The sequence below is a fragment of the Psittacula echo genome (genome assembly GCF_963264785.1).
Source record: "Psittacula echo genome assembly, chromosome: 8".
Classification (NCBI taxonomy): domain Eukaryota; kingdom Metazoa; phylum Chordata; class Aves; order Psittaciformes; family Psittacidae; genus Psittacula; species Psittacula echo.
Window position 1 is genome coordinate 14,515,781 of NC_137744.1, and position 209,339 is coordinate 14,725,119.

At 44.3% G+C, this 209,339-nt stretch overlaps 14 protein-coding genes across 36 annotated transcripts; 7 read left to right on the forward strand and 7 right to left on the reverse strand.

The window, feature by feature from the left end:
• Positions 1–7,464: 7,464 nt before the first annotated feature.
• KIAA1210 lies at positions 7,465–48,525 on the reverse strand (the record flags this gene model as incomplete). Its single annotated transcript, XM_080624478.1, has 12 exons — positions 48,409–48,525; positions 32,405–32,481; positions 27,799–27,967; positions 24,572–24,701; positions 21,942–22,100; positions 20,801–20,866; positions 17,393–17,605; positions 16,163–16,265; positions 13,476–15,086; positions 12,568–12,719; positions 11,733–11,835; positions 7,465–7,637 (listed from the first exon to the last, which is right to left on the reverse strand). Exons 1-12 carry the CDS (start codon positions 48,441–48,443, stop codon positions 7,465–7,467), a joined length of 2,991 nt encoding a protein of 996 aa, XP_080480604.1. The 5' UTR covers positions 48,444–48,525.
• An 18,707-nt stretch (positions 48,526–67,232) lies between these two features.
• On the forward strand, positions 67,233–73,566 carry PGRMC1 (progesterone receptor membrane component 1). The gene is made up of 3 exons (XM_080624847.1): positions 67,233–67,590; positions 69,502–69,657; positions 71,715–73,566. Exons 1-3 carry the CDS (start codon positions 67,269–67,271, stop codon positions 71,813–71,815), a joined length of 579 nt encoding a protein of 192 aa, XP_080480973.1. The 5' UTR covers positions 67,233–67,268; the 3' UTR covers positions 71,816–73,566.
• A 3,689-nt stretch (positions 73,567–77,255) lies between these two features.
• Positions 77,256–82,416, reverse strand: LOC308224499 (uncharacterized protein; the record flags this gene model as incomplete). The annotated part of the gene is given in 6 exon segments (XM_080624479.1): positions 77,256–77,392; positions 77,946–78,110; positions 78,477–79,452; positions 80,283–80,489; positions 80,495–80,519; positions 82,280–82,416. Coding segments are annotated over 6 exon segments (1,647 nt in total).
• A 9,959-nt stretch (positions 82,417–92,375) lies between these two features.
• Positions 92,376–109,696, forward strand: SLC25A43 (solute carrier family 25 member 43; the record flags this gene model as incomplete). Its single annotated transcript, XM_080624910.1, has 5 exons — positions 92,376–92,647; positions 95,560–95,801; positions 96,772–96,944; positions 108,332–108,466; positions 109,493–109,696. 5 exons carry the CDS (start codon positions 92,376–92,378, stop codon positions 109,694–109,696), a joined length of 1,026 nt encoding a protein of 341 aa, XP_080481036.1.
• Positions 109,697–112,436: 2,740 nt separating this feature from the next.
• SLC25A5 (solute carrier family 25 member 5) lies at positions 112,437–113,126 on the forward strand (the record flags this gene model as incomplete). Its single annotated transcript, XM_080624480.1, is given in 4 exon segments — positions 112,437–112,547; positions 112,638–112,676; positions 112,680–112,937; positions 112,941–113,126. Coding segments are annotated over 4 exon segments (594 nt in total).
• A 2,356-nt stretch (positions 113,127–115,482) lies between these two features.
• On the reverse strand, positions 115,483–119,956 carry STEEP1 (STING1 ER exit protein 1). 3 transcript variants are annotated; one of them, XM_080624668.1, is made up of 7 exons: positions 119,432–119,956; positions 119,215–119,352; positions 119,033–119,074; positions 118,285–118,423; positions 117,685–117,774; positions 117,444–117,536; positions 115,483–116,681 (listed from the first exon to the last, which is right to left on the reverse strand). In XM_080624668.1, exons 1-7 carry the CDS (start codon positions 119,569–119,571, stop codon positions 116,619–116,621), a joined length of 705 nt encoding a protein of 234 aa, XP_080480794.1. In that variant the 5' UTR covers positions 119,572–119,956; the 3' UTR covers positions 115,483–116,618. The 3 variants fall into 3 exon arrangements, with proteins under 3 accessions (XP_080480794.1, XP_080480793.1, XP_080480792.1); XM_080624667.1 differs by having other exon boundaries at positions 119,215–119,329; positions 119,432–119,950; XM_080624666.1 differs by having other exon boundaries at positions 119,215–119,329; positions 119,448–119,949.
• A 591-nt stretch (positions 119,957–120,547) lies between these two features.
• Positions 120,548–130,743, forward strand: UBE2A (ubiquitin conjugating enzyme E2 A). The gene is made up of 6 exons (XM_080624669.1): positions 120,548–121,021; positions 121,306–121,386; positions 121,506–121,531; positions 127,170–127,259; positions 128,240–128,328; positions 128,750–130,743. Exons 1-6 carry the CDS (start codon positions 120,978–120,980, stop codon positions 128,876–128,878), a joined length of 459 nt encoding a protein of 152 aa, XP_080480795.1. The 5' UTR covers positions 120,548–120,977; the 3' UTR covers positions 128,879–130,743.
• Positions 129,817–141,358, reverse strand: NKRF (NFKB repressing factor). 4 transcript variants are annotated; one of them, XM_080624662.1, is made up of 5 exons: positions 140,911–141,231; positions 137,482–137,603; positions 133,052–135,375; positions 131,950–132,727; positions 129,817–129,924 (listed from the first exon to the last, which is right to left on the reverse strand). In XM_080624662.1, exons 1-3 carry the CDS (start codon positions 141,102–141,104, stop codon positions 133,388–133,390), a joined length of 2,304 nt encoding a protein of 767 aa, XP_080480788.1. In that variant the 5' UTR covers positions 141,105–141,231; the 3' UTR covers positions 129,817–129,924; positions 131,950–132,727; positions 133,052–133,387. The 4 variants fall into 4 exon arrangements, with proteins under 4 accessions (XP_080480788.1, XP_080480787.1, XP_080480790.1 ...); XM_080624661.1 differs by having other exon boundaries at positions 131,950–132,060; positions 132,576–135,375; XM_080624664.1 differs by having other exon boundaries at positions 131,950–135,375; positions 140,911–141,358.
• An 839-nt stretch (positions 141,359–142,197) lies between these two features.
• On the reverse strand, positions 142,198–168,970 carry SEPTIN6 (septin 6). Of its 8 annotated transcripts, XM_080624543.1 has the most exons (12): positions 168,841–168,855; positions 168,190–168,305; positions 162,238–162,352; positions 154,891–155,086; positions 153,833–154,019; positions 153,449–153,610; positions 151,279–151,375; positions 150,848–151,016; positions 150,221–150,353; positions 149,373–149,563; positions 147,515–147,558; positions 142,198–145,243 (listed from the first exon to the last, which is right to left on the reverse strand). In XM_080624543.1, exons 2-11 carry the CDS (start codon positions 168,301–168,303, stop codon positions 147,555–147,557), a joined length of 1,368 nt encoding a protein of 455 aa, XP_080480669.1. In that variant the 5' UTR covers positions 168,304–168,305; positions 168,841–168,855; the 3' UTR covers positions 142,198–145,243; positions 147,515–147,554. The 8 variants fall into 8 exon arrangements, with proteins under 8 accessions (XP_080480669.1, XP_080480666.1, XP_080480665.1 ...); XM_080624540.1 differs by lacking the exon at positions 147,515–147,558 and having other exon boundaries at positions 142,198–144,141; XM_080624539.1 differs by lacking the exon at positions 147,515–147,558 and having other exon boundaries at positions 142,198–144,361.
• A 1,917-nt stretch (positions 168,971–170,887) lies between these two features.
• Positions 170,888–171,936, forward strand: SOWAHD (sosondowah ankyrin repeat domain family member D; the record flags this gene model as incomplete). Its single annotated transcript, XM_080624573.1, has 1 exon — positions 170,888–171,936. Exon 1 carries the CDS (start codon positions 170,920–170,922, stop codon positions 171,934–171,936), a length of 1,017 nt encoding a protein of 338 aa, XP_080480699.1. The 5' UTR covers positions 170,888–170,919.
• A 4,806-nt stretch (positions 171,937–176,742) lies between these two features.
• On the reverse strand, positions 176,743–187,797 carry LOC308224840 (large ribosomal subunit protein eL39). Of its 7 annotated transcripts, none has more exons than XM_080625121.1 (10): positions 187,490–187,795; positions 187,207–187,313; positions 186,996–187,102; positions 185,353–185,451; positions 184,353–184,463; positions 183,680–183,723; positions 182,903–183,034; positions 182,204–182,355; positions 181,186–181,498; positions 180,006–180,347 (listed from the first exon to the last, which is right to left on the reverse strand). In XM_080625121.1, exons 1-10 carry the CDS (start codon positions 187,667–187,669, stop codon positions 180,201–180,203), a joined length of 1,392 nt encoding a protein of 463 aa, XP_080481247.1. In that variant the 5' UTR covers positions 187,670–187,795; the 3' UTR covers positions 180,006–180,200. The 7 variants fall into 7 exon arrangements, with proteins under 7 accessions (XP_080481250.1, XP_080481252.1, XP_080481247.1 ...); XM_080625120.1 differs by having other exon boundaries at positions 182,846–183,034; positions 187,490–187,791; XM_080625124.1 differs by lacking the exons at positions 180,006–180,347; positions 181,186–181,498; positions 182,204–182,355 and adding exons at positions 176,743–177,087; positions 178,752–178,855 and having other exon boundaries at positions 182,846–183,034; positions 187,490–187,788.
• A 5-nt stretch (positions 187,798–187,802) lies between these two features.
• Positions 187,803–188,650, forward strand: NDUFA1 (NADH:ubiquinone oxidoreductase subunit A1). The gene is made up of 3 exons (XM_080625128.1): positions 187,803–188,011; positions 188,210–188,299; positions 188,549–188,650. Exons 1-3 carry the CDS (start codon positions 187,910–187,912, stop codon positions 188,567–188,569), a joined length of 213 nt encoding a protein of 70 aa, XP_080481254.1. The 5' UTR covers positions 187,803–187,909; the 3' UTR covers positions 188,570–188,650.
• Positions 188,651–188,835: 185 nt separating this feature from the next.
• Positions 188,836–194,632, reverse strand: NKAP (NFKB activating protein). The gene is made up of 9 exons (XM_080625127.1): positions 194,354–194,632; positions 193,737–193,817; positions 193,245–193,318; positions 192,907–193,023; positions 192,134–192,179; positions 191,611–191,726; positions 191,389–191,464; positions 190,811–190,960; positions 188,836–190,114 (listed from the first exon to the last, which is right to left on the reverse strand). The coding sequence occupies exons 1-9, from the start codon at positions 194,599–194,601 to the stop codon at positions 189,940–189,942; spliced, it is 1,083 nt and encodes a 360-aa protein (XP_080481253.1). The 5' UTR covers positions 194,602–194,632; the 3' UTR covers positions 188,836–189,939.
• Positions 194,633–194,660: 28 nt separating this feature from the next.
• Positions 194,661–206,521, forward strand: ZBTB33 (zinc finger and BTB domain containing 33). 5 transcript variants are annotated; one of them, XM_080625117.1, is made up of 2 exons: positions 194,661–195,261; positions 201,599–206,521. In XM_080625117.1, exon 2 carries the CDS (start codon positions 201,601–201,603, stop codon positions 203,632–203,634), a length of 2,034 nt encoding a protein of 677 aa, XP_080481243.1. In that variant the 5' UTR covers positions 194,661–195,261; positions 201,599–201,600; the 3' UTR covers positions 203,635–206,521. The 5 variants fall into 5 exon arrangements, with proteins under 5 accessions (XP_080481243.1, XP_080481241.1, XP_080481245.1 ...); XM_080625115.1 differs by having other exon boundaries at positions 194,661–194,763; XM_080625119.1 differs by lacking the exon at positions 194,661–195,261 and adding an exon at positions 200,472–200,540.
• Positions 206,522–209,339: the final 2,818 nt, after the last annotated feature.

A 209,339-nucleotide genomic window follows, 5' to 3' on the forward strand; every position in this document is an offset into this window, starting at 1 on the left:
AAGAAATGAGATGTTCCAGCAGCTGTGGGTCTGGACACCATCAGTATTGCTGGCTCAACTTCTTTCACATGGTAAAAGAAGCTACAAGAAGTTCATTTTGAAGACCAGGTTATTATGCAATGGCCTTGGTTACATCAGCACAGCAAGGGAGATACTGGGGGAGAGTAAATAAATGTCAAGGGTCTGTGTTTGCGAGACAGCAGCTGCCTGCATAGTGCTTACAGGAAGCCAGCTGTGGATTACTGCCACGGACTGCACGAGTGGCACCCGGCCAGCACAAGCACTGCCACCCTCCTGCAGCAGCAGAGCTCAGACCATGAGAATCTGGTACCCTCAGCAGCCCTCAGCACTGTGGATACAGGGCTGGGGCTGGACGTGCCAACCCCCTGGTTCACCCCACTGCACCCAAGCCAGGTTTTGCAGCACTGCTGGCCAGGGCAGAGAAGGTGAAGCAGGGGAACAGGCTCTGGCACACCTAAAGTCTCCACAGAGGGGTCCAGGCATTCCACTGCTCCATCCCAACTCTCTCTGCTAAGCCATTAGCTTCCCAAAGATACAAACTCTCTAAAGGAGTGGCATGCTTTAAAAATGACTTGGCCGTGGCTGTACATTTGTATCGCCTCATTTTTGAACCACTGCCTTCAAAGGAGAAATCTGTAAGAAAAAGGATGGAATGAGATATAAGCCAGCAAACTATAAAGCCAGGTTGGATGTGGCTTTGAGCAACCAAGTCTAGTGGAGCGTGTCCCTACCCACGGCAGGGGGTTGGAACTGGATGCTTGTTAGGGTCTCTTTCAACCCAAACCATTCTATGATGCTATGATTGCATGATATATGCTAGAGTACTTTGCAGAATTTAGACTTTAGTAGCAAGTCATGCTCTTAAATAGTAAGCAAAAAGTGTTGTTGATTCTTCCAGCATTATACATCTAATGTACTTATTCCCAATTATTATTCTACCATAACATGTAGTACTTCTCACAGCCAAAGCTTTTATTTTATAAACAGTATGAAGTAAGAAGCCAGTTATTTTTATAAGGGATCATAACATTAAGAATGCCTATGTAATAAATTGTCCTGTCAAAGTGGGAAAAAAAACCCCTGAGGCTCTGTTCTGATTTCCTTTCACACAAGTACAGATCAGGTCACTCATATCTGGGCAGAATTCTCTTTACCAATGAAATGCTCTACCAAAACAGATATATATCTCTCTTCTTTGAAATATGCATGACTCAGGATCCAAGCTGAGTAAATGCCTCTTGTGTTTAAAACACAGCTCTAGGTTACCGTAGGTCTAGAGTAATTTGTACTGTGACAGAAAAGTCACTTTATTTCCTCCTGCATGAATAAAACACACTTCCACAGCTCGTGAAATCTAGTGAAGTTCTTTCATCCCACATGCACAAGTGGCAAAATGCCCTCTGGGGGGCACATCACCCCTCTGCTGCTTCTCAGCTGTCCCTTTGCTCCCTTTGCCCATGTCAGCAGCCACGTATTTGGCACAGCAGGAACACACATCACGAGGAGCCAGGCAGTGACATCTCCTCCTGCTTCCTTAGCTCTCCATGGTGCCCATGACATCATTAGGGAAGGCTGCTGCATGCAATTCTGCATGCAATTTACACTCTATGGCAACACAACACAGCCCCAGGGCTTTGACCCTTTCCCATACATTGCTACAGTTGCTACAGTGAACTTGTGTAACTTGGAAAAAGTTACCTCAATGCCAGAGAAACATATTCCTGAGCAATGTGGAAAACTTCTCATTTTAAAGCAGTCAACCTCACCCTTCTGTGTTGGAAAAACACCTGTAAATCAAACCTAATTTGGAGGCAGAATTGTGTAACAGGGAAAATGTAATGAAGTGTCAGCTTAGCGAAGTAGGTTAGGTGAACTTTGAAAAAGGCAGTGTGCCAGCATTCATTGGTGTGAGGTCTTGGATTTGACAGCTTTTCTTTGGGTTTCTGTAAAATATGGCTGACTACAAACCAGGTTAAGTAAAAACTGAGTTTGAACCCATAAATGAAAGGTAAGAATGCTTAGAAAGAGAAGCTGTAGGGTTTTTTTAACAGAACTGTTCTGAGGCAGATAGAAAAAAGGATGGAATGAGAGTTTCGGGTACCAAACAACCTTGTCTGTTTACATGATTTATGTCAATCAATCCTTTCTTGCTTCCATTTCATTTCTACATCATCCAAAATTATATCAATGAAATACTCTACACCTCAGCCATTTTCATACCTGTTTCTTGTTTAATGACTAACTTGATTTTATAGATCAGTCTAAGAATTGAGAGTTTAATCCTGTTTAGATAATCTGCCTCTAGATTCTTCTTCTTTTACTTGCCTCTACAAAAATAATCAGCTATTAAAATAGCTTATTTTTAAGTCTCTCCTAGCACAATAACAATAATGATAGCATCTCACATTTTCAATAATTAATAATCTGCCCCTCAAGTCCAGGGAAGCTGCTAAACTTTGGCTTAGCTCACTTTTGAGAAGCTGCATTTTTAACTCACAGATCATACAGCTGTTCCATTTAAATTGCTGGGCTGCTGTGGATGTGACCAGCAGGTCAGAACAGGCTTTGATTTGCAGTGCAGTCAAAGTACTCACCTGCTCAATACAGTCCAGAATAAGGAACAAGTTCTGGTACCAGAATTACCTCTCCTGGACCATATAAAGTGGGCATGTACAGACTGCATCAAATGAAAAAATAAAATAAAGCTGCAGATGGCAGTGGGCATTTCTGATGTATTTCCATTCATTTTACAAGAACACCCAAAATTCTGCTTCCTCATGTGCAGAGAGAAGATGCGTAAAAAGCTTCACTACTTAAATGCCCCTTTCAACACCTTTCCATGTCCCTAGACATATCGCATTATGGAAGAGTAATTTGAATTGTAGCTTCCCACACTAAGCCTTTTGTTTCTCAACCTGAACTGCCATTCTCTCCCAGTCATTCATCTTCATCCAACCATGCCCTTTCACCCAGCCAGCTGGAAATACCTGAGCAACCATTTTGTTCTGGGCAGATGCATGGTTTTGTGTGCCAGGTTCAGAATTTACAGTTTATTTCACCTGCCTACTTCCATAAAAGACATTTAAAAACATTTTCAATGAAAACCAGAGGTTTCAGTCAACCTCTGCACCTAGAACTAATCCAAACTGTAACAACAGGCTGTGACAAATATTGATGCTTTTGGTGCAATGCTTCCTGACAACACAGAAGAGAGAGAAAGCAACAGCTACCGCAAGCAAGAAATCAGAGTCAGAATCCTAAACAGATGCTTAGATTTCCCAAATATGAGAGGTTCCACATGGTCATTACTAACATTCTGGTGATGGTTGATCAAGTTTGTCAAATTTTCTATCCAGGATGAATCTTTAACAAAACTGTAGGTAGAATAACACACACTAGAGTAAAAGACAGAGAGATCTTTGCCTTATTTATTAGGCTGCTCATTACTGGTATCCTTCAGATGTATCACCTTCCAGTAGCAGTTCTAAAGGGCAAAATATCATCATAGGCTAATATCTTTCCTGTATTGATCTCAAAAGCACTTAACAGAGCAGGTGGCACAAAGTCACGAATTACAGCTTTTATAAGCTGAGAACATCTATTGTAATACTTCAAAACAAATTGCATTTAATATTTTAGACTACAGCACTTAAAAAGACATAATGTAATACTAGTTGGGGGGGCCTTCTCTATCTAAACTTTCTAACAGGAAAAGGGCTAGTGTTTAGGGTTTTCAATATGGTCAGTCTTTCCTCAGTATTCTAAGACTTTCCTTCTAGGTATAGTAATTTAAAATGAGTATTAGCTCCTCAGTTATCTGAACTCTAGAGTTTATTCTTTGTGTCTGTTTATGGAGATGCATACACAAGATTCTCATAATAAAAGTGTTGTCAGAGTTGTGCTAGAGCAAAATTGTGCAGCTTTGAAAATTCTGGAGTCTTTTTGCCTCATTTAAACTGGCTTGTTCCCTCTTGTCCACAAACCCACTTAAGCAAAAGCAGATTCCTAGCTGGATGATAACAAAACAGTCTCTTCTTGTCCAGGTCTTTACAGCAAACTGTTACAGCAAAAGGAATCTCCGTAATCTACAGCTAGGTGCACACCTACTTCTTGTTTGTTTCTCTAATCTCTTCTGTAATGTCATCAGCTTCTACACCTGGCTGGAAAGAAGATCAGCCTCTAGTCAGGCTGCAGTTGTTCTAAGCAGCAGAGTTAAAACGCCAAATTGCAGCGCTCTTTTTGGACACGTTCACATATCCTCCCATACGGCCCCACTGCAGGACTGAATTCACCACATAACCTACCTTTCCCCGTCATTGTCACCAGTTCTCAGGGACTTGTTGTCACAAGGTAAAGGCTTTTTTTCCACAATTTATAGCTCAAAACCTCCATCAGATCACACATAGAAATACACCTCTCTTTCAGAACGCTCTGCATTCAGACCTCTCTGCATTAATGGAATAATGCATCATTCTCTGCATTAATGAAAGCCTCCAGTCTCCTTACTGTAATAACACACATCAAATGCACACTGAAATCTGATTTCCAGAGAAGCCCTCCGTGCTCCTCAGGGATGGCAGCAGCACCCTCTGCTGTCACACAGCAGCACCAAAGCCAGCTGAAGCCCAAGCTGCTGCGCTGTGCCCGGGGAATTTCAGGGACAGCTTTCTACATCCTCCACTAAAGATCCTGATCCATTAAACCTCACAGTGACATTCTGCAATGAGCTCTGCACTTCAAGACACCTTGATTTCAAAGACAGTGACTGTGTCTAGATATAATCACCCAAAATGAGCTTCCTAAAATAGTTACTTGCACTCATTGAACACCTAAAAACTGCACTAGGATGAGAGGAAATCAAAGCCATGCTAATAGAGCTAGCAACTGCTACAAATGCATCAATAAGTCACTGATACTTCAACAATTACCTTAAAATACCATTGTCTAAACTCTTGCAATTATATGAGACTTAGGTTTGATTTTTTTCTGTGCTTTTTGTTCTTAGCTGCAGTGAGAAACTTGAGAACATTAATTTCAGCAATCCAGAAGGCAAACCAATTTCAAATGTAACATCACATGATTCTCGTGTGGTTTTCTTCTTTTTTAAAGCAACCCCAAAATGTCTTACAGCAGCTGGCCAGCAATACCAAAACAGAGTCATTGACAAGGCTTCCCGCAACCACAAGTGCTAGCCTTCAAGCCAACCCTGTACTGAAGGACCAGTAACACCAAACCGAGAGCCATCAACTCTCTGGTGATGTTTTAAACTTTTAAACAGATTTAGAAACGTTCGTTAGCCTGGCCAGCTGCGTTGACCAGTCCTAGGCCACACAAAATCATCTCAGAACAACCTCTATGCAGTGTATCCATGTTTAGAGTCCATATTGACCAAAGACCTCTTTTTATTTTTTTCCTTAATGAATGAAGGCCATCTATCAGTCTTTCCAGCAATTATTTCATCACTGGCAACAGCATTTAATTGTAAACCAAATACGGGAATGGAATACAAAACGGGTTCCTTTGAGCCAAGGATTACAAAAACATATATACATACCAAACATAAAAGACAGAGACAATATTAAGATCAAAAGCAAACACAGCGAAAGAGAGATTATAGTGTCATTTGCAGCACTTTGAGTGAAGGACCTCAATCCACACTAATAAAAAGAGAAGAGAGTTTGCTGAATATAGAAATGCAAGTATCTTACGCAGGGTCAGTAAGGTTGTGATTTGATGGCAGCTGTACAAAACCTCAGGAATCAAAGCTGAGTACGTTCATTCTCATTGCTCAAACGTTTCAGAGAAATACAAATGTTTCAGTTCTTTGTAAGTGAAGATATGCTTCCTGACATAGAGAAAACCAAGTAGTAAAATAGGTGTGGATTACCAAGCCAGTGTGAAACTCCTTCTGGTGTTAGTACAAGATAAACATTATCTATACCTTCAGTGAGCCCACCTGGGTAAGTTTGCACCTATATAATAATAAAAGAAAAAAAAAGAACAAAATCAAATCACAGTCAAGCTCCTAATTAATACTGTTTTCCAATTGCAAGAGCTACATATTAAATTCAGACCAAGACTGGAAGATTAAAGCCTTGCTTGAGCTGATCCAAAACCTCATTTTTTGTTTTACAATTAATCCTACCAAGAGACAATATTTACCTCAAAAATTCCTGCCAACTTTCCAGCTAAAAACTGTCCATCAGCCAAGTCAGCCTTCAAATTTTGCACTGACTGTAAATAAAAACTACGTAAATATGCAATGCTGTAAAACCTGACAAGGACCAGTAAGTGCCACTGCCACTCAAGCCACTAATACTGTTTTACAAAGCTTCTTTTTCAAACGTCTGCTTCCTTCAAAGTCAATAGCAAAACTTTTGCCAACTTGAGTGACTGCAAGGCCAGGCCCTGAGAGAATAATCCTTTCCCAGCTGCACATTTTGAGACTGACGTTGAGTTACTGGTTAAAGACGGATGAGGCAAGGAGGAAAGCAGATGCCCCTTTTATCACTAGCATTAAACACAACTGACTGAACACATATCCACATGAAAATGGAGAGTAAGCTGGCATTTGGTGAAAACAAGATGCCACCTTCTAGGTAGCAAATAGTTGCCATCCCCAACGCACTCTTCAAGAGTGACAATTGGCTGAGGAATCTCACAAAGAATAAATCACTATTTGCTAAAATGAAAGAAAAGACATTTGGGGTTTTTTTGGTAGAATGCCTAAATTAGTCCAGATTTCCAAAGGTGTAACCAAAAGCACAGCATATGTTAGTGTTTTGGTTTTCCAGTGCATTGGAGAGAACACATGTGTGGCTCTGGGCCATTCCAGAGGACACCAATCAGCAAAGAACAAGACCCACAGCGCTCAGACTTCAAACCACCTAAAAGCCAGAACTCTCAATGCTGTTTAGTTCTTACAGCTATCACGTAACAGATCCATTAACAATCAGAAGCAAAGTCAGACTGCCCACCCCAGAGCATTAGAGAAAGAAGTGTGATGATCTCAATGTCCATGAGTCACTATGCATCAGTCCCCAGCATTATATCTGCTTTATAGCGTACATTAAATTCTTAGCCAAAGCCACGTTGCACAAAATACTGTATGGTCTGCAGAAACTTTAAAAACATATTTTTCAAGGGAAAGGTTTCAAAAGCCTGAAGCATATCTTCTTAGAACATCACTGTCAGATGTGTAAGGATGTAATAAATTGATCAAGTTTTCCTAGTATTTGGTAGTAGGAAATGCTCAGCTTCCTAATACTTCAAATTAAGCCTGCAATGGCATTTCTTCATTGTGTATATACATACAAAGTCTGATCAAGAGTTTTAAGGCTTTTTTTAAGGTTTTTTTCTCAAAGAAATGGTCACAGTAAAGAAGGGATTAAGTGGAGTTAACACAGCTATTGGCAATACAAAGAGGGATGTTCATGTCATTTGCTATTGTACAATCTGAGGCATTTCACTCCATGCTTTGGCTTTCTTCTTGGCCAGGGATAGCCACAGTGGTTCAGCAGGGCTGCACGGTGTCATTGGCAGGTTAGAGGAATGTCTTGCTTCCTTCTCAACAGCAGGAATCACAGATGCTTCCTGAGCAATAGGTCCAACTTTACCTGCCAACAACAAGATATTCATCAAGCATCAGAAGGCTAGAGTTAAAAACTCAATTTCTGCCAATAATATTTCCTTCTCTCCAAAGTAACTGTTTGCACAGCCCAGAATGTTTGTAATTCATGAATAAGTCAGACTCATTGTTAATCTGGGTATCACTAGCACTACCTGGTGCAAGGCAGGTATGATGGCAAGGACTAGCTATTGCAATGGAAAAATTGATACTAAGCTGTCAGTGAATAATCTGCCCATAAAAGAATCTTCTCCTCAGTCTCAACAGCAAGTGTCTAAGCCCTGATAAATGAAGGAGTTCTTCAAAACTCTTCAAGGACGTGGAGACTATAGTCCCAGGTATTTTTTCTAAATTTATGTTCTTGGCTATCTAGTTTCTTAACCTTTTCAGACTCTTAATTTCCATGACAGTGCATAGCAGAGTTCCACAGGCTTATTCTGCTCTGTCAGTGCAAGAAAATCTAGGAATAAGACTCACCAGTGTGTAGGAAAATGGAAACAAAATATCTGCGGAGGAAGGATCACCCCAGGATTGCTGCAGGGTTAAAAGTAACTGGTATGTTTTTCAACACTGGAAAGAACTAAAGATGTTTTTTCCATCTTCACTGCTGGCACAAATATTGCTCCAGCAATATTATTAAATAGTAGGTAGGGATCAAATCAGTGCTTTATGTTCTTGGACTTTTAAGCCAAGAAGGTGGGATTCTGCTGGGGCTACGTCTTCTCTTCATGCAGCCTAACACAAGCCTGTCACCCTCACAAAGGACAGAGGAATACAAATAACACTCCTTGTATCCTCATATGGCTTTGAGTTACTATTTGAAAAGGCCTCCTCCATCCATCTTGTTTAGAAAATTTTCAAGATTAATGTCTGCAGGCAGAGAGCCTGGAATGGGGCCTAAAAGAATGCAGCTCTGAACAGATGCAGCTCTCATTTCTCGAGACATGGTTTGCAAGTCTCTCAGCATCACGCTCCCTCCATCCATTTCAGCCCAGGCAATACTTCATTTCTGTGTGTAAGTCCAACTGAAGAAAAGTCAAACTTTGTCTCATAGCTGATTAGTCTGTGTGTGGCATGTGGCAGGCAGAATGAGGCTGCTGTGCTCCAGCACAAGAACAGAGGCCACATGGGGACTTAAGCAGTGTTAAGTACAAGAAGCTTGATCTTGCTTGCACTGAAATCAATTGAAAATGTCCGTTAGCTCCATCAGCCACACTCCGGAGCAGAGCCAAAGAAGTTCCCTAACTCCACTCAGGAAGTCTCTGGTCTTTTAAAAATCCTAGCTCGTTGGTAGTTCTTGCAGCAGGCAAGCTATACTTAGGAATACTGGAGAAAGTATACTATCCATTAACATAGGCTGCAGCTCGATATACACAGCACATTTTTGAGAAGTATTAAAGGTGATGTAGGAATTTTACTGCAGCTTTGATTTTGGAAATTTATTTTCACCTTTTGGGAGACTTCATAATAAGCAAAAGTGATTCTAAAGTCCTTTGCATGTCCTGACAGCACAAGGTAAAACAAAACCCAAAAATGGCTGTTCATGACTATTCGAGGAAAGACAGGTTTTGGGACAAACCTCATCATGCTTAGGATGAAGTGGGAGAGAGAAGAAGCAAGCTAAGTAATCTTCCCTTGGTTATGACATGGGCTGCCACACAGCAGTTACAAAACAGTCACACTCAGTAGAATAAGGATCTGATTTCTTGGAATTCTCTTCCAAACTTAGCTGACCTTGAGCTGCCCCAGCTCTTGCTGTTATGTGAAGGATGCATGCATTGCACAGAAAACCTCAACTATCTATCAAGAAAACTGCTAACAGCTAACATAACCCAAAAAGCATGATCCAAATTAATAACTCCTCTGGATTTTAAATCCGCATCCTTTCCACCACTGGCACCTTCAACTTTTCAAATTGCTAGCTGTGCTAATGGGAACCAAATCAGAGCAGAGTTTACATTTGGAATTCCCAATTTCCTAGGCATGTGCTGACAGTGCTGAACACTTCCTAAATGATAGGCATGGTTTTCTGAGCAGTGGAGAAGTAGCGTTTTCCTTGAACATCAGCATTGATCAGAGCTCTCTGTGATATTCAAGGAGTGGGCTAGAATAAGCCTATAAATGCTATCCCTAGAGGGGAGGCAAGTCATTGGATGTCTCCCTGACTGGATAGCCCCTAAGCCAGTTCTTGGGAAGAGGTGATGCAGAAAATCTTGTAATTCTGCTGCAAGGACCACAAGTGGTGGAAGTTCTAGCAAACGAGTAGCAGTGGAGTTCTGTGGAGGTCTGAATTGCAACTGAAAGCTGCTGGGATTCCAAGTTTAGATGATTCAACACATAGAAATCCAGTTTGTGCCAGCTTTTCAAAGGAAGATCTTCTAATATGAGCAAAAATCTTGGCCTGTTTACATTTCATCTTTCACTTTGCACCTACAACCATAAAATGAAACTGTCCTGTAACAGAACCCTTTTCTAAAACTATTTTCTTTTAATCACACACACAGAGTTAGGTGGCAACTGACATCAAAGCCTGTGTTGGTGCCCATTCATAGCTGATCAGCTACCTGCAGTAAGGGAGAAAGTTTATTTTGTAGGACTCGTAGATTCAAAACCAGATAACAGCTCTATAAACAACTACTACACGGAGCAGGCATAGGGGTACCCCTTTATATCTCTAATACAACAATTCTGGATGCTGGTGGATTATAAGGTGTAAGCAGGCAGGTGCATGCACTCTCCCTGCACAGCATCTCTTACTGCAGTGTCAGCAAGAGGAACCTGGAACAGAAAAGCCACTGCTCTGACACAGTGGGGCATTTCTTATCTTCTTAGGCAGAATCTGAAATCAATAGCTTTCAGCTAGCACAATATGCTTTTACAGCTGAAGAACTGGCTTATCTATATCTAACTGGAGCATGCCTCTGAGGTTTGGCACCACACTGAGTAAGCAGGGAGGGATAAGCTGCAGCCCAGCAGTAGCCTTGGAAGAGGTACGTGAGTCATGATGTCTGAGTCACTCTTCCCCTGCATTTTTCTCACAGGCAATCATGGCTAACAGGGCAGGAGAGGGGCCATCAAGCCTCTGTGTTCACCTGAGGGTGGAACTGACTCTACCTAAGTTATTTTTGTCTATTTAGTAAACACATCCATCAATGGAAGCTGCACACTCTCTATAAGCAACCTACACTATTCTGCACTTCACCACTCATATTGTTAGAAAATATTTCCTAATGTCTAAGCTAAACCTCCCCTGCTACATTTTAAGCTCATACAGGACATAAAGACAAATCTTGTCCTCTGCACCAAATTAAGCTGTCTTCTCTAGACTAAACAACACCACTCCCATCAGTATTTCCTGGCTGACTGGTCTAGAAGACCTGACCTTTTTTGCTGTTCCCTTCTGGACACACTCCAGCTCAACTGCTATTCTTCAGTACTGACCTTTGCCAGTAATAAATCACCATATTGTTTATATGCCACTCCATGAACTGGCAGTGGAGACAGAAGTTCCTCACTTGCTTTCTCTGCCAAGTGAGCAAGCCAATACTTTGACTTATATGAAAACTATAGTCTGAACAGGCCTTATATAAACTGTGCTCATTACCAAAAAGGCTTCCCCTTATCACCTGCCAGCCTCACCACTTACTGGTGTAAACTGTAGCCACCATATAAAGATAGGCTGAGAAAGTTGGGGCTGTTCAGCCTGGAGAAGAGAAGGCTGCGTTGAGACCTCCTAGCAGCCTTCCAGTATCTGAAGGGGGCCTACAAGGATGCTGGGGATGGGCTATTCATCAGGGACTGGAGTGACAGGACAAGGGGTAATGGGTTCAAACTTAAACAGGGGAAGTTTAGATTGGATATAAGGAAGAAATTCTTTACTGTAAGAGTGGTGAGGCACTGGAATGGGTTGCCCAGGGAGGCTGTGAATGCTCCATCCCTGGTGGTGTTCAAGGCCAGGTTGGATGAGGCCTTGGGTGGCATGGTTTAGTGTGAGGTGTCCCTGCCCACGGCAGGGGGGTTGGATGATCTTAAGGTCCTTTCCAACCCTAACTATTCTATGATTCTATGTAAGGAAGGAGAATACCTGCTGCAGCACACACACTGGTCTTCATTTGTGTTTTCTTGTCCTGAGAACTCAAGGAAGGCATATTCTTCTGCAGCATGTTCTCACTAGCACACATCCTTTGCTACAAAAGGAAAGAAGAAAAGAATGCAACTAAGAAACTTGGCTAGTCACTGGCACTCACAAAGTTCACCCTGTCAACATCTCTAAACCTGACTGTGGAAATGAAGCAAATGCCAGACAAGGATGGTTGCGGACATCCTGTGGGAGGGGAGATTGAAGGCAAGAAGGAAGACAGCTGCTACAAATACAGGATTAGTTCACCTGCAGGCATGTTAACTTGATAGCTTGAATAGCTCATGATAACTTGAAGGCAAGTTATTCTCTCTGTCTTACAGATGGGGAATTGAAGACCTTGCCCAAGCTGTACAAGAAACTTGTGCAAGAGTCAGTGGAAAAGTCAGACTTCCAGTATGCAATCTACAGAGCAGAGCAGTGAATGCAGTCTGCAGGTCACTAACAGTGAGGAAGCTAGTGTAACTCAAAGCAGCTCTTGGGCTACAAAATACATTTGGGGCAATAGGCAAGCTCTGAAAAGCTTCAGGTTTGAGCAGTGCAAAGGAACATATAGGAGGATATAGCTTTGAAACTAATCACTGTGACAGTATAGTCACACGTGTTTGCTCACTTGCATCAGTTGTCTGTCTCAACCCATATTAGAGGCCAACCCTGAAAATCTCTCTTTGAGTAGCACTCACAACACACCTCCCATGAAGACGATACTGAACAGTTTGCAAAAGCACCCAGGCAATCTGGCGCAGAATTCATACCCATGCAACATTACTTGGTACTCTACCTCCTCTTGATCTGCTTTGGTCAAAGCTTTGTCTTCAGCTTTATGTTCTTTGGCAAGAGGGTGGTCCTGGAAACCCTTTTGTTTTAGTTTTGCCATGAAGACCCAAGCTGGTTCAGAGGGAGCAGATTCCAAATGTGGAGAGAAGACCTTTTCTACAAAAGAAGCATTTTGAAGTAAAGAAGGGATTTAGGTCAAGTCAGTCTAAAGCTTGTGTTTTGTGTTTTAAATCCTTCAGCATCTGTAATACCCTTTCAACATTGTGGGGATAAAATTACCTTCCCTGATGATTTTGTCCTTGGTGATAACTGATTTTCTGTTTATTCTGGAGCTTTTGACCTGACTCTGCTTCCGTTTAAGTCAATGGCAGAGCTCCCACTGAGATCATTGTGAACCGGATTTTGCTTTTCAAATAACATCCTCACACTGCAGATTAAACGAGTATGATAACCACTATTATTTCATGTAGGCAGTAAAATACAGGCTGCCTTTTCACTTTTTAAATATTTTAAATGAAGTGATTGTAGGAAAAAAAAAATAATCACACCCAATGCAGCTCTCAGTCAAGGTTTGAGCTGCTGCAGTCTGGAAAATTAACTACAAAACAGCAGTAAGGGTTAAAAAACTCTGTTAAAATTCCAACTATATGTACAAGTCAGTTGTACCAGGAATGTTTCAGAGGCCCTTCAGCTATTAGTCTGTTGTTATTCTTGCTGGAACACATCCTTCATTAAGATAAGCCAAGAATTCTGCATCCTAGCCAAAGCAACAAGCCAATTAAATTATGGTGCTGACGAACTCAAGGCTGAATTTGGTCTTCATCAAGAGGATTTTTATCTTCTGTTCACCACTCTGCCAATGTTCTTGGCCGTTGTTTTCTACAATGTTTGGATAAAATACAGTATAAATACCTGAAGGTTTATGCCCATTTTGCTTCTTTTCCACTTCTTCTGATCTTGTCTTGGGAGGATTTTTGTCTTCTAGCAGATCTGGTTTTTTAATAACTGATTTTGTGCTAACAGGAAGGCCTGGAGATGTTTTCCCTGTGCCCACTGATTTCTGATCCTCTTTGACTGAAGCAGAAGGAGCAGTGGGAACAGCTGAAGGGATCAGCTTTGGAGACTCAGCACGGCTTTCATTCTGGTATTTTAGTAAAGAAGATGTTCTCCTTAGTCTGACCCCAAACGGGTTTTCAACACTTTGTGCTTCATGGTCAGCCCACTCCATAGAAGAATTCAAATGGGAATCACTGTCCCTACAACCTCGATCAAATCTATCAGAGTTGGATTTTGCTGCTTCCTGGATGATGGCATCAAAACATGTGTGTTCTTTTGTCACTCCTTCAAACAACTCTGGTCTTACAGGAGACGTAGGGGAACTTCTGGTATAGGAATCTTCCTTTGAACTTGAACCTCCTGAGAGAGATCTTTGCCATGCTGGTGCAATGGTGAATCTGACTGGTTTAGCAGAAGCACTCTTCAGTGGAGTTTTCACATTTTCATCTGAAGATCGTCTGTCTTCCACTGCTTTTCCATGAGAAGGTGTACTGCTTGTCTGCTGGTTTTTACTGTCATCATCAGAAGAGATGCTACTCTTCAAGCCAGCCAAACTTGAAGAGGCAAGACATCCAATGGACAGATTTTCAGAAACGTATGTTGTTTGCCTGTCACTGTTGGCCTGTTCACTGCCTTGGTCACCTTTTGAAACAGAAACAGTTTCTGCTTTAAAACATACTTCCAGTTTACTGTGAGGTAGCAGGCAACCTGCTTCTGAGACAGATGCAGCAGTGTCTGGGTTTTTTTCTGCATTGCCTTTGGATGACTGAAATTCCATTATTTCACAAGTTTCTGTGTCATTTCCTGTTATTGAACTGTTCTCAGGCTTCAAAACAGCCACTGTCCTGATGTCAGAAGAGGACGCTGAATTGGCTACCGCAAACTGTGAAGTGCTTGGTACAATATCTGAGACAGCGTGGTTGGAATGATTCTCACTAGAACCCAAGCAGCCTTCTATTTTGCCAATAAACACTGGATTCCCCTTTTCTTGGTATTTGATGTTTGGGTCCACAGAATTTACTGAGGACCTTTGTGCAACATGTGCCGATATATCTATGCCCTCTGTTTCCACACCACTGCTAAGCAAGTCAGCTGCTAGTGTGTTTGGAAAAACAACAGCTTCTTCTTGAATTTGCTGCCATTCTGGAAGTGCAGACGCTCCAGTACTGGTGTTTTGCTGGTGTAATTTCAATTCATCAGCAAACTCATCTGAACAGTACAACACTGTTGCACTGTGGTCTTCCTCCAGGTTCACTGGAGAAGCCTCAGGTCTTAGGAGGGATGCAGCTGCCTTACAGTGATGGTCCATGTCTGTGAGGTACGCATGCTCTTCCAGCAAAGTACAGGAGTCTTCTGCTACAAATGTGGAATCACGAGAGTCACAGGCAGCATCAGTGGGACTTTTTACACCTGACGTCTCCTTAGAACTGCCTCCCTTTGCACAATATTCCACCTGGGCTGGTAATCCTATATTAAACAGAGGAGAAGAGTGTGCACTTAAAGGTTAAAATTCAAGCATCATTTGTACCAGTAATTCATTCCAGATAGTGCAGTCATTCAGCATGAGTTGCCCAAGTCTGGGCACTGCTGTCTGATAAATCAGGCTGTTCAAAGCATGTACAGAAATGGGCTGTTCAAGTTAGGATACTGATAAAGCTTTCAGTTTGAACACACCTAATCCCAGGAATGACTGAAAGCTGTTGTCTGATTAAGGTATACAAAATCAGTCGCTGTTTAGCTCTTTTCTGTGCATACCCTTAGTTGTAAGACTACTAGCCAGATTTCTCTAGACATTTCTTCACGGGTATGCCTAGAAAGGCTGTTTAGAATGATCTGGAGGATTTTCTGTATTTAAGCAGAACATCTCAGCATCAGGTAACTGTGCCTCTTCTTTGTGTTCTTCTTCATGTTCTGCAAAGCTACAGAACATCTGGATAGCTTAGATGTGTCTGCACACACAGCAACTCTGATGTGTGACAGCATCAGGACCTGAGTCTGCCCTGATAACAAAGTGTCAACATGGCCACTACACTATAGCATTATCATCAGCCAGTGCGTTTGTAACATGGTGCTAAAAAGAAAAATCTCTGGTACTGTTTTGGAGAAATTTCATTTGTAATTACAATTGTGTTACCACTGGCAATTAGCAATTTTTCAAATGGTAAGGAGGGAAGTAGCAAATGAAGATCTAGTAAACACAAACCAATTAGTCACATACACATAACGGATATAACACTGAGGTTAAGGTGTTTCTGAATGTCAAGCACTCAGATCTCTAGCCAATGAGATCTAGCACAGGTACTGATCATGGTACTTTCCCTTCATATATTTTTAATGTGGCTCTCAAAGTTCATCATTTCAGCATCACTGTGCTGAGTGGTGTACATGACTTTTTCCATCATAACACTTTAGCAGCCAGAATTGGTTTATGACATAAAACAAAAAATGCCTAGTTTGAAAGGACTTACAATTCAAATAGGTTCTCTCAGACTTATGTAGTAGAGTTCAAGCACTCAAACTAGCAATACATACATCTTCATTACCTTCACAATCACTTTTATGCTGGCCACTCGCAAGTAGTTCTGTTGAATTTCCCTTCTTTTCTAGAGTTACAGGAAGACATGCCTCATTTTCCAGGTGTTCTACCTAATGAGGTGCAGGAAGATCTTTTAATTAAAGAATAATGAACAAAAATAGTATTTTATACACACACACATTAATGAATACTCAAAACATAGACACAACCCCCCCATCCTATAATTTACCAACACTGTGGGTAATGTACTACCCCAGTGAAGAACTGAGAAATCATTCATGTTTAAAATGTCAAGGCAGCACATTGATCTCTCTTGAATGTGTCACATTTTGGGATTGACATATTCTGAGTCAACAAGTATGTTTTTAAGACACCACCCAAGCTACCTGGTGGCATGGAACAGGCCAGGCCAGAGACATTAACATCACTTGTGTTATCTCTGACTGACAACCCACAATTAGCTTTTCTCCTTCAGCACTGTAGTTGTACCAGCTGCAGTACAAAGAATATCCAGCAAAGATGCTGCAGGACCCAAGTTTCCAGGAAAACCTCATTCTGTGTTACACTCATCCTGAATTTCCTCCATCCCTTCTCAGGGCAGGGCACTTCTAACTACAGGACAGATTTCTGTGCATGATTCTCTGATAGAACAGGGGAATCCAGGACATATTTTCACGTATGATTTTCTGATGGAGAGGGGAACATGCAATATAGAAGCATTACTCCTTATTTCTGTTACACTCCAATTCAACAACCTTTTCTATCTGGTGAAATTCACCTCCACAATGTGCTGCCTAGGAGCCAGGATGAGAAGCATCTCAACCTAATTTACCACATGCACAGCCATATTCCTTCTCAAAGACCTTCAGTCTTTCCTTTGACATACAAAGAATTAAGTTAAAGCTAATCTGAAATTGTTTGTAGAAACAGACTTATTCTTCCTTAAAACTGAGAACTGGCTTTTCAAACAACAGGAATGTTTTTACAAATGAAGTGTAACCTGCAACTTTCTTGGCTAAATAATGAAAAAACAAAGTTGGACTTCGGCTCCCATGATATTGAAGTTTTCTGAGGTTTTTTTTGCTTAGTTGGTGAAAGATAGGTGGTTTTCCTTCTTCCAATGAAGAATAACAACAACAAAAGTGAAGGAATACAGAAAAAAAGAAAAAAAAAGTAACAGTTACAAATTCACATCCGTTTCCTTCTGCCCACTGATTGTTTTCTGCAAAAAACTTACCTGGGGGTGTTGCTGATTCTTGTTTGTAAAGCCTTTCTGTTTCCGGGGGTTTATGGCAATCCTGTGCCTGGCTGCTGAGGTGTCAAGGCAGCCGAGGGGACTGGCAGGGATGTTGAAGTCAATGGCAAGGAAGCTGCTGCCTCGTGAGCCAGGGGCCCCCAGAGTGGCAGAGGATGAAGGACTGATGGGCCTGGAGGAAGCTCCAGAAGGTACCTGTAAAACACAGAACACATTGCTATACATTTTGCTTGGCTTCCCTGCATCTCTGATACAAGTCTTTGCTAGCTCATTCCATTCCAGAAACCTGAAATGGCTGGATATTTGGACATGAACACTCATGCCTAATGTCATCTCTGCACAGAGATTACTCAATTCTCTGTGCCCAGATGTCGGTTAAACAAAAGTGAGAAAGAGAGTCTCTCCCACAGCAAGAGGCTCAGCTTGTCCCCATCCCAGTATTTATCTGAAAACCATTTGCAATATATATATGCACCAGCAGGAGACACTCGTGCAGTTTTCATAGCTGCCTTTTCATCTCAGTACTGCGACGCATCGCAGGAATATGTTATTAATAAGACACAAAAGTAGCATGGATGCTTGCTCCTCATTACCTCTATCTCTAAGAAAGTTACCATAGCCACTTTGCGCTTTTCACATCCACTCTCCAGCAAAATCAAATACTTGTCTCCAGCAAGTACCCCAGAACCATTTTCCAGACATGATGCGGATCTCACCCTCACAGCAATGCTACTCCGGGAAACTAGACAGCAGTAACCTTAGATTATGCTATCAAAGTGAAGGGTTTACAGAAGGGCTTGTAGAGAACCCCCTAAACACAGAGCTTGATTGGTTTTGTTACTGTTTTGAAATGAAGACCAGACTTTCGAGAACATTTGCAGAATTTCACAGACATGCCAAACAAACTTCATCCAGTACAACATACCTGCTATTTTGGCTTTGGCCATAAAGCCAGGTGAAGCAGAGCTATTTAAGTGTGCTTGGCATTCAGATGTTTGGGGGGTTTTAAGTTTAGGATATAACACAGCATTTAAAACATGTATGCTAATGGAGTTTTAAGGTAATGAAAACATCTTCCCACCTGATCTACAAAAACTGCCTAAGTACATTGCTTTATGTTTAAGGTAGCTAAAATTAATGTCCTTATTCCCCATTGATTTTGCTTAGCTCCTAGAGCTTAAGTCAACCACAATAGAATGCATTATGACAGATGCAGACTTTTCTCACAACAAATTTACACATTGTGGAAGAAAGAAAGTAAATAAGATAACTATTGTTATAATTCCACAAGATTAATGACAGATCAGTAAGGATCACTGCACTTACAAAAGCAGTAACACTCTCACTCATTTTTACATACAAGTTCTTCTGCCTTTCAATTATAAAATTACAGTTGTGTTTATTTAATATAAAAATATCTGAAGTCATTATCTGAGCTACTGCTGTACATAAATGGCAAACTCCCTACTCTGCTGAGGATTTGGGATATTTTTGACTCTGAGCACTGGCAGTTGGCATCTTCTTTCAAAGACAATGGAGCAGACATATGAATTCTACATCAGTGTTTATGTGTAAGATAAATTTGGTGTTTGTTGGTTATTGGGCAGAGGAGGGGCCTGCACAAAGAGAGAGTGCTGCAGTTAGGAGGCCCATTTCCTAAAGAGCGTTTGTGCCAAAACACTGCTCAGCCTCACAAGCTGAGGCCCTGTTTTGCTTTTAATCAGTTTGGGATAGAAATGCCAACAAGGAAGTTAGATTTCTGTAAAGGCTATCTGGCAAAGGCAAGATAATGCTGGCTAATGTCTCGGGGAAGTCACTTGCTGCTTACTTTGAGTGAACACCTCACATTTAGCTTTAGATTAGTCAAAGAGTGGGTCTTTATAAACGTGGAAGGCACTCAGAAGTTATATGGGTGACATATCAGGGTTCCACACAGAGGTGACAGCAGCATGAGGCTCTTGGAAATCCCAGTGAAGCAGCACAGGGCAAAGAAATGAGGTGACTATCATCTGCAACAAGATCAATACAATAGCAAAATGTAACCCACTGCACTGTATACAACTTCAGACTGCTTAGGCTCAAATCCTCTTTTTCCTTTACTAAATATACAGCACCGTTAAATGGAATAACTGGTGTAGATTCCTTGATGCTTTTCACAACTGTCCCCATCTTTGGAATGAGGTTATTCAGTTTAACAACTTGTGTTTTGCTAACTCAAATCCTGGTATTACATAAATAGTTTCAAAAGCTACTGAAAAAAAATTATTACTTAGGAAAAGCAGGTTTATTTTAGATAAACACATTGGCAAGATTTCTGCTATGCCAAACTGCTGACTAAGAAAAATATTTGGGTAAAGGAACATATATGGTTCTGTAAAAAACCTAGAAGGTTCCTAGTGAGTTGGGGGGAAAAAGGAAGAGCTTGAAGTGGGGAATTCTAGGCAATATATAAGGGAAAAATATTTTTCCTGTCCCTGTCTCTCATAAGAGATGAGGTTGTAAGACTGAAAGAGCTCAAAGACTCCAGAACCGGACAGAAAAGGGCTTTTTGCATTGTAAGATAAAAACAGTGTGAAGGCTTACAAAATGGAGCATTTTAGTTAAAATCTAAAATGGGAGATGAGTTAATAAAATGTACATTGAAGTAAAGACAAACGATATACAAGAAGTTATTTAAAATAATGACAATACAAGTCACCTTGGGCCTTTAAAATTGTGTGACTAGTAGTCTAGTACGTGGGGGAGACATTGCTTTATCTATTCCTAAAAGCAAAAGATGTAGGAATGACTGAGAAGGGCAGTGTCTGATCTCAAACATGGAAGGGAAAGTTGAGCTGGTTTTGCCCACAGGTTACTTTCTCCCTTCTCAAAGGCCCCCTCGTCCTCCACGGAAGGAATGCCTTTTGGTAATACTTGTGTCCTCGGCTACACCAAGTATTTTGACTCAGAAAGTTAAGCTTGTGATTGCAATCATACTGTTAGTGCTATACAGCTGTTTTGCAGGCAATGCATTTATCACCAGCAATCCAAAAGAACAGTATACATTGCACATGAATAAACCATATTATTTGTGAACCCAACTGGCTCTTTCGAGTCTGACCAGGCTAATAAACAGGTTAATAAATTGTTTGTGCAGCCACTGTGGGGCCTGTACTTAGTCATGTTGCTGTAGTTGTAGCTATGTTACATACTTATGTTGTTAATGGTTGGACTTGATGATCTTAAAGGTCTTTTCCTACCTAGTTGATTCTATGATTCTATGGTTTTGCCTGTAGTTTACATTGTTGGTTTTTTGCAACACACACTGTACTCAGAATAAATATATAAAAAAAATGTATTGTACTTGCTCCATAGAGACATCACACATTATCAGGAAAAGCAGCTATTTACCTGTTCATCTTCACTGTCTGTCCCGCCTAAACTCAAAGAGCTATGACGCTGAACAGGGTTGGAGGACTGTGGGATAAAATAAGGAAGAGGGTAAGTCAAGGGAAGTATCACACTGAAATATCTGGGACTGGGTATCCAGTGCTAATTGTGAGAAAACCCAAGAGGAAAGATAAAGGGTCACTGAGTCCCTGTCTTACAGGGTAGGTTTCGTTTGTTCACTGGGGATCAGACAAAGTAGAGAAGCTTTATCCTGCTATGAGAGACACTATGAAGGTTGACCACATGAGACAAAACTATAAGCTGAAATAATGTCTTAAAATGTATCAAGATCTTCAAATTTACAAATGTTCACATGTTCACTCAAGTTAAAAATCATGCATCTGCTGTGAGAAGCAATTCCTAACAAAGAAGATAACCAAACCCTCACTGAGTCCCATCAGGACCTCTTCTCCTCAGACTCATAGGATTGTCACTTTCCTGACAATTCAACTAATATTGCCCTAGAGTATTTTTTTTTTTCAATTCCAAAGCCAGTAACTGTTTAAGGTTCTCTTGCAGTCTCTTAAGTAACTGGTTAAGAATTCCTTGCAACGATTTTTGTTTTCCTCACTAGCCTTAAACCACCCCAACATTCTTCCCCTTTCACAGGTGCAGGAAGCTGCCAATTTCTCCAGGTCTTTGAAGCTGGAAGACATAGAAAGTTCATTTGTGCAGCATAAGTACCTTGGCTTGTTCTTGGACTGGAAGTGGAAGAGTCCCAGTCACACAACACTCACTCATGAATAACTGACTTTCTGTGCTTTCTGCCATACAGACCTGCCAGGACAGACTGTGTTGCCCAAAGACACCAAGAGGTGTCCTATCAACTGAATTTCTCTCCTCTTTCCCTAATGATAAAGGTCATAACTGCCCCAGCACTGGTCTACAGAAAAGCATGGAAAATTGTACTCAGAAGGGTTTTTGTAAGGCCACTTCTTAGTATCTGTCAGTGACAAGTCTACAATCCACCAAGGGAATTTTAGTTCTGACTGATCTGTACCATCAGATTTTACCACAAGCAAGCAACAAGGTTCTTCACTGTCTCCAAGCAGATTTTATCTTTTCCATACAGGTGGTCACTGAAGTAACATGACAATTGTACCTTGCTTGGTGAATTTGTCAGAACATCATGAAGGGTTGAAATTTCAGGAGGGCTTCTAGGTAAACCATCATCTTCAGAAACAGCACCTGCATCTTCCAATTTCTTTCCGGTTATAACAAGAGGAGGTGACCCAAGTCTGATGTTCTGCTGCAACTGAAGCTGCGGTTGAAAATAAATTTAGAATAAAGACTTTAAATGGCACTATTTATAGTGGACATTTTGGACACTTTTACCCCCGTTGCTCCCATGAGGGATGCAAAATTTCTTAGTTAACAGAAATACTTGAGGAAACAGACCATTTACAGAAAATAGCCATTAACAGAATTTTTAGTTAGTTACATTCATCAGGGACCCATCATTAGAACTGGCTTTGGTACAAAATTAAAACCAGTTTTATTCACTGAGTTACCAAAGACAAAAAATTCACCATTCCCAAAAACTTACAGCAATTTAACTCATTTTAAGTTTAAAAGGTCTAGATTTAAGTATTCTTTAAATAATTACATGCATCCAGATGTCTCAAATAGTCACACAAAGCATTGTCATTCAGCAGCTCCCATCCCCAGGTTTATGTGGTCAGCTTTCCTTTCACAAAGCTCTTCCAAATATTGAGAGCTTGTCACCACCCTCTCCCGCACAAGTAGGTGAGTCTCACTTTTTATAGAAAGCAAATTTTATTCTGGTCTACCCTAATGAATTTCTTGTTAATTTTCCCCAGCATCATATCCTAGTCCTGTCTATAGCAAGAATGATAACAGCAGTCAGGAACAACTTTGTTTGTAATGGAGTATTGGGATTCTTTTCCAAGACTGCACAAAAAGAATGCTCTGGCAGGCTCTGACCCTAGAAAAATAAAACGAAGTCTGCAACCTCACAAGCAGCCAGATGTTCCCTCAAAGTAAAAACATTCGGATCTCAGGAAACACCATTACTAAAATTCTTGGCTTAAGTCTGTTATTATGTCAAAGCTGGAAAAGAAACAAAGTCTAAACAGAAATTTTGTCCTTCAACTAAAACCACCTCAACTGAGTATTACCCAGATAAAAATGCAGACCCGTTTTTTTGTTTCTGTGCTTATTAAACCAGATTGGGAAATTCTAGGCCTAATTCTGTGCTCCTCTGCAAGCTATGCATTCATTCATAGCTCTAAAATAGATCTAATCAGCTGCCATTCTTATTCAGTAAGATTAATTTGCAATATAATTCCTACAGATCTAACAGCCACACAGGGTAGCACAATGTCACCTTCTACTCCACCAGTCCCTCAGTTCAAACAGCTTTCTTGCCCTCTTAACAACAACAACCAAAGGAGTATTCACCCATATGATCTGCAAAAGGAGGACTGATGACAAACTGCACAGAGATTGCAATGTATCAAGACATATAACATACCTGCACACTTTATGGGAGGAAAATACAGAGTCAGTTTTGCTTTTCTCTCTTTTCACAACTGCCCATCTTTTATTTATTATATTTATTACATGCAGACAGCAAAATATTCTGGGACAAACTGAATTTACAGTCTGTCATCTACTGGCAGAAGTTAATTTACATTGCTAAGAAAATAACAGCTTTTATTAGTGCTTGGCTTTTATTCTGACATGAGTCAAGCTCACAGAAAAAGACTGTCTCTTATGGCTATAAAAATAGCGCTGGCAGTATTACATTACCATGCAGGATGGATGAAGAGACAGCACAGTGGACTGGAGACAGCATGAAAAGAGGTTTTTTTTCCCCAGCAAAGTTCTATCATATATAAACATTATTTCTCCTGCTACCCCTATTGTTATACAAAAAAATACCCTGAATTGAAGCTCAGTTTATTTTGCAGTTGTATGAAAGAACAAGTCCCTCTGTGCATCTTCTATTACTAAACATGTGATGCAATTGTGTTTTGCAACACGAAACTCACACTGTGCAAAGGAAGAATTTCAATAGCCTTTGGCTGCTTTATCAGCCATTTGTTTTCAGTCTCTGGAAAAAACCTTAAACTTTTATCTCAGTGCTTTGAGCGAGGCAGTCATTTAAACACAATTAATATAACCAACAGTTGATAAGGGAGCTGTCAAGGAGGGTTCAGTATGTGCCTTGGAAGAAGGAAATGACCTAGCAGAATACAGTATCCTTTGTTGGCAGAGATCAGAAGAATAATGATATAAATAAAGCTGTCACTGAGAGTGCCCTGACACATCCATCATCCCACACACTTACGCAGCTGCTGGTGCTAGCATGTACAGTGAAAACATCATAGCCAGAACTGCCCAAAAGAGTAACAGTATAAGGGACACACTACATAATAAATAAATGGCCTTAATTTAAAAACAGTAGCTATGAAGTGAAGAATAGAAATCCCATTGGAAGAGGACATGCTCATTAAGGAAAGTTGCCAAGAGCCTGTGAACTGGATTCATGTCACTCAAACTCTATGAGACCTGGGAAAGGCTGGAAGCACCAGGACTGCTCAAAGATGAAGTTTCCAAGAGGCAGAATAGATCCAAAAGCAGTAAATCTCATTTGGACACTACAGTCAACAAAATCTTAAGGCCCACAGCAGAGGAATCAAGCCACAGGGTTTCCTAGGAGATAGCTAATACAAAGCAGCACCATGAATGAGAGGATGATGTTCTCACCTGCAAAGTTTTCACTCTTCCAGGTATGTTTTCCTGAGACAACAGATCATCTGCCACATTTCCTGGTGCAGACTCAAAAATGAAGACGCTGTCATGGGACAAGGCTTTGTTTCCCATGCTTCCTTTGGTCCTGGGAAGGAAGGCAAGAAGAGTGGTCAGTGCACTGGATACATCCCTCCAACACTTCCCTGTGCTACTTCACCAGGGCAGAAGGATCACAAAGAGGCCAGAGTAGGATGCATCTCACTTAACTTCAGATTTGTGCATATCAGCTGTCTTAGTGTAGTCACTGCTAGTTCCTTTTATACTCAGAAGGAAGAAGTACATACGGTACAAGTGACCATGGCCACAGTTACATATTTGGCCACGGCCAAGTTGAAGTACCCAGGTAAGATATTCCTGCTCTGCTCCTGTGCTCACTGGGTGTTCAGCCCAGTGAAGCATTGATGAGTTCCCACAGTTGACTGGCTTGTAATTAACTGAGATTGATTGGGGTTGTACTATTAAGTTGTGCAGGGCAAATTCTGCACTTGGGTGGCACAACTAGAAAGGCTCCAAATCTTTTATCCACCAAGTTCCATCAGCATAGGCAGGCAGTGTCTGTGTGTCACTTTGTTCAAAAGACCACAAGGATAGCCTCTACCAGGATTTTATTCTAGTGTTTGACCGGAAAACAACAGAGAATACTCTAATGTTGTTGGCTTGTTCATATCCCACAAGTTACAAGGATTCCTTGGCTCAGCTTCCCTGCAGGCAATGCTCTTGCTTCTGAAAGTTGGACTCTGGGTAACACGGGATGATTAGGAACAGAACTCTGACAAGGGAAATCCAGTAAGTCTAACACTCTTCTGCAAGGAAATCAAACAGAAGAGGTCTCTGCTATTTGTCTAACCCCACATTCTCTATTTAGAAGAAAGCCCTGAAAGACTGAACTTTCGTAAATACTCCATGTAAAAAAATCCCAAATAAATTACTTTTTCCTCCTGCAACTCCCTTCTTTATATCTCCAGAGACACCATCCCCTTTGTCTGTTTGACTAACCCTCCTATGGCTCTAATGGTGTAGGCAATCTATGCATTCAATCTGCAAGCAATGCATTCATTTGTATCTCTGTAAAATGGATCACGTAAGCTGCCATTATTCAGCAAGATTCATTTGCAATGTAATTCCTACAGCTCTAACAGCCACACAGGGGTTAGTCTCTCGTTAGGATTCAGAAAAGTTCAATTTTTAAACCATTACATGGTGTATGGGGTTTCATGGCAAGGTTTGGTAGTGAGAAGACTCCAGGGGTGGTTTCTGTGAGAAGGTGCCAGAAGCTCCCCCCACATCTGATAGAGATGTATTTTTTCTCTCTGTCCAGCTGAGGAGGAGACTGATGGAGCAGCTTTGGTGGCACCTGGCACCCAGCTGGGGTCAACACACCACGCATGGTTTAAAAAAGAAAAAAAGGAGGAAGAAAAGAAACTAGTGCTTCTGCCTCAAGAACAAACAGCAGCATTATTCTAGGATCAGTTCTGATACTCTGCATGCCAGAAATTGCAAAGTGCAGGGTCCTGCTATAAACCCTTCACAAGCTGTATTTCCATTGGCTTTCAGGATCAGGTTTTCCAAAGGATTATGTAGCTCAGTCTCTCTATGTACTTACAAAGCATGCTTATGCTGTGCAGGGTCTGGACATGATAAAAGTTTTCAAGTAGCACAAACATATCCTTTAATTCTTTTGGATAGTCCACCTAATCTTACCTCTAAGGGAAAAAACCAGAAGAGTTTTACTCACTTCCTGATCTCTGATCTTGCAAAACAGTTCATAATCACTGGAGGACAGTGCTGGAGTAAACAGCAACTGGACTTGAAGTACTTGGTTAAGGGCAAGAGAAGGAGTTCGCACCCACACTGCCCCTGGAGCAGGTAGCTGATTTTAAGCCAGATCCCTCCTATGGGCCAGTGGGTAAACTTGGCTGTTCCTAAGCTTTTTGGACTGGGTTAGCTGAGTCACTCTAATTCCCCTTAGCCCAGGGGACTGCTTATGTGGTCACTTACTTTGTTGCTGTTATGCTAACAAACAAAATACAGAGATTGTTGTTTTCATTCCCATATCATTTCCATGATGCAATTGCATAAACACAACAGACAGAGTGGGGAAAGGTGGGGCAAGGAGGAATCAGCACCCATCAGAAGAAACACAGCGTCCAGCTCCACCAAATGCCTTGTATGACCATACAAAGCATTTGGCAGCAATGCTGATTTCAGCATGTCTCACTCTGGTCACCTATTCATGCCCTCTGCCAGTGTTCCCTCCAACAAACCACTGCAAATCATAGGATGTGTCCGGTGTTTTGTCACACATTACTAGTCTGCAGCTCTACAACTCAAGGCCTAGGGTAATACAAAGAGAAGCCTGGCAGAGTAGCTAACAATGGATTATGAGGAGGGTGGGAAGTTGGAAAACAGCCAGATACTGATGCATGACACCCCTGGTGAGAGAGAGAACCATGTTCAGAGCATTGTCCCACCCCAGATTCAGTCACAGATGTGCAATGGAAGTGCTGTGTAGCTTGATGGTTTAACGTTATGAGTGAAGCAGTGTTAGCAGGGCAAGCTAATAGCTTGTATTACACTAATTGAAGAATGGGCAAGTTTTTGAAATAACATCATTCAGGAATCTGAGAATTGCTCTGCAATTTGCTTAAGGACTTGCAAACCTCACTCACATGGACAGCCCTCCACAGGTAGCTGACAAAACTAGAGGTCTTCAGCAGTACCCAAACAGCTACATAAGAAAGTTAAAGCAGCAAGCTTGCACTGATAATATACCAAAAATACTTCTGTTCCTTTACCCTAGCCATGACGTAGGGCACTACTGATGCTAAAAACCAGCAACTTGACTTCACATGTATTCTCTCTACTAGCACTACTCAGTTGTCATCCCCTTGTAAAGTTGCTCCTGATCAGACCCTTCCAGATTTCAAACACTAAACCCAATCAAAACAATCTGGGCTGTCTGCAGTTTTAGCCTAAGAGGTTGGGTCACCCCTGCCCCTGGCTGCCCCCCACCCCCCTCCAGGCTGGCTTTTGAAGCACTAGCAAAGAAGGAGGAAATTCCTGGAATTCCTTCATCAGCATTAGGGCTTGTTTTGCACAAACTTGGACAGAGGTTGCTCCTTAGGGGCCAACTCATGTTTTCATCCTGCTGCTGCAAGAGGTCCACTTCCCCAGCAGCTTACCCAGCCTCCTCCGGTGAATGAAGTGCAGTCGTGTCGAGCACCGAGATGCTGACATCGCTGCTGGACTGGCAAGGTTTTAAATTACTCTCTCCCCTGGGAGGTGGAGGTTCTTTCCTTTTCTTCTTGGCAAAGAAGTTCTTGAAAGTCTGAAACTTGGATTTTTTCTTTCCTGAAACATGAGAGAAATGGAAATTTATGGAGGTTGGAGGGGTTGCTTAGTCTGGAGAATGTTATCTTGTAACTTCTGGAGGAAGTCTCAAAGCTACAGCAGCCCATTCAGTTCTAGTTCCTTTGTAAATAATTCAGTGCTGGAGTCCAGTGAAAGGTGAAGCTGCACTTCTTACATTTGCTGTCTATAAAGCAATACTGGCATTGAGCTGACAACAGTGGTGCCTACTTAGGTTCCAGGTTTTGAAAAATACACCTTAAGTAGAGAATGTATCTACCCACAAGTGAACAGTGATCATGCCAATCATACTTGAGATATTTTCACTTTAAAAAGTTATGTCAGTGTCTTCAACTCTTATTGTTCTTTACTTAGCTTGGCTTAGTTCTTCTCTCTCTTTACTCAGTAAGGAGAAACACCTGGAGGATATTCAACATTTGACAAAAAGACTGAAACTGGCAAAACGATTTATAAACTCTAAAAACCTCTAAACTCTAAAACATAAATATCCGTTTCCACATTAAAACACTGCCCCAAAATAAAAATCAGCAACTCCTCCAAGGACAATGGAGCAAACTTAGATTAAGACAGTGCCCTGCAGGACATGAAACCCCCAAACATAGCAGCCCTAAGAACACAATTGGAAAACTATTAATCTGATTTAATTGCCATTGATTTTCCATTGTCCAAATGAAAACACAAAAAGAACAAAATAAACCATATGAAACATCACTGACTTATTTGATTTTTAATAACCTAAGATACTTTAACATTCTCATTTATATTTTCCTTCAGCACACAAATGCTGCATTTTGTCACCGAAGCTTACACGGGGGGGTCAGTTTGGAGTGGTTTGGGCCAAACTATTGTACTAAGACCCCTGTAATTTCTGAAATGCATATGCAGAGCAATAACATCACTGCATATCTGAGCCAAATTCATTGTTCAATTAATACTTTACAAGAGTTGGCATAATAAATGCCCACAGCTGGAGGGTTCCTCCATAAGCAATGCATTATTTCAACACAATTATTGTCTTCTCCCAGCAATGATTTAGTCGGCGATGCTCTGTTTCAACATGTGCCCTGTACGTGTAGGGATCTCTGCCAATGGGCCTTATCTGGGCTGAAACTGTGCCACCACACAGCTGCATCAGACAGTAGCCACTTTGAGAAATAAACAATGATACTGAGACATACTCACCCTGTCTCCTCCCTGCTCTCAAGCCCAGTGCCAGCACCATGTGTCAGGACATACAAGGACACTGCTACACTGTCCGGCACAGATTGATGAGATGGTTACCTCTCTGCAGAGCAGTATCAGCCACAGAAGACCTACACATTGCTTTTCAAGTGACTTAGGCTGCCACGGACACCAAATTATCTTCCAAACCATGCAAAGCAAAACTATCAGTGGAGTTCCACTCATCTGAATAATAATGGATGTGGTGCTCCTTGGAGGGTTTATTGGCGGAAGACCTTTGCAATCAGCCACAATGCCTCTCAGATAAAACATGTTGAGTGTCCTTTAGAGAGCCTTTAGAAACGCTTCTCTTTCATTAGTGTCATTCATATCAGCAATTAGACAATCTATATGGTATTCTCCCAGGAAGCTTGTCAAAGCTGAGATGGTTTATTTTAGATGAGCAAAACAAAGGATTAAAATGTTTCATGAAAGCAGTGCCCCAAAATTATCAGTTCAGCAATGTCTGCTAACACAGGCCAATGACCCAAACAGCACCATGGCAGACTTTGCTAGACACAGACAGCTCTGCAACTTAAAGGCAGTCTAAACGAAAAACAACGACATTCTCATGTACACTGGTCAGCTGACAGTGCTATGGACAGACAGCAAGCCTGATTCTAGTGCAATTACTACTGATGAGCTTAAGTAGATGCTGGTATTTCTAGAGAACCAACACCACAACAGAAAAAGAAGTCATCCTAAGAGCACTTAAGGGAAACAGACATAAGCACTACCACAAAGGATAATACTGCCAGGGTTCTACTCCAAATGCTTGTTTGGATCAGAAGTGGTGCTAGCTTTAGAATGGATCCCATGGAGAGGACTTGCAAACACTGTCAGTGACTGAAATTCAGCTGGCATGGGACAACACTTGGGTATCACTGTGCAACAGAGAGTCCTCTGGTGCAGACACATCAGTTACTTCAGTGCCTTCTCCAGCCTCTAAATTATTACTGGTGCGCAGTAAACTGTTCACACCCTGAACAGTTGTGCTCTAGTTTCACACACTGTTAAAAGGATGCCACATTTAATTTAAAAGTGCCTACATTCCAACACACTGTGAAGCAGCCCAATATATCACTGAATTGGAAGAGTACTCTGTGATATTAGAACTGATAACATACAACAGAATCTTATTACTCAAAATGAAAAAAAAAAAATCATTGTCTAACAAAAATCCAGTCAAAGCAAGGAGAGAATACCCAAGCTCAGACAACTATGCCTATTTCCCCTTCACCCACTGAAGAATAATGACTCATGATTTTTGAATTCTTATGGTTCTCAATCTTCAATTTTATGGTGTTAAAAATAAAAAACTAAATTCAAAGGCTACTGCCCTAAAAAAGCAAAAGCCTTCCAAAAAACTAGTTGCTTGTGCTGTTATTTAGCCCACTATAACAGAAGGAGCAGGAGTAAACATTTTTCTTTCTCTGTAAAGTTTGTTTATTCTGTATTTTTATTGTTTGTGTACTGCCTATTTCATTGTTTCTCCTGTGCACAGAGAGAATTAACACACATCTTTCTGCTCTTTGCACGTTTCTTCTCTATAACATGAGAAAAAGATGCTTTTCCCAGTGCAAAATTCAGACTGCAAAAAGCAGACGGGACATCTGATTTGGGAGCTCCATAATCATATTTAAATTAAACAGTTAATTTGGGGATCTTCTGTGTTCTCTGAGTTCCTAAGGTGCATCCAGAACACATTTTCCATTTTCTCAAATTCAAGGACTAGATACTTCAACAATAAACGCACATGATTAAAAAAAAAAGAAAAAAACAAACCCACAGACAACATTCTCAGAAAAGACCATGATTGTAGCTTCATAAAAAGTACCTGATGCTGCCAGCCAGGTAATAAAATCATGGAATTCAGTAAGGCTAACATTAGGTGTTGACAGTTTTTGGACAGTGACTTGGTTACTGCCATCAAGAAGGACTAGATGCACTGGAAGCCCTCTACTACTAGTCAGACAATGAAGTAAACCTCAGGAAGACAATTTAATTGACTAGATGGTGGAGGCTGGGGATTTTAGCCTTCTGGAGCCTTCACATCACAAGTTAAAGCTGTGAAAAGGAAGAGGTGAGGCAATCCTAAATTACATGGAAAGTAAGCAAGAGAACCAAGAGTGGCTTTATCCAGGTCCATCAAGTGTCCCTTGAATATTTCAGCAACAGTGCAGCAGCTTTTAACTTAGAAAAGTTTTGATTCAGTTACAGCTAGAAATATTCCCACTGGTTTTAGAGCCAACACTTACACCAGGAAGCCATCTCCTGCCTTCCCTATGACCCAGCTTACGATCTGATCCATTTTGTGAATCTTCCAGTGAATCTGAGTACAAAATTTGCATGTGTGGGTCTCATACAGGTTCACCAATGTGCCATGGATACCACTGGAACATCTTGATAAACTAGATCACAAATTTAAGGTTTCAGCCACTGCCGACCATCCACCATTACACTTTCTTCACCCCATCTATCTGCCATGCAGAGTTGGACTATCAGTCACTTTGCCATTTGCTTCTCTTTTCTACCAATACTTTGAAAGTGACAAATGTATTTCTAAAGGACAAAGCAAGATGACCTTTGAAACACAAACATTTAAGATGACTGAGAGACATTAGCCAAAGAAAAGAAAACTAATCAAGTGATAAGACAGCCACTTTTTGAAACACCTCAGCCTTCATATTCACCTATCTCCTCAAGAATAGTCTGAACACTGGAAAAGAGGGTTTCCTTTAATTAAGACAATTTGTTGGCATAAGTAAGATATTTTCCTTTCTTGTCTATTACTAGATTAAAGAGTAAGTGGCTGTCTATGGCCAGAAGCAGCAAATGAGGCTGCAGGGGGGGTGCTGGTACAGCACCCACAGACAGAGGCTGGCTAAAGGCTCAGCTCCCACCTCTGCAGGATCCAACAAAGCCTGCACCACACTCAGTCCTTCAAGCTCTAATGTTCTATTTTTTAAAAACCAAGCCAGAATCAAAAAGAATATCCTCCATCAGGTGATGACCCTACAGTACTGCACATTCAAAGACTCTTCCCATAGTACTGCCAGCTGACAAAGCCACACAGATTTTTTTTACACTACGAAACCCAAAACAACACTGCAAACCAAGTCACTACAGACGCCTGACCATGAAGAAAATAAATCCTGACTTCCAAATCAGCTATACATTCACAAACTACCTGCTTACCTGCACACTCTTCAAGTGTGTCTCCTGTTTCAGGTGACTGTGTGACCTCTGTTAGTCCCGTAGCCATGATGTAGTCACTGAAATAGAGATCAAAGCATCAGTTATATTTTCTCTTACCTTCCTAGCAGAATACGGTCCCACCCAGCATGAAAAAAAAGAACATGGTGGGATCTTTTCTGAAAGAGCATACCCAAATGCTGATCACAGACACAGCTCACACATTGTTTTGCACTTCGGCCACAGAACTTTTACTCATTTTTCAGTAACATTTATACCTCCAGCCAAAACTAACAAACCAGTTTAACTTCCTACCAGTACCTTTGTCTTTTTAGGAAACCAGGATCAAAGTTTGTATTAATGAAAGATGTCATTAAACTTGCTCAGCAAAGACCGTGATGCTTCCCAGTCTCAGAATAACGAGCCTTTATGACTGCTCTTCACTAGAGCATGACAGCTCCATGCTACTGCAAAACACATTCACAAATAAGTGCTCTGCTGCCAAGGGTTCATGTGTTCCAGTGTCCTCACAGCACGCACCAAGCTAGTCTGTCAGCATTATTAAAATTAGTTAAGCATCAGCACTGAAGCATCATCCTGAGCTATGCTACATCAGTGGAAACCGATAGATCAAATTTATTTTGGATCCAGTGCAATCAGCTTTTAGCCACAAGCTTTGAAACCTTATCGCAAGCAGGGCTATTGATCAACCAAATTAGCCGATGGCATCATCTTCCTGCTCGATGAAAACAAAAGTGCAGCCTAGTTCTAAGATCATTCAATGTTAACTGGCTCCACTTTGTATTTTCCAAGACTCCTAAATGAGTGTCTGCCAGAGACAAAAGAATTAAGCTTCAGACTGTGAGAGTTAAAGTACAAATGTCAAGCAACAATGGAAATGTGACAGTTTAGCAGGGCAGCTCATAAATACCGGCCTTTGTTATAGGAGATATCTACGTGATACATTTAGTTAGCAGTTCCAACATACTTTCTCAGGACCTAAAGAGTAAGAAATCTTTACAAACAAATGAAAATACCCAACAACCAATCCTGCTCCCTTTTCTGCACAGACCTCATCTAACATTTTCCACCTCAAAGCGGCATAAGAATACTGCCAAGATAAGCATCTCAACAGCAAGCAAGATTATGAGTCTATATGAATTTATCCATCAGTAAACTATTCTATTACGTCTCTACCACCCACACACTCTATAACCTGTCATGCCCAAAAGCACTGGGACTTCCCTGTGAGCCCACATCTTCAGATAACCTTAAAAGATAAGGTGCAGAGGCACAGGTGATGGGACTGTCACCAAAAAAAAAGGGAGCAGACCATGGAGATAAGAGGCAGAGTTCTTGCAAAACCAGATCACAGAGTAAGCTTTCCCTATACCAGCCACCCAAATACACAGGCTGCCATGCTGCTGAATGTAGGAAGAAATGGAGGAGATAGACTGCAGTGGTTCTCTGTTTTAAAACTGATCATCTGTGAGCAGTGAACACAGGAATGCATTAACATACTGTAGTTCCAAATAAACTCATTCAACTTACTAAAATCAATGAAAAAGTCATTGCAGCAATCAGAACTAGTTACACCTTTTCAAAATAAGACACACTGAGGAAGTTCTTGAAACAATTGTGTTAGACATACCGAGAAGCAACAAAAACAAAGACTTTTAAGATTTTTTTCCCTTTTGGATTATCATAAACATTCAACTCTTCTCCCCTTTTTCCCCTCACATCTCATCAATTATCCATGAAAATGCGCACATTTTGATTAAAGTGTTCATCAGCAGACTTTCTCATAGACTATTTCTCCATATTATAATGAAATTCAGCTCAAATTTTCCCCCTCAACTTCACACCATGCACACTGGTGGGGAAGGACTCTTCATCAGGGACTGCAGTGACAGGACAAGGGGTAACGGGTTAAAACTTAAAGAGGGGAAGTTTAGACTGGATAAAAGGAAGATGTTCTTTACTGTTAGGGTGGTGAGGCACTGGAATGGGTTGCCCAGGGAGGTTGTGAATGCTCCATCCCTGGCAGTGTTCAAGGCCAGGTTGGACGAAGCCCTGGGTGGCATGGTTTAGTGTGAGGTGTCCCTGCCCATGGCAGGGCGGGTTGGAACTAGATGATCTTAAGGGCCTTTCCAACCCTAACTATTCTATGATTCTATAATGGATAATGCTAGATTTTTCTTCAGGGAAAGGGAAGTGCATCTGAAGTAAAATATCAAGAAAGCACTCAACAAACTTACAAGGACAAACTGGCAAGTCCCTTCCTCTGCTTTACCCACCTGCAATAAAATCAAAACAAGAGAAAATGCTGCTTTCAGATCAACCTTTGTTATCACCAGCTCTACATTTATTTGAATTACTCGATCATCTCAGCTGATCACTCAGAATCCCTCCAGCCTTTAGAAATATTTTGACAGCTACATTTATTATAACTGCAAGCATTTACTTCCAATTGGTTTATCTTTTATACAAGTAGAACTGTAATTGTAAAGCAGTTCAGCTCTGAGGCAGTCTCTTCACAGTCAAGTCAGCTACAGCATTAACTTGATTTTATAGCTGAGTTCTCTGGGGCATGTGGAGATCAAGTGTCAATTGCAAGGGTGCACTGGTTGTTGTCAAATGTGCCCCATTTAGGACCTAATGGTTTGGTGCCTCATCACAGTATCATCTTTTTCCAATGAACTGAACATCACAGATTTCTCCAAGCTTTAAGTTAGCAATGACCAGAAAAAGATACACATTTACAGCAAAGTGTAAGTTCCATCATTAAAAGCTTGATGACATACCTGAAGGAATGTTGGCAATTAGACAACACTTAAACTTCAAATTCTGGTGGCAGTGAGCTGTACTTTACAGAAAAGAGCTAGCAAATGTTCTGAGCAACAAACCCTAACCTGGATCAATGTAATGGAGTAAAAGAGGACAAAACCCCATCAATACAAATACATGTGAGTGCACAGGCATTAGCTTATTGAACCTTCAGACATTCACCACTTCCAGGCCTTAATGACAGCTGACAGATGCAGTGTCAGGATGTGTCAATACCATGTACATTCAGTTCAGTCAGCTGCACAAACCATGTGCACCCTGAGAGCTTTCCCAGAGCATTATACCATTAGAGACAAAGTTTTAAACAAATGTTGTAGGCATATGGATTTTCAGTGATAAAAATATCAGGTTAAACAAATGTCTTTTTAGAGCAGTGCTTCTGATATTCTTCAGGCTAGGAGATGCTAGAGGATAGCATCCCTCACACAGCAATGAAGGAGACTGTCTCCTCAGTGGGCGAGCCATCAGGGCAGAGCAGTGATAGATGATAGCTATGGCCAGCCAAGGTAGCAGAGTTGTCAAGTCACAGGTACTATTTGCTTCCTACTAGAAGTGGAACAGTGGGCACATTTCCTTAGTCTACAACTTTCTAGTCATGCTCTTAGTCCTCTATCAAACACCATTTGCAATCACTGCATACACCCAGGCCTCCTGCAGCAGAGGTACAGTACAAACAAGATGCTCAGTCTCTGCTAGACACCTTAAAAACCAGGCCTGGTCCTGCCTCCCTGCACCAGTTCCCATGTAAGGCCATGGAAAAGACTGAAAGCTACTGAGAGCAGCAAGGATTGACTACAAGGTGTTCACCTCTCCTTGCACAGGGTGACGGGCTGGATTATTATACCTACGAATTAATGAATTATTTGCAAGTAGTCAAGTGGCTTCCTATATAGATGCAATCACAACAATAAACCTGACATTACTAGACCCTATTTGCATAGCAAAGGTGTATTTTAAAGCAGTAAAACAAAGTTGGACAACTTACTTTACTTTCAAAGCAGGACACGGGACATAGCAATCACCACTCAAGTGGTTTCATGGTTCAGATCTAGGCTCCCTGCTATCCCATACAAGACTTCCATTAATAACCCTACTGTGTTGCATTCACTTGGAGCTCTTCAACTCATTAAAGGAACTAATGAGTCTTAAGATTAAAAACAAAAAAAAGAAATCTCCAGGAAGAGGAGAAATATCCTTGTTTCCCTTTTAGGAGCTTGGGCAACTGCAGATATTTGCAGTGCTCTATGGGAAGGCAGTGATTGGGTAAAAGAAATAAAGTCCCAGTGTGGTGTTCTGACCATTCCCTTTTTGTCACTGAGTACATTACTGAATTTGTACTTCATGGAGGGTGGAGGAGAATACTAAAAGAAGAAAAGACAATTCCCTTTCAGTGCTTGGTTTGTGTATTTAAGGACTCCTGGGAAGTTAACGCTGTACAGGACTCATGTTTCCTGCATTTAACAAAGGCCCAAGACAAACAGAAACACTTTCTGCTCAGCCTCAGAAAAGGGACAGAGCCTCCTTGCTGTCTCTCCAGTGGAGAAGACTTGGAGACTGCCCAGCAAGCAAGTTCCTACCCCAACTTTACTGCTTCTTCAGCTTCAGTCCCATGCTTCTGTATAAGCATTCCGGAAGATCTTATGACAGAGTGATCAAAGAAGATGCTGAACCCTAAACAGCCCCTTTCCTATCAACTAAATGCTTGAGGAAATAAAGACTAAAGAATACGAGGCACTGCATTCAGTTAGCATCTTCATAGCCTACAGGAGACAGACAATGGCAAGCAGCCAAGAGGAAGAGAAGAAATTTTTGCCTGGAGCTTTTAAAGATCAATTTCTTTCATGCTACAAAAATTATGTGAAATCAAGCTTATGCTCCAGATTTCAGGACACACATTTTGCACAGCAAGATGGATCAGCATAGGGAAATGCACAGCCCTCATCTGGTCCTCTAGGCCACCACCCTGCAGCCAGTCCCCCCAGAACACGTTCCAAAGCTACTGCAGCCCCTTTATTTCTCCTGAACACCAAGTTTCAAAGAAACACAGAATGCAAGACGGTTTAGTATTCAGAATACGTTCTGTAGCAAAAGGTGACTGACAGTTAAATTTGTACTGTATCTTATTAAAGCACATGAGAGGACTTTGTTCTGACAAAATGTGGTTAATTGCTTCCCTCCCTGGGAACCCCGCAAGGAACTATCAATGAACTCGCTAATTCAACAACAATTAAACGAAGTTCACCCTCTGCAACTCTACAGAACAGGATTTCAGAGTCAACCATAAAGCAACAGCAGAGCCAGCAAGATTTCTATTCAATTTTCACACCCCTTGAGCATATCAGAAACCCAACAAACAAAGCTTCCTTTGCTCTCCATGCAATGAGCTGAGCAAACTGCACTTCAAGGTTCACATTCAGGGAACATGCTGAATAGTGTGGGATCCCACAGAAACTTTGCTGAAACAGAGTACAACCCAACAGGACGGAAGGAACTGGGATCTGACCTTGCACTGATTGCTGATTCCATTGTACTCTATTCTAGACTATATGTTTCTAGGATGAAATTCCCAGGGGGTTTTGCCAGCCCTTAGCTGGTATATCCTAGTCAGACCATGACTGTTTCAGGTAGGTGTAAGAGAGCAGCACAATCAGCAGTTTATATTACGATACTTGCCACTGCCTCCGCTATCAGTGACAGAAGGAGTTCACAAAGTTAATGAATATTGCTCCTGTAATTTTCACCAAAGGAGGGAGGGTTTAAGGACGTTTAAGGTCCTTTTCCAAGGATCAGAGATAATACAGCAATAGTAGCCACAAGGAAGTGTGGATAAGCAACTAGGTAATATTTAATATCAATAAAATACTCTCCCAGGATCAAGTAGGGGGTCATAATTCCCCATAGCAACAGACAACATTCAGCTCTGACCCCTGATGAGATATCCAGAGCAAACAACCATCAACATAAAGAGATCTATTCACAGCTTTCACACTTCGCATTCAAACACCCCCTCACCACCCTCTGTCCCCACACCTTGGCTTCTCTGAGAAAGCTTGTCAGAAGACAGGTCCCAGTGTGCTGAACTCTTTTTACCTACATTCTGCTTTGAGAAGCCTCTGCCTGACAGCGATTCTGAAGGATTTCTGCAATTCAGCAGTGCCTGAAGCATTATGTGCTGCCCTCCCAGCGCGCGTGTGTGTAACACTAATGGAAAGCAGCTGGTGGGCTGAAACTGCCTTCAGAAAAAAAAAGTAACAGGAGGAAATGCCTTTCATACAGTCACACAGGCTTAGTCTGTAATTGTGAGAGAAGCCAAAAGGATAAGAAGGGGGAAGGGCAAATGAGAGAAAAACATTCAAAAGCTACTACAGAAAGCAATGGAAATGAACTCTGCTACCAGTGCAGGAACTGAGAGAGTAAATGCCTCTGTCCCATGCCTGTCCCCGCAGAATCATGCCCTCTCAGCAGCCATGCCATTTGCTAAACCACTGCAGAAGGGTCTCCCTGCAGTGGAGACATGACTGCAGTGTACATACACAGACCTGTGGTACCTTAAACCTGAGGCAGTGACCAGTAGTAGAGCAGCTGTTAGCTTGTACTCGGCTTGAGAGGCTAAACTGAAGTCCAAGCTACCACAGCTTTGTGACACTTGGCACCCACGCCAGAGAGATTATCCTGGTTTGGACATATTACTTCAGGCTGCCCTCATACAGCTAATTACTCTGCAGTGCTTATTAGCATGACCTAGCGTAGGTGCTGTCAGCGCAAAGATCTCCGCTGCGAGTCGGTATCTCCTCAGACAGTAGAGCAGATACCTACCTCTTTGCCAAAAGATAAGTCAAATGTTTCTGAATAGCCCATCCTGATAAATTTATCATTGTTTTTCCAGTGCATTTTCTGGTCTGCACCAATCAGGAGAAATATGACAGAACTTCGCTCAAATCAAGACCAGCACTAACCTAGTCACAATCTAAGCGCACCTAAGAGCTCAGGCAACATTTTGGGCCCAGACTGACTCCGTTTTAAAAGAACATACACTAAATGACTCAGTTGAATTGCACCATTTGGCATTAGCATAGGAATAAGTTGGTGCTATTCCCATGTAGTAATTCCTTTTCTTCACACTACCACACTGGGGAAATTGCAGGAAACAGCTGGAATGAGGATCTTCTTCTACTCTTCCTAAAAAGAAGTAAAAGCAGCAGCAGAGTCATCCAGCAACTGTGCTAAGGAGCTAGTACATTCCCAGCAGCAACAGGCACTCTCAGATCTACTTGACATGGATATACTGGGAGTAGTTGGGAAGGAAGGGGAACATGCATTTAAAAATCAAGAAGGATGTAACCAAAGGCTGCCTTGGCCAGTTCAGGAGCTATACCCAGTGAGCATTACTGCCTTTGGAAATGGTTTCAAGAGCGAAGCAACAGGAAATGTCAAGCCACAATCACTAAATAGCAGACATGCCTCATGGTAATGGGAGTCAAGATGTCAGTGTCAAGTAAAGCTTATTGCCTCTGCCTCCCCGTGTGACAAATGCAGCAAATATGCATCATCTTCCATCCCAGACCTGGTGCTGGGCATATCTGCCCACTGTTTTCTACCTTCTGTGTGCTTTTTACTCCCTCTCCAAGCTTCTGATTGACTTTGTTCCATCTGCGGCCTCCCAGCATAAAGATAGATGACTGATACCTGACCTGTGGTGAGCAAAGCCCTGGGAGTCCACAGGCTACTTCGCAGGGATCACCAAAAGGTAGCTAAGGAAAGGAGTTTACCATCAGCTGGCTTCAACATGAGCTGCAGAAGCTTGAAAAACTGTGTTGTCTGAGAAAACTCCATGGGAATTGCCAATATCTGCAAACTGTGAAGGTGACAATTATTAGTTTAGACAGCAAAATCTTTGAGACAGAGCTCATCTTTTAAACATATGCTTGCAGATGGAGACTACTGAGCTGAGACTTGGTAGAACTGGCTGATTTTCCTGGCTCTATCACTGGATAACAGGGCAAATTACCAGATTGCTGATGGTAGCAGAGCTATTTATTGCTCAGCCTTGAGTTTCTTTACCTGTGGAATCGAGATGGTCACACTGAACGCCTGGAAAGCTTAATGATCCCTGTGGATAGCTAAGCACTATCTGCACTATAGGAGACCAGCATGCCAGAATCAAACCAATTGACAATGCTATCAAGTGCTACCACTATACAAAAGATAAATAACAAAACCCATAAAATTTTCCAAGAGCTGCCTGCATACCTGCCATACCCCTCACTTGAGTCTCACACTGATTTACAAGATCTTATTCTAACAAAATTAGAACAATCATTACATCCTGTGCCTGAAAATGAGAGTCTGGAGACATTTTTACCCAATTAAGCTGTTTGAATATTGCAGGGAAATGAGGCTGGAACAATAGCAAACAAAACGCCAGAACTGAAACATGGCACTTTAGGCTATGTCTAAAGCTTTCCTTTTTTTTTTTTTTTTTTTTTTTTTCCCCAAAACAGACACCACTCAATTTGGTTAAAGAGCAGCTTGAGGATGGGAAAAAATAATTAAAAAGATACCTTCAGATAGCTCAAACTTCCCAGGACACATTTCTTTCAAGAGGAGACAAAACAGATATTTAATGCCCAAGAATTCAAAGTGCACTGGAAAAAAAGAGAGGCTATAACAGAAATTTCTAGGGTGAACTGTGCTACAAATTTTCACTTTGAAGATCAAAGTGCCACAGAAACAGTCAGCCATCTTTTGGCTATAAAAAAGCAAATAAAACACAGGCTTTGTGGTCTCAGATGCTGCCTTTGGCAGGAAACTCAGGAAATCTCTCTTCATATGAAGATCCAAAACCTAGCTAGAGCAACGTCTACTGCCTGCACACACATACAAATAAAAGCAAGGCCAGCTCCTTCCTATGTTGAAAGATACTGGCTGGGTAACTAAACCCCCTGCATTCCCACTGCCCCTGGGTATTTCTGGAATTCAGACCCCGCTTTGGCTTCTGATGAAGGAAAGCCTGTGGTGGCTTCCATGCTTTGCAGAAGGAGCTCTTCTGTAGTTGTGTCTCCCTTCTTTTGCTCTACAGGAAACCTCCTGCTGTCCCTGCTCTTCTCTCCTGGTTGCTTCTCTATATAGAGCCTCAAGTTCGCCAGCTTCTGAAGTACACTTGGTCTGGAAGCACATGGAGAACTGTCAGAGCCAAGGGAGATCATGCATGTGCTAAAGCAGTCCCTGAGCCATTTCTGTCTCAAGGGCATCTACTGACTTTTCTCTTTAGTATGAGCAACCACTAAAAAGGGACCCTAATTCTCCAGTACTGCAGACACAAATACCTCTCTAAAATAAAATAATCTAAATTAAGACTATCTGAGCTAATGCTGTTTTGCACCAATGGAATACCAAGCTATATTCAACAGTGTTTCAAAAGAGGTATGATAAAATCAGGGAGCAAAGAGGGTAGATGACAGAAAAACCCAGGATGATGACATCAAAGACAAGGGCTGCAAGAGGGTACTGACAACTGGGAGGGAATCAGGTGTGGACAGACATTCTGCAAGATCTTCACATGCCAAGTCTGCAAGAAAGGAAGCAATAAGACAATTTGCATTGTTCGAAGGAAAGCAATGAAACTTCCACTTCTTGAACATTCTTTTCACTAAACTGAGATGATGGAAAGCAGTTTGACTGCTGGAGTGAACCAACAAACAATTCCTCTGCACCTCCATCAGATCTGTATTTTCCCACCTTCACAGTTAGCTTGACAATGAACATGATGTCTGCATCATAAGTCTGGCCTAGAGCATTCAAATACATCTCATTTGCATCTGAGCTACTATAGGGATCAGAACTGCGTAGTTAGAGGAGTGATACTTACAAGCCCTGGCAAAAGTGTAGTGTTACATATTTTTGAGAATGAATAAGCATAAATGCATTAATCATGAATAAAAGTCAAACATTTATTTCACTAATTAGCACCAGATCCCTGAAACTCAGAAGCCAAAAGAAACAACCACCACAAAAAACAAGCTGGAATGCTGCCTTAGCTCTGCCTAGATGGGTAAAAGCAAAATCAGGCAGTTTTGTCTGCAGAGCTAAGTTACCCTGCTCTGGCTGACAGTGCTGCAGTCCCTTCTAACAGTGTGCTGGTTTGGGCTGGGGTAGAGTTAATTTTCTCCACAGGAGCTGGCATGGGGCGATGGTTTGGATCTGTGCTGAGAACAGTGCTGGTAACACAGAGATGTTCCATTACTGCTGAGCAGCACTTACACAGAGTCAAATGAGGAGGCTGGGGGTGCACCAGGACCTGGGAGGGGAGACACAGTGGGACAGCTGACCCTGACTGACCCCACGGATATCCCAGACCATGTGGCATCATGCACGGCATGGGAAACTGTGGTAGAAAGAGGAAGGGGGGACATTGGCACTGGTGGTGCTTGTCTTCCCAAGTCAGTGCTGTGTGTGATGAAGCCCTGCTGTCCTGGGGATGGCTGAACACCTGCCTGACCATGGGAAGTGAATGAATTCCTTGTCTGGCTTTGCTTGAATGCAGCTTTTGCTGTACCCTTTATCTCAAGCAGGAGTTTTCTCACTTTTGCTTTTCTGATTCTCTCCCTGTGCTGCTGTGGGGGAGTGAGCGTCTGTATGGGGCTGAGCTGCTGCTGGGGTTAAACCACAGCAGTCACAAAGATACCAAGGTGCTGTAACACGGTGAACAGATCGCAGAACACCCTGGCATCTGTACACCCATACGAATGCAGCAGCACATACCAGTATAACCATACAGTTAAAAAATGAATAATTTTGTGTGCAGCCCAGATCTTGGCTTTTTCATGTATGTGGTGCTGGGAATGTTGAGCTGTTAGCACAACCCTGGCTGTTAATGCAGGGATGAACAGAGACAGCTCAGCATCTGCAAGCAAAATCAGACAGGATATCAACCGACTGACTTTTTTGTTTGTTTAAGCAGTGACTCCCACAATGGAGCCTTGCAGAGCCACCTGCTTGATACAAATAATTATGAATAATATAACAAGATTAAAAAAAATACTACTACAACAGATTTAATGCAGAACTATATAAGCTTGGATCATGCTCTAGTAGAGCACCTTGTGCTGAACTGTTTTATTACTCTTAGGAGAAATTGGCAGGGGTGGAGGGAACATCAACCTTGGAATAACTTTGGGTTTTCTTCCTGTTTTCCCACAGACAGACCTATCTGAGATTTTCCCAAGTTTGGCTGGTGATCAGCTCTAGCTGTTCTACACCAGCTCAGGTAGGTTATCTACTGGAAGCACACCTTGGACCTACTACAGTTTTGTCTCACATTCAGCTTCTAAAGCCAATTCTAGGGTTCATTCACAGCCATTAAACTCTCCAGACCTCTGTAAAAGGAGAAAATGACAAACTGATCTCTCCAGCTGGCTGTGAGGGTACAAAGCTACACACTTTGAGCAGCAGAAGTTTCTGTATAAGAAGAGAACACAAGGAAAAATTATGACAAGATGTTTTCACGGCTCAGTCTGGCAAAACAATGACAGTCAAACGGTGTAGGAGAGTGAGAACCACATTCTGCAGATTGTCCCAAACCAAGAAGCTTCTACTTCTACTTCTTCAGTGCAAGAGAAGTTGAACAGGCAGCATTAGAGGTGTACAACTGTCAAATATTCAGCACCTTAGTGATAGACTGTTCAACTGAAACCACACAAACAGGCATGACTGCTTGTAATTCCTCTGCCTAACAGCCAGCAAACGCACCACATCACTGTGGCTGCTGAAAAAAACACTATCCAGAGAGAAACATGAACAGAATGAGGGGGACCAGGAGACGTGGAGTGACTCATTGGTGTATTAAGCCAGAACTGAACTTCTTGCACAGAGATGAGTCAAATGGAATGAATCAACAAAGAGAGATAGTTGATCTTTTTGTTAATAATACAGCACCATTGTACTAACTGTGCTCAAGTGTCTGCAGTGCCATGGCTCTGTCACCTCCTGACTGCTTTTGTTCACCCTTTCTACTATTCCTGAGTAAGAAAAGAGGACTTAAGCCTCCACACATTTAATACCAGGCATAGCACTGAACAATCCCTGTGAGCTGAAGACAAAATCCTCACAAATGTCCAAATGCTCTGTATAATTGCCATGCACAGGAACACGCTCATAGGTTGTGTATTACAAGATTTCCCTGAGAGACTCAACAATGCCTGGGGAATCCTTTAACCTCAGCTCACCCTCCCTGACTTGTTCCAGCTGGGACAGCTCTCCACCTTCTCATTCAATGCTTTGCCTCTTGCACATTCCATAAGCTGTTTCTTAAAACCCAGTATTGCAACTCCTGTGTGGATCCAGGGGCTGTCTCTGCACTGGTGGACTTGCATTGCTGGGCAGGAACCACCTCTCATCCTCCGATGTTTTCCTCTCAAAAAAGCACCACTGAAAAGCGGTTAATGAGTGATTCTTGCCCTTGTTGGGACATCCTGTGTGTACAATAAATAACATGGTACACAATAAAGGTAAACAAACATATAACAATCCAAAGTGTTCATAGGAAGCATTTCACTTCACCAAAATTCACTGACTACACAGACAGACCCCCAGATCACCACAGGACCATGGCACCAGCTCTGCCACAGCTCCCAAGCAGCACACACCAACTCCAAAGCTGCATGGCCTCCTGACAGCCCCACTGACCCCACAGACCACTGTCGAGCTAAGCACAGGTATGCGGGGGGATGCCACAAGCAAGATGTCCAGAGGACTCAGTGTCTCACTCTAAATAACCTGAGAGACCTGGAGAGATGTTCCATGTCTAAAACTGTGCCAAATGGCAAAGCATCATGTGTTGTGGACAGTCAGTACACACAGCTACTTCGACCCTGCAGTGATTACATGCCTTCAGAAAGTGAGAGGGGCCACAGGAAGCGAATGAGCTGTTGACAGAAAAGAACCAACAGTTCTAAACTGCTCCGTTCCCCACACTGCCGAGTTGCCACTTCAGTAGCAGTTGGTGGAGCTTTAAACCATTTCCAATTCACTTGCTAGTGTCAAAGCTAAAACAACAGCTGCTTGCTGTGGATGGGGAACCAAGGGCTGTAAGGACCCCGCACACATATAAAAGCTGTAAAAGTGGATTATGCACCAAAAATGAAGGGACTTCTGGCACTCCTGCCACTGTTCCCTGTGAGCCTCTCCAACAAGAGGGCTTGAGGCAAAGGTGCGGGAGGCAGTGAACAGACAGCTCAGCTGGTTATCCATCTAAACCATCTTTGCAACAGTCTCAGTAAACACCGAAAGCTCTTCCCAAGACTCATCTGGACAGGCAATAATGCGAGCTACAGCACCAGAGCAACAGCACCTAATCGAGAAAACACATTTTACTTGATTTCGTGGTCATAACATCATTTCATATTTACAATGACTTTCATCTCAAACGATTTAAAAATATATTAAAAATTATACTGATGCACCCATTGATGAACTTGCTTTGCCCAAATGCTGAACTTCTTTGCAGGATAAGAGTGCACGTCAGCATTTCTTGACAATTTTGGGCTAAAAGAAAATAATACAATACCCTACTGGAATTGCAGAGCTTGGCATAGCAGAGGACATTCAAACTGAAATATGTCCATAATTCTGCTATTGCTCATGAAAGGCACCATGAAATCCTGAGTGACCACATTAAGTACCAACCAGTTACATACATTTGCTTATAGTCTGCTATAGAAACCAGTTCTGAGCTGGCATGCAAAGCCTTCAGCCAAATATTTAATATAACTTCTAACATACTATATTTGTCTTTGGAAATTGGCAGTTTGCGTTGACCACCAGTGAACCTTAGCATTCCAGCAACCACACTTTCTGCTCATAACTATGTATTTGGCTAGTACCAAAAACTGAGAGATATATGAAAAGATTCCTCCACAGGCTTTAGAAAAATTCATTCTATGTGTCCAGGTCTAATATCTTTCTGACACCATACCAGAACCAAACACAACAAAACTCCGCAGCAAGGATGATGAGCTATAAACTGACTGGAAGAACAATTTAAGATTCTTAAGGTTGCAGATGCTGTTTAAAGAGAAATATAAAAGCAATCTAAAACCTTTATTTCAGTGGAATAGCAGCCAAGATGGGGGCTGTGATGAATAATTACCTGAATTAGGCTTTGGGCTTTTTATTTTTTATGAGATATCTCATAAAAGAACATTAACAAAGCACAGGGACACGGCTCTCTGTACAGAGATCATATTCAGACATATATTATTGCAGTGTGTCAAGGCAGAGCATTTGCTCCCCTTGAAAAATGTGAGTGAAGGTAAATGTGACAGCAGCACAGGAGAGCACTACCCAGAACAGCTCTTCAAACAGCTCAGGTGCTTTCCCAGTGTCAGTGCAGGTTCCATGGCCTGCTCTGTGCTCCGTGCTCTTTGGCCAAATCCCTACTCATACCCAAGCCAACTGCTTAAAACATAAAAGTCTTTTCATTCCAAAATATTTTAAATCAGAAAGCAAATTTCTCCTACAGGTCAAATGACCAGGTGAGGATTTGGAGAAGCTGTTCCAATGACCCAATGGTCCAGAAAGACAAATACTTCATGTCAAACTCCAAACAAATTTCTTCCAAAATTAATCACAGGCTAAAAGCATCACTGTTACTGCAGTTGGTGCCTCAGACTCATTTTAACATCAATAATCACAGCCAAAGCAGTACATGAAATTTGTAACGACTGCAAGGTACTAATAGTTGCATTTGGGAACACATCACAGGGCTGAAATAACAGGTTGAGGAATACAGTCTGTCTAGATATCAAGTGTAACTTGATAAGAGTAACAAGAAACAAGAATGTGTTGAAGAAAAAACCCTGTTTCTCATAATCAAGAGGGGATCTACCAGGATCATACACCACAAGAAAGAAGCTTCATCTGCCCAGCCTTTCTAGCCTCTCTCAGACTTCCAGTTTTCTTTTAACTGCATTAGATGCTGGAGGATTCTGGGGGGAAAAAACAATTCAAGCGCCAATCCTCCTAACTTCATCAGGACTCATCCCTTTTGTTAGTTCTCACTGCATCCTCCCCCTTTATCTAAGGCAGACTTATTTTCCAAACATTAACTCCCACTCATAGACACTGTTACAAATTTCAAAGCATGAAAAGAGTCAATATAGGATGGAAATGCTAACTGAAATCTAATAGGAATTGTGTGCCTTTGACAATGCACATTTCTACAAGAGTAATGTGAGACAGACTGTTGTTACGAGGGCACAACCTTTAGAAGAGGGCAAAGGAGAAACAGTGACTTGCCAGCTTCACTTTTGAACTGTCTTTTCGCCCCTCTGCTAAGCAGGACCTACCCATACATTTAACTATCAGCATTCACATCGTAAGCCTCAAGATACAACTTCGCTTGCCTTTCACTGTGCACTTCCACCTTCTGCAATCCCGCACTCTATGCAAGAAAAGAGCCCTCTACAGTCTGCTGATGCAAAACATTAACGAAACCCACTGCTCAGTTTGTGCAGCAGAAATTTTTGTTCCATTGCCTAGCAGGGAGAACGTCAAAGGAAAAACAGAACATATCTTTAGGGTGGTTTAAAGCACAAAGACCAACATGCATTGTCCCATTCTATTCTCCTTTTATAGTCTGCTCCAACAGAATATGTCGGTGAAGCAATAAAAATATTTATTTTAAATACAACCAAATCTGTCAACAGGGAGCAATTACAGAAACAAACCTCAGGTTGCTTATACAAAAACTGAGCACATCAAGTTCTCAAGAGCATTCACTGCCACATTTCTGACTATTTTTTAAAAGCCAGTGTGCATTTCTGTATTTATTTTTATACGTTAATATATGAACAACATAGCTAATAAGGAAGAGGACATTTTTCCCTCTTGCTATAATTAGACAGGAAAAGGTTCTTAATTCCTTTTTCAATATTTCATGTTTATACCTCCAAGGGAAAAAACATGACCAATTTTCACCGATGCGGTATTTCAGCCAGGACTGATTTTTTGCACTTTTGCACTCAGAATGGTACCTCATCCTCAAAGCATAAGCACTTTGCTCAGTGCTGCTGCTGAAATACAACAAAGACAGCATTTCAAAGTACATCCCAGACTCAGCTCACTTGGGAAAGGTGGAGGGGAGGGCTCAGCATGGCACTTACTTTTTACTTTTCAGGCAACCGTAGAATCCAGCCATGGTCCTTCCTGGGAGATGTGTGCACACTTAATTCATCCTGGTGTGTGGATCCTGCAGCTTCGTATCCTGCTCACCAAATGCCCATACACGCACACAAGAAAGCCAGCATGCCGATGCAATTACCAGCCAGATAAAGTTCCTGATCTGAGGCCCACAGACTCTGCTGAACTGGGTCCAAGGAGGGCTGTGCCTGTTCCATAAATGGTTATGAATTGTTAACTCCCCCTTTTCCTGTCTCCTTCCAGTTACTGGTAAGCACAGCATCCTAAGTGTAAAATACCATATGGCGTTTGATTCAGTCTCCCTGTGGGACTAATGAGAGGCTTGGTTGTAATTAGGATGTGGAGAAGCCCTGAGGAGATTAATTGTTATTGTTAGTTTTCAGACAGAGAAAGGCTACAGAAAATACTTGCAACATCTTTGAAATAACCACTAAAAACTGTAGTCATTCTCCAGCACAAAGAGGGTGCAGGGGACCTTCCAGAACAGGTATTACCCCATCTTTCTGTAAATCACAGTCTATTGTAACAAGCTACTCTGCACATTAACAGGAAAAAAATAAATCCCTGCAATATTGCAATGTCAGGCAAAAAGCTCTGGAATTTAAAGCAGCCAGTACACACACCATGTGAGACAAACACTGCCTGGTGATGCCCTCCATATCAGTGAGTAACCGTAGTTACCCACTACAACAACTAAGGAGGTCTTCACTGGGTGTGGAAGCAGGAAAATGCCTACGGTTTAATGCTGGAGAACAGAAACCTCAAGCAGCTTCATTCACAGGGGTGACTCAAGCTTCACACATTTCTGACACTGCATTAAATTCATATGAAAATGTATCACAGCTGTTAATGACCTCTGTTGAGGTAAAAGCAGAGAGGTGAGGCAAGACATTGCTTGTGCTGCCTGCACACAACCAGGGAGAATCAGCAGCCAGTAACAGTGTTAGCCTGCTCCCGGAGGCACGTGTCTTGGTGAGAGTATCAGCTATTGATTAAAAAACAAGCATGCATACTTAAGTGTACTAAGTTCATAACTATCATAATTGCAAAGGAAAGACTTACACTTCTTCCTAAAATATCAGAAGAAAATCCCATTTATTTGTATTTCTCAGCTACTACATAACACTTCAATATTTGGGTCTGGAAGCCAGTAAGAGGGAGTATTATATGAGTATTTCTATACAAGTTCGTTTAAAGGCATTGAGAAGCAAGCCCAGACCTAAGTGGAACAGTTCTTTTGAAATACTAAGTAAAAAATATGATAACACCTTCCCCATAAGAGACGCATGAAGTTTGAGAAACACACTCTGGTGAGGAGCCCCATAACTGACTCTGCTAGTTTTGCAACAGTGCAGAACTTTGAAATCTATGAACAGACAACACCATTTGGCTACGTTCTACAAAGCCCCTTACACAAAGAAAAGCCATGGCACACATAATACACAGCAGCAAGCGCAAGGGCCATCACAAACTGGAACCAAATCATATTCCACTCTATTTTCCTGCATAACAGGGAAGAGAAAACCTCTACAAGCAGCCAACTGCAGTGCCATGCACACAAGAGCTACAAATCAAATCCGAACTTAAGCTGCTACACTTTCTCCTGGGAAAAGACCAAGAAGCAAAAACACAGTAACACCAGTTGAAGCTTTACCCAGTGAGTTTCTCTGTTGTCCTCAATGATTGCATTTGTCATGATGACTTCATGCTGAACTCTTAATCCCAACAGAAAAGGCCAACTAGAGAGAATTAGGCTTCAGCCATTAGAAAAAGCCTGCAGAAAAAGAGCCAAAATCAAGGCTCCAGTTTTGGGTATCAACTGCCAAGAAGGAATTCCTGGAGATTACCGGAGAAACCTTCTGACTGGCTTAATGTACAAAACCTTGGATTTAGGATTGCATCTGAAATCTGTTTGGCATTTAGTCCAGAAAATGCTGCCAACAGAAACATTACTAGTAAGAAATGAAGGAGACCTTATGAGAAATTCACATTTGTGCTCAAAAGCAAGAAAGATCTAATTGCCTGCCAGTGGGAAGACCCAATCCCTAAAGCCAGTAGAAGGGTGTAATCCTGACGGCTTTGGAAGAATTTCATCACTTTAACTGGTATAATAACTGAGCTTCAAAAGCTCAGATCTTTTGCAAACATGAAGCAGATTCCCTGTCTCCTAACCTCCTCACATAGTTTGCCTTCAGAATACATCTCCTTTCACTATTCTTTTTTCACTATTCTTTTTTCTTTCATGTATTTTTGTCTTGAAACAACTTAGTTGAACATGCAAACCTTCATCTGTTGGGTTCCATTTAGGTCAAACAGACCTGTTCCCAGGAACTGGCAGTTCAGCAACAGACATTGCACCATCTACAAACCCCCTCACTATCCAAAAAACACAAACTAGTAAACAGTCATTAAAAATAATTACCCCACCTCAGGATTCGATAGTTTTTGATTCCCTATCTTCATATCAGCCTCCAAGCCACTTCATGGTACCATTTTATTATTCACTGCTCTGCCTTTCTATCACTAGCACAGCTCCAAATCGCTACACACTGAGCTTTTTGGGTACAGATCTGAATCTCAGATGCTGATAAACATCATGGCTCTATGTCCACAGGTAAATCAGTGCAAGTAAGAGTGTGTCCCAGGTCTGACAGCCAAACAGTCACTATGCTGACATTAGCTCTTCACTTGCAAAGTGATACAGCAAATAGGCTGCTCTACTGCCAGTTAATTAAAGCTGTTTTCAGCTTGGAAAGTAGATGAACAACAAATAATCACAAATACAGACTTTGGCAAAGTAAAGATGGTTCATCAAATATAAGGAAGACAGCAAGTTTAAACACCTGGAAACTGAATCAGAACTGGATTTCCTCTAAAGTTTGTGGCTTGGCTTGATCAAAATAGCCCAGTCTGGGCCCGCTTTCCTTTGAAAATTACCGTCTTCCCCATTGACTTCTTCAAACTCACTGTCAGTGCTTCCCCTCAACAGCCCACACCCCTGTGATCACTGCACATCCAAATCCACCTCAGTTCATCTTCTGAGTCTGCAGACAGAAGCAGCGCAGGTGGCAAGCTGCCCTCCCACAGTGGTACTGGCAGTGATGGAGAGCTAACAGCAGAGCTTCCCGCACCTGATAAACTTCTCAACAAGTTTCTTCATTTTTCCAAAGGGAATGAGGGATGCAAGTCTGAGCAAGGCCCGGAAACCCAATCCCTGAGAAACGCCTGCACCAAAATATAGCTCCTAGAATCAGCAAGGTAGCTGTTCCACAGGCATTTTTACCTGTGTCATCGCAGGAAAGGCCTCTTCAACATAAGTAACCAACACAATTAGTAATCCAATGAGGGAAACTCAAAGTGAGTTAAAAAACACTGGCATGTTTCCACAGTCACTTCCTACACATACATACGTACACAAGGTACACGCCACCAGCCTGACAGTAGGAGTGTTAGGAGCTACACATACAACCAGCAACTCAAAATATGTTTCATGTCCGACAGACTCACTCCTTTTCTTACAGCTTCTTGCAAGATCTCTGAGGGCTCACAACGTCCTTACCTCCCCAGCTCTCAGGTAGTCAACACTTCACACTTTGCAAAATGTCCATTTAGAGCTGGCATGCATGCAATCATCACACAGGAAATCCCATGATTCACAAACATGGATGTTTGATTTATACAGTTTTTCTAATTTACTTTCAGAAAAGAATGAAACTTTCATGTAAATTTTTGACCAAACAAATGTAGAGGTAGGAACTGAAATCCTGCCATTTCAGATTCCCTGTATATTTTGGTGTATCTGAACTGAATTCTTGATAACAAGGCAGACTTTAGTCTCTCATTTCCAGCCTTTAGCCTCAACCAAAATCCAGGCTACTTCCGCCTTTCCTACTCACTATAACAAAATCACACTTGACTGTGTTCCTCTGGTAGGTTTTGCTGCTGCAAAAAACACAGTATCTATCAGGTGAGAATTCACTAAAGGAGGTTTACAACCCCTCCTATCACCACTGCAATGCACTGAGCTATCATATAGTGATCTATGTGCACCTAGATTTTATATAATGAAGATCCTGTGTATTTCTTATGTGTGTTGCATTTGTACCCCTAGCAATATTTTGCAATTTTCAGTTACTTTACCTGTCTCCACCTTTCCCAGCTACTGTCAGCCCCAGCACCACATGCCCTCCTGCACCCCATGATGCTCTGCAGCTGCACAGACCCTTCCCTCCTTTCAGGGCAGGGCTGTGTACCCCCAAACAACTGACATTTTCTGTTCATTTGTGTCACTCTGAAAAAGTGACCCTGTCAGTGTGTCAACACCAAATGAGGGAGGCAGGGCAAATTCAACAGTCTAGCTTCCAGTTCTCATGTCTTCATCACTGAGCAATGAAGCCTGGGTTGACTGAGAACTTTTAGGCTATTTCTTTATGCTGCATTTGATATTGCCCAAGTATTTATAAAAATGTGCCATTCCAGATGAACTGCATGTAAAGCACTCCTTTCACTGCGCCGTGGAATAAACCCTGCACAGAAATCTAACCAATAACATTGCAAGTCACTCTTTCCATACCTCTGCATTGAGCATGTTGATTGTTTACCTGTGTGCTAATACAAATGTGACTCTCAGGAAATAATTATCTGAAGCAGAAATTGATTTAGCTTTCTTACAAGTGATATTGCCAGGCTGGCAAATAGGCCTGGCTTGGAAATTTTCAGTGAAAGCCTTTCAGTGCTAAAGAAACAACTAAATATGTATCACTGATGAAAGCTGCATCAGAGCTCTAAACAAACAGGGTTGGAATCAAACACAGTACTGTGCAGAAAACAAAGAAGTGAAGAGATAAGAGGATTTCTGCCTTGCAGAGTTTATACATCCATCTGTGATTAATATTAGGAGGAAAATGAGGGTCAAAGCCTGTTTCTGAAACTGAAAGTCAGGGGCCTCTAACTATGCCCCATATCAGCTTTGTATTCATGCATATAAGCCTGAAGAATTTGCCATACTTAGCCTGGAGTGTAATTAGTCTATGTTGCTCTAATTATGTCTATTTTTACACTTTGTGTACCACGTGTGGGATTGGGGGGATTTCAGTTGTTGTTATTCCCTGTTAGAGGACTTCCCACAAGCTCCTTTGATAAAAAGAATATTGCAAAGAAAGCAGCAATACATACGAGCTCTTTGATTCCAGTGTTTGGTAATTCTGAGGCTGAATCACTTCTTGCAGTTTACCACAAACACACTGTCTTCACCTCTGAGGAAGGAGTGAAAGAAAACTGTGGTGTGCGGTATTCAGTGAGTTACTGAGCTCTAAATATGGCCATAAAGATACTGGTTTGCTAAATCTGTCCTTTGTGTCCCCACAGTCACATGTGAACTCTTCCTGGATTATCTGGAGATGAAGGTCAGGCCATGTGTCATTTTGAAAGGTAATTTCCCCTAGATTTGCAACAGGATCACAGATGTAAACTCAGGCTTCAGAGTCAGAAAACACCGACTGCCAAACAAGTGATAGAGATAGAAGTGTTTGACATTTTACAAATCTAGAAGGATTGATTTGCATATAAATATGTCACTTATTTATAGAGAAGTAACAGCATCCCTGTATACACACACAATATAGCCAGGATGTGCTGCCTCTCACATATCTTTTCTCATCGAAGATCATAAATCTAAAAATCAAAGATTTTAATGAGTCTGAATGAAAAGCAGATTATTTTTGACACAGTGGAAGAGCTTGGTATTTCCTGTGAAAATAGGAGCATGGTCAATATTTAATATACTGGGAAACTATGGTTCTTTTGTCTAAGGGTGAGGAGTGCAGAAGCTGAACAAAGGAGCTCTATTTCTACACATTCTGACTTAAGAAAATACCATGTTAAAAATATTAAGTTCCAACAACACAACTTTTCCTTCTCAGTGTTCAGGCAGGCACCAATACAGAAGACCATCTGGAAAGAAATGTGAGAAGGCAGTATGTAGCTACAGGCACATGGACCAGTGCCTAGTCTAGATGTTGAACATCAGAGCTAACAGTGAGTCTAAACAAATATCCTGAGACGATGTGAATAATGAATTGAGTTTTCCACACCCCATTCTTCCCAAATTCCTCTCTAGGGATAGATCCAGTCAATGTCCTTGCAATACTCTTGCCAAGCTCCTTTGGAGACAGATCAGACCAGTATTGCCACTAATGTTTGTGCTGTGAACAACAATCAAGTTTAATGACTTCCCATGTATATTAGTTTTGCCCTAAAATGTAGGCCCACCTCTTCAGAATTACTCCTGATTTGTTTGTACAGGTATAAACAAGAGGAGAACCAGAGGCTCACACATCTGGAATAATATTCCTAAAGCCATCAACATCCTGAATTTCAACTGTGACTGAAACAAAAATTCAAAAGCGAAGGTCATCTCTGATACTATCTCACTGCTGTCAGCTGGAGTCATAATACCGGAAATCACGGAAGCACAGCTCTGGGGAAAAGGCTGTCTGACTCCAGTGCCTGCAAACACAAGGCTAAAGATAAAGTGACCATTAACCTCCAGAGAAGGGCAGTGGGGTCCCAGAATGTCCTGCCTGCAGCTTTTATTGCTCCAAGGGGAAAGGAACAGAAAAATAAAAGTCAAAACTGCATAATCTTGACATTTAACTCAAATTAGCAGGCAATGGCAACATTGCACTTTCTTTGTTAGCTTTCCTCTGTATAAAGGCACAAGTACAGCACTTGGCTCATTCCACAAACTGCAAAATAAGTAGAAAGAATTAAGTAATAAATTTACTCCTACCACTTGATATCTGCAAGATTAATCACAAACACCAGACCTGTGTCCCTCTGCACAGAATATATTACTCCATACTGCAGATACAGCTGGGAGGACTGAGGCAGAGTAATTCAGTGACTGTTCTAGAACCCATAAACTGCAATTGAACCCAAAGTTCCTGGTTGAGCTCCCTTGCTCAATAAGGAGAGCCAGAAAGACCCTACAAGAATAGGCACTCTATAAATATCCAAGATAACTTTAAGTTCACTAGCCAGCCTTCAGCCGTGGGAACTCTTACAGGATCACTGGCATCAAAACGCTGAGTTAAATTTGAAATCAATGACTGCACTACATGATTTGGCCCAGCCTGTCCAGAGTTTTAAAATCATCACATAATAAAAAATACGTCATCCTGAGCCAATTTCACCAGAACAGACCCACAGCTCAGCAGAGTCCTTGCACAGCAGCCTAATGCATTACTCAAATTCAAGTTCTGGGAACTTTCAAATATCAGTGTGCTCCCGATTGTCTCTTAAATATGCTAGAGCTGTTCCCATCATAATGGGAAGGGAAAATATCTAATAAATACCCAGAGGCAGGAAATAAGCTAATTGCAGAAGAATTTTTCCTAAAACTGTTGAATAAGCTATAGTTCAGTGTCACTAACTCATAACCACATGCTTCAACTGGATTTCTGCTTGGTCTTTCCCATTTCAAATAGTTTAACCACAGATCTGTACATACATTTAAGTAATATGCAGAGCTGATGGGTCTGTCATTCCAGGATCACCAGTATCTGAAAAAGCTGCAGTTTAGAGTCATTGCAAACTTAGGACCGTGCTTTAGTATCTTTCTGCTTTACCACAGAGATTAGGGGATACCTACAGCTTTCCTGGGATAAATGTCACTCCCAGCCTCACCCCTCCAACCTCTATTGCTAGCCTTTAAACAGCCTCTTTATTTGAGATCCTCTGGCACTGACTGCAGGTATAGAATCCTTACTATTAAGCAGTTCCTTCCATCCAGGTAGTTTCCGTACAGTGAAACACCAGCTGATGCTGCAGGTGCAAACAGGAGGAGAAGCAGTTGTCACCATACACCACATGGCTGAAAAGACACCGACCCCTCCTGCAGGCTACATCAGCACCTACATAGGAATACAAACTGATCCTCTCAGGAAACAGCTCCTTTGGATATAACATAGATGCTGATATAACTGATACTGTCTGGCATGGTATTAATTGAGTCCTCAAGGGACTCAATATATTGCCCAGAGATAAGCTAGTATGAAGTTAGCCATGCTTGTTCTGCACTCAGAGAGCTCCCTTTGGTCATGAAAATACTAAGCAATCCCTGCAACTACAGAGGACTACTTATACGTAATGTGTATAAAAGTAGCTAGTATTTAAAAGCAACCAAAGGTTGATGAGCTAAGTTACAGGACAGATCGGCACCACTTTCCTAGTTACACAATGCCTATATTGTAATATTTTCTCAGTGCAGACAAGATTCAATATTTCACAAATGCAACTGCAACCAACTACAAACACAAAACACCAGTAAAATTTCTGGATTTTATTCCTAGTTTGTACAGTTTTCTCACCATCCCATGTAATGGGATGTTAGTAAAAAACATGCAAAGGAAATGCCATTTAATGTTGCAGAACAACCACTGGTCATCTGTAAAAATAGTATTAGTAATGATATGAACAAGTTGTTATTTTTATCAGAATCAGTTACAAAAACATCATCTCTGAAGAATCCCATACACACTACAAATGTAACACCCCTTCCTCCGAAATGAAAAATCTTAGGTATATTTCCTTTGGAGGAATGAGGGCACATGACTTTGCTGTATAGTAGAATAACAACCTCAGTCACACCCTGTGACTGTTTTTATCCCTCTTGTCACTGCAGAATCAAGAGCAGCAGCAATGGCTGTGGTTTGAGGGCCAGCAGAGCAGAAGAAATGTGATCACCAGAATCAGAGCACATCAATTGCTTCTATTCCCTTTTTCTTCTAATCCAAACCACAAAAGTTGTGGTATTGTTTATAACATAGTTTCTTCAGACTCATCACAACAGTAATGACTGGTTTATCTCTTTTCTCCTCTTTCCTCTATTAAACATCATTTTCCACTGCTTCACATTAAAAAGATAATATAAACCCTTACTCACAGCTTCGAAGCTTGACAAATCAACTAAAGCAAGAACTTCTGAGATAAACGAGTCTTTCCTTGACTCAGATTTCTTGCTTTAAGCTCATTTATTGTAAGAATGTTAAAAAAGTACATGCTGGTAGTTAACAGCAGGTGTATGAACAATCTAATGTTTTTCTGCTCACTCTTGAACTCTTAAGAGCACGCAAACATGGTGCATTGTGGGCTTGAAATTCACTCTGACACTGAATAGCTGCATGCTGTAACACCTTCAAAGACCAAAATGTTTAAGCACTTAAAGCTTTATACATCTGCAAATAAGGTCTTTCTTAATATAGCTAAAAAAAAAAAAAAAAAAAAAAAAAGGAACAAAGGAATTTGGAAAAAACTTTCATTAGTGTTGAACACAAGGCATCTCCAGCAGAGTTTACTCTCCCAATGCACAGGAGGTTTTCTATGCCTCATTCTCCATAATATTGTGGTGACATTTCCCTTTTTTTTTTTAACTAAGATTTGAAGAGACAATAATATAAATCCGCACACTCCCTACAAGTGTTGAATCATTTGCTGGCAGACTCAAATACAACATATAGATTGAAAAGCCAACAAAATCAGGCAAACACTGTTCATACACACTCCCTGCTTGCAGCATATTCCTGGGTTATTATGTTATGGGTCTATAGTTTATAGAGAAACTTTTGGACCATTTCTCATATGAGAAGTAAAGTAAACCACACAGCCTACCTACACTGCTTGCTTTCCCTCACTCTTTCACTTCCTCCTACTGAGATAATGATATGTATCATATATATATAAAAAAAAAGAAAAACAGAGTAAATTCAGGAGAACTCAGAAATCCTTTCACTGTTTGAAAGAAAACAGGATGAGAGAATGCATCATCTCTAAACCTTTCCCCTCCTGTCTATACCAGTGCTTAGGAATATACAAATAGTTCCTTGAACCATACACATAAAATTTATCCTGACACTGCAATGAAGAGCCTTATTCTCTTGTTATCTGGCTGCAGCCCCGTACAGCAAGCCAGCAACAGGACTGGGAAAGGTGCAGGTTTGCCAGACACCATGATTCAGGGCAAGACAAACATCCCCAGGTTGCATGGCAAAGGCTGTAGCTTCAGCTCTCCTAAGCTAGGAATATTTATATACATATATAAAATTCTTGGCACTCAAAAGAGCAAAGACTGGCAAAGAACCAGCCAAACTACAGCAGCATTAACCCTTATCTGCTGGCAGGTATCCTTTCCCTCATAAACTAGTACAAAACAGAAATGGTCTCGTAAAGTGTAAACTGGGAGAAAGGAAAGAACACCCTTGACTGCAAACTACTGTAACACTTCCTGGCAAATTATAGCAGTAATATTGAATAGACGTCTGTGAATGACGGCAAACTCTTGCTACTAGTAAATATCAGTTAAATTCAAGAAATGCATGTTCAGCAGAAAGAAGAAAGGGCTGGAACAGCAGATGAAAAGCCAAAGAACAGCAGTGAAAGCAGGATCAGCCATATAACTCCTTCACGTACCATTTTGCTAAGGTTAGCTCCAGAGAGGGCGTCAAAGTTGTAAGCAAAATAATGAACTAACCTCCATTTCCCCCACAGGCTTTTAAGCAGCAATTTAAAAAGAAACTGTGAAATAAGACACTCATTACTTCCTACAGTTTTAAGAGCTTTAAGCACTGCAGCCACTCAAATTCAGCATTCCTGAGTCAGAAAAAACTACATGACAGCTTCAACAAGCAGGTATTGGAAATAATAATAGATGCTTTTTTCATTTTCAGTTTCTGAATCTTTAATGATCGTGCATTCAAGCTGAGCATGCATTTTGGCAGTTTTGCCTGGTTTTGTTTGGTCAGAAGAATGTTCATAGTCTTGCATATGATAACTTGGCTGTGCAAGCTATGACCTGATGAGATCTCATGAGATTTATAGGGGAAATGCAATTGTCAGCAGGGGAGAGGGAGGAACAGTAGTTAAAACGATCCTTTTAATAACATCAGCTGCAAATCCCAGTGTCTGCTGCTCAAAGAGGTAATTTCAAGTTCTAACTTGTAGCACTCCTTCGATTGCACATGTAAGCTGTCAACCAAAGATATGGAGATAAACCTCTTCAGATAGAGAGAAATCTATTTAGCTTTATGCTTAAACTATGCAATAGATTGACCTTAAACAGACAGAAGAATTGGCATAAAAACTCATCTGGGGGGATGACGAAGGGATAGGACTGCATTTTCACTGAAACCTATTGCATGAGATTTTGTTACTTGACATGTGTTTGAATTCATTTAGAAGAAACTGATGAAATTCAAACAGCATCTATGCTTGTGGCATTGGCATTCCTTCTAAAAGCTATTTTAAACTTGAAGAGGATGTATCTGTATCTGTGTATGCATGACTCAACATGATGCTGGTGGCATTCCAATAAAGTCAAGAGTTTGGGCCATATCCAGAGCCCATTAAAATCAGTGACAGCTTTTCCACTGAATTCAGCTCTTCCTATCATAACCTGGGCTTGCAGTTTGATGTACAGCAGGGACTAGAGTCATGCTGCTTTGTCCCGTTTGACTCACTGCACAGCATGATGCTTATGTTACATAAGTGAAGATATTGAGACCAACCACACCACATACACAATCCACAGCACAAACACAAGGATTACTGAAAATCCTCAGGAGAAAAAAGAGACATAAAAAAATTAGCTCCCCAGCTTGCTAAACCAATGTGTACTTTCTTTTCATTTACAGAGAGAGCTCATATAAATAAATATGAATGAATCTCTAACACACTTCAACAGTATCAGATACAGTAAGCATTCTGGTCAAAGTTGTAGTGGATTTTAGCAGAGATTAAAGACTGGAGTAATGATTAAAGATGTGTTTGTTGGTATTAAACATATTAGATCCTCTCCCATGTACACAAAGCATTGTTCACTGAGTGCCCACTTTCACAGCTCTTCAAAACTGAGTAATATCTCAGACCTTCTTTCAAAGTTACGCAGGATCCCAGTATTTGCACTTGCAGCTAGTGCTTTCTTATGAAATATTCTAAATAACCACTGATGTCTAAATAAACTTATTTAATTTAGAATCTAAATAGAATGGGCCTGTATTAAGCTGGTCTTCAGACCAAGCACAATTTCTTGTTTCTCACTTGATTGTCGTGCATCTTCTGCTAAAAGAAAACACAGCTCTGCATTTGTCTGCAGCAAATTCTCTGACTGGTAGATATGACACATTTCAAGTGGAGACAAGTATTAACTTTGAAATGGAAGCCAACGCCAGTAAAACTTCTTAAGTTGTAAAAGTTAACTTTTGCTGGTTAAGTCTGCACTTAATGGCTCCTAGGAAGACTAAAAACAAGCCTAAAAGGGAATCTACTTCCCAAATGTCTGAATACAGCCAAAAGCCTGCGGTGTGGGTTCCAAAGGATTAAGAGTTTTGACTCATCAAATCTGCACTGGGCATATCTCCATCTTTGTGGTTACATGAATCTATGACATTTCATTTTCAGAATAGTTCCATCACATCTTTGATGGAAACAGAAGCAAACAGCATAAGTGGAAAAGTCTTCCAACTCACAATGATCTAAAAAAAAATGCAGGAGTTTACTTTTGGTTCATGTAACATCCAAGCAACTTGGGTTTGCTTAGTAGAAAAAGCATTCTATACATACATAATCACATAAATCAATATAGATACTTAACTTGAGTCACTCATATAGTCCATATAGTGGAACTGAGCCAATTTTGAATTCTGTGGATATGGACCCAAATTCTCTCTTGGGCTGGACAGTTCTGGAATCCCTGCAGACCTCACACCCCACTTGTGCAATAAGGCTGCATTTTTTTATGATTATGTAGGAGCTCAGCCTGGAGAAGTATAACTGATCTTGTGATAAGTCATCTACTCACATTCTTTAGAAACAGATGAGCTATTTCACTAAGTCAACATAACTTTTTAGGTGCAATATTCTTCAGGAATTGGCCTGAAGCCCTAGTAATGTACTGGTCCATAGATTAGAGACAGCAAGAAGACCAGACTATAAACAACTGATCAGCCACAGAATGTGAAAAGTGATTCCATGAAATCACTGGATTAATTTTTTATTGTATTTGTTTTATAACAGCAAGATAAGTATATATTTGCATTTCTCATCTTATAATGTACCTGCAAAGGTACTGGAGTCCTAATTATAATTTATTATTTTGTGTGACAGAAAAAGAAATTGAGAACTCGCATTCATGAAGCTGTAAAAGATAATGCCTCCTAACTTACCTTTCCATTTTGAAGGTTCCTAACAGTATACTTCAAGTTACCTGTAACCTCCTCCAGTTTCCTCCAAATATTAGAAGGACAACACAAAGTATAAAAGATTTACAGCAACATTCTGTAGGATATTCTGTGCTCATACCCTGCCTGCAGCTTTTTACCTTGATGAAAGGACTTGCCCTCACATGAGCCACTCCTACTTGCACAAAGGATAATTACAACAGGAAATTCATCAAAGTCGTTACATGCTTAAGGCTTTACCCCTGCATACAGTTGTTTGTAAAATCAAGCTCTTAAACAATGGAGTTTATAAGAAAATAATCGTGAAAGCAACGACACAGTGGGTGTCTTCATTCCACTACAGGTTATGGATCAGATCTGCTTCCTTTACAAGACCCTGCTACTTCTCTCACGTCTCTACTGCATACGTGCTCTGAGATCTCATGGACTCTCCAGACCCCAACGCCAGGCTGTTGCAGCCTTAAGACTCTGCACCTGGGACACAGCCAGCAACTTCACTAACGATGCAAGAGACAAAACAAAGTCCAGCTCGTATTAATAACCGCGACTACTCCAGCTAACCAACATCGGTTAAAACATTGTTCCAGGGCACACACTGCAGAGATCTGTCACTGAAAGACCGCAAGGCTGTCAGTTAAGGATGCCCGACAGATCCCACACTCGCGGGAGCAGTAAGGAGACCTCGGCCACCGGCCAGCGAGTAGAGCACGTGAATAAAGGGCGCATCACTGAAAGCTCACGCCGCTCGCGTACGCCACGAAACGCCCGTCAGCGTTATCCCACGGCCGCCAAACCCCAGCTCTCGTCGCCGCGGCCCCGCTCCGAGGGGCAGGGCAGGAGCAGCGGGCGGGAGCCCTCCCGCCGCCGCCGCAGGCGGGTACGGAGCCGCACCCCGTCACCGTGCCCGTCATTCCCCGACCCCGCCACTCACCGGCCGCCGCCCGAGCGCTCCGCGCTGCTCCGCACCCGCCGCCCCGGGGCGGCCCCGCCCACAGCGCGCTCCGGGCACCGGGTCTCGCGCACCAGGTAGCAGGCCCCACCTCCCTCGCACCGGGGATGGGGGGAGCTTCCCTCCTGGGAGCGGGCGAATGGGGCCGCACGGACACCGCCGGGGAAGGGGGTGTAAGTAAAAGCTGGTCCTTGTGAAGCACACAGGTACGTGCAATGGACACCATTTCCCTATCGGACATCAACGGAGCAGAGATCACATCTCCTACTCCCTCTAACAGGGCTACTGAGTTGGCTCAATCTGTGAATGAACCAAGTTTCCTTCGTGTCATCAGTTATTTTTGGTACATAAACCCCTCCTGGCTCATCAGACCTGTAAGCAAATCCAAGTTGTTATTTTCAGGAAGCCAGGGATTTTACTTACTCTTCCAGTGTCAACCAGCATGCTTTCCAGGGATACTGATGCTGTCACATTGCAAGAACCACAGGAAGACTTATGTTTTCTTTTTTCCTTGCCTCTTCCAGAAGTATCTACAGCTTGTCCAGACTGGTTCTGGCATCTGCTGCCTTTCAAAACCAGAGCCCATACTGAGAATTTACACCCAGATTTTCATCTGTAGTTAAAAGACATCTCCAAAACTTCCTAGTGTAGCTGCTGCACACACTGGCCAAGCAAGCTTTGTCACAGCGACTGTCAGTCCTTTTTGGCATCACTGGATCGAAACCCACAGTCCTGGCAGCCTAGAAGACAAATAAGCAAAGGGGAAGATGAGGATGGGGGGAAGATTTTAGTTGCAAATTCACATCAGTATGTTTCTGAGAAAAGCAATTCTCCAGCATGAGCAGCCTATGCCTTTCCAACCCCTGCACTAACACACTTTCTAAAACTTGGTAAAAATTCCCATCTGGAGCTGTTTTATGCTGCAGATGTTTACACATTTATCTCCAGGAATGACAGGATCTTGATTGCCTTTGGCCCAGTATCATCTTCACATTTGCAAAGTTCTTTCTTCTCACACTTAGCACAGCTAGAAAGTCAAAAGATGCAATTGAAAAATAAACAGAAATGTGATGGAGATGGAAATAAAAACTAAAGAAGGGGTCCAGCAGAAAGATGGTCTATGCTTTTGATCTGAGGACTAGATGTAATTCAGGGCAATCCTAGGTTGGATGCCTGCTGCTCACCTGGACTAGACCCATTCTAACTTAACAGAATGCCTGCTGCCAGCTTTAAGAGTACATTTGACCTACTGCGGCTTGGGGAGGGGTTCTGTTTTCTTGACACAGGTAGGCACTTAACAGTAAAAGAAGAGTGAGATTACAACATCTCATCATTCCTTTCTTTTTCCTTGTAACTTAATTTATTGGGGGAAGGGGAGGAAGGGGGAAGAGGAGAAGTAACACCCATATTAGACCAGCTGTGAGAAACAGGCAGGTATGACAGAGCTTGCCTGCATACATGTATTGGATGGTCTCACATAGGACTTTGTCTCTCTCTAGAAGGCTTGAATTCCTTGTATCCTTGTAAAGCACATCTAGCTTTCCTTTTTAGTTTCTTTAGAGAAGTTTACAGATTCCAAAAGGCCATTGGACCACAAGGCAAAACCTGCTCTCTACAGCTGCTGCTTAATGTTACAAGCTGTTTGTAATGCAATCCTATGATACATTACTGAAGTCTCTCAAATTCTCAGGTGGGAGTTACAAGTCAGACTTTAGGCTGGGCAGCAAAGACCTAATTTGCCAGGGGTATTATTTGTCCCCAGTTCTCAGTAAGGCCAAAGACTAGAATACCTCTTCTCTACTTCAGAAACCCTGGGTTCTTGCATGTTGAATGAAAGCCAGCAGTAGTTTCAGGTGACCAGCAGCTCTGGGAATCTGCTCACAAGTTATGCAAGTTAGGCATCGTTATCTTTGCAAACTTCTGAAGACTTTCTTGACAATTTTAATTCAAACTATGATTGCAATCAGGTAAGTTAAAGAAAAGAATTTCTGTGGAGGTCTTCCAAAGGAACAATGAAAGAATGCAAGGACCAAACTGACTTGGCAACAATGCAGTCCCTATGCATGCAGCCAAGGTCATGGGGAATGTAGGCAAAGCACACTTTGTTTAAAAGCATTGAATATGCTCTAAAAGATTCATTAAAACTACCAGACAAGTTCCAAAGTGGAAATAAAGCAGTAAGAACAATGCTGAGGTGTAGTAGAGCTAATTTTGCTCCATCTCCTAACAGATGCTGTTTATCAAAACACAAGGAGGAATATTTTAAAACTTAACCACTTTTATTTGCAAGGATATGAAAGTTCTCCGAGCTCAAATGCTTTCTTCAACTAATAAGAAGAGAGCATAATATTGAAACTGCCTTATCAACTCATTTTATAGATGTTGTTAACAGAATGGTTTCAAAGAGGAAACTATTGTTGTCTACAGAATGGAAACGAAAACCTGTCTGGGATCATAGTTAATGCCTGTGGTATTTAACCAGAGTTGGAGCCAACTCTATTATGAGTAGAACCTCAGTTCTCTTGGAAGGAATTGCCAAGTAAACTCGCTAGCAAGAAATGTATAACATAGGGTTCATGAATTTAGATGATTCAGACTGATTTATCATAATTTTATTTATCCCCATTTATTTATAAATATCTGGTTTTATTTTCTCTTAAGAAAGATGCATCCTGAGGTGTATGAATATTTTTTGATATGATGTAAGGTAAAAAAAAAAAAGAGATTGAAGTTGGGCAACTGTAACTTGCAGTACCAGTGCTCGTGGGGCAGATAACTGGAGATTCCATTAATCTTGGCAATATTTCCTGGCCCTTCCTTATCTAAGAATGAACTGTTCTTGGATGACCTCTCTAGGATACTAGGCATAAACAGAGCTGCTTTTACCCCCCCTTTGGGGTCTGGTTCATGGTCACATTCAGGGTTGGGGTTGTTCTGGAGTCTGCTGGGTTTTTTTCTTTTTCTCTCTTGAACAAAATGCATTATAAAAAAAGAAAGAAAACATTCAAATTTCTGTTTTTTTCTATACCTATTCCTCTAACATGTAATATCAACACAACGAAGTGTAACAGTGTCATGTCTACACTGAGCAGAATTAACTGTCATGCAGGTAATAAATCTCCTAGATTGAGTACTTCTAAAGTTTCAGAGATTTATCTAGTATCCTAAATAGGACCAAAACACGGACCTACTCTATTACAAGATACATATCTTAGTCACCAGGGCAACAAAACAATAAAGATTTCCAAGTTACATAGCAGGTAGAAGCAAAAGTCAGTGTATAGCATGGAAGGACAGATCAAAGTCCAAGTGCAGATCAGTAAGACAACGAGCTTATCAAATCAGACAGCAGGTGGATCCGAACACCCTATCTTGCAAGAGCCAACATGTTTAAGTACTTCAGTACTGAAAAGTCTTGAGTGTATCCCAAAAGGCAAAACTTCTAATCAGTAGCCCCAGTGGTTCATGGAGTTAAAAGCTTCCTAACACTGAGAATTATAAATTAAATTAAACTCACTTACTTTGATTTTATTTAACTAAATGTCCCAATGATAGGTTCAGTAAAAGCAGCCTTCATCCACTGAAGCAGAGATATGAACCACCTGCCAAGCTACACTGCAAACTCAACACTAGTACACTGCATTTCTGCTGCATGTACACCCTAAGTGATACCACCCACTTATGTGGAGGAATTGATGATATTCTGACTGGACACTGGTTTGGGTTCTTTCTGAAGGATGGCAAGGACACAATTTGCAGAGACAAGTACTCTGACCCAAAACATCACTTCTGCTTTCTCACACCTGATACCAAGGAGTAGGCAACACCAGTAGCACTTAGCTGTATTCAGCACTCCAGTTGCTCCATGTAAACACCATATTCAGTACATACATCAAGTTAATACTTCCTTCATCTTAAGTTTTACTTCACAAAGATTTCCACTGAACAGAAGCCTGAATAGAGACGTCCACAACTGAGCACTCTTTCATGTTATAACAGTGCCTTGTGCTCACTGCTTCTGTGGCTTTGGGGTACAGCGAGTATGAACCTGAATGGGGAAACCCCAGAACTCTGGCAATTTCCTCCTTTCTGTCCCACTTTGAGCTCAGCACTGTCACTCCAAAAAGATACTGCTCCGTCAGGAAAGCAATGCCAAGCACAGAAGAATGGAGGGCGGGGAGGGACCGGCTGGGTCCCAGCAGGCCAGCACCGGCTCCAGCACTCGGCTAACGCAACTCCGAGATTATTTTGACCAAAATTTCTGTCAGACTATGCTGCAAGGAGCGGCCACGCAGCGCCCTGACCCTGCCCGACCCGAGCTGACCTGCTGCCGCCGCGCAAAGGAATGGCGGACGACGGCGCCCTCCGCGGATCCGTTCTCGCCTCAAGCTGCGCGGCGTTCCTCGCCGGGCCGCGGGCTCTTCGAGCTGCTCTTGCCATGGCCTGCCGCACACCACCACCTAGTGCCGGAGCCGCGCCAAGAGCCATCCGGTATCGAGCCCTTCACACTAAAGGCGGCAGCCACGCCTCAACCCGTCCTCAGCACCGCCCTTCTCCTGCCCCTCAGGGAACAGGCTCCTCCTCCCTCCCCGCCGCTGCACCGCGACTCAAAGCCCGCCGTGCCGTAACGCAGCCGAGCGCGATGGCCCGCGAGGAACTGGCGGTGACCGGTGAGGAGCCGGCGGCGGCCGAGGGGGGCGGCCTGCTGCTGGAGATCGTGAGCTCCCCGCTCAACCTGACCCTGCTGAGCCTCTGCCTCTTCCTGCTCTACCGGATCCTGCGGGGCGAGCAGCCCGCGGCGCAGGCGGGCGAGGCGGACCCTCCGCCGCTGCCCAAGATGAAGCGCCGTGACTTCACGCTGGAGCAGCTGCGACTCTACGACGGGGTGCAGGACCCCCGTATCCTCATGGCCATCAACGGCAAAGTCTTCGACGTGACCCGCGCCAGGAAGTTCTACGGGCCCGGTGAGGGCGGCGAGGCGGGCCCAGCCCGGGAGCCCGCGGCTCTTTGTGCACGGAGGGATCACGGGGGGCCTCGGCGGCGTGGCCGCCGCTCAGGCCCCGCGGGCAGGGCCGGGCCCGGGGCTGGCGGCGCGGGGATCAGCGGGCTCCTCGCTAATGCCTGGCACGCCGCCTGCCCTGTGGGATAAACGCGAAGCAAAGCTGCCCGCGCCCTCTCGGCCCTGCTCACGATCCGGAGATCTGGAAGGGATCCCTTTCTTGGAGCTGGGAAGGGTGTGCGCAGCTCGGCGTGTGCCAGGATCACGCAACAGCAGCGCTGGGAAAGCTGCCTGCCTGCGTGCCTGCCCGGTGGGGCGGAGGGCAGGATTACTGCTGTTGCCTAGCTCCAGAGCCGGGCCCCGCTGCTGTGGAAGCGCCGGCTTTGCCAGCCCACGTCTGTTCATTATTCTCTTACTCAGGGTGGGTTGTGCCGCTGTTGGGTTGAGTGGCTTCATCACTCTCGGGTGCCTTTGTCTGATGCGGGGCAGCAGAAGCAGTGTTTTCTCAGTGTTTACATTCCATTTCCAACTTTTAGTGGACGTCACTCTTTTGCATAATATTTATACTAAATACCCAGCAATTTAGATTAAACCAGCTTCTTATCAGGAGTGCAGGCGGTTGAAACATGCAAAGATTAAGCTATGCAAGGGCTCGCAGGGCAGCTAGTGATGAGGTGGCTGGACTATGTGCACCCAGGGGACAGAGTTTTATCACCTCCACTAGGACATGGGGTTTTATTTTTAACAGAGGCCTCAATTTAGAAAGTGTCACTGGGACTTGGTAACTTGTACGAGGATCTGTCTGACATAACCACGCCTGAGCTATCCGGAGCTGGTAGCTGCTATAGGGAGCTGCCAGCACTACTCAGAGACAAGGAGACTTGTATGTGGAGGCATGATGAGATTATTACTTTTGGTCCAGACATGGGCTGGAGACTGTCACTGAGTGGTGCTTGACTGTAACTTTGCATTCTGCAGCAGTCAGGCCGAGTTAGATGTGCAGTTTTGTATTTGTGCAAATTAAAAACCACTTAAGGACCATGCTTTGGATGCCACCTTCTTTGACAGCAGTAAAAGCTGCCTGCAATTTGATAATTGCTGAATGGTTCATTACAGTGTTGGGCCAATTTAGTTTTCATTTTAATAAAGCAGTAAAAGTCTTCTGATGAGTTTGGGAAAAAGCTCGCTCTGGGAGGTGTGGGAGATGTCATGCTCCCTATCGTAACCCGAGTTAACAACTTCTTTAAGCTCCCTGACAAAGAACTTTCAGCGTCTAGTTGCAACATGTGATATCTCAATTTTCAGCTTGTCATGCAAGCAAGTTAATCTTTAATGGAATTTAGCAAGAGTCTGCCTTGATATCTCTGATGTACTGCGAGTTGCATGTTTTGGTCATTTGAGTTCATCTTGCATTTCGAAAGTTTTAATAGATGTTCCAAGTTGATAATTTCTATCATCTCCCATATTTTCTGTCAAGTCATCCTTTCAGCTCTTTAAGTCAGGAGCATCTCTTAGAAAACTTCCATTTCACCTCAGACTTTACAAATCTTCCTCTGTTCTTCCTTCTGAGGCTATGCTTCCCAATTCGTATACTTACTCTTACCTTATTTGTATGTGCCACACACCATTGGCTCAGTGTCCTGATGTTTCATTAAACTCAGTATCTCTTACCATGGTTTTGTTTCTTGTCATCTTCCTCTGTTTTCCTTCATTACCAAGTAGAATAAAACTTTAAAACATGTCAGAAAATTGAGGCATCTCTGACCCATAGGTCAGGATAGGATCTCATAATCTGTTTGAGTCTGGGGACTCTGATCCATGGTCACACAGCATCTGTTACCTCTCTAATAATGCTGCTTCTGTTTCTGTTTTAAAGAGGGCCCGTATGGGATTTTTGCTGGAAGAGATGCATCCCGAGGTCTCGCCACTTTCTGCCTGGATAAGGAGGCTCTGAGAGATGACTATGATGACCTCTCGGATCTCAACGCTTCACAGCAAGAGACCTTGAGGGACTGGGAGTCACAATTCACTTGTAAGCAATTTTAAACCAATTTACAAAGAAGTAACTAACTAGTATTTAATACGGGAAGCAATGGCTAAAAGGCTGTTACCAGCTGGAAGCATCAGTCTGGAAACTTACTTTGAGTTAATACCTCAGTTTGCTAAGTATTACTGGAATTACCATTATTCAAAAGAATTAAGAGAAATGCCACGTTTTCCTTCTGTGTTCTTCCTCCCTCTGTGCCTTACGGGACAGTGGGAGAGATGGAAGCATTCCATCACAGGCAGAGATCTATAAGACCACCCAAAAAGTTGACAGGAATTGGAAATTAAGAACATGGTTTTGATACAGTTAAGACCCCATTTATAGAGAGGATTGGATTTTACTGCTCTGAGAAATGAAGCTTCTCAGAAATAAGAGTAAACATCTGAATTATTACTTCTTGGATTTTTTTCAGTTTTGAAGACTTTAAGCTTTTTTTGCCTTTGTGCTCTTGATATAACTTTTTTTTACTCTAAATAAGTGACCCTGCATGGTCTTGCTGGCAGCTTTATCAGATTCACAGACAACTGTATCCAGCTGACCTTCTCCCTGAGGTGGTGATCAGGAAAGAGCAAATACCACCTCTGTGCTTGCAGGCAGCCTGATCATTATCGTTTTAGTGATGGACAGAGCGGCAGAGGAAAAAAGGCAACTTGCACACTTGAGATGTCTGTTCTCAAATTAACTTATATGCTTAGTATTAAAAGTTTTAAAAAGGCGATTCCAACTGTTCTGTGTCGTGTGCCTCAACTTGCTGCTCAAAAAGGAGAATTTCAAACCACAGTTTTGTGGAAGTTGCTGTGTTGACCCTTGTACCGGGGCATGCCCACTGATCTTTTTTTTTCTTGTATCTTGTTGATGAAAAATTATTCCTCCACATCTCATGCTGCCTTTTAGGGAAGTGAGCACCAAAGGGATTATTCCTACTGAGATAAGACAAAAACTAAACATATCAGTTTTTCTTCTTGACGAATGTTTATACATATATGTGATGGAAATTGCATATACAGAAAGTAGTATAGTGGAAATCAAATGTTATTTTAAGTCTGGTGTTTGGTATTAAAGATTTGCTATCACTAGCTAGAATGGAGCTTTCCTCCACATAATGCCATTAGAACCTCTCAGTCCTGACCTAATGTGCCCCTACTATTTTGGCGCTCTTCCTGTCTTAATGAAGACTTAATCACGCCACACTGAATGGCTGTTTTATTGTGCTAACAAGCATGTTGTAGAACTATGCTACCAAATAACTGACCTCAACTAATGTTTAAATCTACCTTTTCAAGAGTTGGGCATCAGGACTGACAGCAAACTGTACTCTTTTTATTACTATGTTTCTAGTAAATTTGGCAATTAATTGCTTTAAATTCTCGATAATTATAACAACAACACTAGTCTGAAATACCTGTAGCCAGAGGCATCTTTTGCTTTGTTGAAGTTGACAGATGAGCAACATTGCATAGCTCTCAGTTCTTACATGTATATGATCTTAGCATTTTCACATGTTCAGAATGAGATATAAGACAGAGGCTTAGCAGCATAATAGGATAATAGATCTGTCTTTATCTTTGGGAGAAAGGATCTATCTTCTGACCTATCGGGTATTTTCAACATGCATTACACAAAATAAAAGCCCTTGAAAGTTGCGTACATGTGTGCACACATGTATCTGCCTCTGTGTATAATACATAACCTACGTATTTTAACAATGCCACTGGTTGAAAAAATGGCTTTGACTCTGTCAAGAGAAATAATCTAATCCAAGATTCTGTTTCTTTAGCTGGGTGAGTCCCTCATTTTACACGTGTCTTTTGGCTTAAGCAATAGGAGAATACACTCACTTTTTGTGTTTCTTACACTTACTACAACATTAATAGTAGGTCAGGTAGTTGATTTTGGCTTTTCTGCCAAAATCTTCTCTTTTCTGAGACCCATTTTATTATAATATAGGCATTCTGTCAATTCAGGAATCAGGCAGAGGAGTTAAAAATCTCCAAGCTCAGGGGAGAATAATGACATGCATTCTTTTTTTTTTTCTCCCCCAGTTAAGTATCACCATGTTGGTAACCTGCTGAAGGAGGGGGAGGAACCCACTGTATACTCTGATGAAGAAGAGAAAGATGCCAAGGATGCAAAGAAAGACTAGAAAGTGAAGCGAGGAACAATCTGTTCTTGAATTGTAAAGGATCATTTGTAACATTCCACTTCTTTTTATAAGTTGCAACAGCAGCAATGCTTACAAAAGGTCCAGAGTTACACTGAGTTGCTTCTATTCAAAGGTTTTCTTTTCAAATTCAGTGGTAAACCACTAAAGGTCTAAGATCTGTCTTCCTTTAAACCTGCATATCTGAAGTATGCACAAAAATGTCTGTTGATAAAGTAAATTTTGGCAATAAATGACTACTCCTGGTTTTCCTCTGTCACCACTTAGCATAGAGTAGGCTGAAACCCAGATTTTAATTCAGAACCTAGCACCGCAGGCACAAGCACGAGAGTAACCTCACATATGCAACACAAATTCCACTAACTCTTGTTTCACATTCGTTCTGTGGGATCCGGGTCTTGGACTATAATTCCTTTAGAAAAAAGGACTATATTTGTCCATGAAGCATCATGCTCATTTGTTGCACAATGTAATTCAATATTATGTAAGATAATTTGGCTTTTAAGGAGTTACATAGCAGCTTACAGAAGAAACTGCTTTTAAAAAAGGTAAGAGTGTTTGAGAGGTTAAATGACTTCTAGATACTTAAAAAATTAATTAATACTGATGAATACTTGACGTATTCTGTCATGCATAATGATGCATGGATTAATACTTTTAAAGCACATCTGAAGTGTTACGAAGGTTTGAGATACCAGGTGTTAACTAGAAATCACTAAAAACCAGGTACATCATGAAGTGTGACTCAGCTGGACTATTCATTTATTTTTCCTCTTACTAAAACTCTTCTGTGAATTTTAATGAAATGGTATTAAACAGGGAAGATAAGCTGCAATTGATTCCTAGGCCTAAAAAAGGCAACTTGCTGGTATGGTGTGATTAACAAGTGCCCCTGTACATGCAACTTTAACCAGCAGAAAAATGTTACTGTTCAACATACGAGTTTCCTGTACAAAATAAAACAACTTGGTATCGGCTCTTTCAGCATTGAGGCCTTTGTTGCTGTGGAACGTTGCCATGAAAAGAAACAGCACAATCTCCTGTAATGCTGTACCTGACCTTTGAATTGCTTTAAACTTACTTGCTCTCTTAGCTTACATCTATGCTTAATTACTAGGTTTGTTCCGACTATCTAACCTGGTCTCCTCCCAGAGCAGGCTGGGTAAATGGATTTGACCAAGGGAAGATGTAAACATGCTTCATCATCATCATCATGTGCAAAACTGACCACTCCTGTTTCTTGTCCAGGTGATTCTGCTTAGGTGCCTGTCGGGGGTAGTTCTCCCTGTTTAGTTTCTCTGGTTCAGCTGTCTGGCCAAGCTGTTTCAGTTTGGCAGCATGACCAAAATGATAAACTGAGTCCTGAGTGGGAATCACAGAATCCCGAGGGTTGGAAGGGACCTCAAAAGATCATCTAGTCCAACCCCCCTGCAAGAGCAGGGTAACTTAAGAGTACATCACACAGGAACTTGTCCAGCCGGGCCTTGAATATCGGTGTAAACTAGGCAAAATTGTTTGGAAGTAGAGTGCATTGCACAACAGCAGCTTTCATAACCAAGTTGACACAACATGCTAAAGTGCCTAAGACCATCTGTGGTGAAAGCAAACAACTTTCCCTTAGTCTTAACACTGCCATGGCATTTTCTTTGTGTTACACTGGGCCTTCAACTGAAGAGTGAAGCTCTTCATTTGAGCCAGATGGCTTGCGTAAAGTGGTACTTGTATGAACTACCCAGGGGAGGTCTAGAGACTAATGTAAATCTTGCCATGACCCTTGTGTTGAAATTTTATTTTTAGAGACATTTATACTCCTTGCAAACTACTAATGGTTTACCTCAGATCAGTAATGTGCTTTTATTTAAGGCAGGAAATAAAATACTCTTGCATAATGGTGGTGTTTGGTTTTATTTACTGTAACTGAATGTGATACTTAATCTTCCCCCAATGTTTCAAGGTTTTTTTGTCTTTCTCCAATGTCTTACATTATCCAACACATATAGTATGTTCTAACTGCATGCCTGTAAACATGGCTCTGTAATTTTTACCAGAATATTAAGTATAGCCTGTGTTCATGGTTGTATAACACGCTTTGCTGTTACAGGAACAGAGTTAGGCATAAAAAGGCCCAAGTAATGTTAATGCTGCACAAAAGGTTGAGCTTGGAAGGCTGTCAGAGTTGGAGCTAGGCTAGGCTATAACCTACCCTTCAGCAGACCCAACCATCTGACTCCTTAAGTTAGTCCATAACATATCCTGAAGAACTGAATGCTATTTGAAGTATTAATCTTTATGTTACAACATGATGCATCACAAAGACCAATAGTAATAAATAAGAACTACACAGAAAACAAGCAGTAACACAAGACAAAGCTTAATGTTAAGCATCTGTCCCTCTTGGGAAGGAAGTCTTACACTTTGGTAAGACCAATAATTTTTCAGAGAAAACAAAGAGAATTTGTTATGAAAGGGGAAAAAGTGAGTCACAAAAGTAGTGTGACTCAGATTTTATTTTCTTCTAATGTGCTGGATACAAGGGCTGGGTTTTAGCTTCTTTTTTGCTCTTTGTTCATTGCAACTTGATCTCTTCCCTCAGCAGTGACCAGCTGCAATGACTAAGCAGAAAGACCTGTGCCAGGTAGCTTATCAGGCTGTACATCATTAACCAAGCAGGACAAGATGACCAACTAAGAGCAGAGACCATCACCAAAGTGTCTGAACACCTATTACCCAAGTGCCACAAGGCCATACTTGAGGAGCTCTAGGGCAAGTCAGAACAATTGAGCAGCATCTCATGTCCAACCAGTTCTGTCATACTGTCAACTGCTTTGTAAAATTCAGATATTCTTTTATCTGGACTCTACCTGCTCTTAATCATCCTTATTGGCTCTTACTTCATGCTGTTTCAGTTAAACAAAAAGCAGCTCAGTAATGAATGCTTAAGTTGAGAGTTATGTAAGAGGTTTTACAAAAGGTGAGGCATTTTTATTCATTGCCTGGAATCTCTGGATTAAGGGCTTTGTCTCATCATTGCTGCATTCTTGTATTTCAAGCAGATGGACTGATATAATAATGAACATTGTGTATTTCTACTTTAAAACCAGCCTGTAGGACTGTGACTTCAGCATTCAGCAGAAGGTACAGCCAACAGGCCGTGTGTTTCTGATAACAAAGCTCACTTCAGACAGCTCCCTTGAGAAGACTATTGTTCTCACTAGATCCATAAGGAAGTATTTTCATTAGTCTATACAGAGGTCAGGTTTGATTGCAGGACCCACAGTCTTAGTGCACTAATTCATACACGTCAGAGTAAACAGTATTTCCATTAAAACCCCAACCTCTTGAAACACCAGCTCAGTACAACAGCACTCACCAGGCCCAAACTGAAAGGTGTCAAATTATGCCAGCAATGTCAAATTATGCCAGCAACATTTCTACTGCTGAACTATACAAATTCTGCTTTTAATGCATATTTTTGCCTATTAAACATTCCAATTGAGTAAACATTGTGATGCGACATTTATTCCTGTAACAACTGAAATTTAAGCTACAAAGCTGTACATTCCAAGAGTTTTAAAGCTGTTATATGTATCTTTAAAGATTAGCCTTCACGATAATTAAATTATACTGAACAGTCTGAAAGGATGTGGCTCAAATGAAGTGTGTTGATAGGAAATGCAAGGAATTAATAGTAAACCACCTGAAAACAGGCTCTAAATAACTCTACCTGTAAGCAAATAGAAAACAAAAGTTCTGTTTCACTATGAAGATTACAATGGTGTCTCACACTTCAAAATGCACATGTACTTTATTTACAACGAAAGTTTTACAAGGAATGAGGACTTGGAGAGACGATTTGCTTCATCAGTTTCAGTCAATATAGGTGAATGCCAGAAGCAATTACAGAACTGGTGTATTTACTTGTTATTGAATATTGTGACAACATGTTGATAAAGCACTGGGAATTTACACCCAATGAAATCGGTTAGGCTGCCCAGCCTAACAGAAAGAAGTACTTCCTCACACGTAATAGAAAGGTCTGGCTCATGGGAACAGGGGAGCCACGGACACAGAACTGCTTATAGACTGACAGAGGGGGGAGTTTTGTCATCTTTACTCCACAGGTATTGCATAGAGAAAAACCACCCCTGGTTATGTCACACCAGTGCAACTGCAACATTGTACACAGTCAACATACAATAGTTGGTCTTCATTATAACTGTATAAAATACTAAAAAGGAAACTTCAGAGGAGCATAAATGTTCTCCAAAATAGTCAAAATATTTCTGTCAAGAAAATAACATCTTTTATAGATAAAAGTAATAGATTAACAGTACTTTGAGTATCAACCATTCGTCATTCATGACCCTGAAAAGGCACTCAACATCTGAACATGTGAACAGAGAAGACAATAAAACCCAGCTTTAGAAGCCTGTGGGAATCACCAGTACTGAACACTGGGGGAAACCTAACTACCATGAACAATTACAATATATTTGTTATTATTACTATTTATTAGAGCAGAAGTTACAAACATGGGTAAGATTCTAGGTAATGAAGGCAACATTATCACATTAACTTAGTATATTGACATGTAATAAATAAAGCATAGTAAAATGAAAGCTGAAATAATCAGTGTATTTAACTTAGAATTGGTCTTCTACATCTTGCTAAGAGACTTTGTCCAAAAGCAATAGTGTCTGTCTTCTAAACATAGCCAGCTGAATAAATACAGATATAACTCAAGTCCCTAGATTGTGTTTTCACATTTTTACCCACATGCAGCACAAGTCTGTCAACATTTCACAATTCCTCTGAAATTACTTGTAAGCAAAATCATACTAAACAGCAATCTCATTGAGTGTGCCTTCAAAATCTCATGAAACTTGTTGGGTTCCTCCCACGGACCAGCAAGCTTGCAGAAACACCTCTAGAATTCTGAACAGAAAACAAGCATTTTTCCAGGGTGGGTTTATGGGATCTATTATTTTCCACAATTGAGAATAAATGTCACCCACACCTTCCAGTCCCACCATTTTAATCTGATTGAGGAGGCAGTTCATATGCTTGCTCTAGATTTATATAGCTATGTATTTTCCTCCTTATTATGAAATATTGTAACTTCGTATTTACATGGTTCCCTACATTTATTCAGAGTTTAACAACCCAAGATCTCAATCTGTATCCTTTCAAATTCTTAGCAACTGATCCATGAAAGTTGTCTGCCCCTAGGAAAAGTTTTGGTCCTGTTACCCAAAAGGCAAACACAGGTTCTTGTTTTGTGGCTCACTAAACCAGTTAGATACTCTAACCAAAGAAATCACCTAAGCAACAAAAAACCCCACTATTTCATGTACCTTTTAATCAAAGGGCTTTCTTCTCCCACTTGTATATAAAAACTTAAGAGCTGTTACATAGTAGCTGTTCAGCATCCTCTTCTGGGCTCTGCTCCACAGAAAGTATCTGAGCAGGGGTCTGTCTGAATTATCTCAAGAGGAAATAGAGGGCATCCTCTGACATCTGCATCCATCTCTTTTCTCAACATGAATCTCCTCTCATCTCCTGTAGATAAGTATATGGAAAAGTTACTTGAAAATAGTTTGTCAGAGGTTGGTGAGAGAAAGGGTATGAGGAGAGAGCTGTAAAGTATCTGCCAATGAACTGAAAGCATAGTAAATTGTGAAAGGGCTGTAACAATAGCCAGAAATGTAGCAATCCTGCATGAGCATCAGATGACTACCTATATATAGAGTCACTAACTTTAGACAGTAATTCCCACCCAGATGTACCACATATTGAGCTGCCCAAGAATGTTTTTACCTGTCTAAAGCATGTTCAGTCGTTAGCACACATGTTGTTATTAACACCAGAACCAACCATCTGCCCATGACAGATACTTTGCTATCCTATTAGTAAGATGAATGCTGCTCTTCAACTACACCTGTGTGTAGTGTTTTAGCTGGAGATAAGCTGCACTCTTTTTTTATGCCATGTTTATACTTCTTAATGCTTTTTAAAACCACCACTCATCACTGTAAGAACTGTGGCAGGTTACCTCACCTGGCAGAGACCTGTCACATTCAGGCACCTTAGTTCTGGTGTCCCTCTTTCTCACCTGTCCTCTGGAGGGTCTCCTGGAGTAGCGAGCCATCACAAGGGGTAACATCTGGTGCTGCCATGGTGGCGTGAAGGGTCTTGAATTTCACTTTTTTGTGGAGCATTTTCTTACATTTTCCTTGTATCTTTCTGAGCGACTCCAGCTGCACACAACTGTCCGTCTCTGAAAAGCCACATTCATCAGATAAAAGATTAGAAGAAAGCTTTTTTCTCTTTTTCTTCATTTTGCAAGCATTCCTCTCCTCTTCCCTGGACTGTCTCTTGCTTTTTTGTCCTTCATGCCTTAATTTACTACTAGACCTCTTGCATGACTTCTTAAGCTTATGTTCACACTGCCTTGCCAGGCCCTGATGGACAGAATTAGAACAGAAGCTACATTTGCTGCTTTCCTTCTCTTGATCTTCCAGAGTTACATTTTTAAGGTAAACCAGTAACTTGCTTTCCCCAGCTCTTGCAGGTAAGCACCCTCTATTGCAATTGCTGTAAATTTCTTCACACCTTCTTTCTGTTCTCTTCACTGAGCTGCTACTTGCCTCTCTAAAGTAGTCAGAGTCACTGATCTCTTCCAACAAATCCTTTAATTTGCAAGCGGAGCTACATGTTTTGTATGGTACAGTACCTTCATCACTACCATCTTCTTGTTTGAATTCCTTATCATGAGTAACAGCAGTGCAATCCAAAGAATGATTCAGTTCAGCATAGGGTAAGTTATCAACAGTGAGCAAGTCATTCCTCTGCACTTGCAACTTTTTCACAAGCCTCCCCCCACAAGCCTTGTTTTCTAACACTGTGTCCTTTGACTCAAGCTCCCCAACAGCAATCACCAGTCTACCATTATCACCACTACTACAATTTCTCTTGTTGAGGTTTTGTACAGGACTCACTTCTCTGAAGTGCTGACCGTGTTTGTTACTCAAGCTGATGTCAAAAGCACTACCACCACCAGACACCACTCTCTTCCGCCAGGACTTCTGCGCAGCGTTTTTTGGCTCTAAGCAAACACGTGCATAGTGCGGAGTCCGATAGTAGTTTAGTAAATAATGGATGAACTCATCAGTCTCATAAACCTTTTGCTTTTTGCAAGAGTCTTCATCAGACACTGTCTGTGTGTGAGCTACATTCAGTGCTGGGCAGTCCCTTCCATCGAGAGGCTGGATGACCCTGCGGTCTTGCGTAACTGTAATCAGCAAAGATCCACAGCCAAAGGAGTTGCACACATCTCTGCCAGGCTGTCCGTCAGAACGTGGGGCTGGAGAGGGGTCATTTAAAATTGTCCTGACTATATGACAAGCAGATGCATGGAAGTTACTCACATCTCCTTCCTCGCTACATAAGCTGCTACCTTTTAGGGTTAGCGGGCACTTAAACTCCTCCTTATGTTTCAACTCTTTGTGAGTATGATAATGGGAGTTAATCAGTTCCTGATGTATGTCTGTTAATGCTGTTTCAGAGAAGGAATCGTCCTTCCTTATGCCCCATGAAGGATCCACTTTTTGACTTGCCAACTGCGAAACCAAGAAAATAGAAGTTTATTTACACATCACCTTCACCATTAAGAAGGCTAATGTCAGATGTTATGGGGACCTAAACTCATGCAGAATGGCAAGGGTAGCCTCAGACTTCAACTCTTAGTAAATTATAAGTTTTCAGAAATCTTTAAGAATTGGGGAAAACATACACTTGTTAAAAGCTGCAAGCAAATTTTTCTTTGCAAATAATGAAGACAAAGCCATGTTAGCAGCCCTGAGAAACGAAAACACCTGTTTTCACTCAAAACTTTTAGCTCAGAGCACTAAAATAATCCTTCAAACATGAATCTGTGTGCAAAACACTCATATTTTTATCATTCCTCTGCTTTCTCAAGACGTTACCTGAACCAAACTGAAATAAAACTGACAGCTTAGTGTTGGCCACAAAAGAAAGTCTTTGAGAAATGCAGCTGATGTAATCTGTGTCACTTTAATTGTGTCACTTGCAGAACTGAGACCAAAACAACAGAGATACCATCATTTGCATCCCCACCCCAAAACAACTTGTTTGCAATGCTGGATCAAGTCTAACAGAGCTGATATAGCCCTACCAGACTATTTTTCTTGAGTAATGACAAGGCCTGAAACAAGCATCAAAGGCAAAGTTTCTGGGTGGAAATGCACTACCTTTGCTCTCGGGGCAAGACTGAGAGCAGATTGTCACAAAACTTAGCCCTCAGGCCTTCTGAGTGTTCAGTCAGTCCCAAGGCATTCATGTCAGCATCAAGACATCAAATGTCTAGTGAATTATTCAAGCTTTAATAAATATCCTTCAAAATTTAAAATGTGTTTTAAAATAATCTTACTTTCACATGGCTTAACAGCACTGTAAGCAGTCTGACAGCCTCCACTCTTCTCTGAGCTAGCAGGGATTTCCTTTCTTCCCATTCAGGCATATTCTCTGGCCACTGCTGTTCTTCAGCTGGTACCTTCTGCTGCTTTGGGGGATGTTTCTCATCTCCATCTATCTGCCTCTCTTCTCTCCTCTTGAGCTTAGCTTTCTTTTTTCTCTCTCGAACTTCTTTTCATCACCACGTGTTTTTCTAGGTAATTATCAATATGGGACAATTTAGATGACACTTGGTTTACAATTTGAGTCCTGGGGATTGGATGCAGGTGTTTGAAGTGCTAATAATAAGCAACCAGTCACCAAGAATCCACATGCGGCTAATAAGGAATCTTGTTTGTTAAATTAACATGCTTAAAAAAACATGGCACATAGATGACATGCATCCAAGTGAGCACACGTTCAGAAAGCTCTTTGTCTCTTCAAATGGTTTATATTCTACAGTTTTCTTTATAACCATTGCCAGGACAAGAGTCACATCAACTTTTGTCTCCAAGGACACACCTAGAGATTAATCATCTGAATGCAGGTCTTAAATTAACAAATCTCCCCTACAGATTATCATAAGGGTCCCATTTAAGAGACATTACATGTCCATTACTGCTGAGCAGCACTTACACCAAGTCAAAGCCTTTTCTGCTCCTCACCTGACCCCACCAGCGAGGAGGCTGGGGGTGCACCAGGACCTGGGAGGGGACACAGTGGAACAGTTGACCCTGTCTGACCCCAGGGATATCCCCGACCATGTGGCATCATGCACAGCATGGGAAGCTGGGGGAGAAGGAGGAAGGGGGGGGACATTGGGAGCGATGACGTTTGTCTTCCCAAGTCACTGTTAATGTGTGATGGAGTCCTGCTGTTCTGGGGATGGCTGAACACCTGCCTGACCATGGGAAGTGCTGAATGAATTCCTTGTCTGGCTTTGCTTGAGTGCAGCTTTTGCTGTACCCATTAAACTGTCTTTTTCTCAAGGAGGAATTTTCTCACTTTTTGCCCTTCCAATTCTCTCCCTCACCGCACTGTGGGGGGAAGAAGCCAGCGGCTGTTGCAGGGCTTAGTTGCCAGATGGGGTTAAACCATGACAAGCTGTCACTACTGTCTGGAAACCTTATCCTGCAGAAAGCAGATCTACCAAACAATCAACATGCTACACTACAGAAAACTCCAGAAAACTCAAAGAACAAAGTGTGCACACAATAATAAAGTGTTTAAAAGTATTTTTTGAAATTTTGGACCTTCTAGTCAGCTGGGAGGCACCTAGAAATGTACATCGCACTCATTTCTCTTCAGGGCATAAAGACATTCATTTGTGATGTTGCAGCATAGAGCGATACAAAAAGCCCACATGCAGATTGCTGAAGAGCAATCACGCCTCAGGGCAACTTGAGAGGAAAAGCTCTCTGATCTCACTCCAGGCCCACAGAATCACAGAACAACCCAAACCAAAAGCGACCTCAGGGTGTCCCTAGTCCAACCTTTCTCACAACCCATACCCCTCCATCTGATGCCTTACACACACAACCATCATAATGCTTTTCTTTCCAACAGGAATACAATTTAAAATCTGTATAGTATCGCTTCAAGTTCTCCAACTCCCATTTCCTCAAAGCCTGGTTTTTTACAGTGGCCACTCCTGGATTTTACTTGGCATGAGGTAGTGTAACAAATCTCAAGAAAATCAGACAGTCTCTAACATACACTCTCACCTTTCAACCCCGTCTCTTTTCCCCTCTTTGCCGAATGTGCTCCTGTTCTTGCAGCTTTAGTTTTTCCAGGCTTCTCTTTCTTATTGCTCCTTCACTGAAATGTCTGGTACCAAAAATCACCTGTCACAGAAGAAGCAGAGTCAGACTTAGCAGTCCAGTTTGCTGTTCATTTATGCAAACACAGACAACCTGCTGAGCAAATGAGACACCCCAGATGGCTACCAAAATACTGCTGCACTTATGAGAGTACCTCTCTCCACCCTGGCACACCAGAACATCTCTTCTGAAGTGGACACTGAATTGGCAATCGAGCTCAAACACTCTTCTTCCAAATGTCTCCCCATGCCGTGACATAAGTGGCTCACAATCTGACATCATATCAAACATGTTCCTGGCATGCTCTTCAAGGGACTCAAAGTTCAGTATGTTCAGCAGAGCATTCCTATCTGCAGGACTCAGACAGTTCTGCCAAAACTAGTTCACCAACTCTTACAGCAATATCTTCTGGATCAAAAATCCTTGCTTTCTTGCTTAAAAATTGATAAATTCTGTTGATGTGTACTGCAATTAACAGGCTTCAAATGCCCAGTTGTGACCACACTAACAGAAAACAGGCAAACTGCATCAAGGTGAAAAAATTCGTAATATGAAGTGTTATTTCCAGCATAGAGGGTAACACTTTAGGGTCACAGTTTAGAAATTACCTGCTGTGAAAAAATAGCAAACCAGGGTCCACTCTAGTAAGTACTTACAGAGGTAAACTATTAGGTGCTGAAGTTCAGCTTCCAGATTGCAACTTTTCTCTTGTAATTCCAGGCTATGCACAGCACTTAAATGTATTCATCTCTCAACATACTTAAGCAAAAAGGTACAGAGAAAAGAAAGGGTACCCCTTACTAGCTAAGAACCACATAAATTAGGGCAGCTGCTGCATCTACTTCATGTTAAACAATAAGAAGCCAAGGATCTGTCCAGGAGGCTTCACCAGCTCCAGAGATCATCTCCCAATTTCAGTGCCAACCACACTAAAAATATTTACAACTTTAAGCTTACCCACACCAATTTTACAGGAAATCAAAAGAGTAAAATGCTCTTTTTTGATTAAAGGACTTAAGTTCAGGTACATGAATATATCAGTATCCCTATACCCAGTACAAACAGGACAATCATAACAGTTCTTTTCCCCTCACATGCTTAAGCATCTAAAAACTTTACAGAGCAGCTTACCCTGTTAGCAAAGACTTCTCAGGCCTAACTTCGTGTTAAAAAGAGCAGAAGCTGGCAAACCACCATCTGCACCAGCTTCTCCCACAAAATCTCAGCAGCTAGTTACTAATAAAGGTTAGTATATTTTAATGCTGTCCATATGCTGTAATTTTCTCTTTTTAGCCACCATTTTAACGTAAGTAACAGACTAAACCAAAGGAGAAAAAAAGAAGATACATATACACAGAGAACTTCAGGAGTGCCGTATTAAAGCTTCCTCTGAAGCAACATGGAAAAAGTCCGTATGGTGGTTGTCACAGGTTATAAACTATGCTGCCGTTACTTAAAAATACCTGTTTGCCTTCAATATAGGAATCTGCATGGGAAGACAAGTGAAGTGGAAGAAGCCGTCTGGTAAAAGAGGGTGACTACACTCCATTCAGAATGATAAAGGAAAAAAATACTCAACACTTATGTACTGAAGGAAAAGCTAGTGCAATTAAAAAGAAAGAAGAAAAACGAAACAGTACTCTCTGGAAGCAACAGTGTACAGCACAGACTGCAGCACTGAATCGTCCCTGTTAAGGAACTGTTGCCAAATTCACACAGAATTAACTACAACTTTGCCAGGAAAGGCTGAGTATCTCCAGATTAATTTCTGAACACAGACATGTATGCAGACGGGATGCATCTTCAGTATCTCACATAAGCAAAGCAATTACACTCAAAGTACTGATTACAAAACTGGAAGAATGAGTAGTCTCTAGAGTTCTTCCTGCCCACCATGCATTAAGGTAAAGAGCTTCCTAAAGCTATCTGTAATGTATCATCTACACTTCTTCCATCACACTAAGATTTGAGGTGAAGCATGTTAAAACATCCAGGATACTGACGCTGAAACCTGCAGCTGGTGTACCCCCCCAAAAGCTTGCTCTGTTTTGCAAGTACATCTTCTATTAAAACAACAGATACCATCCTGCCCTTGCAAATCTTTGTTCACTTCTATCCTTACACCACCATGGCTGTAACTGTATTGCTACTACTGCAAGAAATCACCTAAAAGTAAGCCCCAAAGTCTCTTCATATTGCTGAGTAAGCTACAGTGGTTTGCCAGTGCAGACCATTATCCTTGCTCCTCCCTACTCTTTTTCACAGCCAGGAGCTCTTCAAGCACCAGAAATGCATTTCTCATCACATAACTGTGTACAAAGCACAGAATTATTCACTGGCTGATCCACTGGGTGGCTGCTCAGCAGCATGGCCTTTTGGAATCAATCCTGACATACTAATAAGCTGTTTACTTTAGTGTTAGCTGTTCCAACTGACAAACCACCAGGAACTTGACATTCAACCCCTTTACCTAATTATTATTTCGTTTTAGCTATTCTGCCACAGTTATAACATCAGGACACATTTGCCCTTGCACTAGGGTTTACTATGCTAACTGCAGGCTGAACTGTACCATGCCACCTGCATGCCTTTTTCTGTGATCATCTGCTCTGATAGCCCTAATACATACCCAAAAAAAACCCTGAAACAAAAGAAGGGTGTTATTTAAATGGATAAAGGGGAATCAAGGGGACTCCACAGATCTGTGATCAATTCCCAGCTCTGCTGAGGAATTCCTGTGAAACCCAGTAACTGCCTATGTCTCAGGGGCCTAAAATAATACAGTATTTTAGAACAGATTCAAGCTGATCAGGACCACAACAGGCCATGAGATCACTTACTCTGGCCTGTGCTAACTGTACTGGACTGAAGCATTTCTTCCAGGAAGCAACCTGACTCTGGTTGAAGGTACAATATGAACCTGCCACTTGCCATAGGCAGTTTGTTCCATTCCTTAGTCATTTGCTGTTTAAAATGGAAGCAACTTCCAGATGCTATTTCTTCATAAGCCTTCCTCTACCTAGATTCACATCCTTTTAACATCTAGGTGATCTTATGGGTTTGGGGTGTATGTGTGTGTATGCATTCCTCTTACATGTTATAATCCAGGTGCCTCTCAGTCACCTTTCTTACATAAAACATATAGCTTGAGCTCTTTGAGAGCTCACTCACAGTCCCCTCTTTCACTGAGAACCATTTCTTCAGCCCTCGAGTAATTTTTGTTGTAATATTCTAACACTCTCCAAGGCAAAACAACCCCAAATGCACACACAGTACTAATTTGGTCAGCACCATACACAGCAAATTGACTCTTTTAAGGCTACTTTCAATCATCATTTAAACATCCCCACAACCCAAGCTGCTGCTAATGTACAATAACCCTTTAGTGGGCTTAAAGAAAATCACAAGGATAAACCTAAAATGGTTTTTCTGAATAGCTGCATGATCTTTTTTACATTGACTGAATTATCTTAGAACACCCTAAAACATGTCACACAAGTGAACAGTTCAAAACAAAATTACACTTTAAGGAAACATTAATAGTCTGGCAATGTCTAACCTGAAAAAACCCATATAGCCCACATGAGCAAAATGCAAGCAGTGAGAATAACTGGATCCAAAGGTGCCCCTCACACCTGCTCCCAGTACCACTAGCTGAAACAGCTCTTACCATCCCCAGTTCCCTCTCAAGTCACTCATACCAGGCCCTGGGCCATCACAACTGTTTCTGAGCCCACACCATCAGCCAGCTCAGGGAAGAGATCTAGCCTGGCGAAAACACAAATAAATCTCATTTAGCCCGGTTACTTCACAGGCAGTTGTTTCCCTGCCCTCATACACAGCACAGCCATGAACAGCTCCACCAGCAGAGCCAAAGGAGAGCTTGAAGCAGAGGAAATACCTTAATTCCACAGAGGCGGGTCTGCAAAAACACCTACAAGCAAGCAGCAATGTGGCAAGTGTTATGTACTGATCCACAGCAGCAGAAAGAGCTTTTCACACAGGGGAAAAAGTGTTTACCAGAGTCACTTGGAGAACTTGAAACAAGAGTTTTAAACAGATTTTTCAAGAGACAGCACTAATTTATTCAGCTTACTCTGTGCAAAAATAAGTGAACAGGAGAGGTGATCAGAAGTGCCGCTGGTCACGCAAATATCACAATAAAGGGACGTTTTAAAGTAAACGCTCCTCACGCCGCTGCTTCATGCTGCGTTTTGAGATGGGGATAAAGAAAACGCAAGCCAATCTCGTCTCAATCGACGCCGCCGCCGAAAGGCCGCGCTCTCCCTGCTCGGGGGGAAAAGGCCCAAGCTCCAGCACCAGACCCTTGAGACCCGGCCACGAACCCAAAGGCCCAGTGACCCGCGGCCCAGGGAGGGGGTGACGCTCCTCCCAACGCCGCCCTGGCAGCCACAGGGGGGCACGGCAGGGCCGCGGTCTCCGAGATACTGCCGGGAACCGCTCCACCCCCTGGAGCACCGGCGTGAGCGGGCTTGGCCCGCCTGGCACGGAGGGGAGAGGCAGCCCTGCAACCGCGGCCCCTTCCCCACAGGCCCCGCTCCCCGGCGCCCCCAGCACCCTCCTGCCGCGGCTGCTTCCCCAGAAGGACCGGGGCACCGAGCAGGGCCACCCGCCCAAGGACGCCTCCAGCAGCGGCAGGTGCCCTCTGCCAGCAACGCCCCACTCCCACAGGCCGCAGCGGGCCGGTTCCCCTTACCCCTTCGGCGGCAGCCACCACCACCGCTCCTCACCACCCGGCGCTCTTCCCGCCGCCACCCCGGGGCGGAGCGCGGCGCACGCCGGGCGCGGCGAGGGTCCCGCCCCTGGGGCGCGGCCGGGCACCGCCCTCTCCTCCCGCCGCCCGGCGCTGGGCCGGGCCTGGCTGCTCGCCTCGACCCCAGCCCTGGGGGGCACTGCGGCCGTGGGGGCCATTTCTTAGTGGCCAGAGCTCGGGAAAGGGATGGCCCAGGTAGCGTGGCTGTGCGGGGTGTGGGCATTTCACGTATTCCTAACGATTCATAAAGCGGGACAAGGCGGAGCCGCAGGAGGTGACAGTAGCTTCTTGCCCTGCTCTTCCCCCCGAAGGGCCCGTGGCTGCCCTGCATGCCCGCCTTTGGCTGAAGCCTGCCTGCTGCCAGGTATCTTTGGCCTGTGGTCACTCTGTGTGTGTGTGTGTGTTGTGTAAAGAAAACCCCAGTTACTTCCTCAGCAGTTGCCTTGTTCAAGCAGGGTGAAGGCCTAGTTACAGGGGGGTGACGTGATACCATGTTTTCCTTTGTCTTGTATAAAGGTAGCTCATCCACCACTACTTCATATGAGAAATATGTGTGTGAGGATTAATTACAGCTTTTCCCTGGTTTACCACTAGTGTTTAAGCAGTGGAAACGCAGCACATCTGTCTCTTGGTTGTATGGCAGTCAGCTCCCCACAGTGCAGCAGCTCTCCAGGTGTCAGTGCCTCACCTGCACACTGTAGAAGGTACTGTCCACACTCTGCAGTACTTCTTTACTTCAGAAACAGACAGCTTATTTCTCCTGTTGTGGTAGTAGGGCTGTAACTGTGATGGTCGATGATTGCAGGATGCACACAAGATTTGGGCTGCCAGCAGAGGTGTGTGCCAAGCACAAGCACCTCTTTATCTCAGGTGGTCTAATTGCTATGTATGCAATTACAATCTGAGAACAATTGTTACATGTTTATTTAGCGTGCAAGTCTATTTCTGTTACAACTTTGTGTCCAAAAAGCATGTCTGTGTTTTCTCACTGTACAAGTTGTTACCATAAAGATACTGCCTTTCCCTACAAATGCTTTTTTGGGGTCTAGTTGTCTTCTCCACAGTTGTTGGTTCTCCTTGCGTTGGGAAGGTTTTCTATGAGTTTATCATACACTGACATCTGTTTGCATTTTTCATCTCAAAAGATGAAGTTGTGGTTTGATGGTACAAGAGGTTAAACTGAAATATACTGTCTCTTAAGTTATGGGATTTTTTGTTTTCCTTTCTATGTACATTTTTCCAAACCCAAACAGGCAAAGTAGAATTTGAGATCAGTTTGCAGCTACAGGGTCATATTCATCTGCTCTGGACTTGCTGTTTTTCTGAAGATGCAAGGAGTTGGGAAACTTTAATGGTTTAACTCTTCAATAAAAAGCTTAATGTAGGTGTTTCAATATTTGAGAGTAGGGTACAGAAATAAAAGATAAGAAGACACACACCCACTAGTTCAGGAGGCAATGCTGTTAATATTTTGTTTTTCCTATTATGAGAGGGGTTATACAAAAAGTACATTTCCATTTCTATTTTCATTGGCAACTATTTTGTAATAATGACATGACAAACAATGAGTAGAGTTTAAGTTTTCTTTCATACCGAGCTCTGTTAAAACTCTCACAAATACCTATGATTTTCTTGTTCCAGTGAAATGGTTTTGAGGCTTTTGGTTTCATTTTCTTAGGCTTATGACTGGTATAAGAATGCTGTCTTCCTTTTTAAACACAGTGTGTTCCAACCCAATGTTATCATACCTTGGTACCTCCGCTACCAGGTACTAACTGATACAGAGAAGTAAAAAACTCATACTGTGCCTCTTGGTTGCAGAAATAAACCCCAACAATTTCTTGCCAGTGATTAAGCAAATTATATGTAAATATATTCTGTATTTCAGAGAGCAAACTACTGGAAACTGAGGTGTTTTGCAGTTGTGGAATATGCTGCTTCCTAGGATCGAGCACATTGCTGGAGCAGTGTAGTGAGTTACACTGTGAGTGAACAAGTTGTATTTCCTCTGGCAAAGGAGACAGGATGTTAAGCAAATCACTCTGGCAACATTCTCATGTTGAGAAGTGCTATGTCATATTAATTAAGAGCTCCACATCCAAAACTGATGAAAGGATGATTCACTTTCACACAGTGGATGAAAGAACTGATTCACTTTCTTCTTAAAAGTGAACAGCAAGCAAAGGTGAAACCCTACCTGCACAACTCGTGTGATGTCTTCGAAAATCAGGTTAGGCAAAACTGGTGCAAAGGGCTGTGCAGAACCAGCTTATTTGTTTATTCTGAGTTATTCTAATTTAGCTAAAGAGGATTTGAGGTAAATCAACTTTAATTCACAGGTGTGTTGACACAGATATTGCACCATCATAACACTGCATGTCAATTGGGTTTGATTTGAAGCCTGACAACCAGTGCATGTAAACAAGCTTTGCCTGGGAGCTTCAGGAATAGGTTGGGGAGGAAGGTGGTTGAAAGAATCTTTGGGCATGAAGCATGCATAAGTACATGCAAGTAAGAATCTTGGCTATGGTTCTGCCTGTGGCCTGGTAATGTCATTTGAGGAATTATGTCTGGATGCTGCATACTGCTCAAGTAATTTAAAAGCTGAAATTACTTTCCGTATTGAAACTATTGTCTCCTTACCTTTAGGTTGTACAATCTATAGGAAAAAATCAAACCTCCATCTTGCATTTAATGTTGAAATAAAACACCAAGAACTGTTACAAAGGACACTGGGAAACTTGCATAGTTTTGTTACATAAATAACAATGATACAACCTTCCTTATTGCAGATGGCTGTCTTTGCAAGTTTGGCTCATGAAACTAATTTGTGGACTGCTGAAATATTCTTTCCCTAGAACTGATATGATCAGTTACTGAGTGAGAAGCAGCTTAGCTCCCCAACCACTTTCTGAATGTGGAAACACCTGAATGATGGATTGAATAATTCCATCCACTCCCTGGCTGCACGGAAAATCTGTTCAATTTACCTTTCATTAAGGTAATATTAAAAAGTACCTGGTGGTGTTTTGTTTTGTTTTTTAACATGTTTAACTTTCCTGCCAGGTCTTTCTAATCAGCCTGTATGATGGTGGGTTTAATCCACAACAAGGTTACCTCAAATACTTTGTATATACGTAGGTGATTGGCAAGTTTGGGCTGTTAGGAGAATTGATCTCCATAACATAAGCTGTCCTGCCAAACAGGCAGGACATTCTGGACTTTCTTTATACAGAAAGTCCAGAATACACAATTCTTCTTAATATAATTTGGTTTATAGCATTCCTGAGCTATGGTTACAATGCGTGTCAATAGCATTAATTCTAGCATGAGCTTTTTGTTGTAGACACAGAGAGATTGAAGAAGTTTCTTGGTGGCTTCCGTTTTCTAAAGTTTGCTTTAAAACCAGCAAAGCTAGCTGGCACTGTGCATTGCTCTTAGTACAGAAGGGCAGGCTTGTGATTAAGTCACAGAAGAGAAACTGTAAGGTTCTATTTCTGGCTTGGTAGCAGACATCCTGGGTTGTTACAGGCAGATCTGCTAATTCTCACTATTGATCACTGGACAATGCAACTGCTCATTGGAGTGGCTTCTCCTCCCACCACCAGTAAAGGAATGTACTCCAAGCATTTTGTTGTCCTGGGAGTTTCCAGCAAATGTCCTGGAAAGAAGCAGCAACTGAACACCTCCGAGTAGTGCTAAATCTAGAGCTTTTCTAAGTTGTATGTGGGGATGGCATGGGCTGAAGAGTGGGTTCTTTGACAGCTGTGTTCATTCTCCCTCCTTGATCTCAGAAGTTTCCTGTGAGACTTTAAACACATTCTTGTTAGGTACTGACATGTTCAAGGAAGACAGGGTCAGAGTAGAATGGAATTTAATTTGACATTTAAAGTGACAGCAAGCTCCGACACCACTTTACTAATAAAACCAGTGTGTGCAGATTTCGGTGTTGTGCCTGATCCTGATGTTAGCCACAACTATATTATCCTGAAGTAACTCATTGATAGTGACCAAACTATGCTCAGAGATAAAAAAACCCACCCCAAACCCCCACCAAAACCAATCCAGAACTTGATGTTCTCCTTGCAAGGGTGTCTGAGACATTTAAATGATGACATGAGTGCTTAAAATGCGTATAGTAATGTGGGATGATGTCAGCGTAGGAATTGTTAAAGAATTAACTAGTAGCTACTTTAAGGACACTGTACATTGTTCTGTATTAACTACATCTATCCAAAACAAAGTATAAAAAAATGCATAGGTATCTTCTAGTAAATAAAAGTGATTTCGGAATAGTTCGTACAAAGGATTCACCTGCATAAGATGTACGTTCAATGACACTTAGTCTCCAACTATAATAAAAGCATATTTTTATACGAATAACAAAAGCAGCAAAAGAAAATCAGTTCCCTCAGAGGATTCACTTGCTTTGGTTGGTTTTGCAGTGATAGCTTGTGAGGTATAGGAAACTAAGTAGGGCATAAACAATATAAATTTGACTCGGCTGTCAGGAAAGATGCAATTTCAAGTGTTACTTTTTAGTAACCTTAGTTCCTGCTAGTAACAATCTGTTATTTAATATTGGTTTTATTATTATAATTTTAATGACTGGTTTTATTTGGGCAGGTCCCTTTACACAGGAGAAAAAATAACAACGGGCAAAGTCACCCCAACCACCATCTTTTCCATGGTTTAGATTGTGCTGCAGAAGGCTGACATCATCTGCTGATTCATTTTATCAGCCAGAACGTGTACACAAAAACTCAGCCAAAAATGAGAAATGGAAATGGGAAGACTGGGTGGAAAAAACCTGTGCTCAGGAAGGGGTTTGTGTTGTGCAGGTGAGCAAGAAACACAAACCCCTAGAAGAAATATCACCCTTTTATGGTTAGAAGTCTTTTGTTTCCAAGCAGTATTAATGTATAAGGAAGTTTATGCACATTTACTGCTGTTTTGAAATCTTCCTTTAAACAGTTTTTTCTCCTTCATAGTGATTAGCCGCTTTCTTCCCACCAAGCAAATACAACGTCCTTTCCAACCCAAACCATTCTATGATTGCATGATGGTGTAATACTGTGTGTGTCTGAATACACGCCGGAGCAGCGAGCACTGCGGTCCTCCTCCATGCTGCTGCCGCCCAGGCCCGAGGCTCGCCGGCCCGTAGCACCCTGCCAGTAACAGCTGCCTGCCCGGCTGCAAGCCGCCCTTAAGGTCGGGGCGCTTCCGGGCGGCAGCGCTGGGCCAAACGAAGCGATGCGAGGAGACGCCGGGACCCGCGAAGCAACGCGTGCCTTTCCCTTCCTCCTCCAGACAGACAGCGCGCCCGGGGCGGGGCCTCGCCTCACAGCATCCGAGCTGCCGGCACCGCCCCCCGCGCTGGCCGCGCCCGCCGGGCCGGGCCGGTTGTCGCGGCCGCGCCGAGCGGAGCAGCTCTGCTGCGGTCTGGTGTTGCGCGGCGCGGTCCGGCCCGCGGGCCATGGCCACCTGGCGGCGGGACGCGCGGCTGACGGCCGTGCAGCGGCTGAGCTGCGCCGCGCTGGCGGGCGCGCTGAGCCTCAGCCTGACGGCGCCGCTGGAGCTTTTGACGGTGCTGGCGCAGGTGGGCACCTGGCACTGCCGGCGGGGGCTGCGCCTCGCCGGGCCTAGCCTGTGCCGGGCCGAGGGCGTGCGGGCGCTCTGGAAGGGGAACCTCACCGCCTGCCTGCGCCTCTTCCCCTACAGCGCACTGCAGCTCGCCGCCTCCCGCCGGTAAGCGAGCGGTCTCGGGCCCGGCCCCGCCTGCGCTCTCTCGCCTTTCGTGTCTGTTGCAGAAAAGGGGCTGGAGAATGGAGAGCTTCGTCCTTAGGGTCTCTGAGGTGTCTCAGGGGTGGCTGACTGGCCGTGTGTGCTCTCACCCCAGAGGCACATACGCTGGATAATGACTTGTTTAGTTTATTCAGCACGTAGCAACTCCTAGAGTCTGGTCAGCAACAGCTTATAAAGTCATAGGTGTTCTTCAAAAGGTGAAAGGTGGATAGATAGTCTGTTGCCGGATTCTTTCAGAAATGAAGTTACAGTGCTACCTACAGCTGACTGTGATGGCTGCTATTTGCAACACTTTATTCTGTTTATATGCTCTCAAGTATTTATATTGTCTGTATCAAAGAAAATAATGAAACCATTATTTAAATCTTCTTCTCAGTTATGCAGGGGCTGTTATGCAAATTTGATTTGGTCTGAAGTTCATACGTGGCCTTATTTGCTTTTAAGACCTTGTTTTCAATAGCACACAGGAAAATTAGGGTAAACACTGGAAGGAGTTCGGCAGGATCAACATGGAGCAGTGCTGGCTGAGCTCTGCCAACCCGTGCTGTTTCCTAGGATTCCCTTTTGCTGCCAGTATCTTTTGGTTTGTTAAAGGAGTGCCCGGCTGTTGGCACGCACCAGCGTGTTTTGCCACTTCTTGTTTTGTTTCGGTTTGAATTCAAGCCAGCCGTGTGTACGGAATGCGCTTGACATTTCTGCCCAGCTGGGAGATCCTGGGACGTGCTGGGTGGGAAGAAGCACGGTCTCAGCCTGTGCTGGCCAATCCGGCGCGCTGCGGCTCTCACCCAGGCTGACGCTGTGGGTTTGTCGTTCATCTGCCTGAGCAGGAGTTGTCCTCCCCGCTCTGCCAGTGCCTCTCGGGAGGTGATAGATGAAGCGACCCTGGAACTGGGCAGCTTTGTTGTGTACTTCTGCCTGTAATGGGTGCGGTGGTCCAACAAGGGAGGAGGCATCGTGGCAGTGGGGGAGCAGAAACAGTGATTTAAAGTTCCCAGAAGAGCCAGGGTGATGTACGTTTATAAACCAGTTGAGCTTGAGCAAAATAGCTCACTTTATTTATTCAGCTTGAAACAGTTTCACAAGGCTATAGTTTATCTCTGGTTTGCACTGGGTGTACTTTTGAAAAAAAAAAATGGAAGCAGGCTGCCAGAAGATGAAATAAAAGCCACCTAGGTATATTTCTTCATATATTATTTGTGAATTTTTTGGGAGCTGTATTTTCTAGTGGGAACGTGGTGTATATAAAGGTAGACAACACAAAAAGAGAAACGTTACGTGGGAACTTCAGTAAAGAGTAATGGCAGTTGCAGAAGGACCTGCATTGAGCACAGTGGCAGGCCCAGGCACAGCAGTGGGTCAGGGGGGTTTACCTGGCTGCACTCCCTCTCTGGTTACTGTGCACATACTCCCTCTTTCCCTGGCGGTTTTCAGTGTTACCTGCTTAGTGCCCAGAGACACCCCAGCACCCTCCCTGTGCATCTGTGCACACGCAGGAAAATCAGGCTGTGTTGCGTTAGGGACTGTACAAGACACAAAGGAAAAAAGGTTTATGCCCTATCGCTTCTGCTTGGCTGGTCTTTCTGTGCTGGGCTGTCTCAGGGCACAAGACAAGTAGATGCAGGGACCTGTCATGCGATAGAAAGCAAATGTGCAATTGTGAAAAAACATCAACTGAGCAAGCAGTGACTTGTAAATGCAAATTATTTTGGACGTACTAATGCTGTGTAGTTTAAATGTAAATCTGCTGTTTAGGCAATTCATGCTTCTAAATAATAAAATTCTAAATAGATATAAATAATAAATTCTAAATAGAATAGTAAGTTTCTTTACCTCCAGTTAAGATTGTCCTCTCAAATCTTTTTACTTGCTTCTTGCCGCCCCCCGTGACACTTCTCCCTGATGCAGGAGTGCTCTGTATACACAGGAAAGTCCTTCTGGGTGTCACAAACGTGTGAGTTGTAGGTTAGCCTTTAAAACTGTGCTTCGATTTAAAAATTTCAGATTTAGATTTAACCTCCTGAGCATAATAGTGCCATGACATACATCTTCTCTGGCGATGTATCCCTGTGGACCTTTCTGTCCCAAAGTAAGCAACAGAGAAAGGTTCCATTGCTCTCAGAAGGCTGTGATGATGTTATCTGTGTATTTCTTCATCCATGATAGCTTTGACTGGGTGTTTGTACTGATGTCTCTGATCATCAGACAATTTCTTGCAGACATGCTTTAAGTCATGGTAATTTTCATTGTGTGGGTGGAAATAGAAATGAGGATTCTGTGGTCAAATATTGCTGTAAAAGTTTCTTGCAAAGCAAACAAGTTCTATCTTTGACAGTTTTTTCACTGTTGAATTGGTGCTCTGGGCCTCCAGCATGGCTCCACAGTTCAAGCTATGTGAGCTTCATCTGTGCTGAGAAGTGTGGTGCAGGTAGACCTATGCAGGCTGCCTCTGAAAAAGCTCTTTCAGGTACTGAAAGTATTTTAGCTCAGTAAAATCAAAGCAAATTGCATTTGCTGAGTTCTATATTCCAGTCCCTGACTTTATTATTAACTGTAACTTTTTCATTTCTGCACTTCAGTGCAGCATGGACTTAGCCAAGTTCTCTCTGGGCTCTGAGGCACGTTTTTTGGACTGCTTATGTTTGTCCACTCACATATTCTGTTTCACAGAGGTTCTGATGCTTGTGTGGGGTTATATATAGCAAGATCTTTGATGAAATACATGTTAAAGTTTCAACTCCTGCTGCTGAAGAGGCTTGTGGGCAGAAGAACAATTACATCAAGTATAATCTGCCTTAAATTTCATGTGTTGTGTTTGTACTGTCACTAACAGTTCCTCTTCTTTGTGTTCACTCTAGACTTGTTATACTTTTTACTGATGAGTTGGGTCATATTTCCCACTGGAGAGCCATCATGGCAGGAAGCCTGGCTGGCATGGTTGCAACCGTCGTGACTTACCCCACGGATGTGATTAAAACACGGCTCATTGTGCAGAACCGACTGGAACCATCTTATGAAGGAATTGTTCATGCTTTTTACAAAATTTATCATCAAGAAGGACTCTTTGCACTCTACCGTGGCGTTTCACCAGCTATATTAGGTAAAATAATACTGGGGAAAGATCACCTTATTGCGCAGTGTTTAGTGCATCTATGTACTGCATTCATTTGCTCACTTGATTTCAAAAGCAAATAGTAATGTTTTTCTGTAGCCTTCAGCAGAAAGGTTTGCAAGCACAACAGTGATTGCTGCAGCTTTATTACTTCTAATTATGACCAAGTGCATAGCATTTTATTTATGGTTAAGTATTCAACAAAATACTCTTTTCCTTCTTTTGTAGATGATCTAGTTGTGCTCTGATGCAAGATTTGCACCATTCAACTCTTAAATAAATACACACACACAGAGTGTTCCTAATTCTTGTCTGTGTGTGAGTGTTCCCTTGTTGTTCAGTGAAACCAGCATGAGCAGTAATGTATAACTGATGTGAAAAGTGATGATTAGTGATATTCCCTCTTTAAATTACTTTTTACTCTTCATAGCTTTTAAAAATGCCATTTAACTTTGAATCCACATTTCCACAATATGACATTATAAAATAATAATAACAACAACAATAGTGTATAATTCCACTATAAAATTGGTGAGACCATGAAACAAGCAAAAGAGGGGAGAAGTATCCCTGATCAGCTTTGACTGAAGAGGCCACTCTAGGTACGTGTACAGCTGCCAGGGTTGGATTGGACTGGAGTAAGAGCTTGTCTGAAAAGAGAAACCTGGTGACAGAGCTGACCTGTCATGAAACTAAAGCAGTTAATAATTCTGACAACATTTGCCTTTTACTATGTAAATGTATGCCCCTGTCAGCACATCTGGATGCTACAATATGGGTGTTTGGTGGTAAACCAGTGACTGAAGAGTAAAGTTCTTCAAAAATATTGATCAGGTTTGAGCAATGTGAGATGCAAACTGTCAGCAAACTCATCCCATCTTTCTAGATCATGTGATGAGCAGCTCTGTTTTCTTAGTGTACAGTGCGTTGCTATAAACTTGTCTGGTTTGCTTTCTAGGTGCTGTCCCATTTTCTGCTGGCTCATTCTTTGTTTACATCAGTCTGGACAAAATCTGGCAAGAACCCATCGTTCATTTCACTCCTCTTCAGAACTTCATCAATGGCTGTGTAGCAGCTGCTGTGGCACAGACACTTTCCTTCCCCTTTGAGACTGTCAAGAGGAAGATGCAGGTACAGAGCATTTGTGTTACTAGTACTTTGTTACAGGTGTTTGTTGGAATTCGGACAAGACTAGCCAGATGACCATGAGTGCCACTGTATTTCTCAGTAGGCTACAGAGACTTTGGTTTAGGTTGATTGTATTTTACTTCGGTTTTGGTTTGGTTTGGGTCTGAAAATCATTGTTACACTTTAAGGTGGGCTCAAGTACTATCATTGGATATATGTATACTCTCAGGCTCTGTGTCTTCAGCTTTATTTAATTTCTTTTTCATAGCAATTCCATTAAATTCTCACAGTTCATAATTGGCAAACCTTCAGTCAAATACAGGAATTCGGTCCCATTAGTGGTAGGCAGAATGAATAAGATCCAATGTCATTTCCAAAGCCTTTGTGTTGCCATTTATGCCTGACTTATGTACTGGCAGTCGCAAGAGCACGCACAACACGTGTTAAGTCTGAAGGGTCAGAACAATCCTTTTCTTATTTCTATCTCCTCTTGTTAACAAGTGACTTCCCAGTTGCTGGTGCTGCTGCTTTCCTGGAGTATCCGCAACATGAGAGTTACCATATCATTTTGTATTATGTTGCTGATCCTTACTAACAATGGTATAAAAATGATATAAAAAATGATAAAAATTATATAAAAATGATATAAAAATGATATAAAAAGCCCCTAACAAACAACAAAACCCCCAAATGAACAAACAAAAAACCCAAACAACCACACACACAGAGCTTCCATCTCACTGACATAATTCATTTGATGCTGTTTACTTTTTATTAGAACTTCATCAGTAGAGTGTCAGTGAATAGCTGTTACCATCTGGTGGCTCTCTGGTTGGGGCATACGAGTTTGTTCTTTCAGCCTAGTTCATGGGACTGCAGATTTATGGGAAGCTTTTGTGATCTTATTAAAAACAAACAAAACACAACAAACAAAAAACCAAAAAAACCCAAACAAAAACCACAACAACCCCAAAAAACCCCAGTCATTTGGTGTGGCAGCATTATATTGATCCCTGCCCCCTTCATCAAGTAAGGCCTGGTTGGTAAATCACAAGCTAGCAAAAGGTCAGTGAAACTGAATTCCCCTCTTCTGCTCCCCAGGTTCCCTTTTTCAGGCAGGGTTCAGATCCAGTGACACAGGAGGCTTCATTGCACTCTCTCAATCTTGTAACAGAGGACCTCAGTTGAAGAAGTAATGTCTTTTATCAGATCAGCTCACGTGTCCAGAAGTGAAGCTTTAAGCTGAGCCCTTTCCTCAGGTATCTCGTAAAATGTCTCAGGTGAAAAAGAGATTGTCAGCATGAAAATTTGATCATTTTTTCCAGCTGTATCAGTGGGTCTAAGAAAACCAATTGCCCCTCACAAGTCCTCTTTCTCTTTATATCCTTAAGCTCACACCAATACTGTTGCCCAAAAAAAATAAAAGACAGGGATTTGTTGTTCTGTTTCCCCTTTAATATTTTCTGTCAATGTATCAGTTAGTGGAACATTCAGGTTTTATAATCCATTCAGAAGTAATTTTCATTTGTGACTGGTGTGATGTTAAGTTCTGTGTCAAGCTTTGTCTTGTCAGGCAAGTAGAGAAGTGGAGCAGGCCCATCGTTCATTTTCCTGCCACTAGGCTGTACTCTTTCCCCAAAGGGATGCTTAAAACATTGGCACTTCTAGAAATAAGAAGCAAACTGGATTTGTTGTCTAAAAATGTAGGAAGTGGATACGCTAAAAGTACTTGTGGTGGAAAAAGGCCCAGCAACAGAGAGGATTTTTTTCTCATAGGTGCATTGAAACAACTGAACAGTGATTTTCCAAGCTTAGAGAAACACCTCCTGTTCAGTGATTTATTCTGAAGGCATGGGAGAAGGCAAAGATGTTTCAGAAGAACTAGCTGCCTAGGTGTGAAAGCCCATAATCTGTTTGGGTCCTGAACATAAGTCACAGAGGCTTTCTGAAAAAGAGACCTGTTGATCACACCCAAGCTGATACTAAGAGCTCACTGGAACTCATGTAAGATCATCCAAGAAGTTTGTTTTTCACAGTTAGCACCATTGTAAGGCCCAGCCTTGTAGGGATCAGTTCTGCTTTGTGCTTACTTGCTGGTGTATTCAGTTTGCAGGGTGGTAGTCAGAAGAGAGAACACCACCAGAAAAGACCTAGAAATGGGGAAAATAAAGAAGGGAAAAAATAGCTTCAGGACATTTTAGTGTTCTGTCGGAAAAAGGGAAGCAGATACTTTTGATCACAGTTTTTCTGAGACGCCATATTCTGCTCAGTCTCCATTCAGTAATTCAACTTTCTAGCTGATAGAGGAGAGCACCAAAGCCTCGGCTGCCCCAGGACTGCTGTGAGTGCTCTGCAGTATGTGTAGGGAAATACTGGCTTTGTTTTGAAGCAGTGAACACTGTATGAAGAGGAACCCAGCACATTGCAGAGGTCAGTATCAGATTCCTTTTCCTTCCCTTCTGTCCCATTGATCTGACAGATGTAGGTGGTAGTATATTGTCAGAGAGGACTTTTCCAGTGAACCCGTTGGTGATGGAGAACTAGGGAGTTGTAAAGTGGTCTCAGGAGCTTCAAAAACTGAGAAACGAGGACATAAGCTGTCTTCTGATTCTGTGATGGAGTACAAGCCTGAGACCAAAACATCCAGTTCAGACCTAACATGCTAGGCAGTCTTGGAAGAATTAGCTCCATCTATCTTCTCATCTAGCCAATGCTTAAATTGTTCTCACAGGGAGGAAGGATAAGGTTAATCTCAGTTGTAATAACGTTGATTCATCCTTTCTTATTTTATGTCTCTGAATCCTACACTTCTGACATTGGCAGCTTCTGTCATCTGACATCTTCTGACATCTGTGGGAGTAGGAATTGTCAGTGAACAATTCTTCCTCTGTGTTTCAGTGATGATTTTGATGTCAGATTTGCTCTGTAACCATGGCTTCTTCCCCCTCTGCTATTAGAATTATCTTTATCATGTTTATCTTTTTGGTTTTTAATGAAGATGCTGTGTTTGCTGAGTATGCTTGCTTTTTTTGAAATGTTTTTCTTATAAGAAATGTTAATTAATATGAGTGAGTCTTACTGAATATGTGAGTTCTCTATGTTCTGCTTATCCTAATTTTATTCCTTTATCTTCCTTTTTTCACTTTGCTCCTGATGGGCATGTTAGAGAATTAAGAGGTACTGTATGCATGTTTCAGCATGGAAATATGGCTTTTGTTATGCATCTGTAGAAGGGGGTTAGTGAAGGAGAGGGTTATACAGAGAGATATCTATATCAAATGCTTTCCTGACTCACTCTTGCGCTACATCAGTTTTTGAACAAAGACTTACTGATCTTTATTTATATCTTTGACTGTTATTCTTGGCTTTCCTTCCTTACCTCATAATCCTTGTAATATCATATTCTTTGTTAGATCCAGTATTGAAGCAATAGTACTGTACTTTTACCTTGCAGACTTGCATACAAGAACACTTTATTCTTTTACTTTAAACATGGAAATACCTGCAATGAATGAACCTGGGTCTAAGGGAAGCACTGGTAATATGTTTCCACTTCCCACATCATCTTTTTTGCCTACGACGTCCTTCATATATGCATATTGGACTGAGCTCTGACATTTCAGTAAGGGAAAATTAATTTAGAGCTGTTATATGCCATATGGAAGATTATTATTAGAATGACACTGATCCCAGGCTATGTGTAGAATTGAAAACCTACAAACATGGAAACAGTCAAAGCAAACGTAATACCCGAGTTTGACACTTCCCTCTGTGCACATGACCCTCAGAGGCAGGCTCAGATACTCTTGGCTGGTGCTTCTCAGCCTTCCTTCCAAATTAACCCGTGACTTCAGCAATTTTGTTAGGAAAAATGCACAAAGATGACTTTAAAGTTTCACAGCTACTCCATCGAGTAGCTTACTCCTCCTGCTTACATGACCAAACTTTGCATGGTTTGCACAAGTTTGAAAATGATACCATATTTTGATAGTATAATTTGATTTCTGTCACTAAAACTTGTCTGAAACTCTCATTCATCAATAAATCCTACTAAGGTATAGCTTTACCATCAACTTCTTGTAATACAGAATAAGCATACTTTTAGTATACTGCAAGATTCGGCAGAGTTTTGTTGTTGACTGCACAGCATCCTCAAGTTGTGAGGACATGTCTCTGGGGAAAGCATTGCTTAGTAGTGATCTTTCTGTTTTAAAATCCAGGCTTTGAATTCGCTCCACTGCCATAAGCAAACAGACTCACTGTTCTTGGGTAGTGTAGACTGTTGCCATGCATTAGCCATGAAGTGGCCTCTTTTCAGCGACGAAAATGAATGAATTAGGCCCCAGCTGCCTGTAACTCTGCAATGTATTTTGGGGGTCTTGTTGGAGGGGTTTCTTTTGATTCTTTGGAACACGAGATGCTCTGCAAGTGTAAACTCTGTTGTAAATGGTGTAAATGCTATGATTTCTTAGTAACTTCGAGAAAACTAAGCAGTCATTCCCTTTGTGAGGTAAGCTGTTTAAAGTAAATGCAATCTTGTGCCCCATTGGCACATTTCTAGTCTGAAGTCAGTTAAAGGAGATACAGAAGTCTCTTTTTAAAAGTAGTACTGTTATACAAGTATTTATTTAAAAGTCATCTGCTATGCTCCTCACATGTGAAAGTCAATCTAACAAGAGCCCTGTGGCTGGATTATAAACAAAGCTTTGGAAAGGAAAATGCTAGAAATTCCCTGCTGAAAGGAGGAGACAGTGCTCCTGTGTTGTTTAAACAGGAGTAATTTGCCAAGAGCACTCTGTCATTGGAGATGGCCACTGGGGCTGGCATGGCAGCCTCTGAGAGCTCTCAAGCTGTGATGTCACTGCTGTTTGTCAGATCTGTGTTCTTGTCAGCTGGGAATATGAAAGTTATTGGAGTCATGACCCAGATCAAGAATAAGAAATGCTTTTTGGGTCATGTGGTCCACATGACATCTCAAAAGCAGATGTGCTCTGAGACTTTGTGCACGGGGAACCTGAGCCTTGAAAATTGTCAAGAGATTGAGCCGTTTGACCGCGGACTGGCAAATTCCATAGTGTGGAAGCAAATAAGGAGCTTCTACTTCTAGCCTGGTTTCCTGTGGAAGTAAGGGTTATGTGGTTGCTAGCTATTCTGTCCTTGCCTTAGTGTTCTTAGTTCTCCCTGGGATCTCGCGCTCCCCTTCTTCTTGCCGTTGCCATTCAGGCATCAGCCAGGACCCCATGCCCTGGGTGGTACTTATTAGTGACTAGGTAATATGTGTCATATTCTGGGTTTGGTAAAATCCCTTCCTTCCTTCTTTTTTCCTATGCCTAAATGCTCTGAGCTACCAGCAATTTCTATTGTTTTGTTGATGTTGCTATAAAGATATTTTATACCACTTTCTCAGGCTGTTGCAGAAGAGCGCCCTACTGCTTTGGGAAGTATTTGGCCTAGTAAATGGTTGAGACAATGCCTGAAAAAAGGTATTGAGCGTAACATGAGCTTCACCTTCTGTAACAGCTTCAATCAGCAATCTGGATGATTTTTGTCTAGACACTGGAGTGGCCACCATGCTCCCAGTCCTAGACTTGACAGTGCCAGCTGCCATCGGCCTCTTACAGCCTCCACAGCCCTTGATCAGTGTAGTGTGAGCAAGAGCTCTTTCATCTGCTTTAGGGCAAGTCAGACAGGTTAACTCAGCCCACGTCTTTACACTCTAAGCTCGCCCAGCTGATGGCCTGACACGGGTTAGGGTGTGCTGCTGTGCACACAGCTGCTGCAGCTGTAATTTTCAGCAGGGAGACAGTAATGTCTCAGAGTGACAGCTATCAGTGTTACCTCTAACATGAGTACTTTTGATCAGTTATACAGGAGAGCCTTGCATCCATTTGTCTGTGCTTAGAATGATGTGCCTGTGACATGTAAGGCAATTAATTATACAAAATATTCTATAAACAGGAGCTCAAACTTCATGGTCGCTCTTCCTTTATGTATTTGTTTGATTTGGTGTAATTCCTTACATCATCTGCATAAGGCCAATGGAAACATGACCTCTGTAAAGTCACAGTCCTGTAAAACGTTAATTTTCTCCTTAGTTCCTCTACAGACAGCAGGAGATCCTAGTGCTGCTATTCATTGTGTGAAACACGGGACCAAGCTAGTCTGCCCAAGGGTTTGCGTTAAATAAAGTAGTGCTAATGTGCATGAAAATGGTGCAGCAGTTTGTAGGGATTGAGCTGACCCATTGGGAGGGATTCAGAAACCATCCAGAGGTGCCCATGTAAGGGGTTTGCTCTACCTTGAGGAAAAGGCCTCTGTGTTCCATAGCAAAGATTTTTTTCATACCGCAGGTGTTAAAAGCAGGGAAAGCTTAGCAGCGGAGGAGGGATTCTGCAACCTACTGTGAAGCTTCACGGTACAACAGCCTGGCAATAGCACATTTCAAGCCAAAAGTCAACCTTCTGAGCAAGCAGTAAACAGTTTAGTTCATTTGGTGTCACTGATCTCAGAAAGATGAGATGCTTTGGCCCCAGTTCAGGTACAGAGAGAAGGACAACATGTTCCTAGAGTGCAGGAAGCTGGAGGTCAGCTGTGCTGCAGTGCTGCTCTGGAACTGGTTGCCTCCTCATAGCCTGTCATCGTTACCTTCCTACATGCCTTTGGGATACCTTTGGGTGGACTTTAGCCAGGGGTAAAATCAGCTTTATCAAACCACTGACACAAAGACGACTACCAAGTAAGGCTGTCCTCAGGAGGAAGGAGTGATTAGCCCAAGTAAATACGTGCTTTTCTCCCAATATTAGTACTTATTTACATTTTAATCCTTTCTGGTGAGTGAAATTAAATACTCTTTCAAGCATTCAGCCTTCACTTGAGCGAAACTTCTGTTGACTATTAGTGGCATTAGCTTGAATGTAAACTGCAGTCAGTCCTGGTCCTTCAGTTTCCTTTGAACTACAGTTACACTTGCCTGTTGAATGTGTCCTTATTAACCCAGACAGCAAAGACTTCTTATTTTAGCTTCCAGATTAACAGTGTGAACTCTTGAACTGTGTTGTAAAGCACCTTCCTGTACTTGTTGTTTTTAATTGCTCAGAAGTGTAGGACAAGTGAATCTGTTGAAAATACATAAATAACAAGCAATTTTACTGTATCTGCCATCAGAGTAGCATAGCACCTATGGCAGCCATTCACTGTTAGTCCATCTTTCATACTTTGTGCCAACAGTAGAGCATGCTCAAAAAATAAATAAATAGGAAACCTTTTTACAACAAACTTTAGAATCAGGGAATTTGGGGAAAGTACATGAATTGCAAGGGAAGTATTTCCAAATAGTTCTGATACATGTAAATTCACATAGGTGCAAACCAAAATGGCCTAAAGTGCAGGTGGGAATTTTTAATCTGTACGGAGCTCAGGCTCAAGTGGCCTCATCCTGAGCTGGTGGGCTCTGTTTGGTCCCTGTGGGGCTACTCTGAGCCTTGGGAAGAATCAAGTGATTGATCTTTTGATGGGCATGGTTCCCACTGCAGCGGAAGTGAACTACATTCATCCTTCAATCCTAGGAGGATGAGAGGGGCTGGGGGAAGTCATTAAAGAGGAAACCTTTATAAGGATCTCTGAGATTAATTCCCAAAATGTTATTCTAGCGGTCACCTTGTGATGTAGACAATGGGAGAGATGGTGTCTACAGAGACTTCAGGTAACAATTAACTTCAGTTAATTATTCAGTTAATTATTCAGTTTATCATGACACTTCACCCTTGTTTAAATAATTTCTTTATATAAAAAAGTGAGTGCAGGTAATTGTGGGCTTGGGGTTATTTTATACCCATCTCTCTATTGGGTTTCTATTATAGAAATAGAACAATGCTAACTTTGGGGTGTATCACTGACTTGGTAGACTTGGTGGCCTCTGGATACTTTAAAATCATGTTTGTGAGAGAGTAGATAGAGCTGATTCTGCATTTGATGTGCTTTAATCAGTTAGAGAAGCCATCGTCCATCAGAGATAGAAAGATTAGCAACTTAGTCCCACCACCACTATGACTAACAGCTTGGCACTCTTAGCAGCACAGTGAGCTGTACTGTGTCTCCAGCCTTCTGCAGCGTGAAACAGCCTTGACTAAGAGGAGGTGGGAAGGAAGTCTTTAGAAATGTTCATAACAAACAGGTTTTGGTGCAGCAGCCCATAGTGTCAAGGGGTGTCAAAAGAAAGGAATTCAAGCTGTTTTGAGGGTGCGTGGCATGCAATGTCTGTCAAACCTGATATTTTTGGTATGAGATTAGCTGTTTGAATTGTGTTGTAGTAGGTTTCTGCAAGAAAGGTAGAGAAACCGGTTTGATCTGTTTTGTTATTCCATTTTCTGGCTCTGGTGCCACAGGGCGGTTGTGAGGATTGCAGTGTTGTAGGCATGCTTAGATGATGCAGAACCACCCACAGCTATCTGTTTATTTTTCCATTAAAAACAGTGCTAGATGAAACACTTTCCTGTTGTTTTCATTAATACATTTTAACTTTGTTTAGCTGTGTTTCAAAATACTGAAGTTTTAACTACACACTGATAGAGTTTTCAGTTTTCTTTTTGCAGTAGGTGATTCTGAGACTCTGCAGACAATTGTTACTGAAATAGTGTGCATAGGTTCCTAGAAACACAGGTAAAGCAGAAAGACTCGCAAAGCAAACTGCACCCCTCAGACTGAAGCCTTGAAAATGGCTGTATCTGTGGTGAATGTTACTCTAAGTAATCCTTCAGTAAATCTCTTGAAGAGGTCAATGTCTGTGAGCAAATCAGAAATCTGGGGTTTGCATTATCTGTTCCTTTTCAACTGTCTTCTGGATGTGTTTACTACATGCAGAATCTTACTGAAACCTGCAGCGTGCTTGTGGCCTGTCTTGGTGTTATAGACAGGAGAACTGTCATCAAAACCCCTTGAGATATGTGTCTTTGCAAGGTATACAGTAATGAAGGGGATTAAGTCAAACTTATGCAGTTAATTCTGTCAATGCCCTGTCTAACAACAAAGGGACTTGAAAAGGAGGGGAATTGCATGTTAACAGCATTCCTACTTTCCTGAAGCATTTCAGAAACCTGTCCCTCTTCACTGCTTGGCTGTCTATTACTTCCTTTCCAAAGCAAGCTCATGAAAACTGGCTAATAGTCCAGAAAGCAGAACAGAGTTTTGAATCCAACTCTCTTATAACTGCTGTTCTAAGCATTGCTGGTGCTAATATCACTATTCTTAGTGGAACTGGTCCCTAAAGTCTCAGTTGCAGCACTCAGTATCTTCTGCAGTACGGTCATGGGAGTCTTTGTGCAGCGGTTTCTCAAGTACTGTGGGTTAAGGCTTGAAAAGTTATTTCTCTCCTTGTCACTGTTGGATTTAGCTATTGCTTTTTAAACCCATACATCCCTTAAGTAACAGAGCCAAGCAGAGCTGAGCTTCCTTCTAGCAATGAGCATTAAGTGAAGATGCACATGACTGTTGGCTACCAGGCTGCTTCTGTTACCTTGAACTACCTGCAAAGGCAGGGCTCATGATACTGTAAAATCACAACAGTTAAATCCCATAACGTCAGCCTCCCTGCATCCTAAAACAGGAAATCGTGGGAGCTTGCACCACAGTTGGGAAACAGCTGTAGCCCCATGGAGTTAGCAAGGCCAATGAAGACATAAAGGGGATGAGCAAGTAGAGCAGTTGAAATACTTTCTCCCCCACAAATGTGATCCCTCTCTTGCAAATCAGGTGCACTGTTGAGAAAGTTCAGAGAGAAGCAAAAGCTTCTGTTCTCTCCTGCTTCAAGTATAAAACACCATGGATTAAATCCTCAGCCCTACTCTCTTCTGGGGTAAGAGAGCTAGGACATGTTTTTAAAAGATCCAGAAGACAACAAATTAAGATGTTGTGGAAGCCTGTTGCCTTCTTTCTCAGTGCAGACAGCTGCTTTCCCAAAATCACCTCCCAAAGTCCTGTCCATATAGGAAATGATATGGTTTTACCTGTTACCTGTCATCAGAAGTATTTCACATGCATTTCAATCATGCACAAAAGAAAAAAAGTGAGGAAAAAGATCATGATATGTTACTTTATTTGTAGCTAAAGAAGACTGCAGTTAGCATGAGGAGTGTTTAGGGCAAGGGGTTTTTTGTTAGCTTCTCTAGTTTAGCAGTAAACTTGCCAGTAATGGGGGAGGATGCAATAGCATTAAAACTATTTGATTAGCAGCTTCCCGTATTTACTTGGAGTATGAGTTTTGATCTGTTTCCATTTCCAGCACTTAAGTTGCCAAGTATTTTAAATGCTGTAGCTGAGGCATCTAGAAAATGTCATCACCGCTTGTTGATTTATGAGAGGCTTGTTATAGGCTTAGCAGCTCTGAGAAGCTGCAGGTCAGTCTGGCCAAGGAGGGAAAAAATGCTCCACCACGTGGTGTTCCAGATCAGTGATGGGATAATGATATCTGTGTTCACCCATCAGTGAACTGTACAAGTCCCATTTTATCAAACTTCTGCCCTGTGGTGATCAGGTTGTGCATAGTGATCAACCTGTGTGCTGGGGTCCCCACACACTCATGACTGAGAAGTGTCATTTGCCATGTGTTTGAGTGAAACCCTGATTTCCCAATGCAAAGTAAACCCATGGCTGCATGTGCACAGACGGATGAGGATGGGATTATTCAAGGTCAGGTTATCCTGTCTGTGCTAACACAGTAGGAGATTAATGAAAGAAGGATTTTACTGTTAAAAATGACACACTACACTTCTGTGTGCACAAATACTGTCTGTACTGCTGTTGGAAATGTAGCTGCAGTCCTTCAGGATGTTGCCAAGCTAGCTTTAACTAGTCTGGATCAACTGACCATGTAGCAAAGATAACAGCACAGGCATCAACTACTCACCTACAGCCCTTAGTGGACTTAGTTTCTACTGTGCTGTTGCTACTCAACCCGTACTCCAGTTACCCTTCTCACTGCAGTGTAGATGCAGCCTCAGCAGCCAGTGCCAAGTCTTCACACTCTTCTGTTTTGATCAGAATTACAGGAAGGCAGAGTGGCATCTGGGGCAAGCCCCAGTCTTCCCCCTCATAGGTGCTTCCCTCCCAGTGATGTCAAATACCTTATTTCAGTAGTGGCATGGCACAAAAGGAAGTGCTGTGTGAAATTACTACTCTCTTTCTCTTTTGTACCTATCAGAGAATGAATTCCCTTCCTTTTTAGTTTGTATTTCAAGGCAAAATAGCTGACTCTTTTGGGTTGATGGAAGAATCCAGATCAGTCTGGTGAAACCTGGTATTAAGTATTCCTTATGTACCAGAATGGAGAAAATTATCTTTAATTACTTTAGTTTTCCTTTGCTTGTTCTAAATCTCCCTGTGTGTCTCTTGAACAGGCCCAGAGTCCTTGGCTTCCCCACTATGGAGCAGTTGACGTCTATTTTACTGGCATGGCTGACTGCTTCCGTCAAACTGTGAAGAACAAAGGTGTGCTTGGACTTTGGAGCGGGCTCGCACCCAGTCTGCTCAAGGTGAGGTTTTGCTTTCTTCCTGAAGTAATCAAGATACACACTTGGGCACTTGGGGTTTTAAAGTTTATGGTGTGCTGCTGTACTTGTTAGCAGTTTATAGATGAGAGGTATAACCTCAGGCAGGTTATAAACTAGCTTTGGAATTCAGACTGGGTCATATTTCCCCCAGTGTAAGCTTGGTTTCTAGATGTCACTACTTTCAAGTTCGTTTGCACGTCCTCAGAGAAGGGAGTGCTGCTAACATACAAGGTAGGGTACAGATGGAGGATTGTAAATGATCCACTTACAACAGCTAAACAAGTTTGCTGCTCAGGTGAGCGCCAGTAATTTGACATGTTGGACTAAGCTGTAAATAAAATTGCACTTGTGTAAGCCATTTCCCCAGAAGTCAAAAGTAGTACTTTGAATCAGCTATTTAATGCATGTGTATTGGTTACTACAGTCCTTGCTGAGTTGAAACCATAAAATAAAGCATGGTAGCTTAAACAGAAGGTCATTTATTTTACATAAATACATTTTCTAGTGCTGTGCTGAGGATTGCCTACATAGAGCACTACAGGTCAGCTACTGAGTGCTAATTGAGTGACAGTGTGATTGATTGTAATGGCCTGCATGTGTCTGGCCCTACCTCAGCTCGTGTAAAGCCACATGGCACCAGAGCTGCTCATTCTGCAAAGGGCAAAAGAAAATTGTACACTCTGCTTATGTAGAATAAATCCCACATTTCCTACTGGGATTTGCTGAGGTTGCTTAGGATTTGCTTAGGTATTTGACAAGTTGTGATAAGCTAGCACAAACCTTGTTCCTCCCAAATCTGTTATAATTAGTTATGTACCAATATGCTGCAGATGACAGCCTAGTTTCAGGTGAGAGTGACTATATAAATAAGCACAGCTCTGTTAGCAGATCGGATTTGAAGTCATAGAAGTTTCCTGGTTTAAAACATCTCGGCTAAAAACGCTACTAGTGAGACTTATCTTGCCTCTTTTTTAATCTTCCGTTGCTTTTTTGTCATTATTTTATCAGATTGTCCCATACTTCGGTGTTATGTTTAGCACCTTTGAGTTCTGCAAGCGGGTCTGTCTGTACAGAAATGGTTATATTGAGTCTCCTTTAAATTACAAGCTAACCCCTGGCGTGGATCAGAGCTTACAGCCAAGAGAGCTGAGAGAGTTAAAGCGCCTCCGGAGGGAAAATTTTGAGCCAAGGAAATCAGCTCTTGAAAACTGACATCAGAGTGTCCATTGGAGATACACACACTGCCTTTTTTAAGGAACTTTGGAAGACAGACATGCTCAGCCACAGGTACCAGTGTTTCAGCGGACTGCATGGTTTTAATACCACGAACGAGTAAATCTTGCCTCTCATTTGCTGAACGGACACAAGCAATATGAAAAGCAAGCACAGACTGAAGAGGAGAGGTGCAACTAGTTTGAAAACACTGTGCTATTGGAACTTGAACTTCTGTTACTCTAGGTGCTTTACAATACAGAGTAGTCATTTTGAGGGAAAACCACTTGCAGAAAGGCAAGATAACTGAGGTGAGAGTAGAGATTGTATCTGAAAAATTCAAGTGGATATTTTTTAAGTGATCTGAAATACCAAGTCAGCCAAAAGTTATAAATAGAATATGTACAACATGCAGGAATTTCTACTGAAATCTCTTTTTTTTTTGGCAATATTGTATAGATGTGGCGTTCTGTGGATGCAGAATTAGTGTCAGTTCAGTCACACTCCAGAATCCCCTCTTCAGTTTTTGAGACTTAGTCAAAGATAATAATTCTGAATGAATTTTTGGCTGAAAATATGCTGCTGCAACTGGGCTTTTGCTAAGAGAGAACTGTAATGTGCAAACGAACTGTAATGCTCCGGAATGACAATCTTGAAAACGTAAGTGCATACTAGAAAATCTCCCCCCTTTCTCCTGTGTTTTTACTGTGCGTATGTGAATTGTTTCAGGCTTTGAGAAACAGTTTTCCTGAAGCTCTCTATTCCCTGAAAATGTGCGTGTGTTGGGTATTTCAGAGCCATGAGCCTTGTCATGTTGTTTTGGTATTCTTAAAGCTCTATTTTTATATTGAACTACTTTTTAGTTCCTGTGAACCAACCCAGGCCTGCTTTGCTGCTCAGAACTTGCCAGTAGGACAGCACTGTGAACACAAGTTGTGGTTTTTCCAGTTTAACTGCTGCGATCCAGGAGCCACAGATGGTTTCTGCAGGCAGCAACCTCTCTGCAAGACCACTGGGTTATTGCCAGTGCTGATGCAATTGATGATAGGCCTCTGAGCAGTCTCACGAGCTTTTGGACAGTAAAAGATCATCTTGGTATTATAGCTGAGGACCTGCAGTATTGCTCCAGTTCCTTTGTAGAACTACAGCTATGGAACAGCCCCGTCCTAGTGCCTTCTGATAGAAAACCTTAAACCCTGTGTCCACGTGGGAAGGCTGTGACATGTCCCACTTGCGAGGCTGTGGCAAGGTGTGAATTACAGCTGTTGTGTTCCTGCCCTGGCTGCAGCAGCCTGGGCTCACACAGGATTTGCCTGCTGATTTGTATGTGGTTTTGTCCTGTTTATGTCCCTGCTGGGAGGAAATAAGTAAATCTCAGAAACTGCTCGGTTAGACCATGTCAAAGCAGAGTGAGGCAATGGAGATTGATGCAGGAAAGGTCTGTGAGCATGGTGAGAGATGTGCAGAAGGATTTGTGATAGCTGTAAGGCCTGCCTTGCACCTAGAACCTGACACTGATGTACCCTACAGCTAAGGTCTTGCAGTATCTCTCTTAATGAGCCTGCTCAGTTCTGCTTCAGATTTGTTTTCTTCTCAGAGAAGAAATGCAAACATTGGTAGCAAAAAATTAAGATGGTAGAGAGCAGATCTGATAGCTCATGCATCACACTGAGGCTGTACATGCTTTTGGCTCTGTAATCAACCTGCCTACCGACCGTGTTTATCTGGGCTTCAGTTTCCCCATCTGCACAGTGCAGGTGATAATGGTGAGACTTACTTGAGATGTGTGAATAAGGAGATGTGGCTTGGGTTGGGAAGGATCAGCTTTCTATAGTCCCCTTGCCTTTTCCAGGCGTACCTGTATGTTTTTTACTAACGTTGTATTTCTAAATAGATTTCAAAGATTGAGTGATGGGTGCGTGTGGATGTCTGATCAGCTCTTCAAACTTGCTAGGAGTCGAGTGAGTCCAAAAGGTACCTCTAATTTGTTTTGGATATGCTAATAAACGCCTTTGTATCGTAATATACTCCTAGGACCTGTAAATCACTGACTAACGTTTTCCCAACCAAGCCTCTGCTTTACATAATCACATCTGTGCAAGAGAAATCCCAAAAAGAGAACGCTAAAATGTTTAAGACAGCATTGAAACAAAGCACTTTAGCAGTGGGTCACTGATGTGTAAAACGGTGTGTGATCACCAAGAACCAGTTGTTGCAGAAACAGCTCTTGGGCAGGTGAACTGTAGGTGATGTTTAGGTGCATAGTGGGGTACAGGTCTTAGCACCTCATCACAGCTGGGCTCAGGGAATACATACAGTGCCCGGAGGCCTGTGACTCCCTGTGCATCCTGTGTGCAGGTGACAGTATCAGCAGAGGTGTTGGGGTGGGGGTCACCCAGGGTGACAGTAATAGAGTTCTCTCAGTGAGGTCTGAGCCGCAGCAGTGCTGGGCTGCCTTCACGACGACACTCAGATGGTGCAGAGGGGCTCAGGGGGGACCACAAGGCCCCGCATGGGCAGCCCAGGCCACACTCCCATGCTGGGCATTGGCAGTTCGTGCCCCACCGGAGGTTGCCAAGCCAGCCCTGTCCCTCTCCTGCAGCCACAGTGGGTGAGCAGGACGCGGCGGTGCATACCGCCCAACGTGTCCACTGCCACCCCTATATAAGGCGGCCATTTCATCTGCTGCTGCAGTGCCGCCTCTCACCCCACTTCACCTCGCCTCCCACCGCCTCTCGCCATGACCGATGCGGCCCTGTCCTTCGCTGAGGATTGCCTCATGGGTGTGATGGTGGCTGCCATCTCCAAGACCGCCGTCACCCCTATCGAGAGGGTGAAGCTGCTGCTGCAGGTAAGGGCTGGGGCCGCAGCAAGGATGTGGGTGCTGGGGTCGGGGGGCCACAGGGCAGTGGTGCCGACGGCTGTGTCTCTGCCTCCGCAGGTGCAGCATGCCAGCAAGCAGCTCTCAGCCGATAAGCACTAAAAAGGCATCATTGACTGCATGGTGCGCATCCCCCGGGAGCAGGGCATCCTCTCCTTCTGGCATGGCAACCTGGCCAATGTGATCTGGAACTTCCCCACCCAGGCCCTCAACTTCACCTTCAAGGATAAGTATAAGCAGATCTTCCTGGGGGTTTTGGACAAGCGAACCCAGTTCTGGCGGTACTTTGCCGGTAACCTGGTGTTAGGGGGTGCTGCCGGTGCTACCTCCCTCTGCATCGTTTACCCCCTTGACTTTGCCTGAACCCACCTGGGAGCAGATGTGGGCAAAGCCAAGGCTGACCAGGAGTTCACTGGGCTTGGCGACTGCCTGCTCAATGTCTTCTGGTCGGATACCCTCAAGGGCCTGTACCAGTGCTTCAGTTTCTCTCTCCAGGGTATCATCATCTACAGAGCCACCTGCTTTGGCATCTATGACACTGAACAGTAGGTTGACCAAAATGGCACTAAAAGGGAGATCCTGGGCTGCGGCAGGCCTGCAGTGCGGTGCTGGTGGCTCACCAGCCGTTCTCATCAAAACCTCTCTCCCACAGGCATGCTCCCAGACCAAAACCTTGTTTTGAAGGTGCCAAGTGCCTAAGTCTTCTGCAAAGCACAGCCTTCCCCATGGTGTTGGATGCCTGGGAGGCTGGAGAGAGGTATTGGTCACTGTCTGGAGGAGCAGAGCTGGCATCATGTACTCTGGCTTAGAAACTGAGCTACCTATTCAGGCATGCTAAAACCCAGCCAGAGAACCTAAGTGCAGGTAATTGCTGCTCATCTGTGGAGCCCCTGGCTAGCTTTGCCCACGCATGGGATGTTGTGCTTTGGGGATGTAGAGCTGGGCACAGCCAGCCAGCTCCTGAGGCAGAGCTGCGCTTACCAGGCAGGAAGTCGCATCCCCAGGCTCATCCCTTACCCCTAGAAGTTAAGCTTGTTGCAGCCCCAAATTCTAGGGGAAGGGGGAAATTCCTTCATGCTGCTTGGGCACTGTAAGGCAAACACTGGGCAATGTGTGTGGCTTGGCCTTTACCCAGAGATCTCTGTGAGTCTGTGAGCATGCCACAGTGCAGCTGCCGGGTTTCTGACTGGGAAGCTGGGGTGGTGAGTGAATGGTCTGGTCCTCTGACCTTCAGATGAGTGAGTCTTCTCACTGCCCTCATGCCTTTGGTCCTTTGGCTTTTTTTGCGGGTTATGAAGAACAAGGCATAACCTTGTAGAGCTACTCTGACACAGTAATTCAGACTAGGTTCTTGTGAAAGCGCCTGGAAACTGAACTGGACTAAGCCATGAAACACGTAAAGGGAAGTCTGGCCATGTGTGGCATCATTTTTGGAATAGATCCACTCTTCCACTCCAGTTTCACTCACTGCTTTGCTTTGGAATACCTCTGCATCCAGACAAGTTCTTACATTCAATATAGTGCTCGGTTACACAAACAAATCTATCACTTGCCTGTATCTACAGATTTATAAAAACTAATGCTGGCTTTCGCAGTAACAAAAAATCTTGCCTCTTCTTTGCTCTGAGCACTGCTGCAGATCACACAGCTGCTGCCAGGATGTGGGAAACTCTGCAGAATGATTAGTTTTATCTATTATAATAGACATTTAATCAAGCATTTGAACTAGGTGCCCCTGCTTCCTGTTGATACAGTCAGCTAACATCTTTTAGTTCATTTAGATCTAGAAATGAAAAACCCAACTTGATTTAAATTGTTGTGAACTAGTGAACTAGTGAATTGTTGTGAACTATCTGGTCAGGATAAGAAATACGTAATAATGTATTGGATCAGAGTCTCTGCTGAGAGGTTTCAGCTGTTGACTGCGTAACTAGAGTGTATTAAAACTATCTCAGAGACTGCCAGTGAACAAACTACATACTCCCCTTTCTGACTGGGTCCCTGAGCAAGTCCTGAGCCAACTAGGCAGATCTTTAATGACAGGAATGAAAACTACTGAACATGGCCTGGTCTAAAAGCCAGAACAGAGGAGTGCTTGTACTGTGAACACTGCCTCCAGGCTCGAGGTGTGCAGCTGAGGAAGTTGATGGCAGTTGGTAATGGTTACTTTGGACAACTTGTGCTGAGCTCTGCGCTCCCCAAATCTCTTTCATGCTTCAAAAACCTGCAGAGATAGCCCCAGCTGCCCTGGCAGCCCCTTCACAGCCCACATCAGTGAAGCTCCATGTTTTGTCACTCCCAACCTTCATGCTAACTGTAAATCGCTTTCCCTGAGCTTTTGTCTGGGTGTCATTTGAAGTGGGACTGTACTTGATCCTTTATGACAACTGAAGTCTGCATCCCAGCAGGCCTTGCAGGGTTCAGTACCCATTTTCAAATTTCAGTCTTTGACTCCCGCTTGGAAAAAACTTCATAATGTAGAGACCAACCTGTGGTTATTTGGTGCTTGGGCAGCTCCCAGGGGAAACCAGAGGCTTTCATCTGGCTGGACTCTGCTACCACACGTGGAAAAGATGTTTGTGTAACAAAGTTGTACCCACTCATTGCTCCTACCCTTCCTAAGTATTACACACCACCTTGTAATTGGTTAACTGTTTCTGGACACAGGCTTCTGGAAATAGGCTTCAGATTAACAGATGATCAGCAGTGAACTAGATCAGCACTGCTCAGGTTAACTGTTACATATATTCACCCAGCCTGGCATTACATTGTCACACAACCAAGGGACACATCCTGCCTGCCAGCTCTGGGGCAAGAACTCGCTACCTCCCCAAAAAAGGAAGGATACACCCTTAGGCTAAGCAGAGCCATTTTCCCAGTCAGGGTTATAAAACCAGATGGAAAATCTTTATTGATTGTGAAGTCTTCCATAATAATTGTGGGGGATGAAACATCTTGGTCGTTGTTCAGGTTATTTTATAATACTTGGTAGAGTAAGAACATCCTAGGAAAAGTATTTCAGTTCAAATCTGTAACATGGTATTTAATCCCAAGTAAAGCTATAGAGCACTGTTACTACATCACGCAAGAGATACAAAATATTATTTCCCAAACAAGGTCCTTTATGCTCCCATTCTTAATGTTGTCTTCATCCAAGTCCTTAGTAATCAGTGCATTCAAAACAATTTTTCCTTCTCCTTCACATTTTACATCTCCAAGTACTGATCCTGGTTTGCAGAATGGGTTTGTTCACACATACAGTTATATTCTACTTTAAATGATTGCCCATTGTACAAGTAGACTCCAACTGCCTATCTGTACTCATTCATTGTATAACAGGCAGGCAGGTTTTGGTTTCAGTAGTTCAAAACAGGGTTGGATTTCATTCTCTTGTACCAGGCAGTTGTCTGTTTGGGCAGTGCAATTCTGTCAAGCTGCATCTTTCCAATGTTCAACAGGAGCTGAGGGTTAAGAGCTGCAGCCAGGCAGCTGCAGCCTGTCTGCTGGTCAGGGTGAGCAGCAGCACTGTCCCCAGCCTGGCACCCAGTCTCCTCAGACTGTGTGGGAACGGCACATGTCTCCAGCTGCTGCACATTTTGGACACATTTAAAATAACAAAATGAACAACAGGCAGAGAGCTTACTTTTGTAGCCATTTCTTTGTTGTACAGTTGACCTATAGCTCTAATACACTTATGCAAACCTTACACATTTGAAAACTACCAAAATAAAAAGGTGGGTATTTGAACTCAGGAAGGCACCCAGTGAAGATTTTCCCTAAAGTAAATATTCTGGCTGGAGCAGCTTGCTCCTGACACTGCATCTGTAGAGAACTGCAGCTTCAGCAAAGTCTCCAGTGCTGTTGGAGTTATTAAAATTGGTACTAGAGTATCGGTTATGAGAGACAGTTACTCATCCTACATGCTGGCTGCATGCAGCGCATTGCCCTTGAACGCTGTCTGTTACTTCTGCTCTGTTGACAGATCTGTGATAGCTCCTGGTAGCTTTCTGCTCTCTGAATACTCAGCAGATGTGCAGCATTTCACTTGAACTGGTTATCAATCAGGGTTCCTTTCATCTTGGCTTTCTTGGCTTCCAATTCAGCCTGATTAAGAAAATTAAGACAGAATGAAATAAAGGCTGGATATGTTTCCCTTCAGTGCTCCAGTGAGGTTTGGTCATCTTGTCTGACCACTGGGCAAGCTTTCTCACACCAGGAGCAAGAGTAGCTCAAGTTCTTTCTGGCTCCCTCCTCCCCTGATGTACAGGACAATGACCACCTTTAAAACCATAAAAAGTCCAAAACTAACTGCACAGGAGACAATTTCATCTCTTCCGTCCTCATCTGGAAGCTACGAATTTCCCCCCTCCCCTGACACACTATCCTGTCACAGCAGGTAAGATCAGCTGTGATGTTCTTCCCATTAATCCTTCAAGTGACCCTTCAGGTACCAGCTGAGCTGGCAGCTCCTCCAGCACAGAGGAGCTTGGCCTCAGCTTGCCTGACACCTCTTGGCAGAGACCTGCTCTGTCAAACAGGCTTGACAGCACAGCATTAGGGGGTGCTCTAGCTGGCAAAGCCATGGCCTGGTTTTCCATTTTCTTGTTCCTTGACCAACATGGAAAGTCTCCCAGCAAAAGCTCTGCTAGGTGCTCTTCAGTCAGTTCTGTTGAACTCCATACAATTTTAAGTTCAGAAGGACTGGCAGAACATCTCTATAAAACCTGTAAAGGAAAGGTCATCCTCACAAAGCTACAAGTTAGCTAGGACTGTACAAGGACCTTTAGTCCAATCTGCAAGACAACTGTTGTGTACACAGCCAACAGATCTCAGGAATTCACACTGAACACCAAAGAAAACACTCACCAACTCCTGTAGCCGCCTTTTGCTCATGCCTTTGCGTTCCAGCTGCTTCTCAATCACTTTTGCATTCTGTGCATAGGAGTCTGCAATCTCCCTCTGAAACACACACAGTGTCACTTTGCAACAGCAAACCCCAAAGTAACAACACCTCATCCAAATGGTGAGATGACCACTGGCTCTTGTCAGTGTTCAGGAGAGCTGCTAGGTTCAGATGCAACTGCCACCAAGGACAGACAAAACTCACCGCTTCAATCTCCTCCTCCTCTTCATCAATTGTGGAGACTGTGACAGAACTGAACTTGCCCATGTCTTTGGTCCTTTTTGTCATCATCACCTAGGTGAGAAGTGGAGTATTTCCTTAAACCTTGGCAACAGCGCTGCCACTAGAGATCACTCCCCCTCCAATGCTTTTAAGGCTTCTCATGCAATTTGTTAGGATTACCTGAACTCTGTGGGTGGCAAAGGAGAATTATCCCCAGTGATTTCAGGGGATAGAGCTGTCATTATCAGAAGCAAACTCACTGATATACAATAGATATGTCATATTTTGAGAATCACTGTGCAGACCTAATCACAGTGGAAACTCTCTGGCAACTGAGCCTAAATGTCAGGCACAACCTAGATTGCCCAGGTTATTTTGCTTTCCTGTAATGCTACAACTCCAAGCTGCAGTGACCTCTGTAAAGGAAAACTTAAGGCAGACAGAAGACACCAAACTGAGCTATTGTTTCGAGGTCTTTTTCTTTTTTTTTTAATCCCCTTTGCCCCCGCCATTAAGTGATTTTACTCACCACATCTTGTTGAAAAGCAGAGATAACCTTTTTACTTATCTAAAGCTGATTACCTTCTTGGGAGGTTCTTGTTTCTGAGTGTATATGTTTGTTTTCCCAAAACCCTGGCCAAATTTGACCACAGCACCGTCAACAATGAACGTCACAGGAGCATTTTTCTGTTGGTGTTGATAAAAGAGCAGCAGTCCACACCTGGAAACAGAAGCACAGCTAGCTGTGAGAAAACATGGATTCTGGAGTAAGGTGTTCAGCTCTTGGGCCCCCAGCATGTGAAGGCTGTGGAGCTGCTGGAACAAGTCCAGAGGAGGCCATGGAGATGCTCTGAGGGCTGGAGCACCTCTGCTCTGGAGTCAGGCTGAGAGAGCTGGGCTTGTTCAGCCTGGAGAATACTCTGGGGAGACCTTAGAGCAGCTTCCAGTGCCTAAAGGAGCTACAAGAAACCTGGAGAGGGGCTTTACACAAGGACATTTAGGGATAGGACAAGGGGGAATGGCTTTAAGCTGAAAGAGGGTAGAATTAGATTAGAGATTGGGAAGAAGCTCTTCACTATGGAGAGGCACTGGAACAGCCTGTGCAGAGAAGCTGTGGCTGCCCCATCCCTGGCAGTGTTCAAGGCCAGGTTGGACAGGGCTTGGAGCAACGTGCTCTAGTGGAAGGTGTCCCTGCCCATGGCAGGGGGCTGGAACTGGATGAGCGTTAGGGTCCGCCCCTTCCAACCCAAACCAGTCTGGGATTCTGGATTCCTACATTATCGCAAAGCCAGGCTGTCAAAGTCACTAAAGAGCCAACACGGTCACTCACTTGCCACACTTCTTCCTGAACTGCCGCTCTATGCCTTCGGGTCTGGGAAGAAAGGAAGAGGTTAAGAGGAGCGTGCAGACAGCAGGCACAGTGCCCGGCTGAGGGACCCCAGCAGGGTGAGAGCACAAGGCCAGACCAGGGCGGCCCTTCCGCGGGCCTCGGGACGCAGAGCCGGGGCCCACCTGCGCAGGAAAACGCTCTCCTCCTCCGCGTTGCAGAACTTATGAGCGTGCTTGGCGGCGTCCATCACCCGGGCGCGGTCCCGCGGCCGCATCGGCAGCTTCTCCAGCTGGCAGTCTGCGGAGAGCGGCGGGGCCTGGCTGGCGGCGCGGCCGGCACCGGCGCCCCAACCCCTGCCCCCCGCGCCCCGCCGCCTCCCAGGCCCTCAGCGCGCCGTACCACCGCCGCGGCTCACCCAGCACCAGCACCATCTGCCCGCACAGGCAGTAGTAAACGTGAAGCGGCTTCTCCCCATCGTCGTACTCCTCGCGGTCGCGGGTGTCGGAGCACACGACGGACCGAGACACCACCTTGGGCATGGCGGCGGCTCGGAGCGGCCTCCCCCCACCGCCCAGGCCCGGCTTCCCCGCCCCAGGCCCGGCCTCTCCGCGGCTCCGCCCGCTGAGCGTGAGCTCGGCAAGGTCTTTGGAAAAACGATGTCTGCTTCGAGCTTTCCGCCGTGTTTAAGTTTTACACGTTCCCAAGGCACGGCGGTTTCTCCCCACAGGGGAGGCGAGTGTGCGGCGGGGGGTGAGGAGGCACAGTCAGAGCAGCACCATCCTGCGTTAAACGCGCGCTGCAACCTCAGAGTTGAGACCTTGGGTCATTTCTCTTCACAAACCAGCCTGAGCTTGGCACAGGAACAGGAGGCAGTGACCCCATCCCTTCACACACTGTGCCAGCTCTGTCCCACTGCACCCCTCGGGAGCTCCTGCTAGTTAAGCTAGTCCTTGCTTAACTGAAAGTAAAGCACTGAGCAGAGCCCCTTTTAGACAAACCCCAGGATTGATCCATTTCTTACTGCACAGGCTGGGTCAGGGCAGGAATGGTCAGGAATGGGAGGTTTTCAATGCAGCCAGGACAGCAGTGTTTTTGTTATTTTAACTTCTGTTAAAATAAACGCAGTCTCGTCTGAAGCCAGCTCCCTACATGGCTGTATTACATCAAGGTACAAGTGAGCATCATCTGGAAAAATGGGGCCTATCCTGTCTGCTCTAGACAAGAGCAGAGAGAAATTCCTAACTCCCAAAGGCTGTTGAAAAGAGGTAGAAAAGAGATTATTTTCCCTTGGAAAGCTTCCAGAGGAAGCAAGAAATGCAGCATAACAGGGGGAGGAGGAGGAATGGGAGTGCTGGCGTCACTGTTATGGGGCCCTGCGATCTTGGGGATGGCTGAAGTAAATTAATTCCTTGCTTGGCTTTGCTTGTGCACGTGTGGGTTTTGCCGTACCCACTGAACTGCCTTTATCGCACTTTCACCCTCCCGCTCTCTCCCCGTTGGCTCCCAGGCGTAGTGGGAACCAGCCCCGGGGGGAGCCGAAACACGGCGCAGGCGCGGGAAGGGTCAAAACGACTACTGCCGGGACCGGGCCGCACTCGTGACGTCACAGGTCACGTCCCCCCACCCCCCGTCCGCCACAGCCGTTGGTACAGCCCCGCTGCTTTAAGCACCGCCCCCCCGCGGCGGTGGTAGAGACTAGGTTGGTGGCTCAGCGGCATCCGGCTCCGCCTCTTCTCCCCGCGCCGTTGGTACGTTCCGGGATCGCCCGGCAGCCGGCGCAGGAATCGGTGCAGCCCAGGCCCCCCTGCGTCCGCCTCAGTGGTAGAGGCCGCGGTCGCTCCTGTTCGTCAGCGCTGCCGCTGCCTCAGTCGGAGCTCGCCGCCGTCTCCGGGCGCCCTGTGCTCTCTCTGGCATTGTATGAGTGATCTATAACCCTGAGCCCGCCATGTCCACTCCGGCCCGTAGGCGCCTCATGCGGGACTTCAAGAGGTACAGAGGCCGCTGGCTGAAGGGAAAGGGGAGGGCTGGCGGGAGGAGGACGAAGGGCCCCGCTCTGCCGGGAGAGAAGGGGGGCAGCACAACATGGCGGCGGGGTAGGGCGCGCTCCGCTGATTGCGTAGCGCCGGTCGGCGCCGTCTGTCAGCGGGTTACGCTGTTTGCGCAGGGGCGTGTAGCTACCTGCCTGGGTTACGCGAAGTGCGCAGGGGTGGCCGCGGGGCGAAAGCACTGGGGGGGTAGTGGGTCCGACGCATCAGCGCTCCCTGTGCCCGCAGGTTGCAGGAGGATCCCCCGGCCGGGGTGAGCGGGGCCCCATCCGAGAACAACATCATGGTGTGGAACGCCGTCATCTTCGGGTAAGTCGAGCGGGGGCCGGGGGCGGCAGGCGCGAGGGCCGCTGCCTCTGTGTCTCCCGGCGGGGGACAGGGCCGGAAGCCCACAGGTGACGCTGTGCTCTGCTTCTTCCCTCTTCTAGGCCTGAGGGGACCCCTTTCGAGGACGGTAAGTGGGGCATGCGGGCCATGGGTTTGGCTTTGTCGGGGTTCCCTGCAGTTTGATGTGGCCCCGGTGTGTGCTGCCCTGACTGGGCAACAGGTGGGGGCCTGGGGACGAGAAGGATGTGGGTGCATGCACCCGTGTGCTGTGCTTGTGTAAACGCTGTATTTCTTTTCCCCTACTCCAAGGTGTTGCTCTAGATTGGTGTGTTGAGTTACAGAAACATACAAAGTAGCTTGTAGGTGCTTGCTTGTAATCACTAAATCTGACTATGCTAAGCCTGATTTACTGTACCATTTTAAGGATCTCCAAGCTTTTCTTTGGAATCTTGGATTGTGTTTTTAGGGACACTCATATTTGGAGAACCATCAAAAACCTGGTACAGAAGTGTTGTCATTTGTTTTGAGCTGTTTTTTCTGATGCTGGAAGTGTTTTGTGAGTAAGTTCCAATGTGAGTCAGCTGTAGTAGGAAATGGGCCGATTAGTTTGAGGAAGCTCTGAACAGATATTTTGTTGGGTTTTTGTCTTGGCATCTACTTCACTCTGCTGCAATCAGTATCATTCAGGGTTAAAGATTAAAAACTTCTGAATGTTAAAAGGTGACTAAAGTCCTTGTAACGTACCTGTGTCCTGGTAGTTTACATGTGGTCTCATTGTCTTCTGCCTTTGCTGGTGCTGTCTGAATACTTCAGCACCTCTGTGAAAACTTGTTTGACATGAAATACTGTCTAACTGAAATCAGTGATGCAGTTTTTTATTATTATTTAAGATACTTTCAGTGCAGGCTATAATTAATCCTAGATCTGCATGACTCATGGCAAAAGCATAGGAAAAATTCCTTCACTCTTATGTTCTTCTTGGCTCACTTTGTCTCTGTTTATCCTCGGAGGTAGCACCTATGGGCATGTCTCTAAAGTGCAGGTTATTTTGATTTTTCCTCCTGTGAAGATTTTAAATGTTTCAGTCCTAAGAAAACTCCCGAGACTCCAAAATTCTTCTAATGTATTTGATCTGGGTGGAGACCTCGTAGCAGCCTTCCAGTATCTGAAGGGGGCCTACAAGGATGGACTATTCATCAGGGACTGTAGTGACAGGACAAGGGGTAACGGGTTCAAACTTAAACAAAGGAAGTTTAGACTGGATATAAGGAAGAAATTCTTTACTGTTAGGGTGGTGAGGCACTGGAATGGGTTCCCCAGGGTGGTTGTGAATGCTCCATCCCTGGTGGTGTTCAAGGCCAGGTTGGATGAGGCCTTGGGTGGCATGGTTTAGTGTGAGGTGTCCTTGCCCATGGCAGGGGGGTTGGAACTGGATGATCTTAAGGTCCTTTCCAACCCTAACTATTCTATGATTCTATTCGATTCTATGATTCTATTCTATTCTATGATCTCTTAAGAAACTTGCTATAGTAGCTGCTTCAGAATTCTGATGTTTCAAACTTGAATATTCTGTATCATTGCATAATAGAACAGATTGACTAAATGTATTCTGTTATGTCATCTTGCAAACCTAAAAGAAGGGCTCCCTGAAAGTTCTTTGAGGGTTGCTAGAGCTGCTTAGGTTCTTGGTGCATTGCCACTAATAGTGATTCACTGGTGGAGCAGAAAGCCACCTCCTTCCAGTGTGCTAAAATGTAGGTTGTTTCCACGTTCAGGCTGTTCCAGCTCAGTGTGAGGTTAACAGATGCTATAAGGGCTTTTTTCCATACATTTCCATTTAGTTGATGGAGGTTGGAGTCTGCTTTTGAGAGCTTTGACACACTGATTTCCTCCCTGCTTTCCACTGTGGCAGCATTATGTCTTTATCTGGGGTACTTAGGATATGTTGCGTTTGCAGTAGTTTGAAGTTCACACATGCTTAAGTCTGCTGCTGCTGTCCTGCTGCTGTGGCTGATTTCATAACATGATCTTGGTGTGTGATGGATTGTTCTTTCCATAGCAAAGTGCATGTGCTTTCACAGTGTGTGCTCAGGAGAACAGCGATGTCTTGTGTTGCAGTATCTGCTTATCTCCTTTGCACTGAGACATATCTTAAATTGTGCTAGATAACAAAATACTAAGTAGTGCCTATATATATATATAGGGGTATAATGGTGCCTCAGCTGTGCTTTTCTATTGAGCAGGGTAGCACAGTTCAGATGCAGTTTAACTTAATGTAGGTAAAATTGAGGGAATTCCGTATTTAACAGTATTGAGTTGTTAGTTTGGGCTTGTTTTATAACTGCAGGCCCTTATGAGCCCGAGGTACACTGGAGCTCTGTAATCCTTCTCATGAAGCCTTTGCAGGGCAGTGTTCCTCATAAGTCACTTTTTATTTTTGTTCTTAGGCTTTGTCACTTCCTGGTGATAATGTTAGACTTTAGATACCTTAGTTCCTGTGAAAGTAGCCCGTGAATTTCATTTATTTATTTGTTGAACTAGAGGTGTAATCATTTCAACATAGTGAGAATTACTGTTCTTTATCCTCCTTCTGGTGAGGCTCTTCTCTAGTCTCAGCTTCCAAGGTTTCTTAGCTTTGAACTGAAAACCTGAAGTTCAAACACGTTTGTTTACTTGCTGTGCAGCATAATGCAGCTGAAACCCTCCTGCCCCTCCACCTCCGGACTTCAGAGGGTGTTTTCACAGCTCAGTGTGCAAGCTGGCTTGCCCTAGGAGCAGCTACTAATTTAGAACAGCAGCATAACTTCCATCTTCTGGTTGAAGAGGATTTGATTGCAGGTGTCTGCAGTAGGACCCCAGGGATATTATCCTGCCCTTCACCATATTTCTAAGAATCTCTGTGTGTGGCATCTCAAGTGGTAGTGTTGTCCCCATGATAGAAACCCAGCTCTCCCGGTCCTTCAGACCCATTTCTCTGAAACTGGATGATGATTTTGTGGTTAGTGCAGAATTCCTGGATAGGAGAGAGTTAAAAGTAGCACAGCTATTGTAGTATCCTGCCTTGCTGCCATTAGAGAAAGCAAGGCAGCAAAGTGTTTGCCTTCTGTGTGGTTTATTCCTTATTTATGGGATATGGATTCTGTATCCTCATGTGGGAGGGGAGGAGATCGTCCCTGTTTTATGGTCAGTGGAATAGAGGGGGCTGCTCCTGCACCCTGCAGCAAGAAGGGCCTGGCAGGAACATGGGTGCTGCTCTGGCAGGGGTTAATGGGGGCAGTGTACAGTCATGGAGAAACCTCCCTGTTAGCCATGGTAGAGTCTCATGTCCTGAGGTAGGAGAGACAGATGGAAAAGGTAGAAGAGAGCAAAGAGAATGTTTTCCTAAGATCAGTGATGATCCTAATATGTTATAATAATGACAATGAATATGATATTTTATGTTTTAAAACTGGCTGTCTAGGGTAAGTTGCAGAGAATATCAGTTGAAAGCTTTGAAATTAGTGGTAGAAGAGACTAGACCCTGAGGGCCTTGTCCCGAGCAGCGTATCATGATACCTGTTTGACTTATGTGGCCTTTCAGTGTGAGTGACCCTTCGACATTGGTTCATCAACTCTCTGGACTTGTCCTTTATTAAAGCTCAGCAATGAGGTGTTTGGGTACTGTGGAGCTCTATCAAAAAGCTATTGCTACCCTGGGTTTTGACTAGGAGATTTGAGTAGGTAGATGCTGCAACTGGATACTGTCTAACCACTTGCTCAGGTTTGTTTTCAAAGTGGTGCTCTCCTGTCTCTGGTGGGGCACATGGCTTCCCTTGCTCTCAGTAGTTTTAAGTGGATTCTAAGATCAAACTGCCCCTGTTACTGATTTTCGGCCATTTTATCTGTTCCCTCTGCTCCCACTTCAGTCAGTGTTCTAGAATAGCATTCATTTTCTCAAGTATGCTTGTTGAAATCTACTGTTTGATGGTTTGTGCTCAGTTTACAGCCTACTGCTTGCTTAGTCACTCTTCCACAGAAGAAAGTGCCTGCTTTCCTGCTTTGTAAGGAGGCTGCTGAGAACCAGAACTGGGGCAGAGAGAGCTGGGAAGTTCTAAAATTTAGAATAAAATCCCTAAGCATTTGATTCCAAAGGGCCAATACTGCTTGGGATTGTCATCATATAGGGAAGAGAGGGTAGACCTGAGCTGATGTTCACAGCTGGTAGAAGTTGCTACTAACTTTCCAGGCTGATCTCAGATCTGGCTCTCTGCTTCTGGATTAGCTGCAGTGAACCTTGGAAGTCCCCACTGAATACTTCTGCTGATTTCAATGATCTTAGCTATCCTACCCCTGTTCCTTTTGTTTTGCAGTGAGATAGCACACTGCTGGCTCTCTGCTCTTTGGATGTTAGGCTGCTAATAAAAGCCAAACATGTAAAACCTTATTTTTAGGATGTTTAGACTTCCCACTGCTGTACAGATAGCTCTGAAGCATCTGTACTGTGTCTTCATATGCCAACTGGAACGTCAAAGCAATGACCTTCATTTATTGCAACTCAATGTTATAGTTTATCTCCTTAAAAAGGAAGGAGTCCCTGGGAAATCCCGCAGGTCCCGGCTGACTGGAAAAAAGGAAAGGGACTGAAAATTCTGTTCTCTGGCTACCAGTTGTTGGCACGTGTTTGTCAGCTAGACGAAGGAATACATTAATGATATTAGTGCTGGAAAGCTCCCTTACAGTAGGAAGCAAGTTTGAGCTTTACATCTGAGCCCCTGAGTTTTAATTTGGGCACTGATGGTGGCAGGGATGGACCTGTCACAGATTCATGAGGATGCCCTTTCAGAAAAGGTAGTGTGTCTGCCCTGGCAGGTTGTTCCAGTTGTTACTATATGGCATGTTCCTTTTACAGGAGAGCTGTATTTTGATATGAAGGTGCTTCTGATGGATGGATCTCTCTGAGTGTACCCATAAACTGCCTCCTAGATGGGTTGCTGAGGCGATAGCATGGCAAGAGCAGCTTGGAGTATGTAGAGGTCCTTAGTTACTGCTCTGACTCACTAGCAGTGCTTAGTCCCTTGAAACCACATTTATGCAAATTTAGTTGACAGACTTCTTATTCTCAGATTGTCACAGCCTGAGAAGGGCTAAAATCACTTGTGTTGGTGCAGGCTGGTAAAGTGATTGGATTAACTGCAGAGCTTTCTCTGCTTAGTCTTTCTCACATGAACACTAGTTAGTCTGAAGTAACTGATCAGGGTTTTCAAGTGTCTGATTTGGACGCTGCTTTCAATATTGCTTTTCTGCAATAGGATGTGATTACCTTACAGTTGATAAAAATGTATTTTCTTGAAACTGAAACAGGAAATAACTAAGCAGGTCCTTGTCATGATGCATATTCCCACCTCTAGGACTTACTAAATCATGGCCTGTTGCACAGATGGTTATACACCCACTTGTGCTGTTTTTACAGTGCGCCGAGATTAGGCTTTGTGGAAGGAAAACTCAAGGGAAGATTTATTTCCTAACACAAACCTTTTGACTGGGATAGTGGGTTTGGCAATAAAAGTAATTCACAGGAGATACTCTTGTACTCGGGTTGGCTGGAGTCAATGATTAACTCCAAAGAGAGTAGGAGAATTGTTGTAGGACTGAGCAATCTGTATTCCCTATCCAGCATGTACATACCAGCACAATAGTACCAGTTTGTGCTTGTGGAGGGATGCTACTTATTCATCCCTTGTGTAAATTCATTGAGTAAAGGTTACTTATCTCTCTTTCAACTCCAGGAACTTTCAAACTTACAATAGAATTCACAGAAGAATATCCGAATAAGCCACCCACTGTTAGATTTGTCTCTAAAATGTTTCATCCAAATGGTAAGTACTTATACAATGCTGCTTATTTTCAGGTTCTAGCTTTTTATAGTGTTGTAGAAAAAGGTCCATTTATTATCAAAGTTTCCTCTATTAATAAGCAAGCAAAATTCCAATGTGGTTCTGTGTAGGTTTAGTAAGGATGAATATGTGAGCAGTGCTCAGGCTTGAAATGAAAGAGGCAATAAATGGAGCCTCTTACCTTTCAGGTATTACAGCACAGTATCGAGACACTTCTCTCTCAACTGCCTGTTGTTAAACCTTACAGAGGAATATGTTATACTTAAAGAGCAGTGCCTTGAACTTTTATCCGTATGTACTGCATATACAGCAGTATGTATGGACACTGGATGTTTGATGCTGCTGAATACAGTTGTCTTTTATGACTTTCCCAAAATGCCAGTAAGAGTGACATACCTCAAAATGTGGTGCTAGTTACCAGCTACAGACAGTGACAGATGATTTAATTAACCCCCTTCTGTGGTAATTAAAGCTTGTAGCTATATTCCTTGTCTCCAACGAATACTAGCTTTCTGAAGGAATACTAGAAACTTTCAGATGTAGCAAGTAAGTGAAGTGCCCTGAGGGAAGGTTCTTCTAAAGTTGCTGTGAGCTTTAGAACACTAGACCCTGATTGTTGTAGATACTTTCTGGGGAAGCCTTACCTGTAAACAGCTCTTGGCTTGTGTTCTTTATTTGGTTCATTTTTAGGTAGCTTAATTTTTTTTTGCCTTAAAGTCTATTAATGGTAGTTGCAATGTCACAGAGAAGCTTGATGTTAAAGAAAAAGCAGAGGTTGAGTTTAAATACCACAGACAGCTGTTGGAGACAAGCTTCACCTGTTTCTTCCTACAGGCTTGTTTGCTGTCAGATGCTATTGTAGTGCTTGTCAGTACACAGGTTTTTCAGGAGCAGGCAACACTAGGACAGACTGAGAGCTGTACGACTTCTGTGTTAAGCCATTCTTCTTGAACCTTTTCTAGTCTATGCAGATGGTAGTATATGTCTGGATATTCTTCAGAATCGTTGGAGTCCTACTTATGATGTCTCCTCCATCTTAACATCCATACAGGTAAAATGAACCCTGCATGAAAAGGCAGAATGAAATTAGGATGCTTTGACAGAAACAGCTCAGGAAACACTTTGTTTTGCCTCCTGCTAGCCAGTATAGCATCTATACCTTGATATGTACTAAGGTATGAGTACTTCCCAGGTATAAACTAACAGTGACAGTAGGTGGTCACTGAAGGGGCCTGTCCTGTGATCACATTGCTTGGGTATTGCTGCTTGGCTGTCAAGTTGTAGTGCCACCTGCACTGCTGCGAGTGAGAGTGACAGCAACTGCTTCCAGTAACTTACAGCTAGAATAATGCCATGTACCTGCCTGTATGTAATAAATCTCTGCACTCCTATCAGTATGGATAGTTTTATGGAACATGTTGAAAAACTATGCATACTCTCCAGTGCCTAAGAATCTCTTTCTCTTTGTGCAGTCCCTATTGGATGAGCCAAACCCCAACAGCCCAGCAAACAGCCAGGCAGCTCAGCTATACCAAGAGAATAAGCGGGAATATGAAAAACGGGTTTCTGCAATAGTAGAACAGAGCTGGCGTGACTGTTGACCCAGGATGATGCAAATGAACACTCTGTTGATGAGGAAAATAAACAAAGTGTCTGAGTCATCTTTTTCCTCTTAGCATTTACTTTGAAAGCAGAATAGCTGTTGTGCTGTTGCCACCCTCCCTTGCTGAAGCTTCTTCTCCTTGGACATCAGAAAACACCCACTTTGAAGTCAAGTGTTCTGTACTTGGGTTACTTGCAAAAGAGTTACTGATGCTGAATCCATTTCCTGTGCCCCCTCTCCAGTCTTAGGGCAGTATTGTGCATTTCTGTAGTGTACACTAAGCTTTTAATTGTAATTGTGTTATACACAGTGATGCTTATGTGTAGCTTGATAAAGGGATGTTTATATACATACACATTTTTTAACTGATATTAACTAAAGTGCTGATGTGTCCAGGCTGGTCATTTACCTCTACTATTGGTTTAGACCCCACTGTATTTGTACGTATGGAGTGAAGAAATAACCTTGTTTCCCTTCTGTATTGGTTTCAACTCCTTAATCATGGTAAAAAAACAAAACCAAACAAAGTGATTCCAATTCAAATACTTAGTGAGACTATGGACTGCTAGTTACTTCTGCACTTCACATGCAGGGTTTATGTACAAGTATACATAAATCACTACAGCTGTGGTACTCTGATCTTTGCTTAGGGTGACAAACACCCCCATTTTTATTTTAATTTAAAGGACATGCCTACAGTGTGTGCTTCACTAATTTCTATAGTCCTGTCACTGAGGCATTACTGGACAAACCCAGGTAGAGCTGTGGTACTCTGAGAGAAAGACCTTCCACATTAAGGAATAGATAAAACCTGAGGTGTTGCAGCAGTGGAATTACTCCCTCAGTGTCTTTCACCTGCCCCTTACCTTTAGCTGAGAAGGACAAGTCCTTGGGGAGCCAACTTTGCCTTGTGGAAAGTTTGAATAAAGTACGGGTGGGCACTTGAGTCTCTGCAGTTTCTGCTCTTTGTAGATGACTGTGGTTTGTGTGAGCTGCTGCTGCATGCTTGAGTTCCCTTCAGTTTCATGGAGTATTTTTTCAACTCTGAAAAAATCCCCAAAAATGAAACCAACATTTGTAAGTTCAGACTCACTTTTCTGGTAGGGCTGAGTTTGTACGTTTGGATACAGTACCTTAAGCAGCAGGGTGGGACGGAGCTTATGACTGTGTTGTCTACTGTTCCCATGTCCTTTGTGTGCACATTGGTCTGTTAGTTGAGAAGTACAACTTTGCACAAGTAACCCATGTAAGAAACTGTACATTTTTCAGAAGTTGTAAATAAAGTGTAACCTTAGTGCTTATTGTATAAATAGGCAAGAGGTGTATAGCTGTGCTTATTTGAATGGGGCTGTAGGAGGCTGCTGTGGGACTGAGCTCCAGGTAGACTCTTAGGGCAGGGCTGAGGAGCAGCAGTGGGATGAGCGCTGTGCCAGCTCTAGTGCAGGGATTGGGACTTGGCCTTCCAGCACAGAAATAGGCAAACACCAGCCATAGCATAAAAAGCACTTGCAGGAAGCTCAGCACCACATTGTGCCTGTGAATGAGCCATTGACAAAGATGATTATGAGTTGGTTTCAGCAACTCAACAGGCTCAATAATGAATTGATACAGGAATCATACTTGTTTTCCTCCCATCTTATGAGGGGGAGAACAGGATTTAAAATGACTGACACATACCAAAAACTGGTGCTGCTTTGCTCTGCAATTAAGATAGAAGCTGCCAGGCTCTTTCAGAAAGGGAAGTGAGGATTATTTGTACCTGCTGTGACACAGCTCATTCCACTGAACAGTCTTTCGCCATTCAAGCACCTGAGGTACCCATACTCCTTCTCCTAATGGACAGTGTCTTAACTGTCATCACAGCTGCATCTGGCATCTCTTAGGTGTGTATGGAATGAGCCTACCTCAAGTAACAGTGTTTTTTAAGCAGTCCCTGTGCAAGACTTCCCCAAGGCTGAGCCAGTTGAGCAGCAAACCCCTTCGTTACACCAGGTTATAGACCAGTGCAAAAACCACCCCAAAACACCAACCCACTTGCACTGATAGGGGTGACTGAAGCCAACCATGCGTCTCTTAACCATGGCCCCTGGCCTAGCCGGAAGGATTCCTGCACACTATTGCCAGCGGAACCTTTCTGAATGGCCCAAGTCCTCATGGTGCAGAAGCCCCTGTATCAGCACCTCCAGTTTTGTATGTGTCTTGTTAGCCACTAAACCCAAACCAAACAAAAACCCAACCACCACACTCAACAGCATGGTGTGGGACTCTTAAAGCAGCCAGAAACAAGAGCAGCACAGAGCTGCAAGAAGAAACAAACCCTGACCTTTGTACCCCTTTTAGCATGGCCTTCATCCACAATTTAATTCTCAAGGAGGTCCTGGCTCTCCAGCCAAGCTTACAGTGCTACAGACACACCAGCGACAGAGGTTTAGCTCCAACAGGAACACCCAGACAAATCTACAGCCACTAACAAGACAGAACGGCAGTAGGCGGGTCCTGCCAACGGTATTGCACTCAGCAGTGAACAGGGGTTGGAACTGAATGATCTTTAAGGTCCCTTCCAGTCCAAACCATTCTATAACTGTGGTAAGATGGGTAGCCAAGTCACAGCAACGTGTAGAGCAAGGCCCTGGACAGCTGCCCCTGCTGAGGGACTGTTACATTTAGCCAGCTCCTGCTCCTCCCAAACAGGCATTTCTCATCCCAAATCCCGCAGTGGGGCTCTTGCTGCCTGTCTCAGTATCACCAAGCCTACAAGACCTGCAGCATATCCAAGCTAGGGAGGGGGAGCAGCATGCCTGCCTGCTGCAGGAATATCTGCCTAGAAAGTACCACTCCTACATCACCATCTGCTTCAACCCAGCATTCTGAGAGCAGAATTCAGCAGTACAGAGGGAATAACACACACAAAACCCTGAACACCACTAAAACTCAACATACGTTCAGAATTAACTGCCAGATTATTTCTCAGCAAAGGCAGCAGCAGGTTCCTGTTTCACCAGTCCAAGCCGGTGGACATAATGCTGCAGCCTATCCAGGCAGCTCGTGCCCTTCCCAAGACAGGCTTACCTGCCAGGGCAGCCGCTTCCTGCTCACACTGTGGGGCTGGAAGTGCCTCTGACTGCACGTCACCAGGATATTCTGCTGCATCAGTGGAGGTCAATCACACTCTCCTCTGTGCTGTGAGGATCCAAAGAGAAAACAGGAGGTGGGAAAAAAGCTAGAGGATGTAAAAAGATGGAGAGGCAGAAAAACAAAAGAGAGAGCTGAGACACAAGGCAACAAGACAAATACTTCATTAGGATTGGGTCTGTGCTACTGGTGACAGAAAAAACAGCATCTCACTCGTGGCTCTTCCAAAGTGAGTGCCTAACCTCTGTTTTGCAAGCATGAAAGCAAGCATTCCTCCACAGCTCAGGAAGTGCCATGTCCTGTGGTAGGGGCAGAGGTCAGCCTGCTTTCTGGCCCCCTGCATCCCGGAGAGACACCACGCTTGCACCACATGGCTGAGCTACACCAGGAGTTCAGCTGTGACTTGCTCCTGACACACACAGGCACAGGTACAGTAACAGAGCAGAGGAATCCTCCAGCAGAGCTTTGGTTTTGCTCTGGATTAAAGAGCTCATATTCAGAGTAAAAAACTCAGTTGCATAATGGTGCCCATCAGCCGCCCGGAGCGTGGGCTCTGCAATTACCTCCACTTGTGCTTCACACCTCACATGGTATTTCGTCTGCACACGTCAAGAGGAGCTCCGAGGTAAAAATGCCCTGGGATTATCTCAGCCTGACATGCTGCTGATGGAAGTGCATTCGGGAACTCTCAGGATGGGAGACTCAAGGTAGAAAGCTATGAATTAAAACTGTGGTTAAACTGGTTCAGGACATCTCTACACATACATACACAGCAGAGACAAGACCTTGGTATATATATATATACAGATATATATATATGTATATATTTCTCAAGAATAAACACAGATTTCACACATTTTTTTTTTTGTTCATTACAAAGTGTGACAAGTCCTGGGCTTTTTTCCAGAAATAAACCTTTATTTTCATTAATACCAACTTTACATACAGGCTTTATTCCCCCAGACTGCATCTCCTTTGCTTTTTACGATTTTATTTTTATTTTTTTTAAAAAAGGGTTGGTTTTTTTTTTTTTTTTTACCTTCCTTGGTCAAGAAGAAGAAGGGAACCAGAATTTTAAATGATGTCAAATTCCTCCTCGTTGGACACGTGGTTTTGCTATTACAAAACTATTAAAACGTGAAGGAACAAGTAATATCAAAGACACATACAGTGACAGCACTACTGCTTTTGGGCTGTGCTAAGATACTTGGGACAGAACTCAGTCAGTTCTAAATGTCTAACAATGTTTTAGAAATGATATTAACAAAGTGAAGGACTTTTAACATTGATGTAGCCCATGACAGGAAAAATGCAGCATCTCTTTCTCTCACCGAGTATCTGGGCAGCTCAGTCTCTAGTCAAAGGGACACATCCCTCAGTTTGCCTGTGGCATAATCAGCTCATAGTGCCCAACCTGGCCCTCCTGCTTCAGCTGGTCCAACAGATCCTCCTTGCGCCGCTTCCTGCTCACCACCAAGTACCTGTTGTGCCCCTGCCCATGAGATTTACTTTTAAGACCATATTTTTGGGCTATCTGATGGATCTGCTTCCTCTCATCCATGGTCAGTTCTCTAGAGAAAGTCAAGTCAATGTGGCTCTCTGAGCGTGCATAGTTCCGAATGATCTCTTCAATATCTCTTTTAGCGATTTTGTTGACCCTTTCCACATCAAGCCCAAGTCCTTCCCTTTTAAACTGCTCCTTCACTGAAATAGGCTCTCTAATCCCTTCCCCGGCTTTCCCGAGGCCACCACCTGTCCAGCCCATCTTCCTTAATATTTGATTCCCAATGTTGTCTTCTTTGATCTTCTGTTTGAAAGCCTCTTCAGCTGACCGACCCCGGATCTCGTTTCGGGAGATGACGTCTTCGACGGTGCCTTTCTTCAGGTTATTGACAACAGTTGGCTGAGTCTTTTTGAGGATTTTCACAGCTTCCTCTGCTGCCTCATGCTTGACAGATTTCTTCACTCCAACTGCTTCTGCGATGAATTCGTCTTCAAGCAGCACCTTGCACTTCCATCGCATGCCAGTCATCCTTTCAAAGACATACTCCACCGTCATCTTGTTGAACTGGGCAGTGTCATTCAGTGTGCACACCGGGTTACTGGAGTTCTCGTAAACCACAAGGTCCTTCAGGTCCTTCTTCCTTCCAGAGCCCCGTGATGAGCAGCCCACCTTCTGAACCTGGGTCACTTTGATGGCTGCTATGTTTGACTGCATCTTCTGCAGGATCTTCAGTGCCTCCTCAGCGGCTGCATGCTTGCTGGTCTTTTTAGTGCCAAATCCCTCGGCGAGGCAGTGGTCCTGCAGATACACCTGGCAGCGCCACGAGCGGTTGGGCATTAATTCATATTTATATTCAACAGACATTTTGTTATATGAGGCAGAATTGTTAAGGATTCCTATTGCATCGCTGGCATTCTCCGTGAGGACAAAACTAGTCCAGTGTTTGTTGGTATTAGCAGAACCTTTCATGGATTCAGTACCGGGCTGCATGGGGACACAGTCCCTGTTGGCAGCTACAAACTCCTCATGGGGTTTGAGAGCAGGAGGGAAATCGGGGCGACTCACGCCTGCCTCGCACACCACCAGGTCTTCGTGGTAGGTGTGCTTGAACTTCCGCTGCACAACTCTCACTTCCACAGGCTTCTTCAGCAGCTTGACCGCCAGCTCCGCTGCTCGATCCCGGGACCCGTTTTTGCTGCCGGCGTACCCGGTGGCCAGGTAGACATTCTGACACCGCACCTCGCAAGCAAAACCATCCGTTAGGAGCTTCTTGCTCTTGGGGAGGTCAGCGGGAGCAATTTCTTTCAGAGGAACATAAATATATTCAGGATTTGTCTTGCAGGCCTGAATTGAACGTGTCAGAAGATAGGTGAAGTTAATTTTGTCAGTCCCCGTGTTTGCATCTGGGTTAGCAAGATTTTTCCAGACAGCTGCTGACAGTTTCTCAATAAAACTCTGCTTCAGCGTTATCGCTGATGGAGGGAAAGTCTCTGACACAGACTGGACGGTTGAAGGAGAAACAGAAACCTGCAACGTGCTGTTTGTGGAAGAGTCCACACTATTCACAGCTTTCTTGCCTGCTGCTGCTGGGCCTGCAAAGCCAAGCCCAGCAGAGTTGGAGAGCTGCGGATCTGTGTCCCGTGCACTCACAAAGGAATTTGTACAGTTTTCAGCTGGCTGTGCTATGCTGTTTGTGTTTGCCTCCTGGTTCACCTCCTGCATTTGGTTATCCAGAGACTCTTCCCTCCTGTCATCCTTCTCAGCACTGGTGACAAAGTGTATGGGTTCAAAACGTGGTCGCACCCGGAACCTGGGGGCCATCTTTTTGGGCGGCTCAGGAACCTCTTCCAGCTCTGGACCTACAGGAAGGAAGACAATGATAAGATTACCAATACATGCTGTGACAGGGAGACAGTGTGTTCAGAGAGTGATCTCCAGGAGGAGCCTGGAGGCTCTGAACACAGGATTCCCTCTTCTTAGCCACAAACCAAAAGGTTTCCCTCTGAACACGTTCACAACTGAGCAAGTAAGGCCACTTGTTCTTGTGCAGGTCACTACGCTGCTATTTCCAGCTCCACAGCTACCGTACAAAAACATTTAGCTACATGGATTTTAGGTCCAAATCACTTGCTCTGCCCCACAGCATTGCCCATTGAACCCATCCAGTTAGTTCTGAAGTTCATCATTCAAAGCTACTAAACCAAGTAAAAACCATGGCCAGTAAGACAGAACACCAGAGCGGGACGGGAGCCTCAGCTCTGCAGGGCTGTGGGGTGACTTCAGATAAACTACTTCACCTTCAGGTCTTCTCATTCGATGGAGAAGCACAGTGATACTGAACCCTCCCTTCCAAAACACGCAGGGCTCTTAATGACTGTTAATAGAACTGTTTTCTGAAGATACAACTACCGTTAGCTAAAGGACACCAAACATGGAAAAATCTGCCCCAGCCTCAGCTGACAGCTGCGGTGGCCAGGGGGGGCCATTACACATTACTGGTAACCCTCGTTTCTTAACCAGATGAAGTTCAAATGAGGCAGAATGCCCTGACGTGCACAGCTACTGCAGAAAGTAAGAATGGAACAGCTGGTAAGTGAGTTACATCTAGAAGATGTTTATACAAGACTTCTCCTGTGAAAGACTTGGCCCACACCCACTGAAGTGGTACATGTATGTAATTTCATCAAGGTGCAAAAAGCCACCTCACTGCCTTGGAATGAGCTGCCTAATCCAGTGCCCATGTGTGCGACTGCAATACAGGTCAGGCAACACATCTGTCTAGACATCACACTACCACAGTGTAGTTATCACAGCCTAGTTCACTGCAGGCAAAAACCCCATGTTAGATGCAGCATAAATAGACCTTCCTGTTTCAATGAGGTGACAGAGCTCTTGCACATGAGTTAAATCCTTCACTCGTCAGTTTTAATGAACTATGGCAAGGTTTACATTTCTTGCTCAGTTTGGTATTTAGATGATTGCACTCCAGCAGCATCTAAAGGCTCTCGGCAGCAGAACAGCTCTTTATGCTGCCTGTGCAACGTGCAATCCAGAACCCTTCCTGCAGAGCTGCTGCCTGACAGACAGACAAACATGTAGCATTTTTCTGTTTTGCAGCCTGTCCATGGAAGCACAGGAAAGTTGCTGAGTGTCAAGGCAAGGGAAGAAACCTTGGCAGAGCCAGGGGTGATACCCAAGCCCAGAAGAGCCTGTGCTTCCTGCCCATTTGTGCTTTAAACAGCCAAACTGCTGGATGCTGCCTCACAACACCAGGGCCTGCCCACTCGCATCCATGACCTGCACACAGAAACAGTTCCTCTGCCCTCCCTCCAGATAGGACAGGGAGCTCCGAGGGGCTGGAGAGGAGCCAGTGGCAGAGGCTGAACTGCAGCCCTCTCTGCCTGCTGCATTTCCACCCCTGGAAAAGCTACAGCTGGAACACGGATCCCTGGGACCATGGGGCTGGGCTGGCTGTGCAGGACCCTTCCATGTCCAATAGGGAGGGGAAAAAAATACATTAACCCCGGCCTTCACCCCCAATGCTCCAGGCAGGTCATAACTCAAAATCAATAAGCTGAGTTCCCCATCTCCATGCATGTGTACAACCCCTTCTCAGCTGGAACATGACCCCTCACCGCAGTAAAGAAGGGCGGACAGATATTTCATTACATAGGTTCAATTCCCTAACACTAGCACTTGGGAAAATCAATTACCTGGCAATTTCAATGAAAAATCGTATTTTCTTAAGCAAAAAGAGAATTCTGCATTAATTACGTACACCCACAGCACGGCAGACGAGGGAAGCTGCTGCAGTCCAGCAGAGTGCATCATGGCTGCTTCCCTTCTGTTTGCGGAGCTGGCTCTCTTGAGGCAGCCCCTTGGCACACTGCTCTCCCCTCACTCCCACCACACAGTGACAGGGAAAGGTGTCTCCTTCAATGCACAAGCAGGTAAGATATACTCACTGTCAGATGGAGAGTGGCATCTTTTTAGATTCCTGCTAGGAACCAACTCGTATGTTCTCATTTCCCCGATGTCGATGCCTTCAGCCATCTTGAGAACCTTCTCCATGACCTGCATGCCGTATCTGTGTGGATTCAACAGCAGACTGGTTAGAACTTGTCCTACAGGGGCAACATGGACACACACACACACACACACAACCTTTTATTACGCAAAACAAGAAGGAAAGCTGCCTAAGACACAGTACCTGGTGCAAGGGAGATGCTCCCCAATTTTGCTGGAGTATTAACACAGGACCTGACTACCAGCCTTGTGCCACAGCTAGCTCAGTGCTGGCACACAGCATCTCATAAGCCACCTGGCTCTAAGTGAACCCATTTGTGAATAACAAGCCGCCAAACTGAAAGGGGTTTAAACTTCACTACATTACCTGTCAAAATACACCATTTGGCAGAGCTACTGGGAACACTGAGGAGGACAGGGGTGCGCAAAAGGAGTCTGTGGGCATCGCAGTTTCAGTGCACAGGAACAAGTGAAGCCTTGTAGGGTCAGCAGCTGTCAGAAGGCACATCACCAATCCTGACACTGTGGATGTCAGATGACAAAGGCTCTGCTCAGCCCCTATCGACCACTCTTTAAAAGGCCACACTGATTTCTAGCATTGAGGCTGCAACTGAAATGGCTCCAACCCCTCACCACGACAGAGGTGAGGTGGCTGTGAGGAGCTCTGTGCCAAACCTGACCCTGCTGCAGCACGCTAGCAGTTCCACAGGCAGCACACACACTGTACATCCCCCACCAGACACGTTTTCCATTGCTCTGGGGATCTCTCATATGTTTTTGAGCCATGTGCACACTGAAGCTGAGCAAGAAAAAGCCCAAACCTTTCTAACCAAGGAGAACCTACAGACATGGCCTGAAACTAACCTCTGACAGCTTCACACTCGGTTCAGAAAGAAGAAAAAGCAATCTTGCATGTGTTCCATGGTGTGCTCACCTTCAAATGTCAAGAAGCATCAGGTCACAGCACATGGACAGGAGCCCACAACTGTCCCAGCAGCCAGTGCTGCAATAACTTGCACAAGTTTTTAAATACTACTGTTCCAAGGGCTCTGGAAATCCACTCAAGAGATGCCCCTCATGTTCCTGGTTTAGAGAGCTAGGCAGAGACCACATCCGTTTAAATGACTGGGTGAGAACTCTGAACACACTACTGCGGTCCCTGCTTTACCTGCAGATACACAGCACAGCTCAGGCCCCAGCAGAGGCAGTGGAAATGTGCACAGGAAGAAAATACCAAGAGGGATCAAAGGGATGCTGACAGTGGTGATACCCTCTCCTGCAGCCAAGAGAGAAGGGTGGGAATCTCCTTTCCTCTCTGGTTTTCAAGGAGAACAGTGCATTACCTGTGATGGGAACATGAAGGACAATGCCCTTTCCCAGCAGCATGCAAGAACAGCTTTAGATTTGACATGAGTGTGTCACTCTTCTTCACAAAGGACAGAGATGTTTTGAGCTCAGATTTCTGCCCGGGGGAGATCAACCTGTCCCAACATGTGTCTGTCTAACCTGGCCTTCGAAATCTCCAGCTGTGGAGACTGCACATGGAGGCAGAGGGACCCCACACCTCCAACGCCCAAAGCCTCCCTGGTGTGACTGAAATACGTTACCTCTTATCCCGATCCCAGTAGCTCTGGAGCACAGTGCTCCTCCTCCTCACCCTCCTTTAACACACCTTACAACATACACATCTCCCCTCATCCACCCCTGAACTAAATGAACCCTGTTACTTAACTCCTTCCTCACAGACTCTGATTTCTGAGCCTTCCGGACACTCTCCAGAGCATGCCCAGCAGAACACTCCCTCAGATTTCACCAGCAAAGGCTCTGATTTGTATGTACCCTGACAACAGGTTGTCTTCAGCAAGCGTCAACATAAAAAACACCATCACAAACCCCCACAAAAAGCTTAAAACACTTCACCAAACCAAACCCCAAACAACCAACTTGAGAGAAAATGACAAAAACCCCACAAGCTTTGAAGCTGTTAACTTGACACAGCAACAGCAGCTCTTCCCCAGCAGCAAAAGGCAGTTCCAGAGAGAGCTGTGGGTCCCCACCCTTCCCCAGGGAGCTCTCAGTAAAGCTGCTTTCCAACAGTGCAGCATGTTCACCATGCCTATGTCGTGTGTTCACGCTCATGCATAACACAAGCTTTGGGGGCACATCCTCCCCATCCCAGCTCTGCACCACATTATGCCTACATCTACTGCTCATGTCTCCCCTAAGAGCTCCCACAGAGATGTTCAATCAGGGAAAGTGAGTGCACAAACAGGCTTAAACTGCATCATTTTTTAAGGACTTGAGATCTTGCCACATAGGTCTTCACTTCTGCTATCAGCACTCTATAACTACATTATTGCATTGACTCCCCAAAGCACTCTCACGAAGAAGATCCTCTATTAAGTCAACACATAAACACATTAAGATGAGCTAATGGACCAAAGAGAAGACATGCTCAATTTTAACATACTACTGAGGCTCAGGAATTTGAAGCTGTTTTAAAACTATGTTCAATGTTGGAGCTTGCAGAGCAGAACAGTTTAGCACTTGGACGAGAAAGAGCTAAGAAAACATGCAGAGCTGCACTCAAACGTGTTGCTTTGGCTCTATACAATAAAACATTCTCCAAACTAGCTTCGGGATAGTAACATTAACAACCGCCAAACTATTTGCCCTTCAGTGACTACAGGCTCTGCTGCCCCTGCACTGCTGAAGTTGGTGGTTCAGCAGTTGCTTCTGTCTTTAAAGCCTTACGTCTGGTTAAAAATAATCACCCGTCAGAAGTGTCAGTCAGGACGCGGCGACGCTCCCGCTGTTGCTGGTTACGGTACAGTGGTTCCTGTGTGTGAACAGCGATCCCGAACGAGTGAAACCTCTTCCTTCCCCCAGCCTGCTTCCCTCAAAAAACCTGAGCTCTCAGAGGACCGTGCAGGCTGCTTCATGCTTACAGGGATGCTTTTTTCCTAGCTTGAGTTACAAAGCGCGATACCAGACGGTATTGTCCCAGGACTGGGACACCAAGAGCTACTCTCAAAGCGCATACACTTTGTCAGCAGCTCGCTCCTCCCCGCGTTCAAGCACGTATTGGAGCAAAGACAACTGCCCAGGAACCGAAGTTCTCCGGCCCCGGCTCCCCCCAAGCTCTTCCGCGGTCACTTCTGGATGCAGTTGTGCGAGGCGCAGCCCAGCAGCACCGGCACGGCCGCAAACCCTCCTCCCCGCCAAGCCCTCCTCCGTCCGGCAGCTTCCAGCTTCTCCCCCGACTCCTCCAGCCGCCCGCAGTGCCCGGGACTTCCTGACAGGCCGGGGCACCTCTGCTTGACCGCAGCAACAGGCCCCGGCCGCAGCCCCCCCGCACCCCGCCTCACCTGCAGCCCATGAAGATGTGGTTGGTCCAGAGCACGGAGAGCGACAGCAGCTGGTCGATGGCTGCGCCGGGATAACCGCTGAGGTGGCGGAGGATGAAGCGGCGGCGCAGCTCCCACTGTCGCTCGGTCTCGTTGTACTGCCGCCACTGCTCCAGCACCGCCTCGGGCACGCTCTCCAGCTCCGGCGGCGCCATAGCGGGCGAGGGACCGTACCCGCCGGTGGGCGCCGCAACAGCCCAGGCGTGCCAGAGCGGACCAGGCCCCACGTGCGGACCAGGCCGCGCCTTCTTACAGGCCAGCGGGGAGCGCCAGCCCGGCCCGGACTCAGCCCCCCGGCCCCGCCCGGCCCGGCCGCCGCGGCCCCGCCCGTTCCGGTGCAGCGGGAACCCCCCCACCTCAGTCGCGCCGAACGGGGCAGAGCGGCCCAGCCGGCGTCGCGTCACGTGCCCGCCCGTCAGGAGCTCGCGAGACGCCGCGAGAAACAGCCGCCGCTGCGGGACGGCGCCGCGGCTCTAGCGCGACCCCTGGCGGCAGCCGCGGGCGCAGCGGGGCCGGGGCGGTGATCAAAGGCTTCCGGGGAGGCTCCGGGCAGCGGACACGGGCCCGCAAGCTCCCGAAGCCCGGCCAGCCCCAGCGGACACCCCAGCAGCTCCTCCCCGCCGGGTACCGGGTCGGAGGAGCCTGAGGCCTTTCCCTTCCCTCAACGAGGCGAAGGCTCCCCTGGACCTGTGCTGACACCAGCGTCAGGCTGGGTTTTGCTCCCCGGTGGCCGCAGAGAGCTGTAAGCCCAGCTCGCTGTGCCGGTGCATCCAGCCGGGGCCAGCAGCACACACGGCAGCACGCCGGCTGGCTGTCCCGGTACTTTATTTAACTGTGAAGTTAGAAAGGTGCGAGGCGAAACTCCGCCGGTTCTGCAGTGCCGCTTGTGTGAACACGGAAGCTGGCGCAGCCCCCGCACGCTGCCGCGTGTGGAACGGAGATGAACGCGGCAGGAACACGTGTGGATGAGGCAGTACCCATGCGAGGCCGGGCCCAGCACAGTCCAGGATACGGATGGCTCAGCAGTGCTAATGCACCAGCCCATTGCATCGCCTCTCCCTCATCTCCTCTCTTCTAACTTCAAACAAGAGGAGGTGTAGTCAGGAAAACAAAAACCAAGTACCACTGGACCCACATCCACTGGCCGAGGGAGCCTGTTTAAGGTGCTGAGACACAGGAGGACACCAACGACAACACAGAGTTCTTCTTACTTTATTTCTTTGTTAAAATTAAATATTTCGTGGCTGCCAACAGAGCAAATCGCACCGTGTTCAGACTTCCCTAACCCTAATGTGCAGTTTCCAAAACCAATTGAACAACAGCATATTGAAAATACTCCCCAGGCTTCACCCCCCCATGGAAGCCGACGACATTTGTATTATTAAAGACAGAACTAGAAAAAAAATATGCCCATAACAATGTTTGAAAATGTATTCGCTACATCGTTAGTCCCAACATCCCATTTCTGCTGCTCTTCAAACTCTCAAGTAAACAATCAGCTCCCCCGTACTACCCTGTCTTGTCACACAAATTACAAGACACTTCAACTTTAGGTATCATGCAAGTCAGTAAAAGAGCTTCTTTCCGAGACACTAACACTGAAGATTTGTTCCCCCCCTCCCCAGACGTAAGACCCTTAAACTCTTCTAGAAGTGGCAGTCTTCTCCCTCAGACCCAGTGCAGCTGGCGAAAACAGATTAGAAAAAGCTACAGAGAGAGAGAAGGGGAAAAAAAGAGAAAAAAAAAGAGGATTAGCAAAAAGAGAAAGGCATTCAAAGAGCAGGAGAGAGAGATGCAACACGGAAACAGCTGACAGAGGAGAGATGGCACCTCCCTGTGGTACCTCTGGTACTTCAAGGAAATCACACAAGTAAAAACCTTTTTTCGTTAAAGTCTCTAAAAAGACTTCGCAAAACTTTAAATAACATTCTAATAACACAGATGGTCAGGAAGCGACCTGCAGTAAGGTTTAAACCCCCACATTAAATGGTTCGGGTTGGAAGGGACCTTAAAGATAACCCAGTTCCAACCCCCTGCCAAGGGCAGGGATGCCTTCCACTAGACCAGGTTGCTCAAATCACTGACAGACTGATATGGACTGGCTTGGGGAGCAGGCCAACAGTCAACAACACAGGAAGAAGTAAATTTTCAAATGATTTTAATTTGCTTAAAAAAACCAAAACCAAACCCAAAAACCAAAACCATCAAAGACTTATGGGGAATAAAATTGTATTCACGGTGAAACAGAATACCTGAGAAAATACACTGCAATCAGGAGTTTTAACTACCTTGACTGCTACAAATGACAGACCATTGCTGGTTCTGGGTTGCTGCACAGTGTGCTGCTGCTGTGCACAGCCAGCTGGACTCATGTGCTGTACACAGACACTGTTCACAAGGCTTCTGCAGCCCCCAGACCAGTGAAATGCTCAGCACTACACCCAGCATTACCTATCCCAGCTGGGTCGGAGGTGTGTTTATCGTCTGAAAACCATGGGTTTAAGGGGTTTTGTTGAAGCTATTTGGCAACACGCAGCCTGATCTTACAGCAGGGTAGGGACATGTGGGTTCACCCACTTACAGCGAACTCAGCCTGCACACAGTGCACAAGGAGCAAGTCTGAAGTGGAAATGAGGATTACATGCCGGTAATTCAGGTAGCATGAATTAGCAAAAGAAAAAATACAAGCAAATTAAAACAGATAGGTGATGAGACTGACACTAAGTATAAGGAGAAAGGAGCTTTTTATCTCTCAACTATGGGATAATTAAACTAAGGTGGTGTTATTTAATGTCACCAATAAATAAATTTAATCTGTGCTGTTATTTTGCCAGCAAAAAAATAACTCACAGAACTTATTTTGACATCCCTTACCTATCTGGGAGGAGAGGGACCAGGAGAAAGGGGAATCCCTTAATTGTAGGGGGGAAAAAAATAGTAAGATTTAAAGCTGCAGCATCTTAAGCCTCTTTAGGACTAATTTTACATTGTTTAATAAAAGCAATAACCACCAGTACATAGCAAAGCCAAAATCACAATGAGGATATAGGAGAGAGCAAGGGTAACACCATGGAAAAGTCACAGCTGAAATGCTGTCACGTTTTATTAGACCCTCCGATTTAACAAGTAAATGAAGGTCCATTCCAGCCCATTGTATTCAGGGGTAATTACTCAGTACAGAGCCATGGGTTACTGTAAAAGAAGGGCAAAGAAAACAAAAAACAAAAGAAGTAAATGTTAACCAGAATTCACTGTCTGAAGTCTTTATTCAAAACCAAAACTCATCCAGAAATACACAGTGAAGACACCTGCAGGCAAACCACAGTTGCACTTGGCCAGAGTGGACTCCTGACCCCAGTGAGCAAAACACCCTCCTTTTTAGTGCAAATCTTGCAGTAAAACAAGGCCTTTGCTGAATAGAAAAATATGAGAAGCAACCTGTCAGCACCTGTACACTTCTAAACAGATGCCAAATAAAAAAAAGGTAGTAATTTTTGCATTAAAACCAGAAATGGTTGGAAATACTGAGAAGAAAGTCAAACATCATCGTCTTTCTTCACCAACACTGGTATGTACAGCAAGGTGACCAGCTTTCCCTGAGATTGGATCCAGGATGTGCATCCAGGCCAGCACACTGAGAGGGAGACAAGGCAAGAGATCCTTCGTGACCCCTGCAGCATTCAGAGAACACTTAGTTGCAGACCGTGGATCCAAGTTTGAGATTCCCCCAAGGTTGGGGACTAGAGGTTGGGACTCAGGCCCACGCTTGTGAGGATGTCAAAAAGTCCTTTAAAACCGAGTCACACAAGGCAGCGCAGGGGAGTAATGAGGCATTAATGAGGCAAATTAATAAGGGGAGAGGGCAGCCAGTCCCTGGAGACAGCATGTCCCAGCCCATGGCAGTATCAGTCCCCTGAGGTGCTGAATGCTCAGCACCAAGCAGCCACGCTCTGCTGCCATGCAGCCCTTGCACATGGAGGAGGAGAGGCAAAGAGCTGAGCAATGAAAAGAGAGGACACCAGCTCTGCGAGCCTGCTGCTGCCCAAAGGGAGGAAGTGTCAGCAATGAGCATCTCTTGCCAGTTCCACGTAGGCTGTTGCTGAGTTCTTCACAAGAACAACCATAACCCACAACAGCCAACGGTGTGGACTCTTGCTTAAAACAAAATGGTGAGCGCAGGAAGGGAGCAATGAGTAAAGGTGAGCAAACAGGCACAATGGCAAAGCTGCGTGTTAACCAAATGTGGGGGCATTCGCTTCTGGTGTGAAGGGAAAGGTTCTACAGGAAACCCGAACTGAAAATGAAAGAAAAAGGCAGATTAATGGTTTTATGGATTAATGACAAAAAAACCAAAACCAAACAAACACCACGAACAAAACAAGAACATAAATGTTTCCTAACACACAAACACACAAAAAGAAATGTTGCTAAGTGTTAGTAAGGTTTAATTTGATTACAAAACATGCTTTATGCAGACACACATGCACACACACTCAACAATGGGATGAACCAAATTTATCTTCTAAAACAATCCTTTTCCAGTTTTGCAAGCTACAGGACTCATCAACTGTGCCCTGTTTGTATCCTTGCAAAACAGTGGAGCCCTGCAATACTTTATGGATCAATATGGAGAGTATTTTTCTGAATGCTGGAAAAGTACCATATATACATATTTAATTTAGCAATGACAAATGCCCATTGAAAAAGACACTGTCTGCATTTGTATAGTAGGAACAAAGAACTTCATTTGATTTAAAGCCCAGCACACAATAGTGTACAGTTCTGAGGACTGCCAAAAGCAATCCAAAACCAACAAAACTCAGTAATGTTCACTCTAATTGCACTTTAGCTGTGCCTTCATACTCAGCACCAGAATGAACACTGTTATTCTTTGAGCTTATTTTTCCACATTCAGAGCCTGATAAGCAGAGGATTGTTCTTTTCATTGTTTTACAGTTACCATTGGCAGCAGAGACATTCATTCAACCAGACTGCTCAAGACAACTGTAAGCTCCAGTTTGAGCCCGTGTAAGACCCTTCTGAAGCTCTTCTGTTAAGTGGAACATCCCATTGAAATTAAATTCAAACGCCTCTCACTGACAGCGTAATGTTTACTTGCTTTTCCATTTCCCTTGGTAGGGCCAAGAGGGAAGGAATCCTGGAATCAGCTTTTCCCTATTAAAGGGCAGACCATAAGTTAGTTTGGACCATGTCCTGGAGAGAATGTAAATCCTGGTTTTGTCTGCAGGGAAGGGTGGACTCAAGGCTGAGTTCTCAGAGTATAGTTAAGTGCTGCTGTTCCAACATGTTTCTTCTCTGAGAGATTTGCGCACCTCAGCCTGGGGTGCTGTCACCCTTGCCTTGGTTAATAGAAGCAAGACATTCCTATGAGAGCTTTCTTTTTCCTCTCACCAGAGAATCAACAGCAAATTAAAAACTCTCAATTAAACACACCCAACCTAGTTGTAAGCAGACCACTGTCATTAGCAGTTGAACTAATAACCCTAATGAGGATGCTGTTCTCCTGCCAGGCAGGTGCATTTCTTACACATCTTAGTTTAAATGAACCTTTATTTTACAATAGATGCTGGCACTTTGTACTGCAGACGCTTGCGGCCAGGCTTTTTAACCCTTTCAGGTGGCCTTATCTCCTCCACAAGCCTCCTCACATACTGAATACAGCTCTCATCTACTACTAGCCTCACCCTAGCCATGGACACGCTTGGCATAGATCCATGTCTGTCCAATACAATTGAACGTCCAGTCCATGAGTTACCAGTCTGACTGTTAAAAAAGTCTCTCAGTTTATCTTCAGAGCTTTCATTATCTGCTAAATGCTCAGCCCATCATCTCTCATGGTTTTGGACAATCAACTATAATTGGTCAGCAAGTGAATATTGGTTTGGTTACTCGACAGTAGCTTCTTTAATGCCCCCTCATACATATGTACTCACACACACACTCATACACACACAGAGTCTGGTGATTCTCTGGTGCTATAGGACAAAGGAAAGCTCTGGGTATGTCAGATTTTACCATTTGTTAGTATGTGGAGGGGAGGATAGAAACTAGTCTTGCACTGTAACCACAAGTTAATACTCTAACTTGAGGGGGTGGAAGGGAAGGAAAAAACATTTTCATGGCTAGCTGGGTTCTGTCATCAGCACATCTCCATAGCAATTGTTGCCATAGTATCAACATGGCCTATGGGATTAAAAACTACCATTTATTTGTAAGGGAGATGGAATATAGAAAACAGAGCCAACAAAGTGCTGGGAAGGTTTAAAAGGAAGAGGATCTAATCCTTATTTTTCTGTGTTTCATGCCCTAATACTGAGTCTCTCTGCATTTTACTTTGCAGAATCTTTAAAGACAAATTTCACTGCAACCTTTTCCCACAACTGCATTATGTAGAGAGAGACTGGTAGAGCATGTATAGTAAGGGTGAAAGCAGAGGAAGGCACAGACAACACTGATTATAGGCTTCTGGACTTGCACAGGGTCTGCTTTTTTAGGAACTGTAACTGATCCCATTGTGAGGTCTATATTAGTTAATGACGCTTACCAGGACAATGTGCCTCATGCACCATGCAGCCAAACAGCAGCTAACTGTAAAACAGCATATGTGTAAGAGCTAATCATGATGATAACGATGTAACAAACAAACAAACAAAAGAAACTAAGTCATGATTAGTGCAAATTATAGAGCTTGGGTTTAGAAGAGTCACCCGTGAAAGAAAAAAGCCAGTGTACTGCCAGCTACTAGTAAACAAGATAAAATTAAGCTACAGCTTGTGAAATTTATGGATTGTTAGAGATATTTATGATCTACATACTGAAAGGAATTATTAAGGACAAATGAAGAAGTTACGGAGTAAAGAGAGCAGCACTATTTCTAACAGCTATTTTCCTGGAGTAGAGAGAAGCCCCCTAATACCAAGCCTTACTCAAGCACTGACCTATCTCTTTCATGGAGTTTTCTGTGCTTTTCAGAGTCCTAAACTGACACGGATGGTACCATGTGAATGTGCTTGGTGTCAAGGAGCTCTTCTAGAATCAGAGCTGCTTCTGGGAACAAGAGTGTGACTTGGCCAGAGTGACTGATTGCTTTTACTATAGGGCATGTCATCTCCCTTTTCTGCATTCCTTACCCTGACTGACTTCAGTTGTATATTCCTTACACAGCCCAATCTCCCCGTATGAAAAGATAGCAAAATTCCCTGAAGGTAATTCAGAAGAGCAAATCAAAATCCACAGTGGAAAAAGGAACGGACAAGTGAGAAAAGGGCAGCACTAATTGCTCATCACAAAAGAATGTTGACATTGAAGCAGCTCCAGCTCAAAACTGGAAAGACTAAACCAAGATCTCATTCTGGTTATTGGGTTTTTCCTCTCCTGTCTCATTTGATTCCAGGCTTAACGGCCAAGAGCTATTTTCCCTGACAAACTTTTTGGGCATGTGCCATATTGTTCATATTAACAGCACTTCTCCACATACTTAAGACCACGTTGTGCAGGCAAGATGTACTCTGGATTTGCCTCAGGGATGTGCAGAGAGGGGATTATGGCAGTGGTACAGAAACCAAACCCTTCCTTATCTGTGCACTGCTCTTTGCACACATGCTAAGGTGACACAGCACTCCATTTTGGGAAACATACCACAGTGAGAAGAAAAGGAACTGCTCATTGCTGTGTGAACTGGGAGAACTGTTTCACCTGTACAGCTGGTTACTCTTGAGCAACTGAGGAGCATTAGGAGGCTGGCATGGGCACTGCAGACAGCACAGATCACAGGACCCTGACGAGGGGCTGGATACTGTCACACCAGTCCCTGGCATGGGGAACTCCTGCTAAAGCCATGCAATATCTTTCACTGTTTCTGTGGAGGGCAAAAAGCTGTGCTTTAGGGCTGGAGAAGAGTACAAGCACTAACAAGGAGCTATGACCTGTCCCCTCATTTTGCAGATTCCAGAACTCAAGGCTATTAGTCGCCCTCATAATTTCCACAGTATAACCTTTCTCCCATCCTAAACAAATAACACCCTGAGACAGGAAACACTCCTCTCTGAGGATAGTGGGAAATCCCTACTATCCACACCACATCCCTGGCAGCCAATATTGTTCCACTTCATTATAAGCACTGTCACACCAAGGGAGGAGCCTTGGAATCTTGGGGAATAAAAACAAGTTCATCCTCTCCCATGCTGTCAGCAAGCAATGAGGGAGGTCAGCAGCGCTCCCTACTCTTCAGGATGACAGCTAAAAGTAAAATGCTTCCAGCTACTGCTCAGCCTCACCAGAGACTAAATCTGTCTGCAAACTTTCCCTTGATAAGGACTGGCTAGGTTGGGGAACAGAAACACCCAGAAAAATAGTAAAGGAGAACCATTCCCAAAAGCAAATACCATGTATTACCAACTTACTTTTTCCTTTCCTTATCTCTTTTAAGAGTTTGCGATCCTCCAGCCTGCTGAGCCTGAGATTGGAGCAATTCCGCTGCTGTCTTCCTTTGTTTAAATGCATTTACTTCATCATCCAGAGACTTTTTCTTATCCTCTAGCTTCTTTTTTTCATCCTGATGCAACTTTTTCAGACGATCAAACTTTTCGTGCAGCTGGAGGAAAAAGAAAGAGGTGAGCACGACCCAGCACTACCAGGTATTCCCTTCACAGGAAAAGAGGAAGATGGAAGGGTTCCACGAGACCTGAGCCTGCAAGGCTCCATTGGTCTGTACATAGTTTCTAGCCCCCTGAGCTGACACTGCTTAGAAAAAGGGCAGAAAAAAATCTCCTTCCACAACAGCTTACAGACCAGGCAGTGTTCTAGTGATGCACCATTGCACAGACTAATAGAGGATTGGGAGAGTATAATGGTAAAAAAATATTTAATCCATTTTCAGGGGCCTTATTCCGCTTTAAAGGCCAGTAAATTAATGGATTTTTCACAATGCTCAATGTATTTTTTTTTATGTAAGAAGCTTATATCTGGGGCTGTTTCTCTCCTTGAATTTTGCCACACTGCCACTCTCCATCAGAATCAAGACTATGCACTTTCATATGGTGCAGTGAGTTGTACACTACAAGCACTGTGATTCTAGTTTTGTCCTACAGGATGAACACCTTAATGTCCCCATGATCCCAAGTTGAACTTTAGACTTCTTAGTAAGAAAGTCCTAGACCGCACTCTGCAGAAAGTACTTCGGCAGCAGCTAACTGCTTGGGAGTAGATCTATCACTCACAACTGTGAAGAAACAAGTAGTGCAGTCTTCACCTCTTTTTCAGCCTCCTTCAGCTCCGCTTCTTTTTCCTTGACCCTCTGGACAAACATTTGCCTCATTGCCTCTTCCTTTTTCTGCAGTTCTCCCAGAAACTCGTTTCTTTTGGCTTCATAAGTTTCTTGTAAGCTAAAAAGAAAGGGAAATCCAGTGACATGACTTGGGACAAACACGGCTTCCCCTGAGCCTCTGAAATTAGGCCTTTACCATGAATACTGCTTGTCCACAGCACACCTGCTACTCACCCACACACGTGTGCCTGTGGCCATCTGTATCCAACCTTTTCTGAGGTCTGTAAGCTACTGCACTTTTCTGTCTGTTGAATGCTGGGCAATTCGAAGAGACCAACTGGCAACAAACACTAGCTCAGAGGGACACTGCTGTATCCCTACAGCAGACATTTCTACTCCTATGCTTGCAGTTTCAGAGTCAATCCTGAACACGCTGTCTGGGTTTTTACCTCGCATTCAGCCAGCACCTTTGCTGAAGTCTGGATTTATCTGACCTGGCAGGTATTCTTGCTGCACTGCTTCTTTATATGTTCTCTCAAGGACACACACACACACATACAGTGCATCCAACAATGCTTCTCTCAAGCTCTCCTGTTTCCTCAAGGATCCTACCTGAAAGGTTTGCTGTCTGGATCAGTGTCCTTGAAACCCATCTCTTCCAGCTTGCATCGTCGGTACAGCTCATAGTGGCGTGTGTGGGTCTGTTCACGAAGGTCTTCCATATTTACACGGATCAGCATCTCCCGCAGCTTCACAAAATCACAGTGAGCTTCATTCTCCACTGTAAGAAGACATAAGGATAAGATGGGGGCAGAAACAAAGGTCTTTTCCCATATTCCTTACCTGTCTACTCCTCCAATAGGTTAACAGCCCTTCTGAGCAGAGAAAACTGTCACTATAGGCCTGACACAAGGATTTAACAAAGGATAATTCCTAGAGAAACATTAAAAGTCCAGCAGAGCCTTACTTCTCTTATGAGAGCCCACTGCCTCCTGGCAGAAGTGTCACCATTCATGCCATGAAAATCCCAGGGCTCAACTTACCTTGCACAGTGCCCCAGGGGTACTGACGAGCTTTCATCATTTTGTTTCCTATTTTCAGCTCCTCTGTGCTCCCGATCACTGCAAATGGCAAGTGGGCCTGGAACACATTTAGTGATACCCACGTCAGTCTCTCTCAACTCTGGCTGCCTTGCCAGCACACAGAGATTAGCACAGCCACTGAGCAAGACAGTCATTATGCACACGCTGATCTCAGGGAGTCTAGTCACTGACCACTAGCCCAAAACAAGGGGGGAGAAGGGAGGGTCTTTTTGGAAACCTTGTTAGTGCTACCACTCTATATCCTCTACCTGGCTGATCCTCCCAGCCACTGGTTCTCAGGTGAGATGAGCCAGTGCAAAATGAGCATCAGAATGACAGCTCAAACAACATGCTGCGCGGCTCTGACTGCGGTGCTGTCCCAAGGGCTTGCCGTAGCTGAGAACATCTGCACAAGCATAGAAGCAATAAAAGAGGTCTTGGAGCCTTCTTGATTTTATCCCCTCACAACTCTCTCAGCTCACACTGGAGCACAAGACACATCGCTCTACTGGATCATGAGATCTGTTCTTCATCCCCAGAGTAACAGCTCTTTCCTCCCACTTGCTTCAGCTGTGGCAAGGAAGGACTGAACACAACCCTGCAAGGGGTCAGCCTCCACATCCATGTATGCTTAAAGGTCTGCTTCGGGCTGAGCTGGGAATGACTCTGCATTCCCTGGGGCTGTGCTAAGCCTGCCCCATACTAACACTCCACAACCTCATGCTTTCTGCAGCTGTGTTGGGATCACCTTTAGCACCCCCCCACCTCAAATCCCACAGCACTCAAAACTGGTTCTGAGAAACCCAAAGGAATGCCAATGGATTTACAAATCCTCCTGATGTTGATGCTACATGCAGCCACTACTAGATGGTTGCACAGCCAGAGGACAAAGGAAGCCAAATCCAGGGATCACATGCCTAAGACACTCACCCAATGCAAGCTCAGCAGAGTCAGAACAGAAACACTCCCAACACCTCTCTAGGCTCAGAAGACCACACCTTACACTCATTCCCCAATCTCAGGCTGCCAAGCAAACCCCCAGAAACTGCCATCATACTTTGCTGCATATCTGTTGTGCAGTAAGTGAGATCTCTCTCCACCTCCGCTTGCTCCTGGGAAGTACACTGCATCCTGCCAAGCTGCAAAGAAGTCAAGTGCAAGGCTTCAGCACTTAAAAATAAAGTTGCCAACTCCCTGCACCCACCTCTTCTGCTGAGTTTTGTGCAGTGACATTTGTTGGCTATGATCTTTTAAAGCAAGCTGATCTCTAGGCAATTAAAAGGGCCCCAGGATATGGATATCCCCAACTATATGGAAGATCAGTGACCCTGGACTGCTCTCAAGAGCAGGTAATGAAGTTTCAATTCCACAGGTTATCTGAAAACTTGGACAAGTTTACAACAGCTGGTACAAGCAGAAGACTTCAGAGATGATGTTTCCTGCTTTTGGAGTGTGGCTCATACAGTCAAACCTTAAATACTGCAAAACTGCCTGCAAGCACTCCCAAAGATGGGCTCTTCAGCTTTCATGCCTCAGCCTCCCAGCTCTCACATAGGACACGTAGAGTAAGTGGGGCTGGTGGTCAGTCTGATGGGACCATGCAAAGGCTCTGTGCAATGCAGCCTTCTGGGTCATTTCCCATGCTGAGCTAACTCTGCAATCAAGCTGACACACCAGCACCTGGAGGGACACAGGCCAGCACGAAGCTGAGCGTGCTCTGCAGGAGAGGGCAAGCAGCAGGAAAAGGAAAGTGGTCTTGCAGGTTGAAGGAAGCAGCTTTTAAGGAAACATCAGCCTAGGAGAACAAAGACTGTCCTTGCCCTGCACAGCCTCACTATCTGATTTCCTATATGTCCCTCAATAGATACACATTAGGACAAGGAAGGGGTTATAAGACTGGGGGTGGAGGGGTGGGGTGTCTGACTAGAAAAGCCCACCAGAGAAGCAATAGCCTACCAGAAGGCTCTGATAGCCTACGCTGATGCTACGAGGATTGGATGCCTGTGCAATCCTCTGGTTTTAAGACACAAAACAACAGGGAAAGTGGATTTCAGAAGCATCCCAATACAGGCCACCAACCCCTACAGCAACAGTGCTGTTCTGGGAGAAGAGGAAGCACTACGTCACTTACATTCATTGTCCCATTTATCTCCGCCACTGATTCATCATCTGTTGGGAACTGGTAGATCTGAACCCCGTTACTAACCAGTTCACTTGTGATTTTAATTTTAAATTTGGTCAGCTCGCTCTTGGAAATGGCATCAGATTTGGCAATGATGGGAATGATGTTCACCTAGAAAAGAACAGAGTGGTAAGAAGTCCTCAGCTTTGCTCCAGGTTGCTTTTCCAAGTCTGCAATACAACTTACAAAAACTTAAAAGTGCTCCATAAACATATAGGCTTTATCTGCCAACCCAGTTATCTCCACTGGTGTAAAGGCTACTCAAGGAGGGGAGATGTCCTCTGGAAAAGCAGCACATGGTGAACCTGCCCAGTAAGAGTTAAACAAGCCTACCTTGCTGTCAAGCTTCTTCATTGTTACCAAGTCCAGGGATTTCAGCGAATGGCCTGTTGGAGCAATGAAGTACAAGCAAGCGTGTATCCGGGTGTCATGGTAGTTGTGCAAGACCCTTCTTATCTTCAGTTCTTCTTGCAAGTATGCTTCAAACTGAGCATCGATGAATTCAACAATGGGCTTATAGCTTTGATGAAAGGAAAAAAGAAAAGACTTATACATCTCACAGTCGAAGAGGTGCTCCACTGCTTGCTTTCAAGAAACAAGCTGTTTGTTACATTTCACTTCCCAAGACCAATTGTCTCAATCTCCCTTCCTCCTCATCAGTAAGGAATTTTAAAGCTGCACCACTGACAAGGAGATGTGGTCCTACAGCAGATACTAACAGCTGGTTTGACAAAACACAGTACTGGAAATTCAGCAGAGGACAGGAGACACACTATGGACTCTCACGCTTTGAAATGTAAGGGTGCAAGGCCATCAGAAACACAGAGCCTGTCAGATTCACAATGTAAATGACATCAGTGCATCTTAGAACTAAAGATAAAATGTAACAGACCCACAACAAAGCAAATTCCACCGGCACACCCTTTAACAACCATGCTCTAGCCACACTGGGTAGTGAGCTGCCAGAGATACTTCCCCAAGGTATCTCAGTGCACATTTATTGCTGGCAACATGTAAGAGCCCTTCCAAAAGCGGGTGTTAAGCCAAGTGGTTTGCTTGGCAGCTTGTGGTCAGCACAGCACAAGGAAACAAGCACAGATGCCCTGGACCTCTCCACTCTTCCCACCAGATGAATTTGGGCAGAAGGCTGTCAGGAGGGCAGATATTGATCTGACAGCATGAGAAAAGATGCTGTAATAGCTGCAGCACTGCTGACACACCACAGCTTCTGCCCGCTCTTCTACCTGTCCCATCCCAAAGAGATGACAAGGACAATCCATGAGAAGGAAGGAGAAAAACTTTACAGCACAGTCTGACCCAACGAGGGCATGAGGAGAGACCCTGCATGAGAAAATCAGGTCACGATACAGCCTCTCTTCCCTTTCACTCACCTGTCCTCTTTATTGATCTGATCACCAAAGCCCACTGTGCTCACAATAGTCAGTTTTAGGTTGACATTGCTTTCCTGCAGGTCGTAGGTACTGGATTTCAGCTGGACCCCAGGCTGTGAGTGAGATGCTGGGTCACCTTCAAACTTGGTGTTGAAAAGTGTGTCCATGAGGGTGGACTTGCCAAGGCCAGTTTCACCTATTTGAGAAAAAGAGCGTTGAAATGTTCTGCTGAATATTAACATGGCCAGGCCTTTCAGCTTCCAAACATTAACAGGGGTAAAACTGTAGCAGTTGAAAGCAGATCTCATGCTCCAAAAGGATCGTCTGGCAAACAGAAAGCTGTGTACAATGGGAGGTCTGTATTCCAGGCAAATTACATTTCACAGTCTAATGGCCATTAATATCGTTAGAAAATAGAGTTGAAAAGGGAGAGGTGAAAAGGCAAAGGGGAAAGCATCGTTCAGATCCTGCACAAACCCACGATCATACTACAGCAGATGCTGTTTTCATTAAAAAGTAGGGCTTATTGCCATTTCCAAATAAAGATGCTCCAGATCAATGCCTCCAACAAGCAGCCACTGAAATAGCCTCCTCCTGTGCAGAAGCAATGAGAACTGGTCCTAGTCCTCCAGCAAGTTGTGCAGTTTTTCCTGTACTCAGAGCAGATTGAGTGGGGGATCACCTTCTAGACTGGGAGGGGACATTTTCTGTACTATCTGGTTTCCATACCTTAGGAGCTACACGCTATACAACACTCCAAAATCTGCTTCCAAAAGCTCTGCAGCACTGAGCTGCACAGGGAACTATTTTCTTGTCTGTAAGGAAGAGACAAATCCCAGTCTTAAATTTATTTTAAATACATCCCAGGAAGAACAAAACACAACCCTTTGTGCACTCATTCCACAGGGCAGCCTCCCTTACCACGCTCTGACATCGGGGCCAGCTTTCTGTGCTCCAAGGATATGACTTTGTGAGCAGCCTGGTCTGCTGCCTTGGAAGGGGTGCTGTGTTTGGGGAAAACAGGGATTTCTGAGCAGCCCAGCTGGCTTTTGCTGGAACTTCAAGAGAAGCAAGTGAAGGCTGCTGCTCCAGCCTGCTACAAGACCACAGGGAGCCTGTGTCTGGCTGAAGCAGCCTTTCCCTCCCTCCTCAAGCCCTCAGCTCCCAACCAAGACAACTTCATCATTTTCCTACTTTGCTCAGAAGAAAAGAGCTTCTTATTTTTGTAGGTTTAGAGCTCTGCAACAGATCCAAACTTGCATGAAATGCCCAATTCAACAAGGGGAAACTCCTCCCCATCCTCCCCTGTCCAAATCTCAAAGCCTCACCCCTGCAAGCAGGCAAATTCCTCTCTCTTGGCCCCAGAAGAGACTTTTCTCACTCAAGGCTGAAGTACAGGACAGACAGGGCAGGGAAAACATCCTCTGCTCTGGAAACTGAGCAGTGTCTGATTGCCACGATCATGTATCAGGTATCTTTCTAGAGGCAGCAAGATCCACTAACATTTGAAAGTCAATGTACACCTTGAGCTATGCTCCACCACTAAATAATGCCAGTTACAGCCAGAACAGGCACAAGTCCAGTTGCTCTTTGCACCAATCTTGGTTGCAAAAAAGAAGACAGGGTCAGCACCAGGAGCTGGAATCGCTGCAATCCCTTGTGCTATGTCAATGCATCAGCCAATTCTACACCACCACAAACAGAGAGCACCAGCACAAGGGACCCAGCAAACCACAAGGTTATCTCTGTCACTGAATGAGCTGGACCACCCAGAAGACTCGTGGCTGATCATGTCAAACCCTTCATTGACTTGGAATCTCATGCTCTGGGCTTTTGGGGTACCAAGTGCCCCAAAAAGGGAGCAGGTCACAAAGCACTGCCCCAGTTTGAACTGAGATGTTGAGGGTTAACAGCAGGCAGCCTGCATGACCTGCCAGGCCCTTCTCAGGGATGCCAGGAAAAAGCAGTGTAAAAAAAAGGCCAAAATCTAAACAGACTGAGAGGGCTGCAGCATTTCCAGAACCCCTGCCAAGGGATGGGTGGGACAGAGCAGGGAGCTGGCTGCTAGCCTGGGAATGCCAGGAACCCCGATGGGGCATCTCAGGACAGGGGAGCTTCAGTCCTGAGGTGCAGGAGCTTCGCCCTCCCACTGGCCTGCAAAACCTGCTCTTGTGCTGCTGCCCCAAGTTCTCCACCTCACAGCCTGGTGGGCCCCGCAGCAGGCTCAGATCCAGCAGCCTGTGCCCCAGGGCTGGAGGACAGGGGGGCAACACTGGTGATCAGGGCAGGGAGCTGCTCTCTGCAAAGGATACACACGGTTGTGTGTAAGCCGCACTGGCTTCCAGGCAGACAAAACACCCTATAAAACACCTCTTGTTTCTGCCTCCCTCCTTTTTGGTGAAAGGGGTTCATATGAGGTCAAGGCTATTGTTTAAATGCATCTGCATCCTGACCCTGCTAATCGTTGCCTATGTTAAATCAATCTAATGTGTTGTCTCTAGCATGAGTGACTTTAACTGTCTGGGGGAGCAGGAGAAGTGCATAAGAGATACAGACAAATTTTTAAGACAGAACATGCTTTTATACTCCATCTCATGCCAGCTACACAGGGCCAGCAACAGCAACTCGGAATTCACACACTTGGGGTTTCATCCTTGTGGATGGGGAAGGTATTTTGCCATAGGTGGGAGTTGCCTACCCAAACCCCTATAACTTCATGTTTGAAACACAAAACACCCAGCCACTAACATGGCATCTCAACCATGGAGCCTGCACACCAGAAATGACATTGAACCAGCAGATACACCCGTCCCCACAGTGTGACCCCACTGACACAGCATGGGGTGATTAAAGCCTGCCAGGGAAGAGGAAGACTGGAGGAGAGAGGAATAACTGTCTCAGCTACAAGGCAGACGATGTTAACACTGACAGAGCAACATGAGACCGTAAAAGATTGAAGATGTCAATAAAGTGCTTCACTGTGTTAAGTACGGCCAGAGCTAGGGAGCAGTGCTATCTGAAGGCCAGAACAACAGAAGGGAGGGTTTCTGAATGTCCTTGGAGCTTCTGCCTCACACAGAGGCAACTTTCTGCTGGCTGGAAGATGTAAATGGTGCCAACTGCTTCTTGCATGGACAGAAGTCCAGATGGAACAGATGGTCTGATGAAAAGGACAAATAGTCTGTGCGTGTTCCAGCTGACAGCACTGGAATCTTCTCCAAAAAGCAGAAATGATGAATGGGGATTAAGGGAGGCAGAATCACCATGGAAAAGGCAGCGGTGTATGCAAACGAAGTGAGAGGCATCCCTGGCAGGGAGATTATTTCCTGGTGTGAGGCTTATAGCACACATGTGATTAGATCTCAAAGCTGTACCTGGGGATTATGCAACTCAGCAGTGGTCTGCTCTCCTGCAGCAGGACTGACAAAGCACTGTGAGGAGGACAGGGCAGGGAGAGTGACCTTTAGTTAGAGGTCCGCACCTTGACGCTCTGACAGCTACTGAAAAGCTGACGGAGCCTTTCATAGTGAGATGGATTTCTGCTATTAAGGCTCATGATTTTCAGAGGCACGATAAAGTGGCAAGAGACACCACACCAGTGAGGCTCTGGACACACATCAACCCCACACCAGTGACCAGGAGGCACCATCCACTATTAACACCCAAGAACCTGCCAGGCTAGAGACACTGTGCTGGGCTCCCCACACCTCCTCCGAGTTTCCTGAGACAGGCTCCCTGCTCCAGTGCACATGCACATGGTGTCTTCAGTGCTCTACAGAAGCAGTTCATCAAATCCCTCATTGACTGAGCAGGGGCATCATTTGCAAAAACACAGCTGGGACAAGGGCCACTCTCTTCTGTTCAGCTACTGAAGGTGAGGTGCTACCACACCTGTCTCTGACACTGGCCAGTAGCTAAGGTGGAGGAACAGAAGCAGCTGTGCAAACAGCAAATGCTTCTTCCTCTGAGAAGTTCCCAGCTTCCCAAATCAAAACAGGTATCTTTGAGCTGAATGCACTTTCATGGCTTCTTGCTTCCACAGAAACTTTGGCACCCTAAGCACCCCGCAGCAGTAAGCTGAATTATAACCACAAAAGTTGTGCTGCCTTTTTTGTGTCTGCTGTTTTGCTTTCCCCCAGGACATGTTAAGTGCAAAACCACACAACTGCTCGCTGTCCCCCTACTCTACATCAGTCAGGATTTAAGAGACCCCAGTCATATCATCCTCAGTCAATTCTGTATGAGGACAGAGGAGCCCTTGGAGTACTTCCCTGTTCAAAGGCATGGACCAGCTTTTATGAGAGTGCCCTTTCACATGACAGCAACACCCGTCCTCCATGAGATTAACAACTGTAGCTACAGATATCAAATAATTCAATCTTAAAGGAAATGTATACGCATGCACAGCGCTTTCATGTGAAGAAATGGGAGCTAATCCAATGTAGCAGGTTGACTGGGACAAGCCCTGAGGCAGCTCAGCCTGATAAGGCCATCTCTCACTGAGAGGAAAAAATGATTCTTTTCATCCAATAGGCATGCAGATACACTCTGTGATTCACCCATCAGAAGGCAAAGGCTGTGCTGCAGGGGCAAGAGAAGCAACATGGGCTCATAAAAGATGCTGAAGTGCCTCAGAGGACTACCGGGCTCCCAGACACCAGTGTCCATCGCAGGGGACCAGCAGCAAGAGCTAAGGAGTCCAATGGCTTTTTGATTGGAGAAACCCTGTTCTCTCCTCAGTTGGCTGCACCAGTGACCACAACACCAACCACGGGCAACTTCCAGGCTGTACAGCTCAACACCCCACGGAAAGCTGCCTGCTGGAGAGCAGACGGCAGCTCTGCATGAGGGAACCTGGGCTTATCCCTCCCTTCCCCAGGCAGTGAGAGCTCTCACACACCAAGGGGAGAAGGCTCACTCATTTGGAGTGAGGGACCTCAAGCAGTTGTGGTACAGCTTGTGGGAAAAGAAAGACCTGCCTCAAAATAGCCGTTTCTCATTGCACTGAATAGGCTCGTCAGAAATCCCCCTGCAAATGCCCTGAGAGAGGAAGGAAGAAACTCCTGCTTATAATGGTATTACCAGTATAATGCAACTACAATCTACCATGGCCAAAACTGAAAGAGCTTACATTAACAAACATGTCAAGCTTTTCTTCCTCTTTCTTTCTCCCATCTCACTGAGAAATACAGACAGCACAGAAGGTCTCAGCCATTAAATGCTTCTTCAGCCTTTGCACTGAACATTTTATCATGGAAGCTTTAGGAAGAAAACGGTTGTGCTGAGGAATAAAATATCAAAAAAAACATCCATAACCCCTCACTTCTTAGGAAAGGTTTGCTCATTTATTCTATCTTTGGCTCTAGTCTCAAAGGGGAAACAGCTTTTAGCATGAGAAGAGCTAAAAATTGCCCCCCTCTGGACGTGCTGCTAGGAGTCATTTCTGAAGCTTTCTTTGGCTCTTCCACCAGGAGCTGGAGGAATTAGTGGCTCAGATCCAGTGCAAAACTGTCACTGCGTTTTTTCCCCCAACAGATGCCACACACAGCTGAAAAACAGGGGGCAATGAAGTGCCTTTCTGTCATGCTTAGTGGCCTTATTATGGGATCAGTTCATCTACTTGTTCTGTAGGCTCCAATCCTCACTTGCTCCCTGTTCTTCCCATTTTCACCTCAAACTCCTGCTGTACAAGTGAGACCCAATGGAATAAATGACAGATGGATTCTGGGAGTTTTTGTTTTATTTCTTTAGGTTGTTTAAGCGTTTAGCTTTGTTACTACAAGCTAACAGAGGCACCAGACAACTCTTACAAGGCATTTTAAAGTCTGTCCTCTTCAAATGAAGATTTGTGTATCTTCTTCCAATGAATCTTACTTTTTCTATAAAGTTTCTTTATTTCAAGGTTGACCATGTCTGCGTTATTACTATTCATAAAAGTGACATTAATAACTGATGTGCATTGATCTTGGTGAGTCCTTGTTATTCACATCAACAAGCAATCAATGCATTCCATTTCCATCCTGCAAAGAGGAAAGCAGAGGCATTCAACTCCTTTCCACACATCAGAGTGAATATATATCACAGGAGGCATCCATTGCTACACCTATAACTTGCAGGAAAAAAACCCCAACACAACAGCTCAATAAATGCAAAAGGAAATACTTCAAGACTTCAGTCTTTAGGATGAGAGTTTCACTAGGTCATATCACATTCATGTACTGCGGAAAGCATCAAGCAACTCAGCCTGACAGTGACCTCCACTTGTCAGCAAAGTTCATCATCTCACAGGAATGCCATTGTCAGGGAAAGTTTTCTTCTCAGCTCCATTTAACAGGGCTCAGCTCCCCCCTCCTCACTCTACTCCTCTTGTCTCAGACTTAACCCTGTCCTGGGCAAACACCAGGTCCATACCATGAGCTGGACCTGTCTCGGAGTGTACAGACAACCTTTGTGTGGGTTCAGAGCTGACCACCAGCTGAGCCCCCAGAAGGTGTCCACAGCTGCAGCTCTCCCCTCTGTCATACCAGGCACTACTGAGAGCATCTGCAGACAGGGCTTACTCGGAACAACCATAGCCACACAATATCCTCCTGCACCGAGATGCAAGGCACCATCATCAGTAAACCAAACAAATTGTCCTGTCACACAACTAATTCCCTATTATTAATTTTCTTATCTACCCAACCAAACTGCTGAATAAAAGCCACACAAGATTTTACTTCTGTCACCTAGGAGTGCCTCTGAGGAGGGACCATTTGGGAACCTAACCCTGGGGAAGACCTGCGAGACAGGCAGACATTGCAGGGACAGACACCAAGTCCTACTACAGCGCCAGGCCGCAGCTGAGACCCAGACCACATGGCAGCCTGGATAATCATCTGACCAGCTAAGGCTTGGCCAGACACTATTTTAATTTAAGTATGCACGGAAGGAGGAGGAAAAAAAAATAGCTCTTAGTGATTGAAGAGGAGCATGACTGGTATTTTGTTAAAATAATTACAATAATAACTCAATACCTAACCAAACAAAACCTCTGAACAAAGGTCTCTGGCATGAGTACCTATTTTCTTTTAAAAACATGAAATTCCAACATACTAGGAAAATAAAGATCATAATCAAAGCGTGGGATTTCAGGTATTTTATTTCTATGGTTCCCCGCTTGGTAGAAAGCCATACTGCATAACCCCAGCAGGGATTTCCCAGGGCACCAGTAAATCTTGTTATTGAAAACAGTACAGTTGGGGAAATTTAAATCCAAGCTACCTTGTTAACAGTCACCTACAAGCTACATCCAGCTGCAGAGAAGCCCTTTTCAGCAAGAGAACTTCCCAAAATGGAAATACTCACCCACACACAGGATGTTGAAACAAAACCCATGATTAACTGACTTATTAACCAGCTGGTCAGGCAAACTGTCAAATCCTACGTGTCCGGAAAGCGGGACAGTACGACAGCCTTCACCCTGAAACACAATGAAACAGTTGTGTCATGTTCAAGCAAAATACACTTATCTGTATAAATCCTTAAGACCTCCCAAGTAGAATCAACTGCACAGTCCAAGCAGAGATTTGCACGTACACTGTAAATTGAGTCACTGTGCTTCCCTCTTCTCCAAAACTAATCCAAGCAGCACAAACAGCATGTTTCATTTGGGGCACATTAGAAGATAGCCCTGTCAGAAAAACATTAAACTGTGCAAAACCAAACACAGCTACTGAAATAGGGGCAGCAAAACCTTTGTTCCTTGAGAAATTACATAGACACTCATGTCTCACACTGAAAACAAAAAGAAACCCCTGTGCAAAGGAACATATTAATGATCCCTCCACCTATAAACATATTGCAATTCACTTAATGTGAATTGTAACTCACATGTAATTCACATTCACAACTTCAATTATAGAATCTCGCTAGAAACAGTTAGAAAAACTGTACCTACATCTAGGAATTGAACAACCCAAACACTCTGTCTCTGCAAAGCTCAAGTGCTGTAGCACTGGAACAGCAGAGAATACAGTCTTCAAGCTATCAAATGCAGGGATATCTCCTATATTTTTGTAAAGATTAAGATCTCAGACTGCAAACAGAAGCCTTTCCACATCTATAAAATGGCCATTAGCACCAGAAAATTGGGGATTGCTGAAGGAAGCTGCATGGGCAGGAGGCAAAGCCATTTAAAGCAGAAGGTCTTCTCCAGCTCTGAGTGCTGCTATGCAAGTTTCAGAGCATATCTTTCACAGCAAGGAACCAAACAAGAAAAAAACATGCAGCCCCATCAGAAGGGAGACTGCAGAGGAGTTTGGGAACAGCTGTACCCAACTGCCTGCTTGCAGGCATGGGCTGCTCTTGCACAGCCACCCAAAGGACTTCATCAGAAGCTGCTCCCACACCCTGCTCCTCCCTGTGCCCAACAACACTAACCCTGTCCCGCAGCCAGGCATCCCCTTTCTGCCCTGGGGAGCAGAAGAGCCGAGCTCCAGCTCCAGCTGTGCTCCACATCCAGCACAGATGTTTGCTTCTGGAGGGGCAGGCAGAAACTTTCACCTGGCCATTGCACAAAGTCCCATCTATGTATGCCAAGGCACTCCATGTTCCAAACATGCACAGAAGTAGTAACAAACCATAGGCAGAGGCTCAATCTCAGAAATGGCATCATGTAACATGGAGAGTCAGTGCTAGCCCTGTATATTTGTGTGTACTGGGAAGTTCCCCTCCTGCAACTCCCCAGTAACATATTTTGCTTTCTGGAACAAATGTATTTTAGTTTCAAACACAGAAAACTCCCCACTGGCCTTTCAGGAACATCACTGGTTTCCAACAAATACTGCAGCCAAAAGGCAATAGTTCATAGGGTGTAATTTAAACTTACTCCTTCAGAATCATGTTTTCACGTATCTTGAAAGACTGGTTATGGGGACAGACATATTGGTTTTCCTTCTTCTGTTAAAAGCACTGGTATTTTAGGTCAGGAAAACATCCCCAAGGACTGCATTTCGCACAGTAGCTTGCCAGAGTATGATTACTTGCCTCATTACTGCTTTCCTGATGAGGGCTTTTTCCCCCAAAGAGGCTCCAAATGCACTCCAACCATTAACCACACTTACCACTTTGTGATGTGTAAATATGTTTTCCCTTAGCCATATTTTGTGTATCAGTCTGACTCTTCCTGCCAAGATGTTCACCAAATATGGTGCTTTATTAATTCCTGAGCACCGTGCCTCCAAACGACAAGTTCATCAGGAAGGTGCTCAAGTTCCCTGGCAGGTTCTGGTTTTGCCTTGTGAGGATGCAGCTCCAAGGCCCAATAGTTCACAAATAAACAGCTAAAGCAGAAGAAAGGGAGACTGGCAGGCATGCAGACCTTGTGATGATACAACCTCTCCCAGACTGCTTTCATCAAAACAAAAACCCAGCACTGGAGTATCTCATGGCAGTGTTTGATCAGCAGCAACAGCACCATGGCCCAGGTGAAGAACAGATGGGTGGACAGAGTCCACAAAGGCATGAGATAGAACCTCAGGCAGAATGGGAAGGAGAAATATCAAGCGTATTTTTAATACTCAGCCATAAAACTGCACCATTGGAAGACTGAACACTACTCTCCCCAGGAAGTGTGGGCAGGAATGTAGGCTCTCATTAAGAACAAATCTTTTCCTCATCCCTAAATATAAGTGTGATCCAGATGGAACAAAATAAATGGTAGAAGTTAAAGCCATTCTCAGCTGAGAGGAGGCATTTACCGTCACACAGAATTCAGCCTGCAAGTAATTTCCTGTAGCCTCTTTTTCTAGTCACCTGTGGTTTTATAATGCAGTTAAACCACAGTTCACATCTGCTACAGGCCAGGAAACAAGTACTGCAAAATCTGATTTCCAGCCACAGCAGCTGAGCCTTCGTGTTATGTACGCGGCCAGGAGGTAATATTCTGCTCCTTTGGCTAAAAACCCAAAGCTGCTTGGCCAAGGCATCAAGAGATCAGATGCAGTGTGAAAAAATAAGCAATAATGTTTTAAGATCAGACTAGTTTTGACACACATCAGAAAGTTGTCAGCAATTACCAAACCTGCAGAGAGAAAAGAAACATTTTCTATCTGATCCACCAAGAACCAGTGCAAGTCACCAGTCTTCATGCACCAAGTGGTGTCAGTATCCAGAACACTGCTATATATAAACAGCATCACCATAAACAACATATGAACCCAGCAATTAGTCATCCTGCCTGTACATTAAATGTGGATTTGGATCACCTTGTTCAAAACTGAAGGAGAATACGTCAAGTTTATAACCTTTTTGCTGATAAAGTGCTCAAGAGGGATCTTCATTATTTATCTTCAACAACAATCTTTCAGGTCAAATATAAAACATATAAAGAGGTACAAACAAGGTGAGCAAGGCTGAACTATTGTATGTGTGAAGGCTTTTCCCAGGAGCATCAGTGAGCACTGGATGGCCAAGAGTCCTTCCAAACTCTTTATTTTAAAGTTAGCATCTCCTTGGAACTAAGACAAAGACAGGATCTCTGGGAAGCCAATGTGAACACTGGCACCACACCAAGACACCAGATGCCTTTTTATTTCCCCCATATATACAGAGTGACCCCCCCCCACGCCTCCAGGATAGAATGGGCTGTTGTTGCTTGAGAGGAAGCAAAGCGTGTTTACCACAAACAAGATTAGAAGAACAAAAAGAGCAGCATGCTCTCTTGCTGCATTACCAAGCAGGGCTTTTGCAGAGTGAAAATAAGGAGCAGGCTCTTGAAGAGGTTACTTTATTTTTAATGTCTTTGGAGGATTTACACACCTTTTGTTAGGGCTTCTCCATGCCACAGAAACCACTGCTGCCACTCTAATTCTTAGAGAGAACTAATCAGAAATATATGGAAAATACAAAGATGTTATAATAAATTACTCCAAGCCTGAAAGCACTACACATTAAATATTAGTTTACACAGAATGGGCCAGATTTAGACTCCAGGAGTTCAGATCATTCCAGGGTCCTTAGGATGAAAAAAAAAACCATGAGTAGAGGAAAATCCTGCTGAATGTGTGTCTCTGCCTTGATCTGCTTTACACAAGCAGGTATAGCACTGTCACCTGATATCCTCGGAGCACTAAGAGGGCGTTACCACAGAGCTTGCTTCCTAAGATATGCAATGGTGCTGCTCATTGCAAATCTCAGCACTCCACATTCAGAACAGTTTCTGGTGCTCTGGACTATGGGAACAATGAGAAAGACACCATGTCAAAGGAAAAGCCTCCACTTGGTGATATTCGGGCAGAGCACAGTAAATAAAGAATGCTACAGCTCTGAACCAAAGGGACCCAAGTGTCCAAATGAGCCCGCACAACAAGAAAACGCTCCTGAAGACTGCAGTACAATACTTCTGCATGTAACTGGAAAGGGTGTTTCTGCTTAGGAGACTGACAGTTGACATCTCCCACTTCTGACACAATTTCCCACCCCTACCCAGATAAGAATCACTTCAAGCGCTCAGGCCTTAGAGACTCTCTGCAGAAGATTTCTAAAGGGCTGCAACAAACATTAACAGCACCATCCCGCAATGAAAACAAATCAAGCAATGCTCATGAAGCTCCATCACCACTGACCATGCCGCCAGCTGCCACTCCCTCCCCTCCGCCACCCCAAAAGCTGAGACACAGGCTTAACCCCTATGCCTGAGACAACTCTTGCACAAGAAGCTAAATGTCAAATCCCAAAGCAAGGCAGAACCTGAATTCAGGCTTCCACATTATCTTTAAGCCAGAACACCACCAGATCCCTTCTCACACTCTAAGTGTTAGGGCATCCACTTCCCCAGACTGCATTTGGCTCTGATTAAACAGCAAATTAGAGCAACACTTCTACCAATTACTTCTCACTTGTACAAGTGTGTAATTCTCTTTATGCAATGGCAGAATTATCCAGCAGACAGTATAAACATCCTCCACAAGATAAATGCAAAGAAGGAATGTAAAGTGTAGAGAAAGACTTAGTATTTGTTTTCCTTGCTTGGCTGATAACAAATCATCAGGCACATATAAAAGAACAGAAAAGTGGGAGAGAAATACTTTTGCATCAGCCACCATGGAAAGCAAGAAGCATCTCACCAAAGCTCCTGACACTGACCACCCTCTTCAGGCACATTGCATCATTCAGAGACATTCAACATTCACAAACAGCCAAGTGCTTCCAAAATCTCAAATTCTGACAGCTCTTAAGATTTCTGTATGCCCCTGCGAACACCACATTCTCTGGATACGTTCCCAGGAGAAGTCTCCTCCAGCAATTAAAATATCAGATTTTTCTGACCTGTACTACAGAGATTCAGAGTTAGACAGTGGCCTGTGAGCCAGTCCTCTGCACCCATGGGGAGTGCTTGAATCCTGCACCCTCCATGCCGGCAGAGGACACGAGACAGGCTTGAGCCTGGCGGTGAAAGGACCACCCCAGGAGGGGGCTTCACCAACTTGACCTGTGGGTTAGATCAGGGGTTTGCCGGGACAGGGGCAGGGTAGTGACCCCAACATCTCCTCATACCCAGCCCCAGCTCTCACATTTAACCTCACTGGCAGCTCTTACATCTGCTCTGTGCTCCATGAACCATGGCCACAACCGGATGCCCAAGACCTGGCCTGCCAGGTTGTCTGTACAAAGACATTTTCTATTTGCAGCACGCTAATTTCATGTCCAGCTCATAGCCAGATTTCCCTTTTGCCTTTGAAGAGGCTGTGCTGTATCATAATTCATTCCAGGCCATGAGCAGACATCTGAAACTCCTGTACATTATCTTAGGAAAGCCTAATGCTCAATTTCTTTAAAAGACAGGGGAGCAAGTGAGTCACTTTACATACCTTGGCAGTCACATACAAGGCAACGGGCATGGCCAGGAGGAAATAACATCACAAACTGGCAAGGAATGGCTATGTCTACTCGTTCAACAAGACTAGGTCCATGCTAAAATGTACTGCTTTGAAGACGGAACAGCAAGCATTCACCTCAAGTATTATTTGTGTACTAACACACGGACACCAAAGTTGGAAGCCTATCAAAACACGACAAAAAGCTTCCAAATGCAAAACTGAAACAGATTCCTCCTTAGCATTACTCTAACAAAAGCAGAGGTGGCTCAACTCCCTCTGCTCCTCTTCTGGATAATTCTCTGCAGCACACAGCAAGCTTTGTGCCACGCTGGAAGGCTGGCGAGCATCAGCAGTGGAAGGAGTGGCTGTGGGCAGCAGGGATGACATCGCAGGGGGACCCTTGGGGACACGGTGCAGCAAGGATGCGGTGCCAACGTACAGTGAGAAGTCCAACAGCTCTTCCACAGCGCACGGTGCTGGATGGATGGATGTCCTTCCCTGCACCACGCACTAACAGGCACAGATAACAGCTTCTTTGGGGGGAGAACAGCATCCCTAGAGAAACACGGATGACAAGGGGCGCAGTGCCCACCACCACCCTCTGGCCTGGCAAGCGGCCTCCAGCCCTGGGTACGGGTGCAGGGTGAGGCCTCCCCGGCACTGCAGTCCGATCCGCCTAGGCATGCAGGTCCCTCAGAGGCAGCGGCGAGGCCCAGGGACGCAGGTACCGGCAGGGCAGGACCCCCGGGCCCACTCTGATGCAGGCAGCCCAAGGTCGCTGGGCAGGACTGCTGCCCCACAGTCAGCGGTAGGGACCCCATGCGTCTTCCCAAGGTAACCGCTGCTCCCCTCAGCGCGGCCCCCAAACCACGACCCTCCCGGGAGGCCGCCACCGCTCGCGCCGAGCCCTAGACCCGCGGGAAGTGCCGGGCCGGTGTTCCCGCAGCCCGTGCCCCACCCGGCGCCCCCTGACTCGCCCCAGACCGGCCCTACCCCCCCCCCCGCTCCGGCCAGGCGCTCCCGCCTGCCGGCCCGTCCGCGGCCGGCCCGCTGGAGGCCAGCGGCAGCAGCGCCCATGGCCCGCTCTCACCTGCCGCGCCACCTCGGCCGCCGCCATCGCTACGAGCCCGCCACAGGTCCCACCCCAGCCGAGCGGGCGGGCGGGTAGCTCCGGGCGCGCCCACCGCGATGCCACGCAGGGTAGGGGGGGAGGAACGCCGATCCGGCCCCGCCCAGCCGCGTGCCCCTCGCCCACGCACCTCTCCCCACCCTGCCGACACCCCACCCAGCTCGGTGACGACGACGCCGACCCGCTCCGGGAAGCGCAGGGCTGCCGGTTCCCCCCGCGACTGCCTGCGATGGTGCAGCCCGGCCTGCGGGCGGGGCCGCGGCCGCCGTGTGGCGGGGAGCTGCGGGCTGAGGGCGGGAGGCAGGCGGCAGAGGCGGGTGGGGAATTGGGGGTGTGAGACCTGGTCCAGCGGCTCCGCGGCCCCAGAGCCACGTCCAGGCCCGCGGGGACCCTGCCTGCAGCCCGCACCCTGCCCGCTCCCCGCTTGGCGGAGCTTCCCCCGCACTGACTCTTCAGGACCGGGGGGGGACCTGCCGAACTGCCCTGTGTCTCCTCTGGTAACGTGGGCCGCGGGATCCCACAGCTGCGTGTGTCCAATTCTCTGCCTCCCGGAGCCCACAGAAGCCACCAACAGCCAGCGACAAAACCAGGCATTCCAGAAAGGAAGCAAGGGGACAATTACGTTTTCACAACCAGTCATTTGGGCTTTATGGGATGGTACCGGCTCCCCACACATCCCAGAAAACCTGGTCCAAGTGGTTGGAGAAAGGCAAAGCTACTTAGGGGCTGAAAACCAGCCTGGGGCAGGTTGGAACAAGGATAAAACTTAGGGAAGGAAAGGAAAAAGGCTTGAAGGGGCTGGTGTGGCTCTGCCTGACCAGCCCTAAGACCACGTGGTGACAGTTCAGCCATGCTGTGGGAGTCTGAGGAGTCATGGATAAGAAAGGTCTTCGGAGAGACAGGACTGGAGGCTTCCAAGGCAGAGGAATTTGTCCTGATTCCTAATAAAGCTGGGGTACAAACTGCTGGTGGATGCAGCCACCAACACCACCGGGCATGGGGCCTTGCTGGGAAGTGAAACACAGCAAGAGAGAAAGGCCAGAATGCTGCTGGGCTGAAACACTGGATGGCAAGGGACCCAAATCACCATGCTGGGCTGAGTCTCCCTGACAGCACAGAGACCCACCCACTAGCCCCTTGGAGCAGTAACCTTGTCCTTCCTGAGCACAGCAATAAGGAGAAGCATTGCAATGGTGGGGAGCAGTCTGGGGGGAGCTGTACTGCAGGTGCCCTCAGCAAGGCACCTGGGACTTTGAGATGCTGCTGGGGCCAAAGGAGGTGTCCCCAGGAGCAGTGTTACAGATTTACACACACCAGTCACTGCAACAGAGAATGCCAAGTCTGAGTGAAGGTTTCCAATTAGTCTTTTAATAGTTCTTCAGTCACAGCTGGAGCTGGGTGCCTCCAGAGGGGGATCTCCATCCCAATTCATGCCTCCCAATTATACCCGTTCCACAAATCACCCCATCCCCAAGTCCAATCACTTAATTCTGGTGGCTGATCTCCTGATTTCTCACTGGGTTTCACAGTCACTGAGCTGGCCTTCATCTCTTTGGTCCTTCTCTTCTTCATTCTGCTTGTATCTGCTGAATTCAGTGAGTTCTTTGTTAGCAGCATTAGTTTTACCAAGCTTACATGCTGTCAGCTCTTGCAGCTAAGCCACGAATGCCAAACGGAACCATGTAGAGAGAAGAACGCAGTTAATCCAATTTCCTCCACAACAGCAGCATTGGGCTGCCCAAACCCGCTGGTCCCGTGCACCCTCTTGCTCTCCCTCTGTGTCACCTCAGGTGAGGAGCCCAGGGAGGCAGCCAGCCCATGGCTGTGGCCGTGCCCGGCGCCGGCGGCAGCCACGGGTGCAGCGTGACCAAAGGTCACTGCACCGCCCCGGCAGCGCAGCAGCGCAGCAGCCGTGCCCTCCCGCCCTGTGGAGTTGGTTCCTCCTTTGCCTAACGCCGGGGCAGGAAGTGTGGGGTGCGAGCTGCGAGCTGAGCCCTGCCGGGGAGCGGGCTGCTGGCCGGCCACGCGGGAAGCACCGACATGGCCCGGCGGGAGCGGGAGTGGGAGCAGGGCTCGGCTGAGCCAAGGGTAGCTGGCATTGCCCGGACATTCACCTTCCTGGAAGCCACTCGGCCCAAAGCGGGGAGCCTGGCCCGCATCTCCCATCTCTGGCCAGCCACCGCAGGGAGCAGGGAGCGTTTCCATTCGCTGCAGAGGATGGACAGCAACAGGAGCGTCAGCCAGAGCAGCCAGGGCCTGGGGAGCTGGGGCAGGACTGCAGGCCGGCTCTCTGTTGGCTCCGGCAGTACCCGGAGGAAGGAGCTGAAGGAAATTCTCCTGCAGAGCAACAGCCCCGGCAGCACCATGCGGTTTGCCACCGCTCTGAAGACATCCGATGTCAGCAGTGTCCTTGCAGGAACACACCAAGAGCAGAAGGCTGAGCAGAGCCCTGAAGTGCTGTCCCTTGCCTTGGATCCCCTGGAGCATGAATGGCTGCTGACAGTGGCCCAGGGTGATGCAGACAACATCATCAGGCTGCTGGACCTAGATCCCAGTCTGCTGAACAGGAAAGACTTTGTGACAGGCTTCACCGCTCTCCACTGGCTTGCCAAGCATGGCCACTATGAGAGCTTCATCCAGGTCATCTCCCATGCCCAGAAGAAGGGCTATCCCATCAACGTCAACATGCCTACAGCCAGTGGTGGCTTCACCCCCTTGCACGTGGCTGCCCTGCAGGGACATGAGCTGCTCATCAAGGTGCTGGTGGGAGCTTATGGGGCAGACACCACCCGCAGGGACCACAACGGACGCAAGGCTTGGCAGTACCTGAGTGCAGACACCTCCCAGGAGCTGAAGGAGCTGGCGGGAGCCTTGGAGGAGGACTTGGTCCAGCTGTGCTCTCACAACACCAACAACAACTGTAAGTCATCCAGCAAGGCCAGGGCAGGGCAGGACTGCGTGGACTCTAGGGCTGAGGGGAAAGCCCAGCGCTCCTGGAGCATGTCGACCCTTCGGGTCTTTGTCCGACAGGCATTTACTTTCTTCCAAGAGCGCTAAAGCTCCCCTGGCCCCATTCTGCAAACCTGCACTGAATAGTAGCTGGAAGAGCCTGTGAGGAGCTGGGCTGGGAGAGGGCTGGCACTTGAAATCCCTGCCAAGCAGGGATTGACCTCCTGCATGGGGGCACTGCGGCCACCCGGGTCTCATGTGGTCTTTTGGGGCTTGTGCTGGTGTTTGTGTGTGTATGGCAACCATGGCCATGGTGAGCACTGCCTGTGTCCAAAGGGGATTTTGCCCCCACCCCTGCTGATGGGCATTCCTTGCCACAGCCCAGCAGAGCCCCACAGTGGGGTCTCACATGCTGGCATTGCTGGGGGGAGCTGCTTCTGTGACACCTGCATGCCCCTGTGGGGATGCTGACCCTCCATGGAAGGTGTGCTGTGCTGGGGTGGATGTTTGGGTGCCCATCCCAGGCTGCTGGCAGACTTTGTATGTGACTACAGATGGGTCACGCAGCGACTTGGTGTCTTTGTTGTCCCACCTATAACATGAGGCTGTTGTGGTTTAAGCCCAGCCGATAACTCAGAACCACGCAGCACTCCCCTGGCTCCCAGCAGTGCTGTGGACTCGTCATGGCACCTCAGGTGCCTGGACAGAGACACTGGCAGAATATAATCACATATTTCACAAGCACATTCTTGTGATGCCAGTGGCCTGGCACTGGGCTGACCATGGAGAAGCAACTATGGCTTCAGAAACAACTCTCCAAACACTTTTTTATGTATGCTTTTCTGCTGGCAGGGAGAGTGGGTACAGACAAGCAAGCTGTGCTTCCAGCCACAAACGCTTTCCAGCTCCCTGTGAGGTTTCCAGACCTCTTCTACATGTACCTCCTCTGGGTTGCTGTTTGTCTATGACAGCTAAAGCTGTTTCTCAGTGAAGTAACAGCTGGAGTGCCCAGCAAAACAGAAGGTTTTCAAAGTGCAAGACAAGTCACCCCTGGCAGCCCCCTGCTGGGACCCCCATCCAGGGCGGCCTGAGATGCTCAGCCCCACTGGAGATGGGGGCAGGAGTGGAGGAGGCAGGAGGAACACCCAGTAGGGTGGCATGTGGTGGCTCCCGCAGGGACTGGAGTTGATGAGCAGCTCTGGAACGATGACTCATTGCTCAAAACCATGGAAAACGTACAAAGGCTGAGAGATTATCTTTGTTGCTACTGAGGTCATGCTCAAAAATGAAACTCTTGAGAAACGTCCCTATAGCAGCATAACCCTGTGTGTATGTACTGGTAACTTCATTAAACAGGCAAAACCTCTGCTCACTTGTTTTTGTTTCACCAAATGGAGCTCTGCTCAGCTGATTTCAGCTTGCTTTTCACATTCTCAAAAGCCAGGGCTGCTTCAAAATATCTTCAGAAAAACAACTTCCTCTTTTTCATCAGTGTGAGACCATTTCTACCCCCTTAAATAGCAATCCCATTTGAGAAGTGACTCTCAGACAGCACATGGGGAGTTTCTGTTCCCCATCACAGTGCAGAAGCTCTTGCAGAGACATCACCCCATTTATATTCAGATTGTGAAATGCTGCTCATACACTGGAATAGCTCAGTCTGCAGTGGACAATACATGGAAGAACATCCTCCAGATAAGCAGATAGTGACCTGGTGACACTGTCACCCAGGTGACAGGGTGGACACATAGATGTGTCTGGACATCTTAATCACCAAGGTCAGCAGCAGAGACATATGAAACACACTGGGAATGGATTTAATGCCTGATCTTCACTGGTTTTGTAATGCTTTAACTCTTAATAGATTAAGGACTATAGCAACATACCTCCTTCTGGAATCTCTCTGGCCACATCCATACCACAGGACAGCAGGCTGGCTTCCAACAAGCCTGGCCACAGCAGCACAAGCTCCATGAACAACAGTGATGTCAAAACACCAGCAATCTTTAGTTCTGGTAGCCACAGCACTGTTGGTAAGACAGGTGGGTGCATGTCTGGTGAAGTATTTTTTGACCCATTAGTCCTCTCTCACCCTTTCACAGCAGCATGCTGTTCAGAAGAGGGTGCAGGACCACTCTTGACATTCTTCTCTGAGTAAGGCACAGAGTACACAGTGGAATTAGTGAGAATTTCCTTGAAGGAGCGGTTTCCTTGGCATTTGAAACTGCAGCTTAGTCATGCTCCACCCGGAAACCCGGACTTCCATTGGAAAGTAAAATTTAACTGGCAAATGCCACACTTAAGTAAGATTAAACAATTTTTACTACTTGCGTCCCCTTGACAGCTATCCAAATCCCCTAAAGGCAGCTTCCCAACCATCTTTTGGTCATGGGTTTGAAGCTGTATTCTGCTCTGAGGCAAATTACGCACGCACTTCAGAAGGAGCAAAAGCAGAGCCTGGTGTTAAAACATACTCTTCAATGCCACCCCTGCCTTGCTTGCCCTGCAAGGGATCCTCTCCTCAGAGCAAATGCCAGTACCCTTTCTGCTGCTGTGCATCGTGTTTGCCTCAGACATCACCCCTCATTCACATGGTTTATTTTCAGACCTACAGAGGAGAAGTCAGTTTGCAAATACAGACATTTAAAAAATACTCTGGTATATAATCTTTGTACACTTTGCTTCTCACTCAAACAAAAGCCTATCCACAAAAATGGACGAGAATATCCAAGTTGTTTTTTTTCTTCTTTAAAGCTTCTGTTGATGACTTAGTTACTGTGCATTAGCTCAGTTTTGCAGAGATCCCTGATCTCCCTCACAACTCGCAGGGAAGGAGAGGGCAGAGAGCTGCCACAGGGCAGCAGAAATCATTCACACCCAGAGGTATTTGTGTTGGTAAAGGTTCTGAAGACAACTGAGTTTAACCCAATTTTAATTTGTAGTAGATTTACTTCACGCTATCCCTTCACATCCAATTTGAAAAGCAGTGAAATGGAGAAAAATATTATGAGGGGTTATTTTCCAAAGCAGTTCCTTGGTAGAAGCTGCTTCCGCCTAATAAAAATAGCACAGTAATGACTGTAATAGGGAGACTATCTAACAAACAGTAATAAATAATTCAGTCTATTACTTACAAAAGGCTTTCCACAAATGCCATGGAGAAAACTTTTTCCATTCTCAAAAAATTACTTGTCCCCCCCTCAGCTAGGTCCTCATAGACACAAATTAAGAGGAACTCTGCGAACAGCTCTGCCTGCCAGCAGTGGTGATGGGGAAAGGCAGAGGGCTGTTCACAAGGCTCCAAGGCTGATCTTTGACCCTCAGCAGTGCTGTTATTTCCTAAACACTTGTTTCAGAGAGAAGAGCACAGAAGAGATTCAAAAAACATGGGGTAAAAGTGTTTGCAGCACCTGGGCCTCTGTTGAAACATCTCTGGCAATGCTGTTTGCTGCTTTCCTGTTGCAGTGATTTACTGCTTCCCCCCCGTAACGAGGTAGAAACTAGACTCTTACCAGATAGGAAAGGGGCTAGAAGTTACCTCTGAAGCGTCCTGAAGATGGTAAAAATCCCAGCCTTGCTCTGCTGTGCTCATAGAAACTTCCAGCACACCTTCCTTAGGAAGAAGACTGTCAGGATCTCTGAGCAAGGCATCTATTAGTTATGCATTTATGCATACTCAGCATATGCTGCTGCCCAGCATTATTTGCTGTGAAACAGACCGTGAAGGAGATATATCTATTTACCTTCAACATGAAAAGCAGCAACACAGAACATAAGGCAGACTGAGGCTTCCTCAGGAAGCTGCCACCCAGGAACTGAGCTACTGCAGCAGCCTGAACCCAGAAAACAGCACCTCAGTGTCAGGATGAGCTCTGTGGCAGCCACATTCGAGAACAGGTTTGCACCTTCAGTTACTTCCTGCTGACCAGAGCACCTATCTCAGGTCTGCACTGCAGAAGGGAAAGGAGCAGTGGCCACACAGGACTCGGTGCTGAGCCACAGCCTCCTCCTCCACTTCCCTGCAGTACACAGGTGACATTGCACATGCCCCAGCTGGGAAGCTGGAGTGACTGACCTCTCTGGGCAGTTTAATTCCTTCCTTTGTCCCTTTTTTTAAATAGGTACTAACTGTTCCTTTGAGCAGCATCTTTAGTTAACTACGCTTCTGCTGAGAACGTTAATTTAAAACACCTTTGTCTGGCATCAAGACCAACTTGATCAAGTCAACACAAAGCTTCAGACACAACTCAGGTGGTCATTCTAGGGAACATGCAGCCATTATGGACTACAGGTTGTAAGACTGGGACATTTTGTAGAAGCTAAATCTATCCACTGCCTGTGCCCTATTCTTCCCTCCTCCTCCTTTCCTATCTTCTTAGTGAAACCTTCTTTCACTTGATTATTCCACTGCACCCACTCTCCAGCCAGGATCTTAATCCCAGGCTTCATAGGCTGCCCTGCACCACATCCCACCTGAGAGCCAGCACTCCAGGAGTGGGGCCAGACCTCCACCGGGGACTGAGCTGCCGGGGTAATGAAGCTGCCTGAGCACAGGCTCATGAGGACAGGCAGTGCTCAGGGCAGCCTTGCCCATACACTGCTTTGTTTGTGAGTACCACTGATCATCTCAGCCCTGTGGGCAAGTGTTCTTGCATAACATTTCAGTATTTGCCCAGTACCATGGTGCTCTCTCCCACATTAACTCCTTTAAAAATCAGTTCTGATTTTTACCCTTTTCTTCAAGGAAATGGCATGCTTTGCTCCAAGAGGTTTACAGTAAGTGGAAAGGAAGACACAGCAGGCTCTATCTGATAAGGTTTCTCACACTGAGAGTATACTCACAGTAACATTAGTTTTTATTCTGTTACTATCCCACCATGTATATATATAGATGAAATAATTTCAACCAAGTCATCCAGGTCTGTATTTATTAGTAAACCTGTACACTGTCAATACTCATGATGATGCCTGACAGAGAGAACACTAATAGAACACAGTCTTCATGTTTCAGATGCAAATTACTTCCAAGATTTTCCCAGTTAACATAAATATCCCAGACTAGCTTACAAAAAAAAAAAAACCAACACACATTTGGGGAGTGCAGTCCAACACTACAGAGGGAATCATTTGGGGGTGCCAAACAGCCACAGGTGTTATCAGTCTGACGCAGAAAGACAAGTGTTACTAGAGTTCCCAGGAGACAGTCCCTCTTACAATCCCAGTTTGGTCCTTCTCCAGTGCCTCCTTTTGGAGTTGTACCTAAGACAAAAGCAGTGTACATTAGCAAACGGCACACACATTTGATGATCCAGGTGGACTAAAACCACCTTGAATTAGCTGAACGATAAGGAACTGAAATCTTTCTTATGTGATAGAGTAGGAGGCTGCCAAAAATAATCAGCTGTGAACTTCAGTTTAGAATTTCCACCTCATCACTAAGTAGCACGTTACTGTAACAGAGTCTAAACCTCAAGGAGGTAAAGGTGCCTGCAGAGATGCAGCACTGATATGTGAACATCTTCCCTCCTCCTTTGGAGACAAGACCTGTGATCTTATACTGATTGTCCAAAGATAAGGAAAAACTACCTCCTGAATGCAGTTCATAATCTAACACAAAAAGTATCCATTTTCTTCCAAATCTGAAAGCAGAGCAGCATATGGAAAGGCTGTCTTCCAGTAAAGTATACTAATTTATCAGTATGTACTTGTACCTGTTAAGAACAAATGGTTTCACCACTGTACAGGTGAAACCAAGGAGACTTGTTAACAGAGACTCTCTCAGCAGGAGAATGGCAGTACTCCCACAGGAGGAAGCACTGCAATTGCAGCCTGCTTTAGCACAGGTTGGGAAAAACTGGTGACCGATGTACTGAAGTGCCATAAGACAAATCAATTTTCTCCATAATAAAAGTATTCCGAAGTACTGCAATTAGGCCAAGTAGAACCCAACCGCAAGCTTGTGTCTGGAAGACAAGGATACAGTTTGCGGCACACAATACTGATTCTGCCTAGAAAGAAACAAGAGAAGTAACAGGAACAGAACATGGCAAGTCTGTGCCCTTTCGCTGCCTGACCCAGCCACTGCTACTGGCACTCTCCTCACTACTCAGGACAAAAAACAATCTGGCAGAAAGAATTCTGTTCCCTTAAAAAGTTTAGACAAGGAAGTGTATGAGGTAAAAAGCCACTGGCACAGCGTAAGTGAACAAATTACACTGGCTGAAGCTTTTAAACCAGAGGGCTTAGATATACACCACCTTTTGCATGCCTCACATTCACCCAGTATTTTACAGTCCGCTCTTACTGCATTTTCTTAACGCTTGAAAACAAACACTATGGGCAAACAAAAAGGAACTGTTACAAATCAATTCTGCAGTGATGTACCAAGGATCTTACACTGTCAATTTTATCTCACATACGCCCAACAAGCCTTTTGCTCCCTTACAATCTTCTGAGTCTCAGAACACCCCTGCTCAGTGAGGTACTATTCCTTGAGATGCAGGATTGCAGAGGGACAGCTCTGAGCGAGGGGAAAGGTGTTGGTAAGGGGAACATGAGCAGCAAAGGCTACCAGGATACAAATTCTGGAGTAAATTATCCACAAGTAAGTTCATGCCTTCACTTTACATGTGCCATCACCGAACACCTGTGGACCCTTGCAGAGCACTGGAATGCACAGGACTGCTACAGAACGAACGGCACGGAAGCTCCACACTGCCTCAAGAAAACACAACAGGCCAACAGTACCTGGTGGAGTTGTGGATCTGCACCAGTGTGCCCATATGGCATTCACAGCTACAAAACTGCACTGCTGCTTGCATAAACTTTTTTACACAACCAGCTTCTGACTTCAGCCCAAGCGGCACACGCAGCCTGTCTGAGCCTGGGCGGCTGCAGCTCCTCAGAAAGCAACAAACCGTTACCTGATCTTGTTGCCAGTCTTCATGCGAATCCATTGCGGGATCGGCCGGTTCTGCTTCTGCTTCTTGGCAAGGAAGCGTTTGATCTTGAACGTCTTGTGAGACGACTGGAAAAGAGAACAGCCATTAAGCCCACACATCAGCCGCCGCCTCGTAGCTAGGCCCGGGCCGGCCGCCCCGCGGGCGCTCAGCCGCGCCAACGCAGAGCAGGGCACGGCGGCAGGCATGCCGCAAGGCCTCAGCGAGCCATGAACGGGAACGGAAACGTTGAACCCAGGGCCTTCCCACCCTCCCGCCCCCGGCTGCGGGGAACGCAAGCCAGCCGGCAGCAGCGAGAGGAGCCCGGAACATCACGCCCGGGCGGCGGATGGCGGCCGATAGTCTCACCATGGCTCGGAGCTGCCCGGCGTCCCAGCGATGGCGGCGACGGAAGAAGCGGAAAGGGCAGGCCGAAGCGGTGAGAGGCGAAGCGGAAGCGGCGCGGGCTGCGCTGCCGCAGCGACCCCTGGCGGCCCGGCGCACACAGAGCGCAGTGAGGGACGGCGGCGGCACGAGTTTGTGCGAGTTTATTGGGTTTAGTACAAAACAGCTATGGCTAAAATTCGCTAGCTTTAGGAGGAGCTGCTACTGGTGAAGTCTCTTTCTGGGCTGTAAAACAACAGTTCAAGTTATGAGGGAGGACAGGAGTGCGGTAACGCTCCAGACAGTGAAGGGAGAATGCTGCAAAATAACACGATGCCCAAACCAGCTACATTTGATTAAAAATAAGCGTTTCAATGTAGGTAGACTTTACATTAGAATTTGTCAAGAAGTATTCCAATATTAAGCCAGCTTATTCATACACTCCAACTTAGTTACTTAATATCCAGAGAACCAGGAAAGAGGAAGGTCTCTCCCTCCCTAGCGTTATCACTGACATACCAGATGTTCTCCTCTTCGTGTGCCAGAGGCTCCTCCTCTTCATCGGCACCTCAACAGCCCCAGACTGTGTACCTGTCTCCGTGCCAGACTGACATCACTCAGCTATCACCGCCACACAACACCTGTGTTAACTCCAGGCAACTTCAAGCTTGCTCTGCTTAAGCACATCAAACACTGGCTCCCATCGCCTTATGGTAAAGCTCTGGCTTCAGATCCAGGTGTCACCTCCTCCTAACTGCATGACTCATTTATTATCATACTTAAGGCCATAAAGTCTTTCTACTTTGTAAAGATTCTCTTCTCTGATGTAGTTTAGATGCTGGGAAAATAAATTCAAATAACTGAAAATACAATGAGAACACATTTCAAATTCCAAATCTACAGCTGAGGTTCTTTAACCAGAAACATCCAACAGCACAATGCCCCCTTGTCTTCCTTTGTTCCTTCTTCACTTCGAAGGCACTTCTGGATTGCGTAGTACATGCTCTTTGGCTGCACAGACAGTCAGAACACATAAGGCTTGCATGCTAGTCACTCCTCTTCCTTCATATTACTCGTCTCACTCTCTTGTTTCTTATCCACACCCTGATCTGCAGGCTTTGCAGCACTGTCTTCATACTGACACAATCTGCTTCGGCTTCGGGCTCCTGGCTGGTACAGCTGCATTGCTGGACGATCCTGAAATAAATCAAAACTATTTAGACTCTTTCATAGCCCCAAGCCATCGTAGTTATGATGGCATCAGTGATGCTAGAAATGGCTCAAATCAAACTTTTCAAGGTGTTCTAAGTTAAATTATTCCACCATGTTTGCAAGGTAACTTCAACTGTCTCAAATCAAGGTTGTCTCTGTTGTAAGGCAACACCCGGTTCAAGCCACAAACACCACTGCACACAGCTGAAGTTATCTGTAAAGAACATCCTCCTGAGATGAGTTCAACTTGCCCTTTCTCAGAATAGAGGCCAACTTCAAGCTTCTTCAAACACCCAAGTTCCATTTGTATTTGAAAATGCCTTAACTGACATAGAAAACTTGCATACAACAGATTTGCAGGGTATATAAAACTATGCCCAAGACATTCTTTCTTCAGTCTATGGGAGATCTTCTGTCATATTCTGCATGTAGCAGTCTTGTCCCCATTTGAGGGAACCTGTTCAATCACTCTCTTACTTCGAGATGTACTTTCAGGCATGTATAGTGTCAGCAAGAGACACAGGCAGATTACTGACGCTCTGCTGACACTTTAAAGATACAGCCTAAGGTGTAAGTCAGCAAATAAAAAGGAATCAGTGTCTTTACAATTTAGCCCATGATATCATTGCTTAATTCCTATACAGTGACAAAGAGTTTAAGCAAAATTTACTAGACAAACTTTCTAGCAATGGCAGTTTGTTACCAGAACAGGGAGAACTTTCAACAGAGAAACCACACGGTTCTCTCCTTGAAGTGCTTTTACCCTAAAGCCCACAAACTGGTCCATATGAATCAGACACATGAATTTAAAGAAATCCAGCACCTTGTTTCTGATACGATCCCTCTTAATTGTATCCTCTTTTTTATCATCTTTGGTTACTTTCTCAGATTTGTCCATGCTGCTGGTAAACTCTGTCAGATCACTTTTCTTTCCCTTTTCTCTGAGTAAGTCTCTCTCCTTTTTCACCTCTTCCTCTTTTCTTCTAAAAACCTTCTCTTTCTCAAAGCGCTCTTTCTGCCTCCGACGCTCCTCTTCTTGGCGCCTCAGTTTCTCCCTTTGTGCTCTCTCATATTCTCTGTCTCTTTCATAATCTCTATCTCGGTCCCTGTAGTCCTTTACACACTCATCTTCTGATCTGTATGAAAACAAAACTGAAAATTAAGCTCAAAAGATTCATCAGAGCTGGGAGATCAATGTAATACTGGTGTAAGTTTGCAATATGAAGACGACACACTGGTAGGTTCTAGGGAGCTTTTGGGAAGCTGCATTAACTCAAGTCATGCATGAGAACCTGAGATGATGCTGACTGCTGACACTTCCTAGGCTCCTACTCACACAGCTGGCCAAGTCTCCTCTGGCTCTGGAAAGCACCTGGATTTCTCTGTCTTACCTCTATTTCTCACATGGCAGAACTGAACCTTGAACAGATCACAGAGCTGTTAAGAATTACACCTTCCACTTTGACACTTTACAAGACTTAAAGGGACTAATAACTGCAGCACACCTCTCCACCTGCCACAGCTCTAATTCTCCAATCGCAAAGACAGCACTCACAGCCTGCTGCAGGTCACCCACACCTGGGCTTCTTTTGCAGTGTTCCTACAGTGAGTTGCAAAAACATCAAAATTTGTCCACTAGTGAAGCACTAGTCAGGTAATTCACACAGCTTTCTGCAACCACAGGGATATGCACTGTCACAGAGAACACATCCCCTGCCTTCTATCAGAAAACTAATTGCAGGGGAATTACAAAACAGTCATGGCAGAGCAGCCTAAGCCTCAGTATGATCAGGAAACAAGTTATATATACATATATATATTTATAGCAAGTACTAGAATACTTTTTTGCCTTCTCTTCTTTTGTCTCCCCATCAGATCGTTTGGCAGATGCACTACTCGCATTTTTTTCCTCCCTCAGAGTCTCTTTTTCCAGTTTCTTGGATTTTTCTTTTCTCTCCAAGTCTTTTTCATCTTTTTCAGGCTTCTTAAGCAGCTACAAAGAAAACAGAAGTCTCAACTAAAAAGCTCACTCTAATATGTATTGTCTGGCACAACACCAAAATTGCAAAGGAACCACAGTCCAGTAAGAAACAAACATTAAAGTAATACTACTGCAAATTGTAGTATTTCTAAAAGCTGGAGTGTATGAGTAAGCCTTATCCACAGAGCAGACTAGAATTTTTCTCCTAAAACAGGCCAGTTTAGAAAGCTTAAAAAGTCTCCATTCCATAGTGAATTCACAGTTTTGTTTACCATAGCATGTACAACAGTCACATGACAAAAGCTTTAAATATTACTATGAAGCATTACAGCACGTAAAACTTTACAACGCCTAATACTGAATATTACAAAAAAGTAGTAATCTACTAACACCAAACCCATGTGATTCTTCACACAATACTCAAAGCACATTCTAAGAGACTGATATACAAATAATAGGGGAAAGGGAGTGTAACAGTTTATAATAAAGAACTGTTCTAGACCTTAATCTTTGGTTCTTCTTTTGATCTGTCTCTTTCTTTTTCTGGGCATCTGTCTACCTTCTTCAGTTTTTCTGCTTCTTTTCTCTTCCTTCTCTCCTCCTCTTTCCATTTTCTTCTTTCTTCTTCTCTTTGTCTTTTTCTTTCCAATTCTCTCCTCCTCCTCTCCTCTCTTTTTTCTTCTCTCAGTCTCTGTGTGTGTAAAAACAAAGAGAAACAGTGTCTTTCCAGATCTAGAAAAGATCCCTTTAAGCCTAAAAAGATACCATGCCACAGTGATAAAGTAACTCACCTCAACCCCACCCCTATTGTAACAGAAAAAAAGTCCTGTTGTCTCTATTATTCTGCTGTGAACCTGAACATGTTACAGCAGCATTTTATTTTTTCCCCTTTCATGACCCTTAATTTGTACTATCTTAAAAAACCAACCAACCAACCAACACAACAGTAGCCTCAGCCTTTATAATTCCATTTTTAATGAAATGTGCCCTATCTGTTATTTCCTCCATTGCTAAAAGTTAAAATGTTATTATGTGCTGGGAGAAAGATGATCTACAAAGACCTGAGTCAGAACAGCACTGAAAAGGAATCTAGTTTGATAGTATCACAAGCAACATTTAGCTGTGACCAGAACACACACAAAGCACCACCATTCCTCCAAAGGCCAGTGTTCTCGTAGTTTAAAGTATGCGAACCAGATGTTAACAAGTTGGGTCAAAAGCTTTTCTTCAAGAGGGCAGAAACATATCAACATACATGCTGCAATATGCACACCCATGCTTTAAATGAACCAATTGTACTTGCAAGAAATAAGAAGATTCTGGAGATAAGTCTTACCTGTTTATTTTTCAGGAAGTTCAATAATGGAGTAGTCTTTTTAGCTAGAGAATATATAAAACAAACATAAACAATCTGCCTTATCCAACACAGCAACAAAACCCTACATGAAATGAAAAAGCCTTATGGATTTTCCAGCCTGTCTCCTCTCACATACAGCAATAAAACAAGTCTTCCAATTCTACCCCTGAACAGTGGCAACTATTAGGATTCTATAATCTTCTTTAGTGATACACAGTATACCTCTCTGTAACGGGATATTCAGTCTGCAGCAGGCTTTTCCCAGATTCTCTCGCTTTGAAAATGCATTCTGGTCATTTTTGTGATATTTTACCCAACCACAAAATCTCTTAACTTCTGCATGCATGGAACACCACTGCATCTCACTGAAATGCAGCCACTCCACAGCCTAGTATGGCTAGCAGATGTGACTAGCAGCTTAAAACAAGCATAGACATTATCATATAAAACTTAAACTGAAAAAAGAATTTAGACCATGAGAGCAAAACAAATTAGACTGAGTAGTATTAGCCTAAAGGTTTAATAAATACCTAACAAGCACACATAAGAATTCAGTCTCCTGAAGGGTGAGAAAAATCACATCTTCAAATTACACCACATACATTCCTTTGTGCTCTAGGAAAATGTTGCTGTAGTACATAGATTTCCATACCTATGAGCTCTTTGTTTCTTGCCTCTATTTCCTCCAACAAAGTTTCTGGAGTGGAAGTTAATTTTTCATCATCTGCACTGTAACTTTCCAGAAACTTCTTGTACTCTGGATCTACGGGGGAGGGAAGAAAAAGAGGAAAAAAGAAACAGTAGCATGAAAAGAATTTCCCTTGTGCACTGCTGGAAGTGTCTGGGTTAATCTGCATAAGCTGGAGTGTTTACGTCACCCATTTGTAAGCTGGCAGCTCTCAAATGAGCTGCTGTGTTATGTTTGTCTAGAACAATCATATTTAATAGATTTGCAGCTGCCCAAGCAGTGCTAATAAGCTATAATTAAGCAAATATTCTGTCAATAAACTACAGTGTCACAGTAAAAATTTTTGTTTTGGTTTCAGCTGGGATAGAGTTAATTTTATCCCTAGTAGCTGCTGCAGAGTTGTGTTTTGGCTTTAGTCTGAGAATAATGCGGATAATACAGTTGTTGCCAGCAGCACTTATCCTGATAAAGGACTTTTCAGCCTCATACTCCGTCAGTGAGGAGGGACACAAGAAGCCAGGAGGGAGCAGAGACAGAACACCTGACCTAAAATAGCCAAAGGGGTATTTCCATACCACAGCATGTCATGCTCAGTATATAAACTGGAGGAGTTGGCTGGGAGGCACTGATCGCTGCTTGCGTTGGTCTGAGTATTGGTCAGTGGGTGATGGGCAATTATATTGTGTATTACTTGTGTTTCTTTGGGGTTTTATTCCTTTCTTTCTCTTGTCTCCCTTTCCATTACAATTTACTTATTTCAATAATTAAACTGTTTTTACCTCAACCCATGGGTTTTAGCTTTTTCTGATTCTCCTCCCCATCTCACTGAGGTGAGGGGCAGGGAGAGTGAGCATCTGTATGGTGCTGAGTTGATGGCTGGGGTCAAACCACAACACAGCATATTCAAATTACTGCTAGGGATTTCAAGTGCACACATGCAAAACAAACTAGCCAGCAGTTATACCATCTTCAATAGTTCCAGTTTTCGCATCCTTTTTCTTACTCTTCTTTTTTGCAGCTTTTTGGAAAGGTGCAAACTCAACTATGGCAGCATATTCCTGACCTGTTAAGAGGAGAGGGAAGAATACATTAAAATAGAGATGAACCAGATGTAGAGTATATTATCCACGTCTACAGCAGAAAGATAAGCCTCACAAGAAGTATGCAATACTAGAAGAGGCTACTTGGACAGCATAAAAGAGTCTTGTATTGTGAAAGCCATTTAATAAAACATTTTAGAGACAGCAGAATTCATGAATCAAACACTCTCACAGCATCAACGAAACAGCAAATTAACAGACTCACAAGATGGAAATACTAGATTTAAGACTGCCCATAACTGTCAGTTCAGCCACCTCAGCTATACCACACCACACAATATCCTCATCCTACAAGCCCGCCTATCATTGTGCAAGTGCAAGATAAAGTTTTAAGTTAATGCAACTGGGGCAAATCTCAATTTTTGGCAAAATACAATACAATGCAACACATTACAGGCAGGCTTTAAAGTTTTATCTTCTGACTAGAATGCCCCATTTATGGCTGCATAAATCAAATGTTGCTGCTGGGTATGGCAAATACAGCATCCCATTACACTGCAAACCAGGCTATTTTAAAGAGGTAGGTGTTATTAGAACCTTATCATGCAACCATCCTAAATGAGGGTCTTGTGGACAGAGCTTTGTGTCACATAAAGCAGCTGGCTGGATGAAATGTAAACCACAAAGTTCAAAGTGAAATCCTCAGCCTAATAAAGCCAACAGGAAGACTGTTAGTAAAGTTTTTGCTATATTTGTAAATTTAAGGTCTTTCAATGACAGACTAAGATGTTTTAGTGCTATGCCATATAAGCAGGTTTGAAATGTAAAATTTAAAGACATGAAGTGTACTGAATATCTAACATGCATTCAGAAAAAAAAGTAAGTGGTGACACAACTAAATACTTGGATGCTTAACCAATAAATTGGTTAAACATATATATAACAACATATTAACATATATATATAAACAACACATTAACTATAGATTTAGGTCTCCAGAGACCAGTTGCTTTTATAACTCAAGGCTGCAAGAAACAAGCCGCTCCTTTTACTGAATCAAGATGATCCACTCAGCTGTAAATTGGATCAAGCAATAATAAGGATTAAAAACTGACCAAAAAATAAGCTGTTAGAAGTGTACAGAACAGACAAAGGGAGCAGTGGAGCATGGCACCATTAACCTCAGCTTCGTTTAGCTTGGACAGCAACAATACCCACCCATTTTCACTTTTCAGACTTCCCACTCAGGTATGACAATGAAAGTATTAACCTTAGTAATGCAACAACTGGGTTTATCTTGATACTGCTACCATCTTGATGCACACTTTACTGGGGTTTATACATAATACTATAAGATCAATTTAGAAATATAGAAGAATGTTTTAGATTAGCTTCCACAAAGCATAAGACTTTGTTCTCTGAAATACTGCAGGGCATTCATTTAAGGCACTAAGGCCAAACAAACCCCAAGTAGCACGTTGGGCTGCTTACGCTCATCCCTCTACAATACAGCTCCAATGCTGCACACACCAGGAGAGACGCACACAGCCGAGCGCTGCTCACTTGCCTTTGTGGTCGACAAAAACATAGCCGTCAAAGCGATCCCTGAAGAGGACTATGTCTTCCTGGTTTTTGAAGTTGATGTAGGCTCTCGAAAACATATGAGGGTACAAGCTGCACAAAAACAAGACCCACACAGCCAGGCTCACTGGGCGGCCCGGCTGACGGCAGCGGCGGTTGTGGGGAGCCGCTCCGGGGGAGGGGGCCGGCGGCCGTACCTGGAGTCGTTGGCGAAGAACTCGAAGTAGTCATGCTCGGGCAGGGGCTGGAGATGCTCCTCCAGCTGCTCCTTCGTCAGGCTGGGCGGCAGCCGCCGGATCACCACCTGCGGCACGGACACACGGGTTGGGGCGGCCCGCAACACTCGTTGTCACCGCCACCCCTCACACCCCTTCCTGGGGAGGACCCAGCTCCCCCCGCCCCACAAAGGCCGCCTCCAGCGGCACCGGGCCAGGCCCGTTATCGCGTGGCTGGGGGGGGACCTCACGGCACAGGCCCCACCTTGCTGAGCGTCTCCTTCTTGTCCTTGGGCCGCTCGAGGCGGTCGAGCTCAGCAGCACCGGTCCTGCTGTCCCCAGCGGCGGCCGTGCCCGTTCCCGGCCCCGCCCCCAGCAGAGCCCCCAGCCCGGCGGCGGCCCCGCGCCGCTCCTTGGGCCTCGCGTTCTCCTTGTCCTCCTTCATCCCAGGCCACCGCCTCTCGCGCAGCTGCGCCTTAAAGGGCCACGAGCCGCGCCCTCGGCCAAGGCCGCCCCGCCGCGGCCCCGCCGCACTACGGCTCCCGGCGTGCCCCGCGCGGCTGCGCCGTCACTACGGCTCCCGGCGTGCGCGCGTAGTGACGGCGGCGAAGGGTAAGCTGGGAGCGCTCGCAGGGAGGCCGGTCGGCGGTGCGGGAGCGGTGCACCGCAACACGGCAGCGGCGGGATGTGGTACGAGATCCTGCCCGGCATGGCCATCATGGGCGTCTGCCTAGCCATCCCCGGCCTCTCCACCGTCTACATGCACCGCTGGAGTAACGGCGGCAAGGTCAGCGAGGGGGGAGGACACAGGGCCGCCTTTCCTCCCCTTTCCCTTGGGTCGAGATAGCTGGGCGGCACTTCCGCCGGGACTTCCTTCCCCACACCTTTTCTCGTGGGGTCTCTTCCCTCCCGGGGCCCCTTCCCTTGAGATTCGCTGGGAGCCGCCCCCCCGGGGCCGTACCGGTAGCGCTGTCCTCGCCTGCAGGAGAAGAGGATCGCCCGCTATCCCTACCAGTGGACGCTGATGGAGAGAGACAGGCGGCTGTCCGAGGTCAACAAGTACTACGTGTCCAAGGCAGGTGATGGGTGCGGTGAGCAGGCAGCAGTGGGAGGGTAGCAGGAGCCCTGTGCTGGGCTCTGAGTTGTACACTGGTTGCTCCGGGGCTATGGGAGCTTACTGTGCCCCTGCAGCCTGCCGGGGCATCTGCATTTTCTCACTCGTGTTCTTAATTATTTTTTTACAAAACCTGCATTTTCAGCTATGCCCTTCTGCAAGTTAGGGATAATAATGGTGCACATCCAGATGATACTGTTTCTTTTTCAGGGTCTGGAGAACATAGACTAAGGTGATGGATCTTTTGAGGAATCCACTTATCTATATAAAATGATTTAACTCCAATAAAGACATACATGTATGCAGACCTTGGATCTGTTGGTGTTGTGTGTTGACCCCATCTGGGTGCCAGATGCCACCAAAGCTGCTCCGTCAGTCCCCTCCTCAGCTAGACAGAGGAGAGAAAATAAAGAATGGATGGGTACAGCAGGACAGAACAGAGTAAACAGGACGAAGCCAGGTGGGCTGGACTTGCTGTTTGCACACACCTGCAGAACTCCAGGCCAAACATTACAGGACTTTTATTTTCTTTATACAAACATACAGGACATCTCTCTGCTGCCAGAAGTACAACACAGAGATTCAGGTGAACAAAACAACTGTCTAGAAAACACTTTGTTTTTAAAAGCATCTGAGAAAAAGGCGGCTCAGGGGGTATGTTTGGAAATACACAGTTGAATCACAGAAGCACTATCCAGAGTAAGCCTCCAAGTACAGTTTAAAGAAATGCATATAATACTGCTAAACCAGACCAAATTAAAATAGCAGATAAATTAAAATAGAGTTTTACTCTAGACACTTCCATAAACAAAGGAATTTCAAATAAATTGAAAGATACATCCTTGTTACCACCTGTGTACATCCAGGGGTTCCAATCACTGCACCTAATGCTCCGACACCTATGTATGACATAGGAGAACAAGAAGCAAGCAACTTAGTTCTTCAACCAGAGGCCTCCATGGATATGTAATATACCCCAGACACCAAGTTGCAATCTGCTTGCTTTAAAGTAACTGAAGCCCATCTTTATTAAATTACAAACTCATTTCTATTTACAGGTCTAGTTTGAACCACAAACTAAACAAAACTGCGTTGAGGAAAAAAAAAACCAAACAAAACCAGATCTAGATCAAGTGGAGAGACTTGGATCTTAAACAGGAACTTCGAATTCCTTCATTTTTGCTACTGTTTCCAGTAGCCTGTTAAAGGTCTTTTGCAACCTAGACTATTATATGATTAATCAAAACAAATGGAAAATCTCACTTATCAGCATTAGGTAACAAAGCCCTCCCATGGAATCCTTCTGCTTGTCTGATTCAAAGTGAGCTCAGAACACTGCACCTTTCATCTTTCCTGCCTGTTCCTGCCTTCCCTGCCTTTTGTAGCCTTTCATTTTACAGGGATTCCTTGTGAACAGAGAGCAAATCATCCAAGAAAATCTGACAAAAGCAACTCTTTCCTTGATCCAAGGAATCCACTCCTGAGGCTTGGCCCTGTTGGGTGAAAAGCACTGCAGCACTGGAAGCTTTTTTGTCAAGTCACAACTTGAACAGGTCAGCTGCTGCTTGGTAGAATCTGTGGTGTCCAATCCAAATAAAGAATTATTTTTCCTCTTTGCCTTTAGTCTTTCTGTAGACCATCTCTCGGAAGCTTGCAAGGATCTTATTCTCTCGTTTCCTTCTCTCCTCCTGGTTGAAGGATGCCAGAGCTCTCTTCTCATCTGCACTGTAAATCTGGTTCTCTTTACGCAGACGCACAGCTTCCATTCGGCGATGTCTGCAGAGGAGAGCATTGTGTACTTCAGCACAGACAGAGGGAAGTAATGCCCCATCACCATTTACATCCCTCAACTGGGCTGAATGTTTTGAGTGGCTTATAAATATAAAGATACCTACACTAGAGCATCCAAACTGCACACAAACCTTCCCATGAAGGAGCATGGCAGAGCAAGAAACTTCTGGGGGTGTTTGCTCTCAGGCAGTCAGCCAGAAAGCCCAACCTACCCCAAGGGTGTCAGCTGCGGCCTTACCAAAATTTAAGGGAGATTCCTGTTGGACTCGTAGAGAAAAAAGCACAGCCAACCTCTCACCCTTGGATTATTCTCCTACTGAAGAGCCAGCGCATCACCACTGCTGTCCAAACACACTGCCCTTGAGCAACCTGACACAAGCATCTCCTCATTTGAAAACTAAGATATATAATTACAAGTGTACTTATCTAGAAAGTGTAATTATCTGTAGTTACCTAGAAAGAATTTTTGCTCTTGAGGAGGAAGTGTTCTTCCAAAACTAAATTGGATAGATATACCATGTATCTATAGCAAGAGCGAGTTTAGTGTAGATTCCTGCAAGCACACAGAGCACCTTCTCTTCCATGCTTTCAACTTGAGCTTGGAAGCAGTCTTCTAACCAGTTACCAGCAGAAGCAGCTCTTTAAAATCTCACTGAACCATTATCATAATCAAAACAATACCTGCTGCCACTCATGACGTAACCAGAGCTCTCAAACGATGCGATCTCTTCACTGGTCAAGCCGATTTCACCTCTCCGGGGTATACGTTTTCCTGCTTTTACATATTCTGCCATTGCTGCACCTTCACCGGGCAAGAGGGCATGTCCATAGCTTAAAAAAAAAAGTAAGTACTGATTTCAGTCTCTAATAGAGAGAGAAAGAGCTAAACATTCAGCTTCTTTCCCATTAACTGGCCTGTTCTTCCTTATGGCTAACACTAGCAAGAAATTCTTAAATTCATACATTCTGATTAAATGGTAATGAAGGCACTGTAAACTCACAATACTGCAGAGCATTAGAATAAAGGCATCTTAAAATTGATTTTCTGGGAATCAAGGCTAGAAAGCATAAACCAGACTCTTCTACCTGGATTTAGGCCAGCACAAAGACTCGCACCACTGCTACTTGTGACTGTAAGTTTCTGGCACTGCGTTTCTCTCTGATGCATGCCAGGCTGTTAAAACAGCCCTTTTGAACAGTAACCTTCAGGCTTCATGCAGTCGATTTGATCAGAATACCGTTAAGAGCTCGCTACTCACTTCAAAGGCCTGTCATCCTGAGATGCATGAGTTTTGGGAGCTTCTGGTCCAATCAAGCTATCAGCTTCCATATTTTCTGCAACAACCAAATAATGAGGAGGATTAATACTGTGCCTTTTGTTTGTTTTTATCAGAACAGTCACACAGATCAGCAACACCTAACAAAAGTCACAAAAGGAAACTAAGAAGTTGTGATGCAAGTTTAAAGCCAGGTGAACCTACTTGATCTCTCAATCCAGAGATCTTCCCCTTTAAACATTTCTTCATCAGAATCTTCACTACTTGAATCACTGGATTCCTTCCTGCTCTTCTTATTTTTCTTTTTCTTGTACTTCTTCCTGTGATAAAATCAAAGACAGACATGTTATTTACCAAAATCTAAGATGAAATAAAGCGCTTGGAATCATACTCAAGTCACTAGTTTCTCAATGCAAGTCTGGGGGGAAGACCTGGCTGTCTGCATGCAGATTGTTGTTGTTTCATAGAAGAAAAAGTCTTACAGACAACATATACACTGTTACACCTGTCATATAGTGTTAGAAAGTTGATCCCTATGCTTGCAGTGAGTCCTCTATGCTGTGTGGCTCTGCAGATTTAAAGAAAATCCATCAAATTAAGATTACTCAACAGCATTTATAGCCCTAACAAGAACGCCCACTGAGCCGTCCTCACTACCTGCTATGAAAGTGGCGCTGCCCTCTGGCCAAAAGTGGGTAGAATTACACACAACCATCTGGAAACTTACTTTGTGTTCTTCTTTTTCTTCTTCCTGCTTTTCTTTCTATCTTCATCTGAAAAAAAGAAAGTATGTATATTATCAAAAAGAGATGATTAGCTATAACTAAGTAGTTTACTGCACTGTGAATAACTACCTCCACCAGAATGCCTTAGTACACAGCTGCTCAGCCATGATTTGCTTAGGTACCAAGTAATACTGCAAAAGTACAAGTAGAGAGCTACCTGCAGCATTGTTTGATATGAGAACGTATTTCTGGCATGGGGTGCCCAATGGGTGCTAAATTTTACAAGGGCAGGTAGTGCCAGGGGGAATGGCTTTAAACTGATAGAGGGGAGATTTAGATTAGAAATTGGGAAGAAATTCTTCATTGTGAGAGTGGTGAGGCCCTGGCACAGGTTGCCCAGAGAAGCTGTGGCTGCCTCATCCCTGGCAGTATTCAAGGCCAGGTTGGACGGGGCTTGGAGCAACCTGGCCTAGTGGAAGATGTCCCTGTTCACGGCAGGGAGGTAGAACTAGATGATCCTTAAGATCCCTTCTAACCCAAACCATTCTAGGAAATTCAGAAATCCTATTTCCTAAGGCCAGACCACAAGCACTCAAGGAAAATGCACTGCAAATGAAGCAAGATGGCGAAAGATAAGAATACCAGATTGGTGCTGCAGCTCTGTAATTTCAGAACATTTTAAGTGTGCAACAAAAGCCAGAAGTGTCACTTTGCATTTAGAGGAGCAGCAGAAGAGCTCTCATACCACATGCGTTAGCTGAAACTCTCTTCTTACCACTGGAGTCCTCAGACTCCGACTCGCTGTCGCTGTCCTCAGAATGTTTTCTGCGTTTTCTTTTGGATCCCTTCCGCTTTTTCTTCTTCCTTTTCTTCTTCTTTTTCTTTTTTTCCTCTAGAAGGTTTTTAAAAGGTAACCTTAATAATTAGGGAGCAGACAAAGTTCATCTAGCTCCATACACGTCTCAATCTTCCCAATGCAAAACTCTCCTTCAAACTAGAGCCCATCACACCCACTTTCACCTATCCAAGTTGGTGAACCTCTTGCAAGCAAGAGATTCTAGACTTCATCGGCTTCCCATTTTCAAAACCAGCTGTGTAAGCAAAACAAAATACCTTCTGAACTGGAATCTGAAGAACTACTCTTAGATTTTGCCTCTTCGTCTTCTACTGGTGTATGCTCATCAGAACTGAATGAAAATAAGAAGTTGGCAATTTACAGTCTGTTGTGCAGTATTCAAGATCCAACATACACGTGACCAAACACACAGTTGCAGATTTTGAGTCAGTGCTGGCAATAGAGCAAACTATTAAACTGCTGATTTACAGCATGGGAATTGCTTTCAGAACCACAACACATAGGTTGCCTGACCTACAATAAAGCATGTCTTTCAAAACTGGTAGTTAGAATTAACTGGGGAATTATTTCTGGGAAAACAGGGGAAGCTGGGGAAGGAGAAGTAATAATTTCATTATGATGGTTCAGAAATGAACTGACACATATGAACTAAAAGGGACTAGTGAAGGGATAAAATATTTTTGTAAACTGAACTGACACATAATCAATATCATAAAAAACAGAGGAAAAGAAGAAAGAATACGTCTTACTCAGGGTCAGGAACCTTTGGTGACAGTCCCCAGACTTCAGGTGCCCCCAGTTCTCCGATCCTCTCTCTTTCGTTGAGTCTCCTGACCAAGATCAGATGAGATCGGGCGTTTTCAGGGTGGTAAAAGCCTACAGCACCCAGGATTCCCAGGCGGTCTCCCATCCAAGCACTAACCGAGCCCAACTCTCCAAAAGCCCAGCTATTCTAGAAAACCTCTAAAGCTTTCAAATCCTTTCACCATCATGTCAGAACTGAGAAAGAATAGAGAATAGAGCTAGTGAAGCTCTAGAGGTTTTTTCAGTTTATCATGTGAGGTTGTCATTAAAATGTCAGAAAACTAATCAAAAAGGACTGGGACGGGGATAGTACCCTTGTGGTGCGTTGGCCGGGAATCGAACCCGGGTCAAACGCTTGGAAGGCAGCTATGAAAGTGCTACACCCGGCACGTCAACGCTTTAAGCCTGATGTTTTGTTGCCGTTTCTAATCACCCAAAGCACCTAAAGCGCATACAAGGCACACCCAAGGGCCGCGGCAAGGACGGGCCGAAGGAGCCGAAGCCCCGCCAGGCCGCGAAGGGGCCGTACACAAACGGAAGGAGCATCGGGCGCGGCGCTCACCTCTGCCGCAGGATCTCTTCCTTCTCCTTCTCGTAGTACTCGGGCCAGGCCTTGCCGTGGTAGTGGCCGTGGTGCGCGGCGGCGCGCGGCCCGCCGGGGGTGCGCTCGCGGGAGCGGGACCAGCTGCGGCTCCGCCGATGGTTCGGCCGCTTCAGCCCGTTGCGCTCGCGGGAGCGGGAGCGCGACCGACGGCCGCGGCGCTCAGGGCTGGCGGCCGGCGGGCTGCGAGACCGCGACGCCGGCGCCATGGCGGCCACGGCGAACGACACTTCCGGGCGGCACGCGGCTTCCGGCGCCCTCCCCGCTGGGTGGGGCGGAAGCGGGACAGCTCCGCGGCGCTCCCGGTGGCGGTTCGCTTTGTGCTGCGGGGCCGCTCGACGGCATGGACGTGCGGGAAGCGGTGGCGCCAGGTACGGCGGCGCAGGCGGCGTGGTGGGGTTGGCGGCGGTGCAGGCCGGGAGCAGTACTGCCAAGGCGGACAGCTCACGGCCCCGCCGCCGAGGGCAAGATGGGGAGTCCCCGGAATCCGCGGGGCTGCGGGCGCCGGGGCTTCCCCTTTCCCCGGGCCCCAGCGCCGCCCGGAGCCTTCACGGCCGGTGTTTGAAGATTTATCAACAGAGCACTGCCCAGACCGGCCCGTCGCGGTTGTGGCCGTTGTGGCCGCCAGTGGCAGCATGTGAGGACCGCCCGGAACAGCCGCGGTTTGGGGAGAAAATGGTACAAACCAGGAGTTCCGGGAGGCCGCTCGCTGTCCCTCCTCTGTGCGCGCCCTTCCCCGCAGGTGCCAGGTTTGAGCACCTTCCGGCGGTGCTCTCTGGGAAAAACAAGGAGCTCCTGCTCTGCCCTGGAACGCGGCGTGACGCTGGTGGGCTCCTGCGAGGAATAGGGACGTAACGATATTACCAGAGGTTTGTGTATGTGTTTGGTGTTTCTGTACCCTGTGTCTGGCTGAGGGCGGCCTGCTATCTCCTCTGTTTTGAGTATCAGGGGCTACGGCTTGTCCAATTAAACTAGACAAGGCAGTCTTTTAAAAGGCTGTTGTTTTGATCGGCATTCGGGTCATTTGAATGAGACAGCCGGAAGCCTGCAGCGGCTGAATCCATACTGCATGAATTAAGGCTCCGTGACTTTGTTTCCCTGAGCTTCCAGTCTCAGGAAGAACCTGAAACCCAGAGTGACCCTAAGACTGCTGTCCATAGCCACGCTCTTCAGATGCCCCCAGGAGGAAGTCCGAGTCACTATGTGCTCCCAGCACTGGTTACAGGAGGTCATGGCATCGACTCATGAGAGGGATAGAAGCTGCTGAGCCAGATATGTAATGTGGGGACCTGTCTGTGTGACAGGTAAATGCACCTTGAGGCCTTTGTGAGGGCATGTAGCCCTTCCTCACTTTTCCCCTAGGATCCCCCACAGCCGGGGCTTGGAGCAGAAAAGGGGTGGAAGATATGGCTGGTGGCAGCGTGCTGTAGCCTCGGTTTTGGGGCTGAGAGGCAGGCAGTGGGGGGGTCGGGGGTGCTGAGCACTGCAGTGCTCATCACAGCTGGATACAGCAGCTTGGGCAGCTCCTGTGGTCCGGCCTTGCATGTTGGTACCCAGGGCCTGCCTTGGCAAGACGGTAACTAAAACATCTCAGGAGCACTCTGCACCTCTGTTACTTCATGTAGTAAAGTGATTAGAAGTATTTTTATACATAGGCTGTACAATGCATATATATACAGTATGTAACAACAGCGTCTACAAGTACTGATATCAATAAAAAGTGTCACTGGACTTTAAATTCAGTTATATGAGGTTTTATAGATAATGGGATTGACAGGAAAAATACTCTGAAAATTCTTTGGTACATGAATGGTAGAAATTAGTATTTTGAGAGTCCTTCAGAAGCAGGAGTGTTTTATTTGAAATTCCACAGTGGAATAGTATTTCTGTCCCTAAAAGCAATCTTACTTTAATTTTGATTTCACTGCAGGCCGTAAGAGGAAACTCACTGTCTTGTTTACCAAATTTAATTTATTTCAGTGTAAAATACATTTTTTTATGACAGAGGATGCTGCTGTTTTCTCTCACAGTTGTCTTTAAAAGACTCTGTTCCCACAAAATGTATTTTTAAAAGAGAGATCTTCAAATGACTCAAAACTTGTCCCTGCATTGCAACGGGGGTTTTGTTTTCTCACAGAAACCTGCACCTGATTCTGCGACTCTTTAAAGTTGTACTTTGTATTTTCAGAGCCTCCATCCCAGAGGATCGCTTCTATGTATCAAAATAGAAGTTGCTACTCTGTCTCAATTTTCTCAGTTCCAAGGACATTACCCAGGTTCTAGACATTTCTTGTCAATATCTTAGATAAAACGGTTCTTTTAATTTGTCACTGTCTTTTAATTTGTTATGTGAGTCAGCTCACCAAACACTTTCTAGCCTTATGTAAAAATAAAAGGGAAAAAAACCCCAAACAAACCCAAAACTAAGAGGTTCGTGCTAGACAAAAAAATATTTGCATTGACATTCTGCATTCAGGTGCAGGGGGACTGAGTGGCAGCTTCAGTAAAGCATTAGCTCTGTCCTGTCTGTGACAAGGTGAATATTATACATTTCATGGTTTGACTTTGCAAACGAAGATTTGGGAAGGGCTTTACCCATGCTTACTACAAGCACGCTGATGACTAAAAAGGCCAATGTGGGATAGGCAAATCTGCTTGCAAAAAGCACAGTGAAAGGTCTCCTTGGGTGGTATAGGCAGGGCACAATTCTTTCTACGTTGTCTTTTCTCCTCAAGACTAATTTTGCGTGTGCTCTCAAAGGAGACAATGGCGTTATGTACAGTGTGTCTCCAAGTCTCCCGACTGGAGGCCAAGGTGGACCACTGGTGGCAATCAATATGGCCAAGGCTGAGGTATGGTTTCAGGGAGTCCTCATATCTCTTCTTTGGGGCACTTCTCTTGCGGTAACCGGTGGCAAGTTTGCCGTAAAACACAATCTTAGGGAGACGGTAATCCTCCATCCTATAGATGTGCCCTGCCTAGCGCAGCTGTGATTGCAGCAATAAGGCCTTGATACTGGTGACCCCTGCCTGTTCAAGGACAGTAACATTTGACACATAGTCAGTCCAATGGATGTTTAGAATTGTACGGAGGCAGAGCTGATGGAAGCGTTCGAGGAGTCACAGGTGATGGCGGTAGATAACCCATGATTCAGACCCATATAAAAGAGTAGACAGTACAATGGCTCTATAGACACTGATCTTTGTACTTTTCTTCAGGTGTTTATTGCACCAGACTCTTTTATGGAGCTTTCCGAAGGCTCTATACACCTTTGCTATTCTGTTGTCTATCTCTTTGTCGATTGTGGCATCCAAGGAAATAATGCTTCCCAGATAGCTGAACTGCTGAACTGACTTAAGCTCTGACTTGCCAATGGTAATGTGGGGATGATGATAATCTTCTTGTGGGGTGGGTTTATAGAACTTCTGTCTTCTTCAAGCTGACTTCCAGCCCAAAAAGCTCAGCCGCCTCCCCAAAGCAAGATGTTAAGTGCTGCAGAGCTGCTTCTGTGTGGGCAACAAGGGCGGCATCATCAGCAAAAAGCAGTTCACGGACAAGATGATTTAGGGTCTTAGTGTGGGCCTTCAGTCGCCTTAGATTGAATAAGCTCCCATCAGTACGATATCGAATATAAATGCCCTTTTGTTCATTGAGCTCTACTGTAGCCCTTCAGAGCATCATGCTGAGGAAGATTGTGAATAAAGTTGGTGTCAGAACGCAACCTTGTTTCACACCATTGGTTACTGGGAAGGGCTCAGAGAGTACATCGCCATATCTGACTTGGCCTTGCTGATCCTCATGTAACAGAGTAATCATTTTGAGGAACTTGGGGGGACAACCTAATCGTTCCAAGATCAGCCACAGGCCTTTTCTGCTCACAGTGTTAAAAGCTTTGGTGAGGTCAACAGAAGTTACATAGAGCCCCTTATTCTGTTGTCTACACTTTTCTTGCAGTTGTCTGAGAACAAATACCATGTCTGTGGTACTTCTATTAGCTCTAAAACCACACTGACTTTCAGGTAGAAGTTCTTATGCAATAGCGGGTACTAATCTGTTCAAAAGTATTCTTGCAAGAATTTTTCCAGCAATGGAGAGCAGAGTTATACCTCGGTAGCTTGAGCAGTCTGACTTTGCACCTTTTTTCTTATACAGAGTGATGAAGATTGTGTCACGAAAATCTGATGGTAGTTTACTGTTCCCAACAGTGCACAACTAGCTCGTGAAATTTAGCATGAAGTGCTTGGCCTCCATGCTTCCAGATTTCGGGTGGGATTCCGTCGACCCCAGCTGCCTTGCCTGTTTTCACCTGCTGTATAGCCTTAAGAGTCTCTCCCATGGTAGGGGCTATATCCAATTCGGTTTTCACTGGATGTTGTAAAATGTGTTGGATTCCTTCGCCTTGGACTACACGGTTAGCACTAAAGAGTGTTTGAAAATGTTCAGACCAACGATTCAGGATGGAGATTTTATCTGTAAGAAGCATTTGGCCATCTGCACTAAGTAAGGGGCTTTGAACCTGAAATGTGGGTCCATACACTGCTTTCAGGGCCTCATAGAATCCTCTGTGGTCACCCAAATCTGCACATAATTGAGTCTTTTCTGCTAGGTTGGGCCACCACTTGTTCTGGATGTCTCAAAGTTATTATACATAAAGAATTAAATAAATGTTACTCTCATTTAACATAACCCCCTGTGTAAAGATGCCTGTGAACCTGTATCAAAAGAGAAAAACTGAATTGAAGGGTTGCATGAGGAAGAAAAGCCAATCTTTACCTCAGTTATTATTTTCTATTATTTGTTCTTTTCTACTCAACTGTCTAGAAAACCTATACATAAGGAGAAACCAGCTTTGCAACATTTCACATCTGAAGGCTGGCTTCAAAAAGGCACTTCTGCTACTAGCTATACAATACAGGGAGCATGGCAGGTGATTTTCTTGCTGGAAGGGCTCATAAACCCAGGCAGGACCATTTTGTTGCTGATACATGCAGTGAGGGATTGCAGTTGTTCGTGGCACTGACTGTGGCCTGTTAATTTTTCTGGTTGAACTTGATAGGAAGACGGTTGTTCTTGGCAAAGTTTTTGAATCATGAGAAAAATCACAAACTCCTGTGGTTCAAGTATAAAAAAGGGAAAAAAGAACAGATCAGTAAGTGAAGATGAAAAATATCTTTTATGATCTTGGTGCTCTTTGAGTGTTCAGGAACAGTGACAGTTCTGAGAGCCCACATTGTGGATACGTCACTTTGATGACTGTTGATGTACCAAAAGCTGCATTTTGTCAAGGGACTGCAACAGTGGTGTCTAATCCGTGCCACCATGGTGCACAGAACGGATGCTCCTCCAGCATGAGCCTGGGTGCTCGGGTTTGGGTTACATTGTCAGGCCAGGGTGCCAGCTGCATCGGTGGCCGGCAGAGCAGCGCCAGCCTGGTTCCTTTCCCCATGAAGGAACTGAGCCGCAGTGGTAAATAACCTGCTGCCAGCACAGCTCCGCAGCCTTATCCAACACGGCCAGAGGTAAGGCAGGTGTTGGGGGGCTACTTCGGGCCTCCTCTGGGGCGAGGGGAGAGCTGGGAGCCAGGCAACGATTGTCAAGGCCGAAGCGAGGCCCGTGTGTTCGGCCCTCAGCTGCCCAAAGCCTCCTGCAGAGCAGCGCCGGGGACCGGCGGGGCGTGAGCCTTCCCCGCCAGCGGCCCACACACGGGGTCTTGGGGCCTGTAACCGGCCCTCGGCACCGAGGGGCGGAAGAACCCGCGGGGCCGGCGCGGCCCCCGGCGGTGTCCAGAGACTCCTGGGAGCCGCCGCCCACCTCAGCCCACCCGTTGGGCTGGAGGCCGGGCCGGAAGAGCCACCCCCAGCAGGGGCACGGCACGCTCGGGCAGCCCGGCAGCAGACCCTGCTTGCGGCGGTCACAAACCCGCCCCGCCCCGTCCTCCGGCCCCGAGCGCGCTCGAAGGCTCCCGAGGCCGGTCGGGTCAGGGCCCCGGGGTGTGACGAGTGCGCTCGGGCGGAGCACGGCGGTCCGCGGGGGAGGGCAGAGCTGCAGCGCTCCCTGGCGGCCGCGCAGCGGGGCGGTGACAGAGCAGCAACGGCGGCCGTGGCTGTTGTGCGCGGAAGGACGGCGCGAGCTGGCGGCCGCAGCGCAGGTAACGTGAACCCTCGCCTTCCTCCTGCGCGCCGCGGTGCGGCCCTGCTTTCCCCCTCCCCGCCGCCGGAACGGGCGGCCCCTCCGTTCGCCTCGCCCGGAGCAGGAAGCGGCTTCGGCGAGCACGGCCTGTCCGAACGGAGGCGGTGGAGGGGCCGCCCGTCAGTTCTCCGGGCCCGCCGCCTGTAAGCGCCGCCGCCTCTGCTGCTCCCGCGGAGCCCGCGGCGTGGCCCGCGAAACGCCTCCCGCGGCTGTGGCATCTCTAGCTCGAAACGCTCGTTTGCATGGTAAAGTTCACCTGGGGCCGCGAGGGAGGGCGGGGTGAGCTGGGTCTGGCGCGGGGGGGGGGGAGCCTCTGCCTCCTCATCTCCCCCTCTTCAGGCGCATGGAAATAAAGTTTAACGAGTAAAATCAAGGACTGACAGCTTTGAACTCCCCGTTCGTGTATGTGAATGTTGTTTTGTTACCGTGCTGCCTCAGTGTCTCGGTTTCAAACACAAAGCAACCTTGCAAACCTATGAGGAGGGATAAAAACAGAAGTTTATTTTTCTGGAGAAAAAAAGTGAAGTATCAGCATTTTCATTAATCTTTGTTGACTGGTAGTATATTGATGCACAGATTTTGCTGTCTGGCCTATAAATAATGTGGATGTTATCAGGTTTTCTCATAACTATTCATGTAATATTTTCACAATTAAAAATAATTCTCTAATCATGTTTAAAGTCTTTCAAGGGACCTGAATCTTGCATTTTCTTGGTTTTCAAATTTACCTTATTTGCTCTTGAATCAGATAAGCAGTTGTTTGTCTTTTCCTCACCTTGTAAGAGGAGAGGGTATACTCAGAATTGCACGTACCTTGCGTAGAAGGTGAAGGGACAAATAACAAGAAACAAATTTAGAGAGTTTTATATATAGCATATAAGCCTGTGAATAGGATGTCAGATTCGTTTTTGGTTTTCAAAGGAAGGAATAAACAGTAAATGTGGGACCTTTGCCATGCAGTTAGAACTGTAAACCTCTGTTTTCACTGATTTGATGCTTTTTACTTTCTCTTTGTAGGAATGGAGGGGAAAAAACTGATTTCAGCAACAGACACACAGTATTCCAGTGTGCTCCTCCAGTCTTTGAATGAACAACGTGGCCACGGACTTTTTTGTGATGTTACTGTCATCGTGGAGGACCGGAAATTTCGAGCTCACAGGAACATCCTTTCAGCCTCAAGCACTTACTTTCATCAGCTTTTCCCAGTGGCTGGGCAGGTGGTTGAACTGAGCTTTGTAAGAGCAGAAATCTTTGCAGAAATTCTTAACTATATTTATAGTTCCAAAATAATCAGCATTCGATCTGATTTGCTCGATGAACTGATTAAGTCAGGGCAGCAGCTGGGTGTTAAATTCATAGCTGAGCTGGGCGTACCTCCATCTGAAGGAAAAGTCATTACAAGTGAGGTCGAAGATGGTGCTTCAGAAACTTCATCTTCTAATCCAGGACAAAAGGATGCTGAAACACAAGTACCTGTAATAAGGCCAGAGAGTCAAGAGGTAACAGATGGGATGCCGGTTATAACACAATCATTCTCCTTACGTGGCATAGAATATGAGACTACAAAAATTACAGTGAGTGATTCAGATGATGAGGATGATGATGTAATTTTTTGCTCTGAGATTGTTCCTCCAAAAGAATGTACTAAAGATAAAAATGCTGCAACCCAGAACCAGCCTTGCCCAAGTCCAGCTGGAGTTTCTGACCAAAATTCATGCGGCAGTGGTGGCTCTCCCTATTTGACGAGCACCACAGCAGCTCAAAAACTCGCTTCGTCTGCCAGTCAGCTGAACCCAAACCAAACACAGTCAAGTGCCGAACCACTTGTCTCTGCAACACCGCAGCATTTGACTCCTAATATCATTGTGCTAAATAAGCCTCTTCTGAACGCAGCACTCAGCGCCAGCTCCTCACATCAAGCACATGCGCTCCCCACAATTAATTTAGTTGAGGAGAACCAGCAGCCACCTGATAATGGCTCCTCAACTAAAGCGGAAACAACTGCTGTTGATGATGAAGTGGTTGTTGAAGATGATGTCGATGTCATTAGCTCCTCTAGTCCTGGTTCGGTCAGCAGCAGCTCTTTGGTTCAGCAACCTTCTGTTCCTAAGGCAGCAACTGCTGAAGGATCAGGTGTACAGAAAAAACAGGTTTCACAAGAGACATCTTCTAAACCTGGAGAAATTAAAATAAAAATCTCAGATGTCCTTACTGGAAACAACAAGGAATTCAATTCGGGTATAGCATCAAAGCACGCAGCAGAAGGGCAGAAAATCATAACATTAGATACAGCAACTGAAATAGAAGGCTTATCCACTGGCTGTAAGGTTTATGCAAATATTGGTGAGGATACGTACGACATCGTCATTCCTGTAAAGGGTGATTCCGAGGAAAGCAAAGCCAAGCCCGATGAGACACCTAGAACATCTTCTGGTGGTGACTCTTCAAACAGGAAACGCATGAAAGTAAATCACGATGACCATTATGAGCTTATAGTGGATGGAAGAGTCTACTACATTTGTATTGTGTGTGAGAGATCATATGCATGTCTGACAAGTTTACGGAGACATTTTAACGTTCATTCCTGGGAGAAGAAGTATCCGTGTCGATACTGTCACAAAGTCTTTCCTCTTGCAGAATACCGTACAAAGCATGAAATCCACCATACGGGTGAGCGAAGGTACCAGTGCTTGACGTGTGGCAAATCCTTCATCAACTACCAAGTTATGGCCTCCCACGTAAGATCAGTTCATAGCCAAGACCCTTCTGGAGATAACAAGCTTTATCGATTGCATCCTTGCAGGTCACTGCAGATCAGACAGTATGCATACATTAGTGATCGCTCCAGCAATATACCAGCAATAAACGAGGGTGGAATTGTTTATCGGGTTGGCTCAGGGAAGGACAGCACTGAAGGAACACCATCTAACCCTCCAGCCAGACAAATTACCTGGGATGACATTTTTGTTCCACAGGCAAATGAAGCAATTTTTAAACAAAATCAGTCAGAGGGAAGTACTGAATTTGAGTTTGTAATACCGGAATCCTACTGAAATACATCAAATACTGCAAAAATGATTCAGTGCAGAAATAACTGCACTTGTTTTAAATGAACTGTTAAAATTGCTGTAAATCAAATGTTAAAGTGAAAACAATTTCTTCTACCAAGTAAACTAATGGTAGAACTTAGATGGATCATTAGTAGCTGCAAGTGATTTGTGGAAGCAATTTACCTGTAAGTTTCCTTCCATAGAGAATAATAAATTTCCAAGGAGCTGGCAGTTTTTTCTGATATGTTAATTTTGATCCAGTCGTGGGGATTTGTAGTGTGAAAAGGTACAATTTCTTCAAAAGAGCTAAAAGTCTTTCTTCTGAAGTAATTGTACCCATGCTTACTGTGTAAACCCTTTCTTTCATGTTGGCACTTTAATGCTGAATTCTGTTGAGACGTTAACCAAGAAAAGAGTAAGACTTTTCATCATAGTCTCTTGAATGTGGAACCATTTTAAAAAGAAATCCCACAACTCGTATTTATTTTTGTGAACAATGCATTACTGCAGGGGTCCAAAATAACTGATCCAATAGTTTGGAGTAGTATATTTTTGAGATAGAATCTTAGTTCTGCTTTTATGAGCACTATGAATCATCTGTCTTCATGCAAATAGTCTTGGCTCTTGAGAGATACTCAGCTAGGGCTAACTTGAACAAACTTTATATATACTTGGCAGCATGGTGAACAGTGTATGGACTGTTACATTTTACTCTTTGCAATGAGGAGAAACCCCCAAATGCCCACAAAGCTCACTAGTGAAGGAGCTTAAAACACTTCGGAAGGAGATAATTTTGCCTTTTCGAAGCTTGAGGAGTAATGTTAGGTTTTCAAAAGATGCCAGTCATTTGGAATACGGCACTGTTCCTTTTCTTGCTCTTCAAGAAGAGTGACATCAGTCTGATATTAAAAAAACAGTAATACTTCTTTTTTTTTTTAAATTTAGCTGAAGGCTTTGATATTTACTTCTCAAAACTATGAAATAATGTAAGTGTTGTGTCAGTTTTAGTACTGAGACAGCTGAGGGTCTCCAATGCCCATTTAGGTAGGTCTTTTAAGTGAAACAGGGAGTTGGATTCTTTTCTTCACCCCATTTATATGGTGTGGAAGCATGAGGACTAAACAGTCAAAAAATACCCTCCGTCCACCGTAATCCAAAGTATCATTTCTCTGTAGTTGCCTACTTGTCACATACTCTCAGTTTGGGGTTTATTGTAGTGTCCTTTTTTTTTCTCCGTGCAATTGGTCCATGTTTAAGCACTCAGAAGATAAATTAGATGTCCAGCTTGAACAGGAAGTAGTCCATCTGAGAAAAACAAACAGCTATTTACTGGAGTCATAGTTTAGCATTTCAGATTTAGTGATTTGTGGTATTTTTGTAAATGGTAACATGAAAACTGCTCAAGTTCTAGAGATGACTGAGGATTGTCATGCATAGTACTAGTTATCGTAACCTTTTGTTGCTTAAATTACACTTAAAGGTTTTTCCTTTTCATGTTTTAAGTAAGCATCTTCATCCTATCAAAGTTAAGGTTTTAGGTGTGTAGCACTCTAGACAGGATAACATTTAAATGGTAAATGGTTCAAATACAACTTGAGCTGTAAAACAAGGGTACCAGTAATCTGTATGAGGAACAATGGGAGAAAGAGGATGATTTGTTTACCTTATGCATGTAATTCTCAGCGCTTAAGTTTTGTAGGCCAAGAGCATGATATACCTGATTATTTCCGGATCATATTGCAGACCCCGGTGCATATAATGGGGTATGCTTTCAAATGCTGCAAGTTGGATGTTACCCGAGATGGTATTTCAGCAGTGTCCTCATGAGACGTAAGTTCTGATTACCTGTTTTAGCACAAGCAGCTCTGACGGAGCTGGCTCTCTGCTTTATGGAGACTTCCTGAACTTTTTGACAAGATAAAGACAATGTTATTTTTGTTATTGACATGATACATCTGGAATTAAGCATAGGTTGCAAAGTGTACATTCAGTAATAACTAAACAGCTATCAATATTTGCTGCTGATATATTTAAAACCTTAAACTGTGCCTAGTAAAGGTCTCTTTTTGGAGGAAAACTGGAAAATTAGGGCTGTGTAACTATTTTTGCTAGAAGACTCGTGCTTGCATGTGTCTCAGGGTCTTCGGTTTTCCTTGGAAGTGATTTTTGATATCCAAAGTCCAGAGATTATGTAAAGCATTTTTTTATTTCACTTTCCAGTATTTACTGGTTTGGAAACATGTCAAATCCATTTGTTTAAAACTTTTATGGGGCCATGAGCTTTCATATTTAGATTTCTGGCTGTTGCACTTACATTTGTCCTGGTTGGTTGTTTTGTAAACACTTAGCTTCCACTTTAACTTAATGAAAAACCATATGTAAATATTGAGAAATTGGCTTTGGGGTAATGAAAGAAAAAGACTGAATCTGAAAAAAGCATTTATATAAATTTTAAAAATTGAACAGAATATGGTAACAAACCTCACTGTCATTTGTATACAAATAAAAACATTAACGGTCTGCTGCAGAATATGATAGTGGTGGTTCCATCCTCACTGTGTGTTTCTTTGGGTATGCATTCCAGTACAAGAACTAAACATTGAGATAACAATTGACTGCTTATTTATTTTGTACTGTTAAGGCATGCAGCTTATAAAAAGATGCAGAAGCTGACAACTATATACATTGGACATCAAATTCTAGAGCTGTTACCTAGGAACTGTTCCATGTGAATCATTTTATCATTTTTGCCAGATCCATAATGTATATAGTTGTACAGTCTTTCCTTAACGTACTTTTTGAAGTTGTGTTTTTGTTTTCATTAATCAAAACTTGATATTAGTTCTTAGAGCTTTCTATGGCAAAGTAATAAAAACCCTTTAATTCTAAAGATGAGTGTAGCATGTTTCTTTTTAATGACAATTTATACAGTGTAACATGTTAGATTAACAGTAGTTTGTAGCTTCCTCTTCCTTCAGGAATAGCAGGGAACTCTGGGGTGGGAGGGGAGGTGTTTCTATTTGGGGCTTAAGTTTTTTGGTGTTTGACTGGAGGTTTTTGATTGGCTGGTTTGGTTTTGGGGTTTTTTTTGGGTAAAACACTTTCCAAGAAAGCAAATTAGCTGAAAAACTCCACTGTGTATTGTAAGCTGAATGTGATGATACACACCCTCAGAACAGCTGGAGCTGCTGTGGAACAGTCTGTTCAAGTACTACTGTCATTGCAAATGGGCTAGAAATCAAGAAAAACATAAATAGTACAGTCATATGTATATTTACACATATATATATGTATACACAGTGACTAGTGCACTGCATTTCAGCTAACTCATGGTTGGGATGCCTCTTACCGGGTTGTGGATTGGGAAGAGTTAGATCGTTGATGAACTGTGGCTAATGTGCAGAAAACATAGTTACTTTTTGCAGACATCTTATTACAGGTAAGGAATGCAATTTAATAAATAACAAATGATTATTTATATGCCTTTATCTCCTTGTCACAGGGCTTCCACCTACTTTTGCTAACATTAAAGAGCAGCTGACAGCATCAGGACAGAATAAGGCCCAAAGTAATAGAGTAAACATGAATGTAAGCAGAGGAGATGCTGACACTGCCCTGTCTGGGTTATTTGCCTCTGTATAAAGCAAAAAAGCAGCAGCAATGACAAGTCAGTGATTGAAGTTAGGGCACTCTGTTTTGTGGGTAGAACTGCAGAATGATGAAGTGTGGGAGGATCTGGAGCATTTAAAAACAGAACTTAAAATGTTTCTCTGGATAATCCTGATAGAAACACCAGTTTCCAATACAGCAATTTTCTTATGTGAGTGTGTGGGTTTTTTGGGGGCTGGGTTTTGGGGTTTTGTGTTTATTTAATGCACGATGCTATTATATAGGAATTCTTCAACTAACATTCAAGATGCTTGTAAAACAGAAAAGTTGCTGAAATGTAAAATGCAATTTATAAATGTTTACAAAAGTCACACAATTTTATTTAACTTTGGTAAAGTAATAAAAGGGTACGTATGAGTCACAATCTTGACATTCTCATAAGAAATGATTAATACAGTGCAGAATGTTGCATTTACATTAAACAGTTTTACTCAAGCAGAAGGAAATGGGTAATTCAACAGAAGATCCCATTGGTAATCATTTTAAATGTGAAAATGGACTTCTCCTTTTACAGTGAATTTAAAGCAGCAATGTAATTTTTGCTTAAATACTCCTTGGAAAAAAACGTGAGAATTTGGATAATTTCTGAAGTTTAGTCTTTGTCAACTCAAAACTAACGATACAATCATTTCCTAATTGTTTCTCTGCCACTTATTTATGTTCCCCCCATGAGTTTCTTAGTCCTGTCCTGTAGTGTCCCCTAGTCCTTCTAGCCCTATTTAGCTGACAGGCACAAATGGTAGAGTATGTTGGTCAGAAATGGGACAGGACTTTTATTTCAGAGATGCAGCAATTAATGTGCCTTTCTGATTCTAGTTTTGTGGAGAGTTTTATCAGAAGTACTGTACAATTTTGAAATTGCCTGTGATCTCTGTATCAAGATTTAATTCAGAAAAATGTAATATCAAATGGATGAAGCCCCAGGATACATATTTATTTCCAGTATGCAAATTTATAGGAGCTGCACTTTGACAATCTATAGTAAAACAAAACACCAGGAGATGTTCTGCATACACTACTGCTTTAAATCCCTTGAGTTGTATTTCTCCAGCTGTTTATTTGTTACTGAAGAAAATTTACACTTGCTTCTGGATAAACTTTATCATCCTTTAGCTTATTAATATACTGATTGTTACTTGACAGTGGAAATGATAAGGGTAACACATAGCCCAGCCTGAAGGCTTTGCAAACAAAACCAGCATTACAAAGTGTGGGTGTACTTTGAGAAGTGAGATCAGAGACTTCAGTGTTCATTTTCCATGTTGACAGTATTTCATTTTTTCTTTCTATATTAAAAGTAGATGCCACAGTTTAAAATCTAACCCGCCGCCACGTATTCCTGTTTCAGATTCTGAAAGCCAGGTTTAGATTTTAGGTGCCTTGTTGTCCCCATCAGTTGAAAGTAAAGACAACTGTGGGTTAGGGTCAACAATCTGATGCCAAGGAAATGAAAGTAATAGGAAATAAGGAATAAAACATCAATACCTTACTTTTATCCCTGAAGTAAGCAGTTGAGAATGCTCAGGTTGAGCAGCTCAGATCTGAATGCTGTCATCTGAAATCACTTCCTGGAGTAGAACCACACTTTACAGGACAGTGTGTCACATAACAAAGCTGACCACCTTTTGTTATGCAGGATGCATGCAACATCTGTTGGAATCTAGATCAATCAGCAAAGTCAGCAGCTGCAGATTAAATGAAAGTCACAACAATAATTGCAAATTCCTATCAGTTTCATCCTATATTACAGGGTGTTGAAATTTATCCATGTGAGACTTACTTACATCCTGGACAACTAGTGGTGGATATTCCTTATGTGCAGCCTGTTAAGACAGCTACTAAACCAGTGCTTATTCAGGGTGCTGATTCAGTCCATTAGAAAAGTTAAAAGTACAAGCTTGAAAAAAAACCCCAAACCAAAAATACCCAAACAGAAGGGGGTGGGGAATACTAATGTTTGCACTGCACTGTTTCAGTGACTTGTGGACAGTTCCTAATGCTCTTTATAGGAATAAAAGGAAGATTGAGGCAGTACAACC

Excerpts from the sequence above, each read along its gene's own strand:
- PGRMC1 (XM_080624847.1), top strand. The coding sequence starts at position 67,269 with ATGGCCCGCGAGGAACTGGCGGTGACCGGTGAGGAGCCGGCGGCGGCC. Across the intron at positions 67,591-69,501 it reads CAGGAAGTTCTACGGGCCCG|AGGGCCCGTATGGGATTTTT; the intron begins GTGAGGGCGGCG and ends TCTGTTTTAAAG. Across the intron at positions 69,658-71,714 it reads CTGGGAGTCACAATTCACTT|TTAAGTATCACCATGTTGGT; the intron begins GTAAGCAATTTT and ends TTTCTCCCCCAG.
- STEEP1 (XM_080624668.1), bottom strand. The coding sequence starts at position 119,571 with ATGCCCAAGGTGGTGTCTCGGTCCGTCGTGTGCTCCGACACCCGCGAC. Across the intron at positions 117,775-118,284 it reads AACAAGAACCTCCCAAGAAG|GTGATGATGACAAAAAGGAC; the intron begins GTAATCAGCTTT and ends CTTCTCACCTAG. Across the intron at positions 116,682-117,443 it reads AAAGGCGGCTACAGGAGTTG|GCTGAATTGGAAGCCAAGAA; the intron begins GTGAGTGTTTTC and ends TTTCTTAATCAG.
- UBE2A (XM_080624669.1), top strand. The coding sequence starts at position 120,978 with ATGTCCACTCCGGCCCGTAGGCGCCTCATGCGGGACTTCAAGAG. Across the intron at positions 121,022-121,305 it reads CTCATGCGGGACTTCAAGAG|GTTGCAGGAGGATCCCCCGG; the intron begins GTACAGAGGCCG and ends CTGTGCCCGCAG. Across the intron at positions 121,387-121,505 it reads TGGAACGCCGTCATCTTCGG|GCCTGAGGGGACCCCTTTCG; the intron begins GTAAGTCGAGCG and ends TCCCTCTTCTAG.
- NKRF (XM_080624664.1), bottom strand. The coding sequence starts at position 141,104 with ATGGCGCCGCCGGAGCTGGAGAGCGTGCCCGAGGCGGTGCTGGAGCAG. Across the intron at positions 137,604-140,910 it reads CACATCTTCATGGGCTGCAG|ATACGGCATGCAGGTCATGG; the intron begins GTGAGGCGGGGT and ends GAATCCACACAG. Across the intron at positions 135,376-137,481 it reads ATGCCACTCTCCATCTGACA|GTCCAGAGCTGGAAGAGGTT; the intron begins GTGAGTATATCT and ends TCCTTCCTGTAG.
- SEPTIN6 (XM_080624539.1), bottom strand. The coding sequence starts at position 168,303 with ATGCTGTTCTCCCCCCAAAGAAGCTGTTATCTGTGCCTGTTAGTGCGT. Across the intron at positions 151,017-151,278 it reads CCCCTGGGGCACTGTGCAAG|TGGAGAATGAAGCTCACTGT; the intron begins GTAAGTTGAGCC and ends GTCTTCTTACAG. Across the intron at positions 144,362-149,372 it reads AGAGATAAGGAAAGGAAAAA|CAAAGGCCTTGTTTTACTGC; the intron begins GTAAGTTGGTAA and ends TTTTCTATTCAG.
- LOC308224840 (XM_080625120.1), bottom strand. The coding sequence starts at position 187,669 with ATGAAGGAGGACAAGGAGAACGCGAGGCCCAAGGAGCGGCGCGGGGCC. Across the intron at positions 187,103-187,206 it reads TTCTTCGCCAACGACTCCAG|CTTGTACCCTCATATGTTTT; the intron begins GTACGGCCGCCG and ends GTTTTTGTGCAG. Across the intron at positions 180,348-181,185 it reads GGGATCGTATCAGAAACAAG|GATCGTCCAGCAATGCAGCT; the intron begins GTGCTGGATTTC and ends GATTTATTTCAG.
- NDUFA1 (XM_080625128.1), top strand. The coding sequence starts at position 187,910 with ATGTGGTACGAGATCCTGCCCGGCATGGCCATCATGGGCGTCTGCCTA. Across the intron at positions 188,012-188,209 it reads GCTGGAGTAACGGCGGCAAG|GAGAAGAGGATCGCCCGCTA; the intron begins GTCAGCGAGGGG and ends CCTCGCCTGCAG. Across the intron at positions 188,300-188,548 it reads ACAAGTACTACGTGTCCAAG|GGTCTGGAGAACATAGACTA; the intron begins GCAGGTGATGGG and ends TTTCTTTTTCAG.
- NKAP (XM_080625127.1), bottom strand. The coding sequence starts at position 194,601 with ATGGCGCCGGCGTCGCGGTCTCGCAGCCCGCCGGCCGCCAGCCCTGAG. Across the intron at positions 193,319-193,736 it reads CCAAAGGTTCCTGACCCTGA|TTCTGATGAGCATACACCAG; the intron begins GTAAGACGTATT and ends ATTTTCATTCAG. Across the intron at positions 193,024-193,244 it reads TTCAGATTCCAGTTCAGAAG|AGGAAAAAAAGAAAAAGAAG; the intron begins GTATTTTGTTTT and ends AAAACCTTCTAG.
- ZBTB33 (XM_080625115.1), top strand. The coding sequence starts at position 194,736 with ATGGACGTGCGGGAAGCGGTGGCGCCAG. Across the intron at positions 194,764-201,598 it reads GCGGGAAGCGGTGGCGCCAG|GAATGGAGGGGAAAAAACTG; the intron begins GTACGGCGGCGC and ends TTCTCTTTGTAG.